At 36.4% G+C, this 268404-nt stretch overlaps 6 protein-coding genes across 12 annotated transcripts; 3 read left to right on the top strand and 3 right to left on the bottom strand.

The window, feature by feature from the left end:
- Positions 1-10587: 10587 nt before the first annotated feature.
- Positions 10588-25300, top strand: LOC129265386 (phytanoyl-CoA dioxygenase, peroxisomal-like). Of its 3 annotated transcripts, XR_010294124.1 has the most exons (10): positions 10611-10728; positions 14961-15130; positions 17376-17535; positions 18012-18093; positions 19444-19625; positions 20945-21094; positions 21566-21700; positions 22694-22758; positions 23693-24153; positions 24530-25300. XR_010294124.1 is itself a non-coding variant. In XM_064102227.1 (9 exons), the coding sequence occupies exons 1-8, from the start codon at positions 10651-10653 to the stop codon at positions 22745-22747; spliced, it is 1011 nt and encodes a 336-aa protein (XP_063958297.1). In that variant the 5' UTR covers positions 10611-10650; the 3' UTR covers positions 22748-22758; positions 23693-25300. The 3 variants fall into 3 exon arrangements, 2 of the variants coding, with proteins under 2 accessions (XP_063958296.1, XP_063958297.1); XM_064102227.1 differs by having other exon boundaries at positions 23693-25300; XM_064102226.1 differs by having other exon boundaries at positions 10588-10728; positions 22694-25300.
- Positions 25301-36637: 11337 nt separating this feature from the next.
- LOC129265388 (stonin-2-like) lies at positions 36638-60108 on the top strand. 3 transcript variants are annotated; one of them, XM_064102223.1, is made up of 5 exons: positions 36638-41296; positions 43216-43374; positions 50457-50564; positions 57955-59696; positions 59861-60108. In XM_064102223.1, the coding sequence occupies exons 1-4, from the start codon at positions 38830-38832 to the stop codon at positions 58233-58235; spliced, it is 3015 nt and encodes a 1004-aa protein (XP_063958293.1). In that variant the 5' UTR covers positions 36638-38829; the 3' UTR covers positions 58236-59696; positions 59861-60108. The 3 variants fall into 3 exon arrangements, with proteins under 3 accessions (XP_063958293.1, XP_063958295.1, XP_063958294.1); XM_064102225.1 differs by having other exon boundaries at positions 57955-59282; positions 59832-60017; XM_064102224.1 differs by having other exon boundaries at positions 57955-59296; positions 59832-60017.
- Positions 60109-68835: 8727 nt separating this feature from the next.
- LOC129265389 (uncharacterized) lies at positions 68836-72897 on the bottom strand. The gene is made up of 4 exons (XM_054903389.2): positions 72807-72897; positions 71303-71695; positions 70365-70915; positions 68836-69962 (listed from the first exon to the last, which is right to left on the bottom strand). The coding sequence occupies exons 1-4, from the start codon at positions 72895-72897 to the stop codon at positions 68841-68843; spliced, it is 2157 nt and encodes a 718-aa protein (XP_054759364.2). The 3' UTR covers positions 68836-68840.
- Positions 72898-83286: 10389 nt separating this feature from the next.
- Positions 83287-99791, top strand: LOC129264742 (transcription initiation factor IIA subunit 1-like). Of its 2 annotated transcripts, XR_010294123.1 has the most exons (10): positions 83287-83424; positions 83789-83890; positions 86283-86436; positions 86737-86801; positions 88002-88113; positions 89248-89438; positions 91925-92068; positions 92929-93018; positions 93507-94965; positions 95138-95810. XR_010294123.1 is itself a non-coding variant. In XM_054902680.2 (9 exons), the coding sequence occupies exons 1-9, from the start codon at positions 83401-83403 to the stop codon at positions 93612-93614; spliced, it is 990 nt and encodes a 329-aa protein (XP_054758655.1). In that variant the 5' UTR covers positions 83287-83400; the 3' UTR covers positions 93615-99791. The 2 variants fall into 2 exon arrangements, 1 of the variants encoding a protein (XP_054758655.1); XM_054902680.2 differs by having other exon boundaries at positions 93507-99791.
- A 6541-nt stretch (positions 99792-106332) lies between these two features.
- Positions 106333-234882, bottom strand: LOC129265390 (thyrotropin receptor-like). 2 transcript variants are annotated; one of them, XM_064102220.1, is made up of 9 exons: positions 234285-234882; positions 117910-117981; positions 117513-117584; positions 116278-116349; positions 114906-114986; positions 113019-113087; positions 111414-111482; positions 110458-110529; positions 106333-110056 (listed from the first exon to the last, which is right to left on the bottom strand). In XM_064102220.1, exons 1-9 carry the CDS (start codon positions 234602-234604, stop codon positions 107752-107754), a joined length of 3132 nt encoding a protein of 1043 aa, XP_063958290.1. In that variant the 5' UTR covers positions 234605-234882; the 3' UTR covers positions 106333-107751. The 2 variants fall into 2 exon arrangements, with proteins under 2 accessions (XP_063958290.1, XP_063958291.1); XM_064102221.1 differs by lacking the exon at positions 234285-234882 and adding an exon at positions 189176-189297.
- A 16031-nt stretch (positions 234883-250913) lies between these two features.
- Positions 250914-259630, bottom strand: LOC129264743 (calmodulin). Its single transcript, XM_054902681.2, has 6 exons — positions 258519-259630; positions 257139-257169; positions 255466-255609; positions 254980-255106; positions 253731-253846; positions 250914-252976 (listed from the first exon to the last, which is right to left on the bottom strand). The coding sequence occupies exons 1-6, from the start codon at positions 258519-258521 to the stop codon at positions 252948-252950; spliced, it is 450 nt and encodes a 149-aa protein (XP_054758656.1). The 5' UTR covers positions 258522-259630; the 3' UTR covers positions 250914-252947.
- Between the last annotated feature and the right edge of the window lie 8774 nt (positions 259631-268404).

Raw genomic sequence — 268404 nt, 5'->3', positions numbered from 1 at the left:
ATCTACAAACTAAAAACCAGTCAAATGTCTTTCAACATACAAATCATTACTACTTGCATATAACTTGCATATAAAAAGATCCCATTAAACTTCAGCAATCATCCAAAAATACACATTACAAATCCTCATTATTAAGCAGCTTTAAAAGACACATATACATCATTTGACATTTTATCTTAATCTCCTTAATATCCATTCAAAAATGGTGAATGAGGCAAGTCTGCTAAAATAATAAAACACAGCAATAAAATACAATGACACTCTAAAAAGATAAATGAAGCCATACTAAACTCCAATCAAATTCTTATCCATAAAGAGCAAGAAACTTTCAAATAATAAAATTGCCTGCATACATAATAAATCCTGCCTATCAATTGACATAACATATATACATAAATGCACTGTTAAAGTCAAATACAAACAATATCCCACCATCAAAGGAGGATACAATTTATTCAAAATGCCTATACCAGATTGATAATAAAACAACAATAACAGATACATGACAGGTATGATGATATGATATGCATCAATAAACAAATCTAAACATTAATGTGAGGCAAAATAGCAAACCAAAACATGAGGATTATATTTGTACCAATGATTGCTTGTCAATAAACTATCAAAACACTACTCCATAATTAAACTGTATGCTGGTGTAAACAGTACAAACAATACATTAAATCAAACATGAGTTCTGCTACCTCTCATTTAGCATCAGCTGTCATTTACAATCTACCTCTTCACTCTATCTCTTTATCCCAACTTCACTTCATATTGGTAGGAAACATAACAACCTGCATCATGGTACATTCTTGCACCTTACACTCTACCTCTTCACTCTATCTCTTCATCCCACCTTCACTTCATAGGAACACATAACAACCTGCATCATGGTACATCCTTACACCTTACCCTCATTCATGAAACAACCATGTCAGTCACTCCAGTCAAGTAATACTCAGCACATTGTCTACCTCCAATGTAATAAACAAGTGAGCAAATATCAAATACACTAACTCACACATCAACAATCAATGAAAAAGTCACATCCTAAACTCAGCGATTATCCAAAACATAAATCAACAGTTAACTCTAATTACAGTGTCTAAATACACGTTAAAAAAGGGGGGAAAATGAGAAAGTACATTAAATATAATAAAAAACAATTAAGCCAGATTGACGAAAAAAAAAAAATACACAACATCAGGATAAACAGCAGTTTAATGGAGTACAACCTAAAAAATGTACATGCAAAAAGTCAACACATACAACATGTAAGGTCCAGTCCTAATAAGCACAAATCATATGATATGGGGTAGATGGGGGGTCTAAAGGGACGACTAGCAATGGGGCAGGGGAATGAAAGTCCAGGGCTTTTCGTACGAGAGGGGAAAATTCTGGAGGGTGGTCATGGGCTGTGGTAAACAGGCAAGGCTGGCTCGGGTAGTCATCAACCGCTGCTGGGATATCGGGGGTGATACCTGACTGAAAGATATAGGATGCCGTATGTGGACTGGAACCTGTGGGTTGGGAAAGATTAGGAATTATGGGCGGGCTACTGTCTTTGTGAGACAGGGGCAGAGGCACCTTACTAAAACATTCAGGGATGTCAGGAGAGATGGGTGTGGGACTACTCAGCTGAGGAATGGCAAATGGAGTAGGGGCCGGTAACATAAGTATGCCGTCATCAGCTTGGGGCCCTGGAGGGTCAGTGAAACTGCAGGCCGTCAGTTGAGGATGGTCAGTAGGGCTGGCTGTCATCTGAAGGTCAGTGTCAAGGGAACCATGGGCTCTCGAGGTAGGTGAACCGTGATCATGGACACCACGGGCCACTGTCTCCGAGGAACCGTGATCATGGGCACCACGGCCTACTGTCTCTGAGGAACCGTGATCATGGGCACCAAGGGCTGTCTCTGAGGAACCGTGATCATAGGCATCACGGGCTACTGTCACTGAAGAACTGTGACCATGGGCACCACGGGTGACTGTCTCTGGTGAGCTGTGATCATGGGCAACATGGGCTACTGTCACTGATGAAGAATTGTCATTATGGGTACCACAGGCTAAAGATGGAGGACGGTGATCAAGTGCTCTTTGCTCTACTGAAGGACCACGGTCACGGGCACCATGGGCTAGTGACGGAGAGTCGTGTCCATCGGCGCAACAGGCTACCTTCTTTGGGGTGGAATCAAAGGTGACATGATTTGGCAACTCTGAGTCAAGGACTGTATCGCCGGTTACTTTCATAGGGATGACTTCTGCAGAATCTGGTGGGTAGCGACAAGGGTGGTTATCAGTCATCTCTATGGTACGAACAATGGCCGGAGGAAGATTTCTTAGGCTATCAGTGTGTGGTTGGTCATGTGACTGGAAGTATCGTGTACCGATATAAGGATCATTGTACGAGGATTGTGATGTGTCATGTTTGTGGGGTGTCGTGTGTGAATGACCAGGTGAGTGTGGAGATGTCAAGATGTTCGACTCCAACTCAACCACGAAATCGTCACCGAGCGAAACGAACGAGCGCTGTTTGTTGAGTGGATCCGAATCGGTTAAGTTTGACTGATCAGCTGCTGGATCATGCAAGCACGGCGAAACGATCGAATGAGGCAAGCATGACTTATCATCTAACGAATCGGGCAAGCGCAGCGAAACGTGAGAATCGGACATGAGCAGCGAAACGATAGAATCGGGCTTGTGCAACAAGCAGGCCGAAACGGGCGAGTGCAAATCATCGAGCTCAGGCAACTGCACTTCTTCGTAGGTCAAACCAGAACCTGACAGATGAGAATGAGCCTTCGAGACAGGCATACGAAACTTGTCGGATGTATCAGGCACAATATCAGAAGTAGGCCTATGCACAACAACATCATTCACTAGAGGAGTAATGTGAACAACTTCACTGAGATTCCTGTTCGGTCGGTTTTGACTAACCCCACTTGACTCTACACAATTGGCGGAACATTCAGACTCGGAGGACTGGACATCCTTAGACACAACACTCAGATTCAGCCGACTCTCATCTGAGTAGACACCAAGATCTTGTTCACAATTCCCTGGGACTATAGCAATGGGGTCTGGCCTAGACACCACATGCATAGGATCAACATCATCATGAGTAGACTGATCTAGATCTACACGAGTATTCTTGCATACTAAAGATTTGTCACTCATGACACCACTTGGTTTACTATGATAGATGAAAACAGAATCATCACTGAATGTGATCAGATGCCTAGCTGGTCTAACGGAGATGTCATTTGCCTCCATAAATGGGGCACCAGCAATAATTCCAGTATTTGTCATGGCATCATCCTCAACAACCAAACCATCAAATTGTAATTCTAGGCCATTACAGAAGAGTGAGAAATAAGTCAGGCCAATGATACCATTCTTGTTTACATATTTAGGTATTATTTCAATGTAATCTTCTTCAATCATCATCTCATCAATCACTATCTCCAATCCCAATGTCTCTGCCATTGATTCGCTGATTAAATTCACCTCACACGCACTCCTTATCTCTACTTCTACTTCTTTCTCTTCATAGTTATAGTCATAACCGCCAACAGCATGGAAATATGGGGATATAACTGAGTTACAAGGATTGGAACACTGCTCCATTCTACTGTTAACCGCCACGCTCTCTCGCGAGGCGGTGCCCTTAGCCGCGGACACGCCCACATGTATCGTCGAGCAACTATTCATACTGTACATGAATATACGTTGAAGGGACTACACACACTCAAAATGCAAAAGAACTCAAACCTATCACCGTTAGGCTAACGGAGCGCCTGGCCCCTTGTTTAGAGTAAGAATTATCGGACTGTTGGTAGGATCACCTTAGGGCCTTAGGTTCAGACCACAAGCTGCCACCACGCCAGTATTAATAAAATAAAAGATAATTTACCAGACGGAGTATTGAGTGGGAGTGTGTGCTTTATTAACAACACGGCCAAGAGGCCGGATAAACGGATATCCGCGCGCTGTACAATGTAGCGACAATGCATTCATAATCAACACCTTGGCGGACGACGAAACATCAAAGAGCATTGAATATGCCTCTAAAATGCTGAATATTGACCGATTTAAGGATTTGCAAGTCGATAAAATTAAATCTGCACTGAAAGGACGAGATGTTTTTGTAAATCTACCCACAGCTAGATATGGAAAAAATGTTATCTTTCATGCGATTCCACTGTGTGTCGATTATCGTTCTCCGCGGTGCAGTGAGGGAATGCTGGAGTAGAGTTGTTTCCCCTTGACTCGAGTCTGACCAGCGGCTGACCAGTATCTCCCGGAAAGTTTCGGGGCGGTGATGAGTCTTTTACGGCCAGTACTAGTAGTAGTAGTAGTAGTAGTACCACTGCTTGTAGCATTTTGCTGGTTATATCCCCTTTAGTGTCCCGCAATTAATTGAATCCCCTGCAGAATAGTGGACTACTATATAGTACTCCGAACCCCGGACGAAACAGCTTTGACATTTCATTGGTTATATCCCCTTTAGTGTCCCGCAATTAATTGAATCCCCTGCAGAATAGTGGACTACTATAGTACTCCGAACCCCGGACGAAACAGCTTTGACATTTCATTGGTTTACTATAGTGACCGGTGATATTACAACTCATGTATATTCATTAGGATGACGTTCCTCATGAATAATTCAGATCAGATGTCAAGAGGCCCTGGCTCGTGCCAGGCCTAATTCGCGAAGCGAATTAGGAAATCCCTCGCTTCGCTCGGGAAGCAGCCGCCAGGGCCTCGACGAGAGGCTACAATTTTTGGTGAAAATCGGCCGCAGAGCGCTGTCCGTCGTGTCCGATCATGGCCGGTATTCACTAGCCTCTTGTCGAGGCCCTGGCGGCTGCTTCCCGAGCGAAGCGAGGGCTTTCCTAATTCGCGAAGCGAATTAGGCCTGGCGCGAGCCAGGGGCCCGTTTCTCAACACCGTCATAAGTCTAAGATCTTGACTAAATCGGAGATAGTGAGCTACTTGTCCGCTAACCGTTTCACGAAGCCCTCTTTACCAAGATCGGGTACAACAACCTCACTAAATATTTATGACACCTCCGAACCTGTCATAACTTCTTTCTCAATGACGTAGTGGCATCACGTGGGTAGACTATGACATGCAAAAGTGCCTAGAAATTTGAAAATAATAATCTTACGTAATCAATCATAGAGGTTGAAATTACATCACAAAAAAAGTGGGATAATGCATTCAATGATAATTCTAATACAAATAAACTATAAAAACTGTTTGGTAAAACGCCACAAAACCATTCACTTTGAAATAGTACAATGATTTAATCGATAAAGATTCTACCACGTCAGGCCATCCATAACTGGATTCGTATTTGTTGTTTTCAGACCCCTATTAACATTTGGATAAATTCTATCTCTAATTTATGCATATAATTTGTCAAATCGTATGTTTCGGTATCAAATATTTATTTTTGGTTTTGTTAAACTATATTTTGATGATGTTTGTAATCGTAGAAGGGCGTATAATTATCATCATTTTAAAAAGAAAACCGTTATGGTTTACTTTCGTATACTAGTAAAATTTGATGTCACGGGGGTACCCATCTCAACGTCCACATGTGATTTTCTAATCATGAAATAAACTATTCATAATTTAATTTTCTCAGCAATTGAATGCTCCAATCTTCATTGTCTAAGTATGTATGATGCATAATTTACTTGTGCTATTATTTTGAAAAGATGTATTCCCCAATTTATCACAATATTTGCAATTTTGTCATAATTTTTCTTTTTGAAAATTATGCTATTTTGTGACTAAGGCTACGTCTCGTCTGCTCTTTTTACCAATAGTATCGATATCAAGGTATTCTAGTTAGGAAGCCTTTCGTGAAACAGGTATAGTAAGATTGGAACTAACTCCGTGGTTGGTGGATAAAGATATGACTAACTTGTCCAGGTGTTGAGAAACGGGCCCCGGGGCGCGAAATTATTTTTCCCACCGAGTTCTGGACCAACATATGAATATTCATGAATTGCGTCTTCGGATTAAGAGTACGCATGCGCGTGGACTTTGCCTCGACCAGTGCCGGTCGTAAGCATTCACGTTTAGTTGCTCAGAATGAATTAGCATCGTCAAATTACCGGTTACATAGGCCTCACAGGCTTAGATCTATATATATAGCAACGTATTTGTTTTTGTGTCAATATGGTTTCAAGAAATAATAATTAATAAGAAAAATAATAATGGTATAATTAATAATTATTAATATTATCAGTAAGTATTAATGATTGATTAACTGCTTAAAAAAATAATTAAGATTTACCCTCTCCTAACTAAGGGTATGTGGTGCGCCCTGTTTCTTTTATAACCTTTTGAATATAACTTTATTATTTTGTTAGTATTCTTTATTCTGTTTTTTAAGGTATAATAAGTGTAGAAGATACAAGAAATGAGAATTAAAATATAAAAGTGGTTGTAAGCAGAAAAAATATGAAAACTGACAAGAGTCCTAAAAATGATTCATTTTCAGTTTAAGCATTTGAAAATTTTAGCTTGCGCTTTGTGCTCTCTTGTCCCCCCCCCCCTAAATAAAAATTCCCTGTAGGATTTTTTTTTTCAAATGAAATATGCCCTTTTTTTAAAGGAAATATACCTTATTTAATAATAAAACATAATACATTTTAGGTTCGAAAATCACAGATTTTGAATCGTGCTTGCATCAATTATTGTTTAGTACATGCAGTACTAATCCTGCTCATGGTTACAAAAATGTATAAAATGTTGCTTTATGGTTGGAATATCACAAATTTTTGGCTTGCTTCCTGCACTCGCATCAATTATTGTACTCGTTCTCTTTCCGTTCACAAAAAAAATGCTGAGAATGTCCAGTTTTCAGGTTGGAATATCACAAATTTTTGAGCTCGCGTTTTGCGCTCGCATTATTTTTATTGGTGAGTATGTATCCTATTTAAAATGCAGTAATTAACTGCTTCCTTTACTGGTCAGTATATCAAAAAAATTTAGCTAGCGTAAAGTTATTTTTTAGTTAGATAGACATCTTTTTCATGATTACAAAACCAGCTCAGAATATTTAATTTCCATGTCTTATTACACGACATGTCAAGAAGTTTTAGCTGGTGGTTTGCGCTGGCAACATTGCGCAAGGATGCTTAGCCCCATAATTGACCATAAATCAAGTTTTACAACTTCAGAATTGATTTTTTTTTCAAAACCGCTTGCTCGCAAGGCTTTGTCACTGAGAAGCAAAACCTAAATCAAAATATATATCTCATAATTAAAAATCATTTTAGAAAGCCTTTGTTCAACTTAATTTCTACAAAACACACAATTACTTCACGCAGTTCATAATCTCATTTTGAAAATACATGTAATCGCCTAGAAAAATTATGGATTATGTGTACACAGGTAACTATAATTATTTTAATATATCTCCATCATGAAATTATTTTTGTTTTAAATGTGCAAAGGTTAATTTTTTTCTTGCTCAGTCCCCTCGCTCACATACATTTTACTATGTGTGTTGTCTGCCGCCTAAGTATTGTTAGTTCATTGTTCTGTATATCGTAAATTTGAAATGCCTTGGCCGTGAGGTTTTCAGGCCTTGGCCTTGGGTTTCCACGCCGTGGCCTTTGGTATTGAAGCCTTGGCCTTGGAGGTTTGAGCCTTGACTACAACGCTGAATAGCCGACTAATGCCAATATGCCATGGTTAAATTCGAACTGGTTAATACCGAACTTTACGTTTAATTAGGTTTAGACAAATGTTAGCTTATTTTCCATGGTTTGTCTAGTCCGTATACAAAACCAGTCCTAGGTCTAAAAAAATTATCTTAGTTCGAGTCTAGTCTCTAGATCTAGACTCTGATCTACGCTGTATCAGCATGGAACCACTAGTTTACCAAGGGGGGGGGGGCAGACTGCCCCTCTGACGAATCACAACTGATTCAGGGGACGTGCCCCCCCCACTGAGAAATATCCTCCAAAAAATTTTCCCCCCTTTTGGAAAATCTTAGGTACGCCAGTGCATCAGTGGCGTAGCTACGGGGGGTGCAGGGGGCACGTGCCCCCCTGAGAATCGGTGTGCACCCCCCCCCCCCACAAAAAAAATTGGCAGAGCAAAAAAAGGGGAAAGAAGAAAAGAAAAAAGAAAAGAAGAATAAAGACAGAAGAAAACAAAAGAAGAGGAAAATAAGGGGAGGAAGGCGAGTGAATGAAATAATGTGAGGGGAAGACTTGAAAAAAAAATATTTCATGTTACTATGCTTGCGCTTTGTGCCAGAATTGCCTGTTCGATGAGATTCATATCTTGCTCAATAGGCTGATATGGAACAAATTTTTAAATCAATATAAAAAACATATTTTAGCTCGGACTTCGTTCGAGCTTTCATTATTTTTTTTTATTTACAAATTTAAGTGCTCTGTAAAATGTCCATTTTATGGTCTACATATTTTAAGCTCATGCTGCGTGGCCACATTGTTTGATTTGCCAAGTTCAAAATGTCTACGTGTATTCCATAATGTTCCATTAAACAAATGTATTCAGAATGCCCAGATTCTAGGTCTAAATCTAAAACATGCGCGATAGCCTGCATGTTCTTTATTTAAAATGTACTTAAATTATCCAGTTTCACATCAGAATATCAAGAATGTCTGCTCACGCTTTACAATCGCATTATTAATGATACCAATTAACTATATCATATTTATGATTACAAAAATGAATAGAGTGTCCTGCTTTAAGGTCTAAAATCTCAAATTTCTTCCTCTCGCACTTCGCGCTCGCATCAATTGTTTAGTTACATACATATCCCATTTATTAATACAAAAAGTGCTTAGATTGTATCGTTAGAATGGAGAATCTATTTATAGTGCAATTTGTTTGCAATTTTAAGCTTAACAGCACTGTAAGTTCTTAAATGGCGTAAAAGATAACAAAATCCCAATCTAAAAAATGTAAAATTTCAGTAACAAACTACTAACGTACAATAAATGCTGCACATTATTCAAAATCCATGTCATTTTCACAAAAATTTGCAGAGTTGTAGAGAAAGGTATACCTAAGAGATACAAACATTAAAAAATAGGGGTTCATGTGCTTGTTTTTAAACTATCAGCATTTTTATTAGAGCAAATGTGCTTTTTAAAACACCAAAAATGCGCCGAATGCTTTGTATCTATGTGAAGAAAAAATCAAAACCACTCTATCATTTATTCGATCTCGGGGTAATATTCGTGATTCTTGGCAGCACTGCAGAGTAAAGTATTTTGAAATCGTAGAGAATTTATTTTTTGAATGGTTAATGGAATAATTCCATTTTTAGCTTCATGAAATAACACATCAGATCTGCAGTTAAAGTGCAGGAGATGAGAAAAATCAGCTTCAAACCCAGAGCTAATTAATCACCTGTTCATCCATTGTGACGTCAGCGCGTAGAGTGTAAACTATGCGCAGATCATAATGCGCACAAACATAACTGTGCAACGTCCTTAAGGGTACCGGTAATTTGACGATGCTAATTCATTCTGAGCAACGTGAATGCTTACGACCGGCACTAGCTGGTCGAGGCGCAAGTCCACGCGCATGCGTACTCTCAAACCGAAGACGCAAGTCATGAATATTCATATGTTGGTCCAGAACTCGGTGGGAAAAATAATTTCGCCCCCGGGGCCTCTTGACATCTGAACTGAATTATATATTCATGAGGAACGTCGTCCTAATGAATATACATGAGTCATGATATTACCGGTCACCGAGTAAACCAATGAAATGTCAGAGCTGTTTCGTCTTGGGTTCGGAATTACTATATAATAGTCCACTATTCTGCAGGGGATTCATTTAATTGCGGGACACTAAAGGGGATATAACCAGCAAAATGTAGTGGTACTACTACTACTACTATTACTACTGGCCGTAACAGACCCATCACCGCCCCGAAACTTCCCGGGAGATACTGCCCAGCCGCTGGTCAGACTCGAGTCAACTCCCAGCAACTCCACCCCAGCTTCCCTCACTGCACTGCACAGCGGAGATCGATAATCGACGCCCCGGATCGACCGGTGGAATCGCATGAAATATTACATTTTTTCCATATCCTGTGGGTAGATTTACAAAGACATCTCGTCCTTTCACTGCAGAGTTAATTTCATCGACTTGCAAATCCTTAAATCGGTAAATATTCAGCGTTTTAGAGGCATATTCAGTGCTCTTTGATATTTCGTCGTCACTCTTCGCCAAGAATCAAAGGGTCGCCATTCAAGAGGAGCTCATGAATATTTAATATGACGTCATAGCAGCTCGCGCTCTCATTGGATGATTTTCACCGACCAGTTTTTGGTCGGTGAATTGGTAAAAACAACAAAAACCAAAAGAAAGTCGGTGAAATTCGGCACAGATGTCAAGAGGCCCTGTCTCGCGGCGCTCTGCTCCCTCTGCTTCGCTCTCTCCCGTGCCATGTTCGCTCGGAAAGCAGCCGACAGGGCCTCGACAAGAGGCTAGGTATTCACCCCCATACCGTATTCAACAGGCTTGAAAATAAGGTAAAATGGCAATGGTGGCTTTCCATAACATTACGTTCGCAGCGCGCGGTATACGTACGTACGTATCAAAACTGTATTAAAAAGCTCCTGTGCAGTCTTCACAAACATGGACTCGATGGAGGAGCGGACTCTGAAACGCCTGAAAATCTTTAATCGGCATTTATCACTGCCTGTAGCATGTTTAGTAAGTCAGTGGAAGTGTTATTATTGACAAATATGATAGTATAGAGTCTTTACGGTCAAGGCTACTTGAACTGTTGAATATGGTTCACAATCACATTTCGTTCTCGTGGATGGACGATTAACGTTAATTCGCAAGGCCTTGACTTCGGACTCTTAGCCCGGGAGGGGGGGGGGGGCACTCAGTATATGCTTGGTGGGTACGGTATGTGCCGCGGAGGGGAGCCCCATTTTTTACGCTCTTATTTCCGTTCCAATTTGTTGTTTTTCTGTTTCAGTCATGAAAAAGAAAAATGGCAATAGCTCTGTCTGTGCCTGGTTCTGTTTTTAAAAACATGAAAAGCAAATTGCAACACGCTTTTTAAATTTTAGACAATTTATTTTTATTTTACACACGTATTGCGAGGTTATTATTACTACTACTAGTATAATTAGTAAGCTTTTAGCTCTGTCATGACGTCTGTCTAAATTGACGTCGACCCGCTGATTTGCTTTCGCTCACCAAATATGCAATATTGAACTATAATTATAAAGAGCATCACTCATCAGGCATCTTGAAACTATGAAATTGAAAGCGCCATATTTCATATAGAGTCTACTACTCTACTCTAATTATCTAGATAGAATTCAAAGTAGTCTAACGACGTACATAAAACACTGTTTAGCATGTTTAGTAGAAATAGGTTCTAACGTTAGGTCTAGATTAGACAGGAATAACCGTCGTTTCTGGGGATTTATTCAACAATTTCTGACATTTTACTGTAATCCCCATTTACCGACGGTAGGGTGTACGTGTGGGCTCGCATGTGTTCTCATTCCCTCCCTTTTGTCAATTCACAGTCCAAAGTTTGATGTAATTTTACACATCGAATTTACAATCTAAGGATGTATAAACAACAAACTTTTAGACCTTGATATTTCAATGTTTTAATACTTTAAACGATATAGATGAAAAAGGCATGAAAAATATACTTTACTGATGTTTAATTGGGTTGAACACGATAAAAATGGTCAAAATGGCAGCCAAACTATAAAATATTTACGAACGAACGTCAACAATCACGAATGTGATATCGATATTGCTTTCGATATTATACGATCTGCTCCATATGCGAACGAAACCGAAGATAAACGATACTAGTTATACTAGTACTAGTACTAGTTATAATCGCGATATATCGATTCGAGACATTAAGTTAATAACGATAATGACGTCATTCAAGATGGCAACTTGCAAGAAAAACCGTCAGGTCAGGTGAAAATGTCTTAGATGACAGATTTCTCAATCATCCAGAGGATTTTTTTCAATAACTCCAGCCCAAGGTATGCAATTACTTAAGTTTTTTATATTTCCCTGATAATGGAAACCATGAAACTTTCAATTTTGCTTAAAAAACAGTTTTAAATCGCGATCTATAAAACGCTAGTTCACTATACGTTGGCTGTAGGTACGGGGCCCCATCCCCTTCAGTCTATGTATGGTGAGTGGAGCCAACGTAGTTCAGCGGAACAACCAAAATACAGAGACTGAAGCTTTTGGTCTAGGTCTAGATCTACACACTGGCAAGTCATCGGTGTCGATCTGTATTCATGGTTGGGGGTAGAGTGGTAGACAGCTGGCAGCCGTCTGTTTCGAGGAGTTTTTCAATATTTATTTTTTATTTCTCCTCGAGTCGTACACAGACGGCTCGCGATCATGCAGCCGCAATTAGGGGGTTAACAATGCAAAATCTTCCTGACCGGGCTCATCAATTTTTTTTCTTTATTTCATAAAAATATATAAAAAGAACTGGACCAAAATAAAGATTATTATTCCGTTTTGGCCTGAAATGCACCAAAACAGGAAAAATATAAACTTAAAAGAAACAAAAAACTGACTTACTTCGGCTGTCGCTCAACTCCCACTTCCCTGGTTTATCAGAACTTTATACATATGGCCATTGAGTCCCTGTACAGATCGAGTTAGAACTAACCTTCGGTCTCTGTAATTGGTGAGTGGAGCCAACGGAGTTCAGCTGAACAACCAATATAGCAAAGACCGAAGCTTTTGGTCTAGGTTGGGAACTTGGGCCTTTTGGGGGCTGTTTTCTTCTCTTTCAAGAGGGCTGCTCTCCCTGCCATCAGAATGATGCAGCCCCCTGTTGGATCCCATATGATTTAAAGTCAGAAGCTTGGATTTTACTTGCACTCAGCGTAGCATGTTTTACTGTACATATGCAATATTGGTATGTCTATCCATCACCATATCTGCACTTCATGACACTCCTTCCAGTGGCTCACTTTATTCATCATCCCAGTATAGCTTCTGTATGAGCTGCCAAAGGGATTACTACTACAATTTACAACAAGTATCTTGTGAGGGATTTTTTAATCTTTTAATTTTAGTTTGGATGGAGGTCAGTGGCGTAATGAGTCTAAAGTTTTAGATGCAAGACATGACAAAGGGCAAAATTAATTTTAAAATGCTGTGAGCGAGGGAAGCGAGAGAGCTAAATTTTCAATACATTTTATAGATAAAATATTTGCAACGGATTTTGATATGATATATGTCTTAAACCTGTCAAAACAAATTGATTTATGTATTGAAAAGGCTATTTTTTGCTCGCTCGCTTCCCTTGCACACAACAATTTCAAAATTTTGCCCTTTTGTCATGTCTTGGCCCTAAGACTTCTGACTCATTACGCGACTGACCTCTGCCCAAACTAGACTAGAAATAGAAAAATAACAAAATTCCCTCACAAGAGAACAAAACATCCCCCAACCATGAATAGGCTACCAATCGACACCCATGGCTTGCCAGTGTGCTATAACGGTGGTTTACTTTGAATTATATCGAGAAAGCTATGAAATATGGCACTTTCAACATTTTGTTGACGTAGATGGCGCTCTTTGATATTGATGAATGAAAAGCAAATAGAGAGTTGATGTCAATTTTGATGTTTGCGGTGCGATTGTGCGAAAACAATTTCACAGAGCGGAAAGGATGTTGCGGGCAAGGTCATAAAACATTGTAAAGTGAAAGTTAACTCTGTGACAGCAGAAAACAGGTGGTGGCCATAAAATTCTCTTGTTGAATGTCCATTTGTAATAGGTTCTGGGTTTGACGGAACCTCACAACATTCGAGCGTGCAGATTAAAAAAGGACATCTAAACCCTTTGTTTCTATCAATTAGAATTTATATTTGTGATGCCACTTACCTAATAGAGTCTATCACAAAATGGTTCTCAAAATATAGTAATATTCTGAAGATGAAGGGGTCAAAATACAATCAACTCTCAGATTTTGTCAGATGTTTAAAAAAATATGCTTTGTGGTTGGGCTGCCACAGTAAGCCTAACGTCAGTTGTCCCTACCCAACCTCACAACGACTGACAGTAGGTGGTTTCAGACCGCCTCGAAGTTCGCCAGTTCCAGGTATTCTCTGATCGGGAAATTTACCCCGATCAGAAAATACCAGGTATTTTGGCGGTGTGAAAGCAAACTACGCGTAATATCCCCGAAAGAAAATACCCGATAAATAGTAGGTACTCGGCGAAATTACGAGAAATTTCGCGGGGATTTTTTCAAGGTCGTGGGTATTTTGGCGGTCTGAAAGCAAATTACGGGAACTTTTAGCCCAGCGTGTCGTTGGGTGCGGCGCCGTGCATGGGTTGCTGCTGGGCTAGTGATTTTGAATTTCGCGCCTTGCTGCTTATCAGACCATACTGCGCATGCTCGTAACTTCAGGAACTTATCCCGAAGGGTATGTTTCAGGGCGGTGTGAATGCAGGAATAATTAATGGGTATTTTTCAGCCTAAAAAAGTTCTCGTAATTTAACGGGGATTCTTGTGATCGAGGCGGTTTGAAACCACCTAATGATCACCCATGTTAAGATTAGCCTTTAACATAAACTTTAGATGTGGCCAATTTCAAGTCCCCAGCTTTAGCTTTTCTTTGCACAACTTTTAAAATTTCATTTCTTCTGTAATGTTTGTACAATTTTTATCCAAACTTTCACTAATTTGCTTCTCTGAATTTTCTTTTCTTGTATTCAAACAAATTTGTGCCTGAGTTGGATTCCTTTATTAAAATTCGATTTGAATTTTCAACAAAGAATCATTCAATGAAAACTGATAAATCTATGACGGTCACTGCACTTTTGTCAGTAATAAGTATGGTATGTAATCAACTTCTTGAATACTTATCTTTTGAGTGACATACTTTAACTAAGTGTGTTTATTAATTTGTTTCCAGACTCAACAGCAAGCATCTTCTGGCTCGTCACTTCAAGCAGTACTGTCAAATGAAATTCAGTATGTCCTGAAGAACAGTATTCTGACAGCAGAACAGGAGAAATCATACCAGGATAATGGCTTCTTGGTTATCCCCAAGCTTGTACCTCATCACAAAATTGATATGTACAGGTAAGGTTGTACAAACAATGACAATTTTTTTTGTGGATATGAATGCATTGGAATTTGGAGTGTGGGGAATATATCTATTATTGTAATTTGTGAGAAAACAACTCAAATTGCCAATTTATTGGAGGATAAATAATTTTGTGGAAAGCTCATCCGAAGTGTTTGAACAGTGATTCAAACCAAATTAAAGTTACCAAAGGGCAATTCCATAAAATAATCGACCTTTTTGTATGTCCGACCCCCATTTTTCTTTAGTCTTACTTCACTTCATAAACTGACCAAGTCATGGTCCTTTGAGAACAATACAGACTATCAAAAGAACAAGAAATCAGAGACAGAAAATTTCATGAAGTTCCCACATATAGGGGTCGGACGTACATATTTTATGGAATTGCCCCAAAGTTACTAAACATTCATCAATAGAGGTGCTATATTATAAATAATTACAGTAGTACATTGGCTGACAAATAATTAAAATGTGTAACTGTGTTTTGTATTGGAATTTTAAGTGATTTCATAATATAGTGTATTAATCGAAGATGGTTTGCAGTGTTATACAAGTACCATTAAAATGAAATATGGTAGTTAATTTTGTTTTAAAATAGCAATGACTATGTATCATGCCTTTTTAGGAAATTATTTCCATTTCCCAGATCCTTTTCAGAACTTTAGATTTCTTGGGACATCCAAAATACACATAAAGAAGAGTCTTGTTGATTGAATGTCAATATTTTGTTCATTTACTCGTCATTTCATTGAATAAAAGAAAGATGCACTATATCATGTGAATCTGATAAGGTTCCTCTTACATTTGGTCGATAGATATTTACCTTTTGAGATGTGAGTTTGTGCAAAGTTATGCAACACTTTCAAGCAAGAAAAAAAATAAAAATAAAAACTCCGATCGCAGTTGTAAATCAATTTCCCTCTAAAAAGATAATATTTCATGAAATCCACAAGAAGAATTGTTCAAATGTTAGAGGGATGGATATGGGTATGGAAATGGTTTGAAATAATCCTACATGTAATGCTATTTCCCATTTTAATTTTAGTGTAGAGAGAGTACAGGCCTACATGGGTTAACATTTTGGTGCAAGATTGCCCTTAGCATCTTGTCAAAAGTTTTTTTCCTGCAACAAACCACTGGTGAAATATTCAGCACTGCCTGTGTGATGGAACTTCTCCAATTTACATTAGGCCTTAGTCATGTCAGTATTTTTTGTTCCGGTCTTCCGGAATCCGCCGGTGTTGCGCCGGTTGGAATCCAGTATCCTGATAAATGAATTCACAAATAGGGAAGTACAAAGAAGTCACAGATTGTACAATATTGATTTCATTTTTAAACAAACTTTCATTAAAAAAACGAGAAAAATATTATGAGAAGACGGGAAAAAAACTTGCCAATGTTTATGTGGCCATCTTGTTCTCTTTGTTAGTAGCTAAGAGATGCATATAGAGTCTGCCGCCCTCTATATGCGTCTCGTAGCTTAGCTGCTAACAAAGAGAACAAGATGCCCATATAAACATCGGCAGGTTTTTTCCCGTCTTACGGTCTTCTCATCATATTTTTCTTGGTGGTCACCTAAAATGCAACAAAGAAACCTGGGTTATGATTGGTGAGACTGAATAAAACATACTCGATAATTATGTTAAGATATTCAGAAGAAGAAAATGTTAAAATATTTGTTATGTATTTCATTGTTTAATCGGAATACCGGAACAGAAAAAACAAAAGTGGAACCCGCACACATCGGACGGATTCAGGTATTCCGTCGGTTTCGACCCAGGCCTAATTTACATGTATGCTGTATGGTTTTTAAAGTACATGAGATCTTTGGGAGATGTATACTTTGAGTGAATTTTAATCATTTTACATGGCATCTAGTATATATCTGCATGCACACAATAGTCTGTGCCATTTTCTTGATCCATATTATGTGAAATATTCAATATTTTTTCTGGTAAGATAGATTCATGACTATCAAAGTGACATTTGGATTTTGTGACATACATATCAGGGGCCGCGGAACCGGAGGGGGGGGGCTGGGGGGGCTTCAGCCCCCCACTTTTTTCCAAAACCGTGTACAAAAACGTAAAAATGACCATATGATTGTGATTTTTAGCATGGTCAGCCCCCCCACTTTTGGCTCAGCCCCCCCACTTTGAAAACCGCTCCGCGGCCCCTGCATAAAGATGAGTAAGACAAGTCGTGACTTATGATATACATGTATGATTCATTTTTATACAGGAAGGAGTTTGATAAAATCTGTGAAGGGCAAAAGAGACTACGTTCTATGACAATCATGAAGGATGTCGCCCTCAGAACAGCTAATGGTGAAAGAGCAATAAATAAACTCCAAGACTTTCAAGACAATGAAGTCTTATTCTCATACTGTTGTCTGCCAGAGGTGAGTATCAATTATGATTTTAATTCTATAACTGATATCACTTTCAACTATTTCCAATTACTGGACCTTAGACAAAGTGATTCGTCAGTGACCTAACATAGACATAATCTATAGGAAACTATGAAACTTTGATAGAAAGATACAACATATGGACATGGAAATAATTCAATAGTTCTTCCAGACTTTCTGGAGGAAGGAGAGGTCGCAAAATATTAAATTTCTATTGACTTGTTATTTGTGACTGGTGTGCTTTAAAAAAAATGAAGGAAAATAAATTACTAAACAATAACAGCACAATGATTGGTAAAATAGCAATAACAGTGGATTTTGAACCAATGTCTTATCAATTGTCACAGATTCAATCAACCTTTTTGAACTTTCAAACTTTTCTTACTAAGTACCTACATTGTTATCTGATGTTGCAAGGAGAAAAAATTGTTACTTTGAACCAGTGTACTTTGACTTTGTTGTTTCAGATATTGCAATATGTAGAGTGTTTTACTGGACCTGATATCATGGCAATGCATACAATGCTTATCAACAAACCCCCAGATCCAGGTGAGTAATTACACCTAGGGCTAAAGGCTTGTTAAGTCAGGGTTTGACTAGGCTAAGCAACAAAACTGAAGAATATTTTGTGTTTGTATTTCTCGTAAATCAATGGGAAATGAGACAACAACAAATGTTCTAGGGGCAAGAGCTTTGTGTTTACCAACTCAATCAAATTGTTTAAATAATAAATTAACAATTTAAAAAAAAATTGTCTGAGATACACCACCAAAATCATCACATCATACAACATTGCTTATAAAGTCATGTGAAATCATTATTTTCACAAGTCCATCTGTACAACTTGCATAATTGTTTCATCATGCTCTACTAAATTATGGTCATGAAAATGGTGAAATGCAAACAAAATGTAGAAGATTGATGACATCACACTTTGGTATTCTAGTAAAATGATGTAGTAAATGACAGTAATACTAGTTATGATTAGAAATAGAGAAGAAATTCAAAGGTTATTTTGATACAAAATCTAAAGGGAGATGTAGAAGTCAGAGGAAAATATTAGTTAAGGCCTCATGCTTAACTTCAAGGTAAACAAATAATGTAGATGTCAGATAAGGACAAAAGGTTCTAGTTGAGACTTGATCTCACTCTGTAGATATATAAGTATGTTTTGATGAAACAGTCACAATTTGATTCATTTAGTTAGGCAGTATAACTGTTTTTGCTCAATGTTGCCACTCTATTCATGTCAACTTTGCAAAGATAAATAAACATCAAAGTTCACAACTGTTTGAAGTCATTCTAAAATGACTTCAATATGAGTTCACATATCTTTTGCCCACTGTTTCAATAGCTTTTACACAATTTCTCAAATGATTTGTATTAATAGATTGGGTATGTTTTGGAGTTTAAAAAAATCAAGATTATGAAAAAATGTGATTCTTGTGTTTATTCATATTTAAATTTTAATGTATATTTTCCCAAAAAATATTGGCCTAGACTATTGTCAGACCTAAAATATCTTCATTTGGGAAGTGATTACACTTGTGTAGGATGTAAAGAATACATGTACAGGGAAATCTCATTGAGTAATATGAATGAAATATAAATTTTACCAATCAATTTCATTAAATGATAAATAAAATTGCAAATTCAACAGTTTTAAGGGTGTCTTGTAATACATGTGACTCTGTTCAGTAATTCTTTTGGGTGATCCTCCGTGGGTTAATAACCTGATGATTATTAGAGCATTGGGAATGTATTTGGTTGATTTTAAAAACACTGTATGTGTTCTTGGTATGGTATCAGCCAACATTACCAAGTTCCATGGAGAGCACTCAGACATTCTTCTGATTACATTATATAGAAACCAAGTGTGATATAATTTTTTTTTCCTAGGAAGCAAGACCTCAAGACATCCCATGCATCAGGATCTACATTACTTCCCATTCCGTCCAGCCGAAAGCATTGTGTGTTCCTGGACAGCCATGGAGAAAGTACACAGACAGAACGGATGTCTTGTGGTTGTTCCAGGATCACACAAGGGACAGTTAATGAGTCATGATTATCCTAAATGGGAGGTATGCACAAGCCATTAAATTTTCATGGGATGTTTCTTACATCCATGGGTAAATTTACAATGACACTTCATGGTCCAAATATGTAAAGAATGTTTTTTTTTAAAGTTTTTTTATAACCTTCATGTAATTGTTTTATAAAAATAACCTTTGCATAATGTGAAAAATTGAAGAAAATAGTAATTAGAGCTGCAGGTTTGGGTTTCAATTTAACCCTAACTTACCTGAGCTATTTTGTGAGCTTAAAGTCCTAGGGAGGGGGCTAAAGGCCCCTCCCTTCTAAGATCTCAGCCACGGATCGCATGATGACGACAAAAATGTGCACGAAGGTAGAGAAAGACATAATCTACGCCATTGCATAGGTACGTTGTAAATTGCACAAAATTTTTATTTTTTTATTTGAATTAATTTATTCATGAAATGCTTTTTGCTCTAATTCACTAAATAAAGCTCCTAGAAAGCTAATTTTTGGTGAAAATATTCTTTGTGGCATTCCTAACAACTACAAATGAAAAAAATTATGCTACCAAAATCAATTTCTTATGTATTTTATTGTTTTTTGTTTTTTTTTTCCTTACGTATTTCTTTGTTTTTTCATCTCTTTATCTTTACTGTTTTTTGACAAAATTGATCGAGGACATTATTTCAGTCATAAATAATATCTTATCAAGTAACTGTTGTCAATCAAAGTGAGAATAATCACTCATTTATGAATTTTAGATGAAACAGATTTTGTATTATTAACTTTTCACATGATTACGTTTTTTAGCAATTCGGTCTGACATGTGCTTACATAATGTTGCATAATTTTGTAACCGCTTTCCCGGGCATCACAAATTTGGTCTCCAAAGTTGCGCGAGACTTGAAGGTAAAAAGTCAGCGAGCGGCGCAGTAAAACAAATTTGCATAGCGGGTATACCACAAAAATGTGAAAAGGCTCCGCCCCCCCCCCCCCCCCAGGTAAGTTAGGGTTAAGGCTGCCTCAGAGTATTAATCAAAGATGAGCCTGAATAAAATGTTAAGGACTTAATAAAAATATGGGTCTAAATGATTACTTACATCATTCAAATGAGCAGTTATCAGATACATTTGAACAATAATGAATGAAATAGGTTAACAGTACAACAAACAATTTTGTATGACTGAAGAAAATGCAAAGGAATGAGGGGAGCCTGATGGGGCTATCATGTATTATTAAAGCACGTAAAGATTATTATCATCCCTGTCATTCGATCCAGTCGCCCTTGCCCATCTACAATGTATGCACATTGACAGGCTGATAGAGAAGGAGAATAATGACAATTTGTTTTATTTTTGTGTAGGGAGGTGTTAACAAGATGTACCATGGTATATTGGACTTTGATGAATCTGCTCCTAGGGTTCATCTTGAGATGGAGAAAGGTGATACGGTCTTCTTTCATCCTCTCTTGCTTCATGGATCTGGAGCTAATAAAACAAATGGATTCAGGAAGGTATACATTGGAAGAAATCATAAAGATGATGATGATGCAGATGTTGTTGATGATGATGTAGATGATGATGATGATGATGATGATGATGTAGATGATGATGGTAATGATAATGAAGGTGATTGTAATGATGAGTATGATGTTAATGATGTAGGGGTTGTAGCGAGGAGGGGGAGATAAGGATGCTGATGATTATAAGGATGATGGTTATGGAGGGGGAGGAGAGGGGAAGATGCGGATAAAGATGATGTTTAGGATAATAATATTGATATTAATATTGATAATGATTATAAAAACAAAACTTTTACATTGATGTAATGGAAATGATTTATTAGACATAATCCACAGTGACAGCTGACACTGGCAAAAAAGGATGACCACAAACACAAACATACAAAACCTCCACCAAAACACATTTGAAATATAACTGATATTGTTTACTTGTATGAATTATGTATATGATTCCTTTTGCAGGCAATATCCTGTCATTATGCATCATCAAACTGCCATTACATTGATGTTGAAGGAACAACACAGGCCAATATGGCAAATGAAGTTCATGAGCTTGTGAAGAAGAGATTGGGAGAAGAAGTAGAAGTAGATATCAAGGTCAGTTCTACTCATATTTCATGAAACTTGATAAATTTTACTTTTGCTAATTATTGAATCTCATGTGAAGTGAATAATCTGAACCTTAACCTGCTTGAATACATTGGCATAGTATTTGCCTATGAAAAAATAATATGGTTTATGATATGATATTTTCTTCAGCCTGTTTCTGAAATTGAATTGATTGGTAACTGTCACTTTTAATGATTAAGGAATGTAGTTGCATGGAACACTGATTTGATTATGAAGTCTGTAAACGAAGGTTAATTTCATATTTCATATTTTCAAATTCATTAATTTCACATCTCTTAAAAACAGGGTACAATACATAGTGAGTTAATGCAATATATTAAAAACAACAAATTTAGACAAAAAATAAGAAAAAACATAGAGTAATGAATGGGATGTGAGGGAGTAACAAAGAGCCATTGGCCTATCTAGGCTACTCCCTTTTTACATTCATTACTGATATTAAATAAAACAAAACAGTATCTTCCAATCAACTTTTGAGATTGAAAAACAAAGATCTCATAATCAAACCAAATCAGTAGACTGGTAGAAAAAAGAATCGCCATATTGTTGTATCTGGTTTATTGACCAGAACTAAATTGACTTAATTTTTGGCTTTCAATATTGAATGCAAGGCATTGCATGACTCCACATCCATTGTGCAGAATTTTGTCATTACCTACATGTATGTAAGAAAAAAGTAAGTGTGATGTCACTCTTGTACTTGTTTTGTTCTCCATTTCCCACAATTTTACTGTAGTATTTTCATGCCTTTTTTAATCATAAAAAAATTTCAGTTTCACTGTTTTGTGATTTCCAATATAAACTTAAAATGTGTATTTTTTTTGCTTCCAATGGTGGAAACAAAATTTCCCTAAAAGAAATATAATACCATGAGCAGAATATGCTTCATTACTGCTAAATGCTGTTGATTTTGTGTGCAATTAAGAATAAAGAACATTTGTAATTTCTTCCAAAACTCAGGACATATGGTACATCAAAGGAAGACTGGTTAAAGGAGAACGTATCAGCTTGTGAACCAAGACAAGGTATGATCAACAACAATGAAGAATTTTCATAGAGATGTGAAGGCATCACCTGTAATTTTAGATACTGGATATGACAGGAAATAAACTGATGGAGCAGCTAGGAAAACAATATTGCATAATACGTACAACTTGTCACTCCTCTAATATGCTTCGAATTTTCAGGCCAGAATCAGTGTTGTCATACGTGATTGGTTCAAATCGCGGTTGGGGTCAATGCTTATTTTCATTTAAATGATGTTTAAGAACGCAGATTATATTATGTATATTTATGTAATTTATTTTGTCTTACTATTATCCTCATCATGGTGGAAATTCTATGGCTATGTCAAGTCGCTCCATGCAAATAAAGATTGGACATTTTTCGAAGTTAAAATAATAGTCGAATATAACAACACTCAGAAATATAAATCTAAAAATGGTGCACCCAATTTGACCCCACTTTCCCGTTAAATGAATATTATGATGCGAAGCCAGCTGCAGATTGTGATTTTGCCTCTGAAAAATTAAGTATAAATGGCACTCCCAGAACCACATCAGCAATCAGCGCTCTGAAACTGTGTTTGAAAATGCTGATTCTGTCTTAGCAATGGAAGCATAAACACACCCTAGTATATCTTAACATTTCACAGTTTCAACTTTCCCATCTACTTGTTAAACTTTGATTGTTGACATTCGATAGTTATTTTGAGTACTTTTTCATTCATTTCCTCTAATTAAAAAAAATACTTTCTCATGTTGATGATTAATGCTGGATTATATTGCTTGGCAATATTTTGATTATGGAAAATTAATCACTATTCATTGACAAAAATGCTGCTCTTTATTGCTTTAAACTAACTCAGAATCTTCTGAAGTTGGTACCCAAATGCCCGCTTTTGAAGGACAAGCACTGATGAAGACTTATTTTCATCCCCCCCTTTCCCTGTTCTCACAGAATTGTAGCTCACAGACTCGGCGATATATTATGTTATCAGCAGTATTTTGCTGGCAATAATCAACTAATCACATATCAACCAGCACTACTTGATTAATGTACGTACATGAAACTTTGTAGATTATGTATTCACTTTCATTTTAAGCCTACTATCATTTGTCTGTGAGAAAAAAAAATGCTTACTACGTTTGTGACTATATTCATGCTTATATTACAGCACCATTTCATGTTAGGCCAAAATTAAGTCATTGTGTTCAGTTCAAATTCAAAGTTTCATCGTTTGATGATAATATAAAGTAGACAAAATTACATTGTTGATTATTGAAGTTAACTGTTTATGCATTCTACTACAATGTGACAGAGTTATGTTATTCAGTTGCAAATATTTGAAGCATTGTTGCTATCTCAAAAAGACATCATCTTGGAGTGTAACTCTTAGTAATAAATCAATTTCATTAGGCGTACATTTTCAAGCAAAACATGTTATTTACATTATATTTGACAAACAATGAATCTAATTGCTTTTCAGGTTTACTTTTAAGTCCTTACTTTGACTAATTCAAACCAATTTTCACAGTACTTTTTGACAATGTTGAATCATGATTCATGAGTCATTATAATAATGATAATAATAATGTGACTTATAAAGTGCCAAATCCACTCTGTAGAGTGCTCAAGGCGCATAAAGAGCGCATAAAGGCGCATAAAGAGCTAAGCGTTAAATAAGAAAGTTTTTAGAAGATTTTCGAAAGTTTCGACAGAGGTACATTTTTTATGTCTTCAGGAAGGCTATTCCACAAAGTGGGGAATGCAAAAGCAAATGATCTTTCCCCCCAGATTTTTGAAACTTTTGGAATAACAAGGAAGCCAGAAGTGGATGAGCGCAAAGACCTGATATTATGTTCAGATATGATGAGACAAATCAACCCTATTTTACTTTTTTGCACATTATACACTTCCACACTTCAACCATAACATAAAAAACTATGTCTACAATTTTGTTTAGATGGAAAATTCATACACTCGTCACTGTAGTGTGTTAACTAAGCAGATTTTCAATAAGTACATATAGGGTGCTTAAATGTTGTTTTATTGAAAGAAAATAAAATTCTTCAAATGCTTTTGTAGAGCGACTTGACAAGAACTGTGACAAATACCTTCGCAATGTGGCAGTTAGTGTTTGATCGATTGCAGCTCTGAATATCAATTTTTTGGTGATTTTGATAGGAGTTTGCACAAACTTAATATTGACCTTTAACCTTTTCTTTTGTTTTTACAAACTTATCACAACTTTAATGCACAATGAGAAAACAGGTGAATATGCTGTGTGTAATTTTGTTTATGTGAAATCAGTGCCATGAAACCTGGGTGTGTTCTGCATGATGTTAGTGATACATGCTAACTTGCCACAATAATCAATGTGACGATGTGTATTTTATGGAATGTATATTTCAGCTTTCATGATTTTTATTATTATTGAGCTATGATGTTCAGAAAGTCTTATTACTGATTCAAATATGGATTTTGAATAATTTGTAAATACATATATTAGCAATATTTTAATGAATATATTGATAATAAAATTATATATGATCCATTCAACTAATATGACTAATAGTGATGGTTTGTGTTTGATTTGCTTTTATTTAGGTTTAATTTTCAGCAGTCATGTTACTAGCTATCTCAAATTGCCTAGTACATTGACAGCTGTAAAATATATTGTGGATTTTCACTTTTTTAAGGATTAGACATCACAAACCATGTTCTTGTTCTTTGAAGGAACTAAACTTATACTGTAAGCTATCAGAGATGGGTTTGAAGACATATTCATTCTTTGACATTGCTATGTTTCTGTGAATGGCTAGTCTTCAGAGGGAGGCGAAAGTGTGTGGTGTGTCTCACACACACAGTCTTTGTGTATGAGAGTGAAGGGGAGGGTGGATGGGGCACAGGAGATCATAGACATAGGGGAAATGAAGAGACTTTAAAGAAAGTCTGGTAAGAAGTTATCAAAACTATCAAAGAGAGAGGGGGGTGAGTGCAAAGAGACACACAGAGAACATGGAATTAATGACATTAATTTACTATCAAAGTGAAACAATCTCACAACACCTGCAAGGGAAACAAAAAGAAACAGCCAGTAGTTTCTGTGAAGGTAGTGGTATTCTGAAAAAAAACCTGCTAAGAAATTAGTATAATTATCTATTTCATTTCATGCTAATATGATTCAATAAGCCCATCTTGTATTTCAAGATGAAGCAGAGGCAGCATTGATGAAGGGTTAAGAAATCTGTATCAGCCATGTTATTCTTCCTTTGGGAAAATTTCTTCTTTTTGAAATTTTCTTTCATTTCTTGCTATCTTCCTTCCTACTCTTTTTAAATAAATTTTCTTCCTTTCTATTTTCTCTTTCTTTATCATGCTTTTATTTTTATTTTTTTCTATCTCTTCTTTCTATATTTCTATATTTTTCCTTCCTTTCTTTTGTCTCTCATACATTTGTCCCCTTTCCCATCCTACCTTCTTTCTTGCTGTCTTGATTAATTGCTTTCTTTCCCCCTCTCCATTTTCCTTTCGTTTTTTTTCTTCATTGCTTTCTTCCCACCCTCATTCTTTCTTGCTCCTTTCCCTTTTTCTTCATTCCTGCATTCATTTTTATATATCCCATTTTGCTTTCTTTATTTCGCTTTTGCTCTGCTTTCTTTTTCTTCATTTTTTCTCCCTTTCTTTCATCACTTTAGGTTTCCCGAGTCAAGCCTTTTCTTCACCGTTCTTTCCTTTCTTTCTCTTCAGTCTGACTAGCTTTCATTCATCCTTCCTATCTTCTTCTTTTCATCCTTCCTTCTTTCTTGCTTTCTTCTTTCTTTCCTTAATTCCCTTCTGTGATCTTTCAATTCTATCTCTTTTTCTTACCCTTTCTCGTTCCTTCTCTTTACAAAAAACTTTCTTCATCTTTCTCTTTTTCCTTCCTTTAAACTTCCTTCCTTTCTCCTTGTCCCTTTCTTTCTTCTTTCCTTCCTTCCTTTCTTTCTTTATATCTTCACTTTGTTTTCTTGTTGTATTTACATCCAACCAGCAATTTCGTGGCTGTTTTGGGTGGGACAAAGGCAAAAGGGGCACTGATATATATTTTCACCATGAGATTATTATCTGTGTGAAGTAATTGAGTGTTTTGTAGTAATTAAGTTGAGCAAAGCCTTATAGAAGTGATTTCTGATTGACAAGATATATAATTAAGCTTTATTTTTTCTGTGAGAGAGTGGAGCAAGAGAGGAATTTTTAATCTAAAGTAGTAAAACTCAATCACGAGCACTGTTGAACATTCATTTTTCATGTAATAAGACATGAAAATTAAACATTCCAAGCAGTTTTTGTAATCATGAAAATGAAGTGTATCTAACGAAAGAATTAATGTGAGCGCGAAGCGCGAGCTGAAATTTCTAATATACTGACCAGAAAAAGGAACCTGCTAATGACTGCATTTAGTGACTCATTAATATTTTTTCTGTGAGAGAGTGGAGCAAGCGAGGAATTTTTAATCTAAAGTAGTAAAACTCAATCACGAGCACTGTTGAACATTCATATTTCATGTAATAAGACATGAAAATTAAACATTCCGAGCAGTTTTTGTAATCATGAAAACGATGTGTATCTAACGAAGGAATTAATGCAAGCGCGAGCTGAAATTTTTAATATACTGACCAGAAAAGGAACCTGCTAATGACTGCATTTAGTGACTCATTAATAGGATACACATCTCACCAATCGAATCATGCGGGGGCGATGAGACGGAGCCAGAAAGGTGGATTAAATCATTAGATATGAGCGGAGTGGACTGCGCGACTTTGGGTGGGGCGAAATCCGCAAGTTTTCAAATAGTTAGGGGGTAGAAGAAAAATAAAGATAGAAATAAGAGTATCAAAAAAGATTTCTGGGTCAAATAGCTGTGGATCGAAAAGGCCTACTCCTAATATTTTCATCGTGAAAATAAGAAAGTACGGGTTGGTCGATCTCAGTTGTCCCCCTCCCCAAATACACTGGTGCTCTACTAGGACTGTCTAAATTACCATTGAACCTCAATATCACTGCTTCTCCCTATGAGACACCCGTCAATCCCAGTAAGAAATAGGCCTATATAATAAATAATTCACAGAAATGCAGGGGGAGCCCGATCGGACTGGTTTCTCACCCTTCCAGCATGCATCTTTCTGTTGCTATCACCACCCCCGTCCCCCTTTTTTTGAGGGGGGGGGGGTGGTATATAATTAGCAATACATAAAACTATGATAGGCCCTATCCAAATTTTAACGATCCCCCGAGAAAAGGTAAGGTATCATTTTTTAAGGTGGGGACCAGCTAGCAAATTATTAAAAAAATTATTTATTTTCAGGGGCTACTTCTGCCTAAATCTTCAACATTGGAAGCTTTAACCTTGCAATGAAAGGGAATTTTCCAGGGCTCCCTTTTTTACTTTCCAGTCTTTTGAGTATTTCGGGGGCAAAATCGCCCAGAGCCCCTAGCTGTGTAGGCCTACCCTTTTCCCCTGGTGGGGACAATAAAACTGTAAATTTTAATCTCAATTTTGTGATAATCATAATGAAACCGACAACTGGGGCTTGATGAGTGATGACCCAGCAGTGTGAGGAAAGCGAATTCAAAATAATACTAAAATCGTTTATTTATTCATATTTATTTTGATGGTGAGTGTTGGTGATGGTGGGTGATAGTGATTGGTGATGATTGAGGTGGTGGGGGTAGTGGGATGGTGGTATTGGTGGTACTGGCCCCGCCCCGTGATGGGCGCATAGGATAGGCGACACCACCGTACCGTACCGTACACGTGTGTGTAACTTACCTACTTCTATCGCTGAGCGCGCGCGAGAGAGACGTTTGCGAGTATTTGCGGTGGAGTCTGGAGAAGAATTTACGTAAATCTGCCAAAGAATCACTCGAAATGCTGAGATAAAATGTCTGACTGGGTGTCATTTGACGATGGAGATGACGAAGATAGGGATGTTGTTGGGAAAGGACCAGTCCTACCCTTGGCAGGTAAATCAAGAGAAGACTCTGGCGTTATGGTTGTTGAGCCTGGTCCTGGAGAGGTGGGCGCAGGTTCCAGCAGAAGTTGGGTGAAGTTTGAAGAATCACCGCGCCGAGGTACTCCCACGACTACGGGTCATCGCCCGGAGGAGACCCAGCGGCCTGTGATAACTCAACATACAGGTACGTTGTAGAATCTATGTTCACTTTGAAAGTAAAATTAGACAAATTCTGGGTAATATCCTGGGGGGGGGGGGGGGTTGGAGCAGTCAAATATATTGCTGTGGCTGTGCACATGCGCATGCGTGACAAAAAAAAAAAACAGACAAAGCGTTGAAAAGGGTGTAGACGCGGGCCGCACATAGCTGACTCCGTGATGATATTTCATTTTTAAAGTTTTTTACATATACTTTTTCATCACATAGCCTTGAAATGGTTGCCATATATGCATAAGCAAGGCTTGTCAACAAGGATGGATTTCCCTAGGAAATCCATAATTAGAGGGTGAAATCGGTTTTGTTTCTCTTATTGAACCTTCATACGCCTATTCAATTGCGTATGAAGGGGTTAAAATTATTTTTAGTATAGATCTAAATATGAAAAATGAAAGTTTCTTACCAGACCGATCTCGTGTAGATCCCTTGATCCATTTGTAAACACGGCAAGTAGGCTTGACCCTTGAACCGCTTCATCATGACATAGCTTCGATCAGCGATGTTACAAAATGCCGTTTTGAAGATCAATAAAAATTATTATTTAACAAATCAAATTTGAAACTTGAATTATTTATAATCAAGAGACACAAGTCTTTTAATAGACGAGGGCAATATGGTTCTTCTAAGGGCAACATATTTGATGTTTCCCTAAAGAAGAGCCAGTAAATATTATTATTAGTAGTATTACTACTATGAAAGGCTGTCCAATGTGTAATACAAGCTATTATTTGGAACAATTTATATGCCTGTTTGCTTGTCACTCATGATTTCAGGTTATTCACGATGTAAAGTAACCCTTGCTAAGTATTATGACGTATTAATTGTAACCTAGTAGTTGTGCATCATGCATGGCACGCACATACACCCCTGTACACTTAACGCATGGAAATCTTGCGCTTGGTTTTGTGTATGCACTGCGTAGAGATGCACTGGTCGCACCACGCATTATTTACAATGCGTTGGTTCATAAACTGGTTCCAGCTAGATTTCTCAAATACTGAATTAGCAATCAAAATCGGCTCCTACTGCGCAAGTGCACTAGCAGAAATATGGCCAATATTGCCCTCTGTTTTTGTACAGGATACCTATGGGCAAAGCCCGGGGAGGGCAACATGGCAAATTTTTACCTCCTTGGTCTCAGATTGAAAGTAGCGAGCAAAATATGATGTTTATTTATCTGCTAATATGCCTTGTATAGGTAATAATAAAGCCTAAATTATCCTCTGTATTACTAGTTTGTGCAAATTACATGTAGGTATATTTTAAGACTTTGTTTATAGTCATTTCCAGTCAATAACAGTCCACAGTTAATTGGTTCTCCCTCTTTAACATAGACTCATAGAGTAAAATCATAATTTGCAATGTTTATGATCCATTATTATTATTTATCAAAGTCTATATATATGAGAAAATGGTAGCAACAAAAGTGAGTACACCCTGTGATATATTTACATTGAAATATGATCATAAAAATAGGACTTGTTACATGGTCATATATTTCAAGCATTAATTTTCAGTATAATATGTTACCATTCTTGTGAGGAGTCAACTCATTCAAAATGCTCCCTCTGTTGAAATTTTCAAATCCTCACTAAAAACTCACCTTTTCTCAACACCAGCATACATGTAGGTTTTTTTTTTTTTTTTAAAGAATTAATTGTTTACTTTAGTCAGCCCACCTGTGCGCTTTGAAACAACCGTATAAAGCACCCTATAAATGTTAGCATTTATTATTAATATTTTGTATCCTGAATTTTTTTAATATCTCACCTCTCTTTGATGACATCTTGGATGGACGTACATTATTGTAGTGTTCAGAGTTGCATACCTCCTCTGTCCTCTTCCATATATTCAGAAGTGGTGTGCTTGATGCGTGTTACTGATAGAAGACATCATCAACACCAATTACCTCTCCCATTCAACTTTTAAAGCACAGAGCACCCATAGGCCTACTTCCTATCTAGAATATGTATGCAGATTTAATGAAAGATGATGGATCTACTCCCAGGTCCTGTTTACTCCTGATTTGATCAAATTTCAGTGGAGGTATAACATACCAGTACTGAAGGTGTATTCACTTTTGTAACCATCATTTTCTCAAGTATCTAGACTCAGAGTATATTTCTGAAATGTAATCTTAGTTTAGCCTTTACCAGGGTTGGGCTCAATTACAAAATAATTGATTAATTACATGTACATATTTGTACATGTAATTGAAATATTTAAAGAGAAAGTAATTGTAATTGTAATTTAAAAATTGTATTTGACTTAAATTACTATTAATTACTTTTAATTACATTCAATTACATTACTTCATTAATTCATTATTCAATTTACTCTGGATTGCTTATTTCTCTTCTCCCTAATAGCTATCTCTTGCATGAAATTAATCCTTTCCCATGATAGAGAGGAAAGAGGAGAATTGCCATAAAGAAGTGCTACATACAAATTATAAATTGATCTGATATATTCTGATTTATGACTTAAAGTAATTGAAATGTAATCGACAAAAGTAATTGGTAAAATTGAAAATAATGAAAATTGAAAAGAATTGTAATTTAACATTTCTTGAATTACGTAATTGGAATTTTAATTGTAATTGAAGAAAGTAATTGAGCCCTACCCTGGCCTCTACTCATGTTATCAAACAATTAAATGCCAAACTACATGTACAGCATTGTGTGTGACAACAGGTTTAGAATGAAATATTCAAATGTTTGAATTGGTGTAATCACATCTGTTGGAATACATTATGAATCTTCTCATTCAGAACTTTGCTATGCTACCTCACCTGTAAATGATCATTGACAATATTGCAATGCATTTTCCATTTAAAACCTCTTTTATTTTAATTCAAAACTGATTTTCACCACTTTTTTATTTTCTTTAGAGGGGATTTGAAGTTACTTCTTTTTGCCTGAATTTTCATTATGAAATTTCACATCAACTAACTGTAGTTGTACATTTTTACATGTACTTGGAACTGGGAGTGGCATGCTTTAAGATTGACAATTAAAACATCAGTCACAGACTAATGTGGAATGTGAATGTCTTGTATCTTTACCTGCATGTGGAGATATTTTGTTTGCATTTCACAAAGATGTGAACTTTGGCCCAAGTCAGGATTATACCTGGGGTGCATTCAGTACAAAATACATGATGTGAATAGGCTACCTTTACATGTAGTAAATGCTCCATTTGATGGGCATAATAGACAAGGTACTAACAATAGCTTAGACTTGTATTTTGTAGGACCACTTGGTATGAATCCATGTTTATACAAGTACAAACATGGAGGATTCATACAAGTTATTCCTCCTTCGTACAAAATGCACTTCACGAGTTAATAATGATAAGAGTACATGTACAAATCAAATGGTGAATAGGGACAGTGATTTTCTGTTTGTAAACTGGTAAATCGAAATGGAATTTGTTGTTTACTTTTCATGTACAAATTCATTGAATTACCTTTGCAAAATGGGAATTCATGTTTTTGCTGTTGTACATTTTCTATTCATGACAAAACAGAATTTCCATTTTAGAGTTTAGACCAAGTTTGGAATGGAATTACAGGTTATTAGCAGAAACAGAAAAGGACAGCGTTTAAACAGAAAATCACTGTCCCAAGATGGAACAACACGATGCATACATGTACACGTAAAGTTTATAGTCCTACATGTACATGTAGCCTGTATTCAGATTTGATAAATCTAAGATCAGTTTAGATTTTAAAAAGAATTTGTTTGCTTCAATATTTGAGTGTATTATTAAATAGTTTAAAGAATATACACCAGACATGAAATACATTTTTATTACTTGCATGTTTCAATGCGGAAACTTTTCAAGGAGAATCCAAACTTAGGGTTGTGTAAACACAGGGGCGGTGGAGAGAAGTTGAAATAGGGGGTGTGGGGCACAGTGGCGTAATGAGCCAAAAATTTTGAGGGGGCTAGATTTGTTGTATCATAAAATGTATACATGTACATGTAAGAAGTTACAAGCGAGCACAAATTTTGACCTATTTATAACGAAAATCAAATTTTGTGATAGATTTTGACATATTATTCAGAAAATGTCCCCCCATCTGTACGCCACTGCTTATCTACCCCACTCAAATGACTCCATAAACTTAAGGCACATAGGATTATTATTACTACTTTGTTTTTTTCCTCCACAACTACAGTAATATATAAAAATGAGAATATTGTTTTCTTGTTTCAAAGGGGCACTCGTTAACATTTAAAACGGGCCGTTCTCAGGTGAAAGGGCACAGAAAACATTCATGAGGGGCACTTTTCTTCTGTAAAAAGGGGCACTGATTTGAGAAAGAGCACCTATAAGAAGGCAAGGAGCACTTGCTCACACAGAAAAAAAAAGGGGCACAGATTCGAGAAAGGGCACTTACAAGAAGGCAAGGAGGCACTGGGTCCTTCTCAGGTGAAAGGGGCACAGAACACATTCATAAGGGGGGATTTTGGGGTAAAAATTGGCACTCCTATGAGAAATGGCACTTGCTAACACATAAAACAGGTCATTATCACAGGTGAAAAGGGCACACAGCATGTTCGAGAGGGGTTGTTTTCTTTGTAAAAATTGGCACTATAATACGAAAAAGGGCACTTAGTAAGTTCACCTAAAACGGGTCCTCAGGTGAAAGGGGTACAGTAGACGTTTGTGTGGGGGTACTTTTTCAATGCTTCAAAAGGCAGGTGATCCTTCTATATTTAGGTCATTGGCCACTATTAAAGTTCTTTTGTAGCCCTTTTGAAAAAAATGGCAAGGAAACAGCCATTTTTTCCATTTAGAAGAGTACATGAAACAGATATAAAATATTGCACAGCTTTGCTCACTGTGCTTTAAAAATTGTACAGTGTATATGAAACATAATGATTACAAATATTGGTTTCAAGAAACCTGTGTTATTTATGAAAATATGCACAAGATAAAGATGCATCAAGACACAAAACTTGATAGCTTTCATAATTTTAATCTGATTCAGATGGAATTTTCTTCTATTTGTGTGTTTGATTATTTAAAGAAACATATTCTCAGGTTGAGTACATGTACCCCTTAAAGGGAGTTTTGAAATTGTGAGGAGACAGTGGAAAGGAAAAGGAGAAGGGGTAAGAGAAGGAATAAAAGTGCATGTAGCTGAAGAAGAGGGGATGAAGATTAAGAGACAACTTATGGTTTTGCATGTTCCTTAATTGACCTCTACTTCTGTTCTGTCCATGTCAAATTCCTAATCCTGGATCAGAAACCCATAACTGACCATTTGTGCAATTTGTTTTCAATCAGATCATAGAAATTGATGTGCCAAAATTGTAATCAATTCTTCAGAATTATATATTTGTCTTGTATTCATGTTGTTTACTGATGGTAATTGGCCACTTATTAATGTAATTTCAAAATATTTACTTTCTACTTCTAATTTAAAATTACTCAGACTGAAGGACAATTAATGAAAAAATGAAACACAAAATCTGTGGGTACCGGATATGGGTTGGATCACAATTTACGGACGTGTATGTGGTGAGGGAAACTGTGTAATATTTGTTCATAAAAACTATTTTTGTTTACATTAAAATTTTCCTAACTGCAAAGACAATGTTTGCTTATCTAGATGTATTTTCACGTTTTGTTTACCTTGACTGTGACTGTGAACATTGAAATACGTCATATAACTTTGGGTGGGAGAAATAGTGCTGGGCAAAATATTGTGAAATAGAGAAGTGTTAAAATTCGAAGTGGGAACATGATGAGCTCGTCTAGAAAACTATTAATGTACAAATGGTAAGTGACAAGTGTACATGTAGCTCTGTCTTTATGTTTCTTGAGTCTAATTTTGTTCTGCCTTTGGTGTGACATGTTCATTTAAAAGTCATATTTTACTGAGTGCTACACATTTGCTGTTTCCAGTATGCTGTACAGACTATCAACAATTTTATAGACTGAGGTCAGAAAGTTTGCTCCCTGGTGGGATAATAATTTTGACCTCAGAGTTCATGCACAACTGCTGGATGTATAGTGATGACAAGTGTAGTGGTAGGATACTAAGTGGCTGGATGGGAACCCCTATTTTTGACATAGCCTGCTGTGATAGTGTTTTCTTGAGAGGGTTGTGTTTGTGTTTCAATGTTTGGTCTGATAAACCCTGTGGGATGTAAAGCTGCTGGAAAGGGGTGTGTCACTCATTGTTGGGTTGTCTATTGATTTTAGTATGAGGAGTAGGCATTACATGTTTTGGTAAGTGGTGGTGGTACAAGCAGGAATGCTTGTATTTTTAAGGCAACCAGAGGAGCAACGGTCTTCTCTGGGGTGCTAGTGTGTAGAACGTTTGTTGATGGAATACAAGACAATTGCGCTGTCAACTGAGCTTTCCCCGCCTCCTCTAATTGTAATTAGGAATATGTACATGTTTGTACGCTAAATTGATTTAGTTCTGAGTTTTAAATGTTAAATTTGTTGTAACATGAATGAAAAATCAGCTCATTGGAGTGGAAACTTCTTTTAGAGAAGAGCTCTCACCTATTAATAAGCTGATTATTTGATAGTGTACAACCAGGTTTACCAGTATTGATGAAAATTTATATGTACGTACACCCAAGGTGCATCAAAACAAAATGGAGGAGGGGAGGGGTATGATTTGTTTAAAACATATCAATGTAACAACTAATTTCATTTCTTTGTGCAAGGGTAAACCCCTACCAAACTAGCTGATATGAATGAACTTTAGAGTATAGACAGACAAACAGGCATATTACTGTGAAAAGTTCATCAAGGTTCATTAAAGGTAAATGCTAGTTTTGGTAACGATATCAAAATGAGTTCGTACAGAATCCAATGAAATGACTACCAAAGTGTCTGTTTGTATAAATAAAACGCATGTGCCAAAGGATTCTGGAAGAAATTGTGTAATTGCTGAGAAATCAGCAAATAAGCACAGGATTCGGGTAGAGCGTCGGGCCCGACGCTCAAAGCAATAATTATACACTGTCCCACGTGCGCTTATCTGTGTTGGGGAAGTTCAGTCTGAACATTTTTCAGCGTAGATTTCAAGATTTCACAAAGTTCAGTTTATGTAACTGTACCAGATCTAGATCCTCGATGATATACTGACAATTAAGCCTGGTTTTACAGACTTTCTCATGAAATCAGTGTTTACTGCAACTACTGGAATTTCTCTTTAAAGTGTGAAATACCAAAAGTTATGAAATTTTTAAGTTTTGCTTAGTTTCTCAAAACAGGAAAACTTTTATTAAAGATTATTAATGAGGTCAAACCAAGCTTGATCTGTTAGATGTAGGCCTACATGGAAAACAGTGATCATTTCGTCTGTGACTTTCATGGCATTTATCATAGGAAATACATGAGGGTGATAGGCAACACTGATAGGCAAGTTTGTTCTCATGACAGCCAAAATTGCCCCTGATATTCCAAAAATAGAATGCTTTGGGGAGACCACCTTCTTTGTTAAGTCGCCCCAAGATCTGCCACAAACCATATTAAAAAAAATTAGAAAATACGGCAGAATAATAAGATTTGATTGTAGGCCTATATAGCATAATTGCTTGCTGCAACAAAAGTGGCCCTTTGAATAAAAGATTTGCATGTAGCCCCAAAAATTCAGCAATCACCCAAGTGTGGGAATAAAAAAAAACAATTATTTCACTCTATACTATGTTAAGATGATACCCAACTTTATTTGTATCAAACTTTTCTGAGAAAATTTCTGATGAAATGTGTAGTCTCACAATTGTAGGCATACAATTTTCAATACAAGGTTGTTGCTAGAAATGCCCTTTTCAGCAAAATGTCCAAGAAACTCATTTTTTGCATTTACTACAAAATTAAAGATATGATTACAAAGCCTGTTTTTTCTTATAAAGCTAACAAAATAAAATGTTCGAGAAGTTTATTCATTTGGATCGCATTTGCAAGAGAACAGATAATCACTTGCCTTATTTTTGATTTGCAAACTAATTACACTCGATAGAATCTTTCCACTTTTTGAAATGCTAATGAAAATATGGAAAAAGGGGATCGTTTGTCTAAGGAAATGTAGGTCTACTGTAAGTTATTAGCACAAAAATTATTGGGTTGGTTTGCAGCTTGTGGAATTAGTGATCATGCCTGTATGGGTGCACATTTAACAAAAAATTAAACTTTGTTTCCTGGTGTACATAGTGTACACTGTACAATATACAAATGATGCAAGCACATGAGTTCATGATGCGATCTATCGTCACTCGAGTTGAGGCTCTGTTCAATCCACTGCTGTTAGGCTGAGTGCAATGGGTTGAACACAGCCTCAACGAGAGTGGATAGGTTGCATAATGAACGAATGAAGACATGCATCATTTGGTTTATACAACGACTGTTATTTGACAAACTAGAAAGAAAAAAAAAAAAGAAGATGGAATTAAAATATATTTGCCTTTGTCCGATGAAAACATGATTATTTTCCGTGTATGAAAGCAGTTAAATGTTTTTGTACTTTTGTGATGCACTTTGATTCATGAATCTGAGTGCGCTCAGACAGCCTTGTTGATGCGCTTACATGTACTTCAATGTGTGCAAACACCCACGCATGTACATACAAAATGTACGTACACAAACATGATCAGTCGTACAAACTGAAAAATGGAAAATAAAATTTTCATGCAGCACAAAGTGGATCAAATATTGAATGGCTCTCAACCAATCAAATTACAGGAATCTTTGTATGAGTTGTATAATACAATCTAGTCTATATGTAGAGTACAATACATTTTTGTTTAAATCCGTCTGAATGGCTGTTGTACTGTTCTTTCATGTTCACTTGAAAGCTTTTTGGGTGGAGAAGTCATGACATTTACACAGCTGTTTCACCTAGTGTCGAGCAAGGCACATCAGTGGACGATAGATCTTTAACTTGCTCAAAAGCAAGCAGACAAATATTTTGTGAAGGATGTTACGAGGCCCATCTACCAGAGTTTTCAATCTATTCCTGATATCCCCAATATTTCTGATCCAGCAAGTTACTTTGGTCAAAATGAATTGAAGATTATTTGCAATGGACATCTGATGCTATTAGAGAGATGATCTTAAAGATAAATACCAGTAGTGGTAATGATCTCAAAATGAGAGAATCCAATGAAATTACCACCAAAGTTTTTATGTTTGTGTCAAATAGCTCTTGAAATTAGCACAGAATTTCATCAAATATCTCATATTTTTCGAAGCAATGTTAATACACTGTCCCACATATATGCTTTTCTGTGTTAGTGATCATCAGAGTTATAGATTTTGAGCTAAGATTTCATGATTTTACAAAGATAAATTTACACCAATGTACCAGATCTAGATATATGATAATATTTGGACAATTAACCTTTATTTAAAAGACTTTCTCATGAAACAATTGTTTGCTGCAACTACTGTCTATTACCTTTAATATCAAGCTTTCAGTCTCAAGTCAATGTATAGTATAATTTGCAATGAAATATGCTGCTGATTGCACCTCCATTGCAAATGATCTTTATATTATTCTAATCAGAATAACTTGCTAGATCAGAAATAGTGCGAGTAACAAATAATTTGACAACTAATAGTCTATTTCAAAATTATCCAGCTAATTTGCAGGTTTCAAGTGGTGATACTTCAGTTTTAGCTTAGGGTAATTTATGGCACCACATACATTATTCAGACATGGGAGCCCAAGAAAGTGTGCAGGTTAAGGTCATATTCCATGCCTATGCAGAATACCTTCACTTTAATAGGCTGATGGAGATGGGTTTTCTATAATCTCAAGATTTAGCAATATAATGTACATGGAAAAACTACTGCATTTTCAATCACAATTTATTAGGGGGAAATGCTTAGTTCTCTGTTTCTCCAAAAATGGTTGTTTTTGAATTTTTTAAAAAGAAACTTGATTTATATTTGGAAATCAAATTGAAGAATGCATGTAGTCTGTTTTACCCTTTACCCTTATATGATCAATGCTTGTTTATCTATCTCCTTTTGTATGCAGGTGGGTCAGTTCAGAGTGGTGCTGATGTCACATCCCAAGCATCTGATGATCATCATTCAGCTGTAGCATCATCAGTGATATCTTCAAGAGGTAGCTTTTCAGGATCCCATGATAACATCTCGAGCTCAAGAGAGTACATGCCTTTAGAATCATTGTCGTCATCACCAAAGCCAGGAAATGTTACCCCTCACCCAGAACAATGGGTCAGGTTTGGAGACTCTAGGAAAGTTGTGAGTTCAACCCCATTGAAGAGTGTGGTCCCAGTAAAGGGGATTAGTGAAGAAAATGGTAGTCTGGACACCTCTAGAGTGTCCAGTCCTGCTCCTGCCCAGTGGGTGCAGTTCAATTATGACAATGATGTGACAATATCTTCAACATCCTCTAGACCATCACCTGTTTTATCATCTTGTGAGAACTCTATCACTCAAGAATGTCCTGTAGAGGAACTACATGTTAGTGCAATGAGGGACAGCAGACCTCTTGAGACTACCAAAAAGGAACATGCTACTCCTAGTCATATTCAAGTAAAGAAACTAAAACAGGAAGATATAAGTTTTGGCATTCACATAAATTCCTCAAGGACAGTTACAGCCACTTCAACCCCTGTTCACATGACTGACCATGCGCATGATTTAGAAGTATCCATGTTATCTGAAGTAGCTTCTGCTTCTGATTCAAAGTATGAAACAGCTTCTCCTGGAAACCCTTTTAAAGCAGATATGTTGACTCTGAAGCAGTTAGAGAAACAAAAAGTTATGGAGGAACAGGTTCGGAGGACTGTCTCACCATACAACCCCTTCCTCAACTTGAGCGGGTCAGAGTTGGTAACCACACCTGTTAAATCAAATGCACCTTCCACATGGACAACCTTTGATGATACAGATGGTGCTTCAGCAAATAATCAGAAAGTGCCAAGCAGTCCAGGTAATCCATTTGCAGATATAGCAGTAGCTTCTAATGTTCCCAACAGATCTAATGTGTCTGCATCATTTACACCACAGCAGCAAGTACAGGGACAAGCTATTTTTGCTGCTGCTGCAGCTGCACAACAAAGTGCGGCAGCTGCCCAACAAAATGTATCAGCTGCACAACCTGTGAGGCAAGTCATGGCAGTACAACCATTGATGCAGTCCAGTGCTGTGCAACATGATGATAAACTAACTACAGCCATCCTCTCTCCCGCTTCATATGCATCTCAGCCAGTAAGTCCAATTGGTATGAAGCCTAATCAGTGGCAGCAGCAGCAACAGTTCTTTCCAACATCTCCTCAGAGTGGCTATTCTTCAACACATCAGAACATTTCTCTAGGCAAGCAGACACTTGCAGCCATTGTTTCGCCTACAACAACATCAATTACAGAGGGGAGTGATATGCCTGACAGTGGTAAACTCGCTTTCAACACCCAGACAAGCATAAAGTCAAATTTATCATCTCCTTATAGTGACAAGCTATTCCAGGATCAGTACCCTCGTGAGCAAGAGGATCTGTCAATAGGATGGCCTCTAAAACTCAGAGTTCCCGATAAAAAACGCATTGCAGGCTCACGTTCCTGGCAGCCTATCCATGTAAAACTAGCTGAAGGAAACATCCTTCAGTTATATTATGACAGGACTAGAAAGGAACCATTCCGTGAACTGCCCTTGCAGAGCAACTATGAGATAAGCCATCCAAATCTTCAGCAGTTTGATTACAAGGGTAAAATACACACAATTAAACTTTTGTACATCTCCTACAAAGAAAAACGGAGAGTGAGTGCCAAATCCATGTACGAAAAAGAATCCCACCTTGAAGAACTTATGAAGCTTGGTTCTCTTGATTTTAAGGTGTTCCAGAGCTTTGTGTTTACTATCAATGATGCCTTGATGAAATTGACCCTTTACCAGGATAGAGGCGCTCACTACCAACAGGACATGATAAAAGTTGTTGTTTCTGATGAATGCCGTTGCTTTGTGAATGACAATGGAGATACTTTGCGGCAATCCATATCTGTTAGCCTCAATATCTTGTCCTTTCTCTCCGGAAGCCCTGACTGTGCAATAGGTCTTAATGATGTCCAGATCAAAGGCATGGATGTTGTTGCCAGACAACACATCATCCCAAATAAAACCTCGGATTGGATCAAGATGAATGATGTAGAACTACACAAGTGTGCAAATAAGAATGTGTTTGTGGACTCCCGCATGATTGAGTTTCAGCCATTGAATGCCTGTCGCTTTAGACTCATGCAATTTCATATACAGCCTTCAGAAGATGAGGACCTCCCCCTACAGGTCAAGGCTGCTTTTTCTGGTGAAGGCACACATATGGAACTTAGAGTGGATCTGCTGGTACCAGGTACTGTCATTTTACTGAACAACCTATAGATTAGTACATACTAAAATTAGATAATGATTTTGTATATTAGTTAGTGATTAATCAGTGGGCTTTATGTACAAGTCTCAGTAAGACTTTCTTTGGTGTGGGCAAATGAGATTTGATACTTTTTATTCGCATTGCAATTGGACATACTGTATCTTTCATGGCTACCGGTATTCCCCCGTTATTACAAGTAAATTGATAATACGTATACAGTATTAAATTCGTTTATTTTTAGACAGGGAGCTCTATCAGTGATCCAAATGCTGTTGTCTTCAGAAGCCCTGAAGCAGATATCTGAGGTTCTTAAATCTTAACTTGCTTTCTTTGCAATTAGCTACAATCATTGGGGTCTTTTCAAACTTATGCCGTGGCGTGGCGTCCGTCGTCCGTCCACAATTTGAAAATGCTTCTTCTTCACCATTTCAAGTCCGATTTCAATTCTGTTTGCTTTATATGATAGCACTCTGTGGGGGATTCAAAACTTCTACACAGAATTTTGAAACTCATTAAATATGCTAATTTATGAGCATTTTTCAAAATTCACAAAAAATGCTTCTTCTTTATAGTTGACCGATTTTGGATTTTTTGCTTCCATCTGGTAGAGCTTCATTAGGTCCACCAAACTTCAACACAGAATTTTGAAATTTTGACTAGAACAATTTTATGCAAAAGTAATTTATGCATATTTTTTTAAATTCACATAAAATGCTTCTTCTTTATTTGTTGACCGATTTTGATTTTTTTTTTCTTCCATCTGGTAGAGCTTCATGAGGTTCACCAACCTTCTACACAGAATTTTTAAATTTGGATTCGAAAATTATATATGCTAATTTATGCGAAATTTATAAATCACAGAAAAGGCCTCTTTATTTGTTGACTGAATTTCAAAATGCTTCTTCGTCATTTAAAGTCTGATTTCAATTCTGTTTGCTTTATATGATAGCATTAGGTGGGGGATTCAAAACTTCTACACAGAATTTTGAAACTCATTAAATATGCTAATTTATGAGCATTTTTCAAAATTCACATAAAATGCTTCTTCTTTTAATAATTGTTGACCAATTTTGATTTTTTTCTTCCATCTGGTAGAACTTCATGGGGTTCACCAAACTTCAACACAGAATTTTGAAATCTTCAGTAGAAAATTATTTCTGCCAATTTATGCGAAATTTATTCATAAATCACAGAAAATGCCTCTTTATTTGTTGACCGATTTCGATTTTTTTTCTTCCATCTGGTAGAGCTGCATGAGGTTCACCAAACTTGTACACAAAATTTTGTCTACGAAATTATTCATGCTAATTTATGCAAAATTTATTCATAAATCACAAAAAATGTTTTTTCTTTTTCATATGTTGATTAATTTAAATTTTGTTTGCTTTATATGATAGCTCGAGGTGGTGATACAAAATTTCAACACAGAATTTTGAAACTCATTAAATATGCTAATTTATTCATATATTTTCAAAACTCACAAAAAATACTTATTTATTTGTTGATTGATTTCTATTATTTTTGTTCCATCTCAGAGCTACATGAGGTTCACCAAGGTTCTACACAGAGTTTAGAAATTTTGACTAGAAAATTATTTATGCTTAATTTATATGAAATTTATTCATAGATCACAAAAAATGCTTCTATGTCATTTCTTCATCAATTTCAATTCTATATCCTCAATTAATGTCACCAATATAATTCACTACAGTGTTAACTGGGCTGAAATTAAAATTGTGTTAAATTTTGTTGCGAGATGCCGGATGAGCTCCACATCATTGATGTGCTAGTTATTCTTTCAGTAAGGTTTCAAAAATAGATGTTCAAAATCAATTCATTGATCAGAATTATCCTAAAATACTCTTTATCTTTTCATCTTTTGCAATATAAATGTAACCCAGCCTGCTCTGGAAAGAGAAACCCCAACCATTTCCTGTGTGAAAACATCCTTGTCCACATTCCCATCCCAGAGCATTGGATCTCGTATTTCAGGAAACCAAAGAGGGTTGGACAATCCTCAATCCATGCAGTCATCAAGAGGGCAGATATTATTAAGAGAGGTAAATATGTTTATCAATGGTTTCTTAAACCATCTTTATTTGAATATTCAAGGTTCAAAGTAGGTTTATAATCTAGTCATTCCTTTCAGTATTCCATTCCTTTAATAATATTCCACCAAGTACTTTCTATCAGGTGTCACTGGTGGAACCTCTGCCAATTCTGTGCAAATTATGGAATCTATCATTTACATGTAAAATCTTGATAGCCACTAAGATATTCTGACCAGGGGAAAACATGATTCTCAAAAACAGGAAGTTTCTCTTGTTTTAATGGTTGTTGGATTAATTTCAACTTCCTTGAGTATCTTTGGTCTCTGTTTACACTGTGTTTATACAATTTACTTCAATTGAGAGCCATAGATACTGTACTTTAATAATAATAATAATATGTCCATTTATATAGCGCAGTTACTATGTGCACCGGCTGTAGCTTACCCCGGCTATAGCTAAGCCGCCATATTAATAGGCGCTAAAGCGTTCAAGGAATAAATCCTACTGGGTACCCATTCACCTCACTCGGGTCGAGTGCAGCACAATGTGGATACATTTCTTGCCGAATGAAATTACGCCATGGCTGGGATTCGAACCCACGACCCTCTGTTTCAATGTCCGGAGACTAATCCACTGGGCCACAACGCTCCAATGCTTTATAAAGCAATGAGCCACAGTATTCATGTACCATTGAGTCAATTACAACATGTTTAATTACATGTAGAACATCCAAATCAAAGCATTGACCAACCTATATTCCCAGGTACATGTAATCTTTATCCATTAATGGTGAAAAGAAATGCTGTGCCTGTGGAATAATAATTTGCAAGCATTTTCCAGGCTTTTTAAGTTTTTCATTCTTAGTCTAAGTACTCCATACTTTATGCAGTATAATATGAAATTGAATTTTCATTAAAAAGACAAATCCCAAGGGCATTCCCAATTGTCAAAATGACATTGAATGGAATCACAGATTCATTTCCCTTTTTTTTGTTCGTATCCAAGGAAACGTGTCATTAGTTTGTTCCATGGACATCGGTCTTGCCACAATTATATTTCATCTGCTCCTCACACCTTTTATCAGCTATCTTCTTTTATATACATGTACATGTATTAGATTTCATGAAGTGCACACATCATTTTATTATGACAGATATTCTAATGTTGAAAGTGTGAGATTATGTACAATGTACATGTACTTCGATTTTATTCATTGTTCGACATTCTTTTTTTTCAGCCTTGCTTTCTGCTATACTGAAACATTGTAGTGTACACTGTGTTTTGTAAGTTTAATTTTCAGGAAATAATGCGTAATAAAGTGCCATAATTCAACTTCGGATATTAAATTACAGTCTGTTGACATGTCCAGCTGATATGATTAATGTTTTTCCAGCTACATTATTTTCCTTCAAATTTTACTGTCATTTTTAAAAGCTCTACAGTGTATATATTTTAGAGATCTAACATCAGTATAAACCCTCTTACCCCCATTCACAAATTATATTTCATTTTGATGCAGATAATGTGGATATTGCGAATTGACTTTTGGGTTGCGTCTTTTTACATGTATCCCTTTTATATTATCAAAATATTGACAATAATAAAAAAAACAAGATGATATACAATTCTTTTCATCAACTGATGCATAGTTTCTACTTTGGATGTTACTACAGTATTTCATATTTTTCAGTTCAAGCAATTACAATGTTCACTTGATTGTAAATGAATTTGAAAGATAAGGGAAATTGATTGATTTGTTACCAAGGAACTAGATTGTAGTACCTTTTCCTGTTATCTTGTGTAAGTCGAAAACAGCCCATTTTCCAACAAAATTATCAGATTGACCATGGCTGCATTTATTGGGGTTCAAAGTCTTTGGTTTCTTGGCTACTGGCTTCTTAGTCACCTTCTCAGGTGTCAACTCCTTGGCAGGACGGAAAATTCATCAGTTTTCTTCTTTTTTTGGGATGTACTTTAATATTTGATTACAAAATGTACCAAAGTGTTCAATCTTATATACATGTAGTCTTGTAGAAATTCAATTATTGCACATCTGCCTTCATGTACCCAGAATAGCATCAGTTTTTTTAATGTCATTATTAATAGAGATACATGTGTCAAGGATTTTAATGATGGTTTTAAGACAAGTAGTGTAATAAGTGCAAATATGGACTTTCAAAAATAATGTTTTTATTGAAATCTTGTTTTAGTCTATGTGAACAGGGTTAGAGGGATACTGCCTTGTTTTTAGTATAGTTGATTATGGGATAGTTCGTATAATGAGGTAAATGTGATGGAAGGAATCAAGCAATGGGTGAAAGTTCGTTGTCAATTGGATGAACTGTAAATCTTTACAATTTTACAAATTTATGGTCTTGATTACATGTAGACCTGAATTGATTCTATTGATACATGGTTGTAGATAAACATGGGTACTGCATCTCTTCTTATGCTTTTAACTTGTAAATATCCAGATTCCTCTTCCATAAATCCATATTTATTTTATTTATTGTTTGAAATATAAATGTGAAACAGAAATACTCAAAAATTATTATTTTTCATTTGATTTTGGGCCCGATAGCCACTGTGCAGCGTCAGATTACGGTACATTAGATTAGATTTTTTTTCATTCATTTTATCTTTCAAAAAAAGTTGTTTGTCTTCGTTACCATCATCATCACCTTTACCTTCCCCCTCTTCTTTTTTTTTCTCATTTATGTTCTCCTTTTCTTGTTCTTGTTTTTATATTTTACGTTTTCTTTTAATGCCTCTTCTACTTCTTTTTGTTGCACTTCTTCTTCTTTCACGTGTTCTTTCATTTCTACTTCTTGTTCTTGTTCTTCTTTTTCTCCTTTCAATTTTCAAAAATTCAATGCTATGTCTTTCTTCCTCTTTCCCTCAGTCCGTCTGCCTTTTTTATTCGAAATAAATTCTTTAATTGTTCCTTCCTTTCTTGCCCAATATTCATCTTTATTAATTTTATTTCGCTCCGTTTCCATATTTTGAGGTGGCAGTTTCTACCCAGGACTCCCTTGGATGTGGTGGCCATCATTTTCTTCATATCACTAATTTAATGATGGTAACATCTGTTCATGATTTTCAACCATGAAGTCACATGGGGATGAGGTTTATTGAAAGATAAGGAATATAAGGTTACATTCATGTAGATCTAGATTCTCATGTGGTGTATTGAATTGGTAGATTACATGATGATTATAAATCAAGTACATACATGTATGATGTAAAAAGTGTTGAGCAATGAACAAAAATCTACATGATACATTTTTTATGTTAAGACTACTCCATAATATTTTTTTTCAGCTGCCTTCCTGATAGACATTGATATCTGATTCAACATCTTTAAATTTAGTAGAGATTTTCAAAAATTGCATTTTTGCAATTATGATAAAAGTGAAGACAGGGCATGGTAAATGTGTGTTATACTAATACAATTCATGTACATGTATTAGAATGATTAAAAGGCCAAAAAGAAATTACATTTAAAATGACTTATTTTCACAACTCCCAGAGTTGGCAGGGCAAGGGCCAAGTGAGCTAGGAGTAAGACAAATTGGTGAATTTTTCTTTCTCATTTCTTTATAAAATAAGAAACATATAGATACAATAAATATTCTTTTATCGTTAATTATCAAATGGAAAGTGGATGAAAAGTATTTTTGGAACTTGACCAGAAGTTACGTATCTCTCATCACCATCTTGAATAAAATGTGATCATCATGGGAAAAAATATTACTTTTCATTTCTCTTTAATCAGCATTTTTAAATTGTGTGCACAGCTATTATGCCTACATGTATTGATATGAAAGGTAATCTTATCATATTTTGAGATTATCCATTTGATATGCAGTACACTTATCTTGGGTTTGTTTGGATATTAAGTATGTATCTTTTTTTTTGGGGGGGGTATGTAAAAAGAAAAAAAATTGAAATAGAAAGTTTAAGTAGAAATTTTATGAGTGCATTACGTGATGAATCTCACTTTGTTGGAGAAACGTTTTGGTATTAACTTCCATCATATTCCTTAAATTCTACTAAATTTCTCTCAGTCATTTTTATTGAAAGGCTCAATTGTTGTGGATCTGTAGTGTATACAGCATAACATGCTTCTGTCTTGCGTGAGGTTTTACAAAATATTCATGTAATAGATCTCCTATGAAGCGAAGGAGAATGAATCACAGAAGCTGTTTCACAGGTTAACATTAACATAATATAAAGCAGTGATCTAATGGTCCCTTCTGTGTACATGTACACGGCTTGGAATACACTGTATATCATTTGAATGATGTTACATGTATTTAATCTTCACAAGCATGTAAATCTAGTCTGCCTGCAACTTTTCATATTTTGTTATTCTATATCTTTAAATTACATACACTGAAGATGGGATACAATGAAATATGATATAAAGTGCTAAACACAGATTCATATAAAAGGTAATAAGTTATCTTTCCACTGTTTTGAGAGCATAATCATAGCTGAAGTCTTCTGTCCTGTAAAAACAAAAGAAAAGAACATATATTGTAGTAATTTCTGTGGGATGTTTAAGTTCATGTGAACTGGATGTGATTGAAAGATGCTAGAAAATGTATGAAATACTATGTAACCATGTTCTAAGGACTGGAGGAAATACACTGTATGTTGATATTGCTGGGAAAAAATTGCATGGGGGCTCGGGCGAATTCGCCCGGAAATACTAATGAGAGCCTTGGAAAATAAAAAAAAAGCCCTGGACAAGCTAGAAAATCCCCATTCACTGCGATGTTATACTTTCCTAATGTTCCCGATTTGGCCAATAGGTTGGGAAAAATAGCCCCTAAAAATGAAAACAAAAAAATTGTCTGGGATATTGAGAACTGATATCGCCCTGATCCATAATTATGAGGGAATAATTTTCCTGGTATCGCATCGCAATTTGCTTTACATTTTTGAAAGGCTGCTAGGCATAAAGTCTTTTGTATTTCATATTTTTACATAGGACTGTACATTACTTAGTTGCGAGCTTTTCTCTTATGACCAAAAATGCTATTCAAATTTGTAAAGAAAAATTATTCCCTGTTTATCTTTTATTGTTTGAAGATTGAACTATCTCCATACATGTTCTGTAGATGGCATGACATTTTATTAAAAATATACAAGCTTTTGATGAAGTTGGGCCACTTTATCAGCATGTTCATGTGCTTGGGGCATTTGATTGACATTCTTTTGACTTTGTTTCTAAATTGGAGATTAATGGAGCAGAACAGCTCCTATTGAAGGCTATATAAGTCAAACAATGGAGTGACAAAGGGAAAGAAAGAAAAGAGAACGTGATATTGCATGAATGTACAGCAGTCATACTGTGATCAATATTAATCTTTTTAGACAAATGATTGTCACTAGTGTGCTAAGTTACAAACATGATGCAGAATGATATGAAATTTTGCAGTAGGCACTACACTGTAAGTTTGCAAACCTCCCACTGATCCTCATGCAGAGAGTGAGATGTCAACTGCAACAACTTTAATGAATGATATTATAAATAGCAGGTACAATGTTTATGTTTATAAACTCTTCTTGAAGTTACAAGGGTGATATATATTGATCATTGTGCGACGAAGCCTGAATGTAAAGCATAGCAAACTGTATTATTGATGTATAATTCTGAGAGTTTTATTAGCTCCATTTCTGGTTATGAATTATTATTTAACTCTTGGCATGAATCGGGATAATTTAGCCCTTAGAATGGGTCTGCAGAGATGAAGAAAAAAAAAGTATTGAAATGAAGGAGGAGATGCATATTGTGTTGTCTACCCTACTCCATCTCGTATATAGAAATGATACAAAATTCACAAGGAATGGTAAATTCTTGAGTCCATATACATGTAGGCATAGCCCAAGATAATAAGATCACTTTGTTAATAGCTAAAATCTAGAAACTTCACCTTTTTTTTGGGGAGGGGGGGGGTTAAATCAGTATTTTTCAACATGATAACTGTGCATGAAAAATCTATGATTATTTGATTAAAAATGATATAAAATACATTATTGATATAAAAAAATATTTAAAACTCGGCCTCTTAACAGTTTTTGTCTCATTACTCCACCAATCGTACTTTATACATGTACATGTGTCCATTTTCAGGCTCCTTGTGTACTCAGGTAGTCCTTTCTATAGTACCTTCAGAGGTACCAATCAGTTGTGTCTGGTGAAATGTACTATTAATGTATTGATCCTTACATTATACTTGTACATTTTCTAAACAAATTGTTGAAAATTTTTCACTGCTATCCACATGTATGATTCTTTGTGTAATGGTGTCAACTTTGACATTTCCACTGGATTTGCTAGTGTAATACCTGCAGAGTATGATGCCTTAGTCTCATCCCTCGACTGGTATATCCCTCTGATCCATCTCAATATGAAGTATCTACCCAGTCAGAGAGACACACTATCAAAACTCATCATCCTTTTCATTAGTATGTAATTTATGGATAGGAAGTATCAGAATCATATTTCACAACAGGATGAAGCTATCAATTTCATTAAAAACTTCCTTTTGTTTGAAAAAAAAAATGCAATTCTGATTTCAATTCTTGTCTATCCAGCAGAGCTTGTTTGAATTGATGATTTCAGAGATGTATTGAACTTGAAGAGGAAGGGTGGTAAATGGTAAAAAAAAACAGTAAAACAGGAGCTATAACTTGAAAAGTAAAAACAGGTCTTAATTCCTATTCATTGGATCCAACCTTCTAGTTCCCCTGGAAATCTCATCTTTTTTTAAAGTACAAGATGCATCACTTTCTCTGTGATCTTAAGTACATATTTTCAATGTGAAGAAAACAGGTACTTTTAGCACATCCTAACTCTTTGTAATCTCTCATGTTTTTATTCATGACCACCTTTTATTTTACAGTCTTTAAAAATGTGATGAGAAACCAAAAGCAAATTCATCAAGACTGGTGACAAACTATTATAATATTACAAGTATGTGTGAATAATACTGTGTGGAGCAGGGATGATATTGGCATGAATCCTACTTAGTGTCACAACCTGTCATAATAATTTGTGTTCATACTCTTTGTCATTCCAGGTTGTCTTCATCCAAAGCTACTGGAGATCTCTGTAGGAACAGCAAAGTATGAACATGCCTACAGAGCGGTGATGTGGAGGATAGACAGACTGCCAGAGAAATCCTCAGGTAAATAATATACACTGAGTCCTTTACCAGGGGGATGATTCGCAAAGAAGTCTGTCAGTGATTTTCACAGACAGATCCCTGCATCTGATTGGCAGAGAGCAAATAAGTCAGGGAAAACTTACCCACAAAACATTTCATGAAACACTCCCCTGGTGTGAACATGTTTAGAAGAATGAACAAAAACATATACCGGTAATGAAAATATTAAAGAAAAAAAAAAGAATAAGGAGAAGCTAAACTATTTAATTGAGCAATTACAGAATGATTGTAGTTTCTCTTCTTTCTTAATAGGTTGTAAGGGAAACAGAGACATGATAGGGAATGTTGTATTCTGCATTACAATTCCATGTTCTTGCAGATTAACAGGAATATAAAAATGCTGAAAGAACTGTTGGGGGTAATCTATTGATCCAATATGGTGCCATATGTTTGAAAAATGCCTGCAAGCTTATATTTAAAAAAAGATCATTTATTAAAATGTAATTAGAATGTAGGATAAGTATGTTTTAAGAAATGGTGTACATATTATGTCAGGACTCTATTATTATTCTGCTTGAGAAACTTCAGGTGAGAAAAAAAGATAAATTCAGTATCTTGTCAGGTGAATTAGATGTTAGTGTGAACTTTTCTTCCTAGAGACACATGCACATCCTAACTTCAATAACAAAAAAGAAACTTACATGATTCTCAAATCTGAACACTACTGTATTTTATCATCATCTAATGTATCATTAAACACAGTGGTATGATTCCCTTGGAGTTAAGTAGATGATATATTCAGAGATGTGGTTATGGAATATGAACCTGGCCTACATACATTATTAAGCCAAGCTAAATGTCGCCGTGGTGTACAAAAACTCCAAGGGGGAATAAAGGTGTGTAATTAGGGTTGCAAAATTCCCAGGAATTTTCGCTGTGGAAACTTTCCATAGGAATTTATTGGGAATTTTGGGAATTTTCAGCAATTTTCAAGTAATGTTGGAAATTTTCAAAAAGTAGCAATTTTCTGATATTTATATACAGGAATTGAAAGGATTACCCTGGCAGATGATGCTTGATTGTGCTTTGTCGGCAAGTTTTAAGCCAAATATTATGCTAAGATAGTCAGACAAGGCAAAATTTCAATGAATTTCATGTAAAAGTTGATTACTGTATTAGTGGCTGAATGGTACGTGCAATGGCAGTACATGTACACTGCAAATGCTTTACACAAGGGATATATACACAACAACAAAAAGTAAGTCCCCCCTTAAACAAACATCAATAATTTCCGAACCAATGCGAGTTTTTAATATATTTTTACATGAGCGTGTAGGTAATTTTATAAGCTACCCTCTGAGTAAATGTTATGGACGTATTTTATGTCATGCTTCAGTGAGCACCGTCAGAAGGCAAAAATGTCACTTTTCAAAAGTCACAAGCCAAATATGACTTTGATTCCATTTTATTGGAACTAATTCCACATTCTCATCATGAAAAATAGTCAGAAGGCTTGTAAAAGGTACTTTCTAAAAGATGATACAACTTTTTTGGCTAAATTTTACGGTTGAATAAACACAAGTCCAAATTTGCTATAATTGGATTTTTTACACATTTCTATCAATAAAAATGATAGAATATGATGACAGTTATTTTTGGGAAGAGTATCTTCAACAATATTCATCGTTTCACGGTTCAATGAACATTTATTGAAAACGAAATATACCGATTTTTAAATATCATAGGCAAGTATTGTTTCATTTTGGTAGTTCTGAAAATGATCTTTTCTCAACTTTTTTGTTATGTTCATGACCAATTAACATGCCTCAATGATTCAACGGCGTTTAAATAAACATTCACGCTTGAATGAACATGCGGAATGTGATTAGCTCTTTTTTACGTTACTGGAAAAACTGCAATTTATAACTATGGATATCTGTCACAAACCTCCTTGCATAGTTCATTTGATTTGATTTTTATGAAAATCCCGATGTTTAATGCATTAGTGAGCACATAATATTAGAAAATTATGCAAATGAGAAGAAAGTTCAAGGCCTTGGCCCCACTCTGTGCCGTATCGAATGGTTATTTTGGTGTGCGCACCTTTTGGATAGTGTTACTCTGAAGCCATGTGCAAAGTTTCATGAAATAACTGTTGGCAGAAGTAACAAAAACCGTCCATGAAACAAACCCTCATTTCATGTTTGTTAAAATGTTGACTTCCTCTCTCATAGACTTGTGTACATTATGGGTGCATATGTTTAAGAATAAATAACCCCTTATTCAATAAGGTGGAACTTTTTTTCAAGGCTGTCTTTAGCAATGTCATTTGGCAGTAATGTTTATCAACCTATGGGCAGAATTCTGTGCAAAAATAAAATTGATTTGTTTATTTATGGATGAGTGAGCACGCATCAAAGTGGGAAAATAGGTATTTTCAATGTCACAGACTCATTTTAAAGGGTAATAAAATGAATATTGGGGGCAAATTCGGTTTCAAATGTGACTTTAATTGCTGTTGTTTTTATCATCCATCATTTCTATCACCACACAATTTCTCAACTTTGAACATTTCCATGGTTGAGCGAGCACGTTCGAAAACTTAGGAATGAATACTCTTTATATGCATAAATGTATTCTTTTCCTAACAATTTCTCATGATCAGTTTAATTTATGGACAAATCAGTGGTGGATCCAGAATTTTGAAATGGGGGAGGGGCCTATAATCAGGGGAGCCACCAATATTTTCAAATTTTAACATGATCTAACAAGTTGTAGATGATACTACCATAAACCCCCTATGATGATACGTCACGATACAGGGGCCGCGGAACGGTTTTCAAAGTGGGGGGGCTGACCATGCAAAAATCATAATCGTATGGTAATTTTTTACATTTTTGTACATGCTTTTGGGAAAAAGTGGGGGGCTGAAGCCCCCCCCCCCCCGCTTCGGCAGCCCCTGCAATACATTGGGCTCACTCAACCATGAACATACGATATCAAAATTGTGTGTGGAGTGGCTAAATGATGGATAGTAAAACAGCATAACACCTTTTGCCCAACTTTGTATTTGCACAATCTGAAAAACGAATCTTGGACTTTAAAAAATTGTCATTTTTAATTCAATCTTTAATTACTCATGCATGACTCAACTGATCAATATCATTTTTCCCCAGGAGTTGCTTAATGAGTGTAGAAAACCACCTACGAAATATCATATCTCAAAATAATTCCGTTCAATTTAGGGGGACTTACTTTTTTTGTCTCGCCCACCAGAGGTGAAGGCGAGACTTAGGGATCCAAATGTCGTCCGTCGTCCATCCGTTGTCCGTCCGTCACAAACCTTATGACACATAACTCCACAACCGTAAGTCACTTTTCAACCAAACTTGGATGGTAGATGGACTTGGGGGACCTGCATGTTATGCTGCAGTCGGAGGTCACATGGTAAGGTCAAAGGTCATTTTCAGGTCAACGTTAATGTTTACATGCAAGACTCTCTTATGACACCTTACTCCGCAACCGTAAGTCACTTTTAAACCAAACTTGGATGGTAGATGGACTTGGGGGACCTGCATGTTATGCTGCAGTCAGAGGTCACATGGTAAGGTCAAAGGTCATTTTCAGGTCAACGTCAAAGTTTACATGCAAGACTCTTATGATACCTAACTCTGCAACCATAAGTCACTTTTCAACCAAACTTGGATGGTAGATGGACTTGGGGGACCTGCATGTTATGCTGCAGTCAGAGGTCACATGGTAAGGTCAAAGGTCATTTTCAGGTCAACATTAAAGTTTACATGCAAGACTCTCTTATGACACCTAACTCCACAACCATAAGTCACTTTTCAACCAAACTTGGATGGTAGATGGACTGGGGGGACCTGCATGTTATGCTGCATTCAGAGGTCAAATGGTAATGTCAAAGGTCATTTTCAGGTCAACGTTAAAGCTTACGTGCAAGACTCTTATGACAAGTGTTATTCCATCCCAGTCATTTCACAATAAAGTTTCGATACAATTCTGTTGCGTGCCCTTGCAAATCACGATATTTCTGGTTATTTTCATAAGTGGGCGAGACACAAAATCGCTTTTGCCTTGTTGTTGTGTATACATTGTTCATGGAATGATGCCTATTGGATATTCAGATCTTTTTGCAGATGATGAGAATCATTAAAGGTCAAGTCCACCCCAGAAAAATGTTGATTTGAATCAATAGAGAAAAATCAAACGAGCATAATGCTGAAAATTTCATCAAAATCGGATGTAAAATAAGAAATTTATGACATTTAAAAGTTTTGCTTATTTTTTACAAAACAGTGATATGCACAACTCAAATGAGACAGTCGATGATGTCCCTCACTCACTATTTGTACTTTGAATTATACAATATTTCATTTTTTATAGATTTGACAATAAGGGCCAACTTGACTGAATCCTATAGTATTAAACAATGGTCATACCACATGTTCAGGGAGGAATCAATTATTGTTTTACTTGACAATGAGGGGAAAATAGAATATTCCCTATTTGATGTAATAAAATACAAAAGAAATAGTGAGTGGATGATGTCATCAGTCTCCTCATTTGCATACCCATGCAGGATGTGCATATAACTGTTTTGTGAGATTAAGCAAAACTTTTAAATGTCATAACTTTCTTATTATACATCCGATTTTGATGAAATTTTCAGTGTTCTGCTTGTTGGATTTTTCTCTTTTTATTCAAATCAATTTTTTGTTTGGGTGGACTTGTCCTTTAATAATAATTATTGTTGTAATTAGCATTATCATTTTACTATCATTTCTTTATTTCTCATTTATTTCTGCATAGCAGAAGTGAGAAGTTGGTGCTGTTTGTGGCGTTAATTTGATGAGTATAAATACAGATTGCTGGTTCAAGCTTAAAGTTTATTTCAGTTCAATTAACCCTCTTAGAAATAAATATTTTGTTCATTATTTTAAAAACATTAGATCTAATTAAATGAAACTGATATGAGATTGTCATTTAATATCACAAAAGATGAAATTAATAAGTTTCTCAATCTCAATCAAGGTCAAAGGTTATTTGAGGTCAACAAACTTAGTGCATTTTTTTTCTCCCTTTGTGAAAAATTATTCATCTTGATTGTTTTCAAAGTCAGCCATTATATCGTTATTTCTTGCCCCCATTTTTTCGGAGGGGGGAGTGGAGGGGGGCATCTCAGAAATAAATAGCAAATTAACATTGTTTGTTCCTGGATCTGATTTTTTCCCATTTAAAGACTCAAGCCAGTGCCATAGCTGCTGGTGGGATTAGTCTGCTGTGCAAACCTAGTCTGCAGGCACAGACCCTGATTGAAACTTTGATCAACAAGTGGGTCTCTACGCAAAGACTAGTAAAATCTTGCTGTTTCCTGAGCGAGAGGGCCTTTAATACACAAGGCATGAGTAGGCTGCACATTCAGACCCTTAACTCAAGTGAAGGCTTTGCCTTTGCACAGCAGACAAGTGCAAACCCTTCACTCAAGGAAAGTGGTCTGAATATGCAGCCTAAGATTTCTGCCAATGACTTGTGTACAGAACTTTTTGTTCAACAAAAAGTTGTATTCGTTCTAGTCTTGTGTGAAGACCCACTTGTGGATCAAAGTTTCAATAAGGGTCTGTGCATGCAGACTATATGTAGGGGGCAATGTTCTCTTATACCTTGGTCACATTTGCTCTACGGCGGCTGTACGGCGAGTTGAAAACAGCCGTTTTAACATTTATTTGTACCAGCTCCATATAGGTGGTTTAAATTAAAATTAATAAAACGGCTGTTTTTGACTCGCCGTACGGCCGCCGTAGAGCAAATGTGACCAAGGTATTAACATGTTATTATACAATGGCAGGTTCTCACATAAAAAACCTTTGACATTTTAAGAAAAATGAAAAATAGTGTAATGCAAAGTTTTATTTTTTTATGTTGACTTGAAAAGCTTCATTTTGTACATGTACATAATGCTCCATCATGTTAATGGATACATGTATGTATATACTATAATGTATTTATGTACAGTTTGATGAATATTTTATACCCTGGGCAATTTAAAGAATGAAGAATAGTTTAAATACAAATGGAAAGTATAATATTTGAGGATATCAATTTATAATTTTGTATTTAAAAATAGAATTTATAACTTTTTGGGAAAAAATGAAAATTCCCTAAACTTTCCATGGAAATTTTCCAAAATTTCCGGAAAATTTCCAGCCCTTTGCAACCCTATGTGTAATGTATTTTTCATGTTGATGATACATGATACATTGCACTCATCAGTTTAGAGGTTAGATCATGGTACATGTACATGTATGCTCTCTATAACGGTAATCAACATCTCTGCAATCTCGTAATCTGTTGTTACATATTCGTACTAGGCTGCATAGGCTCATTGGAGATTTAAACAGAAGCAGAAGAAACTATTTAAGCAATATACCTCTGGGATACAGGAAATCTAGAAGATTTCCAGCATTTGATGGGTGTGGAGGATGGATTCCCTGATGGCTTATTATGTTTCCCAGTAAAAATGTGAGAGCATTTCATGAAGAGTTTAGGCAGTGATTTCCACTGATGAGTTTCCTTTCAGCCAATCAGATGCAAGGATTCTAGTAGCTTATAACAGTATTCAGTGTGAAAATAACTGATTGTTTGTTTCATGAAATGCTCCCGTGATACTGATGTGAGAGTCATGAATTTGATTAGCTTTCACTCAGTCCTTGGCGATGGCTATCTAATCACATGAGCATCAAGATCACTAAGACTCTCCAAGTTTGATAAATCATGTAATGAACAGTGATCAAGAAGATCTTAGAAGAGAGTTAATCAAACTAATTACTGTAATGGTTTAGTTGAAGCCTCCTTGGATAATAATAGCAATGTAAACTATATATTTGTAGTCTGATAAGTGTTAGTTCACTGATATTGAAACTTTAACACATGAAGTTATAAGGGATGATTTATTTTTAGAAGATACTGAAAGTAAGTCTATCCTGTTCAGATTCATTCGGCAAAAAGGACATGTAGACACTCCGAAAGACCATAATATGATGCTATTGGAATTACTTCTTTGTGATTTAATTCTGCTATATTATGTTTTGTATTCCACTTGTGATATATGGGGCAAGTTGAATTTAATTCAAGTAGGCAGTGATTTGCTATTAATCTTTTGCAATCTCTCGTATTGAAACTACACACAGATAGAACTTCCCATTGATTTAGTACTTTAATGACTTGTGATAATGACAATGAAATTTCTGGCACTACAGATGAGTGCTCATGGCAAATGTTTTATGTCTCTCAGGTTTTTTGATCAGGTTATTGAATGCATGAATTATTCTCAATATCACTCTTTAAATTGAATAATACACCTATCTCTGTATCCCTTTTTCTGTAATAGGTCATCCATCTACCCACATATTCAAGTGCCACCTGAACCTGAGTTCTATTAAAGAGGTCAGCAAGAGCTTCTCCCGCAACGTAGAGGTGGAGTACCACACCCCTCACACCACGGCCTCCAAGACCACTGTACGATCCTTGGCCGTCTCCAGTGAGAAATCTCCAGAGAAGAGGATACGCTACATGGCAAGGTATGAGTATCAGGTGCAGATCACAGACAACTACATCAGGCATTCTCCTGTCGATGATGATGATGCGCCGGGCCGATGTTTGCAGCAGTGAGGTCTGTAGTCTTTTTACAACCTGTCCAGGACTGGTGTCTCTTCCTTGGTAAGTGCTCTCAGAGTGACAGGAAGATATTCTGCATGGTCACCGAGAAGTATGAGGTTTCGGCTGAAGAAAAGTACATCAGGAGAGGGTTTCACATATCTTCTGGCTGAGAAGCACATGGGTCTAGCTATGACTACAGAAATTATCAGATATAAAAGACTTTGCTAGATAAAACATCAAACAAGTCGTATCATGAAACACTTCCCATGATATTCTGCAGAACTGTGCCTGGTGGTGGATTTCTTGCAGCTCTGAGGACAACACTGTTGCCAACATTCCATGACCTCTTCTCCACTCCCTAGTAATTTGCCATGAAGTCATGCAGGTTTTTAGATTAACCAGAATGCATATTGGAAGTAACTACATTGGGTGGTAGTCTCATAGCGTTGATGGTTGATTTACTTCACCCTTTTATGGAGTGTTAATTGCAAAATCATTCGCCTAGTATATATTATTTTAATTCTGTGGCAAAAAGCTGTTGAAAAAAAATTAATGGTGTCGTGAATCAAATGTGAAGAATTGTACGAGCATCCAGTGAATCTAATGAATTATTTGGTACATTTTCTTTGACATGAATGTGAAATCCAGCATTCCATAAATGTGTAGACTCAAATTCTTGTATAGTTACATGTACAAGTTAAACCCAGATTTAATTTCAAGAATACCACCCATGGATTCAGGTTCTAGCATGCTCAATGACATATTTATATTTTTTTAGAAGGAAAGAATTCCAGTTGATCATTCCATTGCAATATGTTAAAGAATCCAGGGGTCGTTTCATAAAGCTGTTCGTAAGGTAAGAGCGACTTTAAGAATGACTGGTGAACCTTTCTTACACGCTAAACCATCGCCAATGAAAATACCATTTACCAGGAAATAGAAAGGATCACCAGTCATTCTTAAAGTTGCTCTTAAGTTGCAAGCAGCTTTATGAAACACCCACCTTGTAACTGCCTATTAAAATTTGTAAATCAAGGTTGTATTTCATAAAAGCTGTTAGTTGTGCATGACTGGTGGCCAATGTTATGCTATTTAGATCAAATTCTCAATCATTTATCTTGAAATCTGATCTTTTCAGATTAAAAATTCTCTTCATTAACGAGCATTCCAATAATGCAGTTTCCTATTTGTCCAAATTTGATTAGAACTAGAGAAAATTCACTCCCATTATTTCAAACAGGAAAAAATTGGGGGTATCTAAATTAATAATATAATAATCAGTTCTTGTATAGCGCATCACACATTATGAATAACGTCTCTATGCGCTTCCAAAGGACTTGGATATTATTACCCCGGCTGTGGCTCAAGCAGCCTTTCCAGCGCTCGGCATTAGCACAGGAAAATGGAAAATTAGCATAGGAAAATGGTCACAAGTCATGCATAAAATTGTATACACAGGTTACTTATACCGTGGTCACATTTGTTCTACGGCGGCCGTACGGCGAGTCGAAAACAGCCGTTTTATCAATTTTGATTCAAACCACCTATATGTAGTTGGACAAAAAATGTTAAAACGGCTGTTTTCGACTCGCCGTACGGCCGCCGTAGAACAAATGTGACCATGGCATTATGAGTAGCTTAATGAAATGAAACCCTGAATATTGATAATAATTTGTAATGACACAGGGCACAAGTTCATTCTGAGCTGTCTACTCATTTTTGAAAGGATTCTAAGATTAATTTGAATGGTTCTCTATATGAGGAAAACTAAATTCACTCTTCTGCAAATGATTGAAGAAAAAAAGAAGAAATGAAATGATATAAAGATTGGATTTACATAGCTACAGGATATGAAATATCTTCTTGGCAATCACTGGGATTGTGATATGCAAATTGCATCTTATTAATTTCTCAATAAAGCAAGGCCAGATACATGTAGAATGTGACTTACTGGACTTAAAAGTATTACATTAGGCCTATTGATCTTTTTCAAATGTGTATACGTGACCTTTCCAAATACTCATACACTGTACACACATTGAAATTGGAACATATAATTATGAAACTGTTATAATTATTTTGTTTTACATGAATTGTACATACATGTAGATTAACATTTAATTTCTTTATCTGTACAGATATCCTTATTACTGACATTGCCTTGTATAGCCTGATCTTTAATAATGAAGATATTTATGCTGAATTACTGACTCATCGAATTATACATCTTAAGTACTAATAATAATCTATATTTGAAGGTTTACAATTGTATAATTTTAATGCTTTGTTTGTTTTAATGATTGTGGTTATAGCCGTTTACATGTATTTGTTTGTTAGTTTGTTTCATAGTTTGCATGAAATGCACTGTGGTTTGTAATATATCTTTATATGGTCAAGATATATTTGATAATGGTTGATTGAAATTGTTCTCTTTTTTAAAAGCAGCTGGTTGCTCGAGTATTTTGTAGAAGCGATTGGTGTTAATGCCATTATACACAGTACAACTCTAATTATGATGATGGTAAGAGATGAAGGAGACAAAGGGAAAGGAGGGGGTGGGGAAATTCATGGGGGAAGGGGCTATGTGAGGGTGAAGAAAAAAGAAAGTCAAATTAATTGAATTTATCATTTGAAAGAAAGTATATTAAAGTTATTGCCTTTCATTCCATTTCAAGGGATTTTTGCTTGATTGCATTAATGGTAGCGGCATGCTTGTGTCTGAAACTGTCATACATTACATTATTCTTGCAAAAATTAAACTTTAATGGCAAAGATACATGTATATGTAGAAATTTTTTAAGTAGGATTGGACTAGATGAGTTCATATAATAAATAATATAATAATAATAATTGGATTTATATAGCGCTTTTTCCAGAGGATACGAAGCGCTAAATACTACTTCAATGTAAAAATTACTACCTAAATCATATTGCTTGCATATCATAGCACAATTATAAAGTGACATGGTCTTTTATTTTTAGTATGCCTTTCGGCTTCTGAATATTCTTGTATATGGTGCTGTTACATGTTTCTTATTTCTTTTAAATTTGAATATACCATTTTTCATTGTAGATATAATGAATGAGGATTGTGATGGATATAATTTGTATTAAACACTGTGCATCTCATACAAATCCCTTTGCATCCTGTAGTGAAACACTGGTGAAAGGTCAGAGGTAGAGGTCAAAGGTCATTCTATACAGAATGAAGTTTATTTGGTTTATCTATGAATGATATTGTTTCTAATCTGTTGTATTACACATCGAGCAGTACAACAGAACATGCAAGACTATCAATAAAAGCAGTAATGAATATTGCTATTACAAATACCAATTAAATATAGTGCCAGATATTTGAAATAAAAAAAAGGGACATCGATATGTGTTAATGAATAGACCTTTAATTTCCAGAGTGGATGATTGAATGTCAAGATGATGTCATTCTAATGGATTTTGCTGTCTATTTGTATACAAAATATATATAGTGTATCTCCAGTATGTTATTTCTTGTTCTTGATACGGCGTTATTAAAGCATTATTTGTTTAGCTGTGAAGGATCAAGGAAAAATGTATTTTATTGTTTGCCAATTGGTTGAAAGTGCCTTTTGTTCAGTTTAGCCAACAGTTTCGGACATAAAATAGGTATTGGAAATTTAGAACTATGTATTGTTTGCATATTACTTTTTATCAGCCGACAATGCATGATGAATATTGAGATGATGCATCGTGATCATATTACAATTGTATGACAATGGTTAATGAAGGCTTTCTTGTGCTGTTTGTGCCTTTGAAACCTTTTATGAAAAGAGGTGGAGGAGTGAGTTTAAAAAGTATGCATTTTTGACTCAATATCTTACAAAATAATGTTAATTCAAGTGGCCAAAATGCTATACTAGTATTTTATAGTGAATTAATGCTAGATGCCTTACTCAGACTTATTTTCATTTCCTAAGAGAGCTATAGTATATCTGTGTGAAACATTTATCAAGAGAGAAACTAACTTCAAGAAATGTATATCAGACAAATAATAGTTTTGCTACAAAAAAATGTCTTAAACAGCAATTGCATGATGATGGTAATTTCTTGATTTCATTGAATTCACAATCATAATGGTACTTTATGCAGCTCTAAACTTAGTACATCATTAAGTGGCGAGTGCAAAGATTGATAATTGATATTCTAGTATAATATATGTACAGTATTATTGACTCATTAGTACATTATTTCAGCAGCTTTAGAGTAAATATATATCGTGACTTTTCTACAGATGAATTGAAAATGAGAATTAAAGGTATTTTCATGCCTCTTTAGAGATGAATGAAGCTTCGCTCAGAATTATTTTTGTAATATTGTTTATAAAGCAATATTTGCCTTAGAAATAAAGAGTGAGGATCATTTTCCACTCAGTACTTCTAGATCGCGTGCACTCAGAGAGTTCCCAAATTTCATATCTGTGTCTATTTTATTGTATTCATTGAAATAATTTCTATTTTGCACTTTTTAGTACAAGTTAGAAGTAGTTAGTGAAATGATGTGGAATATATAATTGCTTTGAAATATGTATACTATTTTTGGTGCTGGGGAACTCATCATTTCCATATATAAATCTATTCCAGATATCCTACACAGTTATGTGATTAAATTATATTGCTATTAAATCAAAATGTATCTAATTATAAACCCTCATTCATTTTCCCTTTTCAGTGGTAAACATAATTTATCATTAAACAGTTTAGAATGAAATTAAGAGCTTTGCAAATAGAAGTGCTCAAAATATTAATAACATTGCCAAAGAAAGAATCATTGGAGTTATGGGTAGGTAGATTATTGTATTATATTATAGCAGATATGTAAATTAATAATGGCAAATGTATCAATGATTTTGAGCACTTCTACCCCCCCCCCCCCTCTTTAAAAAAAATGAAGGAATTTTGGAGTGTCTTATGATACCAGTTCAAACTTATTTTTCATTTATTTTATTTGGGAGATGGGGGTGACAATGATTTTATGTATTTTCCATGTTAACACCTAAAACAAACCAACTACCTCTTTTAAATTTTTGGATGAGTTATTTTTTAGATTGATTTGGCAGGAATTTTCCTACTATCAACTAACTTGTCCAAAAACAAGATTGGTCGATCTAGTCATGCATGAGTAAGCATACAATAAATGCAAAACCATCAGTTTTCAATAGTCGCAAAACTGGTTTCCTATGCAAAATTCACTGCAGAATGGAATTGTGTTCTTAAAGGACAAGTCCACCACAAAAAAAAATTGATAAAAAGAGAAAAATCCAACAAGCAAAACACTGAAAATTTCATCAAAATCGGATAGTCATGACATTTTAGAATTTTGCTTTATTTCACCCAACAATTATATGCACATCCTGGTCGTTATGCAAATGAGCAGACTGATGACGTCACCCACTCACTATTTTTTTGTATTTTATTTTATGAAATATAAAACATTCTAATTTTCTCCTTATTGTCAAGTGAAACAAAATTTCATTCCTCCCTGAACATGTAGAATTACCATTATTTTAACAGTTTATGGTTAAGTCAAATTGGTCCTTACTGTCAAATTTGTAAATAATGAAATTTGTATAATTCAAAAATAAAAACGAAAGAATGAGGGACATCATCGACTCATTTGCATATCACTTAGTTGTGCATATAACTGTTTTGTGGAAAATAGTGAAACTTAAAAATGTCATAACTTTTCTTTTACTACCGATTTTGATGGATTCAAATCAACAATTTCTGGGATGGACTAGACCTGTAACTTTACCCACTTTGCCAAAGCACCTGTATCTTCTTAATAACAATAATGATTATTATGAAAATGGTAAGGCCCTTAATACAGATGTTTTAAGCGCTTAATTTTCTGTCTTTTAATTAACAAAAGTAAATTACCAAATCTCAGATTAGAAAGAAACAGAAACAAAAGTGAACAAAGATTTGCACCTCTGTACAGACCAACCCACAACTGAAAAACAGTGGAAATATCTAGATATTTAAAAAAAGATGGGCCTTTAAGAGGGTTTTAAATTGATCGGGGGGGGGGTTGGCATTGTGAATGTATGTTGGTAATTTATCCATTGGATTTGGGGCAAAAACAGAATAGATTCGTTCACCATAACTGGTATTTATTTTCGGGGTCCTAGGGTCAGCTGCAAGGTTGTTGAAGAACAAAGTGGTCTGAGAGAGAGCTTGAAGAGCGTCGATAGATCAGTGAGATATTCTGCAGCTAGGCCATAAAAACATTGATGATTTTTTTATTTTTAAGACCCAATCGCTGATTGAAGTGCCCACAGTACACAGACTACGGTACGGTGAGGGATAAAATATCCTTCTCTATTCATAGTCAAGAGATGGCAGCACACAATTAGTATCCAAAGTGAAACATCAAGATGAAATTATTTGTCAAGCACAATTACCATTTATTTTGAAAACATCTGCGTCTTCCCATTTCATCATATAAACAACAACAAAGTGATAAAGAAGCGATATGAAATTTCAAAATCATGAACTTCATTTTCAAATTTCTTCACTGAATGCATTATACAATCATAATCTGAAATATCACGAGTAATGTAACTTGATTGACACAGAGATAAAGGAACGAAGGGCCGTGCAGTTTCATTTAAGTCACCTTTGACCCCCCATCCCATAATGACATTCTTTAATTTTGTTGATGTTGAAATATCATCTAAAATAACGAAACGATGACTTACATACAGAAAGGATATTTGAAGAAAGACAACATTACGGAGATGCGGAAAATGAAAGCAGGAGACATATCGAGAAAGTTAAGATTCACCTTATCTTCAAAATGTTCACATTCCATCATAAAATAAATTCAGACAACACACAATGTAATATTGAACAGAGTCGAAGATCAAAACATGGATAAAAAAAAGAAACAAAAACTGTTCTAACAACCACTAAACTTAAACAACTAAATTATTGTGAACCCTTACCATGATAAATCAACAGATTAATAAGTTGAATATCGATTTGCCCCGATATATTTTCATACCTAATTTGGTACCAACGACTTTAAAATTCTAGTAATTTCGGATCCAAGCCAATTGCCAATTGAACATACTTGTTAACATAGATAAATCCAAGAATCTGCACCCCTCCATTTTCAATATTGTTATGTGCACCCCCTCTATTTTAAAAATCCCGAATCCGCTACTGTATAAAGCACATAATAAATTAATTATATTGGGAACACAGGACGTTCATCGGGGAAAAACCTGCCAAAATCTCCACAAAACGAATTATAAAAGATAATAGAGTGATAAAAACATAAGTCAAGATCAAAATTATTCTTCTTGACGAAGACCTTGAAAATACACATTTTCATAAAACAAACCAATTTAGAGAATACGTATTGTGATATCACGAGCAGAAAGAAAGAAAGAAAATGACACAAAATGTTTTGTAAGCAACATTGAACTTATTGACTCATTGTCATGTGTTTAACAGAACAATAATCGATATATCATTTCGTCCTGAATCCCCTCCTATTTTCATTTTAACATGTCATAATTATGTACAATCAATCAAAGCATTATCAAGTGCAATCATGGAAAGCATTAAAAAAACTTGTTGAAATGATTCCTGTAAGAAAAGAAGTTCAGTAAACAGTATAATTGGGAAAATGATCAAGATTATTTACATGATTACGGCAAAGTATATAATAAGAAATCAATATGGAACAAATATTTTTTTCTTCAACATATCTTTTGTAGTGGAAAGTTGTTTATATTATTCTAATAAGGTGTTTGTCTCATTATATGCAATTTCTGTATTTTACTTTTCATTACAATATAATTTTTTTATATTAACGTTTTTATCATAAATCATCAAGAATCACATTATTTACAATAGATTGCCATGGTATATACTACAATAGTGCCTTCCAGGAGTAGGGGAAAAGAATTTCGAAAAGGGGGATTCAGCCGTGAAAGTATTATTAAATAAAGAAAAAAATAATACCGCCTTAATTTCATATTGCACCGACTATTGAAATAGTCTGACTTTGCACCTTAATGGAGGCATCATGGTTATTGAAAATAATTATTTAAAAAATCCGAGAAGCACGTCTTTTCATATATTCAAACATCAATGTTGTACTTTTAAATGATAATTTCCTGCTTAAATGTATGTAATTTCAGTTTTATCATCGAGAAAAACTATTTAAATTAATCGAATAAAGTGTCAGACAAGTCGATATTCGGACTCATACGTCCCGTTTTCTATTCGGTCTCAAAACCAAATCGGAAACGTTTGAGATCAAATGTCAACACTTTCATGGTTGAGTGTGCAATCGTTACCCCTCTCTGGAAATGTTTAGAAAAGTACTTGAGAGCTCGAAACTTAAACAGGGCAGAGTGTAATTATCAATATTTTTTCCAAAGAATGTTTGGATATAGCAAAGACCATCACAATTATTTGTGTAGAAATTTCTTCCTTCTCTGTACTTGTTTTTATATTTATCGATGTAAGTTTAGTAAAGAAAAGCCTAACTTTCATTTCCTTCTTTCCTTCATTAAGGTGAAGCATAAATCTGAATATCTTATTGCTGCGAAACATGATATGATTACGTGGCATTGTCTAAAGTTTGTTTTTGTCATTTAACTTGTATAATCATTTATTTGTAATTTGTGAATCACTTTTGAGTGCCCAATAAAAAAAAAAATAAAAAAAAATTGAACGTCAATTGGGCGTGGTCCTGTTTTACACCCGCTATCACACAACCCTCCTATCTTTATTTTTTAAGAAGAAAGAAAATGGTTCGATTTGGCATTACATAACATATCCCCCATCTTCCTCTTATCATTATAGTGCATCATTGGAATACTCACCTTTATCCACTTTGTTTTCACTGATTTGTTTCCGTATTTATTAATGCATCAGCAATATGTACATGGATTATATTACAATTATAATTATGATTTGAATTTATAAATTGCCATCACAATACATGTTCTCCCCCACTTTTTTTTCTTCCGATTTCTTTAAAATAATAGTGTAAATTGCAAACAGTGCAACGAATAAATATCATTGGCATTTTACGTCAAATTTCCTCCTTATTAATAAAATTGTTTTTATATTTATCAATGCAACAATTTTGGGATTATTAATCGTCATAGGATTGAATTTATTATTAATTCAAATTTAAATATCGCATTCCTTTCAACATTTATATAGTTTTATATCAACGCAGTCAATTCTAAAAGTGTAAATAACTGAGCAGCGCCTTTGTAAAAATTGTGTTTTGTATAAGCATGTTTTATTATATGAATATCATATGGGTGACCACGCCGAATTTCAGTGTAGCTATGGACGAATAAAGAACTTGTGAATTGAATATTCCCGTTTCTCTTAAGAATTTTCACGTAAGAATTCTGTCAGTAATGTTTTTGCTGTTATATCCCGAATCGACAGCTTGGACTTATAAAGGATATGAACACTATGATTCAACTTTTCAACTCAATAGCAAATGCTGAATTAAAAATAGAAAGGAACATTATTGGGAATGCTTAATTTGTTTTTTACTGTATTTAAGATATCACACAGACAATTCTAATTATTGTATTGACTAATAGATACGGTCAATATGCCTTAAAGAAAATTAATTTATACACGAAATATCGAGGTGGTAAATATTGAAGAATATTATTAAAAACACTGGGTTATGATAAGATCAACGGGAGCTGGGTAGGCCTTCAGTTACAGGGGTCGAAAAGACCACAAAGGTTACCGATTATTATTTGATTTGATTTTTTTTTTCTTCTGCATTCATGTATATAACATTCGTATACAATATAACTTTCATTTCGTAACAAACATAATATATCGGTAATTGATTTTGGTATGAATCATAAAGAAAAAAAATACAAAATAAAAAAGTCATTCTAAACAAATATGATCTATTATACCAACAAAGAAAATTTAACATTTACAGTTTGCAGGAGAAGGATTGTCATTATAAGCAGATTGCTCGAAAAAAATGACAACCCCGGAATAAACTCATTAAATTATTACATACAAGTTTTTTTGTAATAATTTACATACAATATTTGGCACGGAAACTGTTGTAATTATTTGTGGTATGGTAAAAACTTCACCAAATTCGAAAGCACTTCTTACAATCCTGACAAAAAGATGTATTTTGAAAACAACATTAGAGTTTAATTTTGAACTTTAAATTGTAGATTTTTGTATCACGGATTTGAATTTGGCCATAAGCCCATTTTCGACTTTCAAAATACAAAAAACATTTTTTTTTTTATTTAAGGTTGATTTTACATGCCGGCGATAAAATGCTGATTTTAGCATGACAAATTCAAATGATTCTTTTATATCCCTTTTACATTATTTATACATGTGTCAGTTATGTAAATAAAATTCGTCAAATTCATTGGTTGGCAAGCAAAAGCATAATATAAGTCTTCAAGCGCGAAGAATCTGCTTCTTATTCTATGTACAGTTTCAGCTTACTCTTTCTCAGTTATGTGAAGATACAAATATCTTACAAATTCGACAAATTCATTGGTTGACAAGCAGACAAATGGATATAAAAGCCTTTAAAAATTATACCTTTTCACCGGGCATAAGGGTTCAAAGAACAAACGTCAATTTCGTCACTCTCGTGATCATGGTCGTTGTCAAAGTCTTCGTCATATTTCGGCGGGATCCGAACCTGCTCCGCGAAATTTGAAGGCAACCGGCTGCTTTGCGTCACAGGTAAAATCGAGTCCGTCAGACTTTGGAAAGACGGCAATCCTGCATGCTTAGAGGGATTGGTGTAAGGAGATGGGTAACTAAAGACGGGAGAGCTCTGAGTGGGCAATGTAGGAGATGGGTAGTTGAAGGAAGGGAGAGACGCAGTAAAGAATCCAGGAGATGGAATATCACTTGTCGGCAGAGAGGTGTTAGTGAGAATGCTTAAGTTTGATGGTGTGAAAGTTGGCGATGGGTCCATGGGACTTGGAGACGGACTGTCGGTGAATCTATCTGATAGATTCAGGGACGGGATGGTGATCCTAAGAGGAAAAGGTCGACGAGATTTGTAGGTTGGTTCTTTTGAAATATTAACTGCGATTTCTTGCTGTGTCGTAGTTAATGGTACTGACCTAGAAGAAAAGCCGTCAGCGTGATTCAGATGGATTTTTTCTGGTTGCAGTGGTGTTGTATCGATTTGGGGCCGTCTAGTAAGGTCGACACCCTGGAATGAGATGTCATTTTCAGAAGATAACATAGCTTTATCTCCTGTTTGAAATAAATACGCTGCTGTTGCCGAATCTGCTGGCAAAGAGCATGAAGTATATCTATCTGGATTGCTGTAATATTCTTGGGCCGGCATGAAGTTTTGTGCTGATTGGTTTACGAATGATGAAACCCTTAACGAACTTGACAGCGGTATCTGATGCAGCAGGTCCGCATGCTCTTTAACTTGACAGTACGGGATATTAGACAGGTCTGTTGCTTCCTCTGAAGGCGGTTGGGTCTCCGACATTGAATCAATATGCATGGCGGAGCTAGAAGCCACCTGTGAGTTTGCCAACATGTAACTATCGCGATATGCAGAGACTGCGTCAAATGGTTGATGTGGCACCATGGGACAATGGAAAACTGGTCCAGTTGGATAATTTGAAGTTATCGATACTTGGCACCGGTACGTCTCATCCACCAGTGATGAATGGAATGTTGATCTTGGATGTAACTCTGATATTTCTCTTGCAACACCGTGAGCTGACGAATTGTTGGCGGAATACTCTGACGCTTGTCCTGCAACACCGTGAGCTAACAAATGGTTGGCAGAATACCCTGACGCTTGTCCTGTAGCACTATGAGCTAACAAATGGTTGGCGGAATAGGCTGTCGTTTGTCCTGTAACACCATGAGCTAACAAATGGTCGGCGGAATACTCTGACGCTTGTCCCGTAACACCATGAGCTAACAAATGGTTGGCGGAATAGGCTGCCGTTTGTCCTGTATTACCATGAGCTAACAAATGGTTGGCGGAATACTCTGACGTTTGTCCTGTAACACCCTGAGCTAACAAATGGTTGGCGGATGAGGCTGCCGTTTTTCCTGTAACACCATGAGCTAACAAATGGTTGGCGGGATACTCTGACGTTTGTCCTGTAACACCATGAGCTGACGAAAGGTTGGCGGAATAGGTTGCCGTTTGACTGGGAATATATCCAATATGTTGGTTGATAGATTCGTCAGATGCCATCGGTATGGTGGGACTTGGTACGAATGGTCTTGCCATTTGGTTGGCACCGACTAAAGGCTGGGGTCGATACATTTCATTTAATTGAGGCGTGTGATATGACGTAGGAGAGTACTCTAGCGCGTGGTCAAAATTGCCTTGAGACGACGCATAGTTGATAAAGGCCGAAGCTCCGGGGATATTGTCGCTGTTATAGACAATTCTCGGGGCACTAGCTGGGTAAGGTACCACGGGGTGTGGTATTAACGATCTATTCGAAGGGCTTGTCAAGAAGACCATTCGTGGTCTATATGTTTCGCTTTCCTGAACTGCTTGGAAAGATGTGGGAGATGACCGCGAAGCTTGGCTTGATGCTTTCTGAGGAGTCAACGTCATTTGTGTCGGCTGTGACAAATTCATCGGAGGCGAGTCCCAAGAAGAATATGGACTATTGTATTCTGTCGAAGAAATTAAAAAAGCGAGTTTCAATCGAAAAAATGGTAATGCTTTTTTGCTCGATCTTAGTAAAAGTTTGCATATATTTGAAGTTTATTAAATTCCAATTATTCTGAATGTTTTTTTAAACCAAAGAATCACAACTTAGAGCAAAAAAAATTGCGTGCGAACAATTTTTTATGGCAAAAATTTAGGGAGTATTTGGACTCCACCGTCGGGCGCGATGAGCTGACATGGATTATGAGAATCAATAGGAAAATGTCTTAATACACAAAGCTTACATTTATTTTAGTTGAGATGAAAAGGCCTGATGTATATTCTGATTTAGTTCAATGTAAATGTTAAAATAAGAATCATGAATAATGTTTCATTCCTCGCAAGATACATACCGATATTTGTCGAATCCGGTGAAAGTTGAACGACAGAATTCGCCCTCTCCTCTGACCTTGTACTTTCAGAAATGAGATCAATAACTGTTGGAGACGATGGTATACCCTGTGAGGAACCTTGACTGACCTGTAGCTGTTGAGATAAACTGTGGTCTTGTCTCTGTTGCTTCAACTGCTCTCGACTTAGGGCTACCTGCTTCGCCATCACTACCCGCCGTTGAATCACTAGGTTACATCGAGTGCAGAGGCAGTCACGGTATTCGCATAAATGCTTGTGGCCTTTGAGGTCCACGATGAGTCCGTGGTTTCGGCATCGAGCGCAGGTTGGATGCCTTTTCTTAAGGGGGAGACATCTTTGTGACTCATCTTCCCGACCATTCACATCTGCGCCATCTAAGAGGGAAAGCAGAAAGTAAAAGTGAGAAAATTGTAGATGGTCCTATCACTCTTATGTCCGTTTAACAGATACATGTATTAATCTACATATAAATACAAAAAAAAGATACATGTATTAATCTTAACATTTAGTCACCCTTGGTAGCAACTTCAACTTTATTAGCTGGTCTTCCAATCGGTAAATTGCCAATTCGCCGACTAGTCCACACATCACATGGTCTACCTTCATTTAACATAATGCCATTCCATCAATCAACATTTCAACCCACAACCATTCGGTCCGATCGCCAATTGGTCCATTCATCACTTCATTAAGTAATCGCCAGTTCGTCTATGACCGTTTGGTCTGATAACCAGTTGGTATAATATCCATTTAATTTAATTTTCAGTCATTTCACCCGATTAACACTTTGTCCAGTTAGATCAAACGGTATATGGACTAAATGGCTATTGGACAACTGGTTATTAGACGAGATGGTGATTGGACGAAATGGCAGTTAGACCATGTGGATAGTGGACGAACTGATGCCAAATGATAGTAGACGAGTTGGTAATTGACGAATTGGCATAAGACCGACTGAAAATAAACTCTTCAAAACATGCCAATGTGCCTTGCATAACATTACCATTATCCATTCTATAAATATGCCAAGTGCCTGCTAGATGGTACCCCCCCCCCCCCCGAAACCACGAACAAAAACATGAAATAACAATCAAATTGTGATTGTATGCATGTTCAGCTCCTTCTCCCGATCCCCACTTTTGACTCAGCCACCCTACCAACATCCAGGTTTAGTTCATGCGTGCTTGGCTCTTTCCTCATATTTTAATGATGAAGATTTATCTCAGTAATTATTTCGAGTCAATTATGAATGATTTGAGTGTCAAATCATCTGAAACATATTGGAGACACCTGTCACAGTTGGCTTTCCATAGTGAAAGGAATACTTTAGACCAGAGTTCAAATCAATAAAAAAAGAGCGAGGTGAAAGGAAAAGAAACAAGACAGGAAAGGGATTTCCCCTAATTTTCATCTTTCCTTTGTCTTTCCTTTTTTTCTAAAGTTCCTTGATCACCTTCTTTCCTGTCTCCTTTTTTTTCTTCTTACCTTCTCCCTTTTTATTTGCAGACTCTGGCGGAACAACTAGTTGTAGGTCTAGATCTAGGCCTAGATCTACATCAATGGTGTCGATCCGCATAAAGTTCTTTTCATCGGGGGGGGGGGGGGGTGTTACGTAATAATGCAAAGCGCAAGCAGATCGACACCCATGATCTACATGTAGTCTAGAGAAACTGAAGCCTTTTTATTTTAGTTTCAGTTACCATCTAACGTGTCGTTAGATCTAGATCTACCTATTCCACACGTAACTTTATGTGAGATCTTCGAATCGTAATTTTGAAATACTGAACGATTTATATGAAGATGTGTTTGAATCATTCTTTTTATATAATCGCATTATCAGAAGTTTGGAATGTTAAATATATAAATCAGTTTTTCAATGCCACTATCTTGAATTACGATGTTGAAATATTACAAGAGGGGGAATATAGTTGCAGCTTATATATTCACTCAGGACTTAATTACAAATGAATGCCTAATTTGTCCTTACACAAGACTGAATTATCATAGCTGAAAATTTTCATTCAGGATGTATCATATTTGGGCTAATTTATATAAACCAGATAGCATCTTGAAGAGTCAAATGTTATGGATCCATACATTACATTAGTCAAGCATTTTTCTTCCTGCCAATAACAAGTTCAGAAATTAAAGAAAATACAATCTTGATCAATCTAAAACAAGTAGTAAGGAGTCTATGCTGATTTATCAGTTCGACTGTTGATATATGATAATAGGGATCATATTTTCGAACCTCTTTCTCAAATATTCAATTTTTCATTTACTTCAGGCATTTTCCAGATAAATAAAAAGTCGCTAGAGTTATACCAGTTTTCAAAAAGGGAGATAAAGACTTACCTGGGAATTATTTATAGACCAATAGGCTCCCGGCTATCGATTTGCACTAATAAAGATGACCGCAATTGCCTGTATTAGATCTAGATCTATCTAGACTCTAGATCTAGATCTAGTTAATAGAATTTGATGTAGTAGAAAAAGTTAGCTTTAGCCTATATCTACGAAAATAGTATAATATGTAGACTCTAGATCTAACTTTTAGATCTAATTTAGGTTCCATGACATTTGCTTCAGTGCAATAAGCCAGTTCGTAGTTCCTTTCTACGCATGATCAAAAGATTCTACGCATGATCAGAGGAAGGTCATTTGTACTAAAGAGACATGGTGGTTTAAAATCTAATGAGATTAGCACCAACTTTGATGTCTTGATTATTCATATATTCTTTTGAATTGTGGTTTTCATTTACATCCACAAAAAACAACAACGCGTCCGGTCCATGAACGACTGGTATATTGTGCAACATGCTATGATATGCATTCAAAGTAGGAATGCAACAAATACCTTTATAAAGTGTTAATTGGTGTGCTATTCTAGTCACCTGGTCTATTCAATTTCTTCATCCTGCTATGTGAGGCAAGCTTACGTAATATCTTGCTTTGAAATCTGCCTATCATAATGAAAGGTAATTTGACCAAAATTGTCCATGAAGTAACTACGAACTGGTCTATTGTTCCGCTCTGAATTCCACACACTAATCGAATGACCAACTTCAACCCTGGGTTAAACAATAACACCGACGTAGTCCTAGATCTAGAGCCTAACGTGTTAAACCGTTTGGCGTTAACGAACAGCTCTAACTTTTTAGGCCTAACGCACGTTAGATCAACGTTAGGGAAAGCAAGACTAGATCTAGATCTTGGCCAAGGGGTCTAGGATCTAACGTTAGACTAAGTCTAAAATATAAGTTAGACTTGATTCTAGCAGTGGCGTAACAGGGGGGGGGGGCAAGCTGCCCCCCCCCCCCTTGGCGGATTTAAACGGGAAAATAAAAAAAACCGGGGAAAGAGAAAAAGGAGACAGAGAATGAAAAGAAAGGGAAAAGAAAAGAAGAACATGTGAGGAAGTACAAAATATCCTGAAATACTAATACATTAGCATAATTAGCAAGAGAGGGATATACGATTAAAAGATATGAATCAATGGCACGGGCAAGAATGGCGGGAAATGTTAGGAAGAGTAAAAAAGAAACGGGAAATGAAGGAAAAGCCAAAAGCTAAATTGGAAAATCAGAATATGAAGAAAAGGGACAAGAAAAAGAACTTAAAACACGATCGGGCTGCCGGGATTGAAAAATATAAAGAACGGGGAGAAAGGTGGATGGCGTCTATATTGTAAGCTTGCTAAATTTTATGCAATAATGGTCGCAATCAGGACAAAAAAAAGCAAAGGGTTAGCCAAGGGCTAGTTATATATTTATATCTCCCCATAATATGTCCTAACCTATAACAGTAAAGCTTTACGCTGGCTAGATTTACCGTAAAAAGCCTCTTAATATTTACTTTGGCTTAATTTCCAAAGCTACTATCACAAAATTAGAATTTAATTTCGAAATCACTTTAAAAGGCCATATTTTTCTGGCTCGCTTTGCTCGCTGGCAATTTTTTTCCACATTTGCTATGTTGTGCTGACTCAAAATATTCCGTTTATTATCTGCAACTGCATTTAAGTTATTATGTTACTGTTGTGTATGCATGTACCCGCGATTTGATTTAAAAAAGTGGCCATCTGCAATGTTTAAAATATCACGACGTTCCGGGGGCTCCGCCCCAGACCAGTGGCGGCACCAAGAGGCACAGGGGGGGGGGGGGCATTTTCCCCCAGGGACTTGCTCCCCCCCCCCCCCGAAATTTGGAAAAATGTATAGTTAATGCAGCATCCTAATAAAGCTGCAAAGTGCTTCAAAACAGCTTTATCGTTCTTTAAATTTTGCAAATTTTCTCATTCATTCACCGTTTTAGCTCCCAACATTTTTTGTCACTAACATAAATCTTTCAGGTCATTACGGTACATACAATTCAAAATTTCTCTCGCGCTCGCAATAACTGTTGACTGAGTCTATAGGTAAATTATCTGTTCACATGGGGCTTCAAAATCCAATGGCAATGTTCAAGTCAATATGCTTCTTGCGATTAGAATTTCCATTATTCGTTTTAGCGAGATACATATCCTGCGTAGGACCCCCCTATCTACATAATTTTCATAAATAAAAATTTTCAGCTCGCATTAATTGTTTAATCAGATAGCCATCCAGTTCATAACAAAAAGTGCTTAAAACGTCCAGTTACTCATCTCAGACTCAGGATATCAAAGAATTTCAGCTCGCGCTTCGCGCTCACATTATTATTCATTTGGTGAGAACTGAGATATCATCTTCATGACCCAATCATATGCAAACAACTAGTCTAACAGGTAGCCTACCTTTTCAAATTCAAGTCAGTAGGGTCTACATAGTACCGGTACGGTAGTACTAGTATGGCAGTGTATCCTATTGCCGGACACCTTTATTTCAGTGCTTTAAACGTGACAACTAGAGGAAATACAATCAAGAAAAATTCACACTTGCTATTCCAAATATTATAAAAATTATGAATATGATAAAATTATTTTATATTTACCAACCATTTTCTTTGCATCGTACTTGCCGCATACCCCTCCACGAAAAACAATCATTTTCGTGCGCGTCAAATTACATCATGATTCCGGACGCGCGCCGGACGGGTAAAGATATCCTTGATTATAATGATGTAAGAACAAATTTTTGTTATTTTTTTCTTCTTATATCATATCATGAGTAAATTCTAAGTATTATTTGCTTTTTTTATATCGAATCTGAGCAGATGTTGGTAATAAATTCGTGTTTGATAACTTATTTTATTTTGTCTTGTTAGCTGCATATTCCATGGCACTTTCCAATAATAATATGCTCGCGTTCGTAACGTGACGCTCTTCAAGTTCTATCGATGCGCTGCCGATCGACGGCTCTACTCACGATAAACCTCGCGCACGGGGCCGCGCCGGGGGTCAACTAGCCGTCGACGATCACACCCACAATACACCACACCTCATCATTCGATCGAAGAGTGGACGAGATTGAAATTCGGCAAATCAGGCCCATATTTCCGTTAGAAAATATATCAATTGTTAATACAGAACTATGTTATATGATAACTTAAGGATTTTCTGTCATTTTTAGAGATAATTAGGTTAAAGTTGGATTTTTCGCCTTTTTTTTGCAATCTTGTTCTATGTATTGCTCTGAGAAATTGAATTGCGGAAGTCTTACGGTACGAATTTGTTTTAGAACGCAATAGGGGGCCTACCGGTAATATGCGCGTCCGGAATCATAATAGTGTCCGGTAATACAAATACAATACGTGACTATAGTCTATACATTGAAAAAAATTAATTGGCTCGCGCTTCTCGCTCGATTTTGTGAAATCGGCAAAATATCTGTGTGTCGCCCCCCCCCCCCAATGTTATTTTGCCTCCCCCTAGCTAGGCCCTAGGTTAATAAAAATCCTGGTGCCGCCATTGCCCCGGACCCGATCCGCAAAACGTTAGCACTGGCCCCCAAAAGATTCTAAAAAATTACAACCGAGAACAAAAACGAAAAGATATCAGGAAAGGAAATGAAAAGAAAGGAATAGGCCTACGGTATGTAAGATAATGACTATCACTAGTCTATAGTATGGTCAGTATACTATAGATACCATGTCAAAATCAATCTCAAAGTTGGACTATCATGAAAAGGTGATATTTTTTTCTTGCTCGCTTCGATCGCTATAGGGACTTAGCATACCGTAGACTCTATGCAACTTTGCTGAGGCTAAGTTAGATCTAACTTAACCCAGAGAGCTCCCGCCCGCGCAGCGGGCGGGAGCGGGCGGGAGCTCTCTGGGTCCTAGATCTAACTGAGTATTTTACTATTAACGTTAGAACTTAGAGAGTAGACTCTACGGTCTACCGTATCTAACATTAGAAGTTAGACCGTCTACCATGGTCTAGATAGGGCTAGATCTAACTAACTGTTAGATCTAGAGTATAATTTAACTTACTGTTACTGTTTATACACCAAACGGTCGTTAGGCCTAAGTTAGACCTAGTACTAGTACTACTACTAGATGATACTAAGTCTAACGTTACTTATCAACTGTTTTAAATCTAACGTGTCGTTAGATCTAACTAGGCCCTAGCGACGGCGTTGAATTTATTGTAGACTAGCCATAGGCATGCCATAGGTTCTAAGCAAGGCCTAAGTTAGATTAACTTACAGATGCCAGTCAAAATTTTGTTTGCAGTAGATTTATGCATCATGCTCAGTCACATTTCCCAAAATCGACTTAGAAGTTGGAATCTAACAATACTAGTACCGGTACGTTCGGTCTACTCTCGACTCTCGATCTCATCCTCAGGCTCAGCTCAGACGACCAGACTCGATTCGACCATAAATCAGTTAAATACGTACTCGATATGGATTCGACCCAGTCGAGTCGGTACGAGTCCGTGCGCGTGCGCGTGCATGATCGATGACGGCGCGCGATGTGACGTATGTGACGCGCAAAAATGGGCGCGGCAAAATGGGCGTGTTTTAATAGTGGGTGGGGCTAAAGTAAAAGTGACACGTGTACGGACACGTGCTTTTGTTTATAATGCCTCGAACTGCCAGTCGATACTTAGTCAGAAAATTGATTCGATTTCATGCGATTCATAACTTTCTTTAAATCTACCCTATTTTCATTAGGGTAAACTATATTTTTGTAAATATATTAACTGGTATAAACAACTTTTAATATTACTATTATTATTATTATTTATTCATTGGTATAAACATACAAATATTAGCCAACAGCAGAGTATAGCCTATCTGATATATATGCGCCGGGCTATAGTGGGCAAGTTACTGGTCGCGCGAAGCAGACTGACGGGCGAGGGATGCGCCCTCGCCCGTCAGTAGTTTGCCCACTAGCCCGACGCATATCGGATACTTTATACCGAGGTTTTATACCTGACTGCTAAGAAAGCACGAATGCCTGTGAGCAAGCAACCAGGGGACCAACGGCTTAAGGTCCTCTCCGAGGGACCTGGAAATGAGGATAAATGCCTTACCAAAGGGCACTAGCGCACCATTTGGGAATCGAACCCGGGTCACCGGAATCCGAAACCCCCGCTCTACCGACTGAGCTATCGCGCCTCTAAAGGCTAACAGCAGAGCTGAAAGGGTCAATTTACAATCTAAAAAACAGTGAATTTACATTAGGTATGAGTAAAGTGTATAGAAATGTAGGTTTAATGTAGGTTTTCAAAACTTATCTCTTCCAATTTTGCATCTATCATGAAGATGACATAAAACATAAGGTAAAACACAATTTGACACAGCAGCAAAATATAAGACATGGGCCTAAGATTATGAAACGAAGTGTTGTAATGTCTGTTCACAATGTGCGCCTAGTTGTTCTATCACAACATGCCATAATCAGTGGGTTCTGTGCAGGCGCGCCGGAACACTTTCAGTTTTAGGGGGGCAAAATCCCGAAGGGGGCACAAGTATTTTTGATAGCGTGAGATACCGAAGCGATCGAGCGGGAGAGTGTGTGGGACCCCCCATGGTAAGGACTTTGTGTAAAAATGGAGTATAAAAGTTGCGTATCGAAGAGCATTCAAAAATAAATTTCTTGAGAATTAAACATAGAATTCACTACGAAAGACTATACTCATAATTTATGAGAACCTATGAAATCTACGCGCAAAACAATCGTTTCGGAATGTGGTTTTCATGTCTGATCAATTAAATTACGTATTATACGCTTATATTGACTCAAAATACCAAAAATTTTCATGCAATATCCTTTCAGAAACATAAGCGATGGCTTTCACTTCGCTCATGCTTTTGGAAAGCCTAAATTGCCTTTTTCCAGTTTGAAAACCCCTTCTTGCTGAAAACCTCTTCTTCTCTTCCACCACTAGGATTTTTTCGCAAGCACCCTTGTCGGCATATATGGCAAAATGCCGCTCAGGGCGAAACCGCCTGCCGTGATTGTCTTTCTTGAAGTTAGCTGAAGTAGACTGATTTGGGTTTTTCCTTTAAAGAACTTCGGTTTCTTGTCCCTTCTGGCATATGGCAGGGTTTTCGTGGATTGTGGAGGACTCTGGCAAACCTCCACTTGCTTGAGTTGACTTTGTAGTGTCCTTTTCCTCTTTTTTGTACTTTTGAAAAGTATGTTAGGAGTGATCGAGATCCTTTCGCATTGTCTTGGAGTTCTTTTTGCTCCTTCTGTTTCCTCCCGTTTCTTCATGATCAGGGTCGCAGTTCCAGCAAATGACGAGCCTGGCAAACGAAATTGTTTCAAACAAATGTAATATAGGCCTTTTAAAGACTTTAAGATGACAAACATGACCGTACGCAGCCGGGGGCCGCCGATCGAGAGGGCAAAAATTCATTGAAAATTCACCAAAAGTGTGCACGAAATCCTTCAATTTTATTCTAGAAAATGCAAAAGCTCCCCCATCACAAACCCCCTCGCTCTTAAGTTTCTTTGAAAATTTAGTTCTTGCAGCCCCACCCACCCCGGATTTTTTTATATTTTTGCATACGTCCATGAATAACAAAAGCTGGGATGAACCAGAGAACATAGCTGCCTCTCGATCTGATTATATAGTAACAGGTAATGGGAAGGAGTTTTGGAATCTAAAATACAAAAGTGCTATATTATCATATGAGCTGAAATAGTATCAGACAAAACGCCTGCCAATCATGCCAATGAAAAGGAATCGAGGAAAATACGGGACTATGAAAATATCTTAAGATTTTTATAGTAGAGCAGTACTGTAACGCTTATTTTTCTTTTATATTCTTTATTTACATTTTTATTCATATATCTCGGATAATATGAGTCAGATCAAGTAGACACTTTCATAGATGATTTTATTTTTTCATGCATAAGCATTATCTCTAAGTTGCTTTCGAGTGGGATTCACCATTTTCACAAATTATAATCCTCTACACATAATTATTCTGTGTGTAATTTTCTGATAACATGTCTATATTGAGTTGAAATGACCTTGGTATTTTCTTTAGGGCACTGACTTGTTATCATTGTATTAACTCAATTCATATTTAGTTGAAAATGAAATAATTGAAATAAGTTTTCATAATTTAAATCTATATCTTTATCATCTACTTACTATTTCAGGGATGACTTCCACAGGCAACAAGTATATGAGATATTGACGACCTCGAGATGTTATGGTTTCTGGGCTTAACAGCTATGACATAGATTCCATAATGTTGCTCGAGTAACTAGCGTTCACGCGCGTTAAGGCCACCGCACACCTTATACTGTTCGCGATCCGATTTTGGAACAAATCGCATTTTGCTCATTTTCTGAAGATGTGAATGGAACATATCACTTTATTTGAGGTTAAAATTAATTGAAAAAATAATCTTATAACCATTTTGAAAGATTGCAAGCCTTTATTTTGAAGTAAAGGCCAAATTAGTTTCAAATCGTAGCCAATCATACGACTGCTATGACGTCATTACGACTAGATATTAAATTCTCTTTTATTCTAAGATGATAATATAGTCACAGATTTGATCATAGGTATTCGTACGATGATTTATGACATTACACAGTAAGACATTCCAAGTCTCAATATTAGCATCAAATTCTACAACATTTTATTCTGAAATCGGGTCGCAGACCAGTCGTAAGGTGTGCGGTCGCCTTTAGTGATATCGGGTCCGGTCTGAGCGTTTGGGCGACCGCGCGTTTGTTAGCCGACACAGCCAGCATGCATTGGTGAACCACTTTCAATTTGCCATTCGGTTTTAGTCTGAAATGTATTCATTAAAAGGTTAAACGTTATCACACTGTAATAAGATAGAAAAGGGGTTTATCAAAGGTATGTTTCACATGCAGAGGGACATCGTCAAAAGACGCGAGGCTTACTATGATATGTAATAGCCCCGTCATTCATTTTTGACAATGGAAATTACAATTTTTAGGCAGAAAAGTGCCTTCATCGTTTACTTTTGTCCTTAAATTATTTATCATTTTCTACTTTTAGGGGGGTACATGGGGGGGGGGGGGGAGCAAAATCTCGTTTTGCCCCCCAAAAATTTTATTTGGGGGGGGGGGCAAGTGCCCCCCCCCTGCCCCCCCGCTTCCGGCGCCCTTGGTTCTGTGTTCGATTGCCACCGGGTCAGTAGTGGTAAAGTGACCATAGATGCACCTTGTTTCCCGGAAGGAAGCGAACGCCAATGTATTGGCTAGTTGCTCGTTGATCATAGAATACTCCCCTAGCTAGGGAATATGCATATACACTGTATTAAAGTGGCAAGCCATATTGACCATTATACTAATCTGTATATGCGCATCAGAAGGCTCGATCATCGATGTGATAAGCGCAATAAAAGTGGATTTTGAACAACCAAATCGGTAAAGGTTAACTGAATGTAAATAAAATCTTTGTTTCAATTTCTGTTTTGAGGAATCATTTTTTCATGTTAAAAAGAAAGTACACCCCCAACAGTTTATTTGAATGAAGATAAAAAAAATCAAACAAGTAGAAACTTCATCGAAATCGGATGTGAAATAAGATAGCCATGACATTTTAAGGCTTCGTTTATTTTCCAGAAATAATTAAATTCACCATATGCACATAAGTGAAAGAGTCGATGGTCTCACTCACTTACTATTTCTATTGTATTTTTTGTACGATATCTCAAATTTTGCAAATTTTTTCAATAAAGGAACCCTACATCGAACATCAGCGTTAATTCCACATTTTCAGGGAGGAATCAAACTTTGTTTCACAATATAATGAGGAGAAAATGAAAACATTCATATTTCATAAAATAATAAATAGTGAGCGGGTTACACGATCAGGGGAGCGTTTCATCAGCATTTTCATCCGACAACTTGTCAGATCTGACAACTTACCTTGATTTTTGATTGGCTGAGAAGCAATATTGCTATGGCTACTGTCAGATAAAAACAAAAATCTCCAAGAATCCTCATTTATATACTGACCAGGATGTACAAATACCTTGTTTGTTTGATTTTATCCTTCTTCAAATCATTTTTTTTGTGAGGATAGACCATTGTCCTGTAAGGGATAGAGATTTATTTATTCACCTGCATGAACATTAATTAGAAACGAGGTGTTGCCAAGGATTTCACTGCATTGCGGATGAATGATTTGTATATTTTCAAAAATCAAAACTACCTGCTAAAAATGGTATATTCGTCATTCATTGAGGCATTTATTCCAAATTCGTATTCTTCATCAATTGTCATATAGCAGACGACAAACTAGATAACGGAAGCAGACGATTTTTACATACAAGGCTATTAGCAAATTATGAAAACAAAACTCTATTATGAAAAAAAATATTGACTTTTTGATTGTATATTATTACTAAATGTATAAAAACTAATTACAATTAACCAATTTTGTTGTTTTATACATGTAATGATACATTATATTTTCATTAACTTGAATAGTTTTGAACGAGGAGTTTTAATAGGGGGTATGACAATTCCTTCAATTTGCCGCTCCCCTATAGGTGAAAAAGAGAACTTGTTGACGAGTATAAAAGCCACGAGCGACAGAGTTGCAGTGGCTTCGGTGGAGCCGAGACGTGAGGAGAGAAGCGTACCTGTACTCTTTTTTTCAACTCTCATTTCATCAGATCTGGACCTTTTCTTTTGAAATTTGAAAATGGCTTCTAATTCTCAGACTGTGGTGAGCCTTTATGGGATTAATAAGAAAATTCACGGGGAAAAATATGTGTTTAATTAAATAAATTGTCTTTTTTGAAAATGACTGTCTATGAACCGAGTCTGATTTTGATTAAAATAAAAAATTTCAGTAAATATTTAGGGAGATAGGTCAGACTCAGTCAGAGGACGCATCCTTCTTGACGAAATTTTGACGTCAGATAATAATATAATAAACAAAATTAACGACAGATTATTGGATGAATTGGTAATCGATGATCATGGTTTGCAGGGGTTTGTCTTTTTTTCAATAATTTCCTGATAATGTAGATCTATTCATCATATATATTTTCAGCCTTCCCTAAATTCTCTTCTTTCGCATTTTACAGCACAAATTGTACAAAAGTGTAATCGATGATGTGATTAACAACGTTCGAGATGCATTCTTGGACGAAGGAGTGGAGGAAAATGTTTTGCAAGATCTGAAACAGGTAAGAATACGCTGCCTGCGCCTGTTTGAACATTCTGCCAGTGGCAAAATATGTACAAAGCTGCTCTCGTTCTTCTGTACATGTACCGGTAGTGGTACTGTGATAATCGCACAGAAAATATTTGCAATGGCAATGCATATTACACGTCGATTGAGAGGACTGATGTTCTCTCAAGAGGGGCTTTTTCGGATGCCTCTTTTTCGTTTTTGCCAACTCCAGCACGATGTATAGATTGTTCAGAAGATCCCCTACCCTAAGAACAAAATTTCCTCTCTTTTCGACTCCACATTCTGTTTTCCCACTTTCCGATAAATCCTTATTTGTAGGAACCATTCGCGCCCAATTGTGCGGTGTGTCACGGCAGCGGTCTCGGCGTGAACTGCCATCTTTACAGGAGCGCCGCGACCTCTTGTTAGGGTTCGATTTGCATATGCCCATGTATTTATACTGGAGCCTCATTTGACTACAGATCGCCTTGCAGCCAATGACATTCGTGTATTTGGTTGAGTGACCTTAGGTTTTTATACATATTCATGAAGTGGTATTTAGTGAACCAATGAATATCCGCCGGTGCCCTGACTCATGCATAAAGAAGCTTATTGATCATATGTCTTGGTAGTCTTCGTGTCTATTCTCTTTCCAGACCCTTTGAATTACCGTTGAGGTTGGATAAAATATGAAGCAAACAATCAGAGGATTGCTATTTTGTTTTCAAGCACATCTTTTGATATTATTTGAAACCTAGTTTTTAGCACACTATGCAATCATTAATCACTATTGGAATATTTATTTTTGAAAAAATTAAAAAAAACTTTAGAAATTATGCATGTGTAAGACAGACAAGTTTAAAATAGAGTCTCTTTGAATAAACTACCATTTGATGTCATTCATGCTGGACTGGTGAAAACTTATAAATGACCTGTTTCAACCATTCTTTTTTTGAGGGATTTTTTTTTTTTTTTTAGAACTCAATGAAAAAAAAATTGCCAGGTGTTATTTCTTATGTCTTTCATCAAATCTCTAGTCAGAATAGAGATACTGCCCTCTTCATTTTCCCCCCTTTTTTAACTTTTAGAAAGTTCTTGGTCTGCAGCCAGGTTTGGGCTTGGGGGGGGGGGGGGGTGGGGCTCCCTGATGCTTCCTCTCAATTAGCTTGGAATAAGTCCATATTTATTGTAGTTTGGCGAAAGCAAAAAAAGAAATTTAAATAGGCTAAAACAGGCCTATTGGGTATATGAGATGTGCCGCTGGGAAGGGTGAATTTTTCAAGAAAAATCCTTAGACATTAACCTCCCGTTTTCATAAAAAAGATCTTTAGACATGATTCCAATTTCCACAAAAATAATCTGAAGACATGGGGTCACTAATTTTTATATTTCCCACGTTATTTTGTCTGAGATTTAGAACTGTGTTTGCTCCCAAATGATGAAATATGCAGGGCCGAGTCAAGTATGCCTAAAAAATATTCATATCCACAGAAAATGAATAGTACATTACATACCGTAATTTTTGTCCCAATGATCAATTTGTCTGGTATGGCGCAATCAGATAATTGGTGCTGTATAATATATGCTTCAGTTGGTGCGGGTTTGAAACTCACCAAACACTTTCAGAATGTTTAGAATTGAATTATATTATATTGCACCTGAAATGTGTTAACATTAAAATTCAAATTCAAACATGGGTCGTCTTTTCACAGAAAATCCTTAGAGATGGGTGCCTATTTACGGCAAAAGAATCCATGGATGTGGGTATGGGTTCAGGGGTCTCACTTTCACACCCCCCCCCCCCCCGAATTTCGACTCGTCTCTTCTTTTTTTTACTTCCAATTTTAATATTTAAATGATGAATAATCTATGATTTTTATGAAATTAGTTTTAAATATTTTTTTTAAATAAGTAATAAACAAAATTAGGGGATTTGGCATAAAACAGTAGCATAGTCTGCATGATTTGTCCTTAACTTGAATAATTGCTGGAGCCAAAGATTTGTTTTTCAGACCAGAATATTCAGAACATGTTATTTACATCTTCTAAGTCATACAGGGAAAAACTCATTCCAGCTTACAAGATGTAAAATAGGTAACATACATGTACATGTACCTGGGAATTAGTGGCAAAGTACCTCATAAGGGCATAGTTCAAAAGTGGGGAAACCTTGAAGCTAATGAGGGTTTCCTGAATTAACAAATACTTTTGTTTGTTGATGTAATCATTTTACAATATTATTGTATCAATATTATAATAGATTTGTTCTAATCATTAAACTATTTTATCATGATTATCATTATTATCATCATCATTATCATAAAGTTTCATTATGAAAAAACAACTTTCCTGTTTCATTTTGGTTAATCTTGAGATGTCTATTTTGCTTTGCAATGATTGAACAGATATGGGAGGGCAAGCTCATCCAATCAAAAGCCATAGATCTCACCCAACCACAACCTCAACATGTAGCCGGCAAGTTCAAAGGTCAACAAGATGCTTCAAGACAATATCAAATTGCCCAATCTTCAACCGACAGGCAACATATCGACCAACAAAGTGAGTTGTACTGAGTTTATATATGACTATTTGAATAAATTATTTTATCTTTTTTATATAATAAACCATTCACATTGAGTATTCATCTGTACACAGACATTCTGAAGAACAGCCTTTGGCTGATGTACATGTACCGTGTCGAAATAAAATAAATGAAATGAAATCTGTTCATTATTATTGGCCTGAATTCACAAAGGTGGTTTTTAAAACCATGGGTTCAACCGATGGTTTTAAAAACCACCTTTGTGAATTCGGACCATTAATTATGTTTCCCATTTTATTTTTTCATCTTTTCATCAGGAACTCAGCCGCAAATGGTCCTTCAGGGGGCTCCTTCATCACAGTCATCTGTATCTAACAACTTGGTAAGACATACTGGCCAGTATTCTGAAGTGGGGTTTAAATTTGACCATGGTCTAACTGCTAAAATTATGGGAAGCCAAAAATTTCAAAATTTTGTTTAGAGTGAATGCTTCTCATGTTTACTGTGCTCTTTACCAATTCTTTAATGGTGAAGACAACTGTCATACTTATCCTTCCCAGGCAGTTCATAATGTTTTGGGAGTCAAATGAGCTGATACAATTGAACCTGTACTGTTATAGATTTATGTAACAATTGGCTTTCCATATTTAAACCACAACTTAAGACCAGAGCATACCGGTAGTTTAAATTAAACCCGACTTCAGAATACGGGCCACTGGCTTTCATTGTGAATTGTTGCATTTATGGTGAACAGGAGCATAATGAGCAAAAATATGAGCACATGTGGGGCAGTGTATTTTTATTGCTTGGAAAGTGACTGGCATGTTTATGGAATACCATCCTTATTTTGCAAATTTCTCAGCAATTGCACAATTTCTTCCAGAATCCTATTTTCATATATGTATTGTACATAATGACCAATAAAATCATTAACACATCTAGCATTTAGCTTTAGGAAAGTTTATAGCATGGAGAGAGACGTTTGAATGGAATACTTTTATAAGAGGCCTTTATCAATTAAAAAAAACCACAAAAATATGATTGCATGTTTTAGAAAATTTACAATGTAACAGTCTTAATCAATTCCTCCATTTTACTGCAGTTTATCATGGTATTCCAAATGAAATTTTATAAATGTATTAATCAATTTAACAAGTTTTAATCTGGGGTTGCCTTTTTTTCTCAAGCAATCTACTTATGATAACAATCCTTCTGCAAATCGTACATTTTTTAGTAATTTGGTAGTATTTTTTTGCTATGATTCATGCCAAAAACAGCAATCATTATACTATGTTTGTAATGTAACGAAAAATGTATCATAAAATATGAATGATGTGAATGCAGAAGAAAAAAAGAAATCAAATCAAATTCAATCACATTTTTTTCACAGCCACATACCACAAGCTGAACTTTAATAAAAGTGCTTATCTCATGATTTGTTTTTGTCCACTGAAGCCAATGGTGATAAACTTTATATTTTGATGGTCACTGTTTTGGGAGTTAGAGGTGGTTGTGCTAATTTCATTGACAAAATATATTTTGTGTAATGCCCCTCTGTTTATGGATTTCTTATTGTTGACAGAGCTCATCAGCGGTTGCAGCATCTGCAGCACTTCAGCAGAACATGCTTCAACTACAATCACAACAGCAACAGATCCAGAATGTACCATCATATACCATCCAACAAGGAGCTAGTGAGTCTATTATGTTTCAATTGGTTTTAACATACATGTATATGACTGAGAGAATGGAGTACCTGTTTTGCCATGTTGTACCACACTCAGAGGAGGGGGTGTTTTTTAATGTTTGTCAAGGTTTATATATAGCTAAGCAGAGTTTTTTAAACAACTTGTGTGAAGAGCCAACTTGAATCCTCATTATCAGCATCAAACACAAACCATATGCTTAAGTATGGCGTTCGAGATTTAAAGTAATATCAATAATTATAAGCAAATGACATTTTTGGTCCACACAAGGTCAGGCTTTGTAATATGTTAGAAATGGTTTTTAGGGCACCCTGTTGGGATATCCACTTTGGTTGGAATTTCATTTTCAAGTCATTTGTATCATGTGTAATGCACAACTTTAGTAAAGATTTCCTAGGTTCGCCAAATTGATAGGAAAGGCGATTGAAATATTTGAGCATGAAAATTATGAATTTGAAACAGAGCAATACTTACCTTGCAAGCTTCCATACAAAAGAAGTATAAGGGGAAAAAAACTCAAGTCTTTGAGCAGTGGCTCCCAAGAATAAAAAGTCCACCAATAAATCTTTGTTTCAAGGTAAATATTGAAACATATTTCTGAAGTTTGATCAATTCAAAGAGAGAACATTCAAAATGAAATAACCATGACAAGGATTAACATTTAGATTTTAGCACTTCAGTGCCGTCCTTCAGGCTCCATAAAGATGTGCAATGAACAATCTTACAATTGATGTCAATTATTAAGTTAGATTTATGTCAAAACATTTATTTTACTTCATAATTAATCATAATAATGATTATAAATGAGATTTGTAGTGCACCAAATCCAGTATGCAGAGTGCCCAAGGTGCAGTGAAAGAAAGAAAGAGATAAGTACAAACACAATGATAAATTACGGAACAATTAAGAGTAGGAAGCATTGAATAGACGTGTCTTAAGGTAGCGTTTAAATGTGTCAAATTACTTTTAATAAAAATTAATATTTGAGTATATTTGAGTAATATTAATGCCTTGAAGTTCCATTGCACAGCTCAACCCTTTTTATGCACCATTTTATTTATTTTCATCATTTTACATCCATCTCTAAAAAGAAAATGTTTTTATTTCAAATCTTGTTTACAGCTGGTGGTGCAACCCAAACATTCCCAGCATACCAAATCCAGACCCAACAGCAGCAAGGTGGTGTGGTTGGGTACCCACCAATCATCCTCCAACCAGGTGCTCAGTCCAATACCCAACAATCACGTATCATCACACCCCAAGGTGTTGTGCTGCCCCCAGGTACATTAAGAGTGCAATCCAGTGGAGACCAGGTCAGTAGTTTTTTTTTTTTGAATATCTATTAGGGGTGGGTGGGTTGGGGAAAGGGACCACCCTGATTCCCAAACAAATTTATGATGCAGTTCCAAAATCTTTGGCCAAAGTGTTTCCTACATTTTGATAAAGCATTACTGTTTTTTAATTTGATTTAATGATGGCAATGATAATATTAATTAGATTTATATAGCCATATTTCCAGAGGATACAAAGCAAAAGTGTTAATATTATTATTACCCTGGTCTCAGCTCAAACAATAGAGACTTTTAGGAGCAGATAGCAGTCGTCTGATCGTTCAAGTCAACGTCGTTGTCTGCCCTTGTTCACTACAGATGCGATTACTTTAGATTTCACTCGACTTGTACGTGTACGTACGTCCACGTGAAACAGCGCGGTAACCAGCGGGTCATGACACGCTGCCCGACCCAGAAGTTCTGGCGTACCATCGCCTGGCGACCCGGTCGAGGGATGCGAAGGTGCAACTTGTGCACACTTGCCCTTTCATTTGCTTTGATTCCTTTTTACGCGAGTTAGGATATATATTGATATATATTTTGGATATCAGAAAGCAATTTCAAATATGATAAACATAATGTATCGTACAACTTACATTAATTTTGTGAAAAGTCACTGAAAACTGTGTTTTAAAGGGAAAGGTTGATCTTTATGCTGAGCTTGAGCAGTTAAAATGACGTCACTCACGTGCACGTCGACTATGATTTAGGAGAACCGCAAAATGGATGTGGCGAGGTTCTCGATTCTGAGAGTGGACATGTGTGAGGACCTGAGGCATATGGCAGGCTAAAAAATGATGTCATCTCGTACAAGTCGTCTATGTCTATGTACGTTTCTAAAAGTGCTCAATTATGCATTGTACAGTGTATGTTGCTCTCATGGAATCAATCCTGGCAGGCATCCATTTAACTCACTTGGGTTGAGTTGAGCACAATGTGGATAGATTTTTTATTACTGAAGGGAAAAAAACGTCAGTACCACCATACTATGAGACACTCGCATTTAAATTGAGGCTTGCACTATTAATGTAAATTAAAATGTCAATGTTTCAAATTCCGCATACATTCGTAATTCCGAAGCTTCGTTATTCCGAAGGTTCGGTTATTCCGAAGGTTCGTATTTCCGAAGGTTCGTAATTCCGAAGGTTCGTAATTCTGATGGTTCGTTAATCCGAAAACGAAATAAGGTTCGTAATTCCGAAGGTTCGTTAGTCCGAAAATGAAATGAGGTTCGTAATTCTGAAGGTTCGTTAATCCGAAAACGAAATGAGGTTCGTAATTCCGAAGGTTCGTTAGTCCAAAAAAGAAATGATTAACGAACCTTATTTCGTTTTCGGACCAACGAACCTTATTTCGTTTTCGGATTAACGAACCTTCGGAACAACGAACCTTATTTCGTTTTCGGATTAACAAACTTTCGGAACATCAAACCTTATTTCGTTTTCGGATTATCGAACCTTCGGAATAACGCCACAAATGTTCGGATTAACGAACCCTTTTACGTTTTTGGATTAACGAACATCGAGGTATAGGCAATTTACGTGTTTCGGAAGTACAAACCTTCGGAATAAAGAACCTTCGGAATTACGAACCTTTGGAATTACGAAGTGTAACCTCAAATTCAATCACTAAATAAAGGATTGTGAAACCCATTTGACTTGTCCTATGCCATACATTTATTTTTGTTCAACTTAGAAGCATTTTCATGAAACACCCCTTGTCCTTTTGCCTGGGCTAAGAATGAGAGACCTTTCAGTGGAACCCTCCATCAGAATTTACAAAATACAACAGGAAGATGCCATAGATTTAGATCATAAAGGGATTTCTGTGATTACTTGCATTTTGAGAGTCAATCTTCTTATGCGTGGGTTTTCTCAGGTTTGTAACATGTCAAAGAACAGTGAAATGAAAGTTAAAATACAACCCGAGTCATCAAAGCTTAAAGAAATTAATGTAAAAATGTAATGTTTGAGAATAGATTGTAAGAATTGATATATGTATACATGTCAAGAATGACCTACAAGAGTGATACTGTTCAACTGTTGATAATTTTTTTTTTCAGAATGTGACCATTTAATGCCAACTTCCTGATGCATTCGATCCTGATTTTGGTTTATCTCAGCAAAACCTGTTTGATTTAGGACAAAGTCAGTCCCCTGCCATATACTGTACATTGGCCTGTCTGGCAGGGAGACGGACATCTTAGACCCAACGTCACTATTAGAGCCTTTTGCGAAGTTTCTTGACAGTGATCGATTCTCCATGACAATTTGCTATCTGCCAAGTGGTTGCAAGGATTTTAGTTGCTTGTAAATAATATTTGCTTGTGAAAATCACTGACATATTCATGAAATGCTCCCTTGGTACCAGTGTGGTGAAATTGGCAACATGTATGCGAATTCATGACTTTGATATGACGAGAAATTTGATATATTTTTTGTTTATTCTTTATACTTCTATTGATACAGCCTTCAATAGTGCAAGTTGACGGTGCTAATGATTCATCAGATGATGAAGAGGATGACTTCGATGATGATGACGATGATGATAAGGATGACGACGATGACGATGATGACAAAGAAAACGACGATGGTGGTGGTGAAGATGAGGAGGTAAAATAATCGGCTGGGCTCAGTGGCTGTTTTTGTTTTTGCTTATTTGGCCTGCACTGATAGGCACTATTTGAAGTAACTGTGCCCAAAGTTTGGGTGAAAAAATGACTTGGACTTAGCTGTGGAATGTCCTCGAATGGATTCTGTAATCACAGGTCTTTCAAGCCATAATTTGTTATCTAGAAGAAGGCATACATTGAGCACCTTGAGTTCATAATCCATGTGGATTTGTCACTTTAGAAATGCTGAAATGATGCGTGTGAGTCATATTATTTGGCCAATCAATTCTAGATGGCCTTATCATCACATCGCTGGCCTTTTAAAAAAATATATATTTGCAATTGAATCTGCATAAGTCGAATAATCACCCAACTCTATACCAGAATAGGCAAAACATGTGCCAATAAGTCAAATTTGGCCTATTTAAGTCAAAGAGATTTCTGTGATCCCAAGGGATTCAACTTCAGCAGAGTCACCTATAATTTTTTTTAAGTGAAGGTAGGGGATCTCATGTTCTTTTCTTTTCATGTCAGAAGAAAGTTAAAAAGTTTCACTGAAAAAAGTTGCTCTTCAGATGCTTTAGCATTAAAAGCATGACAAACATTAAAATATTTAGGCCATACATTTACATGTAGTCCCATGCATGCTTTTCTGTGTGCAGTACATGTATTGTACAACAAGCTAGTTATCTTTTCTGTCCTCTGAAATCCTCTTTGAATGGTTTATGATAATTAAGCATTCACCGATTCCTAACTACTCTAAGAGAGTTTCTCTGTTTCATTTCCATTTCATGACCAGAGATGATCTTATGTAATCTATATTTAAAGAAATTTGTGTTCATTAATTTTGTTTTTACCTAGGACCCTCTGAACTCTGCTGATGACGTTAGTGATGAAGATCCGGCTGATTTATTTGAATCAGAAAATGTTGTAGTATGCCAGTATGACAAGGTAAATATGTGATAATTCTCCCAAAATTCTACTCATATGAATGCAAAACATATTGAATGCAATATGGGATACCAGATACATTCCTAGAGTTTGTATCAATATTTTGTGGAATATGCCTGGTATACTATGAAATAAAGCCATTCAATTTATTATTGTCTACCCCCCCTGCCCCCAGGTAAATTGATTGTTAACAAACCTTTTCAGATTGATGTCTTTTTGTACTTTGTTTACTTTACTGATATAAAAAGCAACAAAATGTTTATATTTTTGTTTATATTGATAAATAGTAAAAGTTTAGGCATCCTTGTCTCTTTGTTGCAACAAATAATACTTGAAAAAGATTATAAATCTGCCCATTTTATGTATATTATTAATATCTTTGCTATTTGCAAAATATATCAACCACAGTGTTTTTAAAAATTATCCCATTATATGCCATCTTTCATTTACTTTTAATGCTCTTTTTTCTTTTTTATAATTGTTAACAGATCAATCGGAATAGGAATAAATGGAAATTTACTTTAAAACATGGCATCATGAATCTAAAGGGAAAGGACTACGTCTTCAACAAATCAACGGGGGATGCTGATTGGTAGTATCTATGTGAACAGTGCCCAGTCTTGCAAAGATGTTTTGTAGAACTGTAGTCATCAACTCTTCTTATTTTCTGCTGTAGCATACACATACCTGCCAGCTGCCCCGTTACGTGGATAATCTTTATTGTTGAGAGCATTTTTTGTTTGTCCACTGGCTCAGTTTGCATAAGTTGTATTAGGAGCAGTAAATAAACATTACAAATATGGTTTTGTTTCCGTGAATAGGTGCTTCAGATTTATTTCACTTGCCTCAATCACCTTTTCCAACTTCACCCACTTTGCCTGATTCAAAAGATAAAAAAATGTAATGCAAAGAAAATCAGGCTCGTCCCTATTTCTTGACTTTGAGGGATGATGGCTTTCAGCGTTATGTGCATACATTGTTCATTATTCATTAGTCCAGTGTTAATGTAAATCAATTTACATAAACACTGGCCTGGAACCCATAGAAAAAAACATAAATCTAGCACCCTGCGTTAAAATTGTGCATTCATTCTTGAACCCTTATTCAATATAAACTAAATTAAATCTGCATTAACCATTGGTCAAAAGTGCAGATTCAAAACCACCTTGGTGAATTTGTACCAACATGGAGGTATCTATTTAGGCACACGATTGTAGGTTGTGGTTATACAAGTCAAATTGGCTTTAGCGCCCACCCCTTTAAAAGGACCACCTTTCTAATAAAAAACACAAATTTGGTTTCACTTGCATAGTTTTCTTCCCATTGAAACATGTATAACAGGAACCTGTCCATAAAGATCACTACATTTCTTGTCTCTCCTGGGTGGTCTTTACATAAAGGTTTCAGTGTATATACTTGTTTTCTGTTCTTATGTCAGAGAATCTCCTGTTATTGGACAGCTTCTATAATCCGGTAAAGGAGTTGGTTTTAGTACTGATGGGCAAGGTATTGCTTTACAGAAGTTTCATGAGTACTTTGAAACCAGACAGCCAATGTTGCTCTTTACTCTCCACTTGTTCTGTCAAGGTCATCAGAACTGGCACATGTGTGCTGTGAAATGTGTGTAAAATCTTGATGATCATAAACTGGTCTATATCTAGTATCAAACTTTACTTAACACCTATTTGAGTAGGATAGGAATTTAATTTTTATCTTGGGACAGGACATTTGTGGCAGTTATTTTCAGTGAGGATTAGGGTGCTACATATTTACCCCTGTCCTGTGTAGATATATCCTTCAAACAAGAAAGGAGGGTGAATTTTTTTTTTTTAGTGTGCGTATGTCAGTCAAATATTATTTGGTGTCACGCTGTACTGCTTACATCCTTGTACCCTTATTCTACTATATCACTGGGACACTTTCATAGAGTACAGAAGTGTGGCGTCAGTTGCCAAGGTGTCATGGCGGGCTGGTTCTAAACAGAGTCGCAGCTGACGATCGTCTGTACACACTAGCTCATCTGAAAAATAGGTTGCAAGCGATCAAATTCCGATAGCAGCCATTTTCCCCTATGAGAAACACACGCTTTCATTCGGCGGGTTCATTTGTTTAAAACCAGGCCGCCATGACACCATGGCAACTGACGTCATCGCTTTGGTACTCTATAATGATGCTGTAGCAGTGAGATTATGATGTTCAGTTTTTAGAGATATCAATATTTCTAAGATGGTGCTACATCAATGGGGTCTCTGTTTATTAACAGTAAGACAAACCACGATGCTTTTGATAAGTCATTAGCCATTAGGGTAATATTTTTTTTAACAGCAGTGAGGTCTGCTGTTAAGTAGGGATGCTGATTTTCAGGAAAAACCCTTAAATTAGGAGCCCTGGAACTTATTTATAGAGATATATATGTACTAAAAAAAAACTGATGATGTTGTTATTTCTTTTTGAAAATCTTCCATTGATTTTTTCTAATTGATTTGGCCACTTTTGTTGGTTAAAATGTGATTCTACTTTTCAAAAGTGTACTATTGAAACATTCTGTTAATATTTTAAAATCCAACTGAACCATCATTTAATCAATATATTTTTAAAATAGGATTTCTTTTTTTTTCTCCTTTGCAAACCAAAGATAATTAGGAAATTATATACAGGTATATATTTTTTTTAAGGGGGGGGGGGGTTTGATCTTGATTCTCAGAATATCCAACTCAATTCTATTTATGTGTCTATGCCTCCTTTTAACATTTTAACAGCTTCATTGATGGCAAGAGACCATGTTCACAATTAAAAAAAAAAGTATATTTCACTAACTTGTTGCCAATAACAAAGTATTTTATGAGAAGTCTCCTCTCAGCAAACGAGTAGCCATAATTTCATTCGCTCATAATAGGAACTTTTAAAATCGATATAGATATGGAAAATGGATTTACAAATCCTGGGAATAGTTTCATAGAAAGCTACTATTATGGTAACTTAACCATCATGGTAATTACAATGGAAAACTTCATGAAACAAGCCCCAGGGACAATTGAGCTTTGAATTGGATTGTTGTGGCCCATGAAGCTACTATCGTTTTTCAAGTCGTGATTCATGTTCAAGAAGTTGTGTTGATCACAAATCGTTGGAATTGGGAATTCGAGATTTACAATTGGAAATCGGATGATGATTCTAGAGCAATGCCAATCCACAGGACCTCTCCTTATTGCATGGGGAATGCTACTACAATCATCTTTTTGATTTTCATGAAATTATTCAGTGGACAGGGCTTGACTCTATGGAAAACCAGAGTAAAACACCTATGCAGGTGTGTGCTTGATTCTACAAAATTGCAAGGATTGGCTGTGACATGCAAGCTTTAGGTACCTTGTCAAAAATCAGTGCCTCGACTTTGAGCAGGCACTATGCGTCTTTTCATATCGGCTATTTTGCATTCCCCAGTGTTTTATCCATGATGAAGTGTGAGAATTGGTAACAAGAGGACACTTGCGGGAATCCTGCCTTTTAAGACGGGTTCCTAATTCGTGACAAGGTACCTGAATGCTGCCACACACTATCTTAATTTTCATGATATTATTCAGATTAAAAAATCATGTGTTGTAGACTTGATTTGGTTTTTATTTTTCTTGTACCTACCATCAAACGAGCTCCACTGAGGACAAATCATGAATTCCCTATTGTCTTAATGAACCAATCTATTTCCATGCTTGATGGAGACTAGAGAGCCCATGTAACATTTTATTGTTGGCATGAACCATCCCTTCTGTTCTCAGTATATGCTTTGGCAGTTTTTTTCATATTTATGAAAATTTGGCTGAAAATGATATTTATTTACAAGAAGTTTACTGCTACATTAGCTTTCTTTCACATTATGTGAAATAAAAATTCAATAATGAATGTGTACTGAAAGAAGGGGTAGAGTACATGTAATTTGTGCATGTAAGCAATTGATTTGTGACAATGGTGACTCGTATTATTGCAGCTGTTATAGTGATCTTCAGCATTCATGCATTGACTTAGCATAGTTGATTGTGTGCTTGGATAATCACTGCCAAATGTGATCCATTCAACTCCTTGTTGTTTTAGAGGTATAAAATTTGAATTTCATTTTGAAAGTGTAGTAGCCCATGGAGTTGATTTATTAAGCATGAATCTTGATTTCTTGATTTGCATACACCAACATCTCGGTGGATGCAGTCTAGAATCACTAGCAAATAAAGTGCCAAAATCCATTGTAGGATTTTTTTTTCAGATGTTAAAAGAAACTATGACTGTGTTTAGATTTTAGAAAATTAGAATTCAAGTCTGGTAAAAAATGTACAGTGCACTCACAATATGTGTTCATAATGTCAAACATTCAAACGTAGTTAATGTGATTGAAAATGATCAAGAAACCTGTACGGATTGCCAGGGGTCCAGCGTCAAGGGAGGCGTTTCACAAAGTACGACGTAAAATCTTGCAGTAGCACCTACGCAAATGTTATTTAAGTTACAATCTCATGAATAGATAAGTAGAAGCATGCATCCCCTGTGCTTGATCTGACCTCTGCAGTTATTTGTTATTGTTCTGCACAGTGTGATAGTCACACATAATGAAACCAAAAAATATCATATGCGGACATCTAATTTTTGTCTTTAGTAATCAGGGGTGTGAAAGTTCAGCTCTTTTGCTGATCTCAGCTAAAATTTCTTTTGCTTAATGTCAGCATGTTTTAGCTTTCATGTCTACAAAAACTATGAGAGCTCTTTCAATTCAGTTTTTTCAGCTCTTTATTTGTTATCACACCCCTGAGTAATGTCTTTTATAATTAGTTCTACATTCCTCATATACTGTAGTTTGTTTCACATAGTTGTTTGGCAACTTGTAATTTATTATGGACTGTTAAGCATTCATTTTTTTCATTGACCTTATGCCATCCTTACCATGGAGTGGAGGAGGAAAGTTTAACTTTCCAAGAGTTTCCATGGCAATTGAGAATTTAGATGTACCTCATTCATTTAAAGGGATAGTCCAGGCTGGAGATATTTCTATCTCAATAAATAGAGTGAAATTCACAGAGCAAAATGCTGAAAATTTGATCAAAATCGGATTTGCATTATTCCGGTGAAACAGTTCTAGGCATGTCTTTATGAATATTCATTAGGTGAGCTGATGATGTCATATCCCCACTTGTTCTTTAGTATTGTATTACATGTATATGAAATTAGGTTTATTCAATTTTTTTCTACCAAGAACTAAAACAATTTGATTGACAACTGATTCAGTGCATTAGTTATTTATTGCCGCAACTTATTTCATCATAATGGAGACACATCATTTACACACGTATGAGAAAATGAAACATTTATGATTTCATGTAATAACATAAGAAAAAGGAAAGTGGAGATGTGACATCATTAGCCCACCTAATGAATATTCATGACGATGTGCATATAACCGTTTTCACAAAATATTTATAAACTTTAAAATTCAATAACTTTGTAATTTGTTATCTGAATTTAATGAAATTTTCAGCTTTTTGCTCTGAATTTTACTCTATTTATTTAGATATAAATATTTTCAGCCTGGACCATCCCTTTAAGAATAATATTATAATAGTTTGCATTTTTTTCTGGTCAGTTGAGAGTGAATCTTGTCTTCAGATATTTGTCATGATCCAATCAATCAAAAATCTGAAACGACACGGACAAGCTCTGACCTACAGAGCCTGCGCTTAGAGTGTTTTCTAAATATGACAAATGCTTGTGCTTGCATCAGTGTTATACCAATCATTGTGCTCGTTTTTGTTTAAAAAAAAAGAGAGAGTGCATATGTGCTCATAGATAAAGAATTATGACATTGGCTCTCCATCATTGACATTCATTGCATCAATCATAATTTCTTGAAAGATAGGGCGATTTGTACTTAAGAATGATGGGATCATGCTTAAACACGATGAAGGGCAAATCTGATGTGCTATTAAGAGTAAAGTTTGAAGCAGAGGGAGAGGTGAACATAATTTGAGAGCTTTCATATTTTCATCTTTATTCACAGAAAAATCATTGGAGAAAACCACTTAAGGTTGGTCTTCACATGCCCTTGTATTGGAAACATAAGAATACTTTGTATTGTTTAGAAAAAGGATCATTTCAAACATTATGATTGGAGTATGGTCCCATCTTTTAATCCCCAACTATTACACTTAACACTTGTGTTTATGTCCAAAGTTTAATTGCCTCAAAACAATTTAAAAAATCACATGATCACAACTGATCTTTTTACCTTGCAGTCTATTCCGATATTCGATTAAAAAAACACTGAGATTTGAGCAAAAGGTTAGTGATAGTAAGATAAACTTTTAATTAGCAAGATTATTCAAACACACATCATCACTGACCTCAATGAATACAAATTAAAATATTCTGAATGTTATATTTCAGAAAATGGTCACATGTAACACTTTGACTAAAATAAATTATTTGAAGATCAGGAACTTTAAAAAAATTGATGGAAGTGATTTTGTGCGTGAAATTGATGTAATATGGATTGATATAGAAATTTATTGTTGATTTACTTGATAATGGCAAATATTTTTCCCTTAGTAATGTGCGTTATGCAGAGAATGTGACAAAGTCACCTTGTATGGGCCATAATTTTTGTTGAAAATGTTTGTTAAAGGTCACTTTTCGTTGCAATGGATGTATATGTCTGTATACAATTTTGTTTTAAACTACTGTGTAAATAGCAATTTCATGTCATAAAAATAAAGATATATACATGTGTTTATTTATTTCAAGGTGTTCTACTTGCGTTTTTAAAGTCATTATTGGTTAGTATATGTATTGTAATAAGTGTCCTCATTCTTCTTCTTTCCCTCCCCTTCTTCTTCACCTCCTTTCTCTTATTTTTCTTCTTCTCTTCTTCTTCTTCCTCTTCTTCTTTTTCTTCTCCTTCCTCTTCCTCTTCTTCTTCTCCTTCTTTTTCTTCTTCTTCTTCATGGCAAACAATCTTGTCGTAACTATGATAAATTAACAATGCGGTTCCAATGATAATGTATTTTCAATTCATTTTTATTTTGCCATCGTATATCAATAGAGGACAAACACACAACATGCACACAAAGTATCAATAGACGCGAAAAGTCACAAAAAATATATCTCATTACATCCAAAAATGTCTAAATCATAAAGTAAGTAATCTTTTATCTGCATGTCAATGACGTTTTACTAGTTGTAGCTATGAACAACAAAATAATCAACAAAACACAAACTGCAGCAGGGTTGAATTAACCTGATCGGTATATTCATAATTAGTGCATGCCTGACTGGCCTATTGATATTCTCTTGTTCCCAATTTGCAAAAGCAGCATTAAAGACGTCCAGTTAGTGCCATAGAATATAATTAGAAAGTCAGAACAAATTGTCTTCAGATGGATTAACAAAATACAGTAGATTTTCTTAGTAACTCATTGTGTTACCTTGCCTTGAACTTCCATAAAGGACAAGTCAATCCCAACAAAAAGGCGATTTGAATGAAAAGACAAAAATCCAACAAGCACAATACTGAAAATATTATCAAATCGGATTTCAAATAAAGGAGTTATGGCATTTCAAAAAGTTTCGCTTGATTTCACAAAACAGTTAGTTATACGCAGACCAGGGACGTGTCTCCCTCTCACGTCCTCTCAGACGCATCCGAGAATGAATCGACAATGAATAAAAAATGCTACGGCAGGCTTTCCGATCTGACACAAGAGGTGGTAATTCCCGGCTAAATCATGTAACAAATTATTTGTATCCCTACATAATATGCAATCAAGAAAATTCAAAAGGGTCTCTGTCCTCTGGTTTTATGAGAGAGGCGCAACAAAAGTACATCAGAAATAATTTCACTATACAGAAACAGTGACCAGCAAATCTTATACGTTTAATTACGGTGGTAGAGACAGTATAGAGACCGGTGGAAGATTTATAAATTTCAGCTTTTGTTTTTATCTCTCTAACTAATATTTTGTACCCTTATTACAAGTCAATCAATTTTTAACTTCTTGTCTATGTTTCTAAACCATATTTGATTCCCAAATCAATCAAATACATCACCGACTCACTATTTCTTTTAAATTTGAATTCGAATTCATCACAATAAACTTAATTTACTTGACAGTCTGACAAACTCTTTCTCTCGTTCGTTCCAATATGTAGGCCTACTGGCATGAATATTCATTTATAATGATTATAACAATTAAAACAATCCCATGTTATAATGTATTTCAATAAAATGTTGATTATTTGCATCAACGACATTTTACATGAACGAAACACAACTCAAGAATTCGGAAAAATTTGGTCACGTTCAATCAAGAAAAACTGCAGTTTTTCAATAATCAAGGTAATTATTTATTTAAAAAATGTTAGGGACAATACTACGGATTAAAAGTTTCGCAGAACTGGTGAAAGGTCCTGAATTCAACTTAATTAAGACAAACATAAATACAGTTCATCATGCACCGTCAACAGCAAATGACACAAATATAAATATTTTTGTTGAATCTGAAATTATGCATATTACCGAAATTTTGACATGTTCTTTCAGTAAAATCATTTTTTATGTCGAAGGAAAACAATGGTCTTCCAGTTTCAGATATAGTGGACCTTTGGTCCAACTTCCTCGGCGAAATGAATGTTTAGACTATTTTACCTGTATACTGGATAGATAGCTGGGTAATTCCATATAATAATAACAACTCACCAATGAGACCAAAACAAACTTGACGAATTCTTGACCGCCCGCAGTCGAATTTTTACTTCCGTCGCCATATAGCCAGATTTGAAATACATTGCACAGTTAACTTCTCAAATCTTAAAAAAATGTATATATATAATTTATTGTGATAATGAACATTAAACTCTATGACCTTTGACCCTGTGACATGCAGTTACAGTAATATGCATATAATTGAATCAAGATTGATTTTGATCAATTGAACGGTTGCGTATAGGGCTTATGACCTATGTGACCTTTGACCTTCGACCAAATAAACCCCAAAACTGATCAGATCACTTTCATTCCTACTAACATCCATGATTCAAGTTTAAATTGATCCATATTGGCATTGTAATAAACCCCTGTGACTTTTGATCCTTGACCTCTTGACCTGAAAATCTACTCACATCACCATCTCCATAGGCCTCTGCCAAGTCTGAACTTTAAACAGTGTTTTTTAACCAAGTATACCTCAAACAGTTAAGAACAGCTTTAAAGTGCCATCGAATAGTAGAGATAAGTATAATGTCGCCAAGTTGACATAATAACATGGCTAGATACGTTTTCTCGAAGTCAACTTATGAAAGTTTTATGTCAACTTGGCGAGATCTTGATAAATGTTGACATAACAAAAAAGTAAAATAGCAACATTTAAAGGAGAATGAAACTCTTGGAGCAAGTTAGCTTTTGTGAAAGCAGAAAAATCAAAGAATAAGATCAACAAAACTTTGAGTAAAATAGGACTAGCAATAAAAGAGTTATGAGCATTTGAATGTCGAGATCACTAATGCTATGGAGATCCTCCCATCGGCAATGCGACCAAGATCTATGATGTCACACACGTACAACTCTCCCATTTGGACACTGAAAATATACCCCAAAACATATCTTTTTGCTCATTCTAATCATATGACAAACGATTCATCAATGATATAATGTTGTGAAACCTCTGTACTTGTCATCTCATAAAGAGAACACCTCACCTTGTGATAGACTCTATAAAAGTGAGAATATACGTGAAATAAGTACTAAAGTAATGAGGGAGTTGTACGTGTGTGATATCAAAGATCTTGGTCGCATTGCCGATGGGATGATCTACATGGCACTAGTGATCTCAATATTCAAATGCTCATAACTTTCTTATTATTCATTCAATCTTCCTCAAACTTTCAACAATATGTTTCTTTGATTTTTCTCTTTGATATGGATTCAGCTGGTTTCAAGGGTTTCATTCTCCTTTAATTCTATATCCACAGCGTATACGTGCACGCACTACACTCAGTTCAAAACGATTACAAGCCGCGGCGTGGCTGGCTACAGATTAATATGCTGTGGATATGAAATTGAATCTCGCCATTTACTTTTTTATGTCGACTTGGATCTCGCCATGTTGACATACAACTTTTGTACGTCGACTTGGCGAGATCTCGCAATGTTGACATACAACTTTTGTATGTCGACTTGGCGAGATCTCGCAATATTTCTGTATGTCAACTTGGCAAAATACGTTATCTCGCCAAGTCGACCAAAATGTAAATGGCGAGATTTAATTTTATGTCCACATTTCGACATACAAATTTTCATTATGTTGACTTGGTGAGATAATGCGTCTCGGTGTTGACCTTGATACCCCAAAGTAATTGGATATATGATCCAGGTTTGAAGTTGATACATTTATGGGCTATTTATATGGAAATCTAAAAGAGCCACCCAGATGTTCAGATAATCATCTCGTCATGTCTACAATGTCTACATCCCTTATAAAAGATGATGCGTTGACAAGATCTCGGGTCTCTCGAAATGATCAGATAATATGATCTTGTCATCTGATCATCACTTTCTCAGGATGTAGACATATCCAAGACCATATAATCATCTCTTCCATAGAATATCGACATGAACAGATCTAAGATCACGTCACCTGATCGTTTTTTTCTAATGGATGTACATGACGATATGATTACTGAACATTTGGGAGACACTTTTTAAGCTTACATAACTTTCATGCAGATGGGGACGGAGAATGGACACCCGGAAAAGTAATTAAATGTAATTAGTTGATTCGTAAATCGAAACAAATATTTAAAAACTATCGACAAATCCGTCTCATTTCAAAAATACTATCAGCAGTGTTTTTGCAACCATTCAAAAATGTAGGACCGTATGAATTCATGATAAAATACCAGTGCCTTGAGTATTATAACAAATAAAAAAGATGTTGATGAATCGGATCCCCCTCTCTGATTTCTAAACTCCACCTTCGCCCCCATAGCTGGATATTCTTCTCCACCAGAAAATTGTAAAATCCTTGAAAAAAATATGCTGTTCATATCAAACATCTTGAAATGGTACCATATACTAAAATCCTTTACTTGAGTGTAATATAAAAGCCACATGACTGCACAAATTCAGATTTTACACATGTAAACATATCTACAATAATAGATTGTTGGTGATATATATTATATTTAACGTTTGGAATACTAGTATACTATACACCAAAAACGCATGATGATGGGACATCAGCCAATATGCTGAAATAACTGATTGCGAGCATGCCAAACGAGACACATGGGTATACAGCGCCCCACCCCCCCAAAAAAAGTCCCACTGATATTCGGCTGAATTTATTCCAAAATTGAAAATCAATCTCAATTAAAATGAACTATGAAGCTCATCTCATGTCTTAACTTCTGTATAAAAAATAATTCATTGGTCTCGCTTCAGCGGTTTTGAATACACAGTTTATTATATAACAGTGGTGCGTTTCATTCCATTTCAAGTTTCCATACATGCAGCACTGCTACCACTGCTGTCTGTTCTGCACTGTCTGGCATGTCGGCCCCTTCGATCATTCAGAAACTGACCAGGGAAATCCTCATTATCTATAAATCCAAACCTTAAGCATGTTGAGAATGGCAACAAAAGTACTTCACAGTTTATTTCAAGTTTGATAATAAGACATGCATAATGGTGCAGACAACAGATAATTTTTTTTATTCAAAATGGCCAGAAATATTGCATTCACGTTTGCAATTAATACTTTTAAAATTAATTCATTGTACATTTTTAATGAAAAAAGGTCAATTTCCACTGGTAATATTCGCTTTCGCAAAGTGTGATACACTTGTGGTTTGTTCTTCATTGTTTCGCTTATTGTACTCCATCATCTATATTTTCTTTAAGTTGGTGCACTGATTTCCTATTAATCATACAAAAAAATCATTTCTATATCTCTTAACCTTCTGAACATGCCCAGGACTCAACCGCGTAGCCAGAATTTAATTTTGGAGGGGGCGGTAAATGCACGCAAAGCGTGCCAACACTTACAGAGTGCGCTCCCTAGGTGGTGGGTGCAGGGAGGGGGAGTTTCCCCCTCCCGCGCGAAGCTTTCGGTGTTTCATAAATTAAAATGAAAAGGAGCCGTCTCTCTTGTCTCTAGTACCTATATCAGCTCCAATTCAGTTGACTGTATCATGATTTTGAACCTTGTTTTCCAAAGTGATTGTGAACGCACAAAAAGGGATAAAATGGAAGAAAATTAAAATAAGAATTACCCCGCGCGAAGCGCGGAAGCTAAAGCGTTTTATCAATTTTTTTGCAAAGAAAAGGGTCCAGAGAAAAAGGATATTCTCTAAGTTATATTGAGTGCTTCCCTTGGAAGATCAGATTTGATTACAAACAATTTAGCGACAGTGCATATCTTTAACTCGCAAAACAGAGGAGAAGAAGGGTATATGCCGGGAGGAAGATATTCCTCCCCGCACAGAGCAATGAAACTCTGACATTTCAAAGGGCGGACGTTTCATCAAATGCAGATATCTCTAATACCCCCATCGGCTCTAATTCAATTAATTTTCTAAGATTATTGAACTTCATTACAAGGAAAATAGTGCGTAAAAAGTTGAAACTTCTGTGATTTATTGAAATTATACAAAAAGGATGATGTATAATTTCTTTGACTTATCCTGAAGCGCGATTTTGAATGATAAAGAAACTGAGGGCGCAAAACAGGACAGGAGTTGAATGTGCAGGGAAATGACATGAAGTTTAATAGAATTTGATAAAAAATAGACACGAATCTTATACCTTCCTCTTTTTAAATTAGGAACCTGTTTGCCCCAAAATTGTGGTTGTTTAGTAATTAGCTGAAAAGCGGGAGAAGTTGCCTTTATGGAGGTGATGGCAGAAATTGATATAAAGATTTTACCCGCCCGGAGCCGACCGACCAGAAGTTGTGCGATCAATTTGAAAAAAAAAAAGATAACTTCATATACTTCGGCCTACCCTTACTCTAATTCCATGCCCTTTAACTTTAACCGGCAAGAAACACATTAAGTGGAAAAACAGGGTTATAGAAAGGGCGAGGAAAACAAAGGAGAACTGCAATAGTGTCATTTAACCGCGCGCAGCGCGGAAGCAAAATTCATATAGAGCAAGAGTGAAGGGGTTTCTTTTTTTAGAAAAAAATAAAGAATAAAAAGAAAACCCACACAGCTAGCTTTCTTCCCTTTCCTCCCTTCGCTTTTCCTTTTCTCCTTTCTTTTTTTCCTTCTTTTTTTCTTTTTGGGGACGATTTTTTTTGGGGGGGCGACCACCCCCACCGCCCCCCTGGCTGCGCGCCTGGTCCAGGTAAACTTATTGATGAGCCCTGATAGATCAGGGAAATATCCCCTGCTCAGATACTGGATGGTAAAATGCGAGTTAACATGAATAAGCAGAAATACAGCAATGCTGCGAACTTGAAATGGGCTGAAAAGCACCACTGGTATGTAACATAATGTGTATTCAAAACCGCTGAAGCAAATTAAATTTTCAGAACATAAAAGTTAGAACATAAAATGAGCTTTCTATTCTTGTACATAAAATACTACTAGCTGTTGGAAAGTTAAGCCCTATGTAAAAGGGATATTTTTTGTACACGCTGTATAAAATGTAAAGAACAAATAAAATGACTTGAGACCAAGGCTGTTCTCCCTAACGAAAATTTTTACTTAAAACTAAAGCCTCTTGTTTTATCAAATGCAGCATAAAATATTTCATATGATACATTCATTACGAACAAAATACAAAATCCAAGACGACAGCACATCACAAAACAATATTCAAAATATTTAACATACTATTGGGATGCTGTATAAGTAAACAATAATTGTCACAGAAACAAAGTCATCAATATATCTGCATGATACAAAATTCATACACTATACAATTTAAATTTACACTGACATATACCAATCGAATTCAAGAACCAAAAATTTAATGGGGCATCTTGATTAAACACAGCCACACTGTCGAAAATATGCTTAAACATCGTTACAATTTCATGAGTCAACTTTTAAGTCCAGTTTGCAAATCGCAAAACAATCAAACATATGAAATTTAATATTTCCATGCGTGCATTCGAGCCAAATATCACAGTTTATCACAAGAATTATATCATCCGCTAATGTCCAAAGTAAAAATGTCAATGTCGTTTTGGACCATCCATAAGAAGACTGGACTTTCAGTTAAATGCATCTAGAGTGTCGTCATTGTGAAATATCTCTAAAGATTAGCCGATTTAAATTATTTCAAGAGTGCAGTCATCTCTGGGCATATGGCGTCATATAACCCTTGACATAATAATTGTCTGTGATCCTTTTATTCTTAGAAAGATTGGTTGTTTTGCATCATGTTGCTTTTTGTGTTCATAAAACAATAGATCAATAATTCGGGATGAAGTGGTCGATACAATTCAGCGTGTACTCATAAAGAGATGTAAAAGAAGTTTTTGTAATTTATATTAAAGGTGAAACAATTTACTACACATTGCACTTCAGAATCCTAACAGATATGTACATTTAAAAGATACAAAATACAAGCAAATAAATATGTGCACTATTTTACAATTATTTACATCAAGGGTCCCATCGTGTTGATCGATTTTGACAGTTTGTGTTATATACAATTCCTGCAGAAAAATATATGAATTACATGAGGAGTCTTTAAAGAACTGTTTCATGGTCTGTAGAACATGGGAGCAAGTGAACATCAAGTTGCTTCTGTGTTCCTTCCTTGTCGGTGGGTGTGGTGTTGTTTGATTGTATACCACTATCAGCCCGACTGTTCTTACGGAAGGTATCCTCATTGTCCACGGAGTGGTTGTAATCCTGGTGAGGTGTGAGGGTCAGGCCACAATTGTTGCGATTCCTCTCACCAGTTTCTGTAGAATGCACATCTTCATCATCACTGTGGTAACTCTGTACCACCTGAGGTAAGAGAAAATGCTTCTCTTTGTAACTATCCCCATCCCGCTTGTAGAACGAGACAGTCGGCTCATACTGGCCATCGTAGTTATCATTCTGGTCGACCTCTTCGGGAACCGTTTCCAGGCCTTCAATGGAAACTTCTAATGTGATGTTGACACGATCAACAAAAGACTGATGCTTATCGGAAGCTGTAGACTGATGGCTGTTCGGTTGAATGTCATTCCTTTGGTGCCGTTGGTTGTCGCCATCCTTTGATCGCTCGTCGCGAAATGGAACCATTGGAATCGAGTTCGAGTTTGGTTTTACTGGGTGCTGCGGACTACCGTTGGAATTTGATGCAAAATCCTTTTCATAGCCAACAGACGACTGGCTATAGCTGGTAATGCCGGTGAGGACTGACCCAGAAGAATCCCGGTGATATTGTTTGACCTTGTTGTCATGAGCAGTCGAGTTGATCTGGGAAACAGAGCGCTGGCCGCTTGTTGCTGTTGGGTGATACTTCATCGCTTGTTTCTCGCACATTCCATGTTTAGCCAAAAGAAGGTACAGATCACGTCTAAATGCTTTTGTGAATATAGCGTATAGGAAAGGATTTGCACAGGAGTTTATAGGGTAGAAGAGGACGATGAAGATTTTTGATTGGTTTGTTGAAAGGAGGTGGTGACCCAACGCACCGGACAGACCAAAAAGTGCCATGGGTGCCCAACAAGCAAAGTCTGTGAAGACTAAAACTGCCATGCGTTTAGCTACCTTCGAGTCTTTGCGCTGCATGACTGTATGTGGATTCCTTACTGTGAGGTACATCTTTATGTAGCAAGCGCAAATAACCGCAAAGGCAATGGTGTTGACAAAGAGAATGACAACAACATAAGAGATAGTGACAGTGTCTTTCCTGTTTTCAATGTAGAATGGCAAGCACATACTAGTAATGCCATAGTTTCCAACATTGAAGAGAGGTAACACAGCTACCAGTATTGAGAACACCCATCCAACTATCATAATGCGTGCTGCTAATCGGAGTCGAATTCGTTTGTTGAGGTCGATCGCGTAGATAATAGTGTACCATCGCTCAATCGTGATGACTGTGAGAGAGAATACAGAGAGTTCACTGGAAAACATAGATATAAAACCTGCTACACTGCATCCAGCACCGTACTGCCATTGGAAGGAATAATTAAAGTATGCACCTCGGGTGTGGATATCGACGGAGGCTACCATCAGTAGGTACAGGCCCATGCACAGATCAGCAAGAGATAAGTTGCACATAAGGAACTTTGGGACGGTCATCTTGTGACGTTGAGAAGCAAGTACCACAAGAACAATGAAGTTGCCCACGAGTGCCGTTCCAGAAACAAACCACACCATGACCCGAAGGAACACATACCCCATGACATCTGAACACGGATGAAAGGCATTCGGCTGAGGCGTGCACATGACATCTGAGTAATCTGTTGTCACTAGATCACCATCGCATTTGCTGCCATTAACGTCGTGTGTGATATTGGGATTGATTCCATTAGGGGTCCACGATGAGCCATCTTCTATAGGTGGTGGCTTCTGCACTGGTATACTCTCCTCAATAATAGATCCATTGAGCTCTCTCGGATCAAAGGCAGAATTTGGCAAGCTCTCTTTCTGCATCCCTGCCCCCTGATATTGTCCAAAGAGTGATTGGCCATAATCATCTATATCTGCGCCACGTTGGATGGTCGTGTCAGTCCCTGACAGGACAAAGGCTCCATCACCGAAACCAATCACGTCAATTCCACGAGATGTGATGGTTGGCATTGTGGTCGAGGGGCATGAGGTTGTTCTAATCTTCGCGGTAACACTCTGCTTGTTCACAGATCCGTAGTTCTCCTTAGTTTGGTAGTTGAAAGCGCAGCAGTGACTGAAGTAAGTCAATTTGGCCACGCGAATCCGCTCAAAGCGAAAGATAGGAGGAAAGACAGAAAGCTTGTCTGTTCCTTCGATGTTCAGCTCAATAAGATACTTAAGACCTGTGGTTGGAAGGTAGTCGATATCCGTCTTCTCGAGTGATCTAAAGGCAAAACACATCGAAAAATAATATAAATATTACTGTATCGAAGATGTGAAACTAAGATCGGGCAGCTTGTGTCTACCAAGTATTTGAATTGGGATCACGTGATTTTTGTAAGTGACGCACTTACAATTCATGAACTTCTCAAAATGGGGAGCGAAATGGCCGGCCTCAATACGACAGGGCCCTTTAGGGCGGTTTGGGAGGAGACACCGAAGAAAAATACATATTTGTTTAGAACTTTTCCCCCGCCTCCTGTTTGGTACAACCTTGCAAAATGGTCATTCTAATGCATATGTAATGATACAGCAATTTAATAATCACTCGAAGGACTACTTTGAAACCCAAACTTTGGGTCCAAAAGTAAGATATTAATGGAAGCGATAATCTTGTGTACTTACAGATTTTCGGGTCCATCAAACTCAGCAAACGCATTCTCAGCGAGCGTACTTATAGGATTGTAAGCCAATGACCTTATGGATATAATGAAAATGATGAAAAAAATCATGAGAATTAATAACTCGGGATATCTGTTCCATATCTGTCTTTAAGTGCTTAGTGGTGCACACTATTTTCATGTTTTCTTTTAGTTAGCGATTGTCAAAAAGCCGCACTCAAATTTCAGATTCAGCACTTAAAAAATAAACAGGTTAACAGGATAATTAAAATAAAAATTCAATTGTAGTCCATATGACTTTCTCGAAAAGGGTTAAAATCTCGTTTTTACAAAGTCAATAATGTACCATAAACATATCTAAAAAAAAATAGCATTTAACGCGGACATAATGAAGTTTTTGACATGCACCTGACCGGTTCATTCATATCTACTACAGATAAATCTAAAATGCTTATTTCAAATTTCAAGTCACGTTACGAAGTGAAATTTACTCTAAAGGAATTAGAGGTAATTTTTTTTGTTGAAAAAATCTGGAAAATCTAGAAAATTTTGAGAATAATTAGCTGAATATAGAGACACCAAATTAAACGATCGAGACAGACGGGGTGTCATTAGTCTACAACTGTAGACCCACATCTGCAGTGTGTGTATCACAGCTGATTCAAGGAGTCTGCATAGCAGACTAGGTCTACTAGAGCCTGCAGATCTGAAATGGCTCGCTTCGCTCGCCACTTCACGAGCCATTCAGAGTCTGCATAGCAGACTAGGGTGTCATCTAGAGGATGAAACGGTGGGGACAAAGACTGGACCAGTAGAGAGATCAGGATCAGCCTGTAGTCTGTTGTTTTTGTTATTTTACCAGGATCCTTTAGAGGAGACATTGATTTTCAACTAATTATTTTCATTTTTAATTTTGAAGAATGTAAAAAAAAAATGGATGTACCGAGGGATTATACTCACAGATTCTCTATTGTTGATCCACGGAACGCATAGTCTGGGACAGTTACAATGTTGTTCCTCTCCAGATTTCTACATGAAGAACAACATAAAATCATAAGGGTGAATGGATGGAAAAGATACCATGGTTACCTACTGTACGATCACCACGGTCAATTTTTTCTCAGCAAATATCTTCTCTTCATTCCATCAAATGATTAAAGTATGGGGATGATAGTAAGATTGCAGAGCTGATTCAGTTACTTATCTTGGATGCTTTTCTTATAAAGTTGAAAGGGATCTGGGGCACGTTTCACAGAGTTACAACAGTGGTAACCTCGTCATTAAACTGGACACAGCAGCCAATTTACAGGCAAGTTACAGTAGTTCTCTGTCTTTGTCAGGGGCCGCGGAAACAGGGGGGGGGGGGGGGCTGCGGGTGCTTCAATCCCCGCACTTTTTTCCTAAAACCATGTACAAAAACGTAAAAATTATCATCTGATTACGAATTTGTGCATGATCAGCCCCCCCCCCCCACTTTCAAAACCGTTCCACGGCCCCTGTTTAATAAACGGGCCACATGATATCTGTTCATGGAGGAATTGCAAGCCGATTTATCATCATTTTTCCTCATATCAGGAGTTGAAATCTTGATCAACCATGTAATCCTTGCATACATGCGCATTCTCCACTCAGCGGGGACGATATTCAAGTCAAACACAAACACCGAAAATCGAATTAATGTATAGAGTGGCATGAGTCTGGAATACAGATCAATATTTTTTTTCATCAGTGAGTAGTAGGTCAATATCGAACAATCATTGTAAACATGCAGTTGACATTCAGAAGCAGGGATGAAGTGGGCGCTTGAGAAAGCTGTTATTTAAAACGAACTGTTCTCCACGACCACATTGGATTTGAGTGATTGTTGCTAAGTGCTTATCAAGAGAAAACACTAAACGTTGAAAGGCCTCAGAGAAGGGCTATGACCTATTTGATGTTAAATACTCCAAAGAGAGATACATTCAAATATGAAGGATATTGCTTCTATTTTTTATCGATTGACCAGTCCTACCATGGAGACATACTATCTATGATCTGCCTTAAAGTTTGATAATGGAATATAAATTGCTAAAGAGATATTTCGATTGGTTATCACAATTATCACTTTAAAAGTACTTGTTGCTTTTGAGTTAATCAGACAGTTAACTGTATGTTTGAACAATTTTGACATGAATGTTGCCATGCAATAGGAGGCTTCTAATCACACGATGGTAGCCTGGAGAAAAGTCCAAGCCCAAAGTTCACTCAAAAACTGTTTCTACGCATACGGGAACGTCAATGCGTTCCGTCTTTCTTGTTTTCTCCTTTATCATTCACAACAGAGATCAAACAAAAATAATTCAGGGACCAAGATTGAGCGGTGCTCAACTGAAAACTTCGTGTCCCTATTGAGTGGGTGACAAATGCGCATGCTTGAGACGGTTTTTGTTCACGTTCCAAGCTACTTTTAACCTACCACCCAGAAAAGGGAAGTTTTTATTTATCTATCTCTTCAGACAATCTTTGGATGAATTATTCATAATTTATTGACAGCATTTGAATACCCAAACATGTCAACATACTCACAGTTTGTGAATCCGGAGACCCTTGAAAGCCCCAGGTTCCAAAACTCTCAGGTTGTTCCAGGACAAATCCCTGTAAGACAAAGAATTTAATAAACACTAAATGTTATGCTTGTTTGATTTTACCGATATTAGAGTCGACTCAATACAAAGTTATTAAATTCACCTTCACATTACTCTTAAAGGGATGGTCCAGGCTGGATATATTTATATCTCAATAAATAGAGTAAAATTCACAGAGCAAAATGCTGAAAATCTGTTCAAAATCTGATGACAAATAACGAAGTTATTGAATTTTAAAGATTTGCATTATTCTAGTGAAACAGTTCTAGGCAAATCTTTATGAATATTCATTAGGTGGGCTGATGATGTCATATCCACACTTGTTATTTTGTATTTTATTATATGAAATTAGGTTTATTAAAAAATGATCTACCAAGAACTAAAACAATTGGATTGACAACTGATTAAGTGCATTAGTTATTAATTGCCGCAACTTATTTCATCATAATGGAGACACATCATTTACACATGTATGAAAAAATGAAACATTTATGATTTCATGTAATAACATAAGAAAAGGGAAAGTGGGGCTGTGACATCATCAGCCCACCTAATGAATATTCATGACGATGTGCATATAACTGTTTTCACAAAATATTGCTAAACTTTAAAATTCAATAACTTCGCTATTTGTTATCCGATTTCGATGAAATTTTCAGCATTTTGCTTTGTGAATTTTACTCTATTTATTTCGATATAAATATTTTCAGCCCGGACCATCCCTTTAATGATAAAACTAATACGTACAGAATCATCTCTATTTAGAGTCATGATAATGATCAGAATATAATAAAATATTCATCCTTCAAGTAATATGAATGCTGTTTAATGTTTTTTTAAATTGCGACTATTTTCAACCGTTGCGATCGTGTGCAAAAGTTTCTAGTCGAATGGTCGAAAATATTCGCAAGACAAATGAAATGTTTGAATAGTCTGTGACTAATACCTCGGTCACATTTACTCTACGGCGGTCGTACGGCGAGTCGGAAACAGCCGTTTTAACCTTTTTTGTACCAGCTATATATACATAGCTTGTTTGAATAAAAATGAATAAAACGGCTGTCTTCGGCTCGCCGTACGGCCACCGTAGAGCAAATGTGACCGAGGTATAACTAGGTAAACTGATGACACGAAAATGAACATTGTACGGCCAAGCTTAGAGAGAAGTGGAACATGACCAAGTATAATTTTCCTTTTCATTAGGGAGCTCCAGTAAATCGAAATTGCCTATTATAGAAGTAAGACACATTGAATTGCATTTTTCTGGAAATGAGGAAGGGTGGAATTAGAGCACATCGTACGTTTCGAAAATTAGAAATATATAGTATACATTCGTTGCATTTTGATATATCAATCAACCTTAAACGAGTTTTGTGGTAAGTCCGCAGAGTCCGCTAAAGTGTTTACAATATTTTTATTGAAATATGGAAACTTTGCCCAAATGGGATTAATCCTATACCTTTTTGCTGTTAATGAAACCAAGAATTTCCATTTTAGCATCTATATCTTAATCATATATCTCCATAATGTATGAAGATAAAAACCCACTCTTTGTTGAGGAATATTTGTTTCCGAACAAATATATTGGTAAAATTTGTGCTCGCCCAAATCTCCCACGATCAAGATCATCTCCATTTGCTAATGTCTCGGAGTACAGCCAGACCAAGTTTACTTAAAAAAAAGGATGTCTGGTCAAGTAGCGAATTAATACACCTCTGCTATCCTCAGCGGAGAGATCTAAACTTTGTACATCATGAATGAATTATATTTTCACAATAAATTGATGGATGAGAAAGAAAACAAAGCAAAACTCTGAAGGTATACTTACACCTTAAGGAGAACTTGCGACTCATCAATAGTCAAGGATGTCATATTCGGGACAGCATTCAGGTTGCATCGTGTAATTTGTCTAAAACCATAAGAAATATTTAAATAAGCGATTTGAGAACAAATCATTTGCTTTAAAAGCAAATATAATATATGTATCACAAACCCGCTATAACTCTTATTAATCTTTCAGCATTTATTCAAAGGATACTACGATAATTAGAGTAGAAAAATAGCTAAGGCATCCTGGTAAAAATTCTTTTTTCAACTCAGTTTATACGTTATTACATGAAACTCTCCTGGTACGTATATCCCATTTTCTACATGTTATGTGATATCAATGCAGCTGGAGTGTGGGTGTATAGTCGGTTGATGTAGGGGAAGAATTGATGATGATTTGCAGGGCAGACACTTAGAAGGAGCTTTTGATGGAATAAATTAAAATCTAACGGGAATATGAATTCTACTCTGATGTAATTATATTACCTTCCTCATTTGCCTAATTACAAATATCAAATTACAACAAGAGATATGTATTTGTGTTATTTTGTACACGAATTCCTTAAGATTTTCCCATCCATATCGTGCACTGGTTTGCAAGAAATCCACGATGTTTGAAAGGAAATTCGCAAGATAAAAGTAGCCAACATTTTGTAATACGCAGAAATTCATTCAGTCACTTTAACAAAATATAATTTTGGACTGCTTTTTCATAATAAATCCAAAGGGAAATTTAAGAAAATATCTCTTAAAGCAATGATGTAGCGTTTCATAAAATGAACACGAGGGGGGGGGGGTTAAGAAAATATATAAACGCATTCGCCCCTCTCTCTCCCTCTCACTTTCTTTCTCTCCCTCTCTCGCCCTCTCTCGAACACAAACACACATAAAGCAAGGGTCGACCCGCCCAAATCTACCCCAGATATCGTCACCACATACACATCATTATCATTACACCGTACACTATGACACCCTCACACACGCACAAAAAAGGGCACATTTTGCAAGGCTTGTCCCTTGGAAAATGAATATGAATATGTTTGGAAGTGAAAAAAGAATTTTCATGATCTCATAGCTCCAAAGGGATGTCATTGTATTGAGTTAAGTTTCACCTTGGAAAGCTTTTTGGTTTCACAAAGTTCTGTCTAATATAAATAGTGAGAATTACAATGTGTGTTTATGTATATATATATATATATATATATATTTATTTATTGATGTATTCATTTACTTATAAATTTCAATATATCATCATTTATTCTTTATTCCAACGTGATGATGATAAACGTTAGTTAATTTCGACTTTTAGTGACTGTTCGGCTGTTAATGAAGTGATGTATTACTTATAACGAAGGTCCTGATAATATACTTACAGCTGGGTAAGGTGTGGTAGTTCTCCGATAATTTTCGGTAACGGCATCTTCAGCGGGAGATTGTCTAATTCTCTGAGGAAGGAAATGAATTTCAATAAGAGAATGAGTCAACAAAAAAATGCACTAGAATACATAAACGAACAAACTGGGTAAGAGAGATAGAGAAAGTGAGAGAAAAGGAGACAGACAAAAAAAGACAAAAGTTAAGAGGAAGACTTTCGCCCCAAATAAAATAAATCATTAAATCACTAAATACAAATGAATTAATAACAAAGAAAGCATTCAAAATTCATATGCAAAATAAAGCATTTAAATCATGTATTTCATGAATTTTGTAGAAACTTTGCTTTAATTTGCCTCTTCCAAGAAAAAAGAGGATGAAATCAATCTACCAGAAAATAGAAGTCCAATTAGTCAGGCATTCCTGGAATCTTTTAATGGTTATGAGAATGAGGGTGAAAATAGGACATCACAGAGAGAAGAGAAAGGTAGAAGAAATAAGGCAAAGACAACATCGATAGCCAAGAATAATCAGGCCAAGAAATTACCCTGAAGGAAATCAATGAAGAAATTCAAAGAGAATGACACCCCTTAATTCCTCCGAAGCTCATCTTGTCTTTCCAAATTTAATGAGTAGATACAGCAAACGAGTCGAGAAATAAAAAGGAATAAACATATGAAATAAAGAACAATAAAAGCTAAACAAAACTAGGTGAGGCATTACCATATCATAAATACTGTATACTGATATAAAATTTTCGGTGATAATTCGTCTCGTTCAGGTTTTTTTTTTAGTTTCTTTTATCTCTTTTTCCACGACCAGCCCTAAAAAAGACGTATTTGCGTCGAAAAATTTAGTATATAAAAGAATAAACACCTTCTTAGCAGCTAAATTACATTACATATTTGATGAATTGTGCAATTCACTTCACACATTAATCTTTTTTAACAATGGAATATTTGTATTTTGAAAAACATAAAGTTGAATACCTAATATCATAAACCAAGTTCTACAATAAAAGAAAGTGCATGTCAATCGGAAACAATTTTCACAAATTTATTTAGTAACCACCAAAAAAAGACAAATATCAATTATCTTCAATCTGCCATTGCTTAATGTCTCTGATTTCTAGGAGAGTAAATGGTTTATTAAGTGTGATTAGGGTATCGCTTTCACCAGGAAATTCAGCTCTAAGTAAATAACCTAGATTCAAATGAAGGTGAACATCACTTACATTAGAATTAGTTGACTTTTGGTGAACGCCCCTTCCTCGATGACTTCCAGTTTGTCACTGTTTTTGATGGATCTGTTAAAAATGTAAGAAGAATACGGAACTGAAGGCAATCAATTCCACGCCATTTTTATCGATAAACAATTTGAGGATTTATGTCATTCCAATAGATATACAGTACATGTATAAAATCGTCTGGTATTTATATTTGCACACCACACATGATATAATTTGCTCAAAGCGTGCTCAGCGTCATAAAGGGGAAATTATTTTTTGCACCAATAGCTAGTCGAACGAGTATTCAAACTGCTTCTGACACACCGATCATTTCCGTAGAGGCAATATGGTTTTCCGATATATTGGTGTTTATGAAATTTAAAAAATGGCATTCTCTACTTACATTAATTTCAGCATCGGCAAATTTAGGAAATCAGTCTTCCGGATCACTTCAATATCTGTATCATCGATATATCTGAAAGATAAAACAGATTGAAATTTCGTTGATGTTAATAACGATTCGAACGTGTAAAGTGTAGATGATAAGTATAGTTAAATCGTTATTATAGCTTAATTTCAGTTTGTGGGTAAAAGGCCACTCTGATTTTTTTTTTAACGATTCGAAAGAATGAGTAAGATATGATAATAACAAAAATACTGACATATAGAGTGAATGAAGTAGAGGCAAAAAGAGGTAGAGAGGGGCAAAGATAGAGAGGGAGAAAGAGAGAGAGAGATAAACATAAAAGTGTACTAATGAAATTGAATAAATATAATTTCTTTTTATACCTATAAATGATTATCATATATCAAACAAGAGCTACGGACATATAATAATCTAGCCAATACACTATCTTCGCTCCTTCTCACCCCAACATCACAACTCCTCTCTCTGTATTTCATAAAGGTTAAGGAGGCCAGAAGTTCTATGGCTACACTTCTAAAAAGAAAAAAAAAATTGCTATTCTGCTTGTTCATGCTGGCTATAATTACTTTTGATCAGGGAGAACATAACTAAATCACATCGTCACATGAACCTTCTTCCAGAAGACGGATCAATGATATTCCATACTCAGGAGAAGCAAAAGATATCAGGCAACAGGAAATAACGAGATGAATTTAAAAACAACAATAAAGAGAACAAACCAGATATGTATAGATTTCATAGCTTTTATTTTATTTCCCTGTCCATGCAATGACGAGCATTCCCTAGTTCGAGCTTTATATTCCATCTGGTGTCGTGTAACCCACTCAGCAAGAAAATCTGGATCAGATAATTTTATACCCATTTCATTAAAAAGCAGAAGAAGTAATCTGAGTATCTGTTAATGTGAAAAACGAAAATCATTCCTTTTGTGGTAATGTCGTCTTGTCTTATGACCACAACATAAATTAAAGGACATTATTTTAATACGCGCTGTTTTTATTTTAGACAGTGACAGTCATGTTTGAGTTTCTCTTACAGGCTACTGTACAAATATCAGTCACCAATGTTTAGTATCCTTCTTCTTTATACACACTTTTGGGCAACATACTGTCCACACAACAATTGGTTAAAAAAATTATTAAACTCTGGGTAGTTTTCAACCAATACTGTGTAGTTTTCACCCAAAGCACATATTATTGGTTTAAAAATACCCAGAATTGGATAAAGTTTTAACAAATTGTTGTGTAGACCGTATTTGGCCCAACATTTTTAAGAGTGCATACTTCTCTTGAAATGGCAAACTGGACTAATTGTTAAGCTATTATTAACGAATGATGAATTTAATTGTTGAAATATACATAATATTGGTTAGATTAATATTCCGGCGACGATTAGTCCATCATGTAAATCTGTATATCATATCAACCGACCATAACCTACCACTAACCCCAAGATGGCCTAATTGATATCCTTATATTATTTAGAGTAAAAAAAACTTTGAAACTTTGCCATATTCATTGCCCTTCATTTCCAGAGAAAACTCGAAGCAAGAGCAAAATGTCGGGTCACTATTTCTCAAATCCTTGGTTACGACCACAACTACTGAAGTGACGATGGAAACAGATAATTATCCATTTCTATATTGATCGAAACATGCATGTGCAGTAGGCCTACATATTTTTTATATGCACAACAGGCTGCATATTTTTTTAATCCAGTGCATAATAGTACTGGATAGATACTGTACAAAACATATGTGAATTTACAGAATTCGGTAGTCACCAGATTGAGAATCATCTTGTTTTTCTCTTTAAGAAAATAATGAAATTCCCTCCGGTAAAAGAATGTCACATGGAACACAACATGACAGGCCTTTAGAATGAGAGAAACACCCTTGCAGGGAAAGAAAATCATCTCCTGAACCTGAGGTAGCATAACATGGTGACATGATGGCATAAACTATAGATCCGATGGGTAGGGGCGGTAATACGGGGGGAGGGGGCGCAGGGGGGGTGCAACCCCTTTTTTCAAGCATTGAAAAAAGGAGGAGGAGGGGAAGAGCATAAAAGAAGGGTATAGGCCTATACGTGTTGCCATGCTCGTGTAACTCGAGAATATTCATTGAAGAAATAAAATGACGTCGTTGCTAGATCGTCTTGCATGTCCCTCAGAGTACCATGGCACCGCCCTCTTCTGAGGATTCTCACAATTTTACCCTTCGGACATCATCACCGTCATCATCATGCGAAATGGGATTATTCGATGTCGTTTCCGTTTTAGTTCGCAGTCACGATCTCGAGAGCAGCTTGATATGGTTTGGTAGTAGGAGAACCCCTTCCGGGTAAAAACTACATCCCAACTGTCACAACAACACCGCCTGGTACTTTCTTGGACTCGTGATTGCGCCATCTTCTGACCACAGGGCATCCCTAGCCTTCTGACAACGTTTTGTCGACACGAGGATTGGTTGAGATTGTGAGTGGGTTGGGGTGGGGGAGGGATGGGTGAATTCGTGTTTTTTATGACCACCCTAGAATTATTTTTATCCAATTTGAGGGTGGTTATCGCCAGATGATAGAAAGGCAATGTAAGTAACACTATTGATTAAGGAATATGTTTGATATTTTACTTTTTTTATTTATAGACCTAGTTAAAAGGGATATTAACACCGGAATTTTTCTCGTTTGTACAAAATGTTATTACATGGTCTGTGAAAGGGTACATTGAATTCGGTTTGTGAAAGCTATATTTCATGATCGGGCTTGCATGGGCTGGCTTAAATGTGAAGGATACTCTTGTCACAATGCTGCAATGTGGGCCCACTCTGAGTGCGAACAGAGTTATTAACCTATTGCTAAAGTGGGTGAGATGAGGTTGGTGCTTTAGCCTTTTTTTTGTCTGCTCAAAGTACCTCCGTCTTTTAATAAGACTGAGTGAGAACACAGAAGAATGAGCTCCCGGGAATGAGCTACATGTATAACGGATTTAAAGTGATTTAGAATTAACACTGGGGAGTCCTAAAAACGATGTGGACTTAATGAAAACCGTTAATAATAACTGTTGAAGATTATGAATACACTTTACCATGGGCTTTAAAAAATATACTAATGCAGCCCCGACAGCGGAGCAGTTTTATGATATTTAGGAAGGGGTAGGAACAAATCGAGGAAAATATTAGTGATTATGCCCCTTCACTTACATCACTTTTCATCATCAATATACATAGTTTCCTCTGTATTTATCATTTTTGACTGTGAAGTACTTCTCAAAGGCACTAAAAACATAGGCTTGGACAGGATAAGACGATCGCTTCTTCAACGTCACTTCAAAACATTGTGAAGCTTGTAAACTTGTAATCCGTGCGGAAAGATGACATTGATTATATCGCCCCTGGGACAAATATTTTCCCCATCCCAAGATCCTTAAAGATCAATGCCAAGGCCACACGTGACGTCTGAAAATAATAACAGCATCTGTAAAACAGACGTTGGTTTGGTATAAAACCAACCTACATAGCATTAGCAGTATCCTTAAAGTCAGTTTGGGAGTTTAATATAAAAAAAATTATTAAGCGTATTGACTATTGTACGTGGTCAGAATGTAAATGAAAGACAAAGGTTAGTTTTAAATTGACCTATACGAATGTCAATTTGATTATTTTGAATAATAATAAAAAAAAAAACATACGTAGCCAAATGAATGAATATTTCACCGAATAATAATTGAGTGATTAACAACAAAAACAGATACATTAATAAACTAATATTTAATTCTATATAGTATGTGAAGTGAAAAGGTAATGAGATTAATTACATTAAAACAGACAGGTCGATTCAATACAAAATGATTCAAAGATTAAATTTTGGATATTTTCTTCACAAATGAAAACAAACATGAAATAGGTAACATTATTGATTTTCGATTAAAAAAAATCTTCGTGTTTCAAAATAACATTCGGTAAAAACTTGATGATAACCAGATTGAAATATCACCAACAGCCCATAATCAAAATGAATATCAGAAATTCATGTAATAAAAATGTGGAAGTGGACCTTATTTTTTTATTTAAATTTACACGGTACACCCACCTCCTTGTATTTTTGTTTGTTCATTTTGTTATTATCATTGTCGTTGCATTTCTTGGAGTTGGAAGATCGAAGGAAAACAGTTATGACAGGAAAAGGAGAAACAATTAAGTATGAAGGCGGAAGGATAGGGGATCGCTTTAAGTATTAGAAATGAAATAGAATAAATAAGGGGGAGATACCCTCTCTTTGGCTTATAGGATCTCCAAAGAGCCCCCTACTAGGCCCTATCGGTGATGTCTCACTCGTCTCACTTTACTGACTATCTCAATCTCACTCCATGGAGTACCCTTCTTGAAAACACCTTATGAATATTCAAACACCCCTCCTTCAAGCCAGATCAACCGTTCACGGGGTTCCCTATCGACTCCAAACACCTCTATTTTTCCGGGGTCGGGATTGGGGTAAGGACTCTCTTCCTTTTTATCTCAAGAACAGACGATGAGAAGCAGGAAAATATAAAACGGAGAAACGAACCTGGAAATCCTACAAAACAACAACAGTAAAAACAGAATCTAACGACCAAGACAATGATGATGGCCACAAAAGACAGGGGAAATAAATGATGGTGCATTGAACTTCTTTTCAAGGAGTCATGCATTCAAAGTTTGAATTAGGCTGATCATCGTGATTAATATTACACAAAAGCAGTTTGTAAGAGATATACCGATCATTAAACGTGATCATCCTTTGTTTTGAAGAAGACTAGAAAACGTGTAGTTTGACGAATGACAAAAGCCGCAGACGGCTCAGACGACGAGGGTTGGCATTGGTTACCATGGCAATTAGTATCGAGTTGGAGGATATCGGTTCTTTTGGATGACTTTGGTTGGGATCTGTGTCGCCTGCACCAAAATGTCAAGTGGAGCTTCTTGAGAAAACTCGCTACACTGTTTGTTGAATCTTCGGCGACGATTTTTATCAACAACTTTTGAGTTTCCTTTCTTCCTCTCTTTCAGAGCTATCCATCTTGCCTCAGTTTGCAACTGATTTCAGATCACGTGTTTCTAACATTTATAATAACAATCAATCAAATTTAGATATATTATTGATCATGCTGACCAACACTTCAGTTGATATTCATATCTATCTCTTTTCAATCCGATAGTTTCGATTCATTCTCAGCTCAATCAGCTTTCTCTGCCCCCCCCCCTTGTCTCCCCTCTCTCTCTTCATGTCTCTTTCTTCTCCCGTCTTTATCCCATGTACATTGAGTATATTCAGTTACGTCTCATTACCGTCACCAAATAAGCGGTCTTATGTATCTCAGTATCGTCTATCATCCTCAAATGGGCAAAGATTTCACATCTTTATCGATAAGATTTTGTTTCACAAAGGTGTTTGTAACATTTCACATACATTTACAAATGTGACTTTCTAAATCCCTTTATTCATTTTCTAATCTTATCAAAAGTTGTTTGAAGATTCAAATAGAGATGATTATCATTTCATCCACTGGGGTACAGATGGAGGGGGGGGGGGACTTTGGGGCCATGGACCTCCGCCCCCCCAAAAAAAAGTTCACTACCAATAATATAAGATAAAGGGCGAAAAGGAAAGAAAGGGAAATCAATTTTTGAATCTTATGTCAAAATCTATCACAAAGTTAGATTTTAGTGTACAAAATGTAAAAAAAAGTTGCTCGTTCGCTTCGCTCGCAGCTTTTCAGAAAGTTTTGCCCATTTCGCCATGCCTGGCCCCCTCAATTATTTTGGTTTATTACGCCACTGCTTTTATCAATTTGAAGTACATTTTCAGAGACATAGTTTTTTTTTGTTAAAATATCAGGAGAGGAAATCGGGCATCGCATTCAAATTGGTATTGGTCTCAAATCATGCGTTACGGTATATATGAATATCTTTATCAAACCTTCATGCGGGGTATACTGCTGTGGGGGTACAGTGTAAATATGTTTCTATGGTGCACATTTTCTAGTTTTCAAGGCAAAGACTTCACAATTTCCTTTCCTTATCATTTGCTTCACATTTACATTGAAAATAAGAACAACAGTGGGCACCTAATTACAATTGTAATTAATAAACAAATTCTAAGATCAAACCTTATCTTGTACGTCATTTCTTTTCTCCGTTTTCTTCGCAATATAATACTATTTACCATTTTCTAAATTTTAATTTTGTGAATTAAAAAAATATCTATCACGTTATGTAGGACTTCAACTGAGGTGGTTTCTGACGTTTAATAAAAAAGAAAATTCATAATAATTCAATTATTATTATCATATTTTTCTTGTTTATTGAGGTTCAAGTAGTATTCACATCCATAAAAGAGCGAAGATACAAAAATGTAATCACGACGTCAAAGTCCCCTTCTCACTACTGTCATTTTTTCATCGGCCCCCATCTCCTCTTTCACCTTCTCTTTCCTTCCCCCCTCTTCTCAAATCCTTCTCGCTCTTCATTTCTTGTCGATGGTTCTCTAGTTTCACTGTGCGTTGGTGTATTGCAGACTCTGGGAAATCAAAAGACTTCATTAACCCCAAAGTTACCACTTGTAATACTCAATGGGTGCTTGAAAATTGTCGATAGAAGAAAATGATATCATCAACAACGTGTTATACCACTGTCCTTTGAGGGAGGCTAATCTCTACATCCGAAATAAGGCATCAAATACATGTATAGGAAACATATAAAGATTTATTGTTCAAACATAGCCTAAAACATTTTTTTTATTTTATAACTGATAAGAAATGTTCACAAGAAATATTTAATTGTAGTAGTTAATGATTGAAAATATTGATAAAGTGTCTTCATAAAAAAAGTTTATGTTGATTAACATTAATCTGATAATGGGAAGTGATATTTCCTCATGTCGGGTATAGGGACAAATTAAGCGCAGCCTCTTCCCGTCGCTCGTGCATCAGACGAAGTCAGCATGTTGTGCTTTTTACTTTAAAACAATAAACATGGACAAGAGATCGTTATTTCATCGAAGAATGTTTGTTGTTGCTGCAGTCAATATCTGACAAAATGTTACATGACAAGACGGAAGAGATCAATCATCAAAACCTCCTCACTTCCAGTGTTAAAACAAAAAAGAATTCGGGATGATACTATCTCTATAATATATCTCCCATAGCCAGTGAAACGATTTAAAAACTGAAGACATTTCCACGGTTCATGTTCGTGAGGCAAAGTTGGGGTGAGCGGAAATAGCTTTCGAAGTTCCATCATAATTCGTGATCAGTACCGGAGACCCAGATACAAGAATACGGCTGTGCAATACAACCATTAAACAAATATATTAAGTTATGATTATGATCGTAATAAAACAGAAATGAAATACACAATATAATTAGGTGAAGTATTCCAATATCTTGGTAACGATTCAGATAGTACTGTCAACTTTTATAAAATCGCCTTGTAGAATGCTCAATGAAATATGTAACACATTCACACAAAGGGTTGTGTATCTAGGTGAGTAAGTTACCTTTACTTTTTATGTTTTTAAGCAAAATAAACCCCTTGTATTTTATAACCGTGTATCAAATTCAAATTTACCCATGCTTTGAACGCTCAAGCAAAAAACGAAGAAAAGAAAAAAGCATTACCGGAAACAGAGTACATACGAAAAAAAATGAGTGTAAATGAACTGATTGTCTATTCGACACGCTTGGTGCATCACCACAGTACGAGTTAGTATTCCCATCGGATCTCTAGAAATGGGGGAAGGAATAACATTGTATTCATTATTGGTGGTCTATAAGATGCGAGGAGGACCACTTTCACACCTCTGATAGGGACTCGCAAGTGGTAGTAATTATAGGGAAATGCTAATGGGTGCCGTGGGTAATTTCAAGGTTCATTTAATCTTTACACTTAAATCCAAATGTATGTGACCCCAAAATGAGACAGGCGTAGGTTCAACTTTAAAACATTTCGATACATTTTCAAGGATCAGGAAAGTCAGAGAAATCCAAGTCTATGATGATCCGGAAGAAGGAGGTAAAGAGGTTGCCTACGAGTTTCCTTCTTTCCTCTTTAGCGACGTTCCCGGTTTTCATTTTTTTTCTAAATTCCTTTGAGCGTATTGTAAGAAGTCTGATTTAGATAAAAGTGAATCATTAAATTCGTTTAATTCATTGAATACAAATGCGAATGACTATCCACCAAATCAATGGAGAGTTCATCATTTTGATTAATCATAAAGTCATTTAGCAGTCTTGGCCTAGGAGACAGTATCTGGGAATATGAACGTTCGAGTGGATCCCAGTTGTGTACAGGCAGGTGAAATACGCGTAATTTGGCGCATCTTTGAATATTTATCAAGCGTCAAGCGACCCTGAGGGTCCCCGTCTCAAAATACCGTACCGCTTACATTATTTTCCCTCTTCAAAAGGGGTAATAAGTCAGCCTTGTTCGTGTTGTGAATGCTACTTGGCTGCTCTTGCCAACAGGAGAATCATGTTCGACGGTATCGTATTGTCATAAACTTTAATTTCGGATGCCAGAAGTATTTTTACATTTTAAAGCCTTTCCTAGATGAATACTTTTCAACTTCACTTACATAGTTACACAGATTTAATGCATTATCATGTAAATGTTTTTATAATTTCCATCAAATAATTAATAATGAAAATAATTTTATTTTTAAGAATCAAGTCTTATTTTATGAACCAAATCGGCAACAATCGGGATGAAATATCTCTTTCTAAATTACAGGGATTTAAAACAAGTCCACATGGACTGTAGTTAGGGACCAATCGAATTCCGGATTTAGTTTGAATCCTTAAGATTCATTTTTAAATCTCGAAAGATTTAAATTTAAATCATTTGAGATTTAAATTTAAGTCGTTAGGATTAAAACTAAATTCAGAAATCGATTGGTCCCTAGCTACAGTCCATCTGGACTTATTTTAAATCCCTGTAATTTAGAGTGATATAGTTTTTTTTTAAGGTTATAGAAATAATAATGAAAACCCACGCATTCAAACATAAATATAAAAACAAAAGAAATGGGTCTAAATTCAGATCAAATAGGCTTATTCTCCATCTAATGAAGATTATACTGGGATTTATGTGGAATTACAAAATGCTTATTACTCGAATATCACTGTCTTGCTCAAGTCCATGCAGCCTTTCATATTAATTCACCACAGTCATTGATACCTTGGTCACATTTGCTCTCGGAACGGCTGTTTTCGACTCGCCGTACGGCCGCCGCGGCGGCCGTACGGCGAGTCGAAAACAGCCGTTCTAACATTTTTTTGTCCAACTACATATAGGTGGTTTGAATTAAAATCAATAAAACGGCTGTTTTCGACTCGCCGTAGAGCAAATGTGACCAAGGTATGAACGTGTGATGGACATAGTTGGGGAAAACAGACTTTCATCATGTTATTGTTGATGATAAGATGGTGGTTAAAGTTTATAATGTGGGCAGCCGATTATTCTCTGATCGAATGTTTTTCAATTATCCGCTTCAAAGTGATCCCATTCATACCCTGAATTGATCTGCGAATCAAATCGTACGTGTCTGAACATCGCATGGCGGTCTTCAAATCGGTCCGGCGGATCGCTTCCTGGGCTTCCTGGCACGCTTCGTACGTCCGAACCACACCGCCGCGGCGGTGTGGTTCGGACGACCAGCACGGCGCGCCGTGCTGGTCGTCATGGCTGGATCGGCATAGTGGTGGTTATTGTGGTGGTCGAGGCAAGTTTTGCTTCAAATTCTCTTGCTTTTTCCCCAACAACTATGCGGTAGTGAAAGTGAAAGTCTACTGCAGTAGGTTTCGATACACCACGTTAACATCTAATGAAGATAAATCAATATACAAACCAGGGAACCTTGTTGTAGCTAGTATTATAATCAGTTTAATTTGTGGTTTGAGGCTTTTGTGTGATCTTTATGTAGAAAGTTTGCTGCTCTCTATTATTATCTTACCACGTTAATCATGAAATGCATATCCAGTGTGTTGCCATCTACCTTAGATAAGGGACAAATGTGAAAGTGGGCTGAAACCTATACATACCTGATACTGTACAATGCACTTGGACGTGAAATATGATTAGTTTCACCATAATTCAATACATTAATGAAATAATGATACTATGTTAGACATGTCTTTGTATTAGATTTGCATTTTAGTGAAAAAAACACTACTGTTTTGTAGTGTTATGCTAGAAATATCAATTGCATTAGACTGGACTTTGCATGTGAAACTCTCCTGATGGAAATACATTGTAGAATGGAAGAGGAGAGGGTAGAGGATGATTTATATGACTTAAAAATCATGAGAAAAATAGAGACAAATCAATAATTTGACACAAAGCGTACTTTGATTTTAATGGTAGAACAGGTCGAGTGATTTATGTTTTTGTTTTGTTTTATGACAATTACATGAAATAACTATACATAAAACAATCAATTCAAACTTATGCTTTGGAATTTCTACAACAGAGCTCGAATAGAAGTAAACATTCTTTAAAAAAATAGAGTAAAATTTACAAAATTATTGGTAAAATGGGAGCCTGAATTTTTGTTGGGTAAAATACCTCCAAACAATAATGTATGAATAATTATACGATGTGTTGTGTCAAATTTTACCCATGGAATACCCTTTTACCTATTAAAATTTACCCCTTTACTCCGACTAGCAATTCCCTTTTACACAATATTGGGCAATGTTAACTCAACTTCTTTATATACTTCTATACTTTTAACTCTGTTAGATTATTCTTAGGAATTATCAGCCATTGATCATGTTGATAAATTGCAGTAAGCCAGCTTACATGAAATACGTCTTTTACTACCATTCAGATGTGTGTAATAAGAAACATATGCCCACGTTTCCATGTTTGGCAAAGGCTTCGTAGGAATGACTGAAAACCTTAATTGACAAAGATGTGGGCTTACGATAACCCACATGGATCAGGTTTGGGTGATTCTTATGTGCTTCTTACAAAAGGTAGTGCTGTCATCATCGGATGCTGACTTGCCACCCCTACCTATCCTTCACTTTTCTTCAAAGGATTAACCCCTACCATTACAAAACCCGACTTTATGCACTCAATACACTTTATCCAATCGGACACGGAGTCTCTCAAAAAATGTTTCAATCCTGGCGAGGTTGTAATCAGTGCAAAAATCGGATGCTCTTTTCATCTGCCTTAATAATGAATCTAGCGTCACACTTTCGACTTGGATTGAAGTCGTAATTTCACCTAAGGGATTTTTACGACGTCAACAGACTATTAAATAGGTAGAGAAGAAGCAGAACCTAGGTTATAACGATTGGGAATCTTTTTCTCAGTATGGCTAACCTCTCCGCTGTAAATGTAAATGAAGACATTTTCATCAGTGCCTTGGGAATTTCATGACATGCAGGTTCTTAAAATATGTGAATGAAGCAGAGCTTGTCCACTTCAAAAAAAAAAATTCTGGATTTTTTTTTTCTAGAATTGTTTTATCAATGAAAATTGAAAGTAAATTCTTTCATGGGTTCTTTTGAGAAGTCTTGATAATTGTAAATTTTGTTGAGCCGATGCAGATCTTGATATATTGGGGTGGCAATCATTACCCCTCCCACAACCTTGCTTGTCGAAAACAAACCTTACCTTACATATCATTTATGAAAATGTCTGTAACTCGTCGAGTTCTTAAAAGAAGAGAAGATCTGAATAAATTTTATTTATACTTTTTTATATTCACGTGAGAACTCCTATGAAAATACAGACCTTTGTGTTGTTGTTTTAATAATCTTTATTTCAGAGGAGCGGACTTACGATCTGCATTAAGAAAGGGCTTGAACAATTTTATTCTCGGGTATAGACTCAATTTAGTATTTCTTTTTCAAATATACTATGTTGTTGGTTATCAGATTGCTATAATTAACAAGCAGTTGATTGGTTTAAAGAAAGTTTGTGACAAAGACAAAGTGTGCAGGATTGATAATTACCTCTATAATGGTATTGCATACTAGAGATGATACTGGACTTAATCCATCAGAATGTCCTTTTAGCGGAAGTAATAATGGGAGATTCAAGGCTTTGAAACGGGAACTCACTAACGAAATCTACCTCAGTCTTTGATCGCCTATTGACGTGATTAATGAGCTGTTTTGTCTTCATCCAGTATATTACATGAAACACAAATAATGTGAGAAAAAATCTTTGCTCATAGTAGTTATCCTCGAGTTATTTTTTTCCCAACATGAGTGGAAATCTCTTTGCAAGGAATGCCCTTAAAAGAAACGTGGATGTTAGGATTATCTTAAAACCTCTAGATTAAAAACCTTAAAAATAAGGCGATGACATCATTGTATAACAATGGAATAGCTCTAGCATTAACAAAACCCTTAACTTTTTATTTTTTTTAAGGTAAATTAGTTTTGAAATGGATCATTGTCTATATTTCACACAGCTTCGACCGTTACCACGGTAACCGTTTCCATGAAAACTGGAAGCCATCCATCGCAACATGCAGATTTACTGCTTTGTTATCGCACATTTTCTTTCGTTGACTGAACTTGTCTCAATCTAAGCTACAAAGCTAGTTTCTACCAGCTATTCTTGCCCAGAAATAATTATCAAACATGCTTCATTTGGAGAGTAAATACTTTCTATTTCATCACAGAGCCTTTTCATCTTATATTTCCGGATTTTTTTTTTGTTCAGTTGAAAAATCCTAAAAGGAAACTTAGAAGACAAATTCTGTTCTATTTCAAGTTAAGAAAGCTTTCACCGTGTTCATCGAGTTCTCCTGCATTGCCATGCTATTCACATTCAGTGAAATTCTAGGACACATGTATGACAACTTAATACACAGGTAACGGATGGTAACACGAGTTGTGGCTCGGGGGAGCTTGCTACTTAAAAAGACTGAAAGCAACTTAGATCCAAGAATTAAAATCTAAATACAGAATTTGAAATGGGGTAAGTGGAAGTTGCTCTAAGACATCCTGTAGAGGTGTTCCATTTGCCAAATGAAAAATGAAAAGTTAGTATTAAAAAAAAACCCAAAAGATTAATAAAAGGCGACACTGGAATGATGGTTTGTTATTCGTAATATTGACTATCGGTCATGTCTGCTCCTTCTAAAGTATTGGTTATAGCATTTTTGCTATCGTCTTTGGGAACACTTTGGGGGCATGCACTTAGTAACACGAACAAAGGAGAGGACAGACTGGAAACCGTCCTAATAAGATAAGCTCCAAGAAACAAAACAGAAGCACGAGTAAGAGTAGTAATGAAAATATAAAATAGAGTGCATGTGGGTATGTGTCCATGTGCGCGCGAGGATATGTGGATGTGTGCATGTACGTGCGTGTGTGTGGGGGGAATAGCGAGTGGGGGAGAGAGTCCGATATAAAGAAGCAGTGAGAGGATGAGCGGGAATAGAGACATGAGACAATTCCACACACCCTCACGCACACCCTCACACACACACTCAGCCCTACACTATCAAACAAACAAAATACAGTTAAGGGTGTAGACGTGTAGCATAGGAAGGATTGATAGATATCAAAATGAGGAGCGTTGCTGTTAATCATTATCTGATGTCGTAAAAGGGGTAAGTGTGTTGGGGGTAAACTCAGCAAAATGCGGCAGATACACTAATATAAAAAGAAAATCTACATGATATGAGAAACCACGAAGGAGCCATTTTTGCTATCGTCTTTGGGGAAACTAATTCGGAGGCATGGAAACTTTCTAACACGAAAAAAAAAGAGAGGGCAGACTGGAAAACGTGAGAGAGTTGTAAGCAATATAAATGTGTGTATTACAAGCACAGCCAACAGAGGTGTGAGAAGAAGGTAACTGACAATCCATAAGAAACATTAACTGAGGTACTGATGTAAGAAGATCAAATACGAGAGTCTGTGCACGTCGTCGCCATGCAGTACCGCAAGAGATTTGGGTATCTAAAGTTTCTTGGTTTTCCTGTTCTTTTACACCATGAACCTACACCTTTAGGTCCGCGTCTACACTCACCAAAACGATCCCATTATAGTGGGATCAGGAAACAGGGTTGAAATTGACAGCTATTTCACTCCGAGCGACTGATAACATGTTTATACGAAGAAGACAGGAGCGATAAGCATATTTTGGCAATAAAAAAAATCTATATTTATAAAAATATATATTTTTCTTTGATGCCTATGTATCGCCATTGATCGTGATGGGGACGGATGCACCACAACCTTTGTATTTGCCGTAAATAATCAACCTATCTAATGCATCATTACAAGTAGGTATAGCACTAAGTAATAACTCTGTAAGTTAATCAACAGACAAGGTTCATGTAATATGGAGCTCCCTAACATCCATCTAGGGGGCACCTATATCTCGTGGGAAAACCTCTGTCACCCAGGAATATCGAGTTTCTCTGTCTTCTTCACTGTTGGTTGGTGTAAAGGAGGAAGTGACATAGGACGGGCGGACTGCCCATTTACATCTCGAAACCTGTAACCAGATCATGAGCATTAACCATTGGTATTCTTTTTTTTTTTGGGGGGGGGGGTTGAGGTCACAAATTATCATTTTTTTACATGTAATTTGTTTTTATGGTATATACAACTTTATTGTACAACTTTATTGTATTCCAATATAATTACAGTTATTCAAATATCTGTATTTCTGCAAAAGTTATATCAATATTTTAATTTTGTGATGCAAGTTCAACAACAACGCCATTTACTAATTGCAAAAAAATATTTTCTGCTCACCCACGAGTCTTTTTTTTCTCAGAAATTTTGTATCGCATCCAAAAAGCAACCAATATGAATATACAACTGAATCACAGCTTTACAATGATTATCCGCTTCATGTAGTTACAAATGAGGGAAACCGGATCGAATTTTATTGCACACAGTTTATGACCCAACTTTATTTAAAACGATTAATATACTGCAATTTCATTGCATGAGGGTGCTAAGTAAACGAAATTTTAGCTCCTATTTGATTTTTTCAATTCTTTGTGACGTGGACATGGATATAGCGATACATTTGTGATGAATTTTCAATCTACTGATGCACAATTGGCAGTTCGAATGCCAACACGTAAATAGCATATATCTACCTTGCAGTGCATAATGAGTATAAACTTAACATGTACTTAAAATTTGACATATGAAAATTCCTATGAAACGTCATCGGCGTCATATTTCATACCATCTGGCGTTGTGATGTCATGTCCCTCAAGTTTTCACACCAATTGCATTGACGATCACTTGACCACCTTTTACTGACGATGACCCACAAACAACCAACTCTGAAGGTAATGTACCACTGGCGTAAATCCGTGTTGATGGGTGGGGGGGATGATTGAAATATTTTGGCATTTTTTTGCAATCATGTTTTTAGATATGCATTATGCAAGGAATTGTCATTGATATGTCCACAGTGGCGACCGTGGGTCACGGCATGGGGGGGGGGCACCAGCAAAATTTTTGAATGACTGAGTGAGTGACCTAATAGAGATATTTTAAGGACAATGTCATTAAACGGATATGTATCTCACTCATCAAATAATGCGAGCGCGAAGCGCGAGCTGAAATTTTTTTATATTCACACCTAAAAAGGGACATTATAATCAAATTTGTGTAATCATGATAGGTACCTGTCTCGCTTAAAGATGCGAGCGCGAAGCGCGAGCTGAAAACTTAGATAATTCAGACCTGAAGTGGGGCATTCTAAGGTTTCTTTGTAGGAATTAACTAGGACCATACGTATTTCATTAACCAAATGATGCGAGCGCGAAGCGCGAGCTGAAAATTTTTGATATCCAGATCAGAAGAAGGGACATTTTAAGGTCTGATTTTAGGAATTCATGAAGAGCACACATATCTCACCAATCTGTCCGTGATTACGTTCGCATTAAATGCGAACGTAATCACGGACAGGAAATGTTTCATATATACGAAGAACTTAACATGGGGCAATCACTTTTGAGTCATGAAAAAGAAGCATATGTCACTACATAAAACAATGATAACTCAAGTGCTAGGAAATATATTTGGTTTATATTGACTTGAAAACGGGATGTTTTAGTACAACAGGATTATATATCTCGTTAAACAGACAATGCGAGCACCAGGAACACTGAAGACGTATAGGCACTGGGCAAATTAGGTTTCATAAAGTTATGATAAAAATGTTTATTATGTAATGTAACTTAACATAGTTATAATATAATATAACATTCTAATGAATAATATTTTCTTCTTTCCCACTACGTTTCTCTTCCTTTCTACCTCTTTTCTCCTTTTCCCCCATTCCCCGTTTTTGTTTTGGGTCAGCCGATGGGGGGGGGGGATGTGCCCCCCATGTCCCCCGTACTTACGCCACTGTATGTCCATATGGCAAATACAACTCCAATATTATTATCTTTTTTACCCCATGATGGTTTAATGGTTTTATTAGAGATTACATTCAACAAATTTTTGACATTCCATCTTAATCCCTTCCCAAAGACCCCAACATTGATGAATTGGAAGAAATGGGGGTTTCTCTTCAATGTTATAATAAGGACATAAGTATTTCGTTTGGAAATGGTGAACTGGCTCTTTATTTGCATTTTATGATTCAATAATATTATTTTATTTGTTAAGCGGTATTTTTGGAAGAATTTTCACCAATAAAACAATTATCTCTTGTGATTTTTTTTTCATTTCTTTCGTAAAAAGTGGGGGGGGGGGGGGATGTTTGTACAGGCCATCCCCCCCTCCTCGAAAAGTGGGGGGGATATATCCCCCCCATCCCCCCCGGGATTTACGCCAGTGTAATGTACGAAGTACCAAGTTTACAAACAGTGCACATGTTGTGAATTATTATCTTTAATCACATAATGTTATTCCAATCATTAAATGGTACAACAGACTGGAAACGAACTCTGTGCATATTTATCAAACGAAGGGTCTGGTATGAAAAGGGATATTTGTATATTTATCAGAACATGCAGAATGACTTAAGATACAATGACGCTTATTTTATAATATCACATCTGGATGCTTATTATAGTAATAGTATTTCTTTGTCAATGTTCGTAGTTTTCTTAGACATGTTAGACTAAAGTTAAAAACCATCGCCATTAGATCCATTATGAAAATTACTTCAAATTAATTTTTAAATTTAAGAAAGATTTTTTTTTTCAATTGCCATGGACTTTACCACCATTTATGGCCTAAAACCTCCACAAAGCACAATATTTCATATAATCAGGCGAGGGAAATCAAAATCCTCATGATCAGACCTCATCGATACGCAAGGCGTGTCATCGCAAGGCGTGTCATCGCAGTGATCTGGATATGTGATTGATTGGTTTGTTTACTTGTTCGATGCACTGATGGCTGTATCAGAATAATAACATCAATGTATTCTCTTTTTTCATTTTTATGATCTGACTGGATAATCACCATTGATCTAACAAAATGAAGATGACGTCATATATCTCAAAATCCTTTGAATTATGGATATAACTATTACTTCACTGTTAGAAAAAACATAAGATTTTATAGAAGAAAAATTATAAAACAGATTTTACAGAAAGAAATAACCAAATCATTCTGTAACTTGTTAAAACAGCAAAGATTTTATACATTTTTAATAGAAATTTGCAGAACAGGTCTGTTTTAAAAAGGGGGAAAACAGTTTCATTACAATAAATTTGTAAGGTTACAAACACTAATATCTATTTTCTGTAATTTTACACAAATGCATGTAAGATTACACAGTGCAGTCAGATTACAGGTGTTCTCGAGACTCTGCTGCAGGACTTTATGTTTTTTTAAGTAGAAATTTTCTAACAGTGTATAAAAGACCACAAACTATGGGAAAATTACAACATCCAAGTGTTCACACACTACTCTCGCTACGAAAGAAAAGTTCTGCAGTAAACGTTATTCTCAAGTGCGTGACTTGGGTAGTCAAGGGTATATGCCCCCGAACTAAGGACCAGAGGGTCGTTTCATAAAGCTGTTCGTAAGTTAAGAGCGACTTTACGAACGGCTGGTGAACCTTTCTTACGCGCTTAACCATCGCCAATAATGAATATACCATTTACCACAAGGAAGGATCACCAGTCGTTCTTAAAGTCGCTCTTAATTTACGAACAGCTTTATGAAACACCCACCAGGGACCCGTTGCATAAAACTTTTGCCATAAAAAAACTCTGGCATAAAAATGATGCCATTGAAAGTTACACATAAAAAACTATGGCATAAAAAAAAAATCGCCAGAGTTTTTTTTATGTCAAAAGTTTAATGCAACAGGTCCCAGGTGTATATTCTGGATACTCGCAACCGATGTTCATAAAGTTTACTCAGTAGATTCTTTCCATAATTCAAAATGTGAGTATGAAGGCCCAGTCACAACATCCCTAATTCAGAACATACAGGTCCACTCTTGCAAGCCCTTTACGACACTTCCAGAATGTTACCTCACGATATTATTTAGTGAAGAACACTACGTCATGGCCACGGACAAAATATCGACGCCGACTCATATACTCGAACCTTGATATTACTAGGTTTCACTAACATACCGATCAACTTAACAGGGTGGAATCGACCTCCTGCTTCTGTGTAATAGGAAATCGACCTGTTTTCGAACACAATTAGATTTTTTTTGTTTAGTAATTTACATGATCAATATAAAAGGACAAGATAAAATCCAATGAAACACGATCCGAACGTACTTTTTATAAGGGGGAGCTGCCGACCAAAGAGATCAAATACACAATGGGTGTGGTATATCTATACGCATACTGTTGTTTGCGATATAATCAATTTTGCCAATCTGTGATCATTCAGGCCTTAGCAATTATGTGGTATGAATGTAGTAAAAAGTAGATTTGACAAATGTATCACCACTGTATGGGATGTTAGTATATTCCTACATAATCAACATGTTGCATTATGGGTATTAAGGCTAGCAGGGCTGTTTTGGATTGTAGCTGATGCTATTCAACTTGGCTGTGGTATATCACCTTCATGGTTTTCGCATCACGCATAATGGTGTAATTCGTACCTAGGCCATGCCCTCCAATCAGCAGAGATAAATATAAATATTATAGTTCAAATTCAAGTCCAAGTTTAAGAGTTTATTGTCATAATAAAACATGGTGGAATCAAATATAGGAACAAGTATTGTTTTTGTACAGGAAATAACATTTTACAAGACTCTAACAACGACCATGACAAAAAGGTATTTACCTCCCCATTTGAAAAAATCTAATGATAACCTGACAGACAGATTTTTCTGCCAACTCTGAATATTTTCGGTTTATGAATGGGACTGAATGTGACAACCCAGTCTTAATAAGTAGCAGAAATGATGATTCTGACAGCATATTCAAATCACTGGGGATGTCATGTTAAAAAGGTAGAGGACATGGAAGAATGATTCAATTATCCATCTTTATCGGAGCAAAAAGATCATCCAAAATGGACGCAGATGCAGAAACACTCTATGTAATGCTACTAATGGATGAGCAACTCGTCTATCAAATGGCATTTCATTGACACCCCTCCCCTCAACTGCCATAAGTATTCCGCCATCTTGACAACCTTCATGATAACTCATTTAAGAGCTAAACGTCGAAATGAAGAGAATTAAAACCAACCAGAGTACAATACCTCATAAATTAGCTAACCATACCATGTTAATAGTAATGCACTTCTCCACAGTGATACGAGATTTAGGCTCGAAATAATCCAAAAGAAATTTTACACTCCAAAAAAGTATGAAAGGAGGTAGAGGGGTATAAAAGGGACGAGGAGTGACAGCATTTGATTATAAGGGTGGAAAACTACTCCGCCATTTCCGTCCTTATCGCCTATTGTATTTAGAGTGTAATATGGAAACCAACAAGATCAACCCCCCCCCCTCCTCGTTTCTTTTTGTATTTATCACAGTAAATTTCAACTTTTTTGGTTCTATTTAGAGTTCAACTACTCCTCATGAATTTTTGCATTTGTCAAATAAACCTAGTTTTACTCATTGATAAAGTAAAATTCTAATTCGGAAATGCAGCATTCCGACGTGAATATCTTGGGAAAATGTTTCAATGAAATATGAATAGATTTCAAACTTTATCGTTGATTCTTTTAGTCTTAATATGCTTATTAAATGCTCTACCAAGCTACAAACCTTTCAAAATAATGTATGCGTTGGTTATGCGGTCATACTACCAACCCATCCTGCATTCAGTATTTCATTAATGAAATGCAATTTAGAGAACGGCTTACGTGAATGGATACTTATACCAGGCAATTATCAGCTTCCTATCAAGTAATGAAGAATAATAATCCGGACCCATTAACTTAAGTATTTGAAATCAATTGTATACGTAGAAAAATGTTTCTGATTGGATGATGTTGGGTATGCCCATGCCACAGCGATTTTGATTGGCCACAGTCATTTAACGATTGATTGCTAACCTTTGTGTTACGGACCCTTGTGGGTCATGGAAGATATTTATTATGATCCTATGAAAGATAATGTTCCCTGCATGCGAGGCGGCTGAAGCTTCACCTATCTGCTAATGGGAATTTCACAAAGACTATCAAGTACTATAGATAGATAATCATGATCAAGATGATGCATTATCCAGAATTTAAGAGTAAGTAACCATGATCAGTTAAGTTTGCAATTCACTCCATTTCTTCTGAGGGCTTTGAATTTCTTAGAGATCTTTTCAGCGCTTGAATAGAGTAAAGGCACTAAAGCTCAAATATTATTTTGTATTGTATCAATTTCATAATAAATATTTATTTGTTTACGCTTTAACCATGATCTACTAGAAAGAAGTGACTGAGGACATCATTACAGATTTTTCGCACTCACGACGCGGCCGCTCTCAACAACGGACCAATGCCTTTTGACAATGCAAGTCAAATCACAATGGAGAACTGAGTGGCTTTGGTCGAAATTCGGTGGACCGGAACCGCAGCACGCCGCGCCGCAGCGTCGTCTGGTGACTCTAAAAAAAACGACATATTTGCAAACGTTCGTCCGGCCCAAATCTTCGGATGATCTGCTGTCCCGGTCCACCAACTTTAGACAAAAGACTCTCAGCTCTCTATCGTGATTTGACTTGCATTTTCAAAGGAATTGGTGCGTTGTAGAGAGCGGCGGCGTCGTCATTTCAAAAAGTCTCTATTGTGATTCACTCTTAACCGATCGATAGAAATCGACAATTGAAGGGAGAAATCAGGAGTGAGGTGGGGTGGTCAGTCAGAAAAGCAACATTTTAGAACAAAAAAAATCGTCGAACAAAGCACAGTAGAAAGTAACTTCCTATATTCCAAATCTTACAATTCATTTCTCTTCAATTCTCCAATAATCTTTATGGATGTCATACTTCCAAAATTCAGAAATGGTTAACAGGATTCTTAAGTCACCATCTAGACGACTAGTCTGGACTATACTGCGGCAGTAATACAACTTTATTAGCTACTCTGGAAAGTTCTCATCTCAGATTTTAATGGACTTTTTGAACACTAGACGACATAATCTTAAACATGGACAACATATTCTTATATGATAGATAAATAAAAGAATGAAAAAAGGGAAAAAGAAACAGAGAGATCAGGCGAGGCAATGAAAACTGAATTGAAAAACATATTTATCGAAATTGAATTGACACGGAAAGCAACCGCGTCAAATATCTCGGAGGTATAATAGCGTGACATACATGTTTTATCCCCTCAATGTCGTTTCTATCGCTTGCCATCGACTTAATGGTTTTACAGGATATTTCAATTTATTGTAAGCATAACACACGCCCTCAATCTACGTATTCGATATACAAGATCCCGAGGCTTAATGTAGAAAGCTTGTATTAAACCGATTACCAGGTTTCCACAATACCCCCTTTCCCCCTCTGTATTTATTTATATTTCATCTTAATTCCACATCTGGAATAGTAACGATTACGACCTGTTTCCCATCTACATCTGTAAGGGTGTTTTTGCACTTTCCTCTGATCTATCAAAAAGGGGGCAGCGCCCAGGGAATATGACGTTGTTGAAAAGTTTTTAAGTCATTTCTTGCGTGATGACAGAAGCAATGCCGAGCGCCAAAATCAATCAATTATTATATATCACAACCCAAACTGCCTTGCTCCTTTTTCGCTTTAAGCTGTGAAAAAACCACGGTATATTATAACGAAATTCTTTTCCTGCTTAATGTGGTCTTGTTATCTGCTACTAATGGGCGATACAAACCCAAATTCTCAAACTACTAATTATCCGGTCCCTCGATGGTGAATGTAAGCGGACTTTCCTATGACTTCTCACAATCATTCATGACAGTCAACACCAAGATATGAACGTTTCTTCTAATGCTCAGATGCACACACTCCGATGCACCACGTCTTAAAATGCACCTGCATGCTTGTGAAAATACTTCGGTACAGTAATTGCAAATCATTTTCTGTTTTCCTTAATGAACCAATGCATACATTTATTACATTGAGTTTGTCTTGAAAGAGAATAGAGCAAAGCTGGCCAAAGTGCGCGTATTTTAAAAACTCATTCTTGAATGTATGAAATGTGCAGGTTTACTTGTTCACAAGTACATTATAGAGAATACTTCACTATAAAAAAATAAGAAATGAAATAATTCTTGACATCCCCTACCCTCGGAACAGAGCGGAAATCAGTTTGAACATAGGGATTGAATGCAATACCTCTCTTTCTTCTAAATCACAAAGTATATTGTACCCTATTCGTGAATGGATACCATTGGCATTTTGGCGAATCAATTAAAATCCACCGTTTTAATGGTCGAGTGACGTTCACGTCTGCAGAAGTCATACACACCGACTGAGAAACGTTCACACTAAAAACAAAAGCCTCCAAACTACGATGGAAGAAAAAAATGTCTATTTTTATCAAATGGAGAAGATAAACAAAGGTATACAGCTGGATCGTGGAAACATATCTGTAAAGATGAGGGGAAGTGTAAACGTATATTTATTTGATATAACCAAAATAACTGTAGCATTATGGTAGGGATACGAGAGAAGTAGAGAGCAAAGTGGAAAGAGATCAGAAAGAGAGAGAGAGAGAGGGGGGGGGGGGCAAATAGAGGAGGGAGAAGAAGGAATGACAGATATAATTGAACGGGGTATGGCAGTACATTTTTTTATACCTAAGATTCAAAACCAAGCATTCAGGTCGACAATGTAAGCTTAATTGGATAAAAGGAAAGTCCTGAGGCAGAGAGATATAAACCAGCCATTTACAAACGGAGTTCGCGTCCTACATCTGCAAAGTCGATGTGACTACATTGATGAGCAACTCATCATCATTATGATCATCCTTTATCCATTGCACCAATGGAGATTACAACCAACATCCTAGGACCTTTTCGCTATCAAGAACAAATTAATGATCTGCCAAAACCCAACACCTTCAACCCGCCATAGTGCCTGCCTCCGATGATGTACTTTTGTGATTTCTTTCGGTTGTTGAGTATACACATAAGATACTGATGTGTACTACTATTCGCTTTGAACTTCAAGGCAGATCACATGGAAGAGTTTCTTCAAACAGAAAGTTTGAGCCAACTGGAATGGCTGATGTTATAGCCCTACAGTTTAGTTGTACGTGTTTACCAAATGAAAGAAGCATCAAACAGCGCTATTATTCTACCCCCCCCCCGAAAATCAATAAAGAATAGACAAGAAAATAAATCCATAAACCCATGGCTAAATGAATGAATATTAATAACATAAACAAACAAATTAATACATAAATATATATATATATATATATTTATACATACATATATATATATAAATATATATATAATGACTATACGAAACAGCAGTTACTGAAAAATGCTCAACTACATGTACATATAGGAGCTTCATGTAGTATAGTAATAGGGTGGAGCGAGTTGCTTAGATTTTAGTTGTACAGACTGTTTCCCCCTGCTGATGAACCCTCAGGGGAAAACAGTCTGTACAACTAAAATCTAAGCAACTCGCTCCACCCTATTACTATACTATATATATATATATATATATATATATATATATGTGTGTGTGTGTGTGTAATTGAATCAAATATAACAAAAATATACAATAAGTGATTATAGATTGTAATATCTCTGATACCGATTGTTCGTTTGGCCTTTCCGACCATAATGCTAGCAGTCCACGACTCAAAGCAAAGTATTTAAGAATAAAACAAAGACAATTAGTCCCAATTGCATCAACTTTCCAATGATAACATACCTCACCAATCAACTGTAAATAACGTGTGAACTGGGTTCAACAGCAGATATAATCCTTGTTTGGTGGTTACGAGTTGCATCAGGCGATATGATAAGTTTGAAGAAAAGCAATTTTCTTTTTCTCTATTCCATTCTTGTCCTTGATCATCTGATGCAGAAATAACACATTACGTCAAAGAACATTTGATACAGTATTATACATAACACTATTTCGGCATGTTCGGTCTTTGAGAAAGTTGGTACAATTCACAAATGCAAGAACCGTTCGGGATATCCAGTTACTATTTACATATTACTTTGATTTCTTCAAGTGCGCCATTGTCAGTTTAGTTTATTTGTGATGTCTCAATGCCAGCGATTCCTCAATGGCTAACTGTCGCTGGCAACCGTAATATCTCTCTGACCATCTTGCCACTTGGTACCAAAGGAACCTCCTGTTGAGAAGCCCTTTTACCCAGGCTTTAGGATATTAGTATAGTTCTATCTTTATTCAATGTTTGTATAGCTTTCTTGTATTACCAAGGTGAAATTCAATTGCATGTGACAAAATGACGATTTCCCCCGCCCAAAACTAATAGGCTACATCTTTATCCACTTACTATTCTTCGCCAGGTTTTCATAATTTTTTGCAAGAAACTTTTGGTGAGATTGACAGTGACAAAATGGAAACAGACTGACATGTCCATTACATCTCTGATGATCACCTATCGCTTGAACGAGTTGCTTGTACCTTTTGACACCTTTATCTAAAACCATCTACGTACCACGTGATTCGGAGGTTTTCCGTAAAGCGGTCAATATTGAACATGTGACAAGAGCTTAACCTCAGGACTGACATCAAACTACATATTGACCTTTAAATTAAGCAAATAAACATTAGTCCTTGGGATATTGTAGATGTATATCGAATAGAACAAAGAAAATATAAAACATACTTGCAAAAGGTACTTGTCTAAAATATCAAAACACTTTATAAATTCAAATTCAAATTTATCTATTTCACTTCCATCAAACAAAAACAAATTGTATACCATATATAAACATAAATATTTGTATCCGTTGCAGAAAAAAAAACAATACATATGTAGAGAAAAAAAAAACACTTAGACAATTTGGGCAACACATTGTAGGTTTTAAATATGTATACTATTTTTCAATAGAAATTAAATTAAGATGGAAATGGAGGGACCCACTAAAAAGCAATGCTTGTACAATGTGGGCCCCTCAAAAAATAGATAACACAACAAATAACAAAATAACAAAGTACAAATACCGATATATGTAATCAAATGAGAAAACAAAATAAATGAGAGAGAAATAATACTCACAAAATAAATACGAAGTTATAAAAAAAAAAAGTTTGATATAGGACAAAACAACCCGTCCTAAAATATATCCACCCTTCCCCACCCCCCCCCCCCCAGAAAAAGAGAAGAAAAAAGGGGAGAATGCCCTGAGAAGATGGATGGGTGCTGCTGAACGTATGTAGAACATATGCCATCGTGGACTCAAGCAAACTGGATTCAAGGATGTGTATAAAAGGAGAAAAAATATATAAAATAACCTGGAAAGAATGTAATGCACGAAAAATGTGATTGATGCCGTGAACAAATAACCGGTAGGAAGGCGGATAAGCGGACAGGAAAGAAAGAGAAAATAGAGGAGAGGATAGACACAATAATGTATATGAGGTTCAATAACGAGCACATCTGAGGACTTGTGTCAGATTTGTTTGGTTTTTTTTTCAATAAAAAAAGGATAATTATTATTTTATGTTTTAATTATAGTCTTTATATTATAGTAATAATGATGACTTGACGAAGATGATGAATTAGACTTAATTTGGGAGTATATTATAAGATTTTAATAGAGATAATTTGAATTTAGTCTTAAAAGAGTTAAATTCAAGACTAAATTCAAATTATATGAAACTTTGAGACCTTCATGTATATCATACGCCATTCTAACCAGATCACAATGTGCATGCAAATACCTGCCGACATTTGGGTTTTTTTGTTGTTAAGAACGAAGAACCCAGTAAGGGCGTTTATTCGTAACATGGATTTTAAAACAACAGAAAGCTTTTCATCACTAAAAGTACCAAACTTTTTCAACTTCTCCCCGTATTTTCTACATCAATCCAAACTTACGGGCGCACTTTCGCTTTAAACCCTTTCCTCAGATAAAGACTAAACTGACGATAGAAATAATGACGTTGAGTTCCTTTTGGTGGAAGTTCATTAAAAAGAACTTAAGCCGAGAGCATGCAAACGGGGAATACTAGTAGAACCAGGAGAATGAGGAATATATTCATAATTACAAGAACAGGATAGCATCATTAGTTTATTGTTAACGGGACCTGATGGCTTAGAATAGGTAGTCTATTACCGTGAACTTGCCCTAATAGTTCTACTCTGTACCATAGTGAAGGGTAATAGCATTGTGGTTAATATCAATTCCTCATTCCGATCCAAATTATGTTGTACATAATGCATGGAATATAGCGCTTTATTATTTTATTTTTGTTCCATTCTTTTTCCTCTCACCTTGCTTGTCATGATCGGAACGAAAATTTGTTGTTCCTTTTCGATGTAACAATACAGAAGACGGAATTACGGTCGTCAACAGAGTATCATACAAATGTCAAACTTATCATCATTAGTCTTATGTATGACAGTAAGAGGGGCGTTAATGCATGACCCAGTACATCTACGTTTGTGACAATAATGAGGATTGGATGCGTGAATGTTCGTGTGTATAGCGTGCACACGTGAGGGTGTGTGTATGTGTGGGAGAGTCCGTAGAGAGGTGGTGTAGAGAGGGACAGACGAATCACACAGTCAGCTTGATATTAAGATTCTTAATATAGACCAAAGTTATTCGCAAGGATCATGTTGTCCACATTTCGGTTGCTCCAGAATGCTAATTTTAAACCTAAAACCCTCAAAAAGCAACTTGACATCCCGGGACGAATTCGACAGCATTCTGAAGATGGAGTAGTTAGTAAATAGAAGTTGTCAATCTCGGTTGACTTAGCAGAAAGGTTATATGTACAACCGTCCAATAATAATAAAAAAATAACACATGGAAGCCTCACCAAGAGTATGCTCGATGTATTCAAGATGTAGGATGATCTTTTCCGGCTAAGTGTGAAGAAGGTCACAAGTCAAGGGTAAAGTCTGATGTCTGTACACCCCTAGCTATATTTTTAGATTACTAGATCCATTTTTAGAAGCAGGTAACCTGGATGGAACACGTATTGAAAATATTGTGAAGCATAAGCGACCCTGCCTTCTCTGGAAACAAGATGAATCCACGGGGAAGTGGAGGTGGCATCACACGTTTACAACTTTGAGTATCGATCATGAGAAATGAAATTCCTGTGCAAAACATCGGCATACCCCGAGTATAAACATGAAGGCTCATTAGTCCCATTGATTCCAGGAACTTCCAATTGCAGTAATACGTGAGAAAAAAAATTGTGAGAATAACAATTGAGGACTTATACATGATAGAAATATTGAATTCAATTCTCGAGAAATATAAATTTTGAAATACCGTTCCTATCCTGCCAACACCAAACCCTATATAGAAAATATGACATATATACAAAATAAACAAGCAAAAGAAAAGCAAAATAGGACATTCAGAATACCATAGCCATGTAAAGTGTGCTAACATAGTTACGGCTAAGCTCTAATCTACTTGGAGGGACTTATCAACATAACTGGATTTTGCTAGTAGCATAATCATATCACTTACGCTACATATACCATGCATTACGCCATTTCTTATTCAATATCGTTTGGGGCGCCACAAATTTTTGGTCTTAAAAAAAAATTGAATAAGGAGAACCCCTGCCAATGCACATTATTTGTCAACTTCGCGGACTTCACTGCCATGATACAGACATTTTAATTTCATACTCTCAAATAAAAGTATATGTGAAGTTATAGAATCAATTGAATTGAAAATATTAGTGATCCTATTGCAGGTGGAAGCCGAAACCATTAACATTACAAGGACATTTATTTGTTCTATGCCATAAATGTCCGGCTAATACCGATCTTTAATGCCATTTACAATATACAAGAATATTGTGTTGATAAACCATGCACACATATTCATATTTCCATGATTAAATCCTTGAATTGCAATCGGAGTTATAATTAATGTTTTATTATTTTTTTAATTTTATATCTCTTTCGGATTTAACAGTCACATGTCAAATAAATTACTTTATACTTTTAAAATGTTGTACGTGTAAATGTAGCTATATACTGCAATATCAACAAACATGTGAACAAGTTTAGTAAGTGAACTAGAGAGTAGCCGTAGACACATGGTTTATCATAATTTCGTGTTTCCAGAGAATGGCACCATACAAGGATAATTACGTTGCCCAAGTGGAAAACAGGTTGTTTTGCTTTCATGGTTATGAGAATTTTCCATCGATAATATCCCTGAGGTTCCAAGAGGTGGAAAGAAGACGGACTGGTCCGAGTGTATAATGATGCAGGCAGGCATAACGTCAGATAAGCACTAAAGAATCAGAGGAAATAGATGGGGAAGGGGTAGGTGTGGTGAAAGAGAAAAAGAAGGATATCGACAAGGAAGAGACTGAGAAAGAATACGATAGGAAAGTGATTTCGAGATCGTTGTGATGTGATGAACCTTCTTTTAAATTCAAAGTAAGGCTGATGAATCTTAATTCGTGTGAGAGTGTGTGTGCGTTTTCAGATTTTATCGGATATGATTATTTACGTCCGGGGACCGACCTCTCACGTCACAATGCGTAAGAAACAAAACAATGAAGATCAAAGGCCCTGCTCAAGGACATACGTACCATGGCCAGGGTTTGAATCCTGGGCTTTTTCACCTGGAATTACCCACCGAAAAACAATCCATCCCCGACAGACATTTGCAAGAGATACGAGAAAGATGCTCACAGTGTTTACACCAACCTGTAGCAATTACAGTTCAGTAGAACGAACGTTTAATAATTCTGTTCCAACCACCCTACCCTCTTGCGCTCCCACTAAGAAAATAAACATCTTTTAGTTTGGTTCGCGGCGCCTCCATCATGTATGAATACGAGAAAAAGTCAAGGCACATGCATGGTACATTGCTCACGTCACGCCATTAATTCCCTACAGCCCATCATGGAGACGTATATATAGAAGACGTTATTGATGTGTGACCACAGGGCTATGCGCACTTGATCAGAAGGTCATCGACCTTTCACATGTATTACGTTGGATTTGTCGTCATGGGAATGTTTTATGTATATACATCATGTTGAAGATTAAAGATGAATTCAAGTTGTGGACAACCATCATAAAGTGAATGTTAGCAGGATGTAATTACTGGTTACTATATGCATGAATAATATGCCGAATGATTTTGGTGTAAAATGGGTTATCGCTCAATTGTCACATGTGTTTGAATATAAGTAGTAAAGGCTTTTCGCAATTACAGATGTCTTTTTTTACTATATGCGCTACAGAGTTTGAGCGTGTACTTAGGTTCTTAACAATCAGGTACGATTAACCACGTATAACGTGACGCCAGGATCCGAAAAATGCGACCTAGTATATATCTCTCCCATCATCGATAGTCGTTAAAATCGTCTATCCTACCGCTGTCACCACGCCATCATGGAGAAAAAAAAAACATTGGATAAATTGCTGAAAATTATACAATCTGTATTTGCTACCTGGACTTGACTTACAAACTTTAAGCTCAACACATATTGGACTTAATCTTAAAGATCGGAAACTCTGATCACTGTGATTATTCAAGTTTGGCTTTATAGTGAAATGCAATGCATTAATGAATTTCTTCATCATTAAAGCATCATCTAGGTGAAATTATTTCGGAATAAAAAGACCGGTGTAGTGTTAAAGGTAGGGTGAAATCAATTTCATATAGGGAGTGGGGTTTAAAAATTAACGTGCTAAGATGCGAAGCTAGATCAGACCTACATGTAGAACATGTAGAAGTAAAGAAAGAGCGAGAAAGGCGCAAGAGGCAAAAAAGAGTGAAAGACAGAGGGGGGTATAGGAGTACATAAGTAAGTGATGATGGGGTGAGAAAACCTTGTGAGGGAGTGCAGACCGATTCATCATCATCATGTCCCGATTGATTTATCGGGAATATATGATATTCAAGTCCTTTGAGTACTGCCAATGAAGTTGTTAAGGTGGCGAGGAGTCAACGGAGAGGGAGTCGCCGAAGAGACACTCAACTCGCTGATAATCACAGGACACAAATACAAGTAGTACATGCAGGGGCGTAGACAACGGGGGGGGGGGGGGGGATGAGGGGGATGCATCCCCCCACCTCACAAGGTGGGGGGGATGGCATGTACAATCATCCCCCCCAGGTTTTGGGGAATGATATTTGGTTACTTAATAAGTCATAATGATGATAATAATAGTAATAATAATAATGATAACAATTATAATATTAATAATAATAATAATTATGATGATGATAATAATAATCCTCATCATTATTGTAATTGTGTTTATTGTTATTAGCCGCATTCACACGGTGAAAGCCAATTCAGACGGTAAAAAAAAGAAAATCTTCCAAGTATTTTGTGGTTATCTTGTGGTTTGGAAACCACAAGATAACCACAAGATTAATCGCGCATATTTTGCAGTGCGCGCAATCTCGTGGTGTGGAAACCAAAAGATAACCACGAGTTTTGCGTGTTCAAATGGGGCAAACCACAAGATAACCACAAGATACCTCTAAGATTGCAAACCACAAGATAACCACAAGATAACCACAAGATTGGCTTTTAACGTGTGAAAGAAGCTATTGAAAATCAGGGATGCGGATTACGAGCGTACGCCGTGTTATGTGCGCATTACGTGCGGGGAGAGAAGGGACGCGCTAAGGCAGTTAGCTAGAAAACAAAAACACGTGGTGAGTCCGCTCAGCAGGAGGCCTTGTCTTCCTTAACTTTTTAAGGGGGAAATATATGTGAGTGTGTCACTTACATAATTCACAGCGTGAATTGATTTTAGGATTCTAGGATGGCTCATAATAAGAAGTTGAAAACATCAAAGATCACTTCTTTTTTCAAGCACAATGAGAAAGAAGAACATGATGACGAACAGCCGTCTACATCAAAATCGGATGATGTCGGAGATAGGCCTGTTCTTCCTGAAGTTCAACCAGAAGAAAGTGCCGTTGAGGGTGATGGAGCATCTGAGGCGAAAGATGATGATGAAGCTGATGCCGGTTTTGACGACTGGGTTAGCCCCAATCACCCCCCTACTTCTTCCATTCCCGTAGTAGAAACTAAAACGCAGAAAATTCTGTTTCAAGCCAAATGGTACCAAAGCTACCCCTGGATCCATTACGAACCCTCCCTGAAACGGGTACTGTGTTTCTACTGTGCACAGGCAGAAAAACGCGGACTCTTGAAATTGGCCAAGAACAAAGAACCAGCATTTGTTTCAATCGGCTTTTGTAACTGGAAAAAGGCATCACCCAGATTTGAGAGCCACAAGGCTTCAAATTGTCACAGAGTCGCAAAGGCAGCGATTTCCTTGAAACCTGAGGCTAAAATCGATGTCAAAATGGACGCCAACTGCCGTCAACAGCAGGAAACAGCCCAACGAGCACTGATGATAAGGTCTTCAAGAGCTTGCGATTCCTTCTGCGACAGGGTCTGTCATCAAGGCGTAGTATGTGTGTGGTGCGCGCACCCGTGTGTGTGTGTGAGTATGTGTGTGTGTGCGTGCGCGCTTGTGTGTGTTATTTTACCTCATTAAGTATGCATCAGATTGCACGATTTCAAGTTCAAAATTGCAAAAGCTCCCTACCGTGGGAGGGGGGACACCCCCCTCCCACACCCTCCCCCCGCTCGGTCGCTTCGCTCCCTCACTCGGGCGCTTCGCGCCCTAACTAGCGTTGGCAGCCCAGTCATCCCCCCCAGGTGTACGAACGTGTCTACGCCACTGAGTACATGTATTATTATTGAAGTAACCTATATAGCGACATGCACCCACCAACAGGCCCAACTCATTTTGAATGACTTTTGCATCGGAGATCGCCAGAATTATATCACAATTTATAATTGTTAGTTTCTACACGAATTAAAACAACTTCGACTTTAAAAATCATTTTCCCTCATTAATCTTGTTATAGCTTCTTCAATTCTCCTTTGTTTGGTTTTGGCTAGCAAATGACTTTTTTGCCACTGCATTTTTTTTTCTTTTAAAGAATCAATTACTTTTTCATATATATTTTTCGTTTTCTCTCTTTCTCCTTAATTTGTCCTACTTTTATGAATTTTTTTTTCTTTTTTTTTCTTCAAATCTTCTTTTCATTTTGTTTCTTTTTTGTTTTGTTTTGTTTTCTATCTTTTTTCTTTTTTCTTTTTTCTTTTTCTTTTCCTTACCCTTTTCCTTTCTTTCCTTTTCTCTTCATCTTGATCGTTGGTAGTCTAGATCTGGATGTAAGTGATAATTTTTTTTCTTTACCCGCGTGTTTGAAAGCCCAAAGTAGATCGATGAAAAGCCCACTTATTCTTTCAAACTATGTATCTGCTAGACAGTCTGACGAGGATGAATCAATGGACTTAAAAACGATCTTTGTTACCCATGTTAGGCGTTCAGACACATGCATATAAAAGAAAAATTACAAACACCAGTCAAGATGTAGACTAGATCGTTAGGAGCAAAGGGGCTCGCTCTATTTGGCGTTTACTGACTTTCGAATCTTCATAAAAAAATAAGTGCTTTTATGTTGTCCCATTCGCACGTAGTAAAGTGACCTTATAATTAATTACCTTTGCACTACTACTTTAAAGACGTTCGTTTCTCTGACAATTTGAGAGAGAAAAAAAAGGAATCATATCGATTATGACCCTTTGATCCATTTAATCTCACATTCGAAGAAAATCCGTTCAATAATTTCCCCCTACTTCCTTCCATATATATATATATAATCTAATAAAAACAAAATAATGTCATTGCCGTATTTTTGTAGTCGACCAGCAGAATATATACGGATATTACTTTTGAGCTTATCCTATATCAATGTGAGAAGACAAGACGAACCTCATCAGAAAAAAGATGTATGAGTATATATGAAATAAAGAGCTTCAAAGAATCCCCGCCTTGGGCTATACTGTCAGTGAATATAAACACAATCCAATTTCAATCTATGGATTTAGACTTGGTGAAATGTTTCAACAGAGTGTCACCCCAGAGCAAATGTTAAAGAATATTTTCAGTCTTGTCACTACAACGGAGGGTGTCACCCAAAGCATTTTAGAAGATTCTATTTCCTGACTCGGGAACAAGAAATACAAAAGTTCCGGTTTCCTCCGCGACGATATAATAAAAAAAACAATCCCACACCTTGATAGTAAAACCATCATCCATGCCTGGCCGAGATTTGGATCGAATTAATTTCAGTTGACATTGAGCAGAATATACCCCGATCAATGAATTCAGATTTGAAACTATTCAGTTTTCAAGCGAAATTCCTGAATTCTGGGGGGGGGGTGATCCATCATCCAAATCGATTCAATATAGGATGTAATATTTCTTAACACATAAATTGATTGTCAGATATGATATTATACCCCCCAAAATCAGTAGAATATAAAATAATTAATTGATTCTTTAAAACATATAATAATTATTGTACATTTTACTGGAATTCTCAAGTCACAATCTGTTGATTTTTAATAGATGCATTTTCAGTGTGAATTAGTTAAATTAACTGAAATAAAACCAAACCGAAACAAGAAGTAAAACGGCAGCGACTTCGGTTTACATTCATGTGGTTGGATGAAGGAGGTATGGTTGTTGTGTCTGGGGGCGTTTGAGTGAGTGGGTTGTGATTTTAAGAGTGGAAGTATGAGAACATGCGTTGTTTGTATGTGCGTGTGTGTGTGTATTATGTAAGAGAGAGGTGGGGTGTGGATCAGGGGCAGATACAGGATTTTCTAAAAGGGGGGTACATTTTCCCCGAGGAAAAATTTGACAAGCAAAAAAAAATAGGGTATGTGCGGGTGTGCGTGGGTTAGGGTGTGTGTGTGTACACGTGAGAGCCTACGCGCGCTTGTTTATAATTCTGAATGAGCGATGTGCAATAAAGAAATCATATTTCAAAGGTACGAAGAGGTTTGCAACCCTGGTATAGAGTAAGAATATTCTAAAACGTACACCAAACAGTTTTACCGTCAATGCAAAAACAAAAACAATAAAAAGGAGAGGGGAATCCCAAACAAACCTCCAAGCAAACATCAATCAATGGATAAGAAGAGATGAAGAGAGAGGAAATTTCATTTAGATGAATCTTGTTTAGTCAATCACAAGTTAGCAGAGACAGGGTATATGCCTGACCTATCAGTTACATCCTTGATTGGTCACATGGGATTCTGGTTTACCCGAATCTCAGGAAAGTGGAGAAATTGCAGTGAAAAAGATGAGGAAAAAGCCAAAAATACCCAGCGGTAGCCAGATACTGATTCAAAGAAGAAACTTAGATTTCATTGTGAGTTCACAAAACAAAATACTACTAGGACGCTGAATGGTAGTCCTAAACAACTACAGAAGAAGAATATTGTAGATTTTCAGCCCCCTCCGTCGTCTCCTCATCTCTCCCTCTCAGTGTTTTTTTTTCTTAGTACAATTCATCTCTCCTCATCTCTGCCTTTCATTCTTCCTGTCTTTATTCCTTCATGTCATCCGAGACACACTCGCTCAAGTCTTACTTGCATTAAAGTAATAGCTCATTGGCACTTTTTGTTTCATTTCGTAAAATAAATACTATTAAGGGCAAGTAATATACATCATTAAGCATGGAATAGACGGTTGGGAATGTTAAGAAATGTAAAGTTCTTAAAATTTGCATTTCATGCTCGACTATACGAGGAATGAAGAAAGAGTTGTAGATAGATAGGAAGATGGACATAGGGGGGGGGGGGCTGAGAGGGCAATTCGGAGATAGGAAGAGACAGGGGAAGAGAGAAGAAAAGATAAGAATGAAGGGGGAAACTTGCAAGGCGAAAAGAACTAATGAAACTTTATATAGGTTAAACATGTTAAATAGACACCCATCGGCAAAAATCGTTTCTGTTACATGCTTTTGTGAGGCAATTCCGATTGCACCCAAACAACATTCTACTAAAGTTACACATTTAAATTAATTATTTGCTATCAGCTGTTTTAAAGATTGTCAGCTCATTGACTACATATGTGCTAGATATATATCACTGCTAGCCATGCACTTTTCGAATTAGAAACCAAGAAGAGATATCACAATGTGACTCGCAGAAAATCAAATAGCATACAAACATGATAAAGAGGGTCTGTATTTCATTCAGGCAACAACCAAAATAAGTCTTGGAAATACGCATGCCAGTACATTTACAGGAGCGGCAATCCCTCATCTCCACCTCCCCCCCCCCCCCCGAGAACTGGAGTGATGTCAGACTTTGATTCTAAATAATTTGCTAGGTTTATTTACTCGAAAATCAAGCCTGAACCTGTCCGAATCCCAGCTCTCAACAAACTTTTCCGAAGTTTAGGCCAAGTGCTACTTTCTTAAAATGGTAAGTCTTGTCGCCCTTCCAGCGACAAAATTGTGTGGTATTATGGCATGCGTGACGGGGAGAGATTAATGTTTGGGGTAGGGGTGACGTTCCACATTTCGAAATTCAATGAAATTATGCATTTTCAAATTCTACGTAAAGACAGACAATGTGGAATACATGTCAATCATTTTAAAATAAAATGAAAGAAAAACCACAAGTAATTGAAATAACATCGTAGTGGAAAAGTCGAAGGCACTGTGATTCCTCTTATCATCCCTTCAGTTTTCAACGAATTTTCAGAAACAAGAAGTTTAACAAGTTCCCGAAACTGATCATTTGACCTTATTGCATTGAATAGCACTCGGAAGATCCCTGCGACCAGAGGTCCAGAAAGAATGTTTATTTTGACAAAGACTGCGATGAAGAAGACGCCTGAGACTACTCGAGCTCACCCAACTGCAAACTGGCCGCTTACGCATGGCGCACATGGACACACGAAGTTCTCAGTGGCACCCGAGGGAACACCTCTTATTCATTATTATAGCGCGCATATTGATGGCGCACAAGACAAACGCATGTGATTTTTGGAGTCCCGTTCCAATAGTTCTGCTTCAAAAGCAAAGAGTTCCTTTAGATCAAAGTCGACAAAGGGTGACTACGACAAAAGCAAATAGAACCAGGAGAACGTTTTAAAAAGAAATTAGAATTCCAAAACAACTTGGGCATCAAAGATTTCCGATATGTGAATTTGGCAAACAAGACAAAGCAACCATTCCTAAATGAACACATTTCACTGACAGCAAAATGAATATAAATTATGAATATATATACGCGTCTATTCCTCCAGCTATTGACGCTTAGACCAACATTATCGTTGTATCCAGGATAAAACTAACAGCAAAAAAAAAATTATGAAGTAAGCAAAAAATCCACCATTATCAATATCATTGGATATAAGCAATAATATAAGAACGTGTTCCTTTTTTATACAATTTGCACAGGGGGTTTGAAAGGTACTGGCGATCTGATAAAATCACGATTCTGTCTTGCCTCAATATACACGCTATAATAAAGGTGTAATAGGGATTCGAGGTCGAATATGTACTTGTTGCTCAACGTGATAAGAAGGCAGTGATTTCTTGTCCTTAAATTGGCAAGCCACGGGTCTCTTGTGTTGAATTTGATGAGGATCAATATGGATTAAATTCTTATCAGGTGGAGGCATCTTTAACAATGTGTGAACCAAGTGCAGGTTCCTCCAGAGAATATACCGCATCCTGGGAGAACAGCTACTTGGGGACAGCCGCGGGGAATGTTTCTTTGTAAAACTGTTACTTATAAATAATAGCTAATCTGACCTTTTTTTTCTTCCTTGGAGGTATATAGGAGTGCACTCAATTCAAAAAGCAATAGTAGAAGCAACATAGTACATACATATATGGTTCAGACGATAGAGGTATATATACATATATATATAAATGTGTGAAGTTGTACATGCACACCAGCTTTGGCAACTCTTTTATTTAAATATTGTAAAGAAATGGATGAAGAGAACAATGGTAGGCGTAGCTTAAATCAAGGTTCCCCAGAGCTATCTACCCTTTGGAAAAATTGGTGATGCCGAAAAAATGTCTCTGCCGGGAATCGAACCCGGGCCCCCAGCTTTGAACGCCGGTGCCTTAACCACTAGACCACAGAGACGGGTTAGTGGCTAGGGCAACCCCGATCCGATTGACCGTCAGATAGACAGATTTTCGACACCATACCAATTATAATTTCCTTTGTCGGGTGAAGGTGGGTTTTGAACAATGACAAGCCGCCATGCCTCAGCTGGATCAAAGTTATTGCTTTGATACAGTAAATGTATGGGAGAAAGTATACAAATGTGTATACAAAAGTATACAAATATGTATACATATATATATATATATATACACACACACATATATATATATATATATACCAATGTAGTCATTTTAGACCTACAAAAATCTGTTGCTTTCGAAGTCGTGCTTGTCACTGGATCTGTTTCTCGACCCAAATAAAAACACAATGGAAAAAGACAAAAATAGAGAATAAGTGGAATATCAGAGGACTTAACGGAGGGCTAACGCCTACATAATCATGCACTGCATGGCAACGTCTGACATTTTCCCCCCATTATTGACGACATAAAAATCGATGACTTGAAAATTATTGTTGCTCAAAGCAAAATGCACTCAGCCTTTCCATAAGTACTACATGACCTTTTGTTCATGGGGGTATCTTAAATAGATTTATGCCAGGGATAGAGAAACTTTTAGCTTCTCTGGAAAATTTTCTTTATCTTAAAAAAAAACAAATGTCCATTGCAGAACGACTCTGGGATATTCTATTTGAAGTGGGTAACGAAACAACAATCTCGAAATTCCATCAAGACCTTTATTTAGTCATGTCCTATCTCAGTATAGAAATGCTGATACCCTTGCTGTGTAAATGTTGTACAAAAATTCAAAAAGAGATCTGCGAGTACTCCAGCATTACTGCATTAAATTTCCACAAAAGTTACAAAAATAACTGCATGAAAATTTAAGTTTTTTTTTTTACAAGTCTATGTAATTCTCCATATCTTGAAAAATGTGCGAATCGCAAAAAATAAAAAATAATAATCAACCAGTATTTTGATATTCTTTGTAGGCATTGGGGAAAATATTTAAATAACATTGTACACCCTTCGCAGATCAAAATAAAGATTTTTATTTCTTTGAAAAAAAACTAGAATTCAAGATTAATAAAAACAGGAAAATATAGATATCATTCTTGGTTTTTTTTCCACCCTGGGACAAAGTATATTTGCGGGGAAGAAATAAACTGTCTTCTCAAATAACGTTCGCTATTCCATCGGGGGATGCATTCGATAAGCAGGAACTATTCCTCGCACTTGGCTCTTTTTAATCACTTGCGAACTAATATTTACTATGTCACAAGGTAAGTCGGTGGAAATTCAACCCCAAAGCTATGCCAAGGAAGGAAAAAAAAGAGAAGTAATAGGAGCCAACGTGTTGAATTGATAATCAATTTAACTGATTGACCATTATTTCCCAAGACATTTTTCCCAGGCCTTCTTAAAAAAGAGCGGGGAGCATCCGAGAAAAGTATGAGAAAGTCAATTCAATCGAAGATAGGAGAGGACAGACGCAGTGGAGTTAAGTTACAACGCCGAACTTCACTTGCGGTGAACATTTGTTTATCATAGGTCACAATAATCACTAAAACATGTCTAAAAGCAAATATACGCACCAATAAATAAGATGCAGCTAGACATAGACCGGCAACAGCAGAACATCAATAAGAAAAATAAACTGGCAATTCACGTGAATTTACTATTCTTAGACTTGGGCACGAACTAAATTCATTCATAAGGTTTACTGAATTACATCTCCGATAAAGTAATGAGCACCACCACCTTGATCACCAAGTAAAGTATTGCTTACATGTAGAAGCTTAACATTATAGATCCTCATTTGTCGTAAAACTCTTGAGCGTTTCCTTTCTAGAACCTGAAAAACATGGTTTGATTTCAACCAAAATAGATTTGTAGTACTCCTTTATCGTACACGACTAACCGAATCTCTGAGGTTTTGCGGGGTCAGCGGCAATAACCCCGGTTCGATAATTATTGGTTGACTTTGTCGAAATCAACGCGAGATATCTCTCGGCGGGTAACCGCGCCCTCCGAACTCGCAAAGCCTACACCCAGCGGGGCGATTGGTTTCATGGATACGTTGACCCGATGGAACAAATTGAAGAAGAGACCATGAAGTTTTGCTTTCTCAGTGAACTGACTTGAGAAAATGCGATCCTAATGTTATTTCATAATTTGCTTAGATGATCGGATTTCACAATTTACATATATGTCTCTCTCTGATTCTTCAGGTCTGCTAAGATAAGAAACTACAGGACCCTATATTGCAGGATATCATATCTCACTTTCTTTCCTTTGCGATCTGATCGTGTTCACAATACAAAACTCATAATGAAGCCCACCTTCCACTGAAATTTCCGCATACATTCGTAATTCCGAAGCTTCGTTATTCCGAAGGTTCGGATATTCCGAAGGTTCGTTATTCCGAAGGTTCGTATTTCCGAAGGTTCGTAATTCCGAAGGTTCGTTAGTCCGAAAACGAAGTGAGGTTCGTAATTCCGAAGGTTCGTTAATCCGAAAACGAAATGAGGTTCGTAATTCCGAAGGTTCGTTAGTCCGAAAACTAATGATTAACGAACCTTATTTCGTTTTCGGACTAACGAACCTTCGGAACAACGAACCTTATGTCGTTTTCGGATTGACGAACCTTCGGAACATCGAACCTTATTTCGTTTTCGGATTATCGAACCTTCGGAATAACGCCACAAATGTTCGGATTAACGAACCCTTTTACGTTTTCGGATTAACCGAACATCGAGGTATAGGCAATTTACGTGTTTCGGAATTACGAACCGTCGGAATAAAGAACCTTCGGAATTATGAACCTTCGGAATTACGAAGTGTAACCGAAATTTCAACTCAATGACATTTCTACATCATCCGTGTTCACATAAAATTGAGGCATGTGCATAAGAGACATACATGTAATGTACAAACATCAGAGTACCAACTCGACCCTCCAAAAAATATATATGTGTTGGTGTTTGTGTGTGTATGTGTCGGTAGGTGTGTCTGTGTCTGGGCCTTCAATAATGTATTCAAATTCATCTCATTATATCTACTTTGCTAGATATGTTACATACTATAAAATGACAGGAAAAAATTGTTATTTTATGAAACACCATTTCAGTTCTAATTTGAAATCATAGTAAAGGCACCGAGGAAATATATGTAAGCGGAGTGAGGGTGTGTATGTGTGGGTGCTTGTGCATTTGGGTGTCTGTGTAGGAGAGCGGGGTAGTAATTCTGAACTCATAGTTCACACTTCTGCTCACATGGGAATCCATGGACGATATAACCCACCCAAAACGCACACATAAATTCAAACAATTTTATTGTTAAATAAGTGTTATTATCAGGATATTGGGTCGTGAAACGTTTCAGCAGTGATTTTTCACTCACATAATTGTTCTCAAAGCCATTATAAGCACGAATTATACAACACCATATCCCGGACACTCCGCTGTTTAATTCTTCCCAGAATAAGGACATCTTTAGTAGATATGAAACAATAGAAACCCTTTAACAGTGTATAACTACAAAGGTATATTGGAGCTTATTTCATTTAGAAGCTACCATTATAAGCTACTGACACCACAGCATTTAACCGACTGAAAAGCTAATGTCGATAAATTTCAACATTAATTGCTACAACAAAAAGAAATGTTCTCGATAAACCATCATACAACGAGTTCTGCGGTCAAACGAAACAAGGGTTTATTTCCATTGATGCGGAACCCGACAGCGTTTTCGTTATTTGTCCCCTGCTTATAAAAAGGAAAGCAAATGATAAATGTATGGAAGCTTAAAAGTGCCACCGAGATGTTGAGATAATTATCTTGGGAAGTCGACATCATGATAGCAAAAGATCAGATGACGAGATCCCGGATCTCATCATGTCAACATCTTTTAGAAGAGATTACAAGATCCCGGATCTCATCATGTCAACATCTTTTAGAAGAAAAGATCAGATGACGAGATCCCGGATCTCATCATGTCAACGTCTTTTAGAAGAGATGACAAGATCCCGGATCTCATCATGTCAACATCTTTTAGAAGAAATGATGAGATGACAAGATCCCGGATCTCATCATGTCAACATCTTTTAGAAGAGATGACAAGATCCCGGATCTCATCATGTCAACATCTTTTAGAAGAAATGATGAGATGACAAGATCCCGGATCTCATCGTGTCAACATCTTTTAGAAGAGATGATGAGATGACAAGATCCCGGATCTCATCATGTCAACATCTTTTAGAAGAGATGATGAGATGACAAGATCCCGGATCTCATCATGTCAACATCTTTTCGAAGAAATGATGGGATGACAAGATCCCGGATTTCATCGTGTCAACATCTTTTAGAAGAGATGATGAGATGACAAGATCCCGGATCTCATCATGTCAACATCTTTTAGAAGAGATGATAAGATGACAAGATCCCGGATCTCGTCATGTCGACATCTTTCAGAAGAGATGATCAGTTGACAAGATCCCAGATCCCATCATGTCAACATCATTTTGAAGAGATGATGAGATGACAAGATCCTGGATCTCATCGTGTCAAAATCTTTTAGAAGAGATGATGAGATGACAAGATCCCGGATCTCATCATGTCAACATCTTTTAGAAGAGATGATGAGATGACAAGATCTCGTCATGTCGACATCTTGTAGAAGAGATGATCAGTTGACAAAATCCTACACCATTCATTGCGAACATAACGCGGCGCTAAATTATGGAACGCCAGGCTGGACACAATTCGTCACCAACAGTACATCGTACATCCGCCAATTGATGTGTCCAGATAGCGGAACATAGTGTGATTTTGTTGAAAGAGTAAAAGGAGGAGAAGAAGGAGAAGAAATTTCCTTTAGAAGCTACCATTATAAGCTACTGACACCACAGCATTTAACCGACTGAAAAGCTAATGTCGATAAATTTCAACATTAATTGCTACAACAAAAAGAAATGTTCTCGATAAACCATCATACAACGAGTTCTGCGGTCAAACGAAACAAGGGTTTATTTCCATTGATGCGGAACCCGACAGCGTTTTCGTTATTTGTCCCCTGCTTATAAAAAGGAAAGCAAATGATAAATGTATGGAAGCTTAAAAGTGCCACCGAGATGTTGAGATAATTATCTTGGGAAGTCGACATCATGATAGCAAAAGATCAGATGACGAGATCCCGGATCTCATCATGTCAACATCTTTTAGAAGAGATGACAAGATCCCGGATCTCATCATGTCAACATCTTTTAGAAGAAAAGATCAGATGACGAGATCCCGGATCTCATCATGTCAACATCTTTTAGAAGAGATGACAAGATCCCGGATCTCATCATGTCAACATCTTTTAGAAGAAATGATGAGATGACAAGATCCCGGATCTCATCATGTCAACATCTTTTAGAAGAAAAGATCAGATGACGAGATCCCGGATCTCATCATGTCAACATCTTTTAGAAGAGATGACAAGATCCCGGATCTCGTCATGTCGACATCTTTCAGAAGAGATGATCAGTTGACAAGATCCCGGATCTCATCATGTCAACATCTTTCAGAAGAGATTATCAGTTGACAAGATCCCGGATCTCATGGAAGCTTAAAAGTGCCACCGAGATGTTGAGATAATTATCTTGGGAAGTCGACATCATGATAGCAAAAGATCAGATGACGAGATCCCGGATCTCATCATGTCAACATCTTTTAGAAGAGATGACAAGATCCCGGATCTCATCATGTCAACATCTTTTAGAAGAAAAGATCAGATGACGAGATCCCGGATCTCATCGTGTCAACATCTTTTAGAAGAGATGACAAGATCCCGGATCTCATCATGTCAACATCTTTTAGAAGAAATGATGAGATGACAAGATCCCGGATCTCATCGTGTCAACATCTTTTAGAAGAGATGAGATGACAAGATCCCGGATCTCATCATGTCAACATCTTTTAGAAGAGATGATGAGATGACAAGATCCCGGATCTCATCATGTCAACATCTTTTCGAAGAAATGATGGGATGACAAGATCCCGGATCTCATCATGTCAACATCTTTTAGAGGAGATGATGAGATGACAAGATCCCGGATCTCATCATGTCAACATCTTTTAGAAGAAATGATGAGATGACAAGATCCCGGATCTCATCGTGTCAACATCTTTTAGAAGAGATGATGAGATGACAAGATCCCGGATCTCATCATGTCAACATCTTTTAGAAGAGATGATGAGATGACAAGATCCCGGATCTCGTCATGTCGACATCTTTCAGAAGAGATGATCAGTTGACAAGATCCCGGATCCCATCATGTCAACATCATTTTGAAGAGATGATGAGATGACAAGATCCCGGATCTCATCGTGTCAAAATCTTTTAGAAGAGATGATGAGATGACAAGATCCCGGATCTCATCATGTCAACATCTTTTAGAAGAGATGATGAGATGACAAGATCTCGTCATGTCGACATCTTGTAGAAGAGATGATCAGTTGACAAAATCCTACACCATTCATTGCGAACATAACGCGGCGCTAAATTATGGAACGCCAGGCTGGACACAATTCGTCACCAACAGTACATCGTACATCCGCCAATTGATGTGTCCAGATAGCGGAACATAGTGTGATTTTGTTGAAAGAGTAAAAGGAGGAGAAGAAGGAGAAGAAACAGGAAACGCAACCAACATCTGGGATTTGTTGATGTTTTCGAGTAGCTTAATCACTTTAAATATTTTTTATTCTTTCATTTCCAGCATTCTCTGGAAGTCATTTCAATCAGACTCTAAAAAGGAGTTTAATGTGATTGACTTGTATAATTTTAACCAAAGATCAGTGTAAATTGTAATTGTTGCAAATATAAGCAACTAGTGTCCCTCTCCCGATTTTTAAAGCCTTGTATTTTTTTACAAAAAAAAAGAAAAGGTATAATCCCAGTTATTCAAAGCAATGCAAATATATCAAATTCAACACAAAACACTGTGAAAACAAAATCAATTTGGTGCATTTTGATTGGTCTGTTAGATGACACGTGCACAGCAGGGATGTGGGACCGATTTTTGTCCTGGGGGTGCTGAAAGCATGACAATGTCTATTGCATGTCAGAATTATCTGGCAAGCAAAAAACAAAAAATCAGCAATTTTCGGCCGTGACTCTTCACTCTTCCTCTGAAATTCACGGTTGTCCTGAAAACAGATAATGTCGGGTTTATCAGCAATTTTGGGGGCAGTTTTGGGTCTGAAACGGTCACTCTTTTAGGTTACTATGTTTTATATATCTCTTACATATTTTAGTAGCCCCCATAATATAATCACACTATGTTCCGCTATCTGGACACATCAATTGGCGGATGTACCATGTACTGTTGGTGACGAATTGTGTCCAACCTACCGTTCCATAATTTAGCGCCGCGTTATGTTCGCAATGAATGGTGTATAGGATCTTGTCAACTGATCATCTCTTCTACAAGATGTCGACATGATGAGATCCGAGATCTTGTCATCTGATCATCTCTTCTAAAAGATGTCGACATGATAAGATCCGGGATCTTGACATCTGATCATCTCTTCAATAGGATGTTGACATGATGAGATCCGGGATCTTGTCATCTCATCATCTCTTCTAAAAGATGTTGACACGATGAGATCCGGGATCTTGTCATCTCATCATCTCTTCTAAAAGATGTTGACATGATGAGATCCGGGATCTCGTCATCTGATCTTTTGCTATCATGATCTCGACTTCCCAAGATAATTATCTCAACATCTCGGTGGCACTTTTCAGCTTCCATATAAATGGACTTACAAATTCCAAACATCCTATCATATTCCTATTCCGCTACGTATTCCCAGACCCCTCCCCCATTCATAAGATGTTTTGGCTACACCATTGCGTATCATCTTTTGCTTGACCCCCCCTCCCCCCCCACCACCACCACCCCTGTTCAAACCTTGATATTTGTGATACGGTCTAGCCAAGCGAGTAGAAAAATGGATCTTCTATCCACCCTGGGCCATTCGACACAGTTTGTGCGCTGATCATGGTTATGCGACACTGTTTGCACCTTGTTTCAATAAACATTGCAAAGCGAGTTATTTGTCGAGGCCTAAACACACCACATCGCAATGTTTGACGGTGGGGTGAGCCAAGGTGCGAGGCTATCATCAATTTTTTTTTCCGAATTTGACAGACAAAGGGAGAACAGGAATTGATATTATAAATGGTGGTAACTATTGGAATTTACTTGGTTTGGTAAAATTGTTGCACTGATTTCAATAATTTGTCAACATCCATCATGGATCAGGAACAAATCATTCCAAATTAGCAAAAGGGAGATTTCAAGATCAGTACCTCGTGGTAATTTCCACATGTTGGTAAATTACCGAAATGTGCAATTTAATCAATATGATGTTTTCTCAGTTTGAATCAAATTCATACCCTTATAATGCAATACAGACAATGAACGCAAAGAAGATACTACCATTGTGTGGAAACAGATCGCTGTCAGAAAATTGATTTAGAAATGTGACCATTCACTTGATGCTCAGGCACTCGACATAACTCCGTTTTCACCCTTCACCGGAAATAATTTATTATCCAATGTTCATTCTGAAAGACACAGAAAATTAACTTAGTGTTATTTATGGAGTTGAATAGAGGGGTGCGTTATTGTACTTATGAGAAAACGATAGATCTGACTTTTGGACCTGCCAAATTTATTTTCTTGCTGCATGTCAAGATAGGATATACGTTTTAAAATCGAATGATTTTATTCATCGGTCAATTAAGAATCATTATTGATAGTCATTAGTCTTGATATTTTCTGATGCTAAGTTTACCACTTGTTATGACAATCTTCAGGGGCAGATAGACGATGACTTTGGCCATGGTTGGGATATTGGGAGAAGATGAGGTCCTCAATGACTGGGACCCGTTAATGACTGAAAACATCCTAAACGCATTTTAATGAAACATTAAGGGAAGCACTTGGTTACCCACCAGGCAACTCGCCTTTCTTTCTTAATAACAGTGAAATTGAATAATTGCCTTTCATGTGGCGCCACGTTGGATCAGGTGGATAGAAATTCAGCTTTATTTCACTCCATGTATATAATATACACTACCTCTTTTTTACCATATATCTAAGTTACTTCTTGTGTCGCTTCCCGAATCAACAAGCTCAGACGAGATTCATGCAATGATTTCACGCTTCGATTCCGACCCGCCCGCTTCAATTATAGCGCAATACATTCAATTAAGGAATGAAATCTGGGGAGTGATCCCTTCATTACACCCCCATCAACAAGTCAGATGCCCCCCTAACTCACCTCATTTTCAAGGTCCAAACTCCAACTACCGACCGGGAAAGAATATGAGATTGAGTGGAGTTATCTAGAGAATGTCACATGACTCACTCGATGTGATCAGTTTCAACGATGTCCAATTTCACCCAAGCGAACACTGTTATACTGCCGACACCATCTAGGGTAATGATATTCAGGTTTAACTCCTGAAGCATATTCTCATCAATTACTACTAGGTGAGATTTGGTGAGCATTCGAGAATTAAAATAGAAGCATAGAATTATAAGGTTTGATTCCTTACGACAGAACTAAAATTTTGATTTCTTAAGTGAAGATAAAACTCGTCTTTATCAACATATAGAAACGTTATATGCGGTCTGGAATTCTTCTAAGGAAGAAACAAACAAATATGTTAAATAATATATTTTTTACAACAAAATTACGATGTTTTAATAATAATAAAGGTAAATTACTGTGATAAACAAAATAACGAGAACAGTAGCATTTCACCTGACAGTATCATATTTATAATTCTCATCATCAATCACATGACACAATATTCCAAACATCTGCAATACATGCATCATATTTCATCACAAAAAGGTGGACCAAGTACTAAATAATTGCTGACCTGCCTATCCCATCAAAGCATGAGAGAAAGTAAAATTGAAATACCAATTGATTGATTTTTTTTCATCGTCCACGATAATCTTTTGGTTAAATAATGGATGCATACACTATCTCACATTATATTAATTATAACTATTAAAACTTCTCAAAAAGTTTCTTAAACTTTTCCCAATTCTTCCACCCCAAGAAAAAAAAATAGTGGAAAGCAATACATCTTCAATGAGGGTACCGCATTCTTGCTAGACATTTTAGAAGCATGCTACCAAAATAATAAATCACACACAGAGATAGTCGTAACTCTAGTCTTTTGAAGTTAACGAGGGCGTGACAATTCTTCAAAACGTATCCAATCAGTGCCTCGTCTAGTAGTGGATTCATGTTTCCGCCATTTACAACGAGTAATTTTTTTGCGCTTTTAACTCATATCCAACATCATTCGTCTGGGCTGTGAGACAAAAAGCTATTAATGCTGGCGGCATTGTTTATCCATTCAATAACATTCGGTGTCGATGGGTCTCACACCTTCTACATGACATGTAATTTTCTTCAGGATGAAACATTTAACGATGCTCCAAAGCATCGATACAGCCTTACCTCCCTTACTTCGTGATTTCCTATACACTTGAATTCACCTTTTATTCACGCTTTGGTTACGACTTCATTTAGAGAAAACACCTTTTGGTGTTGTACATACGAGCATGAGGGCAGTGACCGTCTGTGCACCCGGTGCTACTGTTAATATCTTTTAATGTTAAATCATGATCGCAGATCCTTACTTATTAGCATTTTAATGTATTCCTAGTTATCATATTAATAACAAATATCAGAGGAGTTACAAGCAAGAAATCTGGATGAATGATCTGACTATGAGCCTTTGATAACGGTTGGGAAGAAAAGTGAGCTCTGCAAATGAGTCCTCATTAATCGATAATTCCTAGCTGCATTTTCTGATGACCAACCGTCAATCATTAAAACGTCTTCACTTGAATGATGTTCTGTACCGCATATTACATATCAAACTCCATTGAGAAGCCATTTTCACACAATAATAATACATTCACAAAGAACATTATGAAACGCTGGAAATGAAAAAAATATGAGAAAATATGTAGAATATATGAAGAAATATAGATAGATCGATCTAAATATATAACTTTAATGTTCGATCTTCTTATATATGTATTCACACGACTCCTTGCTTCCTTCTCTCACTCCTGCACCGCCGAGCAACCTCTTTTTTTACTGCCCTAAGGTCTGGATCAGGCTTGTAAAGACAATACAGGATACTTTACTATCAATATGGCATAAAGCATGGCCGCCTAGCTACCCTAGAAGCGGTCAAAGAAATGGCACCCTAGATGAAAAGGCAAACAAGAAACCATATCGAAACTAATTACACATTGAGTAATCGAGCACTTGTCTGCATATAAGTTGGAGAAACTTGAAACGTGCATTCTCCCTATTGTCGCCATTATCCATCCCACTCACTCCCACTCTCCTACTAAGGATGTGTTCAATATTGGCAACATGGATCATGATTTAAAACGCAGATATGATGACAAACAAAAGGTATGTTCAATGTCCACTATTCCCGGTCGTAAAAGTAAACGTCTCTCAAATCATGATTCGGATGAAAATTTAACCGTAAAAAAAGATGCGTTTTTAAACGCAATCAGCTCAAATTTACGACCTTGAGCATCGCGAATGCGACTTTTAACACAATTGCGTTTTGAAACGTCTTTAAATTTGCTCTACACAAACATGAGCCAGAACTGACCTTTCTTTGATGAGCCAAAGTGAGCACTAAAGCTACGCTACCGAAAGCGGGTAAATTTAAAGACGATCAACATAATAGAAACGGCTTTACATTTTCGACACTGAACGGTGCACCGCCGATCGTGTTTGTGTTCGGTGCTGTTTAAATTTGAAAATCGACACTGAACACACCCTAAGACACCCACCCACCTACAAATCCTCATACAAACACAACGCGCGCACGCACACGCACATACAGATACACACTCTCATTTCTTTTCCTTGATCTCTCTTTCTCCTCTCTACCATTATACTTCTATCAACTTCATTGACGTTCATATTCTTGTCTCATTCTAAATCTTAAAATTTGTATTCGTTCCGTCGTCTTTCATCTCTACTTCCCATCTGAATCACACTCTCTCCCCTTTATCATGGACCTACTTGCCTTTATAAATAAAACACACCATCTCCCTTATTCTTCCCGTCCTCTCCTCTTACCCCCCCCCACCCTATCTTCCCTCTCTCTGCGTCTCTCTATCTCTCTCTCTGTCTTCCCAACTTCGTCACCTTCTTCTGGCATAACACATTGAATGGTATCCAAAGGCTATAAACTAGATATATCGATTGGCAACATTTGCCTGGTTAGAAACAGGACGGTTTCAAACTGATACCCAATGCGATCATACGTCCGATGCCACTTCAGCTTCAAGCACCATCTGACTCGAATCGGTACGAAGACAGCTCCTTGAGGTACCTCTACCCACTATTCGAGGATGGACCCCAAATGAGCCGTCGTCCACAAACGCGTGATGACTCATGTAATAATCAACCCCTTTGCGTCCTTTACATGAGCAGATATCATCGACCACAAAATTGATGTAAACGATTTCAGGTATCCTTCTTAGACTCCTGTTGTTTAAGCACCGTTTACATGAATGCGAAATATAATTATTTTTACACCATAAAATCAAAAGAGAAGATGAACTTTTCGTATAAATTAATCCGGTTTTCATTCTATCATTATGTCACAAGTTAAAGATATCGATCGTCGAATTCACTTTTGACTCTTCGACCATGGTAGAACAAAACCGCTAAACCTGAAAGGGACAACTATCTGACCAATTATCGTAAATGACTAACATGAAAGTACTATTTCGGATATTATCAATGACACTGATAATATTGATTTTACATATCAATTGATTCCAAAACGGGCGCAAATGCCTTGGAAGGTGATTTAATAGAACTTCTTAAATATTGAAATGTATTCCTTCCTCATGTCCCTAATCAAGAGGTACACATCCTTGTTATAATTACAATCTTATATAAATTATAATACAAAGGTCAATTGCAAACACACTTTCAATAGCTTTGCCCATTGATTTCAGATGTTTAGTCGAGTCGGATTAATCCAATACCCACATTTTATAAAATTATGTTGAAATCATTGATCAATACATTATTATCATGCAAAACAATGAAATACGAACGGCTTAGGTGTTTCTTTTTTTCTTATGTAAAAAAGAGCCTGAATCAGCACAGAATGTTGCAGATGGTCGCCATTACAATAAAATAGCCTGAAATTAATGGCGGTCTCGACAAGACAAAAAATATGAACAAATATTTTGATACCGTTTAGAAACTGAAATATAACAAAGACGTTCTGCATTGACAAGTAATATAGACTAATAATGTTTTTTTTTAACTCAAAAGCCTGTTTGAAATTTGAAATGATACACAAAGACATCAAGTTTTCGGGCAAAGCAGAGCATCCGAACCCCCAGTCCCTAAAATGATGAAAATAGTGGACACCCACAGTTAACACGGAGCTAGATTACAGTAATAACTTATTCTGAGTGTTGAATCGCTTTCATGAAAACGACAGTTCCACTGCAGCGGAAAATGATTTCGTAGTAGACTTTGTTTTTGCATTTTACTCGGGTAATCATTCATCTTTCAAACCATTTGTATGACAAGGATGAAAAGTATGGAATTGGTATTATAAACAACGAGGCTATTTTTGGAATAGAAATACCAATCGTAAAGTTGTTGAATAGTAATATAGCGGCACATGCTCCAGTACAACGAAGGATTATTTTAGTTAATACAAGTGCGTAGATCACATTCTGTTTACACATGGCAGGATTCGCTAAAATGAAATTTTTTAGCACATGATAGACAGCATCAAATAATGCTAACATTTGTGTGTGATATTCCTGGAACCCTTTTCTTCATCATTGATTAGAGCGATATATATTGTTGATGTATCAGAAGGCATTTACGTTTGAAAGAAACATTAGTTGTAAAAAAAACCCCTAAAAAATACCAGATTTTAAGGGATGAATTAAGACATTTATTATTATGTTTGTGCACTTGCAAGACATAGCCGTCAAGTGCAACATGTAAATCGGATACATATTATCAAAGCTCATCCATGAAGAAAGTTATTTTTTCATCCATTTGTTCCACCAGCAGATGGTATATTTCTCAAATTGTCACCACCATCATGGCTTAATCCACTAGGTCTACCATCGATATGGTATAATTAGCATTCGGTCAAATCATCAGCAGGTCTAATTCCTAACTGCCATTTAATCTAATGCCCATGTATAGGACGAAATGGTTTAGTTTGATTAAAAACTCAACAATTATGGTAATTGGGCTAAATGGCAATTAGACCAAATGGTTATAAGACGGACAACCTGTAGACGAACTGAGAGTAGAGCGCATGTTATGAGACCAAACGACGAGTAGACAACATTGTGGTAGACCAAGTGATTCATAGATGACAGGGCTACGTCGTCGTGGATCTTAGGAAAGAACATGTCTCTACCTAGTTCATATCTACCCCCGATAACAACAATATGCCGACATGATGCTCACCTGTACGTATTCCATAATATGGGTTCAATGTAGTTTAGCACTAAGTCAGCCCTATCGTTTAAGTGCCATGGAACCATTATGGCGGAAGATCAAGGGGCATGTATAGGATTAAGAGCTGTAAGGATGCTCAGTTTCAAATGACACTCTTCTAAGATAAAGGTAGGGCTATCTCCAAAAAGAGTCACTCCTGTACGTATCTCTATGCCTGAAACTATTTTTTAAAGAAAGTATAATAGAAGGGAAACGTAAAAAGAGAGAAAAGAAAAGTACCTGACAAGTACATTTTACATCCAGTGTAGACACAATATCAATTCATAGCACAACTTTCCACGGTAAGTTTGCCTTCAGGCCGCTGACAGGAAAGAGAGTATTTTGGGCTGAAAATCGATCAAAGTTTTTAGTATTTCACTGCTTTTCTGACTGCATCAAGAAACAATAATCATGCTAAAAGCAGCCCTCATCGGCGAGATTAATACGATGTGGTTTTGCCTTCAGGGCTTAAGCTGAAAAAAAAATCGGTTTCTTACTATCCCCATCTTTTGCATCTACAGAATGGAATTGAAGTGCGACTAATGTATTATAAATCCGTTAAAAGCACGTTACACAACGCACTTCCATCTGAGCATAGTGATTTGATGACGACAGAATAATGCAGTGTATGTACTCTAGCCAAACTCTTTTCTACTCTTTCAAGCTGAAGTAAATAAGTAGTAGTTTAACGGAAATTATTCCTATATTATATGTACTTAGAGAAACAAAAGCAGAGATGTAGGTAGGTATAAGAGTGTGTGAAAAAAAAACCAATAGCAATTGTATTCATTGCAATACAGTCATGATAAACAAAAACATTTGTAAGGTAATAAGAGTCAACGAGGATGGTCGATATTTCAGGATTATTACTCAGCCATCCTTTTTCTTTCCCTTAGGAAATGGAAAGTTGCATTACTATCACTACTACTTCTTCTATTATTTCTACTACCACTGTTATTATTATTACTATTATTATAATTATTATTATCATTATTATCACTATTTGTATTATTATTATCATTCATTATCATCTTCATCATTGCAATAAAACAAAATTTCATAATTGAGTCAAAATAACAATATACATTTATTTTATAGAAACTTTTGTTAAATATTAAACATTCAATCAAAATCTTGCTTTTGGTCGATTAAAGAAAACGTGGCGGATGGGCAAGTGAAGCCTACAGGCACGTAGACCCACATTAAGTGAAGCATGGGTAGGGAATCATTTGTCATATTTATACTGCTACCATGCTTGGTAATCACTTGAGTGAAAAGAAACAAAAAGAATATGGCGAATAAAATATTTTATATTGCTATCATAAATCACTGTGTTCAACAAGCTACTTCAGATTTATGAATGCGTATTTCTATTCTAAGTGATTTATTCGCCTTGATTATTCCAGCCATGAACGAAAACATCTCAAATACTTTCTACCTTCATCCCTTCCATATCTGGAGAGATGGTTTGATTTTCAAATGGCACATGCTGGAATTGTAGCAAAGAAGCATGGGCGGAAATAGTAGGGGGACACAATATCAAATGTCCTCCCTACTATTTTTGGTATTTTATGATGTTTTTTTTGCTTGTCAAATTTTCCAGCCCCTCGTCCCCCTATCTTTTGGGAGAGATTTCCGCCCCTGCAAAGAAGGGAAAGAAAGGGACTGTTAGAACGACGAGTCCTAAGCGAAGAATTCAGCATCATTTAATACCACAAACATGACAAAGGAAATGAGTCTCGTAAATTACCTTACAGAGATATTCACATCCCAGCATGAAACGACTCTCGATCTTTTTTAAATAAAAAGAATACCGTTTCTAAAGATTTATGTTGACGGAGAACAACATGTGATGGAGAAAGACGTGATGTAGAATAGGACCGAATAGAAAGCCTCAGACAAGTTTCGGATACACACACACACAAAATAACAAAGGAAAATGATAGATGTAGGGAGCGGGGGTGTATATTTTCGTATTATAGAATTATTATTAATTTCGACATTTCCAATGCTATCTTGAATTCACAGTTTTGCCATTTATCTGTAAACGGTTTGAGAGAAAAATAGAACGGTAGCACCTCCTTTAAATGTAATCCAAGAAACAGACAAGCCAGAGAGCCTCACTATAATGTTTCAGATGCATTTCTTCTCCATTTTCCGTCGTTCCCATTTTTATTTTTACAAGTGATAAGATATAATTATCAAAGGTAAAGAAAGAGGGAGGGATAGAGAGAGAGAGAGAGGGGAGAATATGGGGCTGACGGAGAGACTGTAGAATTGACTGTATAACAGAAAAGAAGATATTGGTGTATATAAAACTACATATCAATTATAGTAATAATTCTTTCAATTATTTATTATTGTATTCATTCAGCCATTTGCAAACTTTATATAGGATAGATAAATAATTTTAACGGATGTAAAACGTATATAAGGGAAATAGAAAATGTACAAGAAATTGAAACATTGAAGATGGGAGAAGATAATTATAAAAGAACAAGGAGATAAAGATATGGAAGGAAATACAAGGAAATAAATATAGAGGTAGAGATAGGAGAGTGAGTGACAGGCAAAAAGAAAGAGACGGAGAGAGAGACGGAAAGATGAGAGAGCTATAGTAACGAGAACATGCGACATGCATGATCATTCTTGTCTTGAAATTATATTTTCATAGACATAATGAAATCAGAGTACAGTGTTCCACTCGATTTCCCTAGTTTCTATTTATACACAACTGTTTTGATCAAGACAAATTTTGACATTTTCATCGAGATTTCAAGCCAAGTGCCCCTAACATTTTACAGCTATTATAACAATGCAATATGATAAAATGACAAAATTATAAAAACTCGAGTATACTGCATGAGTAAAAAAAAAACTTACTTACAATATTTTACTTTGTTTTGGAAAGAAAAAAGGTTATTTCATTCCCATTTGAAATGTGGATATATATGGGCTTTTAGCAGGTCTATTTCCATAAGTCTAATGCCAATTCGTCCAATTGCCAACTCGTCTACTATCATTTGGTCTACCATCAGTTCGTCCACTATCCATATGGTCTAATTGCCGTTTCGTCCAATCACCATTTTTTCTAATAACCAGTTGGTCCAATAGCCATTTAGTCCATATACCATTTGGTCCAATTGGACTAAGGGTTAATTGTGCAAAATGAATGACAATGAAATGGATATTAAACCAACTGGTTATGAGGCGAAATGGTCATAGACGAAACGGTGATTAGACGAAGTGATGATTGGACCAAATAGTTGTTAGCCGAAATGTTGATGGACCGAATTTGGACATTTGGACAAGGAAATGGCCATCGTAGTAGAGGGAGCTATTAAGTTTATTTCATGTTCTAACCCTCCCACTACAAAGTAACTAATGTCCCAAATACTAATACTTTGTACTTATTTTCCAGGGAAACTCCCCTTTTTCCCCTCTAGAAAGACAAACACGATAACGAGCTGTCTCGAAGAGAATTTTTTTCCTCTGAAAATCTTCAGGAAGTTCAAAATCGAAAGAAAGAGAGAAGGAGAGAGACAAAGGAAAGGTCCACGAGTGTGCTCATGTTCTATTCTTGTGACCACGGTGACAAAATTTATTGACCAGCAGGTTCTTCTGGTACCCCTTCTCGCCGTACTCCTTTCCTGCCATCAGGTCCCTGCAGACCAAACCGTCGATTTTACCGGCGCCATTCATATCTCCTTCACTCCATACAAACTTACAATGGCATCGTTGTTGGAGTGTTCTCCGCCACTGTATTCCAAGATGGGGGTCATCTCGAAAGTACAGTCGCCTTTCCTGATCTATAAAAAAATATATTGTCCAGTCAGGAGATCGTCCATTATTATGCGTTTGTATTAGAGAAACATGTATTTTGTTATCATTTGCAAGATAAATCGTAATAAACTTTACAGGAATCAAGCGTTTTAGAAAGATTTTAGTTTGAACTCTCGGAAGAACAGAGCCGTGATATCAATGGATCTGGAGAGTGTGATCAATTCGTATCTTTTTTGTTTATATTTCAACACATTCAATCGCAATAATTCATTTTCCAATGAAGATTTTGCGAGATGATACACGGGTTTCAAGAAACCAAGATTAGCCAATGTCAACATCATCTTTGTCGTTGTGATCAGTAATAATAAAATTATGAGTATTAAACGATATCATCATGAAATGTCGAGAAAGCTTTGCAGTTATACCGTGCACAGTTCTTATGCTGACAAACCACAGCGGTGGCAATGTGCATTATACGGCATTTTAAAAAAGAATTCGGTGAGCACTCTCACGGTTCTCCTAAAGCCAGGGTAACACCAGAAATGATTTTTCCCGAATAGATTCGAACCGATTCTGCCCGAATACGGCCCGATTTATGAACTTGTTTCTTTCTGATTCGGGGAGCTCCAGGAATAGAGTACCGAAGCGACGACGTCAGTTGCCATGGTGTCATGGCGGCCTGGTTCTAAGCAAATTAGCCCGGGGCGTGTTTCTCATAGGAAAAACTGGCTGCTAACGGAATTTTATCGCTTGCAACCTCAGAATGATGGTAATTTATGCAAATGTAAATGTGTATAGACGATCGTCAGCTGCGACTTTGTTTAGAACCAGCCGGTTCGTTGTCATGACAGTGACGTCACACTTCGGTACTCTATGAAGGCAAATTGGTCCCGATTCAGCGCAGAATCACCGAGAATTGACCCGGCGAATCAATTTTGGTCATCCCGAATAAAGCTGAATGCCACCCGAATAGTGTCAAGAATCAAGCCGAATGTGGCGTGATTACTCCGATTACTGACCAATGATGACCCAAAACTTGACCCGAATCGTAACGATATGACCGAATGCACCACGCTCGGACCTTTCGCCCCGAATGATACGAATCGGTCCGAATCTGCTCAGAATACCCCAAATGCCTCCCCTAATCCAACCGAATATTATCCGAATACATCCAAAATGTGACCCGAATGAAATTTGTTGTGGCCACATTCGGGAGTATTTTGGAAGGCTCGTTTTGAAATGTTCAAAACTAGCCGAATTCCTCCGCGAATGTTCCCGAATCCCTCCCGAATTTTCTCGCATTCGCGGAGGGAGAACATATAATACTCCCGAAACTACCCGAATACGGTTCTGGTGTAACCCTAGCTTTATCTACATTGAGAATGGCTTGTCATTCTATCCGTCGTGATCAACTACCCCCGACGCAAGAGAGTGACACGCTTTTTAACCCCTGCCACGGATCTTTTCTACCCACGAATGTCGATGCTAATTTGGCACTGATACCCCCGCACTACCCAGGGGGCTATCAGAGGTGCGGCCCAATCAAAGAGTGAGATGTCAGGCAGCCATGTTTGAAGTTGAACAGTGGCCTGCTGAAACTGTGCGCTTCATATTCGGATCATTCAAGAAGAAAAGACGCAGGGAAATATGCAGGAAAATAGCTGGATTAAAATTATAAAGCAGGTAATTCAGAACTTTAAGGCATTCAAATTCAGGGTAGCCTAGTCTTAAAAAAACAAACAACATATCTATAAAGGTACACTATCAGACAGCATGGAAGAATGTGTAGAATCAGTAATGCTTAAAGATGTTGTAAATTATTATGATCATGTGATCTTGAATATCATTACCATACTACAAAGTGTATCAAATCATGATCAAATTGAGTTGCAACAATCCGAAAATTGCAGCCAACGAGGACAGTTCTTGTGAGTGAATGGTGGGATAATATGAAAGTGGAACTGAACATAAATCATGATATCAGTATCAGTATCGTAAATCTTAAACCTGATATAAATAAGGAAAACCATTACTATATTTGTTAATGTAAAATATGATTGTGTCACATCATTGTTTTAGTAGAAGGTGTGCCATGTGGGACATTTCACATCACCACAACGTATACGCACACCTCGAGTCATTATCTTGATCAGAACAAACTGACGAGGAGAAACATATATTTTTGTCTTCCTGAATTGAGTAAATCTTCCTTCATCGCAATGGCCCATTATCAAAATAATACATGATATTCAGCATACTCTCACTGAGTCGAATACTTCTCACTGCAACTACGTACTTCATCCTACAACCGTCCGAAAAAGGCGAAATGAGAAGCCATTCGCGAACTTTTCCGTTCTACAACCAAGAGATATCTTTCTCCACGCAAGGGGAATCTTGGGTGAAAAACACTGAAGGATGTCTGACTTCATCCATACCTCATTTCCCGTGACAGAACCTTTGGCTAATGTAAACGTGACGGAAGCCTAGAAGCGCAAACTTTAATCAGTTCTCTTTACACGCCCTATGACGATTCCATTAACCCATATCGCATCTTGCCGCAACCATTAAAACGCGACGCTAACACGAAGAAGACATTTAAAGGAGAATGAAACTCTTGGAGCAAGTTAGCTTTTGTGAAAGCAGAAAAATCAAAGAATAAGATCAACAAAACTTTGAGTAAAATAGGACTAGCAATAAAAGAGTAATGAGCATTTGAATATTGAGATCACTAGTGCCATGTAGATCCTCCCATCGGCAATGCGACCAAGATCTGTGATGTCACACACGTACAACTCTCCCATTCGGACACTGAAAATATACCCCAAAACATCTCTTTTTGCTCATTCTAATCATATGACAAACGATTCATCAATGATATAATGTTGTGAAACCTCTGTACTTGTCAACTCATAAAGAAAACACCTAACCTTGTGATAGACTCTATAAAAGTGAGAATAAAAGTGAAATAAGTACTAAAGTAATGAGGGAGTTGTACGTGTGTGATATCACAGATCTTGGTCGCATTGCCGATGAGAGGATCTACATGGCACTAGTGATCTCAATATTCAAATGCTCATAACTTTCTTATTATTCATTCAATCTTCCTCAAACTTTCAACAATATGTTTCTTTGATTTTTCTCTTTGATATGGATTCAGCTAGTTTCAAGGGTTTCATTCTCCTTTAAGAACTCTATCCAAAACAGACCTTCATTAATTCTTCATCCCTGACTTGACCTAAATACAATCAGGTTACGAATGAGGGTGAAATGATAGGATTAAAACCATTAATCTCCATTATCAGAGAACAGTATATAGCAAAGTAACGGGAAATAATGAGTTTGTTAAACAGTTTCGGAACGCTGTTGACACCAGAGTGACTTATTTCCCGCAGAGACCAATTTTCTACGAAACCCTCACTCTCATTCTTTCTCCATATAAGACTTTCAAAGACCTGTCGTATTGTTTGTATCCATATTCAATCTTCATCTCTCCTTTTTTCTCGTATAAATCTCTCCTTCTATCCCTTCTACCTGAAACATCATATCTTTATTTTATACTTTGATGTGCTTTAAATAGCAAAAGCTGGCACCAGTTGTCTCCATAATATCACTCAATTCTACTCATCCAGTTTTATCAAGCCTTGAAAACCGTATTGTATAAAAGACCATTAAATCCAAAATGCGATCTATATCATGATTGTTCAATGTTTCTACGGTTTTTTTGGGGGAAAGGTGAAGGATTCTTTCAAATGTATGTCTATGTGAATTAGTTTGTTGCCTCAGAAGTTACACAATATGACTTATCTAAACGACACTAATGAAAATGAACAATGTGCTTAAAACTGAACCTCTCAATTTGAAGAGAGTGCGGTTAACGTCAACTTTGTGATTGTATAGAGTGAAATACAAAGAGAAAAAAAACCAAGAGCAATCTTGAATTTTGGTCCCACTCCATGTGTCCTCTGGAATCACTTGATGGGTCGTGAGAAATTGAATTCCGTCTTACTGCAAACGAGCCCTAATAAATCGAATCAAAGAACTGATTTGAAAGGGAAAGTGGCAGATAGATCGAATGAGTTTCAACTCATTCTCGAGCTGCAATGACAAATATCTCGTCCGCTACGAACAAGCCATCGTTTCCGTGTAAGCAAGCTTGATAAGCTATTTTTGGTCAGGGAAAAGTGAGTTTAATATGAATGAACTTTGCTAACTTAAGTTTTGTTGTCTTTGCCATTTCTATGTATACTCTATTATGAATTCGAGATGGTTTGTCCGATTCAAACGAACGTCACTGACTTGATCAGTGTAATTATGGGCAAACTGTATACTGCATGCACGGTAACACTGGTGAACCTACTGGCCGACCAAAGCTTTGACGCTATTTCCAAATAACATACCAGCAGTCGGTTAGGATTCAGTTTTATTGATTTGACTATGGAATAATCAAACATCTCACAACATGCTACGTCCAGGTACTACCTTGGGAACCAAACATCTTAGCTTGCAAGACAAATTGTTAGATCTCAAAATCGAGTATCTACTTTTTGCATTCCACTTTTTATGGAAGCCAAAATCTGTCCCATGGTTTGATGAATTATGATTCTCTTCATACTTAATATCTGAACAGACATAACTAAGTTGATTATTCACTATTCATTTCGGTTTCTATAAATAATTCCAGTGAGAGTGGTACTTAATACAGTATTATTTTCTAAAATCAATCCTACACCACACACAGATAATATTCATTCCGGTATTCAGATAAATATATCGGCGCCTCATCATAAGCCTCTCTGCGGGACATCGCGTTCAGTTCGTGGTTTTGCGGTTATTTTGAAGATGATTCGAAAATACTAAAGAGGTATCTTTACGGGCCTGCGATGCCATTATCCTTATTGAATACCGAACCTCTTTTGCATGATACTTCACGTTTAACATCGATGTGCAAATGCGAATGCACGTATGGGGCCAATTGACATGTTTCTGATGTGCATGGTTGTATTTCCAGTATCCTGAGTCGTCACAAATAACACATTAGCAACTTGTAACAGTAGCAAATATTTTGCCTAAAAATTAATTCAAATCAACAACAAATAGTTTCAATTGGTTTTAACAGTGTAATCTATAATATAAAAATATATTTGGTGTATCAGGTCCTGGAACAACAACACACCCTTCCCTTAATCTAGCATACCATTTTGATAAACTCCCTTAGCATGCTGTTATACCGCCATTTTATCCCACATCAGTAGTCTTATGCGTCTCTGATGTAAATGATATCACTGGTGCAAGAGTCGTGCATCATTGCAAAAAAAAAGTATTACGCGTTAATCATATTTCAATTTCTCTCCGCCATGAGCTATAAGAAAAATATATTTCCATTCATTTATGCTAAGTTTAAAATATCTTTATTTACCCTACATGTACATACCATAATGAAAAACAAAACATAAACTCATGCTGAGTTACTTCATATCTAATCTAGATACCAGTAAAACTAACCGATCTGTAATGACAATAAGGGAGTATCTATAAACCCCCAACCAGCATCAGTGTCGTGACCCCAGCTTCACCTAGGATGTCCAGAACCACTCCTTCTTTAAAAAAGAAGAATAACGTTTTGATGACTTGTGTCGCATAAATCTTTGGTTTGGATTTCTGGAGTTTTCCTAAGAGTGAGAAATATCCGCCAACGTTCAGGTGTCATTGTGGTTAGATAAGTCCTTAAACTAAACTGGGACAATTCTTCTAAAAAAGTTGGTAGCTAATCCCCTATGCCACGTGTTGCTCGAGATTTTTATTCATATCACTCGTGAGCCCGAAAGCACTCTGAAGATTCCATCCCAAGTTTCCAGAGATCCCCTTTGTCTCGAAAGATAAATTTGGATATGTTCAACTGAATACCTAACTAAAGCTAAAGGCCTGGTCCCACTGCACTTACGGATGCAAAGCGGATGTAAAGCGTAAAAAAAAATCTTGCCATCCGTTGGAAAACTTTATGCATCCGTGTGTACTATTTGCATACGTGTTTCTTACGCTCTGTATCCATCAAGCATCCGTCCACAGTGATTTCCATTTTCCCCCAAGTTTGTCCATTTATGGAGCTTATGAAAACGTATGGAGCCACCCCTAAATTTTGCTCGTCCGCCGTATCCTTTACGTTTTGTATCCGTCGGTCAGTGGGACCAGGCATATTATGTATATATATATATATGTATATATATATTGTAAAGAAATGTATGAAGAGAACAATGGTAGGCGTAGCTTAAATCAAGGTTCCCCAGAGCTATCTACCCTTTGGAAAAATTGGTGATGTCGAAAAAATGTCTCTGCCGGGAATCGAACCCGGGCCCCCAGCTTTGAACGCCGGTGCCTTAACCACTAGACCACAGAGACGGGTTAGTGGCTAGGGAGACCCCGATCCGATTGACCGTCAGATAGACAGATTTTCGACACTATACCAATTATAATTTCCTTTGTCGGGTGAAAGTGGGTTTCGAACAATGACAAGCCGCCATGCTTCAGCTGGATCAAAGCTATTGCTTTGATACAGTACACGTATGGGAGAAAGTATACAAATATGTAAAGTTATACATGTACAACAGCTTTGGCAACTCTTTTATTTAAATATTGTAAAGAAATGGATGAAGAGAACAATGGTAGGCGTAGCTTAGATCAAGGTTCCCCAGAGCTATCTACCCTTTGGAAAAATTGGTGATGCCGAAAAAATGTCTCTGCCGGGAATCGAACTAGGGTCGCCCTAGCCACTAACCCGTCTCTGTGGTCTAGTGGTTAAGGCACCGGCGTTCAAAGCTGGGGGCCCGGGTTAGATTCCCGACAGAGACATTTTTTTTCGGCATCACCAATTTTTCCAAAGGGTAGATAGCTCTGGGGAACCTTGATCTAAGCTACGCCTACCATTGTTCTCTTCATCCATTTCTTTACAATATTTAAATAAAAGAGTTGCCAAAGCTGTTGTACATGTATAACTTTACACATTTGTATACTTTCTCCCATACGTGTACTGCATCAAAGCAATAGCTTTGATCCAGCTGAAGCATGGCGGCTTGTCATTGTTCGAAACCCACCTTCACCCGACAAAGGAAATTATAATTGGTATAGTGTCGAAAATCTGTCTATCTGACGGTCAATCGGATCGGGGTCGCCCTAGCCACTAACCCGTCTCTGTGGTCTAGTGGTTAAGGCACCGGCGTTCAAAGCTGGGGGCCCGGGTTCGATTCCCGGCAGAGACATTTTTTCGGCATCACCAATTTTTCCAAAGGGTAGATAGCTCTGGGGAACCTTGATTTAAGCTACGCCTACCATTGTTCTCTTCATCCATTTCTTTACAATATTTAAATAAAAGAGTTGCCAAAGCTGTTGTACATGTATAACTTTACACATTTATATGTATATATATATATATATATATATATATATATATATATATATATATATATATATATATATATATATATATATATATATATATATATATATATATATATATATGTATTCATTTATTTATTGATTTTCTCATAAATATGAATTGTTACGAAAGAAACAGATGTAGAAGATGATATTTTAAGAATCATAATTTCATGCAGGAATCACACTGCGTGATTCAGAATAAAATTATAATACAGCAGCACGTCAAGAAAGAAAGCGCATTGATTAAAAAGGTGTTTATTATATGATTTCTGAAATATAACATGACTGGAATTACACTGAAAGAAAACCCTGAAAACTCTTTCAAATATTCAATTTCCGTGACATAGAAATGGTGCCACATTTGATAGTATTTTCTAAACTTATAAGTTCACTTCCAAAGGAGGACAGTTCCAACAAATTGTGAAAAAATAAACATAGAAAGAAATATAAAACACTTACGTTTAAATTGTTTGAAATTAGTATATTAATACAGACAAGTTCAATTCCTCTATAATTGTGAAAGATGAATCGATAATATAAAATTTTCAAAAATATAAGAATTATTTAGATTGAAGTATTCATCTTCCGGTATTAGAATACCTTTTAGTATATATTTTCTTAAGTATCCATTTCATAAAGGTAGAATTGTAGATTTAATTATATTAAACCGTGAAGGAAAGACAGTACGAATTAATCAAAGGTACAGTTTCGCCCAAAAGGATTAAGTTTCGATCCACTATCTTTTGAGAATGACAAGTGATGGAAGACCAGCTTTTTATAGGGATGATAGGGAATTTTATAACTTCATTCTTACCCAGTTTTTATTTCTAAATCGTCGTATTTCATATTTTCTTATTCATAATTGAAACCACTCGTCGTATATAACACTTGAAATGCTCATAATATCCACCCTTCTTTTAATCGTATCTCAATAATGCAATCTTCTATTTTTTATCATATATTTTGTATATTTTAATCATATTTCCATTTTAATGTATATTTAGTTTTTGAGGATCATTTTAAACAAGCAATTCATGTGCTTTCTATGATCCTCCCACCAATAGATTTGTATTATTTTTTTTTTGATATACAGTGCGTATCAAAAAAAAGTTTACACTTTGAAAAAGCCCTGGGAACTAAAAAAATAAACAACATGTGGGTAATTTTTTCACATATAATCTTGGGTTTGGGTCTCATCTATCCAATGGAAGTCATTGTTTTGACAGAATGTTACACTTGAGTGAGCACTGTCCATTTTTGTAAAGCCTGCAGAAATCTGTTTGCGCAGAAATGCTCATTTTCACGCTGTGTCAAGGGGAAAGGGCGAAATCAAACTTACCCTGCGAAACATTTCTCATACATTTCCCTTGCACTTTTAGTCAATTGAAATAAAACGGATACATTCAAGCATTTTGTAACAATTTTGCCACCCAAATTGAAATTTCAACACTTAGTATTAGTAAGCACAATCTTTACCTTTTTTGTGCCAGCTGGATCTGAAGACATAACTGAATCTGAACAAAAGTTTATATCAGACATCTCCAGCATTTTTTCACTCAGTTTTTATAATTAAAAGTGGGTTTACATTTCATTTAATACTTGTTTCTCCACACCTTTCCCAAGCTTGACAATGATTAACAAAATGAAAATCAAGCCTAAGCCATTTCATGTAAATCACAGCTCAGTGTAAAGCAAATATCGTCACGATGGCCTCGGTGTGTGGGGGAGTCGGGTGGGGCGCAATGCACTCTTCGAAGTGTTTTGGGCAAGGAGACAAGTTAAAAAAGGTGAAATATATCTTCAAATAAATTTTACGAGCTAAATTCCACATGTTCTTTATGATTAAGGTCTACTTTTATTCGCATAACTATTTCAAAGTTCTGCGCAAATCATTTTTCACTAACTTTTCAAAAGTAAGTGGTGCTCACTCAAGCGGAAATATTTTTCGACAGTTATGTCGTCATTTGCTTAAATGGATCTGTATAATGTTAAAATGTGGAAAAATTTTCACGCTATTACAAATGTATAATTTTAGAGAATGTTTTCTAAGTGTAAACTTTTTTTGATACGCACTGTATATATATATATAAATATATATATATATACAGTATATATATATATATATATATATATATATATATATATATATGCATGAAATGTTTTTATCTTGAAGGGGAAATAAATGAAATGAAAAAAAAGTATTACTCCATAATATCAACTAACACTAATATTCCACCAACGCTCCATGCAGCCCACTTCTGGGAAACATGGTTTAATTCAAGGAATCATAAACTAGGAATTCCATATAGATTAAACACGAGTCCCGACGCAGAAGGCATACGGCATAGCTCTTTGCGATGACAATCCATCAATCAGAGCCCGGGTTTCAGGTCACATGGTAGGCCTAGCAAGCACTTGGCGGCGTCAGGTAAGTTTTCATCATATTCCGCATAGAGGAAGTGACGCCACAGAATGGAGGGAGAGATTGGAAATGCTTCACGGCATTGTAAGTGACAAGCCAAATAATAAGGAACTCATTCATGTGACCATGTAAGAGGATAGTGGTCTTCAGTCGATGTTGACAATGCTATAGTTGAGGAAGAACGGGGACAAGAAGAGTCAATATTATTGAGGTCGGGGATAAACAAATTACCCCGACAATTCAAGCATCATTTGCTGAGCAGTGTAAGGTGGTGGGTCAAGGATGCTAAAATCAGTTGAGATAAGTCTTCCGTCATTTGGAGGATCTGAACAAACACTCAGAATCATAAGGACGTTAAACAAAAATCATCTTGTCTCTGAAGATTCAGTTAACTTGACATTTTTGAAAACAAATTGCACAAGAGTAAGAGTGATAATAGCCGCGGGTTAGCGAAAGTGAGAACTATAGGGCCTTAATTATTTATGACATAGTCTCTCAACTAACACAATTATGATATGAGAAAGTATTTTTCCTCGGTCATTGCGCTCGCTCGTACTAACAAAAGTAATAGTGGTTTCGGAAACAAACAGCTGCACGAATATTATGGAAATGAATACAGAATAATATTTAGTAGTTGGCATAAATAGCATTTTCCCCTCCCCTGGACCGTCGACCACTTCTCTTTTTAGTCGGAGCTCCCGGACCACCACCAAACCCCCCAAAAATGTAGAACGCTCCTATATAGTTGATATTCAAATACACTTTTTACCTCATTATTGCTCATGATCAATCATACCACTATATGTTGTGGATTATATTCTAATACATTTCATGTAATATGGGTGTGCAGGAAAACAATATCATATAAGCACAAAACCACGCCCACTTTAATACACATGCACACATAACAATGTTTTCCAACCTATTGCATTTACAAAAGTATGTCATTCTCATATTTTGATACATTATAACTTTCTTTATGCTTTTAGCATGTTCAGTTTAAAGCCTGCTCAAATGGTATCACACAATTTCATAAACTTATTTTCCTAATCAAATGAGAAATAAAATATACTACACAATCAGATCTATGGTAAACAGAATAGTAAAATAGAACATTAATGTACATGAAAACGCTACTCAAAGACTAGGGAAAGAAGTACTCGTTTTCTTGGTATTATTAGTATTAGACAAGTCTAAATGATAGATGATAGATGATTTCATCTTCACAAAACAGTAGATACTCACAGTAATCCTACCACTGATAAAAGTATCAGGAAACTAGCACACATTATCTAACCGACGACAAGAAATCACTCCCACTGGGTGCTTAAAAACGCATGACAACTGGAAGGGAGAAATCCTTTGCAAAAGAAAATGGTACCGAGAAAGGGCATAAACGTTGATCATCCGTGTCATTAAAAGGAAGTCAGGAGTTATATAAAATATTACTTAAATCTCAAAGTAAATGCATGATTACAATTCTGTATAAAAACATATGTCCATAGACTATCATTTACTCCCATGCTACCTAATCCCTTTCAAATGTTAATGACAACTTTTGCTCGCGCTTTTCAGAAGAAGAAATCCATCATGCAGCCATAAGAAAAAAATGTTGCAGAATGTTGGAAATAAAAGAAAGCCTCAAAAATATAAAGACTCAAATAAGGGAAAGTGATCAGGAAAAAAAAAAGAAACGTGACAGGTTTTCCACTACTATAGGTGACTTTATTGCCGTAGGGTAGATAGTGTAATGGAATGATCTCTCTTTTTGATAACCCGCATTTTAATGATCAGAATTTTCTTGAACTTCTGGTAATGAATTCTTGCGGGGCTCGTCTTCAACACGTGGAAAACCTATAACTGATTCCGACCCAATACAACAGGAATAATACATAGGTTAAAAACTACCCTGGTCCCCGGGGATAGGAGACAGGTAGTCTTTTATAATTGAATATTAAAACGTGACTACCACCTGTATTATTTCAAGAAGTATAAGTTTGTGAGTTGATACTTCCGTTTTCACCCAGGGCACATTATCTACATGTAGCTTTTTGCTCGATGCCACAGCCTCAAACTTATCCCAAGGCCAACCGAGTAAAACAGGTAGGAACATTAATATGGTTATCCACATAAAAGTTGCGATCTAACGACCTTAGCGATGTACGGCCATTAAAAACATGGCCGCACCGTGTGAAGTATTTCCCCCCCCCCCCCTATACTCTTCAGTCGAGTCATTCGAGCTGGTGTACAAATTCAATATTTTAATCGTTGGTACAGAAGTTGCGTTACTGCAGGTCGTGTCCAGAGTTACTGACAACCCTGGCTTTAACTGTGCTCTTGCGTCTATACCGTAATAAGTTATTACCCTTTGTTATACTGTTAGATTTATTTTCCATTCAGTTCATAGTAAAAATATTTATGTTAATTTTCAAACTTCCAATGACCTGGTATGTATTTCGTAAAACAAAAATAAAAGGCATATGCCCCAAAACATCTTAAACAAAGAAGGTAGCATAGGGTAACTACACTGTTATAAAATGTATCCTTAAAATAAAAGAAGTTCCTGCAGCAGAGTCTCGAGACAACCTGTAATCTTACCAGATTGCGTAATCTTACATTATATCATGTACAATTACAGGAAATTGGTATTTGGTGTATGGAACCTTACAAATTTCCTTTAATAAACAACCTTTTTCCCCTTTTTAAACAGACCTGTTTTGTTAAATTGCAGAAAAATTCTGTTTTATGAATTGACAGAATGATTATGTTATTGCTTTCTGCAAAAAAAAATTTTCTGTAAAATCAGGTTTTTTTAACAGTGTAGATTTTAGCTTTAGAATAGGAAAGTTTTAACAAAAATGATAATGTGAGGATAGAAAAATATATTTAAAAATGATAAAAGTGAAATCGGTTTTCTTAAATTTCATTGTCGACAGCAAACTATTTTCAGAAGGTATGTCCATATCTACCAGAGATTGCAGCATATGAATGGCGATCGAACTTTCAGTTGTACCTCCGTAAACCGGCGTCAAACTGTCTGTTTTGTTGTTTTAAGCATCCTCCCTTATAAACACTTTGATTTCCCGATTGGTTTTCAACCGTGGCCCAGATTTGCTATCACAAATAACACGATACGGAAAAGGATTCGAAAGGGCTGATTTATTTCATTGCCACAGGAGGGAACCAAACGGCTTTGGTTTAAGATATGTTCGAGTTGAGAACGTATGAAGGATAAAAAGGAGACTTCCCCGAGCAGCTTGTCTGATTGAGCGCGATCAATTCAAATCCCGGAAATTTAATCACGTGATATAAGCTGGATTGGCGGGAAAACAGTGCGCGACGGAATTCGACGCGAGTAAATCAAAACACCGTCGTTCTGTATTCCGGCGTACTTGAAATCGATCTTCAGGCGATGTATTTCATAATCGATGGCGGATGAAAATCCGTGAATACATGGCCGAGACCGAGACATGGTCGAATTGTTGTCTTCCTTATTTTACTTTACGTAAAGGAAGATTTCTTTTTACACATTTTTCTCTTGGGAGGTATATAGGCAGTATATAAATTGCGACTTTGTTTCATCCTTTCCGGAGGTACACCTAACCAGGATGGTCTTGTACTCCGTTACATATTTCTTGACTTTCACCTTGAATCTCAGCCAATTTCTCCAGTTCATTTTACAATCATCACACATTTGCCTCATCTTCCAATACTTAAGGAATGAGGTATGAATTCATGCAATCTTGAAATACAATTTCATAACAGAGCTTTTCTTTTATTAAAAATTATAATGAAATAAATTAAGTATCTAAAAATAATATCACGAAGGGTGAATTACAATACACCATGATACAACTACAGTCCCCAAACATCTTACACACTCATATACTTGTATGAATAATTTAAAAAAAATCCTTCATCATAATGACCAACAAAGTCATACAATATCGGTAGGCGTTCAATTGATTTCCTTTTTTTTTGTCTAATTCATAAATAATTTATGTTTGAAATTTTGTGCCTTCTTTGCATTTTTTATATCCTTGTTACTTTTTAAGGAATCAGAATGTTCGACACCATAATTTTACAATACTTTAACCATCATAAATCATTTTGATGATAATCTGATTTTAATAGAATGCACATTACAGTCCGTAAAAGTAAGATAAAATTGTTTGTATCATGCATGAGATTAATTCATTATTATTGCATCTGACTCCCCTAATATAACTCGATGAATCATGGTACTGTTTTTTTCTTTCGCTCTAGTTGTTTTGTCTCGATATTGAGTTTTAAAAATATTTTTGTACATATTATGGAGAATCATGGAATGTGTTAGAATAGGAAATTGTTTTAGAAAGATTTGGGGGTGCGAGAGCGGGGGTGTGTAAGGAGAGAAAGAGAAGATGTGGGTGTTTTTTTTTCGTTTCTTGCTTGTTGTTCTGATCTTGAATTCTCTTGTATTCCTTTGTTCTTGGTCATAATCCTCCCTAATCTTCTCACGATTTGTTTTCCATATGCATATAAATGAAATAAATTAAGTCCCACATTAAGAAATCAAAAAGCCTCCACGGTCCACCTATACCTAAAGCACATTCCTAAGTCTTCCTCATTTTTCCTACGATTTATTTCCAATTCGTCTAATGCCAATTCGTCAAATTGCCAACTCGTCTACTATCATTTGGTCTACCATCAGCTCGTTCACTATCCACATGGTCTAATTGCCAATTCGTACACTGACCATTTTGTCTAATAACCAGTTGGCCCAATAGCCATTTAGTCCATACCACTTGGTCTATAATTGAACTAAGTGTTAATTGTGCAAAATGACTGAAAATGAAATGGATATTATCCCAACTGGTTATGAAAAGAGATAGCCATATACGAAATGGTGATTATACGAAGTGATGATTGGACCAAATTATTATTGGACTATATTGTTGTTAGACGAAATGTTGATGGACGGAATGACATAAAACTATATGAAAGGAGACCATGTGGTGAGTGGACGAGTTCGCAAGAGACGAATTGGTAATTTACCTTTTCTACGTACACAAAAAGACAACCTTTTTGGATGTAATTCACGATTTCTAAACCGGATGATTTTTCAGCCGGTGAATGACGCACCGACAAATCATCATACTTACAAATGACCATCGTCAGAATGTTATTTGACTACTCAATCAGCCTCAGGATGGTAATGAGTACGTTATCCGATCCTAACACGGGTAAAATTCCAGCGGATTGCATCAAAACACCACAAGAGTGGGGTGCATACATAGGATATATAACTTGGTTAAAGTGCACGATGAGTTCTGAGAGGAATTCAAAGGTGTCCAGTTCATATGAAATTACGATATATTTTATATTAACAAACTTTTATGGATCAATTAAAGAATTAATTGAAAGGTTAAGACATAATTTCCAAAAAGATACTAATACAACATTTTGATATACTTACAGATTTATCATGAGAAAGTTGAAGATTGTAACGCGCAATGTTTAATTGTTAACCACTTTTTACGTAATAAACTCCCATCAATGTTTTAGTACGTGTCACCAGTCGTGTTTACAGTTGCGAGTGACTTCGAACGACTTTGAAACAGCACACAGGATTTCAGAATGAGGGAGTGGGGCACATTCATTTTTGGAAGGACAAACTAAAAAAGATCATCATTCCTAAATCGAGCACTTTTTCACTTCTTCTCTAATGATAAGTAAAGAAAATGAGAAACAAAACAATTATTCACTTCGGAATACTTACTTTATAACCACTTCTAAAATATGGGCACACGAGAGGCGCATCTTACTACAGAGTATTCTTTATAGAGTGCGTATGAAAAAAAAGTTTACACTTCGAAAAAGTCCTGTAAAATTATACACTTGTAATATCCTGAAGATTTTTCCACATTTAAACATTAGTACAGATCAATTTAAGCAAACGACGATATAACTGTCAAAAAATATTTCTGCTTGAGTGAGCACCACTTACTTTTGAAAAGTTAGTGAAAAATGATTCGCGCAGAACTTTGAAATAGTTATGCGAATAAAAGTAGACCTTAATCATGAAGAACACATGGAATTTAGCTAGTAAAATTGATTTGAAGATATTTTTTACCCTTTTTAACTTGTTTCCTTTCCCAAAACACTTCAAAGAGTGCCATTGCGCCCCACCCCACTCCCCCACACACTGTGGCCATCGTGACAATATTTGCTTTGCACAGAGCTGTGATTTTCATGAAGTGGCTTAGGCTTGATTTTCATTTTGTTAATCATTGTCAAGCTTGGGAAAAGTGTGGAGAAACAAGTATTAAATGAAAAATGAAATGTAAACCCACTTTAAGTGATAAAAACTTAGTGAAAAAATGTTGGAGATGTCTGATATAAGCTTTTGTTTAAATTTAGTTATGTCCTCAGATCCAGCTGGCACAAAAAAGGGTAAAGGTTGTGCTTACTAAGTGTTAACATTTTGATTTTGGTGGCAAATTGTTACAAAATGCTTGCATGTATCCGTTTTATTTTAATTGACAATAAGTGCAAGGGAAATGTATGAGAAATGTTTCGCAAGCTTAATTTCGCCCTTTCCCCTTGACACAGCGTGAAAATGAGCATTTCTGCGCAAACAGATTTCTGCGAGCTTTACAAAAATGGACAGTGCTCACTCAAGTATAACATTCTGTCAAAATTTTTACTTTCATGGGATAGATGAGACCCAAACCGAAGAATATATGTGGAAAAATGACCCATATGTTGTATATTTTTTAATTCCCAGGGCTTTTTCAAAGTGTAAACTTTTTTTTGATACGCACTGTATACAAATTTTAATCCAATCGTGGGGAGGGGGAGCACGTGCCCCCTGTGTCCTGCACTTGTACCCATGCGCATGTATAAAACGTGTTCACTCCTTTCATTTTCACTGTACCCCCGTATCCTATTCAACTAAATCCCTTCTCTTTGTCTTGACAGGACTTACTAGTAATCATAACCCCTTCACTTGATTTCGATGCCTAATATTGAATGAAACAATTAATACTAGATGTTGGAGGCGTGTTGATTACTTCTACCAACACGCAGTAAGTCTCCGCTATTCTTAATTACGTTTTGATGGTTGGCTAAAATTTGTAAAACAAACTTGTTTGCGGATGTGTTAATGATGTCGGATTTCAGCATTGCAAAAACAATTAACAATAAAGCGCGAGTCGAAGTAAAACGCACTTGGACATCACATCTTGGATGAATGTTGCAATAACAACGTGTGAAGCAGTCAACATAAGTTATTTAATACAATCAGGGTGAGTTGTTTTACATAACATAACCTTATACTGATTCAATGTTTAATCGGTTTTCATTTCTCTTGAATAAACCTCAGTAAGAGAATATACGGTCAAATAAAGTTACCTGTCTAATTGAAGCAACATCCATCGAAACACAATACTAAACAAATCTGAGGTTAAAACACTGTTACTACTTCAGGGTTTTGTTTTTTTTTGCGTTCCTTTGACTAGAATAGACTCCTACATCTTTCCTTATTTCACTTCTCCCCTTCACAGTTGTATTTCTTTGAATAAGAGTGACGTCCATGGAGGTAAAGGAAATGAATTCCCAGTTGCATATTTACACTGAAACTGAACACACACTGTTAATTGAATCAAAGTTAAACAATCATTACATAATGTTAGCAGAGCAGCAAATTGAACGGAGGCTGGCAAATTGATGGGAATAAAATGCATTGAGTATGATTGATCCAAAGTGAAAACAAAGTTTAGTGAGAGCAAAGTAGATATTCATCAAACAATGAGTGTCGCCAGTTTATTTCAATTTACACAAAAGCGAAATACAGGGCAAGATATTAAACAACATTGATCTGTTCAAATCAAAACAACTCGGTATCTCACGTGGCCCGAAACATCCCACTCTAATGTAAATATAATTGATTTAAAGGAGATTTTTACCTTGATATTACCTGTGCCGTTTTAATTACACAAAAGAATGCAAATGCTCCTTTTTTTACACTTCCCGAGTTTCAGAAGAACCTCAACATAAGAATATTCCTCTAACACATTTAAATATACGTTCTTGTGGATATATACCAGTATCATAATTACTGGTACATTTTTTTTTATGTGTTGTGTTTTTCTAATTGATTCAACTCCGTTATCCCAACTTTAATACAGTGATGCCAATGGTGTAACTATAATGGACACTTTAAATTCTGTAGATTGGAAATCAATCAATGGTGGTTGTGAACCAATCCACAGGCCGATTTACAATGAGAGAAAGACTAAGTTCTAAATACATTATGTCTGGATTTCCCATCTCATTTCAGACTGGTCCATCACTGTAATGTATAAAGAAATCAAATAGCAATAGTTCGTTCCAGTCCGAAAAAAATATCAATTAGATTCAACCCCCTCCCTTAAAAGCTATGAGATTTGCAAAATTCATTTCTTCGTCAAACAGTGAATGTATGAAAATGTAATGTATTTCAAAGAACAACTAGGATGGGGGTTGGTGACTGAAATAAATACATAAATTATACATTCCGTATTGAAATCAATACCTGATCGAATGAATGCGGTCTTTCATTTCTTGGTGAGAGTGTGATGGGGCAAATTGGCTCCTGTTTTTAACATCCTCTCTATTTTTGGAGTGGGTTTGAGACTTACACCTGAACTGCACTTTTACGAGTGTTTATAGGTGAGAAAAGTTTCGACCCATACTCACGTAGCGGACGAGAAATTGAGATGGACGATGTTCGTGGTGACCATACAGGTTGACGTGGAATCAAATGCTGTATTTTTATTTTTTGACAAGTCATGTTTGATCAAGATGCCCGATTTCCACAATGTTTTAAAGCAATACTGGATGACTTGGGAGAAAATAATTTTACAGCGTGAAGCTTACGTAAATCCGACTATACTGGCCATGTGAAAATAACATTATAACAAAAATTGGCTTGGCAAAATTTATGCTCACTTTCGTGAGCAGTGAAAACAACTGCTGTTTAGTATTGACAAAGAGAACAACGGTTTTGTCTATGTACAATATATCACACATTTCAAACATATTCAAATATTTCAAATATATTTCACGCATGGAAACCCCTCTCATGTAGGTCCTATCGACTGTAAGTTATTTAACATGAAATATTCGACGAAAACTCGACAAAATGACCACATGGCACTTGTTCTCCAAATAAATACAAAGAATGATTGAACAAAAATTATAATTCAAAGATTTGGCAATGATTGAACACAATACCTAGGCATATTGGGAAATGTGGCGTTAACTTCGTAAATATAAAGCAGGTCTATGGCGAGTGCGTTATTTTGATCAACTTAAATGGAGGTGGGTTCATGACTATAAAAAAATTGAAGAATAACACCCGACCATTTGCAATTTGTAGGTCTCTTCGAACGACTCCTTTTGTCATAACATATTATTCACATTAGAATCTAGTTAGCTAATTTTGCTCAAGACCTGTATGATCTGATGATGGATTGTCTTTCTATTAATATCGGAGCTCTTACGGGATTTCTGACTGAATAATTCATGCATGTTCCCTAAAATAAGAGCCAAATACCAGAAATGGGAGCTCCCATGATGGATTTAGTCCATAATTTAACACTAGCTCGTTTATCACATGACCTGGTTGATGGATCACATGATAATGATTAATGACGTTGCACCAAAAAGGAGAGACTGTATATGGGCTTCATTATTGACGTAGTCATGATTATTCATATACAAATCTTGGACTTGTATTTTTCATATTATTGCCATAATTTAAATCTATAAAACTTTTTTTTTAATCATTCAACATGAGACGCGAATCTTTGTCAGTGGTCCTGACTGTAGCTGGCAAGGCAAGGGGTCAATTGAGACAATTTTTTTTTGTGTGTGTGTGTGACATCAGGATTATGGAGACCATGAAGGGGACAGTAAATTGTAGAAAATGTGCAATGCTGTAGGGCGAAAACGTTGAAGAAAAATTGCAATATCCAAATGAGCAGAAGTTTTTTGTCACAATATCCCGACGATGGAGCCGTAAATTGTGTTGTGCGATTTTTTTTTTATTACAAAATTATGTTTAAATGATGGACAGAGTGCGAAAAGATGTCATGAATAGAAACATGTACAGGGATAAGTTACTGAGATTCATGTATAAGCCCCCATTATTTTCAACTTTGAAAGATTTGTTTTCAAACCGTTGCCCTCCAACCTGCATTCTACCTCTGGGATCTATCTCGATCAGGTCTAATCGATGTCAAGATTTATCACTGGAGAATGACGTGATGATTACATGATTATTAAGTGATTATTTATGGTGCTCGGATAGTTATATCTCATACAAGTTTCTTCAATGCAATAATCTTCACAAACGGTTTTTCATGAAAATACTTTATGTAACCTTAGTGGTATACCTAGGCTACGGGTATTATTAACTCAGCAACGCCCTCGGCCTTCAAGAGATGGGTATGTTTCTACGGCATTAAATCTCGCAAATTTGGCAATGACGATGTTTCGTTTCCTGCGTGGCAATTCAAGGCAAATGGCTTAATTTCTCTTCTGACTTTCAAAATGACTTTTTAATACTCTCCAACATTATACCTTTCATTCAAATCTAGCACATTTTCCCACTGTCAGCATTGTAAAAAATATTGGGTAAAATTTTAACCATCACGAGGGTATTTATGTGTCCAACCAATTTGGGGCAGCATTTTACCCAATGCGGGAGGATATTGTCCAGTACGGGTAAAAAATAAGCAGCAATTACTTTAGAATGGGCAAAATTTTCATCACACTGCATAAATAAAAATGCCAAAAAGAAAGGCCCAATGTTGGTTGGACACATAATTACCCTCATGGAGCATTTTTACGTAATATTTGTTTAGAGTGTGCTCCATTATATAAAAAAAAAATAATAAAAGAAGGCCGCTATAGCACCCTATTTGTTGGTACATTAATTTAGCACATGTCAAAACATACGGATGAAGGCGGAATTGCCCATTTAACTGGCAGATTTTTTTAAATACATGTGTTAGATGTAGGAAATGATACTTGGGAACCAATATTTGACAATAATAGAAGATTCTTTCTCGTAAACATTATACGGAAAGACCAACAGGTGACTAGAAGTGCGTATACACTTCTCATTTTTCACACCCCAACCCCTTCCTTCAAATTTAATGTAATTTTAATTTGTTGTTTATCTATTCAATCACCTATGGGTTTGAGAATGCTACCTATACTTATCCAAGAATAATATTTCCAGTTGTTAAATGCATTTTGATTTATTTGTTGCAAGAAAAAGCAATGTTGATAAAATTGCCTTTGGTCAAGGGCCGTGTCGGGGTTTGAACACAGGACTTCCGTGGGGCACAGTCAGGCGCCATAGACCACTAGGCTACGGCATCTCGCCATAATGCACAAAACCCGGCTCCACACCCCCCCCCTGCACACCTTACAATTACACTTCCGAGTGAAGTGTGAATGAATATTGAAACGTCGTATTATGTACAAACGGAAACGATAATTCAACCACATTTCGTCTCCACCCATATACCTCCATACTGAGAATGTTGTCTTAGAAAGGAATTTATCACTAACAAAATGTTGCGTGTTTCCAATGAAGAAATATATATATTTGGAATATCAAATTAGGGAATAGTTGGGTCTTTGCACTGGTTCATTATTCGCTACAACGATTCCATCTCTTATTTACATAATAATCATTCATCAACAGCAACACATTTACCGCATGAAATCTCATCGGTCTTGCTAACGAGGGAAAGCTTCTATTTGATTTAGCACGAATGGTTGAGCGATTTTTTTTTTTTTGGGGGAGGGAGGGTATATAAAAGATGCGTTGGAGAGAGACAGGACTACCATTACATTACGTAAGTTATACAATCTGAAAAAACCCCACACAACTGTTAATATCTGACTAAATCACCAAATATGTTCAACGTTTAATGTTTAGTTAAGGAGTAACATTACATGTAGCTATGAATAGGAGAACGTCATGTAGAAGAAAAAAATATTAACGCAAAAAAACTAGCACAAAACGATGCAGTTGTTGCTGAAAATAACACCAAATATATTCTGTGTATCTGCTTTGTAAGTATGTATTTCACTCAATCCTTTCATGTGGAAAAGATCAATTCAAACACAACTAAAATAATCTTGTGACACCGTCTTGCAATGCTAAAACTACCCCCCCCCCCCCCACAAAAGATGCCAAGAGCATCGTATATCTCCTTGTCATAAGATTTTTTTTATTATAGGTTAAGTATCTGCCAGCAATGGTCTAACAAAAACCGTGTCTATTGTAAGAAATTATCATTTTAACACCCCCTCTCCCCTCCCTTCTTTCTCTCCCTCCCCCCTCCCCCCTCCCCCTCCCCCTCTCTCTCTCTCTGCCAAATGATCATATCACAAGACATTACAACAAAAGACCCGCAACTTTCCATGAATCCAATTTACTTTTTGATAGAGATAGCTTTCATTCAAATATCCGTTTATAAAAAAAAAACGTTATTTATTTCTTTAATACATCATTTGCAAAAATGTTAAAATGCCACATTTTCCCAATGTATCCGCCATGATTCACGAGGTTTGATTACTCCTAACACGGTGGATCGTCAAAATAGCAGTGGTTACAACGTTTCCTATTCTTTTCAAGATACCACAATCCGTTATAAAACCATGAGCTGTCGAGTGAACAGAATCCCGGATTGTTTCTATTTCAATGAAATTTGGTATAGCAAATCCAACCATGCACAAGTGTTTATTGGAAATGACATCCGTCGCATTATAAACTCTTAACATCATGATAGAAAACCGGAGGGTACTTGAATAACAGGTTTTTGTTTTACACTTCGAGAATGGATGAATATTCTTTAAATATAATTAAAAGCCAGAATATTGGTTTTTGTATAAAATTCAAAAGGTGATGGACTATATAATACGACAACGTTAATGTAAATCATTTGTGCAGTAAAAATACTCAACTTATTGATTATATTCAAATGATATAATAAAATGACTTCAGTAGCTTGAGGGGGGAACTGAATAGGTTTTCAAAAGTATTGAAACTCTTTAGTACAATGATATACATTAAATAATACATGCAATTCATCGAGTATTCGTGTTTCTTAGTGCTCACGAAGCCGATTGCCAATTAATGTCCCAAAGATACGAAGTTACTGGATGAAAATGTTTGTAAAGTTAGAATAACATGTCCAGATCATTTGAAATTATATATTTTGGGACCTTCTTTATAATTTCATACAAGATTTATAACCGTATATTACTACCCGCACATGACAAAGCGAGAGGAAGGATCTATGGAAGATGTGAAAGAAGTATTTTCCTAACGATACCCCGGATGAATTAACGACAGAATCTCGGCAGCACCATCCGGGAATGGAAAAACAAACGATTAGTTTTACGTCGGCTCACTAAAATACGGCCAAAGATGTCGTTAAGATAAACATGCACATGCAACTGTAAATATTACTTGGATCCGGCAAAAAGACCGTCGAATATTTCACCCCTTTCCAATCTAGTCCAAGATATTTTTATTCTACCCGATGAAAGTATTTCACATTGCAAAGTTTTTTTTCCCGCCAAGAGCTATTCACCGACGTATAAATAAGAGGTTGGTCATAACATATGGCTGTCGCCATCTTGCGTGACCCTGTATTTACATCGTTATCCCTTTTTCAACTTAAATCCATAAGCCTATAATCAAGTTTAGATAAAGATTTAACTGCATCATTTGAAATAATTTCATGAAAGTACGTCTCGGCCTACTATTCGCTTAAAATTCCTCTTCTAGATTTTCTTTTTCAGAATTCTTTCCTAACAAAATTCCTTGATAATGTAGGTAGCAGTGTGACACCGAAAAACCGATATACCGATAAAAGCTATTATCGATCCGATTGGAGTCAGCCTCATTGGTATGACTGCAACTTGGCATTCATCGTTCATTGCCCATGCAAAAAATGTTCTACAATTTGATTCTATTAATAACCTCTAGGGTCATATTAAACGATTTACATGGAGATTACAACACTATTTGATATCCCGTAATATTGTGACACGAGGTTCAAAGAAGGGTTTAAGACAATCATTGAACCCATCCTGCAAACTAAAGGCCTGTTTTAAACTTTGGTAAATGCTCAGTAATGTAAATCATCGAATTTTCCAGCCTGACAAAGGTGTGGCGACTATTCCTAGTTTTGTTTTCATCCATATATTGATTGTTAAAATTCTAATTTCACATTTGATGATATATAGCGCCCCCTATTGGTGATGACTGCAAAAGTTATATTTAAGTTTTTGCGTATGCATGTCCATGGCATATCAGTAAATTTAAAACGAAGATTTAATTCTAAAGAATCCCAGTCTTTATATCAGAGCCCTCTCGCATCAAAGAAAAAAAAAGAGGGAAAATGGCGGAGGACAGAAGTAATAACGTCAAATGGCGAAATGAACGTGATTGGTGTTTTAGCTAATTATATCCAAACAGTGATGATGTCGTCAATTTAGTTAATAGATGAAATTAGATCATTGTATGTTAAGATACTAGCTTCTGAGTTTATAATTTGTTAAAATTTTATAAGCTGAATATGAGAACTATAGGGTATGTCATTTCACACAAGAACGTGTTGCCAGTTGTGCGTAACTCTTTTTTTTCTACGAAGGGGAGAGGTACTTGCCGGACAGCCACCCATTATTCTGTACCCTTTGTTAAAAATATATGCAAGAGTCGATATTTTGAGAATCATACCACCGTCTTACTTTAATGGTTTTCGTTTCATTGAAAACAACAATCTGGATAAGATATACTTAACGTCAACATGGTCAAAGAAGTTCATCGGGAATATCCCATTCATTTTCCCCCTCTTAGCTGCCGTGGTTGATTTTAAGAATATCACGTGAGCTAATGGCTCGATGAAGGCTATTACCAGTAATCAAGATGAATGGTCGTTTATTAGGAGCATTAAAACGGCAATGAATATGATTGGTCTCTATCTTCAGCTGAACATGGCGACTTCGAGACGCTGCGTGGTGATCGGCGAAAAAATTGTTTAAAAACTATTAAAGACAAAATGGCAAGTGCTGGATTGGTAAGGCAAGGGCTAATTCATATTCAGGAGAGGGTGAATAAAAAGAACCCATCATTAAACATTTTCTAACTTGGCTCATACTATCTGAGAAATGTTATTAATTATGGAAAGGGTCATGAAAAGGCTATGAAAGAGCTCTGAATCCAAACCCTTAAAGGGGTACTCTATGCTGAATTATTATCATCTTAATAAAAATAGCAAAATTGAATGGTAATTGCCGACATCTCAAATCAGTAATAAATAATTTAATTGTATATCCTGTTTTTCCACTCACATGCCAATAGGACTATAAAATCATGAAAATTGAGAAATCTATGACAATAGCAATAACAATATTTTCTTAGAAGTCCTGGAAAGAAATGCGAAGAAAAAAGAACTACCGTGCAACAGAACGCTGACAGCCCGAAGTATATAATGGGAAATCATATATATCTGGCGGGCAAGAGAATGTTGAAAAATTAATGCAACCAGACCGCCAGCTGAGGCGTCCAGAATCCAGTTCAAACAAACATATGGATATTTTGTTATTTAGGAAGTTCTGTTCATGCATTGACGTTCTTAATTTACTTCCTTTGTCAATTTCCATCTTTCTCCATCGTTCGGAGCTAGAGATTTATTTATCTCATCCTGTTTCGTTATATTCTCTTTCTCACTTCACTTTGATTTATTTTATTCCTTTCTTACTGATTGAGTTAAGCGTATTTTTTCCCACTATAGGCCTACATGTATCTGGTATCCACTAACCATCTCGTTTTACCCGTTGGTTTCCTTCAATTTCTTTCATTTTTTAAACTACCTCTCTCTTTATCTCTCTCTCTCTCTCTCTCTCTCTCTCTAACAATTTTCCATCCAAAAACACAATCAAACGCACCCACAGACACCTACGCACAATATCCCTCCCCTCCAAAACTAGTTCTTTGAATACTCGCAGATCTTTCCAGGCTCTCCCAGTTGAGTCAGTACCGACCCCTAAACAATTGCCCCACTTCTTATACACGTCATATGCAAATAACGAGGAAATCATGCAAAGTTGATAAATTGAAGACGAGAAAGGTCTCATATTGGCTGCATATATTACAAACTAGTCTCATAAAATAGAGCCAGGATCGTCAGTCATCCAGTGATATCTAACTTATGATATAAATGCACTACATGGAATTTATGTAAATAGGAGAATCTTGAACTAAATACACAAACATCCTGGCCTATTAGTATTTGATATGAAACAATAATGGAGAAACAATGAAATAAAAAAAAAGGATAAATAAGGGAGGGGTAAATTTAGCATGTACAAGTATTACAATATAGTTACTTTAAAAAAAAATAATTAAAAGTACGATACGTAGTGTTTGTTATTATTTTTTGGCCTTTATCAGTAAAGTTAGAGACGTTGTCTTCCTTCTAAACAAGCAAACCAAAATCAGCTTATAATCCTAAGCTTTAGAATACTGAGCCCTGAGGAGGACTTTGTATTTACTTCTCCCCCCCCCCCTTGTCGTCTTAGACGAGTATGTGTGCGTTCGTCTTCTAGACTTAATTTACTTCTTAACTACTATAGCCGGCGGTATATGTCTATAAATTGACAATCATGTTAAAAGCATTTCTGAATACTAACGAGACAACAAGAGAGAGTTGGGAGGGGAACTAGAAAGAAGGGAAAGGTGAACTATTCGACATGAAAGGAGGGATGGATTTATCAAACAGGCAAGTTTTGCCTTACAAAGTAAAGGTGTTTATCTCATACGTGGGACAGCGCTAAACATCCATCACATGAAAAATGTGAAATAAAGACATCAAATCAGCGAATGATCATGTCTTTTAAGGGAGCTTAATCAGCAAAAGGGAGTGCGGTAGGATTAGCGCAAGCACAGAGGAAGCGTGGATTCGCACAGTTCTCTCATGTATATCTCCCCTTTTTTTCCTTATAAATCATTCGTTCTTTCCTCCATTTTCTATTTCTATTTCCCACTGTATAGGGAATTTAATTGGGAGGGTTGGACAGTTCTGAATACACTGGTGTCAGCACCCATGGTACAAAACCAGAGTTGTAAAAGATTGGGGTTGTGTTCGTGTGTGTGTGGGTGCACGGGTGTGCGCGGGTATACTGCCATCATCTCTACCATGAACAAAAATTATGCATTGACTGATTGGATGGCTCATCTGAGCAATCATTTTATGATTGCTGATTCTCCCAGCTAGAGAGTGACATGTGAGATAAATTATGACGGGTGTGCTGAAGTTAGCATGGTTCTGCGAACCCTGGGATACAACACCCTAAGCCCTCGTGTAAATACTCTTCTGCAACTGGTTGCTAAACACTCGAAGTTACTTGGACGAGTGGTATATTACAATGGTAGAAAGCTGTTTCTCTTAATTTGTTAAATGGATTTACAAACACAAGGAGGTAGCGTTTCATCGTTAAAATGTCAGTATTATGCAGGTATTTCCCCCATACCATACATGGTTCGAAACATCGGTTCTAAATAGAGAAGAGTGCATTTTAACCATTATTTTGTTGTGTTTACATTGCTTTCTTGCTGACGAATCCCTTTTCAATAATTGAATGTAACCCTATTAACACCAAACTACCAAATTGCATTTTCCTGAATATAATCTGATCCAATCTTATCTTGGCATGTAATAGGCCGAACTGAATGAATACTGAATTTATGTATACTCGCATGATAACAGGCATCTTATGACTACAGAAGTGAATATATAAATAATATAAGTAAAACATCTTAAGTCGACAAAATAAGTATTTCAATGTTAATTTCAATATTGATCATTCCTCTTCAGAAAAAAAAAACGGTATTACAGGCAAGGTATAGAGTAGACGTACATGATATTGGTACGTAAGTAATGATGTGATTTCCTTAGAAATCTCATTCCTAGTCCTATTCTCAAACAACTGAAAAACGATTAATATAACTAGGTTCATCCATTGTTATAGACGATATATTATCTTACCGTCAAAACAGCGCCCACGGCCCCTAAAAAAAAAATCAAACAGAATAACGGCATTGCACTTGAATCAAGTGACCGACTTTTTTCTGTAATCTGGTTAGAAAAGAAAACCAGAAAGAAATGGGGGAACCCCCACCAGAGAAAAAGCTTTCAGCCATTACATGGGTACATCAATCAGATATACCGGCAAGTGCCATCCCATCTTTCCTATCCTACCTCCAAAAACAAAAAATACGCAGCGATTACTCCACGATTGAAGGATGCGTCGTCATGGTAACATCATGGAACTATCTTCCCATCTTTTATAAACGAGAGATCAAGAATCATTTTTGACACGCTTGTTGATTGTTGATGAGATGGGTGATCCTATCAAACTAGGTCGTTTATTGATTTAGCATACTCTACTGATAATGCCATGATTGACGCAAATGCAGATGCTGACTGGTAATCAATATAGCAGAGATTCGATCTTTCTTTTCGTTATTTCATGGACTATGGTTATTCCAACTCTTCCCAAAATAAAAAAAAGCTTGTACAAAATGCGTTCTTCCAAACGATTGTGACTAATTTCATCATGAATAAAAACGGCTTCTAGATTCATTTTAATACAACGAGAACGTGCATTATAATGTTTGTCACTCTTCAATAACAACTTGAGTTTTGACCGTTATTAAACAACTATCCTGTTGCATCTACGTGTTTTCATAAATTGCTATTTCATTGTTCTTATGCATTGATTTTTTTTCTGCTACTTTGCCTTTATATGGTTTTTTTTTAATTTGGTGAATAAATTGAATCGAAGGGGTTTTTGCCAGTGTCTTATTTTTAAAAGAATTTCTATTGTTTGCTGGTTCCTTGTATAATGTTGTCTTAGAGATCATGATCACCGGAATTCTACCTGAGCTTATTCTTAACAATAGCGTAAGCACATTAGACTACCTAGAATATAAACATCATAATAATGACAAGTGAATTAAGCCTGTATTTCTCTCATCGCGTTTAAAACGATGCACCGAGTCAATGTGAAGTCTATTCAATTCAATCAACACATTTCATGGGGTGTGACCCCCCCCCCCACGCACAAAATATGAATTTAAAGCCATTATTTAGAATATCCGATGATTTTGAGAACATAGGGAAACGGATATTTTGGGCATAATGTAGGCAACCAGTATTCTTTATAAATCTACATGTAGATATTACTTACTGGACAGCCGAACGTTGCACAACTTTATAACAGATGATTAAACTTTTTTTCAAATTACTGTATGGCAAACTCATCCTAATCAGGAAATATGATGCTGTTAAAGCCAAGTGTCATGCCTGTATTGACTGATGGGACTTCATAAGCTAACGAAACTTCGTTCCTTTTAAGGGGGATCCCACCTACCCGTTATTCCGTAGAGATGTGCAAATAAGTCCTGTTTACCCATCCCGTGACTTTCCTTAGTCCTTGGGGTTCAGGTATAAGGCCATAGGATCGGGTAAGTCAACACGGGGTTGGGAGACAGTAAGGTAGCGTTAAACAGTTATGTAGGACATGGAGTGACACGCAAGAAAATATCAGATATCCCCTCTCACGAAACATAATGCAGTCTCTTTGTAGAATTTTATGAATAACGATGTCCCGAAGCAAGTCAACATTTCAACGCATGCATCAAACTTTACCGTTAATAATACACGCGTAACCTCCACCCCACTCACTATGATCTTTTGTAACCCGGCACCACTCCTGTGAAATCTGCAGATAAAACTTGCTCATCAAGCTGGATTCCATTTCAATTTTCGCCAAAGTGGAGCAAAATAATATAGATTTAAATAAAACAGAAGGAACATTAAACTAGAACAGAGGATTTGAATCCGATACCTTTTTGTCGACGGCCTGGTACCTGACTACAGACCACTATGCCACAACGAATACCTACCGGTCAGTCGTTGGATCAGTCTACCCCGGGAGAAGGGGGTAACTAAATAGATGTTACCCCTTAGTCATTTTTTCAATACAGTTGACATTTTTGAAATGTCACAGGCAAGGCCAGAAATGGCAAAAGGTCGGTCAGAAATCAATCCATTTGAATATTTGTAACTAGCAGAAAGAGGAGTTGGCAGCTTAAAAGCCCCGTCTACTGCATATTTTTTTTTTCATGATTATGATCATCATAATGATGATGATGATCCTACATGAAAATGGAATTGCCATATTGATTTTCTTGGATGAATGTTTGACCTGATTACCATATATTCATTCATTGAAATGATCTGAAAGGGTAAATCACTTCTATGACATGCGTCAAGCTGTCTAGGATTCGACAAACTATTGGCAATTAAAAATTTTCTCATTATCTGGAAAATTGTGAAAAAGTATGTTAACTTGTTAAGGTAAGTAGTATGAAATTAAAAAAAAAGAAAAGTCATCATTTTATGAAACTATCAGTTTCAGTTTGAAAATGTTAACCTCAAATATCTCAGTCAATGTTTTCATATTACTGTTTGAAATTTACGTTATTTTAATGGTAGTTCCGATATCCTTGTTAGATTGGGGAAAAACATCAAAGCAGACTAAACGTGTTTTTAAAGACTACAAATCAAATACATCAAAACTGTAATGTTTTAACACGACGTTTGACGATCGATCCTTCCGACGGTCAAGCGGTCGCGTTTAATTTTTTCTCTCCTGTCGTAAGAATATTTATATTCTTGAAAAGAAAATCGTTTTATTCCCTTTTTTTCTGACCGCTAATGGTACTCTCAGCTCTCGGGAGCACCTCCGTGATCATAACCATGGCCATCGAGTAACTTTATCATGGCACAGAGGGAGTATGAGAAATTAAAAATATATATATATATCAATTACATCTCATCTGCGTTATAATCAAATTTTATCGGAACACGTAACCACAAGATTTACCATAGAAAATTTCGACTGCACTTTGTTGAAAACCAGATTCACTTTTCTTGTACGTTCTTGTTCTTAGTCTTAGAAATAAAGGTTTAAATCGTTGCTTATGAAAATTAATATTCCTATCAGAAGACAAATTAAACGTGAAGAATTGCTTCATTACATTTCAATAAATTGTTTTCTTTTTTATTATCTACTCGAACGCACACCTTGGAAGTGACTTGAGTGTTAAAAATTTTACTTTTAGAAGAAAAAAAAAGTTTTTTTCTACTGATTACGTCAATAGATCGCACACTGGATCTTGCTAGATGGATATGTAATTGTCCGATGTCCACCTTACCTTTAAAAACAACCTGGGGGCCGTTTCATAAAGCTGTTCGTAAGTTAAGAGCGACTTTAAGAACGACTGGTGATCCTTTCTTACGCGCAAAACCATCGCTAATGAATATACCATTTGCCATAAAAAAAGATCACCAGTCGTTCGTAAGGTCGCTCTTAACACAGCTTTATGAAACACCCACCTGAACTCGAAAGCAATCATATCGTCACACCAAAGTTTGACCATCGTTTACGATTCATCAAACCAACCCGGTATCTCGTCTCCTTTTCGGTATTGGATGCTGCATCTGTTGAATCCAGGGTTTCCGCGCGCTCAAAATAACCCCGACCTTCGTCCAAAATGCATATGTGCATGGGGTTAATCAAGTAGAATGCATAATCCCATAATAATTCGCCATTCTATTCGCCGCCCCCAATAGGTCCTACCCCTGTATTCAAGTTCATCAAGGCTAAGTTATGGTTAGTCTTGAATCCAGTCTATTCAAAACTTGATTTAAGTACTCGCCAGTAGATCCAATATTAACAAAGGCATGAAAGGTGGATAATTCAAAATGCAATGCTTACGTTTCAAATTTGACATTTCAGAGAAATGTGTAATCTGAGTGTTTGATTTTTAATGATTGTTTGACGCTTCCGTAGTGATTTTTAATTTCCCAAACGAATTGCGGTATGTTTCCTTTTAAAGGACAAGTCCACTCCAACAAAAAGTTGATTTGAATAAAAAGAGAAAAATCAAACAAACATAACACTGAAAATTTCATCAAAATCGGATGTAAAATAAGAAAGTTATATGACATTTTAAAGTTTCGCTTAATTTCACAAAACAGTTATATGCACAGCCTGGTCGGTATGCAAATGAGGAGACTGATGACGTCATCTACTCACTATTTCTTTCGTATTTTATTATATGAATTATGAAATATTCTAATTTTCTCCTTAGTGTCAAGTGAAATACGATTAATCCCTCCCTGAACATGTGGAATAGGCATTGTTTAATACTATATGGTTCAGTCAAGTTGGTTCTTATTGTCAAATCTTTAAAAAAAAAAGAATTGTATAATTCAAACAATAAAAAACAAAAGAATTATTGAGTGAAGGTCATCATCGACTGTCTAGTTTGCATGTCACTGATTTGTGCATATGATTGTTTTGTGAAAAATAACTTTTAAATGTCATAACTTTATTATTTTACATCCGATTTTGATGAAATTTTCAGCGTTATGCTAGTTTGATTTTTTTTCTATTTATTCAAATCAACATTTTCTGAGGTGGACTTGACCTTTAAGTTCTGAGAGCAACGTTCTTTATAAACTAGATAATTCAATACCAAAATAGCTATACCTTACCATTTTCTCATTTGGGTTATTACGCATAGATCATGTTTATTCATTCGCCAATCTTCTGGTTGAGATTGAATTAAGCATCATCCAAATTTCGTAAGAGATGCCACATTGCCGAGGTAACTTCATTGGCTTACGAAGTCACCACTCACCATACGCCAGCGAATGAAAGTCTAAAATTGACTAATCGATATAACTTTGATTTGGAACGCAATAAGTATGCATTAGTGTCAATCTGTCGATTCCAATTGGCACCTCTGGCCAAGGCATCTACGGAATCGATGAAATGACCATAGCCCAATGCCCAGCGGCCACTCTACAATGAATTCCGACACTTTAAATGATTAGCTTCAAAGTGAAGGTTAGTAGAGGAGTTGGCAAGATTAGATGTTGCTCGAGGTCCAAGGTGCCTTGATGGATTAGGTTAGAGTTTGTCACCTAATCGGTGAATGGATTTGGTGTGAAGATAGCGGTTTATTTGAGATGACTGCAGCATCTTCTTAGTGGATACTCTTACCATTCCGGACTTCTTGTATGGTACACTATACACGTAAATTACTGATGGATTAATGACTAAACACTGCCTTCTCTTTGAAACGTAAATAAGTGTTCTCGTACACGATCGTTCATAAAAAACAAAGAAAATAAAACAAAACAAATGGTGGCAGCAGTGAGAAACTTTTTCCGTTCAGTTGAGAGCCGTTTTGCTTGCTTGTCAGATTTCAGAAAAATAAAATGTCACTCCATTCTACCACCATTCTCGACTTTTCTTTGAGACGAGAACCTAATTTATGGTATTTAAGGTAGAACCCATCACACACACACCCACATCCACACACACACACACGCATGCGCGAAAAGAAAAGATTGTATGGGTTTCCACACTTTGCCAATCTCCACCCAAACATTCATTCGTTCATTACTTAAACCAAAACAGATATTAATCGATAAACATTTTATTCTACCATGACTCGGCTCATCCTAACTTTCATTCTATGTTTGAAATAAGACAGCCTATTCCTCCTTACTTGATAAACATGATTAATCTGAAAAAAGGGGAAAATTACGATGGGCATTTACAAAAAAAATCCCACAATACCCCCCCCCCCCCTCCTTTCTATAAAATCGGTCATCATTAATCTTTTTAGCATTTATTTATACTTGGAATACAATCCTTGTATTGGTAGGATGGCCGCGCGCAAAATCAACTTTGGGCAGCTGAATGCACAATTCTCCCAATAAATCAAATCAAACTCCTTTCACGTGTTTTTACAACAGGAACAGTTTAGGGACCGCAAGCGCTTATCTAAAAAACGGTTGGGATTTGGGCACATCTTCCAAAACAAAATTCGCCTGTAATTTCATTAGTGGACTTAGGATCGGGTGCAATTGGTCTTACCTTTTCTAAAACGAATCATTTACCAAGCTCACTAGTAGTACCCCCTAGCACCAAGAAAGCTACGCTTTCACGATTTTACTGTTGACGAAACTGTCTAGACTTACAAGATAACAGAGGTCTGTTCAGCTTATAGGCAAAAGGTGTATTGTGAGATTATGGAATTATCTTCCTAAAAAATAGGGGAAAAAAACCTTTACAGAGAAAATAACATTGGAAAACTATTTACTTGGTATAATCATAGATTTATCGGAAGAATCTATGTGTGACAAAGAACGAGAATGGCGCACTGAAATCAATGCTAATAAAAAGAGAGTTATTTCAATTAAAAAATATATACTCTGATACTTTGAAAAATATGAATTAATGGATGTTAAAAGGTCTCAAATTACTTTACTTATAATTGTTTTTTGTCAAAAAATATATTACACACCAGAATGCGAGATTTCCGTCACACATTTTTTCTAATTTTAGTGCCTTCATGTTGAATTTTGATTGTAATTGTAATCATGTATTCTCGATGCATCGTTTATTGCACATGCATGGTCTCACGTTTCGGTCGCTAATCCTCCTTTTGCATTGCATCCTACCGGAGTAGGTCAATGCATGGAGCTATTCTGTGTTTAATAGCTCCATGGTCAATGCATGGTCTTACTATGAAATACCGGACAGTTTACATGTCAGACTTGCACTTTCCCCATCTCTAGCGTTGTCCATCGATACCATTGCGATTCGCGCTCTGATCACACGTCTGCAAGGAATCCGATATCATCCACGGGACCGACGTCGAGTCTCGTCATGCATTCATTGTCGGCGATCACGATAACAAAATGCGTGAAGGAAACATGGCATCAACATCGTTCGAATAATTTGCTCTATTTTCATGAGACAACGTCATTTAAATCTGAACAATGTGAGATGTAGTAAGGCCCATGCTTTCTTCTATTGGGTTCTTTACATAATTATATTACACGGATGTCATACATCCAAACATGAATCAGTTATTGGGACAGCGTAAGAAGTTGGGATCTCACCAAATTACTAAATACAGAGATCTTGGCATCATTCTCTTCGTAAAAATACGGATTTAAACAATGAGGAAGACAGAAAATACACATTTTGAAGGCAAGGTACTTAAAATCAACAGTTCCAACATGTGACACCCCACCCGGTAAAATATACTCGATAAATACACGCTGGGGGATCTGCATCCTTATGAAATGGGGGTAACACCATAACAACATCGTGATATACTTCAAAACTATGTCATGTATGTAGGTCAAGGCAATGTTTTTCTTTCACTGGTCATCAGCAAATATATAGCACGTGTGAATTTAACAACAATGTTCAAACCATATGATCACAATTAATAAGTGATAAGTGATCGGAATTGCATGCCCCATACCCATCCTATACCCCTCCCCTAATATGTGTTTGAAAGGTTTTGAAATATTGAAAAAGAGAGACACCCAGGAAGGGCCGTGAACATGGGGAAAATGGGTGAAATTAATTTGAAAGAAAGGCAAAATGGAATACCCGATAGAGTCAAATGGAACATGAAAAGAGACGATACCAAAAAAAAAGTAACAAAACATAATATGGGAACAAAAAACAGTAACATTGAAGAGATGAAATTCCGATATCATTCCCTATGGCAGTATGGGCCTTACAATTTAGAAATCTGAGGAAATAAAACAAAATAGCAAAATGGTAACCACTTCAGTCTCATTTTAAATTATAAATAATTGTATAAGCTGTTGTTCCAGCAAGTTCGACTGTTATCATTAGATCAGCTTTCTTCATTCTTCTTAGAAAGCAAAGCAGAAGACCATGGCAATAAATGCTTTAATGTTTAATTTATCAATTTTCTTTAATGGAGCCACCATGCTCAAAGTGGAAAATTGTAAAAGATCTCCAAATTTTCCACATGTATATCTTATTTACAAGTTCGTGACTGATATGGTTGTTCAATTGTACTCAATTCAAACCATGTTGTTGAGGTTGACTTGCCCTTTAATACTCATACACGTCACTGGCGACCGGGCATGGTCCGTGAACAACAGTTGGCAGAATGTGTCACATCAATGACCATTTCTAAACATCAAGGGCATCTTGCAGTCGACTTGGAATCATTCCTATATTAGTACAATTAGTTTCATTGAGGGGGAAGGAAGTAACGAATAAAAAAAAGGAAATTACCCAATTTAGAATACACATCCTACACACAACAACACAACATCAACGCGATTGTTTTGTAATGAAATTATGTCATGTTGGATGCAAAGAGAAAGTTGCTGATAAGATAAATAATATGAATATCATTTTAAAGTCATATATTGCAATTTTTTCATCATATTTTGTCATTTTGCTTGATTTCATAAAACAAAATGTCTGCATATCACTTGAACAATACCATGGATTGATTTGATTTTCAATGTTCATGATTCTGCGAACCATTTTTTAAACATTTTTTTTACATTATGGAGAGGCCTATATGTTTAAGAAGGTGGGCAATGCATTTCATTCTGGCTTTAAAAACAGACTGTAGCATTCCTCCCTACGTAATCCTCCCTTCTGCTCATTTTTTATTGTCATACAATTTGTATCTCTGTTGGGGTGGGTTTGTTACACTTAATCGGCATTTGGTTCAGAACCAACAGCCGATGCAGAATCGGCTTTTGGTTTGCGTTTACACGTTGTTACAGCTCGTGGTTCAGAACCGCGAGCCGATGCAAAAACCTGAAATGATACGCACACCAACAATATACGTCATAATAAAGACAACGCTGGATCAGTGCGCTTACAATTACGTCACAATGGTAAAGTAAATGAAATGCGCACAAATTGCCGGTGCAGAATCGGCTTTCTGTTTACACGTAGTAAAAAAGCCGATTCTGCATCGGCTCGCGGTTCAGAACCGCGAGCCGATTCAAATGCCGATTAAGTGTAAACCATAGAGATGTATACTAATATCTCTATGGTGTACACACGGTATCTATGGTTTGTGAGTATGTGTGTGCGTATGCGCGCACGCGCGCGCGTGTGTGTAAGTTTTTTTTTTTGCTCTCTCTGTTCCTTCATAATCTCCCTTCTACAATATTTAAAGTTATCAGAAGTTTATAGTTCTGTATAGTTCTGACTTCTGATTGGCTAAAAATTAGTGTTTTTAATACTATTTATTCTGAAAAGAACAAGATTGGTAACATCCATTCTGTTATTGATTGTAAACCTCCATGTCACTGTTATGTCACTCGCCAGGCGAGTTCCATTCATTTACCTCTGAATAGAACATCGTTTGCGCAGAAGACATTTGTTTTTACTGGTCCAAAATTATGGAATTCTTTTTCAAAGGATATTATACAATGTAATTCAATACAAAATTTCAAAGGAAAACTTAAAAAATATCTTCTGAAGTCATATTAGATTATCGTTTTTTCCCAAAGTAATGTAATTCAGAACTTAATATGTAAATGTGTTCATCAATTTCTCTTTGTATATATATTTAATCGTTTTATGATTTCTGTATACAGTGTATACTGAATCATTTATTTGTATTATCATTTATTTTTATTTGTTTATTTTTTATCTATTATATATATATATATATTTATATATTATCTTATTTTTCATTCATAAAATTTACTTATAAAAGGGGGCCTGCACTCTACAAGCTCTGCTTTTTAGTTGGTCTCCTTCCCTTTCGATTTCATGGTATTATTGTATTATAAAAAATGATTTAAATGTTATATTTTGTAAATATGTATATTGAACTATCATTGTAAATGTAAAAAGATTGAAAGAGAAAATAAATGAATTGAATTGAATTTGTAAAGTAGATCAGATCGTGGGCGTGTGTGACAATCTTGTTGTGGGTGATCTTCTAATGGATTACAATGTACTGACATAACAAGGTGAAACCTTACGTAACCAAGCACGGCGCGCAGGTGCAAAAATGATGACCCTCAATTGTAAGGGCCTAATGATCTTTACTTTTGAGAGGACGCTTACACCGATAAAAGTTAATTAATGATTCGTAAACAACATAGAGAAAAGATTAGGACATTTTTATTTCAGCCTTTGCCACTGTTAAAAAAAATCTACATCGCTCCTCCTCTTTTAGGTTCTAATTATCAAACGTTCCAAACAATATACTCCCATGAACCCTCACTACAATTAAATATCTCCCAAGAGGAAAGACATAATTATTGTCGCAATCATGAGATTAGAGTGTATTAGCTAGACACTGGTTAAGAGATAAATATTAGATATGAATAATAATTGAGAAGGCTCACGTTCAGAGATAGCATAAGTAAGAGTATTCTCGCCGTCGCCGCACTTCCCACCTTTCCTTTCCCCCTATAGTACATGCGAATGTTATTTCTTAAATAATTAATATCTTATTCTTGCCTATATAGAGCACCAGCAATGAATACATCATTGGTCACCATGACAAAACTAATTAATTAATGAACCAATGGATAAATCTCAATCATATAATAAAATAAATTCGTCACCAAGTGAACATTATATTTGTAATCAAGAAACACTTAATGTTCATGAAAGGTTTAAATGCAAAATAAGTGGTTATCACCTAAATCGTTTTCGTTGTTCATTTGAAACGATAATTGATAAATTCTGATGAAGAGGGGGAAACAAATCTTTCCAATACTTTGCAAATTCGACGTTGTTGATACTTTGATGTTCTGCGCATTAGTAGACTTGTTAAGAGGTTGAACGCTGCATTTTGTAGTACACTTGGCAAAAATGTTCCTTGAGTCAAAAGAAAGATTCATCCAAAGAGATACGCTGTCTCTATGCAAATAAGCAAGTAATTTGCATAAATTTGCATATTATGTGGATATAGTGAAAACAAGTATTTAATAGGATATATTTAACCAGAACTGCTCCAAAATTGGAAACAAAGACTTAGGGTAAGAAAGGGAAGAAAATTGTCATAAAATGATTGGGATATCCTTGTTTACTATTACCTAATTTACATGAATTATGCAAATTATAATTTAAAACAGAGTATTTGTTTCATGAATCCTGAAATGTTTTTTTAAATAACAGCAATTAATGCACAATGTCAACATTCTACAGGAAAGAGAATATATAAGCGAAAACATAGATATGCTTCATGACAGTATTAGTGTCTTAATTTGCTTAGAAAGAGGGAAAATATGTCAAAATGTATTACGTGATATTGCGCTAAAACGAGGCCAAAACATACTGTCACAGTCACACTCACGAATCCGCTATAAAGCGATCAATGGTATGTCATTCGAGATAACACAATCCCAACACAACAGCTTCCATCAACTTCTCGTATCGCTTTTGTTGGTGTGTCTGCCCATGGAGGTCCATGGTCTGCCACAACGTAATATATGGTATATACGGGCAAAATGCATTTCGGTATCGGTAAAACACCATTTGTTTTATTTGTTTTTAGTTTGTTTCTCTTGGAAAATTTAGAGGAGACCTTGCTTTGTAGGTTACTTTAATGAAGCTCTGGCACATCAAAAATATAAACACATGAGTCATGACGAATGTACCCCACATCAATCCATATTTTAACTTTATTAAAAAATCTATCTTTTGGAGACCCCGAAGTGGCAAATCTGCATTCCCGCTACTTTACAAAGTCAGTTTGAGATGTATTATCGACTTGGAAAAGACAGATGTATGAGACATCAGTCAACATGTTTCCTGAAGAAAGTTTTTGGTTTACTTAAAGGACAAGTCCACCCCAACAAAAAGTTAATTTGAATAAAAAGAGAAAAATCCAACAAGCAAAACACTGAAAATTTCATCAAAATCGGATGTAAAATAAGAAAGTTATGACATTTTAAAGTTTTGCTTAATTTCACAAAAAACAGTAATATGCACATCCTTGTGGGTATGCAAATGAGGAGACTGATGACATCATCCACTCACTATTTCTTTTGTATTTTATTATATGAAATAGGGAATATTCTATTTTTCTCCTCATTGTCAAGTGAAACAACGATTAATTCCTCCCTGAACATGTGGAATGAGCATTGTTTAATACTATATGATTCAGTCAAGTTGGTCCTTATTGTCAAATCTATAAAAATGAAATATTGTATAATTCAAACAATAAAAAGCAAAAGAAATAGTGAGTGAGGGACATCATCGACCTCCTCATTTGAGTTGTGCATATCACTTTTTTTGTGAAAAATAAGCAAAACTTTAAAGTGTCAAAATAATATTTTACATCCGATTTTGATGAAATTTTCAGCGTTTTGCTATAGTTTGATTTTTCTCTATTTATTCAAATCAACAGTTTCCTGGGGTGGACTTGACCTTTAAGCCTATACGCCCACGGCAGTCCACCGAATTTACTCCCACCCCTCTCCGTATTTCGACACTATATAAAAATATCGGGTTTTAAAGCCAAAGGCAAGGCAAATGGCGTTTTTGGTAAAGCAACTTTATTATTTAGGAAACCTCTTTTATTTAGAGGGGATATTGTTCTGCAGTTTGTAATAATGCTCTAGCACAGTAGATGCTATAACCCAACAGGAGCATGCCTAGGGTATACCCTTTCCCCTTTTGGTTTTATGTATTTAAAAATAATTTGTCTTTAGAACTCCAAAAAGATTACTTTTGTTTGTATTGATATCTTGGAATAGATTGAGGAGAAAATACTCTACAAGTAACATGTAGAGGAGCTGTGGTACATTGAAGAACAGCCACACGTAAGCTCTAAACTACCCAAACCTCTTTTATTGATTCCACTCTATGTTGAAATAAAATATTTTTAGTGCCCCATCGGAAGAAAGATGCATTTCTACTACAAAGTAAAGCCGCTTTACATTCTCCTCTTGGAAAAAAAAAACAGAGAAGGCATTGTTTCATATCGCATGGAAATAAGTCCCTGTTTATACATGACGGGGCCTGTCGAAGTTGCCCCACCCTTTATTTTGTTTTGACAATATATATTGAATATATCGTCTAAATGAAGCCTTCATCTCGAAAAGGGCACTTATTAACAGCAGCATCTACATTATAGAGGAGGCACTGGCACTGGGAAGCGTGGGCTGAAGCACCCGCAAGCTTTTCCGCATAAAACCGTAATTCCGAAGCTTCGTTATTCCGAAGGTTCGGATATTCCGAAGGTTCGTTATTCCGAATGTTCGTATTTCCGAAGTTTCGTAATTCCGAAGGTTCGTTAGTCCGAAAACGAAATGAGGTTCGTAATTCCGAAGGTTCGTTAGTCCGAAAACGAAGTGAGGTTCGTAATTCCGAAGGTTCGTTAATCCGAAAACGAAATGAGGTTCGTAATTCCGAAGGTACGTTAGTCCGAAAACTAATGATTAACGAACCTTATTTCGTTTTCGGACTAACGAACCTTCGGAACAACGAACCTTATTTCGTTTTCGGATTAACGAACCTTCGGAACAACGAACCTTATTTCGTTTTCGGATTAACGAACCTTCGGAACAACGAACCTTGTTTCGTTTTCGGATTGACGAACCTTCGGAACATCGAACCTTATTTCGTTTTCGGATTATCAAACCTTCGGAATAACGAACCTTCGGAATAACGCCACAAATGTTCGGATTAACGAACCCTTTTACGTTTTCGGATTAACGAACATCGAGGTATAGGCAATTTACGTGTTTCGGAATTAAGAACCGTCGGAATAAAGAACCTTCGGAATTACGAACCTTCGGAATTACGAAGTGTAACCAGATTTTCGGGGGGGGGGGGGTGCTGCGTGTATTATTCTTCATGGACAGCACCCCCTGGAATTCCGGCAGATGTGACAAAAAGAAAACAAAAAGTTACCAAAATAACCTTCATTTTGTAGCGCAATCCTTTTTGTTTCTTTGCTTGTTAAATTTCTTGGGACCAAAATGACCTTCATTTTATATTGAACCTTTTTTGCTTTTCAAATTTACATCAGCACCCCCTGTAAAAATCGTTCACAGTGCCCAGGAGGAGGCATTGTTCTAGTGCACAGGCTATATAAATAACAAATTCAGGCAAATTAAAGCCTACTTCTAAGGGGTTATTTCCCCATCCCTTTCCATATTTTGACAATATTGAAATATTTCATGTGTTTGTAGCCCCCACTTTGGCAAAAAAGGCGTCTTTAACACCTAGTAAAGCAAGGTTTAGTTTTATGGAACCTCTGTTTAATAGATAGAGGAGACGTTGCTCTGTCGATTTCATGTTATTAAGTTCATTAGATCCTATTCCAGAAAGGAGCCTGCCTGTCGAAAGTATCACATCTCATTCTGCATTGAATCTATGTTTGAACTAGCGTCTTTTTGGAACTCTCAATTGGGACAAAACGTCATTTTTTTCTACATGGAAAAGCCAATTCCATTTTTTTTTTTTTTTTTTTTTTTTTTTACATAGAGGGGACACTGCCTGTCTGCCAAGTTACAGGTAGAGAAAATCCGGCACATTGAAGCATATCCAACATTGTGTGCCTGTCGAAGTACCCCCTCCCCATAATTCTACATATTATTTTAGGTAAATATAGGAAGCATCATTTCACAAGTTGCATGTAGAAAATTCATGGTACAGAGCGTACCTTCATGGTTCCCCACTCCTTTCTATACTACACTTTTTAAACCCCCTTTGGGGCAAAAATCATTCCTCTTACTTTTTGATATTTACCATGGCTAGCTAATGTATAGTAAAGGCACCTTTTCCAATGGAAAATCTTCATATTTTGTATTACATTACAAGAAGATAGTGGAAAATGTATTAATACCCATCTAAATGAAATAATACATGTTACGAACAATAATATATTTTGATGCGTGCTCGTGTACTAGAAATGCCATGGGGGCTCCCATTGGTAAAGGCTTTGATGTTCCAAATGCTAATGTAACCACTGGTTACATGCTCTACTGGTTACTAACCAGTAGAGTAGGGTCTTCTATTTCTTATCCAAGAGAACATTAAGTATTGAAGTGGTTTTACAGTGTAGCAGAATTTGCAGAAATGTAATTAATAAGATAATTAGTCGTGCATCTTCTTATAGGTTTCGATGGGGAGAGGATTTAATTTGTCAGGATTTTTCTTCACTTAATCCTTATGACTCCTTTATCTTAGAACGTTAATGAAAATAGAAGCTGATTTAATTCTCAGCAAAAGCGCCCCTTTTACAGAAGGGGCGTTATCAAAAGGATATTTTAAATAGAATAATATAATCTAAGGAAAGTGATGGGGCTACTTTGACAAGCAACGTAAAATAGTAAAGGGTATAGGCTTCAATGTACCAGGACGTCTTTTAATGCAACCTTTAGAACAATGTATCCTCTGTCTTTTTCAAAAGATCGGTGGAAATTATAGCGATAATTTCGAATAAAAATTATATAACTCTCGATATTGAGAAAGGGATGTGGAGTACCTTCGATAGGCTCCCAATGGGGTTAGGCTTTCGTTACCAGAACGTTATTGCATGTAAAATGCATAACAATTTTTTATTTTTCTCCATGCATAACAAGAAATAAATTGACTGAATATAATGTTACATATAATACAAAGTAGGAACTATTAAAGCATGACCAAGAAAATGTTTGAAGTGCAGAGTTCCTTAAATAACATCGTATGTAAGTAATTCATTTGAGTAAACATGGCTCAAAATACGCATTCACAGAAACCAGAACAAAAATTAATTCAATACTAAAACTACAATAATACCCTTTTCCGTCTTTTTCTAATTTTACCAAGAGCAGAGGAGGTTTCATAAATATAAAAGTTGTTTTGCTAATTGTGGCATCGCATCATTTAGGAAAATATAAAAGTTTCAGACTATGAACTCTAAAACTCTAAAATTTTCTTTAACTGTGGGACCAATTTTTGTAAATATAATCCCATGTATATGTTAGAAGAGAATCAATTTAGTTGATACAAGCAATTAAATAACACTGTCTGAAACTATATAATTATACCAATTGTAATTAGCATGATATGAAAAGTTGTGTAGTTCTATACACCCAACAAACTATTTCTCTTTGTATTTACTTGTCTCTTCATGTCATATTGAACTTTAGTTTTAATTGTGCCAGAATTTTGATTGGGAATCAGGTATAAACTGCGAAAATTAGCCATTTTATGTTTGCATAATTTGCATAATGTATGATGATTTATGCAAATTAGACGACAATATGGATGGATAAACAGCTCGTTGGTAAATGTTTTCTTTTCCTCCATCCATAGAACGTTAGTACTGATTAAAATGGCTCATTTTTTACACTACTCATGGAATTAGTATAGGTAAACTCATTAATATGTATTTATGGTAATAAGTGGTCATTTGCATAGATGTAGTGAATTCTTTGTGCCCGAATACTTTATAATAACCCTATTTAACACATATATAATTATTTATTAAGTTTAGATCATTCAAAATCACACAAAAGCTTAATATAGTACTAATTTATGCAAATTATGCACTGAATATCACAAACAAATTAATTTAACGCAAATATTGAAAATTACAAAGATATAGTTTTCTCATGTATAGTTTATTTTCCTTTCATCATCATTAGATTGTCACGAGTAAGACATGTTTTACTATTAAAGCGGTTTTTCTAATGTTCAGAGCATTTTGCAGTTTTATGCATAAATTATGGTAATTAGGGATTATTTGCATATTTAAAAAAAGTTCGTTTGTCCAATGTCTTTCCCAGACCCTAAGACACATTTCTACCATTCATTATTTACATACCACATTTATTGATACTTTTATTCAATTCAGATTATCCAGAATCATTTGAAAAAGGGGCACTTTTGATTGAAAGGTGTATAATTTATGCAAATTAGGTAATGAAATGTATGGTTACTGCATTTTTTTTCATTAGTTTTCTTTTGCTACTTCCACAAACGCTTTGCATCAAATTTGACATTTCTATGAAGTAGCTTTACATTTTTACAAGTGTTTTTAGTAAATTACTCATTTTAGAGGCTAATTTACATAATTTATGCTAATTAGGGTTAATTTGCATAGATGCAGGGTGTCTCTTTGGATAAAAATTTTCCAATGGGTTAAAGGAATATACATGCCAAGAGGCACATTTGTACTAAAAAATGCAGCGTTCACCCCTTTTTGCAGTTAACAAGTCTACTACATCGAAATTGGCAGGGGTCATGAAATCATTCCATATCGATTCCTTATCAATTATGTAAATCCTTTCCCACAACAAGAATTAATTGTTACTAATCATAGTTTCTCATTCTGAACAGAAAACTTCTACAAGCGTAATGAGGCAAATATATTGAGGGGTAACTTATACGGTGTACTAAAAAGAAGAAAAAAAATATCAAACGTATTATATTATTTGTCGATAATTTTGCAAGGGAGAAGCGAGTGAACAGAAATCGATCTTTTTTGTCAGATAATTAAACCTTTTATAAAATGTATGAAGAAATCAAATGGTCAGGATGTTAAAAGAAATTATATTGATATTCGAATACACATTTTGTGAGCATTCTAGGGCAGAGGCCACCCCCCCCCCTAAAAAAACGAATTGCCCTCAGTACACATATCAACACTATTGTCATGATTATCATGACTATAGGGAAGTTCAATCGAAGTCGTTAACATTTGGAATGGCCATTAGTTCAGCACGACGAAAGAGCATCGTCTTCTTTATAGTACTCACAATATTTAATCGGAGAAATTAAAATTAGCAAGAAAATATTGAAACCGTCATCACGATTACTGATTGATATTAAAGAAATGACATAATGACATATAATGTAATACATAATTGTTTCGTCTGATATTTTGCACCGAGAAAGTGGGGAAGTAATCAATAATTTATTTTTTTATTTTTATACTCTCAGAAAATATCATGATTTCAATATTATGTTAAATAAGATATCAAATTGACTTGAATAAAATGAACAAGTATAAAGCCTTTTATCATTTTATTATCTAAACATTTAGAAAACATGCAGTGTGTGCACACATTTCTCTAACAGTTCAATTTTGCGCATGCTCAGACCACATAAACACAGAACTGAACATGCGCATATCAATCAATATTTGATTCAACTATCCCATTTGCCTTCAGTCGTGTTTTGAAGAGGATGGTAGATTCCGATCAAGTCGATCTGCGCATGCTTAATTTGCAAGAATGTATGAATGCTGTCGTCAAAGTCATACCTTCCCTCGTGTTAGCACAAAATGAAGAGCAACTAACATGACCACACCCCAAGAGTTCAACTTTAATTTTGCTCCCAATTTGTAGAATAACGATCTACGATAGAGCATGACATCGTTCTCTATTACTCGATACCCCTTTAAATTATCCCTTTTCATTGATTTCTCATCTAATCTGTTCAAGTGTCATTCTTCTCACTTTTCTGACCCCCTCAGAATCCATGCATTATTCTGGTTGATCCGTGATATTCAAGGGTTTATTTCCAATTCGCCCAATGCCAATTCGTCCAATTGTCAACTCGTCTACTGTCATTTGGTTTACCATCAATTCGTCCACTATCCACATGGTCTAATTGCCCATTGTCCACTCAACATTCGTCTAATTACCAGTTGGTCCAATAGCCATTTAGTCCATATACCATTTGGTCTAATTGGACAAAATGTTAATTGTGCAAAATGAATGACAATGAAATGGATATTAGACCAACTGGTAATGAGACGAAATGGTCATAGACGAAATGGTGATAAGACGAAGTGATCATTGGACTAAATGGTTATTGGACCAAATGGTTGTTAGACGGAATGTTGATGGACGGAATGGCATTAGGCTAAATGAAAGAAGACCGTGTGGTGAGTGGACGATTTGGAGGTAGACGAATTGGCAATTTACCATATTCAGAGCTGTACAGCCTATCGATTGAAAACCTACCCACTATATACAATAATACGAATTTGTTTAAAATGATTGTAAACAAACAAGGTAACTGCTGGTAAATATGAACAAACAACAAAGAAGGGGGGGGGGGCACGGCCCTCTTGATCTACAAATAAACTCTTCCATCCCTCTATATCACGTAAGATGTAAATCAGTGGACGGGATATCTGTCCTTGCGACATACACATTTCTTGGTACCACATTACGGGTACCCATGGAATCAACTTTTGGAATAACAAATTTAGGTGTATCGCCCTACTGTGGATGTCTTGCCGGTACCATTTTAATCTTGGTTTGTTTATGTTATGGGAATGCAAGAAAACTAGAGGAATATCTTGCTTTGTTTATGTTATGGGGATGCGAGAAAACTAGAGGAATATATTGCTTTGTTTATGTTATGGGGAAGCGAGAAAACTAGAGGAATGTCTGTTTTCGTCGTATCCAAACCTTGAGACACATTTTCTGCATTAAGGGAGTATAAAAGACTCAACACAGTGGACATCAACCTTCAGTAGAAACACCTATTAGGAATTGGAAAACGACACCTCTCCACCACCACCACCACAATCACCACAACAAACTATTGAAATATACATTTACATCTATAATGAATGAGATATATCAGATGTGAAGTAAAATATCACCGATGTACTTTGAAAGGGAATGTGACAATGCAGACCCCAATATGCATTTGATTTCTTTCTTGATAAACAAAAGATGCATGACCTAGTCATATCTTTCCATACTTTTTTTTATAATTGATTTAACCTTTTAATCATTTAGTTTGTTTATTCATTTTCAACAAGTATATTATTTACCCCCCCCCCCCCACGCCAGCCCTCCAACTTTTTCATTACTTGAAAATTAAAAGAGGAGTGATTCAGAGGTCACTCCCAGTCCCCATGTAGAGGCACCAAGTAGAGGCATCCTCTAGGGGTACAACAACCAAGAAATATCACATTACATATTCCTACTGGTGATTTTTAGTTACACGCGTGTACCTAAATTGCGAGAGAGAGAGGGGGGGGGGTGGAGGGGTGGATATATCGTCGGGAACATGTTGGATATGTAAGGGGAAAACAATAAAGTGAAATTCGGTCATGCGAAATAGGAAAGCAAATCAGTTCATTCCAGTTCAATATGCTGATGCTCAACTAACGTCCATGTACAACTGTTTATTTTTATCTAACATTTACATGCCCCCGTCTCCCTAAATCATCAAATCTAAATCCATATCAGCCTGGCTTTCTCCGGTAACATGACTGTGTCGTCTCCAAAAACTCGGGATTTCTTGCCGACGAATTAACGCGAAAAAGGTCAGGATGCTCTGCCTAATTCAAACAGCGTTCACGGGGATTATGCGTCCCTTCGTGGGGGGAAAAAAGAAGGGCCGAGGAAAGGGGTATCCCTTTCATACAATTCGATCGCCCACTTGGTTGGGTTAATATTTGCAAAAGCATATATTAGCGCCTGTGAGCTTCTCCTTGTTGAGTACTGATGTAGTTTGTGTTTGTTTCACCTCTGTGGAAAATGCAGGCTTGTATATACATATAGAGTTTAGGAAAGAAAAAAAGTTATATTAAATCAAAAGTACAGAAAGAAGGTAAGTATTTACACCGTAGTCTGCTTGTGATGGCACTTTGGAAACATAATAAAGATACGTTAAGAATAATATGAATGAGGATGCTAACGATATTTAGTCTGAACTGTACGAGGGTTAGGGTTAGTGTAATAGGGTTTTGGTGTAATACTCTTGAAATATAATCATAGCTTTTGTTACGTTTTCATTATTTATTGTTAATATCTTACTATAAAATTGTCTATCCGAACTTTGAATCTCGTTTCAAATAATTTTAGATTTTAAACTAAATCTTAAGGATTTAAATTTGAATTCACAGTAGGGCCTACATCTGGCCTTTGTTCAAAGCCGATCTTGCTTTATTTTAAATCCCTGTTTATAGAGTGCAAGCTTTCGTGTTCACTTCATTACCAATTATAGTTTGTCGTGTTTCTCCAATGGGTGAATGGATGGCACCCGGGATGAAATAGCATGATGCCCAAAGGCTGACATAGCGCCTACATCCTTTGATGAGCGCCTGAACAAATAACGTGCATAATGATGGAACAGACCGAAAAGTCAAATTTCCGCAGTGGATTGTTGGCGAAGTTGACTCAGATATGCAACGAAAACATTTAGGTAAGTATAAATAAAATGATGGTCGGTCGAGAATGTGAAGGATATCGGGCTACACACATACAAAAAGGAGAAAGAAGGGGTGCGATGACACATATCACTGTAGAAGCAGCAGTTCTGTGGTCACTTCTACTATGCTATACTTGTTCCTGTATAAACTACATGTATTTGCTGTTAAATACTTATAAACTTATATTCATATACGTTATACGTTTTCTTTGCACTAGAGATACAAAAGTAGACACAGAAAAAGACGTAAAAAATCAGTAGATAAAAGAGGAGGGGTAGAATGAGACTGTCCTTCGTGGTATAGGAAGAGACTAGAAGTAAACGTAGATTTAGAAGTAGACATAAAATGTAGAAGCAGACGTAGATGCAGAAGTAGACGTAGACTTGGAAAATACATAGATTTTGTATTAGACGTACATGTAGAATTATAGATGCAAACGTTAAAACAGAGGTAGAAGTAGATATAGAAGTACACATATATGTAGACGTAGATGTAGAAGTAGACGTATATATAGAAGTACAATAGATATAGAAGTAGACCGAGATGTAGAAGTACACATAGATGTAGAAGTAAAAATAGATGTAGAAGTAGACGCAGATGTAGACGTAGATGTACAAGTAGACGTAGATGTACAAGAAGACATAGATGTAGAAGTAGACGGAGATGTAGAAGTAGATATAAATGTATAGACGTAGATGTAGAAGTAGACGTGTAAAAGTCGACATAGATGTAGAGGTAGAAATAGATGTAGAAGTAGACGAAGAGGTAGAAGTAGACGTAGAAGTAGACATGGATGTAGAAGTAGGCGTAGATATAGAAGTGGAAGTAGATGTAGAGGTAGACGTAGATGTAAACGCAGAAATAGATGTAGAAGTAGAAACAGATAAAGAATTAGACGTAAACGTAGAAATAGATGAAGAAGTAGAAATAGATGTAAAGGTATACATAGATGTAGATGTAGACATCATTGTAGATGTAGACATAGATAGATGTAGACGTAGATGTAGAAGTAGACTTAGATTTAGAAGTAGAAATAGATGTAGAAAGAGACAGAGATGTAGAAGTAAAAATACATGTAGAAGTAGACGTAGATATAGAAGTCGATGTAGAAGTAGAGATAGATGTAAAATGAGATGTAGAATTAAGTAGATGTAGAAGTAGATGTAGAAGTAGCTGCAGAAGTAATAAATAGATGTAGAAGTATAGATGTAGAAGTAGACGTAGATGAAGAAATAGAAGTAGAAGTAGAAATAGATGTAGACGTAGATGTAGAAGTAGATTTAGATGTAGAAGTAGACTTTGTTGTATAGAAGTAGATATAGAAGTAGAAGTAGAAGTAGAAGTAGATGTGGAATTAGATATAAATGTAGAAATAGATGTAGTAGATATAGATGAAGGAGCAGGCATAGATGTAGAAAGAGACGCAGATGTAGAAGTAGATAAAGAAGTAGACGTGGATGTAGAAGTAGACGTAGAGGTAGAAGTAGACGTAGAAGTAGACATAGATGTAAAGGAAAACATAGATGTAGACGTAGATGTAGAAATAGATATAGAAGTAGACGTAGATGTAGAAGTAGATGTAGAAGTAGACGTAGATGTAGAAGTAGATGTAGAAGTAGACGTAGATGTAGACGTAGAAGTAGACTTAGATGTAAAGGAAAACATAAATGTAGACGTAGATGTAGAAGTAGATGTAGACGTAGATGTAGAAGTATACGTAGAAAGTAGACATAGTTGTAGAAATAAACGTAGATGTAGAAGTAGACGTAGAAGTACACATGTAGGTGTGAAAATATAAAAGAAAGTTTAAGTATACATGGAATGGGACGTAAAGGTAGACGTAGGAATAGACAGCATAATACAATATCGACACAATCAAAATACAAACCAATGCTCCTTAACCGTTCAATCAACAAGACATATAAATATTAAAAGAACATTACTGACGACAAATCGCGGTAGTTTTACTGCGACTTTGAAGGAAGATCATTTATTGACAGTCACGACTACTCGCAAACATCCGTGAAATGACACTCCGATCGCACAACCGTCCTTGGGTGTTATCGCTTCCAGCTATCGATCACTTTGATTTGTTCACCTTTTTTGGCGCGGACATATTCCATCTTGGTGGATCGATAACCATGCACGCATAATGTTGTCTGTCTTTGTATGACATGATCGTGATGGTGATCAAGTATTTAACTATCATGACAGTATGGCAATGGACAAATATAAAAATCGTTAGTAAAATATCGATGTTACACGGAATAGTGCATAACGCATACGTGGAACATGAATTAAATGTCAATAGACGAATTAAAAGTTAAATAGGTCGCAAAGGTCAAACAGTTTATCGAAAGCTTGAAAATTTCATCAGGGTTTAACTAAGACTTAAAAATAAAGATTTGTGGTATGAATATTTTCGTCATCGCTTTAATATGCTATTTTATTTCATGCCTCGTTATACAAGCTTTATTAAGAGAGAGAGAGTGTGAAAGAATGATGGGAAGAAAAAAGCAATTAACAGTTTTGTTAATTACAATCTCTGTCTGTAAGCATGGTAAATACAACTAAGTGATGTTACATAAGGCATGACGTTTAATCAGCGTTATATAAACCAACAGAAATACACGTTTAATTGATTTATTTTTTTCTCACACGAGCTCCAATATTTCTGGGAAAAACACATCTGCACAATCACAACCTAGCTTGGGTTAATTGCGGTAAATCAAAATTCGAACCTGTGAAAAGCGTCTGGGTATTTTGTCACAATGTGATATAAATTTTGATGAGAGGAGGAGAACACAATAGTTAGACAAAAAGTCCAAGCAGGCCAAAGACCAATTCCTTTCCTCATGCATCCCTGACCCGACACTTTGGACCGATTTATTACAATCAAAATGAATTTGGACTATGGAATGCTAATTAGCAGGGACTACCCTTTGGGATATTAGATCTGCATTGTATTAAAATACATATATATTTCTTTTTCTCGCAAAAGAACTTGGCAAGCATTATTCCTAACCAGGTTACTCAGCAAAACATGTAAAATCACTTCATGGGCTTTTTTTATCGATTTTTTCTTTTACTCACTATTTTAATCGTACCTTTTTTTTTCAAATTAATGTACGGTGTTCTTAATTCAATTGTCAAAAGTTGATACATAATTATTTCCTTTTAAAATAATCTAAATCATGTAATAGTAGGACATCCTGTGTTTGGCGTGCACATGTATGGATGCATTAGGATCATAACATATTATCATGAAGACATAATAAGCATTGATCGTCAACAAAATAGTATTTTGTGTCCTTAAATATCAGAGGAAAACAAGAAAGAGAAGTGAGACAATTGGATGCCCTTGAAACTTTTATTGCATGAGAATGAAATACTAAAAAGCAATCGAATCTTCATAAAAGAAAGGTCTATTTCAAACAACCAATCATTCATTAAAAAACAAGATGCACTGGGTCATGTTATCATAACAAATACCACGATATGATTATCCGTTTACAACTTCTATCAAAAGCGGTACAAGGTCGGTATTCCTGAGGTAAAAAAAGCAAGGTTATTCGGCATGGTTTTGGACAGTCATGCAGTTTGTGAACAATCTTCATAAACTATATGAGGATAACTAAAGTGCATGTCTACTGTGTTATGTCCTATTGCCCATCAAACAGTTTTTCCTGCAAGATAAAAAAAGTGCGTTTTTGTAAAATTTCAAGCATGTCCAGTTTGATATTCCTATTTACTTGTTATTTACTAATAAAACCATGACAAAAATATTTATACAATATCAAAACTCTGAAAAAAATAAAGGCATACATAAATTACATCTGCCCTCTTGCCCCCCCCCTTCCCCTCTCTCTCTTTCTCTCTCTCTCTCTAATATGAGAAGGGGTGGAGAGGTATCCTTTTCAAAATCATTAAAATTATGGTAGAATATATAGGCCTACTAATGAAGTAACATGGGATGAATAAAGAATGATTACAATACATCAAATATAAATACCAAGCATTAGCTCTTTGGAATAAATCTAAGTCTCCAGTCGATACAGAAATACCAAGGTGACCTACTTTATAAGAGAAAACAAATTAATTATTTGCAATGTACCGATAAAGGACACAGAAATAAAAGTTCGAGACTCTGATATCAATAAATCTTAAAAATGAAGACGTTTCTTACCCCAGCACTTTCGTTTCATTTGTTTCATTAATCAATCAACAATGTATTCTGACTCACTGGTTGTTCTTATCACTGTCATATGTTTTCATTGCTTACCTTTAAAACAGATGAAGAATATTCTCTGATCAGTTTTACGCACCAAAAGTTTTTGTTGTGTATTTTTATGATGACATCTTGCTTTTTACGGTATTATTTCCCCAAGTAATTCAAAATGGGAGAACCAAGCCCACTTTCGAAGGGAAAACGGACAGGGAAAAAACTGCACCCCTTCACTCAAACTGTTTATTCAATCTTGTATATTTGGACCATCACTACGCCATTGCCCCTACCAGAGTGATTAACCCCTTACTCCCTTTCGAATCCAGAGTACCCCTATTTCCCCATTGCACTTGCACTAGTCATTTTATGATTCCCCCGCCATCTCCCAACCCACTTCCTCCTTCATGAATATTCCACTCTTCATCATTCTTAGATGTTGGTATCCATGCTCTCTTCGACATGTTCGGCAGTAAATTAATTCTTTTGCAGCCACCATCCATCTGTTCTCCCTTCCTACACCCCTTTCTGTCCCTCTCTCTCTTACCCCCCCCTCCCCCCCCCCCTTTCTCTCATCTCTCTCTCTCTCTCTCTCGCACCATCCCCACTTCAACTTCGCTTTCTCAGAATATAATTATGAAACAAGAGAAACAGGCACTAAGAACATTTTTGTACTAAAATGTTCACTCTTGGATTATTCCTAATCTTTTAATATTCTATGTTACATCCTCTTCTTTCCTTTCTCGTAAATATAATCGGGAAGAATATACCACCTTTATTTTTTTAATCATTGCCATTGAACCGATTATGAGGGTCATCTCGGTTTCATTAAAAGGAAATCAGATTCATAATAATCGTAATGTAAGATTTGCCTTGAGAATTTATTCAAGGTTTGGACTATCTTATTGCATAAGATCTACAGATCATTGCAGAAAAGCGCTCAAAACGCATCCATCTTATTCTTCTTTCTCCTCCTCCTCCACATAATCAATTAATCATCATCATCATATTCTTCTTCTTCTTCTTCTACTACTACTACTACTACTACTACTACTACTACTACTACTACTACTACTACTACTACTACTTCTTCTTCTTCTTCTTCTTCTTCTTCTTCTTCTTCTACTACTACTACTACTACTACTACTACTTCTTTCACTCCACTTCTTCTTTTCACTCTACTTCTTCCTCCCCCTCATCTTCCTTTTCTTTTTCTTCGTCTCATTATTTATTACTATTTTCCTTTTTTCTCTTTTATTCTTTACCTTCTTGCCTTCTCCTTCTCATTCACTCCATCCTCTATAATCCTTCTTTTCCTTATCTATATATCTCTATTTTAATTTGTCGTCGCTGTCATAACCACAACCACCACCAATATCATCATCCATTTCCTCATCATCGCTCATATTTTTCTTCTTCAGTATAATGATCATGATCATCAACTTTGTCTTCAGCATCATCCATCATCAGCAGTATTACCATCATCTTCATTATCATCATCCTCATCACTGGTCTTGATTTGGTCATATGTTTTTTTTCTGTACAGTGTGCTCAACGTATATATAGAGTCCGCTGTTTCACTCAAATCACCGGACTTCATATCGATCGAGGAATCGGCGGACCCTATAGATCGATGTAATTCTGACACACACTTACCTTAAAAATACATACATCCAAATCTACATCTCATCCTCATCTAAATTCTCCATCACCATTGACGTCTGGCGATTATAATATTCCAGATTCGATGTTTCAATGCGACAGAACTTACACATGTCATCATGTAGAATATCATTATTGGAAATTGGAATGGGCAAGATTCTTCCCCATTATCCCTTTCTCACAAATGTCAAAGCATCTCCATCAAAATAATCGCCAACCATCATAGCCGATTTCGTTACTTTGCATTTCCCCGTGGGTAAGGCGTTACCATAAGGGGATCGACATACACATGAACATCCCTATTTCAAATTCTGAAGTAATACAGAGCTGTGAGATTGTGGTCTTCACAACAGCAAAAAGTGACATTGACGAATAGATCAGAACGTGGTGGTAGAAAAAAAATGATCAGAAGGATAATGTTTTCCTGCTCTTTCTCTTCTCGTTTACTGTCTCTCCATCTCCTTCTCTAGCCATTTATATTTTCTTTTAAAACCAAATACAGACACTTCCCCCTTCTCAGTCTGAAACTGAAAGCAGCATATGGAGGAACGGAAACTCAGTAACGATAAACCATTCGATCGTTGAAGAAAATATGAGTTAGTACATTAATGCGAAGTCAGGGAATAATGTCCCCTGTATCGATTGTATTGCTATTTGCTCCACATTTTTTAATGACTGCTACACAGAATTTCTATTGTGTAGCATTTTTTTTTACCATACACGACTACAAAGAACATACAGTTGAAAGCTTTCCTCTTACAATCAGAAACGCTAATCAAATTTGAGAAGTAAAATTTTATTCCCTGAATGTATACATCTATTGATAATTATCTACCAGAATATGGAAAGTTCGCCCCTTCCGCCCCCCTCGTTCCAGAACATAGTGCACTTCTATACGATCGATCTACAGCCATGCCCAATTTATTATCATCGTCATTGCCATCACGTTGTACGTCCACATGAGAAGCATAAATACTACATTCTTTGACAACACCATCCATCACAAAATAATACACTCTCAATCTGGCGTAGTGGCGTTACAGGGAATGATAAGGATCGACCGCCCAGGTGATTTCTTTTTCTAGCTCTACAAAAGGGGAAAACAAAGAAGGAAAGGAATTCGAATGAGAAGAAACAAAGAGTTTGGAACGAAAGGGCTTGTATTACAGTTGTACAATATCCCAACTTTTTTTTTTTTTTCAAATTTATTTTCACTCTATGAAATAGGGCCTTCTTGTACCTTAAAGCATATATTCTCTTGTATCTACAACATTATATTTTGATGCTGCCAACGCGACACTGCCCCTCTTTTCAATATATACGTCTCGCTTTAGTCCTATATCTCAGAAATCGGAACATGGCACTCTCGATGGTTGTTCAGATAATGACGCAAAACTTGCAGTCCACTCACCCCCCCCCCCCCCCATACAGCAAACTGAAATTTGTTATCATTTCAAATAATTACAATATAATTGATAATATTGGGAAACTTTACTAAAACATGATTCTACCAATTTAACCCAGTTTGTATCTGATAGGTACGGTATTTCATTCTTTCATATCCATGTAACCATAACTGATCTCGTGGAATTCATTTTGCCAGTCTGGAAGTGAATACTGACGAGCAAATGCATTATTTTTTTTCTTTAAAAGGGCAAACCAATACCACAGAAGACTACCATATGATTCAAACCTTCACTTATAGAGGTTCTTCCCATTTCAAACGGTGATCAAATGGCGATCAACAACCGTAACGCGATCGTTTATTTAACATGTGTTTATAAAGATTTAACATCTCTAGAAACCTTACAAATTGGAACATAGGGATTGGTATTCATTTGCCGGGGTTGCCAATGATGTTACAAAAGACCGGGGGAGCGTTTCATGAAAGGATTTTATCCGACAAGTCCTGTTTCATCCGACAATTACCGTAGTAACAGTACCTCTCAGCCAATCAGTATCAAGGAAAGTTGTCAGATCTGACAACTTGTCGGACAAAAACGTTGATGAAACGCTCCCCAGTTCAGCTTCTTTACCATGTCAGATACACGCTTTGTGTTGAAACTTCGCGCTACATAAAATGATATATGTGTCTTCTCAAAACCTTGCGTGCTGTCAAACTGACAGGTTACGTGACTAACAAGCTGTGGGTTTTTACAAGATAATTATTTGTGTTATCAACACTGGTTGAGCTAAAGAACGTATGACATCCATATACAACATGGATTTTTGAAGTAAATTTGCTCCTCATTAACTTCACGTGATTAACGTGCATCAAAAACACACGAAACCAAACTCAATGAAAGAAAGTCATCGACGTCACTATCCAATGGACATTCATTAACTCTGTTCATCATAACTGGAAAACCTATACAATATTTCTAAAGGCATGATTGGATGAATAAAAAGGTAATTCACTCTTGAAGGGTGAAAGCTGTAAACGCAAATATTCGCCAAACAAGCGCTGCAGCAGTAATGTGTTTGGTTTGACGATGTTTACAGGCCTCGCATCAAGCATCATATTTCAACCATCACTTCGGTAAATACCATTGTCAATGTTGATCTTGATTACGTAACACCTACTCCTCTCGTTCGAAACCTCGACCATGGTGAAACCTTTCGACATATACATCAAACAATATAGTACTTCCTTCAAGAAATATAAATGGAAAAATATGACAAATATTGCGATGATGCTTATTATTATTATTTGGTTCAAATTTGAAAGATTCATAATTTGCATTACAAGTAGAAGAAAACCCAGACAATTTCCCATTCACAGGGGTAAAACCTCAAAAGAATGCTATCGGCTGTTTCATAAAGTTGTTTGTAAACACACCAAATATGGCACACGACCAAGACGGCTGGAATAGGACTTATGGAAGGCAAAAACATTCGCTAAAATTTGTTGCAATTTGCAAATGAGGCAAAGCATATTTTCACAGGGACGGTGCCAGGGTATTTATTTTTATTTTAGGGGGAGATGACCTCAATGTGGTGTCACTTAGCTTCTCAATGGAACAACCTGGGTTGCATAAAGTTACACGACTCAGGCCTCTCTTTTTGATACTCTTCTTTTTCTTTTCTTCCTTCTTCGAGATTCTTTTCCCTTTTTTTAATGTCAGAGAGGCGACCGCGCCCCTGCCAACATGTTCCCCTATAGCCTAACCCCATTTTATTCCGCAATAAGTGAAACAATTCCTTAGTTTGTTAATATTTCATGAGGTCATAATTTGGCACTTGGTATTCCACTTGTTCTGAAAGTCATGTACAACTTTACGAACTCTAGCATACACAACACTGGCTATGTTTGTCTTCTTTCTGTTCGAAAAGCGAGTTGAAACAAACAAAAGGAATTCAATTCAAACGAAAGCTATATACATGTACTAATCAAATATTGTCAAGACGCACTTGACAACTCCTTTTATCACGTTACGTCTTCATTGATTTCAACATGTTGGCTATACTTGGCCCCCCCCCCCTCCCTACTCTATCGCGTCAGTACCAGCTTGACTTGTACTTTCAAACTCTCTGAAATTATAGTACTTGTTTCATAATTAAATCGCCACTAATTCATTCTTCTTGATTACTGCTACAACTACAACAACTTTTACTTGTACTTCTACAAATCTTGATGTTGCTGCTACTAGACTACTAATTGCTGATATTATCCTCCTCCTCCACAACCTACTCCTCTACCTACCCCTTCTAGGGCCTCCTCCTCCTCCTTCTTCTTCCCCTCCTTCTCATCCTCCTTCTCCTCCTGTAACTACTACTACTACTACTACTACTACTACTACTACTACTACTACTACTACTACTACTACTACTACTACTGCAGCTAATGCTGCTGCTGCTGCTGCTACATGCAACTGCTACCACACTCCTACTAGTGTTGCTTCTACTTGAATTACTACTATTACCGCTACTGCTGCTGCTGCTTCTATTGCTATAGTATATACAATCATAAGTGCCGATTCTCCTAATTACTGTACTCAACAAAACTTTTTATTAATAAATGTTATCAGTCAATCAAACACAAGGATTATTATAGCTAATGGCAATTACCAGTGAATATTGCAGAAAAAATGCTTAAGGGCATTTTCACGGCAACTGACGTTACACGGTACAATTTACACACTTTTCATTGTGTGTATGATTATCTCTAAAACAACAAATGATGGGAGTTTGCTTACTGACGTTACACGGCACAATTTTACATGTCAGTTACCGTGAAAATGCCCTTAAGAGCACCACCCTAAACATCTAATCTGTCAGTCAAATTTTGATTTAAGTAAGAAAAAAAGCGGTTACTAGCCCTTAATGAGAATCAAAGATTGGGACAAATCAAAGTGCAGTAAAATGATGGAAAAATCATTAACGTTGGCCATTATTGTTGAAATCAATCGAAATAACAAATAAAGAATTTTTTAAATAGGGGTCTTGAACGAGTGTTGGTTTATCGTTTTTAAATGAAAAGGTTAATGCAGAGAGGGTGATGAAAGGTTGGTTGCATGAGAACTTTGCCCTAAAATATTGATAGCAGCTGTAAAACAGGGTTATGATTATGAATAAGGGAAATCAAATCCTCATAATAAAATAATAAATCACAAAAAGCATGACTTTTCTCAGCTGTTTCATAATGGATACGTTATGTTTTTTTGACAGAGCTCAGAGATACGAAATAACAGCCAATGGATAATAATAATCTCGATACAATGTCTACATAGATGACCGGGCCGCGACATACAACAATCTATGACGGTTAACAATGAATACGAAGTTATGAGAATATCATTAAAATGGCACAGTTCATCTCAATTACACTCCTTGACATCGTAGATCCATGATCCTCACATATTTTTCTTAATAAAACAAAACAAGTTTCTATTGAGATTATCTATTTGGGGCGACATTAATGTTATCTCTACCTACACCCTTCTCCCAACGACCCCCACCCCCCCCCCCCCATCTCTGCATTTTTGCTTCGTTATTTATGCAGGGCTCCATGATCTTAACCATGACCAGTATAATGATAACGGTGAAAACAAAAAGGAAAGTGGAATACTAGTAAGGCATCTCTCTTCCTCCAAGCCCCTAAACCTCCTCAAGTCCTTAAAATTAGAAACATTATTTTATAAAAGTATCAAAACCGATTTCCAAATGTTCGGAAAGAAAGTGCACATACGACAAACATGCACCAAAGGGATAACAATGTCGGTTGCTTTTCAGGAAGGAATGTAGGTCAGATGCAATAAGATGTCCCGGTTTCGTCAAGACTCCGGGAGCACTGGTTGAAACAATGTAGGTGTAAGGTCTGCATATCCAGTTAAGAAAGCGTTAATAACAAAGCTTACTTTCAAATCGGGTAACCCGGTAAGGTAACGCCTGGAAGGTGTCATTACAAGTTTGCCTGATGACATCCCCATGGCATTACAGATTTAAGTCACATCAAGAAAAAAAACACCCAAATCCATGCAATCCATTCATCCACGCAGAAAAATACAGAGAAAAGGGGGATTGACAAATTTGACTTACAAATTCTGGGTGTTGGAATTCAAATTCAATTGTGCCATTGATTTAATCTCTGTCCCGCGGCAGTTGGTGACGAAGGGCTGGCAAGAGCAAAATGTTGGGCAGGAACCTTTCCCTCCTACCCCATCCCCTTGAGTCACCTCGCCCCCTCCTCCAGGGCTTTCAGCTTGAAAGGTAGGGCTGGGGACCAAAGGGCTAGGCCAATACGGCTGCAAGGTACTTGTGACATTTACGGCTTCACAGTAGATCACCGTCCCGTAGCACATGGCGAGGGTGACGAGGAGAATCCGTCCGACAGCCCGGTGGGAATCCAAACTACTCATGCTTTTTTTTAGGTTGGTTTTCTCCCTTGTTAACAATATGTAATCACTATCAGAGACAAATTCACCTTTTCTCTAAAGAGATAAGTGAAAATCCAATGGAGAAACACCAGTAACTCTTTCAAATTCTAGAAACATAACAAAAGTTAACTTTAGCGTGTCTTTGGTATAGTCCGTACAACATCCGAACAGGCGACATTTGAAGCTCCTTGGTGAGACAATTGGGTTCGCTCGACTTCGCTGACACCAGTCTTATCATCCAATAACAATCACCAAGTACAACCGTAAGTGTGCGAGCGATGCCACGAGCTGCGCTGTTTGCATCGTCTCGGTAGTTAGCCAATCATCATCGGAGCACTGACGAAAATGGCACTGGAGTGTGGATCAAAATACACGTATATCTCACAATTTCACACCGCTCAGCCCTACATTTCTCCCCGTCACCTCTCTCTCACCTTTCTCCTCCCTATATCTTAAAGATTCCTTAATAGCCCTTGTACATAAGACCCCTCTCAACGGCGGATCCAGGGGAGCCGAAGGGACTCCCTCCCCCCACCCCCCTTACTGGCGGAGCAAAAAGGTAAAAAGGGGAAAGAAAGACACACAAAAGGAAAAGGAAGGAAAAGGAGAGAAGAAAAAAGAAATATGGGAAAAGAGGTGGAATACAATTGACTTGGAAAATACAAACATATCGCATATCACGTTCGATGAGATACATATCTTGTTCAATAGGCTGACATGGTGCTTAAAAATTTCAAGTTTTGCTGTCAATATACAAAGCATATTTAAGCTCGGTCATCGAGGTTTCATTATTTTGTTTGATCTACGAATTTATTTTAAAAAAGTGCTTTGTAATTTTTTTAGGGGGTCCAAGCATCAATATTTTTAAGGTCGCGCTGTGCGCTCGCATTATTCTCATTGTGTATTCCATAAAGTTCTCAAAATATCCCTTTTCAGGACTGATTGTCAAAAACTCAAAACCTATCAGCCAGCGCTGCGCGCTCGCATTTTTATTGGTGAGTTATGTACACCTCTATAGTAATTTTATATATAACAAACTTCTGAAATATACCCTTTTCATGACAGCTTGTAAAAAAATCAGCCCGCGAGTTGCGTTAGCATTATTGTTAAAAATATATTTAACCACGCATAATATTGATAATTACAAAAGTGTTTAGATGTTTCGCGGTCTCATTATAGGCCTATTAAATTGATGAATAAGATAACATTTTCATGAATTCCTAATAATTAAATTGTCCCTTTTCAGAATGGAATATCGACAAGTTTCATCTCGCGCTTAGGAAGAGGAATAGGAAGACACTTATCATTTTCATATGATGACCGAGTGTCCTTAAAATGTCCCTGGCCTAGGTCAAAATAATAACATAAGAATATCAGCTCGTGCTTCCCTTCCCCCATTTATTTAGTGCGATCCATATCCACTTCACAATTATATTCCTACATTGTGCTTGGAATAGTGCTTAAATTTACCCTTTTAAGGTCGGAATAAAAAATATTTTCAGCACGCGCTTCGCCCTTGCATTATTGATTTTCAGGAGTAAAAAAATATATTTATAATGCTCAGATTATAGGTCTAAATCTAAAACACGCTCATGCATGTTTATTGAGAAACGCAGCTTGTTCTTTATTTAAAACGTGCTTAGATTATTATCCAGTTTCATATCAGAATATCAAAAAATTTCTGCTCGCGCTTCGCGCGAGCATTATTAATGTAAAAAGATAACCAATTACCCATCATTTTCATGAATAGAGTGTCCCGCCTTTACGTCTATAAATCTTATTTTTTCCGCTCGAGTTTCGCGCTCGCATTGCTTAGTCATAATATAAAAAGAAGTGCTTGGAATGTCCATATTTTAGATCAGAATTTCAAAAATAAGCACCGAGAAAGTTATGGCTGCTTTCAAGTTTAATTCCCTAAGACTGCGTAAATTTCAAATTGGCAACTTATGGCAAGTGGTAGGAACAACATTCCCCATAGTAGGCCATGTATTCAAGTATCAAGGATTTGTAGTTTTCTCTAAGGTAAATCCTATCCGCCGAGGACAGTAATCAAAATACAACAAAAGAAGCATATTGTTTTATGTCCTCATGAAAGAAAAATATATTTGTATTGAAACTTTAGAAGTAATTACGTTTCAGCCGTCGTATGTACTGTATTGGAGTAAATGGAAGAGTCATCCTTGTCTATATGACATCACCAATGCGGCCAAATTGAAGTCTCCATGGATGAAGTGATTACTAATGTTTCACCTTTTAACACTTCATAACTTGTATACTTGTCTTATTTTCTTGACTTATTTTCCCTTATAAAAACAACTTTTTTATTTCGATTTTCCTTTTTAATGCCTCTAACGCTTAATTTTAATGGAGCCTGGTGCAGAATCCCCTTCTTTAATTTCCTCCTTCTTCCTTTTTCTCTTTTGGTTTTTTTTTGCATCCCGAGATATGCCACTGGATTCTTGGTATGCAGCTTTGGTTTTTAAATCATTTTGTATTTATCAATTTGAGGATTCTTTATCAATACTAGCCTGTATCCAATTTGTAACTATGAAAATGCATTGATTATATTTGGGAGCAATTAATGCACTGCTTACATTTGGAGAAAAAAAAATTAAAAATTAAAATCCATATTTAATGTAATACTCCAAAAATTATTTTTGCGACGAAGCTCTATCCCTTAAATGTTGAACGTAGAACAAGGTAGCAGAAACTCCCATCTCCCCGTCAGACCTATACTTTGGTCTGACGGGGTTTGAATTCCCGACCTCCCGGTTGCGAGACGGACGCTCTACCAACTGAGCCAACAAACCAGTCCAATAACTGCAATAACTGCTTTCGGTATTTCTTTTCCATAAATGCATGTAGGCAAGTGAGAAAAAAACTTTTGAGGAAACAAAAGTGGATTAAGAATTTTCTGGGGAAACTACACTTTTCATGTCAGTTTCAGATTTATTTTTCAGGAAAACGATAATTAAAACAATATTTCAAACACCGCTTTTAAGTGGATATGAAAATGCAGTCTTTTGCTCCGATTATTACTTCCCCATTATATAGTATAATCTTTTTCTCTCTCCTCCTACCTCTTCTTATTTATTTTCCGTCTTCTTCTCCTTCAATTTCTTCTTTTGATCATCATCATTGTTGTTGATGTTATCATTATTATCATCACCATTCTTCTTCTTCTCCTCCTTCTCATTATTAGTATTATAAGTAGAAGTCATAATTGTGACGTTATCATTCTTATCATTCTCTTCCTTCTCCTTTTCAATCCTCTCCTCCTTCTTATTCTTCCTCCCTTCCCTCCTTCCTTCTCCCATTATCAAATAATGAGACACAATGAATAACCTGACCTATAATTTTCAAGCTCTCTCCACTTTGGCATACACTGCATACACCTGGTTAATTCAAGATCACATTTGGGAAGCCTGCCAATAAAAAGGTTGCGATGTCATAAACCGATCATTACCATTTAAGTCATTGACCGCAGTGTCAATTAGATCGAAAAACCAATTACACACAATGTATTCCCATTTATTTTTCTTTCCAACCATTCTCTCTCTCCCTCTCGATCTCCCCCTCTCTCCCCCTTCCTCCCCGTCCCCGTTCCCCCCCCCCCCCTCTCTCTCTCTCTCCCCCTTTCTCTTCAATTTTTTTGTCAATTCGTTTTATTTCATTTTCAACAGAACAAAGTAACGTGGTCGAAAATAATTACCATGACATTTGCAAATGAAACTTATACAAACAATGTAAATTGAGATGTGTACAATATTGACTTTTTCCCATAAGTAAGACAAAACAAAGTATTATATGATTATTAGCAAATTATCATAAACATTATAAAGATCTGATAAAATAGAGGGGTCCACTAAAAAGCAAATGCTATATTGCCTACGGAGACGGACACAGAGGTGACAGAACAGAGAACAGCAGAAGAACAAAAAACAAGGAACAAGAAAAAGGGAAACACACGAGGGATATGAAAATAAAAGGGAAAAGAGAAAAAAAAATAATAGAGCAGGATTTCAAAGCACGGATAAAAAAAGGAGAATAAGTAGGCATGAAATGGTGAATTTAATGATATGATAATTCAAAATTGATGAAATGATGACCTGTTTGATTTAAGAAAATGATTTTTAAGTTAAAAAAAGAACTGACGGATGGGCTATTAATGATATTTATTCTCTTATTTCTTGCTCCCCTAAACACCCCTCCCCCTCATTCTCTCCAAATTTACCTGAATATTACAAGGAAGTCAAGGTACGGTGATATGGATATGGAAACTGTTTGCAAAGCATGTGCGAAATTAGAAGCATCGTATTTAAATGGAAGATTTTATTTCAAAAAATGATAATACATGCATTACACTGTACTTAAGAACAGTCATTGAGGAAAGGGAATGCGAAAATCAGTATATACATGCTCTCCTTTTATTGACTGAAGCATCCCATGACTCTATGTAAGTGATTTTTCAATTTGACAACTGTTATAAGCTACGGAAACTCTTGCATTATTAGATGACTGCACATTTTCAGTATAATCAGGAATAGGGCCAGGGTATTTTTATAAAAGAGATGGGGCGAGGTTGACTAAATGGTGAGATCTTCTACTTCAAAATGCAAAATAATTCATAGTTGCACATTCCAGACCAACAGGTATATCTTCTAATTTTTTCCCATTCCCCTTCATTTTATTTCATCGTTTTTTTTTTTGAGAAATGATTGTGGGGCACTTGCCCCTGCGCTAGTGCCCCCTCTGGGGCCGTCTCCTAACAACTCTCTGCTGTTAGGTGATTCATGTTCATTCCTTAGGCTTCTTCTCTTGAAGAGAGATCTTACTGCTGGTTATAATAAGATGTCAAAATCTGAGGAAACAATTAAATAATGATTACATAATCACTACAAACCAAACACGTGTGTCGAGGACTGCGTTAATTGCGTTTATCTGTCAGATGCCCAGATATTGCATTTGTATCATTTCAAAGGCGAAAAGGGAATTCAATCAAGTCAATGGTCAAGGTTGTTTAAGATTTGAAAAAGATAATTTTTATTTGTTTAGCTTTTTAATTCTTGCATTTGAATATGTTTATAGTGCATTTCAACTATTCGTATTAATAAAACAACATTGCATGATTGTAGAATATATATTGCATTCACAAAGTTTTTTTTACTATAGAAACCAATGGCAGATTTTGGTGTTCTCCGGGCACCTCCAAATTGTCAAAAATAAGTTTCCTCATTCAACCAGATTCATTGATTCCAATGTAAATCTCTTTTTTTTTTATTGATGAATTTATATGAATTAACATTGCTTAAATGAGAGCAATCTTTAATGAATCTCTTTATTCAATTACCACATTAAGTACAATGAATCATTTATAACACATTTCAATAACCTGCACCAGTGTGTGAGTCATTAAAAGCAAGGGGTAAGGAGTGTGGACCCTCTACCTACTATAATGAAGTCTTACATAAATTACATTCTTCCTTTTGACATGTCCGAGTTATCCCAATAACAAATCAATTGACTCAAACATAAATGGTGTGGATTATCTGAATGTTATTGGTAACAATTGAAGAGGGTTCAATTGGATAATTACTGGCAGAAACTGATTTTCTTCCAAGACGTCATTGGTCGCCGGGGCCTGTCTCACAAAGGGCTGTGATGGATGCAAATCAAATAACATTGATCTCATATTGTGTTGATAAGAGATATGGATGAGAAGAGTACTAATTTGAGTAAAGACTGGCCCAGGTTTTTTTATTCAAAAAATCAATTTAAAATGGGAACCTGACAACATTATTTCAAATTGAATGGGATTTGGAAAAAAAAAGACGTGCTTACTTGAGAATCAAATATTACTGGGTTAGAGCGTGTGCTCTCGTAATCAATGCACATAAAACACAAACAAACAATATATAGAGGTGTCACGCATACGACATTGATCATGATTATATTTCTGGCAATGCGTCTTATTAGATCATTAGTGTGTACCTTGAAAGGCGCTATATCGGCGGGCTTTAATCGTGTGTCCAGTCACCATTGTACATGTTGTATGGAGAAATTGGTTAGGGGGGCTCTCAATGAGGAGGGAGGGTCGGGTAACCTGTCACTTGCTAAACTTCTATTTCTTGGGCGATCTTTTCCACAATTTAGTTTCGTTGTTTTGTAATTAACGGCGACGGTCAACCCTGAAGTTAAGTTGGTTTAATAAAATCAGGAAATGAGGAATTGTAGTATGGGTTTGACGAAAATCCATCACATAGTTACATAATAACAGAGCTATTAATTTTTAAATTTCGATATTGTGACGTCACATGACAGTTGCTCCTTATTGTATCACGTCATTCCAATTTAGCAAAATCTAATTGCCTCTGAAATTTATCTAACCTGTGCATTCAATTTAATTCAATTCAACATTTATTTCCAAAGATAAAGGTACTAATACAAATTCAAAGATTTAACAATAACAATGGAGGTAGCAACTCTGTAAGCAGTGCTTGTGGCGAGTGCACCGTGACATAAAGAAGTACAAAGTACATTACATAACAAGGGAAAAACAAAAAAGAAAACAAATCAGGGCAACTCTATATACATTATATCAAATGAAAAAGTAAATAAATCGTCCAACCAATCAACCCACTACTATGACTAAGCAAATCTCTCAATATAAGGACCGGATGTAAGATTTTTCTTAAGATTTTTATTCAGTTTTCATCAATTAACCTTGCGATTTCATACACGCTTCTACACAGCAAAAACTGTGGTGTTAACCGGTGTACATAGAGGACCACACCAGTTGTTTTACACCGGTGTTAAATTGACGGTGTTATTTTAACACCCATAGGTGTTATTACAACACCTTGGGGTGTTACATTTACACTCTTTGGTGTCATGTTCAATCTCTAGGGTGTAATTTTAACACCTCAGGGTTTGGTCCTCTATTAACACCAACTGGTGTCAGTTTTAACACCACAGTTTTTTACAGTGTATTGAGAAACACATATTCAATCATCATGAACATAAAAAATGGCAATATATGAAACTTCTATTACATGAATATCGGTGGGCTGAAACCAGCTTCCCCTCATCGTGCTCATGGAAGATTAATGGAATGTCCCTTCCTATTTCTTTGATCTTATTCGATTACTAAGTTGAAATACAAAAACACATTTCGAATGATGATATTTGAGGTTTTTTTTCTCCAATTAGCAAATTAGTGAAGACTACAATGAAAGTGCAAAATTTAATGGAAAATGAAAGTTTGCTAAGAAAACGTTGTTTTGTATTGTTGCCTCTGCAAGGCATCAATGTGCTTTGATGAATAAACATTGATCATGCACTTAGTTATTCCGAGAGGATATGTTGGAGTCGCAAATATACAATATATTCTTCCTGCATTATACCTTGGCGACGAGTATTCAACAATTCAGGAGAATGACAAAAAGAGAGATATCTCTGAAATCAGTCGGCATTAAAAAAATTGTGATCAATAGATGGCGCTATATCTTTACTGAATATACAGTCATTGATTTGGAGGAGTTGGTCGATAACATCGCGCTGCATCGGTTCGACTCGTTTCAATAAGATGGATGTTGTTTCCGGATTTATTCGCAGGGCCCTGAGAACGATTTTTTTTTACTGGGGGTGCTGATGTAGATTTCAAAAGCAAAAAAGGGGGTTCTGACAACAAAATGGAGATCAATTTTGGTCCTGTAAAATTTGACCAAAAAAAAGGTTTTCACAAGCTACAAAATGGAGGGTCAAATTGGTCCAGAGAAATTTGACAAGCAAAAAAAAAATGACAGTCATTTTGGTAAACATTTTTTTTTTATGTTTACACATCTTCCAGAATACATTGGGTTGCTGCCTGTGGAGAGTAACACACGCAGCACAATTTATCCGCTTATAGAGGCTCTAAACCACATTAATATCATTACAATCTAATATAAATTTCAAATATGAATTTTGTTCAAAATTTTGAATGTTGCATCATCTCCCGATAAAATCTCAATGATTATTCAAAATCTTTCCTTTCTGCAATAGTTTCCTTTAAATTTGCATCTTTGCGCTATTTCCACGCGGCTTTGGAAGTTTATTATGGCCTGTGATGGCCTATAATCATTTTATAAAAGCACCCATAATCCCGATAAGCATGATTCCTTTGTTTCATTCTTACATCACCTTATAGTGAGCAAATGAGTTTACAGAGAACAAAATGTGGACTGTTAAATTACTCTTCATATTTTTTCTTTTCTTCTAGAGTTGAATTGATTTATAATCTATCTTTATCATCCTCTGAAATGTATGCACATCATTTTAAACGACTGAAGCCTTTTTTCAAGGCTCGCCCGCTACTCTCACTTGCTGCATTTCCCAATAATTACACACCCCTTGAAAGACGATTTCGGTCATCATTCTGTCTTCTAACTAATTTTTTTTGTTGCTCTTTCGCCTATTGATATTAACTGTAATTCATTAATTTATATCCCAACAAATCCATTACAATATAGCCTTCGAAAAAAAATCGTGATAAATCTTGAACTGAAAGATGGTAATTATTTACAGGATATATTACATACGTGTACATTTCCCGTGATGTGATGATTACACACCCCTTGAAAGACGATTTCGGTCATCATTCTGTCTTCTAACTATAAGTTTTTTTGCTCGCTCGCATATTGTTATTAATTGCAATTCAATTACTTTATACTTTATATCATAACAAATCATTCCAATATAGCCATCGAAAAAAAAAATCGTCATAGACCTTTAACATAAAGATGGTAGTATACACGGTTATTTACCCCCGTATACATAGCCAGATCAATATATTGCTCCCATCCCCCCCCCCCCCCCTGCTCGGACCGGATTTATGCCAGTGGACCATGAGATACCAAACAAATGATAAGGAAATAAATACTTACCCAGTATGCTGCATTGGCAATGAAGAATAAATGCAATATGAACAATGTTATTGATGAACACTGTGAACCACTGATTTAACGCTCAATGATAACGTATTATGAAAAGAACTATTGACAATCTCAAAATGGGTTGTGAAGGATCTTAGAGGACAAGTAGAAAAAGAAGGAAAACAGAGAAAAAAAGGAGGAATTAATATATAGGGCCTAACTAATTGTAGCATGAAAAATAATCTTCGCTCAGATTTTGTGACCATCTTCTTCCAGAGCACTTTTTTGGAAGATTGTAGAGTTGATTTTTTTTTCGTTTGTTCAATTTTACTATTTTTTATTGATGAAAAAACCTCCAAGAAAATATCATAAATAATATTATTTTAGCATATTTGTATTTTTAAAAAATTGTAAAACAAAAGGTAATCATGATTCTTGTAGTTTACATAGCAATAAAAATACATAGACTGATGACATTTGTGTTACCGTTCTTCTGCTTAATTTCGCTGCCCCTACCGAATCTACACAAGCTAACGCCAGAGCCAAGACCGTGATGTTCTGGTCTGGCCGCGCCGAAACATCCCCGGTCACCTGTATCTCGGTGCACGTACTGCGCTGCGTGAATGCTGACTGCACTGCACTGGCATGATAATCTCGACGCGACTCGACTTAGCTAGATATGGACTTGAAAGATATAGACTTGGTCCAGGTGCGTAGCCAGGGGGGGGGGGGCGGTGGGGGCGGTCGCCCCCCCCCCCAAACGTCCCCAAAAAGAAAAAAAAAGGGAAAAGAGAGGAGAAAAGGAAAAGGGAAGGGAAGAAAGGGAAAAAAGGTAGAGAGAAAGAGAAACTCCTTCACTCTTGCTCTATTAAAATTTATATGAATTTTGCTTCCGCGCTGCGCGCGGTTAAATGACAATATTGAAGTTCTCCATTGTTTCCCCCACCCTTTATCTAACCCTGTTTTTCCACCTTAGCTATATGTGTTTCTTGCCAGTTAAAGTTCAAATGTATACATTAGGGCATGGAATTATAGTAAGGTTAGGCCGAAGTATATGAAGTTATCTTTTTTTTTATTGATCGCGCAACTTCTGGTCGGGTCGGCTCCGGGCGGGTAAAATCTTTATATCAATTTCTGCCATCACCTCCATAAAGTCAACTTCTCCCGCTTTTCAGCTCATTACTAAACATCCATAATTTTGGGGCAAACAGGTTCCTAATTTAAACAGAGGAAGGTATAAAATTCGTGTCGTATTAAATAAAAAAGTACAATATTTTTTTATCAAATTCTCTTAAACTTCATGTCATTTCCCTGCACATTCATCTCCTGTCCTGTTTTGCGCCCTCAATTTGAAATTTTGAATGACACTTAAGTTTCTTTATAATTCAAAATGAAGCGCTTTAGGATAGGTCAAAGAAATTAGGCATCCTTTTTTTATATAATTTCAATAAATCACAGAAGTTTCAACTTTTTGCGCACTATTTTCCTTGTAATGAAGTTCAATAATCTTAGAAAATAAATTAAATTAGAGCCGATGGGGTATTAGAGATATCTGCATTTGATGAAACGTCCGCCCTTTGAAATTTCAGAGTTTCATTGCTCTGCGCGGGGAGGAATATCTTCCTCCCGGCATATACACCTCTTCTCCTCTGTTTTGCGAGTTAAAGATATGCACTGTCGCTAAATTGTTTGTAATCAAATCTGATCTTTCCAAGGGAAGTATTCAATATATCTTTGAGAATACCCTTTTCTCGGGACCCTTTTCATGGCAAAAAAATTGATAAAACGCTTTAGCTTCCGCGCTTCGCGCGGGGTTATTATTATTTTAATTTCCTCCATTGTATTCATTTTTTGTGCGTTCACAATCACTTTTGAAAACAGGGTTCAAAATCACAATATAGTCAACTGAATTGGAGCTGATATAGGTACTAGAGACAAGAGAGACGGCTCCTTTTCATTTTAATTCATGAAACACCAAAAGCTTCGCGCTTCGCAAAGGGAGGGGGAAACTCCCCCTCCCTGCACCTACCCCCTAGGGAGCGCGCTTCGCGCGTTCTGTAAGTGTTGGCTTCGCGTGCATTTACCGCCCCCTCCAAAATGAAATCCAGGCTACGCGGTTGACTTGGTCTGTCATTGATGTGGCACTATGGCGGATGAGCAACGATAAATATTCAAGGTTAGAATTTTAATTTTCACTTACAGTGTAGATTGTAGTCTGAAAATCTAAAATAATTATGCTATATCCACAAATCCAACCCACATTTTGCAATCCATCAGGCAGGATCGAATACGACCACTAAACAGCAAAGCCAAGTCCCAGTCTAACGTTAGACATAATGGACAGAAATTATCTGGTTCAGTATCGAGCTATGTATATTCCGACGGGTCTTGACTTGAGACGAACTATTAAGGGGCGAAGGTCTATGTCACATCTACTATTTTCAATCCATAATTTTACAAAAATTTGTGTTAGCATATGCATGCAGCCCACCGTACCCTTCCTCAGCACCGACCGGCCCGGTGCGCCGGCGCGGTCATGCCAGCCATGGCGCTTGTATACTCAAGATGCGGTGCTGGATTGTGTAGGCGCATTATGGTGCAGCGAAATTTAGATGAAGACGTATCAACCTCACGTATACTTGTTATCATATTGGTATGCAAAGTCATAAAACTGTTGTCACCACCATGTAATTTTTAATGAAAAATACAGAAACAAGTATTTCATATTTTTAAGCATGATATTTGATGTAAAAACATGTCAAGCAAAAATAATGATAAAGAGAAAATGAAAATAAATCAACTCTACAATCTACTAAAAAAGTGCTCTGAGAGGTTTTCGGTGGTCACAAAATGACTTGGCTAAATCCGGGTGAAATTAGCAGACTGGTTTATTTATGACAGAATTTAATCCTGTTTTACTGAAGGTGTACAAAAAAATTGTGACAATAATTTAATAATGATAATATAATAATATAGGGTATTTATATTGCGCACATATCCACCTTGTTAGGCGCTCAAGGCGCTCCTATATTACCCGGCTAAGCTAGGCGTTCATAGCGCACACAGCTTTTTAAGGAATTACTTCCTACCGATTTAGTGATATATTATTTTAAGAATGTGGTACATTATTATTAAATTTTCTATATATTTTTTGTTTTCATTGTTTTAATCTACTATTGTCATAATCTATTAGTTTACCTCTATTTTGCTGTCACTCCGTGAGTGTATTGTATCGGATCATGGTCTCGTTGGCATGACTACCAAATTGTTCGCGCACTTCATTTGTATGCGCGTATCGAGTGGACCAAAGGGCCCACCCAACGAACGTAGAGGGCAGCAACACACAAGCGTGTTGCTCTAAGGAAGGTCAACTCCGCTCGAATTTTGTGACCACTTTAAAAAATAAGGTGGGGTTTTGGGAAATTTGTCGAGTTGATTTTTTTTCATTTGTTAATTTCAAATATTTTTTAATGAACAATTATTAGATCGGTTATTCTGGGTATAAATATTAAAAACATTACTTACATTTTTAAAGAAAATATTTAGCTTAAATAATCATGATTTTGACATTTTTCCTCATTTTGGAATATTAAGCCTGTGACGAGGATACCTCATATCTCTTATTTTCTTCTGCTGAATTTCGCTGCACCACTAATAAATGCATAGACAACCACCGTAATAATCGAGGTCATTTTTCTGGCCTGGATGCGCCGAGTCTGGGCCGGTCGCGCAGCTAGCTAGTGACGTTGATGATGCGCTGGGGCTTCAGGCGACTCGTCATAGATCTAGCAACTTAGACAATGACGTCTAATTTGCCTGGCCTGATTTGAAGTGTAATGGCTTCAGGGCTGATGTTTATCAACGATGATTGTTCAAGGTTAGATTTCAAATGTTAAATGTCATTTGACTTTTAAGTCTATAAATCTGAAATAAAGGCGCTGTATCCCCGAAATCCGGGTCTAAATTTCAACTCTGAGTCCGAGACCATGGCATGGACGGCGAAAAAACAACCCATGCATCGGATGCATTGCATTGGCTGCGCGCTGCGCTGCAGCTGCACTGTGATGATGGGTTCAGCGAAGAGCTCAGAGAAAATAAGGTGGTTATATTCAATCCCGAAATGCTTTGCGAGTGGTCACAAAATCGTCTCGACGCAAATCACCTAATACAGCCGTCTGGTGAAATCGCTGATAACAACAATCACCGATTTGGTAATGATTTTAGTTTCCTGAAACTTATATTTGTAAAGTTTTAAATATCAAAGTATGTTTTTATATGTATGTATATTCCTCAACATATTTTTTAAGTTATCTTTGATATTGTTGTAGTCATATTCTTTCATATTCGTTTTTTGATCGCTACTAATTTGTTGTTGTATTTGATCGGCATTTGATTTCGTTGGCATGAACAATAAAATACGCGCGCAGCTCAGCTGCATGCGCGTATCGAGTTGACCTTCCTTATAGCAACACGCTTGTGTGTTGCTGCCCTCTACGTTCGTTGGGCCCACCCCTCACGGGACGTCTATTTTTCCCGTATTTCAGTATATAGAACAAAATGTAGTTAATACATTTAACAGTGACGAATGTTCATCAAATAACCAACAGATAATCGATTACTAAACTTTTGCAAGTTTTTTTTTTTTAGTTTTTAAAATTATATTAAAAACACACCATATATAATTATTATTTTTGTCAGATGGTTGTTTTTGTTTGCCGGAAGTTTGAATTTTTCCCTTTTCTTTCTTTTATATCCTTCTTTCTTCATTATTCTATCCTTCGCGCTGCTGACACTTTTTTGTTCCATCTATCTTTATTTCTTATCTTTCTTTCATGATCCTTTCTCTCGCTGTGTGTTCATTTTTCTTTCGTTTCTTTTTCTTTTTTGTTCCATCTATCTTTATTTCTTATCTTTCTTTCATGATCCTTTCTCTCGCTGTGTGTTCATTTTCCTTACGTTCCTTCTTTCTCTTATTTGCATTCTTTATCAAATTTCCTTTCTATTATTTCCTTCTTTCCTTCTTTAAACTGTTCTTTGCTTTCTTCTCCATTTCTTTCCTTTTTTCTTTTCGTTCTTTTTCTCCTTCCATTATTTTCTCTTTTTTATTCTTTCCTCCCTCTCTTTTCTCCCTAATTCTTTCATTCTTTATATTTTCCCTTCTAATTCCTTTCCCTTATTCTTTCTTTCCCTTCCATCCTTCTTCCTTCCTTCCCTAGCTTCCCGATCCCTTCCTGTTTTTCTTCTTTTATTGTTTCTTTCAAAGAATGAAGGAAACATTTATCTTTCCTTCATTCTTTCTTTCCGCTCCTTTTTCTTACTTGCTTTTTTTTTCTTTCTTTCCTTTATTTCGTCTTTCACACATTTGTTCATCTTCCCTCCCTTTCCTTTTCTTTCTTTCTATATTCATGTCAAAGAATGACGGAACCCTTTTCTCTCTTTTATTATTTTTTATCCTTTTATTCTAACTTTTTTTATTTTTTCCTTCATTTTCCCCTTCATTTTTTTATTTCTTTATTCTCAATTAATATCTTTTCCTTCTTTCGTATTTTCTTTCTCTCCTTCATTCTTTCGTTCACCCTTCCTTCCCATTCTTCATATTTTTTCACAAGTGTATAACACTGTGTAGCCTTCTATGTTGATTTTTTTGTCGATTGTCCCGTATTTCATTTTGTGAAATCTGGTCACCCTGCTGCCCCCTTTCCCCGAGTTTTCCAGTCCATTATGTCTTCAGCATCACCTTGTTAATTTTTCGTGTTCCCATATTCCTTATTTGCCTATTTTCCTCTTTATTTCAATTTTTCATTCATCGAGTAAATCAAGTCTCTATAATTCATCACATTAATTTTCAATAAAAAAGTGGAATTCATCTTGAATAATATTAATGATAATGCCAGACAAACCGAAATGGGGGATCTATCATGAAGCTCTAAACCAAAGAGAAGAAATTACATTAGATTCATTATCATTTCTTCCGGACCTAGGCTAGTTTGTCGAAAATCAATTATGATTATAGCATTTGATTGCCAAATCATTGCATGTGCGCGCAGAGGGAACTAATCAGCCCAAAGAATCAGCCCCCAATGGCTGACCTTTGACCGCGCGTATCCTGTTTTCAGTGCGCGTGTCGCCACTCTGTCTATTGATAACTCTGGGCCTTCTGGGCCTTGTCACTTGTGTGTTGCTGCCCTCTACGTTCGTTGGTCATATCTTTTTCTTGTATAAAAGGATTACGCACATTTAAAGCTGCGTATTTTTGGTGCGCGCTAAAGAGAATAGACGAAATTTATTACAATTTTTTGTGACAAAAGTTATGACATCCACCAGAATACTGATTTTGTCATAATCTCTAAGAAATGATAAAATATGGAGAAAAGACAATGTTCAGAATACGGCCCCAGGGGCCGCGAAACCAAAAACGTTATAATTGCCATCTGAATGTGATGTTTTCCTGTGTTGTATCCAGTTTAGGGGATCTTAATTCTTTTGTTTTGTTTTGTTTGTTTTATTTTTATTTGTGCGTTCACAATACATTATCACAAATATTTACATTGTTTGTAATATACAAAATATAAACATAATACATAATTTGAAGGAAAAAAAGGGTGTGGGCATATACTTCACATTTTGATAATAAAAAAAGGAACATTAACAAAATTTAATGAACGCAGGAGACCACCATCGTGAGCGGTTAAGCTTGTAATTGATGGCGGCCTCATAAGGGTTCGTGACTATGATTGCTAATTACTGAACAAGTGGGTGTAATGCAGGTGCAGGTGCGGGTGCAGAAGATGTATAATTTATATTTTTATTTAATTTATAGTGGAGGATTAATTTGAAGGTTGGGATGAATAAGATCGAATGATATTTCTTTTAACAGTTGATTTTAAAGATGATAAAGTGGAACAAGATTTAATATTTTCTGCAAGATTATTCCAAATGTCTGGACCATGATGTCGAATTGATTTAGAGGTAATTAACAGTCTGGGGTTCTGACAAAGTATATTAGTGCTATGCTATTATTTTTCACGAACTCAATAACTCAAGCGGAAAGATCTGTCGACAGTCATATACCATCATTCACCTATAGAGACCTGTACCAATATATGAGTGTGTAAAAGCCTTCAGGATATTACAAATATATCATTTTAGAGGATTCTTTCAAAGTGTAAACTTTTTTGATACGCACTGTATGAATCGGAACCAGCTGTGCTAATGTCAAAATTGTCATTACCGCCATCACACCACTACTGTCATAATCTTCATCAACATTTTAATCATCGTCATCCTCTTCTTCGTCATCGATATCATCGTAATCACCATCACCACCTCCACCACCATCGTCATCATCATTACCAAAACAATGTTACAAAATCACCAGTGACCTTCACATATTTACATATAATATCACAATGAATACTATCTTTTTTTTCGCAATGTCATAAATGGTCATTTTATTATTGCAAATGGCATTTACATCAATTCTTATCATGATGAAAGACGTAATACATCACAGTTAGATTTCACATGCTTTGTAAGGGTCTTGAATTATTTGATTATTAATTAATAAAATTAATTAATTCTAAACCACTTATTCTACTCTTTCAAATATGTATGATTTAATCATTTTCTCCTGTTTTTTTTGGTCAAGTGTGAAAGCTAAATATGTATTTATCACTTTATAGTCATCAATACAGTGGATTTGGTGAAATATTGAATGCCTTGTCCTACTAATTATAAATAAAGAAGTAACAAAGCACCTTTCAGAACTTGCGTGTACATAATGAAAAAAAAAACACTGCCATAGGAAATAAACAGTTACAGACGTTAAAATATTGGAAGGGTGCAGGGGGAATCGGCTTTCATGAATGGGGGGGGGGGGCATGTCCCTTTTTCGAGAAATCAGGTTCTCGTTGGCAAGAAATTATGTCATTGTCACTGTCGCTATGAGAAAGAATAACAAAAACTATCATATTTACATCCCTAAAATCCGACAAGCAAAAAAAAAAGGAAAAACAACGAAAAAGGGTAGAAGAAAAATGGTCATCGCATATCCGGGGCAGAATCCCAGAACATTCTTTTCTCTTGTACATCTGCAGATCACGCAGGGCATGGGTACGCAAATGAGATTTTTTTTTTCCGGGGGCCTGCAGGGCATTAAATTTTCTCGTGCTACATGATAAGTATGTTTGGAATTTCTCTTCCGGAGACATCGTCATCATAGGTCTCTTTTGAATATGAATGGGGAAATCGACCCTGACAAGTTGGTGTTTTCTTTTTTTTTTAATAGAAATTAGAGAAATTATGATGATAAATGTTTAGCGAAATTCATCAATGAATAACAAAGGTATATTGGTTTATTTAAAACTTCATATGCAAGTAGCTTCCTCATGATTATCATTAATATTTATGGGTTCAATTAGGAAATGTTTTCTCAGTAGAAAGTCATCTAATATGGGCATTCAGTTTATATAAATTATACACATTTTTTCGTACACAATACGAGTAAAAAAAATGAATATTTCAACTGGTTCCATGAAATTTGCTCCAGCGACAATGCCCCAATGTAAAATCTGCACGTCGAGCCAAATATAAAACCTAACCTCCAAAACTAAATAAACCCTAATCCTAATCTTTACATTATTCCAAACCAAAAGCAGTATTACAATCCAACTCTAAACATATGCCCTCTAAGGAGCATTTAGGGTTATGACCTATTAAAACATAGCAATTAATCGAATCATATGAAATGTGATAGAGGTGATTGCTTGTGTCCTCGCAATATTAAACTTACATTTGTAGAAGAAGTTTACCCTCATATGAAGTTATGTAATTGTAATAAAAGCAGATGAATAAATGAAACATAACGCCCAGCAAAAAATCATCAAAGAATGCCCATGTTTTAGGTTCATGAGGTTTGTGACCTCACATTCGAGTAGTATTCCATAACATGCCATTTTCTCAAAAAATCGAAAATGATTTAATTTGTGCATTTTTTAAATTATATTGTATTCACACACATCATTTCATTAAAAAAGAAAATGGAATTTAAATTTCATGAAAACATATATGTCAGCTGCATGCATATGACGTCACATTTAAAAATTCAAAATCAATAAATGTGTTATTTTTTAAAGTGGATTTTCACCAAACATTCATTAATATTTTATTCAATTTGTTCTGCTTTTATCAAAAGCAACTAGACCTTATGATTAACTTTCCCTTAATGTGAAGCCAATGTGAGAAATCAATCGGGAATGCAATGAATATGATTTATATAGTTGTCCTTAGGTCTATGTAACATGTGGTACTTGTCTGGGTAATTTCCCCGTCAGATGTGTAGTAACTGTCAGGGTTGTGATTCTGGGTAAATCAAGGGGATTGACCATCTCTCCTCCGACTCCATTATTGAGCATTCATTTTGTCGTCATCATAGAAACAAATTCTGGGAAGAAATAAAAATTAAACAATGCGCCAGAGGTCATGTTGAGATGATATGAACATAATCTAAATATTATTATAATCACGTTGTATATATCAATTATCACAAATTTTTCACGACAATGAAACATAATAGAAGGAAAATAATGAAAATGACAGGAAAGGGATAAAATTTGATATTAATGTCTGAACGTTACGTCAAAATCTTTCACAAAATAAGATTATCATTTTCAAAATATCAAAAGTTTAGCTCAATCCCTTCGTTTTCTCGCAACTCTTTGAAAATTTTGTCCCATACGCCAGGTTCTGCCCCAAACATCATGCTTTTAAAGAAATAATAAAAAAAACAAGTGCACATCTAGTAATCAATAATGCACATAGCATTTCCATTTATTTGAAAGCAGGATAAAAGAACAATGTAGAATAAATGCCTTGCTCACGGGCATAGATGCCGCGGCCGGGATCGAACCCCGGACATTACATAGGCGCCTTAGACCACTCGGCCACCGCACCTCCATTGGCTCATACATCGATGGTCGCTCTTGTAATCACGGTAATAATCTGGAACAGTGAACTTACATTTCTTTTAGTCGGTGGCCCACACATTTTATTTTAAAAAATCCTTTGGCCCTCAGTGAAAAAAATGACTAAAAACCCAGTGCCTATAAACTTGCCATAACCAATCAAAACTAAGTGGTATGTAAAGGTTTGTGAGATTTCGACACCGCAGGAACAATGTTTATTCCCATATTATTCACCTTCATAGTTGACTTGTCCGTCACCGTCGATGTCGGCTTCCCTGATCATCTCATCCACCTCCTCGTCCGTCAACTTCTCACCAAGATTCGTCATCACGTGACGCAATTCTGCTGCACTGTGAGGGTTAAAATTGATGGCTTAAAACCGAATCTAGTCACAATCTATCTACTTTAATTGTTCTAGATCCTAGTAAATGTGACCACATCAAAAATAACTGCTCGATAACTAACGTTGGAATAAAATAGTCAGTTTCAAAGTTCAGGGCCCCGTCTTACAAAGAGTTGCGATTGATTGGATCAATCACAACTATGGACGGCAAGCCACGTCAAAATCTATTATGGATGTTTGTTCAAAATATTTTCTAACTATGATGTATATTCATACATTCATTGTTTTCTTGAAAATTTACTGTGCTTCTCTTTGTTTACAAAGGACATTGTGCAAATTTCCTGTAGAAAAATTATGACACTGATGGATTTCCATAGATTTACGATTGATTGGATCAATCGTAACTCTTTGTATGACGGGGCCCAGATTTTCCTAGTCATATATTACCACACTTTATCCCATTCAACTATTTTTTTCGACACTGCTAAAAGTCTGCTATTAATCCAAGGTTTCCCGCGATTTCATTAGATAATTTTGCAAGAATCTTGTCAATTTGACTATAGCATAATTATGTCCGTTGATATTACTTAGTGCATTTATCAATATTGCATCATAACCATCTCATAAAGGCTGTACTTATTTTGGTTACATTTCTCTAATGATTATTTCTTATTATTTCGTCTAACCAGATGGAACAAACTGTGTTAGACCAAACGAAATGGGCATAAGTTGATTTGAATACTCATAAATGTATAATTCGCTGTAATGAGACCGAATTTATATCATACTAACTGAATCTGGACGAAATGGAACACTGGTGCATCCAGGGGGGCACAGCCGGCCCGTACCCCCTCCCCCTTTTGAGAGGCACAATTAAAATTTGTAATGTAAAAATGCCGTTAAAACAGGAGCCCCCCCCCCCCTTTGAAAGTGAAGACCTTTTTTTTTTGCTTGTCAAAATTTTCCTCGGGAAAGGGTGCCTCCTCCCTTTCGTAAAACCCTGGATCCGCCCCTGAAATGGAATATGAACTATTGAAATGAGATCAAATGGGCGTTGGTGAATCATAAGGAGTTAATTCATCATCAATGTCTTCGTTTCGTTTCAAGTTTGGGGTGAAAACGATGCTCAACTTAGCTAACCTGATGAATCCGTTACCATCCTTGTCAAAGACTCTGAATGCTTCTCTGATCTCTTCTTCGCTATCTGTGTCTTTCATCTTCTTAGCCATCATCGTCAAGAATTCGGGAAAATCGATGGTTCCATTCCCTAGCACATCAAAATAAAATTTACTTGCACTTTAATTATCCATGTCCCATTTGTCAATTGTCTAGATCCTCGGTGTTTGTCCTGCTCAAATTAAAATTTGGCGAGAGTTTAAACTTCACAGAAATCTGGTGAGTTGTTAACATAGGAGGCGAGATTTTCTACTGGAAGAAGCTTATATAGGCAACGGAAGACAGAGAGATTTGTTTACATATTTTTTGAAAATATTCATAAAATAATTCAAAGACAGATTGTACACACGTTTGGCTAGTTACAAGATGACAATCAAATACCTTCAAACAATAATGATGAATAAATTATCATTTCATGAGTTCCGTCTTTATTATTAAGTGAGAACTTACCATCAGCATCAACTTCATTGATCATATCTTGAAGCTCAGCCTCAGTTGGGTTTTGACCCAGTGACCTCATCACTGTGCCCAACTCCTTAGTTGTGATGGTGCCATCGCCGTCCTTGTCAAATAGGGAGAAAGCCTCCTTGAATTCTATAATAATTGAAAAACAAACGGAAAAGGTGTTACTGAAAATTTTGCGAAAGATGTGATTGTTGACAATTTCATTGTCATGATTGTAAGCTCCAAAAATTTGCCAAACATTCAGCTACGTCAACGTCACAGTCTGATTCATAAATTAATTTTATGATCGGCTAAATAAACAAATTAAGCTGATCATTAAAGAACTGGAAATTCTATGCACGTTTACACAATGAACATGAAGCGTCTGTTTATGACTACAACAACTGCTTAGAAATTCCGATTTTTATGTCTAAATCGCAAAAAAAAATCAGCTCGCGCTTCGCGCCTGTTTACTGAGATTTCCACTTCGTAATTTCCCTACATGTAAAAAAGCTCTTAAAATATTACCATTCAGATGAGTATATGACAGATTTCAGCTCTCGTTTTGTTAGCGGTAATTGTTTATTGAGATACAAAGCTTGTAAATGTCCAGGTTTCAGATTGGAATAGAACAAATTATCAGCTCGCTTCGCACTCGTATCATTGATCTAGGTAGAAACACATCATTTTTATGATTTCAAAGAGTGTATAGAATGTGACTTTTTTAGGAATAAATCTCGAACAATTTCCGCTCGCAATAACTATCTATTGAGATACATAATTTTTATCTTCATCTTAATCAAAACATGCTTAAACTGTCCAGATTTCCAAGTCAGAAAATCACAAGATTTCAGCTCGCGCTTTGGGCTTGCAATTTTGTTTAGCTAGATATGTATCCTAAATTGAATTCTCTTTCTCCTTATGCGCATAAGGGCAACTAATTTGGGGAATGCATTATGCGTGAAGAAAATCTACTTTTTGGAAATTAATTAATTTGTATTACCAGGGCGTTGAGAATTAATGATAATAGTCATGGTATTCTATTTCATTTGAATCTTTGTATAGAATCACAATCATGTCAAGGGAAAGAGATCCTTCGCCATGTTTACCTTTGTATTCTTGCATGAAAGCTTCTCATAAAGTACCTATGAATTTAATAACGGCAGCGAAATGTGATATAAGTAGCCCAAAGTTTATCCTTGTAACATGTAATAAGAAAGCTTAAATTACAGTATGGCAAATATTACAGTCCTATAACAACTACATATTTATTTACCATCTGCAATATACAAATCTGGCAGGTACAATAAAAATGGTTAGGAAAACTATTTTACTTTCCACATTCCACTCCCAAGTTTTCGAATATAATTTTTTAAAGTGAAATCCTACTGATTTTTGTATATTATGTACATGTACATGATTGTATCATGTATGTACATCTCTTTTACACATACCCACCGTTTCTCTCATTTTCTATCCTCCCCTATCCCCCCCCCCCTCCCTCTCTCCTACTCTCTTCTCCATCTTCTATTTCCATTACTTTCGAGATCCAACAACATAATATACGGGGCTATAACGTCGATCATTTTAAAACAACGACGAAGTAATGCCACCGATGCGTTAGCAGCGTTACCATATAGAAATAATGGATTTTAAAAAATATCGATTAATAACTGTACCTGCGATTTGTTCTTCTGTTAGTTGATCAGCCTGTGAAGGTGAAAAAAGACAGAGGAAATATACGTATAAATATTCAATAAATCACCCGCATTTTGGTTGAACAATGAATGAATACTTGTTTTTACTACTGTAATCGAAAGAAGAAAGGAGAGTACTTGGTTCCAAAGGGGGTGTCTTGTTGAATATGCATCCTCTTCTCAATCATGCTTTTACGTTATTTTAGTGATGCTTTTGGCAAAAATGGGCAACTGTTATCAGAATATTTCGGTTTATAAATACATCTCCAATGGATATAATAATAATAATAGTCCATTTATATAGCGCATTTAATATGTGCATATACTCAACTGCGCATTGATTATTACACCGGCTGTATATAGCTAAGCCGCCATATTAATAGGCGCTAAAGCGTTCAATGAATAAATCCTACCTCACCTGGGTCGAGTGCAGCACACACTACCATATAATACCATAATCAACATTTTTTAAGTACCCCATGTTTCACCTGTATCGAAATATATGGTAAACCATTCATAATTATATGTAGAGAAGCGAAAGATAAAGTAAAATTTTAGAGGGTGGATGAATCAGGTTGTACACATATATACATACAAATTGAAACATACCAAATCCAAGCATTCGTAAAAAAAAAATATTCCGATTATCGTAACGTGATTGTGTAGATACACTGGTTGGATAATTTCAATGATCACCCCCCCCCCCTTCTCCCAAAAATACACAATCACACACGCCCTCCCATCCATACAGCTATGCACATCCCAAAGCAATCAATGCGTACATAATTAATCATTGAAGAGATGAAGTATTTTATAAAAAGTATACAGAGTTAAAGACTACATCTTTATCAGAATGCGTATAAATTTATCTTTTTTATGTGAAACTACAAAAATTTTAATAGTGGTTGCCATTTCACAGTCATATGATCATTATCTCATATTTATATCATCCCGGGAGCATCTTCGCCTCTTTGCACTTAACATAAAATCGGTTTCAAACATACACTCACATCGAAGGTGTTATAGTCAATTGTCTTTCTCTTGGAAGGACCCCTTCCTCTCCTGTTTTAGTTTGGTACAATGCTGGAAATTGGCTAATCTACTCCATGATTGAAAGCCAATTTAACGACTAAATATCTTGAACATATCACATATTATATTATTATTTGGCCTACTACTAATCACGATCTATAATGTGTTGTCAGTTCGTCTGAGAAACTCATTGTCTGCTCAACGGTTATTAATCTCGCAATATTTAGTATAACATGTAACACCGCGTATTTAAGAAATTTACATTGTAGATACTGCACAAGAAAAATAATGAATTGAGAAACAATTATTTTAATTTTGGATGTGTCTTACCATGTTTCTACAATTTTTGGAGTGAGATATTGACGGCAGAAGACAGAAAATGACGACCAATCTCGGCGAGTCTGGTTGTTAGAGGCGGAGAAAAGCTTGCATGTGGAACTCTGCGGAACTATAAGCCTTTAATTTCCTGTGCATTGGTTTTGAAAGCAGATTTAGTATTGTGCGCTCATGAATGCGTCCCATCCATACACACATATCTCCATTCATCAATTATCGTTTATAATTACGCTGTCATGGCAACACAGAAATGGCGGCCAAGCAAGCGATATGAGCTTCGATAATTATCATAATACTCGGGGTATCCCATGCGAGACCAAACAGAATGACAATACTGAATTGTTGTTATCGCGGATTACACTATCATGACTGAGACTGAATGGAAAAGCAAAATGTAAGCATTTAAATTTGTCATCACGATCGTTGAAAAATCATAGTCTGCATGTAAAATTCAACTGGTCTTCTGCGAGATTTTTACTACTTTATGAACCAATAGTACACATAAGTTAAGCCCCTTTCACAATTGACGTACGACCACTTGCGACCTTTTGGTCGTGCGACAGGCTGCAACAGGCATCAATCGCCAGTCATCTCATAATATCGCACATAGGCTTTCACAGTTGCAACAGCTGTCGTACAACAAAAACAACCAGTAAAACCCGTTGCACGAGTAAGTCGATTATGATCCTATTGTGCTCGTGCGATCACATGCGAGTGTTGCACGAGGGATTGCGAGGGGAACGGTCGCACACAACGGTAGTGCAATGTTGTAAGCCGTTGCGATCGGTCTTGCAACAGTCTTATGGCACATCATATTATCGCACCCAGTCGCAAGACAGGTCTCTGTACATGTAGGTCGCTAGCACATGTGCAAGTGTTGTACGACCTCCAGTCGAGTAAATGCGACTACTTAGTTGTGCCACCTCTCGCACCAAGTCGTGCAACGTTGAACAACACTCCCACGATGATCGCCCGACCGATGGTACGACCCCGGATACGAGCTGATGCGAGTGAATCGGTCGTATTTGATCGCGTTCGGATTTTGAACATGTTCAAAGTTCAGATGTGACCAGTCACGACCACCTCGAGTTCGTGCGACCGTCTACAACGACTGCGAGTGCTCGCAAGTCACCAAGAGATCGATCGTGCAACAGCAGAAAAAAACTGTTGCAGGCGGTCGTAAACTGGTCGGATGTCAATTGTGAAAGGGGCTGTACGGTCGCATACATGCGAATGCAACGGTAGTGGAATGTTGTAAGCCGTAATTTCGATCGGTCTTGCAACAGTCTTATATTATCGCAACCAGTCGCAAGACTGGTCTCTGTAGGTATCTAGCGCATGTGCAAGTGTTGTACGACCTCCAGTCGACTAAATGCGACTATACGTAGTTGTGTCACCTCTCGCACCAAGTCGTACAACGTTGAACAACACTCACACGATGATCGCCCGACCGATGGTACGACCTGATGCGAGTAAACCAATCGTATTTGATCGCGTTTGGATTTTGAACATGTTCAGATTCAGATGCGACCAGTCACGACCACCTCCGACCACCTCAAATTCGTGCGTTCGTCTACAACCACTGCGAGTGCTCGCAAGACACCAAGAGATCGATCGTGCAACAACAAGAAAAATCTGTTGCAGGCGGTCGTAAACAGGTCGTACGTCAATTGTGAAAGGGGCTTTAAGGCCAACGCACACCTTAAGGCCACCGCACACCTTACGACCCGACTGGTCGGCGACTGGCTTGCGACTGAGTGAGGGAGATGAATCGCAAGGCAGTCATAAGCCTCGACACCGCACACCTTGCGATCCGATCTGCGACTCACGCATGCGCTTTTTGCTTTTTGGCATAGCATCTGAGAAATTGCGCTTACTACTGCGTATGCGCGTTGTTTATCATAATACGCGTTATGCAACTCTGCTGTCTGATTGGCTGGAAGTTGGATTGAGCTTGCGATCCAGTCATAAGGATTCGACATGTCAAATCCTTCCGATTTTCCTTGCGACTTGTCTCTGACCGGTCTGCGACTCTGAAGCTGACATGCGCTGTGACGTCACATCTCCCCTCACTCAGTCGCAAGCCAGTCGGCGACTGGTCGGGTCGTAAGGTGTGCGGTGGCCTTTACGACCCGACCGGTCGCCGACTGGCTTGCGACTCAGTGAGGGGAGATGAATCGCAAGGCAGTCATAAGCCTCGACACCGCACACCTTGCGATCCGATCTGCGACTCACGCATGCGCTTTTTGCTTTTTGGCATAGCATCTGAGAAATTGCGCTCAATACTGCGTATGCGCGTTGTTTATCATAATACGCGTTATATGCAACTCTGCTGTCTGATTGGCTGGAGGTTGGATTGAGCTTGCGATCCAGTCATAAGGATTCGACATGTCAAATCCTTCCGATTTTCCTTGCGACTTGTCTCTGACCGGTCTGCGACGCTCAAGCTGGCAAGAGCTATGACGTCACATCTCCCCTCACCCAGTCGCAAGCCAGTCGGCGACTGGTCGGGTCGTAAGGTGTGCGGTGGCCTTTAGGGTTATTTAGCCGAGTCGAACATCATCCAAAATCTATATGTGTAGTGGATATTTTGCGTACACGAAATCATACTCGTATAAAGCCGGTAAAATATGCATATTTCAATTATTGTCGAAATCGTTCATCTTCTTGTCTATTGTAAAAAAATCATAAGATGGATTAATTCTCATCATAGAGTTTCCTATGCCATGTCGACTTGGCTAGATAACTTATCTCGCCATCTCAAGCTTCGGTACTTTTTTATGAAACTGGCCACTTTTGTAGACTTAACTGGGTTTTTTTTTAATGATAAGTGTCCAATCACCTTTTGATGAGTGGCCCGTTTAACCCTTTAAAATAATGTTGATATGCCTATATTAAATCAAAGCAATTCATCAACACCATCATCACCATCACCATCATACTCTGTGTCATTTCCTTCATCGTCAACACCAGAATAATCAGCGCAATCAACAAGCTCCTCATCGCCATCCTATAATTTTTTTTAATTTTTTTTTTATTATTTTTTTTTCATTTTATTTAATCATAAATTCAATTCATGAGCCCAATGGCTGAATTGGGCTCATGTAAATGAGTACAGAAGACGCATTACAAAAACAGCTACATTGAAATTAAGATAAAATAACAACATTTTAAGAAATTATGTACAACAGATTTTACCTGTGATTCATCAAATGAAACATGAGAACAAGTTATTGTCATAAACATGGATTACAATAACCTACAAGACACTTTTTCTTTGAACTTTAACCCTAAAAAAAATTGAAAATTATTGTCATTGCCATAAGAAAATCTGTACATGTAAATTGTTCAAGCACACATTAACATACGCTTAACTTTGAAATTTGTCAGTCTAATAGTTATTTTTAATTGCAATTTTTAAAGAAAATCAAAGATGAATTTGCTTTAAAAATAATACACAAAGTCAACCAAAATAAAAAAGGCCATTGTCAGATCAGAAATATGAAACACATCCAGATTATAAAATGTTCAAATATTTGAAATGACCACTTTAACCTTCGACCTTGTGACCCCAAATGTAATTAGATTATATTAAATCCCATATGAGCCAAGTTTGAAGATGACTAAGCAAGCCATCCTATAATCTTAATCATCATACTTATACATGTATCATCATACTTTTCATTGGCTTAAAGGGGAAGTTTAACCTGGCAAAAAGTTTATTGTAAAAAAAAGCTGAAAAAATATTTAACAATATTAGCAAAGGTTTGAACAAAATCCATCGAATAAGAAATAAAGTTATCAGAATTTTAATTATTCGATTTGTGACGTCATATGCGAGCAGCTTTTCTAGACATCGTATGAAATCTCATTTTCTCAAAAAATTGATTTTTTTTTGGTTATCATACCTTCAATATTTTAATAGAAAAATTTTACACCCACTCCTATAAAGTAAAAAGAAATAAGTCATCATGAATCATTACAAAAATGAAATTTATTATTTTATATTACATAACATATGGGAAAGCTGCTCGTATCTGACTTCACAAATCAAAAACGTCAAAATTCTCCAATAACTTTTTTCATAATTATTTGAAAGATTTTTTCATACCTTCACCAATATTTTTACATTATTTTTTTCTGCTGTTTCTACAGCAAACTTTTCGTTAGGATGAACTAGCCCTTTAATTATACATAGGGTTAGTATCATCACCGTAATCAATACTGTCTCATCATCATTATCACCACCACCATTGTCATCAGCATCATTTCATTCTTATCACCATTATTATCTTAGTCATCATCATTGCAGTCGTCATCTTTTCATTATCTCTACAATCAACCATCATCATCATCCTCGTCCTTGTCCTATCATCATTTTGACCATAAACTAATAGGTGGTCAGCAGAATAGGGAACATGCACACATAGTTACCAAGAATGGGTAAAGCATATTCATTATTTTGAATGTATAATTACGATAAGCTCATCGGCATATACCTGCCGTGACCGGGGATCGAACCCCGGATTTTCATGTATCTAGTAGGCGCCTATGAACGCTCGGCCAAGGTATGGAATGCTATTCTTGAAATAAAAGATATCGATATCGATTATAATTGTCCCTGCATTGTAAGAAATCATTATTGAGTATACATTAAAATTAAGCAAAGTTACAAATTGATGCAGAGGTTCGAGGTTCGAGCCCTTGTCAAGTCTTTCGGATGGTGACGTTGAAGGTCGGACCCAGACGTAAATAACCATAACTGATTAATACACGTCTGACCAAAACCCAATATGCACCGGGTTATGCAGATACACACATACAATATCACACCACGTACCCACACAGCCATGTAATTTGAAAATCCGGGACTCGTTATCATTAACGCCAAAGTGGGGACGTGTGTTTTCGGTCTCATTCACTAAAAAAAAACTAACCGGGCTCATTTTCAGACATAACAGGGACGCCCCCTTACCCCGAACACACAACTGGAATGTAATTAACCGAACGGGAACTTCTTACAATACAGGTGTTTCTTCTGCATTCATTGATAACAAGTTCACTATAATGATTTTTTTAAATACAAAATTATTGGTCAAATTACAAGCCACATTTACATAATAATAACAATAGATTAGACATAATATATAAACAGGCACAGCTATCGTAAGAAAAAAGCTTGAATGAATAACAGCCAGCAGTCCATGGTAATATGACGCTTTCGGATGATGGGTAAAATGTAAGAAAACATCCCCAGAAATAGGTCATTATAAAGCATAGATATATACATGTTTATATTGTACAAACTCCCACATCCCCACACACTTTATAAATTGCATATACCAAATAATTATTATCATCATTATTACCCCCCCCCCCCCTCCCCTTCATTTTAAGAATCATAGTACTATTGAGTCAGGTTTGATGTTCCATCTTACCAAGTTATTAGTGGAATAAAAGAGAAGAAAAGAGAGGAAAAAAAGTTCTTCTTCGATTTAACAATAAAATTTGCATCATTTTAATTCAAGTCCTTATTTTAGTTGCCCCCATAAATATCGAGCTATTCAATGAAAGTACTCCATATTAAAGTTTATCATATTTAGTTTGCCAAAAAACTTACATTATTGTATGCATGCGAAAGTATGCGGAAATCATTTCCACTGGAAAAGATTCCTCAGTTTTTTTTCCGAGTTTCAAGATAATTGAAGTATCCCAAAGGGAGCCCCCTGTCTTCATTGGAGAGACAGGACGATGTCTGGACGGTGTCGAAGAAGGGACAGGAGACGGGTAACCTGTAAGATATAATAGTATTTTTTATGATGATAATAATAATAAGAATAAGACCGTAAAGAGATTCATCTGATTGGTGGAACTCAAATAAATCGAATTTTCATCTTTCCATAATCAATTTTGTTTTTACCTCTCACGGACTGCCACGCTGCCGAAACTACCCCCATCTACGGCGAGTCAGCGCTAATCTGAAGAAGCCTAGCTGTGCAGAAACGAGTTAGCGAAAGCTCACAAAGTACAAACAAAATTGATTGTGGAAAGATGAAAATTTGTTTTATTTAATAATAATAAGAACAAAACACACAAAAAAAGAAGAAATATCGAGGAAAAGAAAAGGAAAGAAAGGAGGAGAAATTAAAATGAAACGAAAAGAAAGAAGGGGAAAAAATAGTAACGAGTTGGCGGTACTAGTCAAATATGACTGGTCGCCATTATACCCAATATTAGCCAACCATCAACCCGGTGACCAAAAAAAAACGTTCCCATGGCACGGAGCCCCCCCTGTACAACCGACCCTTGTTATGCTCTTGCACATCTCTGATAAATTAGTAAAACAAGTAAATGAGCAAAATAAACTTGCACATCTCTGATAAATGAGTAAAACAAGTAAATGAGCAAAATAAACAGTCAGTATGAAGATTCATTCAGTAAGAATTATAGAAAAAAAGGAGTTATCTTGAATTTAAAAAAAGAAGAAATGTTATGTGTGGGCTTATTGTAAACTTACATAAATAAAGTCGCTGCTGGTACATTATACCTTTTCTCTCCGAGTTTATTACCCTCATTCTAGTAATGATTGTCGGACGCAATTCATTTTGATAAAGCGCCCTCTTTAGTTTGTTAATATGATCCGCCAACGGATGAGATGAATCGGTCAAGACAGAATTTGAAATGTATGGAATTCCACATTTACACATGGGTCCAAACTGGAAAATCTTAGAACTAGAGCTGCATTTTAGGTCCCTCAATATAACATAATTAAGAATTTCAGGTTATCCATGTGAGTATTATGAGAGTAGAACCCTGGTCATTTTAATGGCACTTTTATTGAGTAGTTAGACTCGTTTTAAGAAATCATGTTTGGTTGTCATTTCTTGCGACTCATTGTCGGCACTTCAACGTTTTAGACATTGTATTACCAAACACAATAAGTGAATTTACATGTTCACGCTTGACATATCATATAAAGGTATCTGGCAAGCAGATTGGAATGCTTCCGAAATTGGTAGATTGTTGTATGCTAATCATGATTATGTTAATAAGCAGGTATAATCGGAGAGATGGGCGCCTTCGAGTATTGGAAGTGTTGTGTGTCAAAACAAGCAGCACTCGTCAGATTTTTCGAAACTATTAAACACATTTCATTTTGTTCAAAATATTAAAAAAGAGAGGTGCCATATGCTTAAAAACTGAAAGTAAATAACACGAACCTTAAGCAATATTATTGTTAGCTAACCCCGATTAAAATAATGTGAACTAAATTTTATCAATCAACTTACACGACTAACCGTCAGTTTGGTTAGCTTGCCTTTTTCCACGAACAATCATGTATCACCGCGTTCTATACTTTGTCAATTATAAAATTTCAATTTGATATATGGATTTTGATATTTGGTGAGGACATAAGTGAACTATGGATTGTTGTGGGACCTACTGAAAGGGTTGATGGTGACTAATCATTACTAATTAATTCACTTTATCGTCGCCAAATGGTTCGACGTTGTAATGGGCTTTCCTTAGCAGAGATCCTCCGACTATAAACGAAAGTGACCGGTGCATTAATCTGGGGAGAGCGCCATCATAATTATTTAACTACGGTACTACTGGAGCGTTGTGGCCCAGTGGATTAGTCTCCGGACTTTGAAACAGAGGGTCGTGGGTTCGAATCCCAGCCATGGCGTAATTTCCTTCAGCAAGAAATTTATCCACATTGTGCTGCACTCAACCCATGTGATGTGAATGGGTACCTGGCAGGAATTTATTCCTTGAAATGCGTGTGCGCTGTAATCTTAGTAATTACGGCTGCCAAGCTACAGCTGGGGTAATAATATCCAAGTCCTTCGGAAGCGCATATAGACATTATTCATAATTGTGATATGCGCTATACAAGAACTGTGTATTATTATTATTACTATTAATCTGAATTGTCCTCATTACTGCAAATTATTCTTTCATGGAACATTTTATGAATATAGGCCCAGAATCCAAATTATAAAAAACAATGTGTCACATATTCCTCAATCTGACGTTTGTGGCTAAGAGAGTTGAAAGTGGGGGGGGGGGGGCACAAGGAAAAAAGGGCACTTTTTTCTTTCGAAAAGGGCACTTTCTTGAAACAAAGAAAAAAACACACTTATTTAGAGTTGCATAATGGGCCTAAAATATTGAGGGGCTAGATATGGCGCATTACAAAAAATTGATAAAAAAAGTTGCGAGCGAGCAAAAAAATGACACATCTATAACGAAAATCCAATTATGTGATCTATTTTTTTTGGGGGGGCGCAAGAGCCTCCAAGCCCCCCCCCCCCCCCCCCATCTACGTTACTGCTTATCTACCCCACTCACATGACTCATAAAATGGGTCCTTCTCAGGCGAAAGGGGCACTGAATACGTGCGTGATGGGGCATTTTTGGAGGGGAAAACTTGGCACTGGTAAGATAAATGGCACCTGCTAACGAATAAAACAGGGCTTCTCATGATGTGAAAGGGGCGCAGAACACATTCAAGAGGGGGCGTTTTTGGTAAAGATTGGCACTTATACGAGAAAGGGTACTTAAGAACACCAAAAACAGGTCCTCCTCATACGAGAAAGGGCAGTTTGCAGGTTTGTAATACCTAAAACGGGCCTTCCTCAGGTGGAAGGGGCACATTATAAGTTCGTGAGGGGGCATTTTTCTTGCGTAAAAAGGGCACTTTTTCAGTGCTTCAAAAAGTGGGGGCACTGTGCCCCAAGGATCGCCGCCCCTGCATAGACTCGATCGACTATTAAGACTCGGCGGCTCATGCAGGATTTCTAGAAAGGTGAAGGGATTTTATGTTGCAAAGGTTTTTAAAAGAAAAAAGTCCTCATGAGCAAGACACATTTCCAAAATAATCGCTATGCAGAAAAATAGTGATCTAAAAAAAATCTTCACCTCCCAAAACCGCTTTTACTTCCATTTAATTGGTTTACCATATGATTGGAATAGTTAATTTGGTTTATAAATAATAATATTGATAAATTATCACTTTGGCAAAATCAATTACGTCTAGAATCTTAAAAATAATGTCAATGAGGTTCTCTGACTAAAATGCTAGATTTTTTTTTAACAAGAAAAAAGTTTCTCGTTGCCACCCATTTTTTTTCTCAATATATCACGATTGTCAAAGATATAGTTGGTATCTAATTTCCCTGTGGCGAAGATGTAGTGTTACTACCGACACTCCCTTATTTTGCAAATATATTTATCAAACACTTATTAAACATGTCTAAAGTGTGTATCAGTTAAAATATGTCCTTCAAAGAGTGCTTGAAAACGCAAACATTATCAGTGAAATGAAGATTGTTTATTATCTTCAGATAGTGTGACGCGTAAACTATTCATATCAGTAAGGCTCTTAATTATGGTCTATGGTTTGCTTCCCCGAAACGACTTATTTCAGGGCTAGATGTATTTATGACCCAATCATCAAAATACAATCTGGTTTTGAATAATAAAAAAAACGCATCAGTAGCTTGAGTGAAATCTCATTCTTAGTGGGTCCGCCACCATGGCCACTCTTATAAGAACTGAGGCGTAGCAAAAACGTCTGGAGCAGAAAGCTGTCTCCACTATCCTCTATAAACTCATGGTAAAAGATTCCTAAGGAAATCAAAAGAAAACATACAACAAAGAAGTAAAAAATATTCCTCGAAAATATTGGAAATGGACATACTGTATTCCCCCCTCCTCTCCCCTTTCTTTCTATCTCTCCCCCCTCCCCCCCCCCCCTCTCTCTCTAGTTAAATCGTTGTATACTGGATCGATCATGGTAAATTTTCCTGCTTACACAGCAAACATGCCGTTTCAAATTTTATACAATGTTTACTGTACTATATCAACCTACAGT

The sequence above is a fragment of the Lytechinus pictus genome, chromosome 7, assembly GCF_037042905.1.
Source record: "Lytechinus pictus isolate F3 Inbred chromosome 7, Lp3.0, whole genome shotgun sequence".
In the NCBI taxonomy this organism is placed as follows: Eukaryota; Metazoa; Echinodermata; class Echinoidea; order Temnopleuroida; family Toxopneustidae; genus Lytechinus; species Lytechinus pictus.
The sequence above is the reverse complement of the archived record's forward strand: the minus strand, read 5'-3'. Positions and strand labels throughout refer to the sequence as shown.

Bases quoted from the DNA above. Each gene is read 5' to 3' on its own strand.
- LOC129265389 (XM_054903389.2), bottom strand. From the start codon at position 72,897: ATGCGGATCGACACCATTGATGTAGATCTAGGCCTAGATCTAGACCTA. The intron at 71,696-72,806 runs GTAAGAAGAAAA...TTTCCCTCTTAG, and splicing joins TGCAAATAAAAAGGGAGAAG to ATGGCGCAGATGTGAATGGT. The intron at 69,963-70,364 runs GCCAACCATTTG...GAAATATCAGAG, and splicing joins GACAAACGTCAGAGTATCCC to TTACATCCAAGATCAACATT.
- LOC129265390 (XM_064102220.1), bottom strand. From the start codon at position 234,604: ATGAGTAGTTTGGATTCCCACCGGGCTGTCGGACGGATTCTCCTCGTC. The intron at 117,982-234,284 runs GTAAGTCAAATT...TTTATCTTTCAG, and splicing joins AATTCCAACACCCAGAATTT to ATATATCGATGATACAGATA. The intron at 116,350-117,512 runs GTAAGTGATGTT...TTCCTTCCTCAG, and splicing joins AAAAGTCAACTAATTCTAAT to AGAATTAGACAATCTCCCGC.
- LOC129264743 (XM_054902681.2), bottom strand. The intron at 255,610-257,138 runs GTACAGTTATTA...CAATTATTATAG, and splicing joins AACAGAAGAACAAATCGCAG to AATTCAAGGAGGCTTTCTCC. The intron at 252,977-253,730 runs GTGAATAATATG...ATTTCTTCCCAG, and splicing joins CGGACAAGTCAACTATGAAG to AATTTGTTTCTATGATGACG.
- LOC129265386 (XM_064102226.1), top strand. From the start codon at position 10,651: ATGGACTCGATGGAGGAGCGGACTCTGAAACGCCTGAAAATCTTTAAT. The intron at 18,094-19,443 runs GTGAGTAATTAC...TTTTTTTCCTAG, and splicing joins CAACAAACCCCCAGATCCAG to GAAGCAAGACCTCAAGACAT. The intron at 21,095-21,565 runs GTATACATTGGA...TTCCTTTTGCAG, and splicing joins AAACAAATGGATTCAGGAAG to GCAATATCCTGTCATTATGC.
- LOC129264742 (XM_054902680.2), top strand. From the start codon at position 83,401: ATGGCTTCTAATTCTCAGACTGTG. The intron at 86,437-86,736 runs GTGAGTTGTACT...TCTTTTCATCAG, and splicing joins GCAACATATCGACCAACAAA to GAACTCAGCCGCAAATGGTC. The intron at 92,069-92,928 runs GTAAAATAATCG...GTTTTTACCTAG, and splicing joins GTGGTGGTGAAGATGAGGAG to GACCCTCTGAACTCTGCTGA.
- LOC129265388 (XM_064102223.1), top strand. From the start codon at position 38,830: ATGGTTGTTTTTGAATTTTTTAAAAAGAAACTTGATTTATATTTGGAA. The intron at 41,297-43,215 runs GTACTGTCATTT...AATGTAACCCAG, and splicing joins AGTGGATCTGCTGGTACCAG to CCTGCTCTGGAAAGAGAAAC. The intron at 43,375-50,456 runs GTAAATATGTTT...TTGTCATTCCAG, and splicing joins GGCAGATATTATTAAGAGAG to GTTGTCTTCATCCAAAGCTA.